Here is a 229,617-nt window from a genome sequence, read left to right as displayed (position 1 = left end):
TGCATTGTCTTTTGGCTGTTCCGCATCAGTGAAAAACGGGTTAGCAGGAATGTGTTCTGTGTTTGTCAATGTCAATCATCAGGGAAAATGGCCAATTTGGATTAAGGCAAAGTTGAAACATTTCAAACAGAATTACCATTGTTACCAATTGAAAGAGAACACTTTGGAGATTCAGACCAAAAGTGAGGACAGAACAGTTCACCTGACACAAGACTGAATCCAAACATTACACGGTTGATATTAGTGCCTTCATTTGTATACATGCATATTTACAGACCTTTCCACATTTTGTTGTGTTACAGCCTGAATTTAAAATGTATTAAATTGAGATGTGTCACTGGCCTACACACAATGCCCCAAAATGTCAAACTGTATTTTACATTTTTTTATTAATAAAAAAACAAACAACTGAAATATCTTGTGTCAATAAGTATTCAACCGCTTTGTTATGATAAGCCTAGATAATAATAAAAAAAGCCTAGGAATAAACATTTGCTTAACAAGTCACATAATAAGTTGCATGGACTCACTGTGTGCAATAATAGTGTTTAACATTTTTTTTTTTAAACGACTACCTCATCTCTGTACCCCACACATAGAATTATCTGTAAGGTCCCTTAGTCGAGCAGTGAATTTCAAACATAGATACAACCACAACGACCAGGGAGGTTTTCCAATGCCTTGCAAGGAAGAGCACCTATTGGTAGATGGGTAAAAACTCAGAGCGATTGTTTTGGGCACAAGGCCCATTGAGTTTGGGGGGGTCCCCCCTCTCTTATGTCATAAGAATCTCCCCCCAGCCCCCCCATCCTCTGTTTAGTTAGATCATTGTTTACAGTAGGAAAAGTGAATGGGAAAAGACGTTTGAAGTGTCTTTACCTGTCTGTGTGTTATTTCAACAACCAAACAAAACGTAAAAACTATGTTTACTAAGGTAATTTTAAGATGTCAGGCTTGAAAACCATTTCAGCCATTTTGGTACAGTAACTCACTACCAAAACCAGACACAACTGGTTTGAAGTGGCCAAGAGACATCATGTGATCTACTACTGCCATCTAGTGGATTAACTGGGAATCAGACAAGTGATATATTTATTTACATCAATGGATAGCTAGAGACTTCAGCTTTCTCTTCATACAGTATGTACATCATTCATGTAAGACAAAAAATGAAGACATAGCAATGTTGCACAAACCCTGCACTTTTAAAATGTCTGTGATGCTATGGGAATTTGCACATGTTTAGAGTGCCAGTATTCAGTAGAATACCTGACAAAATATGTTTCTTGAATTTCTTTAAAATCCTTTTGGAACAGTAATTGGTGACATATTTTATCTCAAACCTAGACTGTCAAATATCTTATTCAAGACATTTAATATCCCTTTTAGCATCAAATCAAATCAAATTTTATTTGTCACATACACATGGTTAGCAGATGTTAATGCGAGTGTAGCGAAATGCTTGTGCTTCTAGTTCCGACAATGCAGTGATAACCAACAAGTAATCTAACTAACAATTCCAAAACTACTGTCTTATACACAGTGTAAGGGGATAAGGAACATGTACATAAGGATATATGAATGAGTGATGGTACAGAGCAGCATACAGTAGATGGTATCGAGTACAGTATATACATATGAGATGAGTGTGTAGACAAAGTAAACAAAGTGGCATAGTTAAAGTGGCTAGTGATACATGTGTTACATAAGGATGCAGTCGATGTTGTAGAGTACAGTATATACATATGCTAATGAGATGAATAATGTAGGGTAAGTAACATTATATAAGGTAGCATTGTTTAAAGTGGCTAGTGATATATTTACATCATTTCCCATCAATTTCCATTATTAAAATGGCTGGAGTTGGGTCAGTGTCAATGACAGTGTGTTGGCAGCAGCCACTCAATGTTAGTGGTGGCTATTTAACAGTCTGATGGCCTTGAGATAGAAGCTGTTTTTCAGTCTCTCGGTCCCAGCTTTGATGCACCTGTACTGACCTCGCCTTCTGGATGATAGCGGGGTGAACAGGCAGTGGTTCGGGTGGTTGATGTCCTTGATGATCTTTATGGCCTTCCTGTAACAACGGGTGGTGTAGGTGTCCTGGAGGGCAGGTAGTTTGCCCCCGGTGATGCGTTGTGCAGTCCTCACTACCCTCTGGAGAGCCTTACGGTTGAGGGCGGAGCAGTTGCCGTACCAGGCGGTGATACAGCCCGCCAGGATGCTCTCGATTGTGCATCTGTAGAAGTTTGTGAGTGCTTTTGGTGACAAGCCGAATTTCTTCAGCCTCCTGAGGTTGAATAGGCGCTGCTGCGCCTTCTTCACGACGCTGTCAGTGTGAGTGGACCAATTCAGTTTGTCTGTGATGTGTATGCCGAGGAACTTAAAACTAGCTACCCTCTCCACTACTGTTCCATCGATGTGGATAGGGGGTGTTCCCTCTGCTGTTTCCTGAAGTCCACAATCATCTCCTTAGTTTTGTTGACGTTGAGTGTGAGGTTATTTTCCTGACACCACACTCCAAGGGCCCTCACCTCCTCCCTGTAGGCCGTCTCGTCGTTGTTGGTAATCAAGCCTACCACTGTTGTGTCGTCCGCAAACTTGATGATTGAGTTGGAGGCGTGCGTGGCCACGCAGTCGTGGGTGAACAGGGAGTACAGGAGAGGGCTCAGAACGCACCCTTGTGGGGCCCCCGTGTTGAGGATCAGCGGGGAGGAGATGTTGTTGCCTACCCTCACCACCTGGGGGCGGCCCGTCAGGAAGTCCAGTACCCAGTTGCACAGGGCGGGGTCGAGACCCAGGGTCTCGAGCTTGATGACGAGCTTGGAGGGTACTATGGTGTTGAATGCCGAGCTGTAGTCGATGAACAGCATTCTCACATAGGTATTCCTCTTGTCCAGGTGGGTTAGGGCAGTGTGCAGTGTGGTTGAGATTGCATCGTCTGTGGACCTATTTGGGCGGTAAGCAAATTGGAGTGGGTCTAGGGTGTCAGGTAGGGTGGAGGTGATATGGTCCTTGACTAGTCTCTCAAAGCACTTCATGATGACGGAAGTGAGTGCTACGGGCGGTAGTCGTTTAGCTCAGTTACCTTAGCTTTCTTGGGAACAGGAACAATGGTGGCCCTCTTGAAGCATGTGGGAACAGCAGACTGGTATAGGGATTGATTGAATATGTCCGTAAACACACTGGCCAGCTGGTCTGCGCATGCTCGGAGGGCGCGGCTGGGGATGCCGTCTGGGCCTGCAGCCTTGCGAGGGTTAACACGTTTAAATGTCTTACTCACCTCGGCTGCAGTGAAGGAGAGACTGCATGTTTCCGTTGCAGGCCGTGTCAGTGGCACTGTATTGTCCTCAAAGCGGGCAAAAAAGTTATTTAGTCTGCCTGGGAGCAAGACATCCTGGTCCGTGACTGGGCTGGATTTCATCTTGTAGTCCGTGATTGACTTTAGACCCTGCCACATGCCTCTTGTGTCTGAGCCATTGAATTGAGATTCCACTTTGTCTGTCATGCAGGTGAAAGAGGACCCAAAAGCGACTTAACAGAAACAGAGTTTATTCAAGTCCAAACAGGGAATAACTGAAATCCTCTAGTCTGTAGAGGGGAATAACAGGAGAAGCGGCCACAGACTGCAGGTCGCTTCGGGTAGGCGCAGGCCGTAGCTGACAGAGACACCTGCTCACACGCAGCATCTGATGAAGGCAAAAACACGACAGGACAGGGCGATACACAATCACAGCACGGTGAATTCTAAACAAGGAACCGACAGGACAGGAACGGAACACAAAGGAAGAAATAGGGACTCTAATCAGGGGAAAGGATCGGGAACAGGTGTGGGAAGACTAAATGATGATTAGGGGAATAGGAACAGCTGGGAGCAGGAACGGAACGATAGAGAGAAGAGAGAGCGAGAGAGTGAGAGAGGGAGGGGGAGAGAGAGGGATAGAAAGAGGGAAAGAACCAAATAAGACCAGCAGAGGGAAACGAATAGAATGGGGAGCACAGGGACAAGACATGATAATAAATGACAAACATGACAGTACCCCCCACTCACCGAGCGCCTCCTGGCGCACTCGAGGAGGAATCCTGGCGGCAACGGAGGAAATCATCGATGAGTGAACGGTCCAGCACGTCCCGAGACGGAACCCAACTCCTCTCCTCAGGACCGTAACCCTCCCAATCCACTAAGTATTGGTGACCCCGTCCCCGAGAACGCATGTCCATGATCTTATGTACCTTGTAAATAGGTGCGCTCTCGACAAGGACGGGAGGGGGAGGGAAGACGAACGGGGTGCGAAGAAAGGGCTTAACACAGGAGACATGGAAGACAGGATGGACGCGACGAAGATGTCGCGGAAGAAGCAGTCGCACAGCGACAGGATTGACGACCTGGGAGACACGGAACGGACCAATGAACCGCGGAGTCAACTTACGAGAAGCTGTCGTAAGAGGAAGGTTGCGAGTGGAAAGCCACACTCTCTGGCCGCAACAATACCTTGGACTCTTAATCCTGTGTTTATTGGCGGCTCTCACCGTCTGTGCCCTGTAACGGCAAAGTGCAGACCTCACCCTCCTCCAGGTGCGCTCACAACGTTGGACAAACGCTTGAGCGGAGGGAACGCTGGACTCGGCAAGCTGGGATGAGAACAGAGGAGGCTGGTAACCCAGACTACTCTGAAACGGAGATAACCCGGTAGCAGACGAAGGAAGCGAATTGTGAGCGTATTCTGCCCAGGGGAGCTGTTCTGCCCAAGACGCAGGGTTTCTGAAAGAAAGGCTGCGTAGTATGCGACCAATCGTCTGATTGGCCCTCTCTGCTTGACCGTTAGACTGGGGATGAAACCCGGAAGAGAGACTGACGGACGCACCAATCAAACGACAGAACTCCCTCCAAAACTGTGACGTGAATTGCGGGCCTCTGTCTGAAACGGCGTCTAACGGGAGGCCATGAATTCTGAATACATTCTCAATAATGATTTGTGCCGTCTCCTTAGCGGAAGGAAGTTTAGCGAGGGGAATGAAATGTGCCGCCTTAGAGAACCTATCGACAACCGTAAGAATCACAGTCTTCCCCGCAGACAAAGGCAGACCGGTAATGAAGTCTAAGGCGATGTGAGACCATGGTCGAGAAGGAATGGGGAGCGGTCTGAGACGACCGGCAGGAGGAGAGTTACCCGACTTAGTCTGCGCGCAGTCCGAACAAGCAGCCACGAAACGGCGCGTGTCACGCTCCTGAGTCGGCCACCAAAAGCGCTGGCGAATAGACGCAAGAGTGCCTCGAACACCGGGATGACCAGCTAACTTGGCAGAGTGAGCCCACTGAAGAACAGCCAGACGAGTGGAAACAGGAACGAAAAGGAGGTTACTAGGACAAGCGCGCGGCGACGCAGTATGCGTGAGTGCTTGCTTAACCTGTCTTTCAATTCCCAGACTGTTAACCCGACAACACGCCCATAAGGAAGAATCCCTCGGGATCAGTAGAAGCCACAGAAGAACTAAACAGACGGGATAAGGCATCAGGCTTGGTGTTCTTGCTACCCGGACGGTAAGAAATCACAAACTCGAAACGAGCGAAAAACAACGCCCAACGAGCTTGACGGGCATTAAGTCGTTTGGCAGAACGGATGTACTCAAGGTTCTTATGGTCTGTCCAAACGACAAAAGGAACGGTCGCCCCTCCAACCACTGTCGCCATTCGCCTAGGGCTAAGCGGATGGCGAGCAGTTCACGGTTACCCACATCATAGTTGCGCTCAGATGGCGACAGGCGATGAGAAAAATAAGCGCAAGGATGAACCTTATCGTCAGACTGGAAGCGCTGGGATAGAATGGCTCCCACGCCTACCTCTGAAGCGTCAACCTCGACAATGAATTGTCTAGTGACGTCAGGAGTAACGAGGATAGGAGCGGACGTAAAACGTTCTTTTAGAAGATCAAAAGCTCCCTGGGCGGAACCGGACCACTTAAAACACGTCTTGACAGAAGTAAGAGCTGTGAGAGGGGCAGCAACTTGACCGAAATTACGAATGAAACGCCGATAGAAATTAGCGAAACCTAAAAGCGCTGCAACTCGACACGTGACCTTGGAACGGGCCAATCACTGACAGCTTGGACCTTAGCGGAATCCATCTGAATGCCTTCAGCGGAAATAACGGAACCGAGAAAAGTAACGGAGGAGACATGAAAAGAGCACTTCTCAGCCTTTACGTAGAGACAATTCTCTAAAAGGCGCTGTAGAACACGTCGAACGTGCTGAACATGAATCTCGAGTGACGGAGAAAAAATCAGGATATCGTCAAGATAGACAAAAACAAAGATGTTCAGCATGTCTCTCAGAACATCATTAACTAATGCCTGAAAAACAGCTGGCGCATTGGCGAGACCGAACGGCAGAACCCGGTACTCAAAATGCCCTAACGGAGTGTTAAACGCCGTTTTCCACTCGTCCCCCTCTCTGATGCGCACGAGATGGTAAGCGTTACGAAGGTCCAACTTAGTAAAGCACCTGGCTCCCTGCAGAATCTCGAAGGCTGATGACATAAGGGGAAGCGGATAACGATTCTTAACCGTTATGTCATTCAGCCCTCGATAATCCACGCAGGGGCGCAGAGTACCGTCCTTCTTCTTAACAAAAAGAACCCCGCCCCGGCCGGAGAGGAAGAAGGCACTATGGTACCGGCGTCAAGAGACACAGACAAATAATCCTCGAGAGCCTTACGTTCGGGAGCCGACAGAGAGTATAGTCTACCTCGAGGAGGAGTGGTCCCCGGAAGGAGATCAATACTACAATCATACGACCGGTGAGGAGGAAGGGAGTTGGCTCGGGACCGACTGAAGACCGTGCGCAGATCATGATATTCCTCCGGCACTCCTGTCAAATCGCCAGGTTCCTCCTGAGAAGTAGGGACAGAAGAAACGGGAGGGATGGCAGACATTAAACACTTCACATGACAAGAAACGTTCCAGGATAGGATAGAATTACTAGACCAATTAATAGAAGGATTATGACATACTAGCCAGGGATGACCCAAAACAACAGGTGTAAACGGTGAACGGAAAATCAAAAAAGAAATAGTCTCACTGTGGTTACCAGATACTGTGAGGGTTAAAGGTAGTGTCTCAAATCTGATACTGGGAAGATGACTACCATCTAAGGCGAACATGGGCGTAGGCTTCTCTAACTCTCTGAAAGGAATGTCATGTTTCCGAACCCATGCTTCGTCCATGAAACAACCCTCAGCCCCAGAGTCTATCAAGGCACTACATGTAGCACCGAACCGGTCCAGCGTAGATGGACCGACAAAGTAGTACAGGATTTTGATGGAGAGACTTGAGTAGTTGCGCTCACCTGTAGCCTTCCGCTTACAGATGAGCTCTGGCTTTTACTGGACATGAATTAACAAAATGTCCAGCAACTCCGCAATAGAGGCACAGGCGGTTGGTGATCCTCCGTTCCCTCTCCTTAGTCGAGATGCGAATCCCTCCCAGCTGCATGGGCTCAGTCTCAAAGCCAGAGGAGGGAGATGGTTGCGATGCGGAGCAGGGAAACACCGTTGATGCGAGCTCTCTTCCACGAGCCCGGTGACGAAGATCTACCCGTCGTTCTATGCGGATGGCGAGAGCAATCAAAGAGTCCACATCTGAAGGAACCTCCCGGGAGAGAATCTCATCCTTAACCACTGCGTGGAGTCCCTCCAGAAAACGAGCGAGCAGCGCCGGCTCGTTCCACTCACTAGAGGCAGCAAGAGTGCGAAACTCAATAGAATAATCCGTTATGGACCGTTCACCTTGGCATAAGGAAGCCAGGGCCCTAGAAGCCTCCCCACCAAAAACTGAACGGTCAAAAACCCGAATCATCTCCTCTTTAAAGTTCTGGAACTTGTTAGAGCAATCAGCCCTTGCCTCCCAGATAGCTGTGCCCCATTCTCGAGCCCGGCCAGTAAGGAGTGAAATGACGTAAGCAACCCGAGCTCTCTCTCTAGAGTATGTGTTGGGTTGGAGAGAGAACACAATCTCACACTGCGTGAGAAAGGAGCGGCACTCAGTGGGCTGCCCGGAGTAGCAAGGTGGGTTATTAACCCTAGGTTCTGGAGACTCGGCAGGCCAGGAAGTAACAGGTGGCACGAGACGTAGACTCTGGAACTGTCCAGAGAGGTCGGAAACCTGAGCGGCCAGGTTCTCCACGGCATGGCGAGCAGCAGACAATTCCTGCTCGTGTCTGCCGAGCATGGCTCCTTGGATCTCGACGGCAGTGTAACGAGCGTCTGAAGTCGCTGGGTCCATTCCTTGGTCGGTTCCTTCTGTCATGCAGGTGAAAGAGGACCCAAAAGCGACTTAACAGAAACAGAGTTTATTCAAGTCCAAACAGGGAATAACTGAAATCCTCTAGTCTGTAGAGGGGAATAACAGGAGAAGCGGCCACAGACTGCAGGTCGCTTCGGGTAGGCGCAGGCCGTAGCTGACAGAGACACCTGCTCACACGCAGCATCTGATGAAGGCAAAAACACGACAGGACAGGGCGATACACAATCACAGCACGGTGAATTCTAAACAAGGAACCGACAGGACAGGAACGGAACACAAAGGAAGAAATAGGGACTCTAATCAGGGGAAAGGATCGGGAACAGGTGTGGGAAGACTAAATGATGATTAGGGGAATAGGAACAGCTGGGAGCAGGAACGGAACGATAGAGAGAAGAGAGAGCGAGAGAGTGAGAGAGGGAGGGGGAGAGAGAGGGATAGAAAGAGGGAAAGAACCAAATAAGACCAGCAGAGGGAAACGAATAGAATGGGGAGCACAGGGACAAGACATGATAATAAATGACAAACATGACATTGTCTCTGTACTGACGCTTAGCTTGTTTGATAGCCTTACGGAGGGAATAGCTGCACTGTTTGTATTCAGTCATGTTGCCAGACACCTTGCCCTGATTAAAAGCAGTGGTTCGCGCTTTCAGTTTCACGCGAATGCTGCCATCAATCCACGGTTTCTGGTTAGGGAATGTTTTTATCGTTGCTATGGGAACGACATCTTCGACGCACGTTCTAATGAACTCGCACACCGAATCAGCGTATTCGTCAATATTCCCATCTGACGCAATACGAAACATGTCCCAGTCCACGTGATGGAAGCAGTCTTGGAGTGTAGAGTCAGCTTGGTCTGACCAGCGTTGGACAGACCTCAGCGTGGGAGCCTCTTGTTTTAATTTCTGTCTGTAGGCAGGGATCAGCAAAATGGAGTCGTGGTCAGCTTTTCCGAAAGGGGGCGGGGCAGGGCCTTATATGCGTCGCGGAAGTTAGAGTAACAATGATCCAAGGTTTTACCACCCCTGGTTGCGCAATCGATATGCTGATAAAATTTAGGGAGTCTTGTTTTCAGATTGGCTTTGTTAAAATCCCCAGCTACAATGAATGCAGCCTCCGGATAAATGTTTTCCAGTTTGCAAAGAGTTAAATAAAGTTCGTTCAGAGCCATCGATGTGTCTGCTTGGGGGATATATACGGCTGTGATTATAATCGAAGAGAATTCTCTTGGAAGATAATGCGGTCTACATTTGATTGTGAGGAATTCTAAATCAGGTGAACAGAAGGATTTGAGTTCCTGTATGTTTCCTTCATCACACCATGTCCCGTTAGTCATGAGGCATACGCCCCCTCCACTCTTCTTACCAGATAGATGTTTGTTTCTGTCGGCGCGATGCGTGGAGAAACCCGTTGGCTGTACCGCCCTGGATAGCGTTTTCCCAGTAAGCCATGTCTCCGTAAAGCAGAGAACGTTGCAGTCTCTGATGTCCCTCTGGAATGCCACCCTTGCTCGGATTTCATCAACCTTGTTGTCGAGAGACTGGACATTGGCAAGAAGAATACTGGGAAGTGGTGCGCGATGTGCCCTTTTTCGGAGTCTGACCAGAACACCGCCGCGTTTCCCTCTTTTTCGGAGTCGTTTCCTTGGGTCGCTGCATGCGATCCATTCCGTTGTCCTGTTTGTAAGGCAGATCACAGGATCCGCGTCGCGGAAAACATATTCTTGGTCGTACTGATGGTGAGTTGACGCTGATCTTATATTCAGTAGTTCTTCTCGACTGTATGTAATGAAACCTAAGATGACCTGGGGTACTAATGTAAGAAATAACACGTAAAAAAACAAAAAACTGCATAGTTTCCTAGGAACGCGAAGCGAGGCGGCATGGTGAAGTTATTGATTACACTTTGGATGGTGTATAAATAAACCCAGTCACTACAAAGATACAGGCATCCTTCCTAACGCAGTTGCCAGAGAAGAAGGAAACCGGTCAGGAATTTCACCATGAGGACAATGGTGACTTTAAAACAGTTACAGAGTTTAATGGTGTTGATAGGCGAAAACTGAGGATGGATCAACAACATTGTAGTTACTCCACAGTACTAACCTAACTGACAGAGGGGAAAGAATGAAAATATTCCAAAACATTCATCCCGTTTGCAACAAGGCACTAAATAAAGTGTTATGTCTGAGGCAAATACAATACAATACATTACTGAGTACCACTCTCCATATTTTCATGCATAGCGGTGGCTGCATCTTGTTATGGGTATGCTTGTCATTGTTAAGGACTGTTTTTTTTTCTAGGATAAATAATAGACAGAATGGAGTTAAGCACAGGCAAAATCCTAGAGGAAAATCTGGTTTAGTCTGCTTTCCACCAGACACTGGGAGATGAAGTCACCTTTCAGCAGGACAATAACATAAAACACCAGGCCAAATCTACACTGGAGTTGCTTACCAAGAAGACAGTGAATGTTTCTGAGTGTCCGAGTTACAGTTTTGACTTAAACCTGCTTGAAAATCTATGGCAAGTCCTGAAAAGTTTTGTCTAGCAATGATCATTAACCAATTTGTCAGAGCTTGAAGAATTCTGAAAAAAGTAAAAGGGTAATATTGCACATTTCAAGTGTGGAAAGCTCTTATTGTAGACTTACCGAGAAAGACACAGCTGTAATCACTGACAGAGGTGATTAGAACGTATTGACTCATGGGATTGAATACTTATCTCATCAGGATATATTTGATTTTTAATTTTTCATAATTGTTTTTAGAATTGCCCCTACACTTTGACATTACAGAATATTTTGTGTAGATTGTTGACAACATTTTTTAAAAATTAAATCTATTTTAATCACACATTGTAACACCAATTTTTTAATGAAAATGTCAAGATGTGTGAATACTTTCTGAAGGCACTGTATGTGCATTTGACATTTATTGTACTTTTCGCAGCATTTGTCAATAACACAATCAGGAATTACTCTGGATACGTTAGTAATGTAAAAATATTAATGTACATTTGGTGGTAGGTGCAACATAATAAAAAACAATTACAAGGGTTGGAGTGAATGGTGAATGGTCTAACTGGTGTTTCTAAGTGGCAACACACCTCTCCAAAATATGCGTGGTTCCTATGTTATTTCAATGCACAAGGAAAGAGCCTTCAACTATAAGGTGCTTTTTTGAGCTCTCCTAGCTGTGCCGTTGAGGAACTGAAGCAATACACTTGAATTTTTTTATTTGCAACACAGCCCTTCACCCCCCCCCCCCCCCCACCATCACACAATTACTATTGTTGTTTACCCAATCCAAAAACATTCCATAATAAATCACAATCTGAGTCAGGTGGGCATCATTTTAAAGCTTATTCTATTGCCAACGTGACCAGCAAAGTTATAAAATACAATCTTACAGTGTTAGGCTTTCATAAAACCCTTCAGACAAACAGATTGTAATTTTGGTGCGCACAGAATGGAGTCATGAGTTTCATTCAAGTGCGTGTTCTGCGGAAAATTGTCTTCACAGTATGACAATCAAACGCTCATTCTGTTCCAAATATGTTCATGTGAAGTGCACATTTGAACCCACAGGTCTGTGGTTTGCTTGTATGACATCAAAGCAGTATTATTAAAAAACCCAACATCTCATCTTTCAGAACACATTGACTCCTCTCGATTTACAGCATTCCCCTCACTCAGACAACAACACATTTGCTAAAGTGGCCCAATTAGCAGAAGGGATGGGGGCATGGTTTTGTTGCGCAAGGTACACACGTACACATGAAACCCATACAGCGATGTAAAGAAGAGAGCCAGAGCTCTGGCGTCGCTCTCTCTCCCCCGCTACTCTCTCCTCTTCCATCCTATCATCTCTTCCCTCCGCTCAAACCTTCTCCAACCTATCTCCTGATTCTGCCTCCTCAACCCTCCTCTCCTCCCTCTCTGCATCCTTTGACTCTCTATGTCCCCTATCCTCCAGGCCGGCTCAGTCCTCCCCTCCCGCTCCGTGGCTCGATGACTCATTGCGAGCTCACAGAACAGGGCTCCGGGCAGCCGAGCGGAAATGGAGGAAAACTCGCCTCCCTGCGGACCTGGCATCCTTTCACTCCCTCCTCTCTACATTTTCCTCCTCTGTCTCTGCTGCTAAAGCCACTTTCTACCACGCTAAATTCCAAGCATCTGCCTCTAACTCTAGGAAGCTCTTTGCCACCTTCTCCTCCCTCCTGAATCCTCCTCCCCCTCCCCCCCTCCTCCCTCTCTGCAGACGACTTCGTCAACCATTTTGAAAAGAAGGTCGACGACATCCGATCCTCGTTTGCTAAGTCAAACGACACCGCTTGTTCTGCTCACACTGCCCTACCCTGTGCTCTGACCTCTTTCTCCCCTCTCTCTCCAGATGAAATCTCGCGTCTTGTGACGGCCGGCCGCCCAACAACCTGCCCGCTTGACCCTATCCCCTCCCCTCTTCTCCAGACCATTTCCGGAGACCTTCTCCCTTACCTCACCTCGCTCATCAACTCATCACTGACCGCTGGCTACGTCCCTTCCGTCTTCAAGAGAGCGAGAGTTGCACCCCTTCTGAAAAAACCTACACTCGATCCCTCCGATGTCAACAATTACAGACCAGTATCCCTTCTTTCTTTTCTCTCCAAAACTCTTGAACGTGCCGTCCTTGGCCAGCTCTCCCAATATCTCTCTCTGAATGACCTTCTTGATCCAAATCAGTCAGGTTTCAAGACTAGTCATTCAACTGAGACTGCTCTCCTCTGTATCACGGAGGCGCTCCGCACTGCTAAAGCTAACTCTCTCTCCTCTGCTCTCATCCTTCTAGATCTATCGGCTGCCTTCGATACTGTGAACCATCAGATCCTCCTCTCCACCCTCTCCGAGTTGGGCATCTCCGGCGCGGCCCACGCTTGATTGCGTCCTACCTGACAGGTCGCTCCTACCAGGTGGCGTGGCGAGAATCTGTCTCCTCACCACGCGCTCTCACCACTGGTGTCCCCCAGGGCTCTGTTCTAGGCCCTCTCCTATTCTCGCTATACACCAAGTCACTTGGCTCTGTCATAACCTCACATGGTCTCTCCTATCATTGCTATGCAGACGACACACAACTAATCTTCTCCTTTCCCCCTTCTGATGACCAGGTGGCGAATCGCATCTCTGCATGTCTGGCAGACATATCAGTGTGGATGACGGATCACCACCTCAAGCTGAACCTCCGCAAGACGGAGCTGCTCTTCCTCCCGGGGAAGGACTGCCCGTTCCATGATCTCGCCATCACGGTTGACAACTCCATTGTGTCCTCCTCCCAGAGCGCTAAGAACCTTGGTGTGATCCTGGACAACACCCTGTCGTATTCAACCAACATCAAGGCGGTGGCCCGTTCCTGTAGGTTCATGCTCTACAACATCCGCAGAGTACGACCCTGCCTCACACAGGAAGCGGCGCAGGTCCTAATCCAGGCACTTGTCATCTCCCGTCTGGATTACTGCAACTCGCTGTTGGCTGGGCTCCCTGCCTGTGCCATTAAACCCCTTCAACTCATCCAGAACGCCGCAGCCCGTCTGGTGTTCAACCTTCCCAAGTTCTCTCACGTCACCCCGCTCCTCCGTTCTCTCCACTGGCTTCCAGTTGAAGCTCGCATCCGCTACAAGACCATGGTGCTTGCCTACGGAGCTGTGAGGGGAACGGCACCTCAGTACCTCCAGGCTCTGATCAGGCCCTACACCCAAACAAGGGCACTGCGTTCATCCACCTCTGGCCTGCTCGCCTCCCTACCACTGAGGAAGTACAGCTCCCGCTCAGCCCAGTCAAAACTGTTCGCTGCTCTGGCCCCCCAATGGTGGAACAAACTCCCTCACGACGCCAGGACAGCGGAGTCAATCACCACCTTCCGGAGACACCTGAAACCCCACCTCTTTAAGGAATACCTAGGATAGGATAAGTATTCCCTCCCCCCCTTTAAGATTTAGATGCACTATTGTAAAGTGACTGTTCCACTGGATGTCATAAGGTGAATGCACCAATTTGTAAGTCGCTCTGGATAAGAGCGTCTGCTAAATGACTTAAATGTAAATGTATATATACAGTGCTTTCAGACCACTTGACTTTTTCCACATTTGGTTAGGTTACAGCCTTACTTTGAAATGGATTATTTAAACAAAATCCCTCATCAATCTACAGACACTACCCTATAATGACAAATTGAAAATCAGGTTTTTAGTAATGTTAGCAATTTATTTATTTTTTAAACAACAGAAATACCTTATTATACATAAGTATTCAGACCCTTTGCTATGAGACTCGAAATTGAGCTTAGGTTCATCCTGTTTCCATTGATCATCCTTGATCGGGGCGGCAGGGTAGCCTAGTGGTTAGAGCGTTGGACTAGTAACCAGAAGGTTGCGAGTTCAAACCCCAGAGCTGACAAGGTACAAATCTGTCGTTCTGCCCCTGAACAGGCAGTTAACCCACTGTTCCTAGGCCGTCATTGAAAATAAGAATTTGTTCTTAACTGACTTGCCTGGTTAAATAAAGGTAAAATAAATAAATAAAAAATCCTTGATGTTTCTACAACTTTATTGTGGTAAATTCAATAGATTGGACTTGATTTTGAAAGGCACACAGTTTGCTCTAACATGCACATATAAGGTCCCACAGTTGACAGTGCATGTTAGAGCAAAAACCAAGCCATGAGGTCAAAGGAATTGTCCGTAAAGCTCAGAAACAGGATTGTGTCGAGGCACAGATCTGGGGAAGAAACAAAAAATGTCTGCAGCATTTAAGGTCCCCAAAAACACAGTGTCCTCCATCATTCTTAAATGGAAGAAGTTTGGAACCACCTAGACTCCTAGAGCTGGCCGCCCGGCCAAACTGAGCAATCGGGGGAAAAGGGCATTGGTTAGGGAGGTGACCAAGAACCCGATGGTCTCTCTGACAGAGATCCAGAGTTCCTCTGTGGAGATGGGAGAACCTTCCAGAAGGACAACCATCTTTGCAGCACTCCACCAATCAGGACTTTATGGTAGAGTGGCCTGACAGAAGCCACTCCTCAGTAAAAGGCACATGAGGAGTTTGCCAAGAGGCACCTAAAGGACGCTCAGACCATGAGAAACAAGATTCTCAGGTGTGATGAAACCAAGATTGAACTCTTCGGACTGAATGCCAAGTGTCACATCTGGAGGAAACCTGGCACCATCTCTACGGTGAAGCATGGTGGTGGCAGCATCATGCTCTGGGAATGTTTTGCAGCAAAGATGAATGGAGCAAAGTACAGAGAGATCAGTACGGAGAGATCCTTGATGTTCCAGAGCGCTCAGGACCCCAGACTGGGGTCAAGGTTCACCTTCCAACAGGACAACGACCCTAAGCACACATCCAATACAACACAGTAGTGGCTTCAGGACAAGTCTCTGAATGTCCTTGAGTGGCCCAAATAGAGCCCGGACTTGAACCCGATCAAACATTTCTGGAGAGACCTTAAAATAGCTGTGCAGCAACGCTCTCCATCCAACCTGACAGAGCTTGACAGGATCTGCAGAGAAGAATGGGAGAAACTCCCCAAATACAGGTGTTCCAAGCTTGTAGAGTCATATCCAAGAAGACTCATGGCTGTAATCGCTGCTAAAGGTGCTTCAACAAAGTACTGAGAAAATGGTCTGAATACTTATGTAAATGTGATATGAAAGTTTTTTTTAAATATATACATTTGCAAAAATGTCTAAAAAACAGTTTTGCTTTGTCATTAGAGGGTATTGTGTGTAGATTGAGGGGGTGGGGGGGGGGACAACTTAATCCATTTTAGAATAAGGCTGTAATTTAACAAAATGTGAAAAAAGTTAAGGGGTCTGAATACTTTCCGAAATGCACTGTATAGAATGTTAATGTACAGCCACTGTGTTTAAATGTAGGTGCTTATCAATGACAAAATGGTTACCGGGTGGTTTCCGACGCGTTTTAATTTAGAGACAACTTTTAAAATTCTGTTGGATCCTCTTACCTTTGTTGCTCTAATGTATATGGATCAACATGTTTAGTGAAGTGTTTCTCCCTGTTTTATGTGTACAGCATGAACTTATCTGATGATGCTCCCTGCTTTCATTGTTTTCTCATGTTTCCTTTCAGTAAGTACTGGTGTCCGTTAGAACTGGATATGTCATTATCTGGTAAGTGATTGTGCTGGCAATTACCAAAATAATGCATATCTTTTATGAACCCAACTGGTGGTACATCTGAAAAAGGTCCACACACACACACTGAACCACGTGGGACCTGAACCATGAGGGGACTAGAGTAAGGTATCATACATCTACTCCACTGATTTTGTGATGAAGCTGGCTCTGCTGGGGCTGGACCTCCACGCACCACATCCACAGTTCAAAACCCCCGTCCTCAGACGTTCTGCCACATCTGTTATTACTATTTGCATTACTAGCGTTGTTGCTAAGGTCCTTCCATCTTTAGGTCCCTTCTTGTTGTAACCGTAAGGTCTTCTTTCTCTCCCATTTTTACCCCTCCAACCTCTCAGCTGTTCGGTACCATCTGTATCTCCATGGCCAGCATGGTGATCTTCGTTGCAGCTACGCTACCTGCTTGACGAAGTCCGTCGCCACAAGAACTACCTCCGCGTCATCCACAACATGGAGGCCCAGTTTGTTGCTCAATCCGCTAGCTCTGTCCGTCTTCAAAGAGCGTGGCAGTACGTGTGTAGCCTACAGTACGTGTTTCAATTGCCTTTTATACGGTGTCTATCTGTGCTCTGAGGCACATTTGAAGGCAAAATGGAAGCAGAAAACGGATTTCCGTGATCTAAGAAGAAAATGGGCAAAGTGATGTTTGTCTAAATATGTTGCTGATTGGTTTATTGCAGGTTTGCTGTGGCCACCTCTGATGAGCTGGTAGCCAACAATGATGACTGTGCTATCTGCTGGGACTCCATGACTACAGAACGCAAGCTGCCGTTTGGACATCTCTTCCACAAGTGAGCAGCTGTCTGTAAACTGTAACTATTTTTTCTCCACCGCGGTGCACATTTGAACAACCGCAACATCTACCTGTTTTCGTTTGCAAAGGCTGTTGGGTATGTATATATTGATGTTTAAATGGCTGGGTAAAATATTTTTGGCTGGTGGACATCAACTGATAGTGAATGAATGGTGTGAGTCCTCCACCATCCAATGTGGAAGTGCTATATAAATGTATAATATATACAGTACCAGTCAAAAGTTTGGACACACCTACTCATTCTAGGGTTTTTCTTTCTTTCCTTCTTTTTTACTATTTTCTACATTGTAGAATAACAGTGAAGACATCAAAACTATGAAATAACACATGGAATCATATAGTTACCAAAAAAGTATAAAACAAATCTAAATATATTTTATATTTGATATTCTTCAAAGTAGCCAAACTTTGCCTTGATGACAGCTTTGCAGACTCTTGGCATTCTCTCAACCAGCTTCATGAGGTAGTCACCTGGAATGCATTTCAATTAACAAGTGTGCCTTGTTAAAAGTTCATTTGTGGAATTTCTTTCCTTCTGAATGTGTTTGAGCCAAACAGTTGTGTTGTGACAATGTAGGGTTGGTATACAGAACATAGCCCTATTTGGTAAAAGACCAAGTCCATATTAAGGCAAGAACAGCTCAAATAAGCAAAGAGAAACGACAGTCCAACAAGGTCAGTCAATCCAGAACATTTCAACACCTTTTAAAGTTTCTTCAAGGGCAGTCGCAAAAAACATCAATCGTTATGATGAAACTGTCTCTCATGAGGACCGCCACAGGAAAGGAAGACCCAGAGTTACCTCTGCTGCAGAGAATAAGTTCATTAGGAGTTACCAGCCTCAGAATTCCAGCCCAAATAAATGCTTCACAGAGTTTAAGTAACAGACACACCTCAACATCAACTGTTCAGAGGAGACTGTATGAATCAGGCCTTCGTGGTCGAATTGCTGCAACAACAAAAAACACTACTAAAGGACACCAATAAGAAGAAGAGACTTACTTGGGCCAAGAAACACAAGCAATGGACATTAGACCTGTGGAAATATGTCCTTTGGTCTGATGATTCCAAATTTGAGATTTTTGGTTCCAACCGCCGTGTCTTTGTGAGACACAGAGTAGGTGAACGGATGATCTCTGCATGTGTGGTTCCCAAAGTGGAGCATGGAGGTGTGATGGTGTGGGTGTACTTTTCTGGTGACACTGTCAGGGATTTATTTAGAATTCAAGGCACACTTCATCAGCATGGCTACAACAGCATTCTGCAGCGATACGCCATCCCATCTGGTTTGCACTTAGTGGGACTATCATTTGTTTTTCAATAGGACAATGATCCAAAACACACCTCCAGGCTGTGTAAGGGCTATTTGAAGAAGGAGAATGATGGAGTGCTGCATCAGATGACCTGACCTCCACAATCCCCCGGCCTCAACACAATTGAGATAGTTTGGGATGAGTTGAACTGCAGAGTGAAGGAAAACCAGCCAACAAGTGCTCAGCATATGTTGGAACTACTTGAAGACTGTTGGAAAAGCATTCCTCATGAAGCTGGTTGAGAGAATGCCAGGAGTGTGCAAGCTGTCATCAAGGCAAAGGTTGGCTACTTTGAAGAATATAAAATATATTTTGATTTGTTTAACACTTGTTTGGTTACTACATGATTCCATATGTGTTATTTCATAGTTTTGATGTCTTCACTATTATTTTACAGTGTAGAAAATAGTAAAAATAAAGAAAAACCCTTGAATGAGTAGGTGTGTCCAAACCTTTGACTGGTATTGTAAATGTATAATATATGTAGAATATATAAATGCCTTTGTGTGCCCAGCTCCTGCCCGCGTTCTTGGTCGGAGCAGTACACGTCGTGTCCCACATGCCATATGTCTCTTAACATCAGTGAGGGGGCCGGAAGGGAGAGAGAGGAGAGGCAGAGGGAGCCCCTGCTGGAGGATAACATGGACCCTGGAGGCCCCAGGCCCAAGGCACGGCCACACCTCAACCAGCACAACCACTTTTTCCACTTTGACAGTGAGGCCCCAAAACTCATCCAGTATCTTCATTTCTCTCCTAGCTGTCAGAACTACTCCATTTAAAGTATACCTCTCATGAATATTCTATGAGCTTGAAGTAACATGTATTTCACCCTTACAAGATTCTCGCATTGCAAGCTGGCCGCCCAATTTCTCATCCCAGCTTAATGCCATGGTCCATTGATCCATGACTTGTGTGCTTCCAGTGCCCTGTGCACTTAGTGAGAGGGGGGGTGAATGGTATCACAATATCTTTAGGACCATCAGATCGGAAGATATTTCCTTGGGTTCCCTACCATCTGGTGCTCCAGGACCTGCAGCTGACCCCTCTGTAGAGGTCACCACTGACAACTTCCTGGTGGGACGCATCGTGGTGCCTTTCCCCACACAGGTCAATCCAGTCCCAGTCCCACCACAAACCCTTTCTCACACAGGTCAGTCCCACATCTCCACCTCTTCATAAGATGTTTGTGTCTGCTTATGTGAGCTTATGTGTCTTCTTGGATGGTAGATTAACATAGGGATGTACTGAAACAGAATTCAGGGTCAATTCATCCTATGAGCCAATATCACAAATTGCTTATAAAATGTTTTGAGTGGGATGCCTGACTTTAACAGTACATTTGGATGTGGGTGGGGCCAGCGGGACTTCAAAGGTTGTGACCCCTGAGGTGGAGGACTTTGGAGCTCAGGTGCTGCCGCTTCTCCAAGTCAGCCGAGAAGAGATAGAAGATGCTGCAGCAGAGGAAAGGTGAGATACTGCCACGGTCATGCAGGTACTGTGTCTGCTTATTTAAAAGCACTGTTCTCTATAGACTTCAATGGAACCTGTGAAAACACAGGATCCTAATCTGCTAGCCTGGATTTTCAATTTGCAGTCTAGTATGGACAGTGTGAATGATGCCAATTAAAAAGGTTTCCTCCTATTTATTACATTTCAATGCTCTACTTGTGCACACTGGACTATGGATGTTTTTGTTTGAATATTTTGTCCTGTATGTTACCCTGTGTTTTTCCATGTAATTTTCTCTATTCCATCGATATCCATTTAGCTCCTTCTGTTTCTCATGCTCCTGTTAATGGTAGTAATCTATTAGCAGCGCTGGCTAATCAGCCCTAATGATGATGAGGCTCTGGGCAGCACGGACCCCATTAGCACACCCATGTCCTCTGGCCCCATAACATTAACACGTCCGGCTTCAAAAAGTACTTGTCTTTCAAATACTTTGGGCAGTGAATTTGCCAGACGGGCAGGGTTTGCAGTTGCACTTTTGGGAAAATTCCATTGGTTCCATTGCACCAGGTAAGCTAAATCAACATGAGCTAAAGGATACCAACATTAACCACAAGCCTAACCCTAGCTTAATGTTCACACCCCGGTTCAACCCTGACCCTAGCCTCAGCCAGAACCCTAACCCTTTTCGATGTCTCCTCTCGAAGGAGATATCTGAGTAAGAGCCCTGCTGCCATGAACGACGATAATGATGACGAGTACGATGAAGGTATGCCCTTCAGTAAGAGTTATAGGATTATAAATCAGCCCCAGGTTTCCCAGCACCACCAAACCTGCCCCTTCTAGATCCCAAAGTCTTTCTAGGGCTGAAGTAGTCGACTGAATGGACTGTCTCAAATCAAATCAAATGTTATTTGTCACATGCTTTGTGAACCACAGGTGTAGACTAACAGTGAAATGCTTACTTATGGGCTCTTCCCAACAATGCAGAGAGAAAAATCTAGAAACAAGGAATAAATACACAAGAAGTAACGATAACTTGGCTATATACACAAGGTACCAGTACCAAGTCGATGTGCAGGGGTATGTATAGGTAGGGCTAAAGTTACTAGGCAACAGGATAGATAATAAACAGTAGCAGCAGCATTTGTGATGAGAGAGTTAGCGCAAAGAGGGTCAATGCAGATTGTCCGGGAAGCTATTTGGTTCTGTTAGTAGTCTTATGGTTTGGGGATAGAAGCTGTTTAGTGTCCTGTTGGTACCGCTTGCCGTGCGGTAGCAGAGAAAAGTATGTGACTTGGGTGGCTGGAGTCTTTGACAGATTTTAGGGCCTTCCTCTGACACCACCTGGTATAGAGGTCCTGGATGGCAGGGAGCTCGGCCCCAGTGACGTACTGGGCCGTACACACTACCCTCTGTAGCACCTGGTCGGATGCCAAGCAGTTGCCATACCAAGCAGTGATGAAGCCAGTCAAGATGCTCTCAATGGTGCAGCTGAATAACTTTTTGTGGATCTGAGGGCCCATGCAAAATCTTTTCAGCCTCCTGAGGGGGAAGAGGCGTTGTCGTGTCTTCTTCACTACTGTGTTGGTGTGTATGGACCATGTTAATTCCTTGGTGATGTGAACACTGAGGAACTTGAAGCTCCTGACCCGCTCCACTACAGCCCCATTGATGTGGATGGGGGCATGCTCGGCCCTCTGTTTTATGTAGTCCACAATCAGGAACTACTATCTATCCATTGAATTATCTATCCATTGAATTAGTCTGGCAGACAAAAAATGTGCATAGTAACATGCTGCGTTTTAAATGTTCTGTTTGGGAGCTATAGCCAGACCAGGGACTGGGTTCTGTCATAGATATTACAGCTTTAATCAGTCTCTCTCACCCCAGGATTACAGAGCATTAATGCCTGGCCTGAATTAAGTTGATGCTCCTGCCGCTTTCACACTTTGGCATGAAATCTATCCATGAGTCATTCTGTCTGTTTACTACTTGATCCAGTGATCCTCAAACTAACAATGTCTTATTAATGTGAGTCATGAAAACAGGACACGATGCATTCTAAAGTGAGTCTATTGAATTCAGTCCTTGAAAGATTCTAGTCGATTATGGCTCTGCTTATACCAAAACAGTATTTGCTTTGATTCAAAACAGCAGGTCTGGGACAGATAGCATGTCCAGTGAACAGGTCAAGGTTCCATAGCCGCTGGCAGAGCAATTGAAACTGGAGCAGCAGCACGGCCAGGTGGACTGGGGACAGCAAGGAGTCATCAGGCTCCATAATTTGCAAATAAATTCATAAAAAATCCTACAATGTGATTTTCTGGATTTTTTTTCTCATTTTGTCTGTCATAGTTGAAGTGTACCTATGATGAAAATTACAGGCCTCTCTCATCTTTTTAAGTGTGAGTACTTGCACAATTGGTGGCTGACTAAATACATTTTTGCCCCACTGTATAGGAGAAAGCTCTGCCTCCAGCTGTTTGCTTAGAAATTCTAGGGACAATTAGGAGGCCTGCGTCTTGTGACCGTAGTGTAGGTATGTACGGCAGGACCAAATCGGAAAGATAGTTAGGAGCAAGCCCTTTTAATGCTTTGTAGGTTAGCAGCAAAACCTTGAAATTAGCCCTTGCCTTAATTAGCGCACGGATCCCGTTAATCGACAACATTCAGTGAAGCTGGAGCGAGCCAAATTCAAGTTACAAAATTGTAATATTAAACATTCATGAACATACAAGTGTCCTAAATCATTTAAAAGCTTAACTTCTTGTTAATCCAGCCGCTTTGTCAGTTTTCAAAAAGGCTTTACGGCAAAAGCATACCATGCGTTTATCTGAGGACATCGCCCCACACACAAAAGCATTAAAAACATTTTCCAAACCAGCACAGGCGTCACGAAAGTCAGAAATAGCGATAAAATAAGTCACTTACCTTTGAAGGATCCCAGCTACACATCAAATGGTCATTTTGTTCAATAAAGTCTTTCTTTATATCCCACAAGTCAGTTTAGTTGGCGCGTTTGATTCAGTAATCCACCCGTTCCACTAGTTCAACATGCATACAAAGAATCCCAAAAGTTACCAATAAACTTCGTCCAAACAAGTCAAACAACGTTTCTAATCAATCCTCAGGTACCCTAATATGTAAATAAACGATCAAATTTAAGACGGAGAATAGTATGTTCATTACCGAAGATAAATAACCAGAGATAAATAACGAAGTGCGCACCCTCATCCACTTGCGCCACAACATTACAGTCAAAATGAGAGCCACCAAGAAAAATTACAAATTCTAGCTCAGTTTTTAAAAAACAAGCCGGAAACCCTTTCTAAAGACTGTTGGCATCTAGTGGAAGCCATAGGAACTGCAAATTGGGAGGTCTTCGGATGGATTGTCCTCGGGATTTCACCTGCCATATCAGTTCTGTTATACTCACAGACATTATGTTAACAGTTTTAGAAATTTCGGAGTGTTTTCTATCCAATACTACCAATTATATGCATATCCTATCTTCTGGGCCTGAGTAACAGGCAGTTTACCTTGGGCACGTCAGTCATCCGAATTTCCGAACACTGCCTTAAGAAGTTAACAGGAAGCCAGTGTAGAGGCTAGCTCTGGAGTAATATGATCACATTTTTTATTTCAAGTCAAGATTCTAGCAGCCGTGTTTAGCACTAACTGAAGTTTATTTAGTGCTTTATCCAGGTAGCCTAAAAGTAGAGCATTGCAGTAGTCTAACCTAGAAGTGACAAAGCATGGATACATTTTTCTGCATCATTTTTGGAAAGTTTCTGATTTTTGCAATGTTACGTAGATGGAAAAAAGCGGTCCTTGAAACAGGCAATTTTGAGCTTCACCATGTTTCATCGAAATGTACAGCTGTGTGTCATCCGCATAGCAGTGAAAATTAACATTATGTTTCCGAATGACATCAACAAGAGGTAAAATATATAGTGAAAACAATAGTGGTCCTAAAACGGAGCCTTGAGGAACACCGGAATTTACAGTTGATTTGTCAGAGGTCAAACCATCCACAGAGACAAACATATCTTTCTGACAGATAAGATCTACACCAGGCCAGAACTTGTCCGTGTAGACCAATTTGGGCTTCCAATCTCTCCAAAAGAATGTGGTGATCGATGGAATCAAAAGCAGCACTAAGGTCTAGGAGCACGAGAACAGATGCAGAGCCTCAGTCTGACTCCATTAAGGTAATTTACCACCTTCACAAGTGCAGTCTCAGTGCTATGATGGGGTCTAAAACCAGACTGAAGCGTTTCATATACATTGTTTTGTCTTCAGGAAGGCAGTGAGTTGCTGTGCAACAGCTTTTTTTTTGGAGAGGAATGGGAGATTTGATGTAGGACGATAGTTTTTTATATTTTCTAGGTCAAGGTTTGCCTTGAATCAGGTCCAGTTACCAGTATTTGCCTGGGTTAGTTATGTGTCAGATGTTTAAACAGGAAGCATGGAAATCCTGATTGACCATACATACTGGCATGGCTATATACAGAAATAAATATGTAAGAGAGCTTCCCTGGTGGCGAGGAGGATAAAATACCTGGCTTGGAAACAAAACATTGCAGGTACAAACCCCACATGTGCAGATTGTCAACATATAAAGTATAACAGCTATGGTTGTGTTTGTATGATTTAAATGCTGTTCAAATGTCCTATGAATTAAATAATGTACAGATTGTCAACACATGAAGTGTAACAAATGTGGTTGTGTCTGTATGATTAAATGCTGTTCAAATATCCTATGAAGGAAATAATGTGCAGAATGTCAACATATGAAGTGTAAAGAATATAGTGTTCAGGTCTGGATTAATGCAGAGGCTTACCGGGACCGTGGGAGGCCCAATAGGCAAAAACAACAACGTTTTTTTCTTACACTACAACCGCCAACTACAGGAGGAGCCCACTCTCAACGAGTGTAGCCAGCCTGCTGCTGCCGCACTGCTACTCATCAGATGGGAAGACGAGAGGAGGTAGGGGGCCCACATGGGTAACCGGGGGGGGGGGGGCATGCCTTGATTGGGAAATGGATTAATAAAGAATGCTGCATATACTGCATAATAAATACATGTGACTGGTCAATTGTGTGAGTCGGGCTGGGCTCAAGTGGCAAACAAACGAACAAAAATAGACATAATCCATAGTTGGATTTTGGAAACTCTTACCCTGGCATTTTTTTGTGTTAAACTCATGGGTTCACTAGCAATAGCTGCCAGTCCTGATTTGAATGGGAACTATCATCTATGGATTATATTTTAATGCTTGGTTGGGGCTGTCTGTTTGCCTTTTTGCTATTTTCTAAATATAATTGAAGACCCAATAGAAGAAAACAAATCTCAACAACTCCCGATTTCTGGCGAAGAGCAGTACTGTTTTTCTAAGTAGCTCATTGTGAGATAGGCCATCAAAACCCCAGGGCCAGCCCCAGGCACATCGGCCATCAAAGCCCCAGGGCCAATGATTTCTTAATCCGGCCCTGGTTGTGTTTGGATGATTAAAAGCTGTTCAAATGTCCTATGAATTTAATTATAATGCCATGTGTCTCTAGATCACCTTCAAAATGTGAATTGCCATTAAATATGGAGAGAAACATAATGGGGATGTATTCCAATGGGGATGTATTCCAATCTGCTTTCTTACGCTTTAAGGAGCTACACATTGGTATGCTGAGAATGTTGTGGTAATATTAGGTAAAATATAAAATAACATTTTCTAAATGTTCTTGAATGTTCTGAGGACCTCCAAGGCAAGGTAAAATGTATATACCGTGAACATCAATGGAGCATTATGCTAAACCTGAAACATATGAATGTCATAAAAACGGACTTATTTGCAGTGGTGTAAAGTACTTAAGTACAAATACTTTCAAGTACTAATTAAGTAGTTTTTTAGGGAGTATCTGTACTTAACTATTTATATTTTTGATAACTTTTCCTTCACTACATTTATTTTTCCTGACACCCAAATGTACTCGTTACCTTTTAAATGCTTGTCAGGATAGGAAAATGGTCCAGTTCACACACCTATGAAGGAACGTCCCTCATCCCTCATCCTGACCCCTCCTGTCTCAGCCTCCAGTATTTATGCTGCAGTAGTTTATGTGTCGGGGGGCTAGGGTCAGTTTGTTTATCTGGAGTACTTCTCCTGTCCTATTCGGTGTCCTGTGTAAATCTAAGTGTGCGTTCTCTAATTCTCTCCTTCTCTCTTTCTTTCTCTCTCTCGGAGGACCTGAGCCCTAGAACCATGCCCCAGGACTACCTGACATGATGACTCCTTGCTGTCCCCAGTCCACCTGGCCATGCTGCTGCTCCAGTTTGAACTGGCCTGGGCCCTAGGACCATGTCCCAGGACTACCTGACATGAGGACTCCTTGCTGTCCCCAGTCCACCTGGCCATGCTCCTGCTCCAGTTTCAACTGTTCTGCCTTACTATTATTCAACCATGCTGGTCATTTATGAACATTTGAACATCTTGGCCACGTTCTGTTATAATCTCCACCCGGCACAGCCAGAAGAGGACTGGCCACCCCACATATGCTCTCTCTAATTCTCTCTTTCTTTCTCTCTCTCGGAGGACCTGAGCCCTAGGACCGTGCCCCAGGACTACCTGACATGATGGCTCCTTGCTGTCCCCAGTCCACCTGACTGTGCTGCTGCTCCAGTTTCAACTGTTCTGCCTTATTATTATTTGACCATGCTGGTCATTTATGAACATTTGAACATCTTGGTCATGTTCTGTTATAATCTCTACCCGGCACAGCCAGAAGAGGACTGGCCACCCCACATAGCCCGGTTCCTCTCTAGGTTTCTTCCTAGGTTTTGGCCTTTCTAGGGAGTTTTTCCTAGCCACCGTGCTTTTACACCTGCATTGTTTGCTGTTTGGGGTTTTAGGCTGGGTTTCTGTACAGCACTTTGAGATATCAGCTGATGTACGAAGGGCTATATAAATAAATTTGATTTGATTTTGATTTGATCCCTACTGCCACTGATCTGCAGACTCACTAAACACTCATGCTTCATTTGTAAATTATGTCTGAGTGTTGGAGTGTGCCCCTGGCTATCAGTAAATACAAGAAAAAAACAAGAAAAAGTGCCATCTGGTTTGCTTAATATAAGGAATTTGAAATTATTTATACTTTTACTATATGTATCAATACAGTACAGTAACAGTCAAAAGTTTGGACAAACCAACTCATTCAAGGGTTTTTCATTATTTTTACTATTTTCTACATTGTAGAATAATAGTGAATACATCAATACTATGAAATAACACATATGGAATCATGTAGTAACCAATTAAGTGTTAAACAAATTAGTGATGCACCGATATTACATACCGGTATCTAATATTTTCCTTGCAAAAAATAAATATACAGAGAACCGATAATTACAATTTTTGTGGCCTTTTAAGCATTGTAGTACAGTTAAATAGTTAACACAAGGCACTGCATCTCAGAGCAAGAGGCGTCACTACAGTCCCTGGTTTGATTCCAGGCTATATCACATCCGGCCGTGATTGGGAGTCCCATAGGGCGGCACACAATTGGCCCAGCGTCGTCCGGGTTTGGCCATTGTAGATAAGTTGGAAAATAAAACTTATTTTCCACCATCATTTCCAAATAAATTCATTAAAAATCCTACAATGTGATTTTCTGGATTTTTTTTCTCATTTTGTCTGTAATAGTTGAAGTGTACCTATGATGAAAATTACAGGCCTCTCTCATCTTATTAAGTGGGAGAACATGCACAATTGGTGGCTGACTAAATACTTTTTTGCCCCACTGTATAACAGAAAGGGGTTTTAATCGTTAATCAGTGGTCCTACAAGGGGTTGGAGGTCACAAATGAACGTTTTGGGACATACACATTGGTTGGGCTGGCACAGTTCATGATAGCCATGTGCTGGCCAACTCAGCACTATTTACCAAGGGTCAGGAGGGGAGACTCCTCCCAAGATGGACAGACCTTTCATGGAGTGAATGTGCCACTTGTAATATTAGGAGACGCTGCCTACGTACTTCTTCCGTGGCTGATGAAGCTCTACTCAGAGAGAGAAGGGAATCCCACCTGTGCTTGACCAATTTTAATGAGAAGCTCAGTAGTTCTTGCATGACTGTATAGGGCTTTTGCTCGACTGAAGGGAAGATGGAGGTGTTTGCTTCAACGCAATGACTCTCGCATTGACATAATAAACACACTAATTACAGCACGTCGTGTGCTGCATACATTCGGTGAAATTCATAATGAGACTTGAGGATGATGAAGTACAACAACAAAGAATTCCCAGCAATGCAATTGGAAGGCAGGGCAACTCCCATAACTTAATTAAATGTTCTGGGAACCTTTAAAGAACTTAGAGCAGGTGTTCGTTCTGTCAACATTATTACAACATTGTAGGAATGCAACCTATCGTAAATTAAACATTGTATGAATGTCATCACAACTGAGCATATTGTGTGTTTTGGTACAGTACCTACAATGCTGTGAAAAATGATTTGCCCCCTCCTTGATTTTCTAAATGTTTGCATATTTTTGATACTGAATGTTATCAGATCTTCAACCAAACTTAAATTAGGTAATGGAAACCTGAGTTTACAAATAACTAAATACAAAAAGTATTTAGTTATTTGTGAAAAAAGTAATTGCACCCTTACATTCTATAACTGGTTGTGCCACCTTTATCTGCAATGACTCCAACCAAACGCTTCCTGTTGTTGATCAGCCTCTCACGCCACTGTGGAGGAATTATGGCCCACTCTTCCACGCAGAACTGCTGTAACTCGGCGACATTTGTGGGTTTTGAAGCATGAACTGCTTATTTCAAGTCCTGCCACAACATTTCAATTGGGATTAGGTCTGGACTTTGACTAGGCCATTCCAAAACTTCAAATGTGTTGCTTTTTAGCCATTTTCATGTAGACTTGATTGTGTGTGTTGGGATAATTGTCTTGCTGCATGACCCAGCTGCGCTTCAGTTTCAGCTCACAGACGGATGGCCTGACATTCTCCTGTAGAATACTCTGATACAGAGCAGCATAATGGTCCCTTCTATTAAGGCAAGTGGTCCAGGTATCGAGGCAGCAAAGCCTCCCCAAAACCATCACACTACCACCACCATGCTGGACCGTTGGTATGATGTTCTTACTGTGGAACTCAGTGTTTAGGTTTTCGCCAGGCATAATGGGATCCAAGTCATCCAAGAAGTTGACTCAAGTTTGCCAAAAAACACCTGGAGGATCATCAAGACTCTTGAAAGTATGTTCTATGGACAGATGATTCATAATTATAACTTTTTGAACATTACAGAGAATTACGTAAACAATTAAGTAAGTCCAAATCCCTATCTCAGTCCATGGCTAATTTAGGAGGGACAATTTTAAATAGCTAGCCACCGGAGGACAACAACACAACAAAAAATTGTTTGTCAATGACGTTTGGCTTGATGTGATTGGTGTGAAGCCAAATCTAAACTGGCTTCCCTTGATACTTTTTTTGGTGCACAATGATCATTCACAGTTGAGCTCACTCAGTTTAGCTCAACGCTGATTGGCTATTACTGTCTAAAAAAAATGTCAAGGAGGCCTAATGCTCACTGGCTTCCCTTGCATTCAATACTGCGGACGACAACAATTTCAAACCATTTTTGACCAGAAAGCATCAGATAGATGGGCTACACATACAGAGACAGAGGGGCACTGTTTTGCTCGATCGGATGAGATAAATTCAGCCTCTTGCGAAAAAAAGAAAAAAGACGAAACACAAAGAGATGAAAGATACATTATTTTATTGGTACATTTTTTGGGGAAGCCTGGCTTCCCATGGCATACATGGTGTTCATGGAGGCCAAGGGAAGCCAGGATCCCCCCCAAAAAAATGACCAATAAAACAAAAGATAATTTGATAAGAGAGACGTAAATATAATTAATTGAATGATCCTTTTTCTTTAGTTGGTGTAAAAATAAATATAAATGTATACATTTTAAGGTTGTATCATTAGATTTGGGGAGGGGTCATCAGAAATTCTGGCAAAAAAAAGCAAATGGGGTCACCAGAAAATCTGGCAAAAAAAACGGGTTCCCCTCTGGAAAACTTTGAATACCACTACTGTAGGTATCACTATTGTACTCCGATGGTGACTTTGTGTAATTTGTCACTAGAGGGCAGTAGCAGTACACTACTGTTTACAAGGGAACATCAGCTGTGTACATCTTATGTCTCAATCATCACAAGGTAAACATTTTCCTGAGACTTCCTCAGACTGCCTTTACACAGGCAGCCTAATTCTGATATTTTTTCACTAATTGGTCTTTTGACCAATCAGATTTTTTTACATTAATTGGACAAAATATCAGAATTAGGCTACCTGTGTAAATTCATAAAGCTTCTAGCAATACAATATGTTAAACTTTTCTAAAATCCATGAAGTTTATGTGTCACGGGCGGGAGAAACCAACATCTGATCTTTAGACCAAGAAAACATTTCCCCTTGGGCGACACTGATTTTGAAGTCACAGGCAGGAATACCTCTGCATGAGACAATGAGCCTGAGTCATGTCCACTACATTCGCTCTCTTTGACCTCCTCCCCCATGAGAAACCGTCCAAAGTTGGGCACCATTGTCACGGGAGGGATCTGAACCCAGGTCTCCCACAGGAGAAAACAATGTATTGATCATTAGACCAAAAGGAAATGACCTTTCGGGCCTAGGGTTGACACAGATTTTGAAGTCCAAGCAGGGCTACGTCATCACTATACCATGAGCCCGACTCATGTCCACTATGTGTATGTGTGTGTTATATGAGGCATGTTGCAATACCTGACCCCTCACCTTGGTGAGATAAGTGCCAAGGAAAAGAGACTCAAATATTTGCTTGTTTTCTCACTGTGTACCAGGAATTCGGAAGAAAGGCAAACCCAATCAATAACTTGATCTGACCACTGTGTTATAGCCTAACAATATTTAGAGAAATACATCTAATAAATATGTTTACATAATTTACACATAGATTACCTACCCCCTTGGGTACACCCAAACATGTTGTGAATTGTGTGATAACAGAAAACATACACTGAGTTGTATTAGCTAGAATAATTAGCCTCTAACCTCTGTAAATTGTCTGTTGATGACACCAGTTTTAGACATAGAGATAGCACTGGGACAGATAAGTGTGACAGCTCCAGTTGTAGAACAGCCTGGTAATGCTGCTGGTATAACATGTTGCTGAGCCTCTTATCAGGCTGACCGGCCTGTCACTCTCTCTGCAGGAAAATGAGAGGCTGAATTGAGTGTTAATTGGTTCTGCTCTATGTTGGGGCTGGGGCACCAGTCCGTCGCTGAGGGTGGCATTTGAGATGCCTGTTGGGGCCAGTAGTGTAACGTACTTAAGTAGTATTTTTTACTTAAGTCGTTTTTTGTGGTATCTGTACTTTTACACGTTTACTTTTTTCCTTTTCCTTTATTTTTGGGGTTCCCGAGTGGCGCAGTGGTCTAAAGCACTGCATCTCAGTGCACAACCGGCCGTGATTGGCCCGGGTTTGGCCGAGTGATTGTCATTGTAGTTAAGAATTTGTTCTTAACTGACTTGCCAAGTTAAATAAAAAATAAATCTGGTCGACACACTAAACACACCTGCTTCATTTGTAAGTGATGTTGGAGTGTGCCTGTGGCTTTCTGTAAATTAAACAAACAAGAACATGGTGCCATCTGGTTTGCCTAATATAAGGAATTTGAAATGATTTATACTTTTACCTTTGATACTTAAGTATATTTTAAACCAAATGCTTTTAGACTTTTACTCAAGTAGAATTTTACTGGGTGACTTTTACTTGAGTAATTTTCTATTAAGGTATCTTTACTTTTACTCAAGTGTGACAGTTGGGTACTTTTCCCACCAATGTTTAGGGCTATAACTAGTCTAGCGCTATTTGCCAGACTATTGGCACTCCAGTGGCTGTGGGAAGAGACTACTTGGCTATAGTATCTGGTTTGGCAATCTGGAATCGGGGGTAGACGTAACACAGTAAAAGTCAATCCGGGACACTATAATTAGTATGATTTACATTTACATTTAAGTCATTTAGCAGACGCTCTTATCCAGAGCGACTTACAAATTGGTGCATTCACCTTATGACATCCAGTGGAACAGTCACTTTACAATAGTGCATCTAAAATATGATATGTTACATTTCGTATGGTGTGTATTCATTTCTGGATGTCCGTCATTCATTTTGCATGATATGTCACGAATGATAATTTGTGCGATATGTTATGAATTGCAACTCATACAATATGTTTTCGAATTTGCAAAATGCAAAAAAAACATGTTATGAATTACAATTTGTTGTGGCTAATGTTAGCTAGGTGGCTAATGCTAATGTTAGCTAGGTGGCTAACATTAGCTAATGCTAATTAGTTGCAAAGTAGCTACAAAAGTAGTAAGTAGTTGCAAAATTGTTAATTAGTAAAAATTCTTAAGTTGTCCATGATGTGATTCGAACACACAACCTTTTGGTTGCTAGACGTTCACGTTATACACTGACCCCTCCACCCTGACTTCAGTTTTTGTCTTAAATAACCTTCTGTCTTATTAAATGTCATGTTTTGTCTTAGATTGTCTTGTCATTTTGCTTTTCCCTCTGTTCATTTTCCCCCTGCTGGTCTTTTTAGGTTCGTTCCCCTTTTTCTCTCTCCCTTCCTCTCTCTCTTCTCTCTATCGTTCCGTTCCTGCTCCCAGCTGTTCCTATTCCCCTAATCAATCATTTAGTCTTCCCACACCTGTTCCCTATCTTTTTCCCTGATTAGAGTCCCTATTTCTCCCCTTGTTTTCCGTTTCTGCCCTGTCGGATCCTTGTCTATTGTTCACCGTGCTGTGTCTGTGTATCGCCCTGTCGTGTCGTGTTTCCCTCAGATGCTGCGTGGTGAGCAGGTGTCTGAGTCTGCTACGTTCAAGTGCCTTCCCGAGGCAACCTGCAGTTCATGATCGAGTCTCCAGTCTGTTCTCGTCATTACGAGTGGAATTATGCTTTATGATTGTAGATTTACTTTACTGGATTAAAGACTCTGTTTTCGCCAAGTCGCTTTTGGGTCCTCATTCACCTGCATAACATTAAAGCTCTATTGGCAAGGGACTAGTTTTACTACAAAACGTAGGTTACGTAATTATTACCCCAGCATGTCCGTTTTTCCAGTGGACGATTCAGACGGGATTAGTTTGACCAAACTGCCCCAGTAATGATTTTTTTTCCCTCATTCACAATTGAACATTATGATGGAAGCCTGAAGGCTCTTCTAGGTATTGTTATGCAGGTGAATGAGGACCCAAAAGCGACTTGGCGAAAACAGAGTATTTAATCCAGTAAAGTTACTTTACAAACAAAAGGCATAATACTACTCATAATGACGAGAACAGACAGGAGACTTGATCAAGAACTGCAGGTTGCCTCGGGAAGGCACTTGAACGTAGCAGACTCAGACACCTGCTCACCACGCAGCATCTGAGGGAAACACGACACGACAGGGCAATACATAGACACAGCACGGTGAACAATAGATAAGGATCCGACAGGACAGGAACGGAAAACAAGGGAAGAAATAGGGACTCTAATCAGGGGAAAAGATAAGGAACAGGTGTGGGAAGACTAAATGATGATTAGGGGAATAGGAACAGCTGGGAGCAGGAACGGAACGATAGAGAGAGGAGAGAGAGGGAGGGGGAGAGAGAGGGATAGAAAAAGGGAACGAACCTAATAAGACCAGCAGGGGGAAACGAACAGAAGGGAAAGCATAATGACAAGACAATCTAAGACAAAACATGACAGTACCCCCCCCACTCACCGAGCGCCTCCTGGTGCACTCGAGGAGGAATCCTGGCGGCAACGGAGGAAATCATCAATAAGTGAACGGTCCAGCACGTCCCGAGACGGAACCCAACTCCTCTCCTCAGGACCGTAACCCTCCCAATCCACTAAGTATTGGTGACCCCGTCCCCGAGAACGCATGTCCATGATCTTACGTACCTTGTAAATAGGTGCGCTCTCGACAAGGACGGGAGGGGGGGGAGGGAAGACGAACGGGGGTGCGAAGAAAGGGCTTGACACAGGAGACATGGAAGACAGGATGGACCCGACGAAGATGTCGCGGAAGAAGCAGTCGCACAGCGACAGGATTGACGACCTGGGAGACACGGAACGGACCAATGAACCGCGGAGTCAACTTACGAGAAGCTGTCGTAAGAGGAAGGTTACGAGTGGAAAGCCACACTCTCTGGCCGCAACAATACCTTGGACTCTTAATCCTGCGTTTATTGGCGGCTCTCACAGTCTGTGCCCTGTAACGGCAAAGTGCAGACCTCACCCTCCTCCAGGTGCGCTCACAACGTTGGACAAACGCTTGAGCGGAGGGAACGCTGGACTCGGCAAGCTGGGATGAGAACAGAGGAGGCTGGTAACCCAGACTACTCTGAAACGGAGATAACCCGGTAGCAGACGAAGGAAGCGAGTTGTGAGCGTATTCTGCCCAGGGGAGCTGTTCTGCCCAAGACGCAGGGTTTCTGAAAGAAAGGCTGCGTAGTATGCGACCAATCGTCTGATTGGCCCTCTCTGCTTGACCGTTAGACTGGGGATGAAACCCGGAAGAGAGACTGACGGACGCACCAATCAAACGACAGAACTCCCTCCAAAACTGTGACGTGAATTGCGGGCCTCTGTCTGAAACGGCGTCTAACGGGAGGCCATGAATTCTGAACACATTCTCGATAATGATTTGTGCCGTCTCCTTAGCGGAAGGAAGTTTAGCGAGGGGAATGAAATGTGCCGCCTTAGAGAACCTATCGACAACCGTAAGAATCACAGTCTTCCCCGCAGACAAAGGCAGACCGGTAATGAAGTCTAGGGCGATGTGAGACCATGGTCGAGAAGGAATGGGGAGCGGTCTGAGACGACCGGCAGGAGGAGAGTTACCCGACTTAGTCTGCGCGCAGTCCGAACAAGCAGCCACGAAACGGCGCGTGTCACGCTCCTGAGTCGGCCACCAAAAGCGCTGGCGAATAGACGCAAGAGTGCCTCGAACACCGGGATGACCAGCTAACTTGGCAGAGTGAGCCCACTGAAGAACAGCCAGACGAGTGGAAACAGGAACGAAAAGGAGGTTACTAGGACAAGCGCGCGGCGACGCAGTGTGCGTGAGTGCTTGCTTAACCTGTCTTTCAATTCCCCAGACTGTCAACCCGACAACACGCCCATAAGGAAGAATCCCCTCGGGATCAGTAGAAGCCACAGAAGAACTAAACAGACGGGATAAGGCATCAGGCTTGGTGTTTTTGCTACCCGGACGGTAAGAAATCACAAACTCGAAACGAGCGAAAAACAACGCCCAACGAGCTTGACGGGCATTAAGTCGTTTGGCAGAACGGATGTACTCAAGGTTCTTATGGTCTGTCCAAACGACAAAAGGAACGGTCGCCCCCTCCAACCACTGTCGCCATTCGCCTAGGGCTAAGCGGATGGCGAGCAGTTCACGGTTACCCACATCATAGTTGCGCTCAGATGGCGACAGGCGATGAGAAAAATAAGCGCAAGGATGAACCTTATCGTCAGACTGGAAGCGCTGGGATAGAATGGCTCCCACGCCTACCTCTGAAGCGTCAACCTCGACAATGAATTGTCTAGTGACGTCAGGAGTAACGAGGATAGGAGCGGACGTAAAACGTTCTTTTAGAAGATCAAAAGCTCCCTGGGCGGAACCGGACCACTTAAAACACGTCTTGACAGAAGTAAGAGCTGTGAGAGGGGCAGCAACTTGACCGAAATTACGAATGAAACGCCGATAGAAATTAGCGAAACCTAAAAAGCGCTGCAACTCGACACGTGACCTTGGAACGGGCCAATCACTGACAGCTTGGACCTTAGCGGAATCCATCTGAATGCCTTCAGCGGAAATAACGGAACCGAGAAAAGTAACGGAGGAGACATGAAAAGAGCACTTCTCAGCCTTTACGTAGAGACAATTCTCTAAAAGGCGCGGTAGAACACGTCGAACGTGCTGAACATGAATCTCGAGTGACGGTGAAAAAATCAGGATATCGTCAAGATAGACAAAAACAAAGATGTTCAGCATGTCTCTCAGAACATCATTAACTAATGCCTGAAAAACAGCTGGCGCATTGGCGAGACCAAACGGCAGAACCCGGTACTCAAAATGCCCTAACGGAGTGTTAAACGCCGTTTTCCACTCGTCCCCCTCTCTGATGCGCACGAGATGGTAAGCGTTACGAAGGTCCAACTTAGTAAAGCACCTGGCTCCCTGCAGAATCTCGAAGGCTGATGACATAAGGGGAAGCGGATAACGATTCTTAACCGTTATGTCATTCAGCCCTCGATAATCCACGCAGGGGCGCAGAGTACCGTCCTTCTTCTTAACAAAAAGAACCCCGCCCCGGCCGGAGAGGAAGAAGGCACTATGGTACCGGCGTCAAGAGACACAGATAAATAATCCTCGAGAGCCTTACGTTCGGGAGCCGACAGAGAGTATAGTCTACCCCGAGGAGGAGTGGTCCCCGGAAGGAGATCAATACTACAATCATACGACCGGTGAGGAGGAAGGGAGTTGGCTCGGGACCGACTGAAGACCGTGCGCAGATCATGATATTCCTCCGGCACTCCTGTCAAATCGCCAGGTTCCTCCTGAGAAGTGGGGACAGAAGAAATGGGAGGGATGGCAGACATTAAACACTTCACATGACAAGAAACGTTCCAGGATAGGATAGAATTACTAGACCAATTAATAGAAGGATTATGACATACTAGCCAGGGATGACCCAAAACAACAGGTGTAAAAGGTGAACGAAAAATCAAAAAAGAAATAGTCTCACTGTGGTTACCAGATACTGTGAGAGTTAAAGGTAGTGTCTCAAATCTGATACTGGGAAGATGACTACCATCTAAGGCAAACATGGGCGTAGGCTTGTCTAACTGTCTGAAAGGAATGTCATGTTTCCGAGCCCATGCTTCGTCCATGAAACAACCCTCAGCCCCAGAGTCAATCAAGGCACTGCATGTAGCACCGAACCGGTCCAGCGTAGATGGACCGACATAGTAGTACAGGATCTAGATGAAGAGACCTGAGTAGTAGCGCTCACCAGTAGCCCTCCGCTTACTGATGAGCTCTGGCCTTTACTGGACATGAATTGACAAAATGTCCATCAAATCCGCAATAGAGGCACAGGCGGTTGGTGATCCTCCGTTCCCTCTCCTTGGTCGAGATGCGAATACCTCCCAGCTGCATGGGCTCAGTCTCTGAGCCAGAGGAGGGAGATGGTTGCGATGCGGAGCAGGGAAACACCGTTGACGCGAGCTCTCTTCCACGAGCTTGGTGACGAAGATCTACCCGTCGTTCTATGCGGATGGCGAGAGCAATCAAAGAGTCCACACTGGAAGGAACCTCCCGAGAGAGAATCTCATCTTTGACCACTGCGTGGAGTCCCTCCAGAAAACGAGCGAGCAGCGCCGGCTCGTTCCAGTCACTAGAGGCAGCAAGAGTGCGAAACTCTATAGAGTAATCCGTTATGGATCGATCACCTTGGCATAGGGAAGCCAGGGCCCTAGAAGCCTCCCTACCAAAAACTGAACGGTCAAAAACCCGAATCATCTCCTCTTTAAAGTTCTGGTAATTGTTAGAACAATCAGCCCTTGCCTCCCAGATAGCTGTGCCCCACTCTCGAGCCCGGCCAGTAAGGAGTGAAATGACGTAAGCAACCCGAGCTCTCTCGCTAGAGTATGTGTTGGGTTGGAGAGAGAACACAATATCACACTGGGTGAGAAAGGAGCGGCACTCCGTGGGCTGCCCGGAGTAGCAAGGTGGGTTATTAACCCTAGGTTCCGGAGGCTCGGCAGGCCAGGAAGTAACAGGTGGCACGAGACGAAGACTCTGGAACTGTCCAGAGAGGTCGGAAACCTGAGCGGCCAGGTTCTCCACGGCATGGCGAGCAGCAGACAATTCCTGCTCGTGTCTGCCGAGCATGGCTCCTTGGATCTCGACGGCAGTGTTACGAGCATCTGTAGTCGCTGGGTCCATTCCTTGGTCGGATCCTTCTGTTATGCAGGTGAATGAGGACCCAAAAGCGACTTGGCGAAAACAGAGTATTTAATCCAGTAAAGTTACTTTACAAACAAAAGGCATAATACTACTCATAATGACGAGAACAGACAGGAGACTTGATCAAGAACTGCAGGTTGCCTCGGGAAGGCACTTGAACGTAGCAGACTCAGACACCTGCTCACCACGCAGCATCTGAGGGAAACACGACACGACAGGGCAATACATAGACACAGCACGGTGAACAATAGATAAGGATCCGACAGGACAGGAACGGAAAACAAGGGAAGAAATAGGGACTCTAATCAGGGGAAAAGATAAGGAACAGGTGTGGGAAGACTAAATGATGATTAGGGGAATAGGAACAGCTGGGAGCAGGAACGGAACGATAGAGAGAGGAGAGAGAGGGAGGGGGAGAGAGAGGGATAGAAAAAGGGAACGAACCTAATAAGACCAGCAGGGGGAAACGAACAGAAGGGAAAGCATAATGACAAGACAATCTAAGACAAAACATGACAGGTATAGCCTAATATTGGCCTAATGGCCTTCAGTTTGGAGAAAGTCAAAATAATAATGCATACGAATAAGAACTATGAACAGTAACCTATGCTGACATTTAATTACCTGACATATTTGGCAATTTATCAATTAATTTGCACAGTATTGTCCACTTCATATTTTACAAGAGAAGTATGGCACTAGGAACGTTGATATATGAGAAAACAGATCATTCATCTGCACTTTGTTTTAAGCATTTGTTCCCATGTTCTTACCCTTACTGGTTAGACTGTAAACTCTCCTTCCAGACCCACATCAAACATCTCCAATCCAAAGTTAAATCTATAATTGGCTTCCTATTTCGCAACAAAGCATCCTTCACTCATGCTGCCAAACATACCCTTGTAAAACTGACCATCCTACCAATCCTCGACATCGGCGATGTCATTTACAAAATAGCCTCCAATACCCTACTCAACAAATTGAATGCAGTCTATCACAGTGCCATCCGTTTTGTCACCAAAGCTCCATATACTACCCACCATTGCGGCCTGTACGCTCTCGTTGGCTGGCCCTCGCTTCATACTCGTCGCCAAACCCACTGGCTCCATGTCATCTACAAGACCCTGCTAGGTAAAGTCCCCTCTTATCTCAGCTCGCTGGTCACCATAGCATCACCCATCAGTAGCACGCGCTCCAGCAGGTATATCTCTCTGGTCACCCCCAAAACCAATTCTTTCTTTGGCCGCCTCCAGTTCTCTGCTGCCAATGACTGGAACGAACTACAAAAAATTCTGAAACTGGAAACACTTATCTCCCTCACTAACTTTAAGCACCAGCTGTCAGAGCAGCTCACAGATTACTGCACCTGTACATAGCCCACCTATAATTTAGCCCAAACAACTACCTCTTTCCCTACTGTATTTATTTTATTTTATTTATTTAGCTTCTTTGCACCCCATTATTATTATTATTTTCTACTTTTCACATTCTTCCACTGCAAATCTACCATTCCAGTGTTTTACTTGCTATATTGTATTTACTTTGCCACCATGGCCTTTTTTGCCTTTACCTCCCTTATCTCACCTCATTTGCTCACATCGTATATAGACTTGTTTATACTGTATTATTGACTGTATGTTTGTTTTACTCCACGTGTAACTCTGTGTCGTTGTATGTGTCGAACTGCTTTGCTTTATCTTGGCCAGGTCGCAATTGTACATGAGAACTTGTTCTCAACTTGCCTACCTGGTTAAATAAAGGTGAAATAAATACAATTAAATAAACTGGGTGCAACACCTGTTCAACTCTGTAATATCCCTCACAGTGGTGACAATGACAATTCGGGGATGACGATTCGCACCGGATAAGTATTATCAGAGGACCTTGAAGTTTGTAGGGCTGGGATAATAACCTTCCTGCCAATTAGAAATGACTGACATGGCCCCCCCTGTCAAACTCATCCCGTCCGAATAGGGCTTTATGTAACCATACCAAACGTAACAGTGTCACGGATTTACGTTTACTATGTTACGTGTAGTCTATGAGACAAGGCTGGGTTTGGCTGTGATACTAGGAGATACCGATACCATAAAGTCCCTGGGGTTATATAATGAAGCAAGCCAGAGGTCCAGGGCTCCCTGGCTAGACTGAGGAATCCTATCTAGGCATTAGGTATGCTCTGCTTTACTGTGTGCACCTTTGACTTGGACTGGGTTGGGTTGAGTAGCCATATCAGAATCCATCATTCTTTCCAGAAGAGGCTATGGTTCAAGAACTGGTGACCCATGTCTCCCAGCAGCACATCCTTTATCATGATGTCTTGAATAATAACATGTCATGAATATTAAAGCTGCCCAAATATGAAATGCAGTCAGAGAATTTTATTCTACCCTTAAAAACAAAAAGTCCAGACCCTCCCTGAAAACAAACCAATTTGCTTAATTAATTATGTGACTGGCTGGTGAACCATTATGCAGTGAATCTACATTGCATCCATGATGTAAATGAACCATCGCTACTGCTGTTTACAAAATCAATAGATCAAGTTTAGTCTTATCTACGCTATATTTCAACCTTAGGAGCTAGTGGGGTGTGCTGGAGTCAAGTTGGTCTCTCACACCTCCATGGTTGAAAGCTCCCCCACATTTGGAGGTAGCGTGCCTCCAAGCGCAGGGGAATTACATTTCAGATGGGCATCGCTCACAGCGCCATGACCTGTACTCAGTTTAGACATGTTGCAGCATGAATAAGAAGTAGAGTGTGAAAGAAAATAGCTCAAACTGCCAGGCCCCAAAAACCTTCCTGTAAGTGATTTTGACCAACAACAAAAAAAGTTTCTCCGCTGGAAAAGCCACATTCTCTTCACTCGGTTTTATGAATTCAATTTACCATTTAATTTCTATTGCTTTCTATTGCTGTGTTGGTAATATGATTGTCGCGTTCAATAAGAGGACGATGCTCATCCAAGGGGCTTTCTGGAGTATTGGAATAAGGAGCTATGACAGTGGCTGTCCTCCGGGTCATTCTTGAACAGATTAAAAGCTTATTTGAATTATATGTTTTCTTACAAACAAGACAGCTTGTTTACTGGGAAGACTGGATGAGCCATTTTGAATGGTTACAAGCTGTCATGTCTGGAGGCCTCCATCGTGTGGAAAGATATGCAAATTGAATACACGGAAGTGAAATGACTGAATCTTTTGAATTGCTATTTAGAACAATAGCAATAGAGTAAACATCAATCTATTGGTGTGTGCTTCTTATAGATCCAGTTGAAGTATGATTTTCACCCCTAGAACTGCCACCTTCAACAGACATACCCCCACGGTACGGCAGTGCTTACCCTGTGATAATCTAATAACAAACTCAAATGTAATTATATGAATAATTGTCATTATTTTTGCATGTCTAATGTTTTTTTTCTCAATGGCTGTTTTTTATGCTCAAAATCTCAAAATTTGCTTAACTGCATCAAAACCTCAGCAAAGGCGCCATTCATCCATTTCTTTCCATCCGTTCAAATCATCAGATCCTCAAAAGGTTCTACAGCTGCATCATGGAGAGCATCCTGACCGGTTGCATCACTGCCTGGTACGACAATTGCTCCCGCAAGGCACTACAGAGGGTAGTGCGTAAGGCCCAGTACATCACTGGGGCTAATCTGCCTGCCATCCAGGACCTCTATACCAGGCGGTGTCAGAGGAAGGCCCTACATGTTGTCAAAGACCCCAGCCACAGACTGTTCTCTCTACTACCGCATGGTAAGCGGTACCGGAGTGCCAGGTCTAGGACAAAAAGGCTTCTCAACAGTTTTTACCCCCAAGCCATAAGACTCCTGAACAGGTAATCAAATGGCTACCCGGACTATTTGCATTGTGTGACCCCCCCAACCCCTATTTTACGCTGCTACTACTCTCTGTTTATCATATATGCAGTCACTTTAATTATACATTAATGTACATACTACCTCAATTGGCCCGACCAACCAGTGCCTGTATATAGCCTCGCTACTGTTATAATTCACTGTCTTTTTACTGTTGTTGTTATTTCTTTACTTATCTATTGTTCACCTAATACCTTTTTTGCACTGTTGCACTGTACATTTTTCACTGTTGTATTCGGCGCACGTGACAAATAAACTTTGATTGCGTGCTGCTTTTCCTGACTCCAGTCACTACTTTGCCTAGCTAGAAGTAGCATATTTTGTTGCATTGAACCGATTTCATATTTTGTACATTCGTATTACCTAACAATGTTGTGTGGGTATTGCCGCGGCATCCTCTTTTCCCCGGACGCAGTTATGCCAAAACTCCACCACGTTATTCAGAGGGACGTTCTACTACGCTCCCATTGGCTAGCTAGCATCGTCTCACTCACAGGCAATCAGCGCAGAGACAGTGGCCTTCCAAGGTAAGGATGGAAAGTATAATTGAACAATTATCCGCCTACCGTAATGCAGGCTTATTATCATGATGTTTGGGAACATTTGCCCGTGTATTTATTTTCAGTTTCAATGAGTTGTAAAAATGTCTCAGAGAACTCACATTGCTGAATTCCTTCAATTGAAGGTCAGCTAAATTAACCGAGGCTACTTAACGTTACTAGCTCTGTATTTGAAGTTGTAACATTATCATTGAGTCTATTATCAGGTAAAAGCATATGCTTATTATTCATAATTTCTCAAATAGTTATTAGCTAATCATTCAGTCGAATATGCTATGCTACAGCCATTGAATCTGTCTTTGAGCATTAAGGGACGTTAATGGCTAGCTCGGTCCACGACATTATGTTATTATATTTTTCAATCTTGAAAAACAAGGGCACACGTTATTAATCAGTGACACGCCCTCTGAATAACGGGGCGTGGCTTTGGCCTAACTGCGTTGGGGAAAAGAAAGACTGGGGTAAACACTGCCTGCTACGGTGCGTTTCCATTTAACTGCCTTGGGTTGATGAAAACAGCTGGACATAATGTGGTTTCCATTATCCATTTAGGCAAATTGTGCATTAATAAATTGGTGTCAGACTGTATGCCCTCCCATCTGGTGACAGACTGTATGCCCTCCCATCTGGTGACAGACTGTATGCCCTCCCATCTGGTGACAGACTGTATGCCCTCCCATCTATATGTTTATGTCTCAGGTGGCCCGCAAAAGCCAACATGGCTTTACTAATATATTTGCCATATTCTAATAATTCTCTGAACCGCTGGGCGGAGCAGGTGAACCCAAATGCAGACTCAGATGGGGAGACAAGGATATGTAACCAATGTATTTATTGAAAAGTGGGAAAGGAGATGGGGTGCAGTCCAGGGGAACTTCGGCTGGGTAGTAGGGAATCCAGACTGAGGCTGTGGGCAAGGAGATTAGGAACTGGGTAAGCAGGTCTGGAGCGGAATCCAATGAAGCAGTAGAGCAGGGATCCAGGGCGGGGAAGCAGGACTGAGGACATGAGGGACTGGAGACGGGTACCAGTGTCAGAACAGACAGGACTGCAGTGGAGAGAAAAAGCAGTGTGAGGCTAGGGAAAACAGGCACAACAGGATAACAAAATCTATGCAGGAACAAACAGCTAGAAATGCAGACTGACTGAGTAGAGGATACGACCTGGCAGCGGCAGTATTTGTAGGGTTCTTGATTATGGAGCAGGTTGCAGCTGGTGGGAATCCGCTCTGCTTCCAGCACACCTGTCTCCACACACACAAACACATACACACAGAGGGAGAGGGAGAGAGCACTGGGGGAGTGGTGGCAGGTTTAGGGAGGTTCAGGATGAGAAGTAGAGGGCGTGGCAGGAGCAGATGTAACATTTTCATGTTCCAATATTTCGCCACAGCCTGTGCATGTGGTGAACATTGCACTCCTGTAGATCTGAAATAATTGGATAATCCAGCCAACCAGTAAAACAATTCAGGCATTCTTGAAAGTCAAGACAATCCTTGTCCTACAATTTTCTATAATTTAAATGATATTCTGATTTAATCTCTTCAATTGTGTTGGAAAGTGAATGGTTAACACTAGCTAGGTTTCCATCCAATTGGCGACAGATTTTAATGCGAATATTCTAAAATCTGCATAAAAACATTTTCCCACCAGAGATGTTGTTTCCATCTAAGTGACTTGTTGCGGACAAAAGGCTGTGCATGATGATGTTGTGCACATAAAAATAACTTTTGCGGTTAAATCCCCATGTACCGAATAAAAAATTAAAGTTAAATGGGATTCCATCGCATTTTCACCTCTGCTGATGATTTTGCCAAATATACACTACCGGTCAAAAGTTTTAGAAAACCAACTCATTCAAGGGTTTTCTTTATTTTTGCTATTTTCTACATTGTAGAATAATAGTGAAGACATCAAAACTATGAAATAACACAATCATGAATCATGTAGTAACCAAAAAAGTGTTAAACAAATCAAAATATATTTTATATTAGAGATTCTTCAAATAGCCAACCTTTGCCGGGATGACAGCTTTGCACAATCTTGGCATTCTCCTTGAATGAGTAGGTGCTCTAAAACTTTTGACCGGTAGTGTATATTTTTTTGCAATATATGGCAAATGTGCCCACTCTGGTCTTGGCACATGTGCTCTAGCCAACAGCTGGCAGATATACAGTGCGGGTAGGCTAGCCTACATGATGAGATTATTATGTACAAAAGAGCATCCAAGGATCGATCATCATGTGACCATAATAAGACCCTTGATATTTATTGGAAAGGAGCATCAAGCTCATTGCCGTGCACTTTCACCCTACTGAAGTTCATCATAACTTATTTAATCTGTAGGTTACAGTGGTGTGTATTCATGAATCCCAAGCGAACTCAGGCTTCCCAACAAATCTGACCAAGAAAAAAACAACGGATATTTTGCCTCTGTGTTTCATAATTCTACTTCAATTCAAGTGGCTGAATGTATCTCACCTGAGAACTCATCAGAGTACACAAAACAGCGTACCTCTATCTTCGCACGTGTAGCCCATCTATCTGATGCTGTCTGAGAGTATGACATTGTTGCCGCCCGTAGTATTGAATTCAATAGCAAGGATAGCAAGCGACCATTTGGCCTCCCTTTATATTTTTTGATGTTGTTGAAAAGAATAACCAATCAGCATTGAGCTAACCTGAATGAGCTCAACTGAATGGTCCTGGCGCACCCAAAAAAAAGTGTCAATGGAAGAAAGTTTGGGATTTGTGTGAAGCCAATTCCAATCACATCAAAACGCAATTGACAGAAAAATGTGAATTGTTGTATAGTTGTCCTCCAGTGGCTAGCTAGCTAAAATGGTCCCTTTCCAAAATGAATCATTGATGCAGATAAGGATTTGGACTTGTGTACTGGCCAACGATTATAACGGCAATTCTGATCCAACCATAAAATCATACTTTGTGCCGCTGGCTTAAGAGGATGGACGTTCAATATGTAGCTAGATGTAGTAGGCTAACTTTAACTCGCTAGCTGGTTCATCAATGCCTATTAGAAAGTGTGTGCCCTCAGGCCTGGAAGGAAGCAAAAGTTTTTTAAAAAGCAGCTGTTTAATACCTTCTATTGCATCTGTGTTGGCAAAATGTAAATAAAATGTAATGTAAAAATGTATAGCCAAGTCAAGAAAGCTTACCAGCAGCCAGCGGCACTTGTAGCAATGGTAGCCTATTTGCTGATGCTTTTTCAAAGCCTATGTCAGATACTCCAGTGAGTGTAATATGCTCAATATTATGAGTTAAGAAATAGTAAGAAGATATTATCCTCTTTTTGACAGTAGGTATGTCATCCAAAATGTGTTAATTATATTATTGGTAGTGATATTCATAAAAACCTTTAAACAAACACGAACATACTGTAGAACCCTTCATGAGACCTGGAGAATTTTGAAACCCCACAGGATTTTCTAGAATTGGCCATCATCCTCAAATATCAGTTTGTCAACTTGTGGATTCATGCTTTATTGGGATAATAATACTGTGTTTTAATCTCACTCTAAATACATACTTCATTATCTTTAAATATTACATTATTGGATCAATTTAAGATGACACATGCATGTTAAAAGATACTTTCTTGATAAAGTATAAAGGTTGTGGCTTATGGAGGAGATACAGATCCATTGAAGGTTCATTCAAAATGGCTGGTGGTATTGCAATTTGAATGTTATTGTTACAGTTTTAAATTGCAATAAGAGCATAACATTATTATTTTTTTTAAAGATATTATCTTTCAAGACGAGAACATCGCCTGCAGATAATGAACTTACATTTTTGTCCAAGGCTGCAATAATCTTAGCATCATGCAACTCTAAATATGCAAAAAGCAGTCGTTATCTCACGGAATCAATATTATTGTCATTGTCAGAGAATAATTTATCCATCACCGAGGAGAAAAGTGTTGGACATGGGCTCTCTTGTGCTAAAAAGGATTATTAACAAGTATCAAAACAGCATATATAGCGGCTTGGATTTTGCCAGTAGCTTTGCGAAGACAAAGGGCTGACTTAACCTTCCAAATACATTTTAGTCATTGAGCAGACTCTCTTATCCAGAGTGACTACATGAGCCATTAGGGTTAAGTGCCTTGCTCAAGGGCACAGACAGATTTGTCCCTAGTCGGCTCGGGGATTTGAACCAGCGACCTTTTCGGTTACTGGCCCAACACTTAATGGCTATAGGCTACCTGCCGCCAATACAGCTAGTTAGTTATTATGCTGTATACATATTTGGTTGTCACATTCTGGCACAGGAACTTTTCAGACTTCTATATGACTCCAGGAGCAACCGTCTTCCTTTTGACCCACCTCCGGTTTGAACTCTGACTCAACTCTCACAGTCTCACTAGCATCAGCCATGGCCGAGGGCAAAGTCTTTGTGTCATATGTCAACTCTAGATTTTCAAAATGGAGGACATCTTTTACCAGGCCTAAAGCACCCTGCCCTTGAGTATGGAGTCAGCAGTAAAGGCAAGAACTGGAGGTGAAGGGGACATAGATAGACCACCAGTGTGTAGACGAAGGTCAACCAATACAGCTTCAGGGCAGTTCATGATGTATGTGAATAAAATGGACCTAGAGATGCTGACCTTGAATACTGTTGCACTTACGATTGTTATCGGCTAATGATATAGGTTTTAAAGGTCTAATTATTCTTTCAGATTTTTAAAAACTTGAATGTGCATTAACATTCCACTGACCAATCTCTATGACCGTCGAATAAAAAACCAACGCTCCTTTTTAAAATTGTAACTTTTGCTTTTAGACTGACTTCTACCCTGATCTCCTGCTTGGTGTGAAGTGTTGATGAGGATCAGAAATAGCAGGTTAATGGCTGAATGCTCACACTGACTAACCGTATACAATTATCCCAGAATAGACTAGTGAGAGGAACTCTCTAGGTTATTATATCAGCGTGAGCTCAGGGCAAATTTATTCCATGCTTCTAAACACACATCTGCCGCCCTCTTCCGTTCCGCCCAATGCCCCGTAGCTCTGTAAACAATACAGTATTAATATCTCACAGTAAACACTCCTACTCATGATTAGGGGTTAGACCACTTGTTAGGTATCAAACATGATATAAAGGATTTTGGTTGCTTCTGCTGCTTTGACCTTCTGCAGCCTTTATGAAGGAGTACCGCGGGCAAAAACCATCAAGTTCATTTCAAGTCAAAGAGACAATCGTCCTGCTCCTAGCCCCCTTTATTTAAATTTTTTAAATTTAAGCTTTAACTGGCAAGTCAGTTAAGAACAAATTCTTATTTACAATGACGGCCTACCTCGGACAACCCGGGCCCAATTGTGTGCCACCCTATGGGACTCCCAATCACGGCCGGTTGTGATACAGCCTGGAATCGAACCAGGGTCTTTAGTGACGCCTCTAGCACTGAGATGCAGTGCCTTAGAACGCTGCGCCACTCGGAAGCCCTCACGAGTGAGGGAAGGTTCGTTCAGCATTCCACTCACTGTTTAATATCCATTACTGGGTCAGATTATACGCCCTTTGATCACCCAAACGCCTTCGGAGTATGGGGGTAGGGAGGAGAAGGGGTAGGGAGGAGAGGGGGTGTGGGTAAGACATTCTGAGGCAAGGTATGAGCCCCAAAGTGCTGTAGTGACCCTGGACCGTGCTCCGATTGATCATAATTGCATTTCAAACTGGTCAAAACCGTAACAAAGAGACCAATCAAGCGGCCAAATGAGGCATGGCACGTCACAGACTGCCTCAAGACTTCATTACAGAGTAGGGAAAACCGACTGAGGGCAGTACCAGGGCAAAATCTATTGCAATATGTATGAACACATGACATTGTGAAATGGAGGATTTTTATTCCCTTCTGCGTTGTGTAACGTTCAGGGTCTAGCAATGACTCATCTCTTTGTTATTGTTCGCAAGGTGTTCTTACTTTAAGATTGGCAGTAGCACCTTGGTGTAAGGTAATACTACTGTAGGTATAATATTGTATTGTAATGTCACCCTCGGTGGACTCAGGAACAGTGAGAATAGACAACATGAGCAATACCATACTAATAAGCGGGGGGAACTGGGGAGCAGTAACGTCATACTGACATATGGCTGACTGGTGGGCCTATTAGCTTGGGATATACCATTGTCAGAATTCTTAAATCACTTCATGCATTACATTTCCCTTCGTATAATTTAATGTATTTCCAAGCAACACATCCTGAACAAGCCATAAATTGTGGATAAGACTAAATCTGAAGGAGGCCGCTCTCTCTCTCTCCATCCGCTGACAGCAGAAGGATGGGCCTCTCTCTGTGCAGTCTTTGCTAAGATGTTCTTCTAAAGAGAACTCCATTGCTTGGAGTCTGAGTCAGTTGGTTGCGTGGCTAAATAAGGGCATATCTCAACAAGAGGACCAGAGTATCTTAGCAGCTGCAGCGTGCATGGTTTGTTGGCAAGGTAACGGAATATAAATGTATGAAGAGGTCAGCCTTTTCAGCGTTTTTGTAAACTTGGTAGATGCAAGTAATAATTCAACATTTCAGAGATGCTTTATTAAGTCCTCGGACTGTAGTTACCAGCAACATCTTGGATATTCATTCTTAACTAATGCAATGAAATATGGTAGACACAATCTCAAATGTGTCCATTATAAACAAGCATTGGGACAATTTGTTATGCCATTGGTGTGCACACAAATCCTTGAGTTTGCATGTGTTTACAGAAAATTAAGGTCTTGGGACTGGAAATCTTACAGTATTACATTTCAGACTATTCAAATATAATTCTCTTAATTATGCATATTTTATCATCACAGCATTGTGTGTGTGTTGACTCAGTGGGTGGGCAGAAGACTGATTCTCTCTCATGCTAGACTGACGCAGCTGTTCCCATCCCACAGTCAACAACCACACTGCTCAATTCGCTACATTTACCAGAAGAAGAGTTTCTGGCTCCAAAATGCTTCAATAAAATCTCAGTAGTAGTGAACTTCCTCATTCTCTGTTGCAGTCTATTGAAGTCAAATTACGAGTTCGAACAAATGTGTCATGTGGAGAACTCAACATGGATCAGCAGTTTCTAGAGGGGATGGGAGTATTATTTCCTACTAAAGAAAGCACGCTCGCAATGATTTCTCGCATAAAGAAAACAGCCTACTCACATGAAGCAAATTAAGATCTGCTGGCAGTACATGATCATCATCTCGTCAGCATTGTCACGTAAACTGTTCTAAGGTACACTCAGCAAAACTACATCATAGATACACAACTGTGGTCGACTTCCTACTTACAGAAGCCAACAGAAATTACATAATTAAAATCTGTCAAAACACAATTTGCTGATATTGTTTTCTGTAAGTAGGATGCCCCTCTGAGTATGACGACGTCATCTTGTTGAGTGTTTAAGATGTACTGGTATGTTGGAAATGAACCCCATGGATAGAGCTAAATTGAAATGTTTCTCACAGAGGAAATTTGAAAAGCATATGCATAACCATGGCAGTGGTAGCAATTGAAAGGGAACTGTTTGGGGATTATGGGACAATTATTATTTCGAAGGTGAGGAAAACAGTTCACCTGACACAAGACTGATGTCAAACATTACACTGTTGATTTTATTAGCATTTTAGAATTACTGTACTTTTCGCTGCATTTGTTGATAACAAAATCTGAAAATACTCTGGATACATTCAGTAACAGGATAAGAATATCCCCAGAACATGTGGAGTAGGTGCAACATAAAACAACCAATTTCCAAGGGTTTAAGTGAGAGGACTTAACTGGTGTCTCCAAGTGGCCACACACCTCAGCACAGTCATGTCAATGCACTTTTATGACTCAAAGAAGAGTCTTCAACTATAAGGTGTTTTTTGGAGCTCTCCTAGCTGTGCCGTTGAGGAACTAGAGCGGGCACACTTGTAGTTTTTTTGTTTGGAACACAACCCTGCATCCCCGCCATCATACAATTACGGATGTTCACGTAATCCAAAAACGGTCCATTATAAATCTGTCTGGGGCTTGTTGGCATCGATTGAAAGCTGGTTCTATAGCTAATGTGACTAGCTAAGTTATAAAATACGATATTACACTGTCAGGCTTTCACAATGCAATTCGGGGAAACGGGTCATCATTTTGGTGCACATCGAAAGGAGTCATGAGTGCATTGAGGTGCGTGCTGTTTCTTCGCAATAGACAAGCATAGGCACATTCGCTTCAGAACAATCCAGGGCATGAAGCCATGTCATCTTGTAACTGTACATCGAACATAGTGATCATAAAATTGACACTGTATAGGACATGAATTTTATGATATGGAAATGTGAAGCACATCACATCATTGATTCCACAGAATACAATTAAACGCCATGCTGATTTCAACTTCATCTGGAATTGCACTTAGAATGTACTGTACAGCTTTAAACGTGTACTGTAGGCAATGCTAATCTAATACAAAAATATGTTATGAAAAAGGTGTTATGAAAAGCCATCCTCTGGGACGTCCCCAGGACAAACCGAGAACTAGACAAAACCTCCGGGGGACAATGACACAACGTCCCAAGAACGTCATAAACAGCCTCAGGGATGTCCCCGGGACAAACCGGGATCTAGACAAGACACCCAGGGAACCATGGCACAACGTCACAAGAACATTCTAAAAGTGTCTTCGGGGAAGTCCCCGGAACAAACAGGAAACTACCCTGCAAACAACAATGAGTCCTTAGGATGTCCCCGGGACGTCACGAAATGTTGGCCTGAAGTTGTCAGGACGTTGTGTCACGGTTTTGTCTAGTTTCCGGTTTGTCTTGGGAACGTCCCCCGAGGACGTTTTTAGTACTTTCTTGGGATGTTGTGTCAGGGTCCCCTGAATGTTCTTTGGACATTGTCATGGTCCCATGGAAGTTTATCTCCAGTTCTTGGTTTGTCACCTGATGTTTGCAAAAGTAATCATACATTTGACCCAGGGCATTCACAACCTAGTTTCATTACATTTACATTACATTTACATTACATTTACATTTAAGTCATTTAGCAGACGCTCTTATCCCCTTGTTACTTTTACCAAGTCCATCAAGGCCCTGATTGGTGAACCACTGATCCAGTCACAGCTCTTTGTCTTTTGGATATGCTAGGGCCACCAACACCCCCACACAAACAAACAGTGCTTTTCAACTTACATATTTGACACACTGACATATAGTGCCTCATAAAGTATTCACACCCCTTGACTTTTTCCACATTTTGTTGTGTTACAGCAGGGGTCCCCAAACTTTTTCCTGTGAGGGCCACATAACTTTTCCCTTCTCTGATGGGGGGCCGGTGTCAGTTTGTAACAGAAAAAGTGTGACGATCGTAGGGGAGCTTAAAAAATTTATTGTTTTCCAGAAAGCCACACATAACCAAATAACCCTTTCCAGGTTCTTTACAGAAAAAAAGTCAGGAAACAAATAATAACACTATTAATGAAATAAATAATAACTAAATAACCCTCTCTGAGTTCTTCACAGAAAAAAACAGGAAATAAATAATAACTAAATAACTCTCTCTGGGTTCTTCATAGAAAAAAAAGCCATGGAACATTAACTTTCTGTCGTGCCATGCACAATCTTAACAGATAAAAGTTCAGCTCAGTTGTCAGAGCAGAATCTCTCTGACACATATGAGCAGTCTCTTAAAGTTCTTGTGTTCCTTCCTTATAATCCTTTTGTAGGTTCCAGTAGGCTTGTAGACACCGCTGTTTGCAGCTCTCTCTCATCAACTTCCCTGTGAAAACCACAAAAGAAGCAGGTTGAGAAACTGAACTAAGTGATACAGCACCTACACAGCACAATACATTTCACTACCAGTATGGTTGTAAAGATGGATTTTATCCCAGTAGATTTTATTATGATTATATTTGTTTATGCTCAGAATGACTCATTCAAGTCAGAAAAGTGAGCTTACCTATGTATGTTCATCAGTGTGAACTGTGGGCCTGCATCTGGCTGGTGAGAAGTTGAATATCAGGTTCCATTCTAGTTACAGCCAGTCTCAAGCACTGATGCAAATGTTCATCTGTCAATCTTGATCTCATCGGGGTTTTCAGCAGTTTCATGCGAGAAAAGGTTTTCTCGCAGATATACGTGCTGCCAAAAACTGTGGACATTTTCATTGCGTGTTTTTTGATGTTTGGATATGTGTCGTTTGGGAGGGCGGCATAGAAGTCAATGAGACTGTTGGGCTTGAATGCGTCTTTCAGAACATCACAGTTCTGTAACAGCCAACTCAAACTGATATGAAGGCTGGGCTTCATCAATGTCGGCAACAAAGGGGTTCTGAAAAAGACAGATTTCTTTCACTGAATCGCACACCGAACTCCGCCTTCAGCATTTCCAGTGCTTCCACGCACTTTTCAGCTGGGAACGGGACCGCTGGGTTCTCAGTCGACAGGTTTTGGGTAGCAGGAAGATGGACGAAGTTGCGCTTTTTCACTTGTTCCAAAAGCAGCGCTAATTTCACCTCAAATGCTTTTATGTGTGAATACATGTCGCAAATGAGTTTCCCCTCGCCTTGTAGCTGCAAGTTAAGGCTGTTAAGTATTTCTGTCACGTCTGTTAAAAATGCGAGGTGCCATTTCCATTCTGGGTCGATCAGCTCTGGGACCGTTTTGTCTTTTAAATGAAGAAATGCGTTAATTTCGGGTAGCAGCTTGTAAAAACGCCTCAAAACTCTGCCCCGGCTCAGCCATCGGACCTCTGTGTAGTACAGCACATCTCCGTGCGTAGACTCCAGTTCAGACAGGAATTCTTGGAACTGCCTGTGTTTAAGTCCCTTTGCTCTGATAAAGTTTATGCACGACACCACAACCTTCATTACAAAATCCCACGTCAACACTTTGCAGCACAGTGCTTGCTGGTGAATTAGGCAGTGGACTCGTAGCGGGGCGGTGAGACCCCTTTTTTCCAACTCCCGGTTCATGCGTCCTATTAGACCGCGAGTTTCGCCCACCATGCTAGGAGCCCCGTCAGTCGTGATGCTAGCTAGCTTTGACCAGTCCAGGTCCAACTTCTCCATGGTTTGGCACACTTTGTCAAAAATATCCTCTCCCGTTGTAGTCCCTTTGAGACTTTGGAGGGCTGCCAGCTCCTCGCATATCTCAAAGTTTGCGCTAACTCCACGAATAAAAATGAGCAGTTGCGCTGTGTCTTGCACGTCCGTGCTCTCATCAAGTGCTAATGAAAAAAGTCAAATTCTTTCGTCTTCTGCTGCAGCTGGGCATATACATTACTCCCGATTTCTTCAACGCGTCTGGTGATTGTACTCGCCGACAGACTTACGGCATTAAATGCATCTTTCTTCTCGGGACATACCTCCTCCGCGACAGCATCCATACATTTCTTAACAAACTCTCCGTCAGTGAAAGGCTTACCGCTTCTTGCTATCAGTTTAGCAACCCGAAAGCTGGCCCGAACGGATGCCTGGTTCAGCTGAGCTTGGCGTACAAATGTATTCTGCTGAGATAGTAGTCCACTTTTTAGCTTTGAGAGTTTGTCTGCTCGTATTTGGCCTTGCAAGCTATCGTACTTGTCTTTGTGACGGGATTCATAGTGTCGGCGAAGATTGTATTCTTTGAATACCGCCACCGTCTCTTGACAGATGAGACAAACAGCCTTTTCTTTGCATTGAACAAAAAAATAATAGTTTGTCCACTGCAGGTTAAATACCCTGCATTCTGAATCAACTTTTCTCTTACCTAACCTTTTCGCCATTATTCCGTTCTCTCTTTGACAGGGCCGGGCCTAGGATTTTTTTTCTGGAGGCCAAATAGGAAAAAAATTCGATAGCGTCTCTGGTATTGTTCAGAGGGCCGGGCCAAATGTGCTGACGGGCCGTATCCGGCCCGCGGGCCGTAGTTTGGTGACCACTGTGTTACAGCCTGAATTTTAAATGGATTACAATTAGATATTTTGTAATTGGCCTACACACATACCCCACACATAATGTCAAATTGGAATGATGTTTTTTGAAAATTTGACAAATTAATAAAAAATCCAAAACTGAAATGTCTTGAGTCAATAAGTATTCAAACCCTTTGTTATGGCAACCCTAAATAAAAAATCTGCTCAACAAGTCACATAAGTTGCATGGACTCACTGTGCAATAATAGTGTTTAAGATGATTTTTGAATGACTACCTCACCTCTGTAACCCACACATGCAATTACAGTGCATTCAGAAAGTATTCAGACCCCTTGAATTCTTCCACATTTTGTTACGATACAGACTTATTCTAAAATGGTTTAAATTAAAAATGTTCCTCACCAATCTACAGACCATACCCCATAATGACAAAGTGAAAACAGGTTTTTAGGAATTGATAAATGTATTACAAATAAAACCTTATTTAAATAAGTATTCAAACCCTTTTCTATGAAACTCGAAATTGAGCTCCGGTGCATCCTGTTCCCATTGATCATCCTTGAGATGTTTCTACAACTTGATTGAAGTCCACCTGTGGTAGGCTCATTGTCATTGGTTACACTGTGTGTTTAAACACACAACCTGGTTCAAGTATTTATGACGTTACCCTGAGGAAGGCACAGTGATGCCGAAACATTGTTAAATGCCCATTGAATTGTTGGGAGATTATACATGGACTGTGCGACTTTCTTTATTTTGAATGTTTTATTCACCGTTAGTCAGCACCTCCACACTAACTATTTTCTGGGTGTGCACCAGCTCATGTTTTAATTTTTTAAGTTCAATTGATTGAACATGATTTGGAAAGGCACATACCTGTCTATATAAGGTTCCACAGTTGACAGTGCATGTCAGAGCAAAAACATAGCCATGAGGTCAAAGGAATTGTCCGTAGAGCTCCGAGCAGGATTGTGTCGAGGCACAGATCTGGGGAAGTGTGCCAACACATTTCTGCAGCATTGAAGGTCCCCAAGAACCCAGTGGCTTCCATCATTCTTAAATGGAAGAAGTTTGGAACCACCAACACTCTTCCTAGAGCTGGCCGCCCAGCCAAACTGAGCAATCGGAGGAGAAAGGCCTTGGTCAGGGAGGTGACCAAGAACCTGATGGTCACTCTGACAGAGCTCCAGAGTTCCTCTGTGGAGTTGGGAGAACCTTCCAGAAGGACAATCATCTCTGCATCACTTCACTAATCAGGCCTTTATGGTAGTGGCCAGATGGAAACCAGTCCTCGGTAAAAGGCACATGACAGCCCGCTTGGAGTTTGCCAAAAGGCACCTAAAGACTCTCAGACCATGAGAAACAAGATGTTCTGGTCTGACGAAGCCAAGATTTAACTCTTTTACCTGAATGCCAAGTGTCACATCTGGAGGAAACCTGGCACCATCCCTACAGTGAAGCGGGTTTGTGGCAGCATCATGCTGTGGGATGTTTTTCAGTGGTAGGGATTGGGAGACTAGAAAGGATTGAGGGAAAGATGAATGGAGCAAAGTACTACACAGAGAGATCTTTGATGAAAACTTGCTCCAGAGTGCTCAGACTGGGGCAAAGGTTCACCTTCCAACAGGATGACCCTAAGCACACAGCCAAGACAACGCAGGAGTGGCTTCGGGACAAGTTTCTGAATGTCCTTGAGTGGCCCAGCCAGATCCCGGACTTGAACCCGATCGAACATCTCTGGAGACCTGAAAATAGCTGTGCAGCGACACTCCCCATCCAACCTGACATAGAGCTTAAGAGGATCTGCAGAGAAGAATTGGAGAAACTCCTCAAATACAGGTGTGCCAAGATGGTAGCGTCATACTCAAGGCTGTAATCGCTGCCAAAGGTGCTTCAACAAGGAGTCAAGGGTCTGAATACGTATGTAAATGTGATATCATTTTTTTCTTTAAAAAAAATACATTTGCAAACATTTCTAAACCTGTTTTTATTTTTTTTATTTTGGGGTATTGTGTGTAGATTGAGGGAAAAAACAATTTAATCCATTTTAGAATAAGGCTGTAACTATAACAAACTGTAGAAAACAAATCATGGGGTCTGTAAGGTCCCTCAGTCGAACAGTGAATTTCAAACACAGATTCAACCACAAAGACCAGGGATGCCTAAAATATTCCAATGACCTTGTCATTGGCCACAGATTAAATGACGTCAAATAACGTTATATCTACATCCAAAATCGTTATTTTCACAATCTTAGCTAGACAAGGAGTCATCATAAATCACGTTGACAACCTACTGGCAAATACTTTTTAATCTTTGTTCATCTGAAGAGATATTATAGATAAAACGTATCGGTGCTCATCGGCCATTGAACATAAACATTACACGAGTTGGAAAACGAAATTAAACAATGAGTGGTTTGGAAGGAATCTAACTGCAAGCATTGCAAAGCAATCCCTATCCAAGTCTTGGTCCATGTCTGTGCTTCTACATCTGCATTACTTGGAGGTTTTAGGCTGGGTTTCTGTATAGCACTTTGTGACATCTGCTGATGTAAAAAGGGCTTTATAAATACACTTGATTGATTAAATATGTCTTTTCAAAGCTTAAATGGGTTCAAATTCACAAGCAACACCATGGGCCAGAAAAGGTTGAATACATTGGCCCTTCTGTCAATCCAGCATGACTTTTGCCATGTTCAAAACAACTGGAAACTCTGAACTGGGAAATCTCAGGTTACAGTGAGTTCAAAGACAACTGTGAACTCCAAGTCGGAATTCCAAGTCGTAAACTCAGGAGTCTTTCGAGGGCTCCGACCTGAAGATCACTGATGTCATGATTCAACCTAGTTTTTTCCAGAGTTCCCAGTTGTCTTGAAAGCACCATAAATCCAGAGCATGCCAGACTTTGATGACAAGGTTTCATGAATTTGCCCACAAGGACCACCGTGCCACCTTCCTGTTCAACTGAACACAGCACAAATGTGAGTCCAAAAATGTATTGTATGCTGCTGCATAAATGATGTAATATGCCAGGGAGATATGTATACCTTAGCTAAGAAAGTAATACTAAGTGTATGTTGTGTAGTAAGCTGTTAGAAGCACATGTGCCTCACCCTAATAATGTGTTCCCTTTCCCCCTCATAACTTAGCCTACTGTTCTGACTTGGTGGTGCACATGTAGCCTATAGCCTGTTTTAGAGTAATGTCATCTAATATTGTAAGAACTTTCATTGTCTGCTTATATGCCTGTTATGGGATTTTTATGAATGACTAAATTATGTATACATTTAACTTAGAACTACAAATAAACAGAATACTACTCTGTTACTGTATGAATCGTATTACAATCATAATACTGAATATAAGGTGTGTAGTTTTAGTCAAGAATTAGAACAAGGACTTTCTGTTCCTTGTTAGAAACTAATGGAGCTATCGTCAGACCAGCTGGAATACTGTGTTCCTTACAGGACATTCTGTCCCTACCCAGGGAGAGGAGGGACCTTGGGCTTGTAGTAGATTGTTTAACAGGTGGCAGACAATGTGAGAAGGCTTGTGAACTATATTGCCATTGTATCTGAGAGGGACATTTATGACGAAATGTGAGGTATATAAACCAATGTACATGGTATTATGACCAGAGCTCTCGGGAATAAACGCTATTGATTCATTTTGAGACTGATCTTTGTCTATTTTATGCAAATATGAACCTTACAAATTCTTAGAATCGGACAAAGTGTTTTGCTTTGTTATAATTGAGTTGGTTAACAAACATATAAGTATTAAATTCCTCTAACAATGCCCCCTTTATTTATCCTACAAATAGTTAGATTAACTGATAACTAAAATATCAATGCAGATGGCATTATTTTGCCATCTGCGCAGAGATGTATTATAGGTAATGAATGTGTAGTGGACTTCTGAAATTATACAGACTTTGTGAAAGATCAGCATAACCCAAATCCACATGTTATGAGTTAAAGTCCCAGTTCAAGTCCCAGGTGGGGTCATATGAAAAAAAAAACAGTACTAAATGATCATGCCAAATGTCATCATATTGTCCTTGATTAAAGTTTTTTACGCTATTTTAGTTGAACAGCTTACCATTTACCTTAAAACCCACATACCATTCATTACCGGACCATCAACATGATAAAAACCTCCAGGGGACCATGACAACATCCTAAGAATGTTCAGGGGACCATGACACAACGTCCCAAAAACGTCATAAAAACGTCTCAGGACAAACCGGGAAATTAAAACACGTCCCTTGGGACCATCACACGGTGTCCTAAGGACTAAGAATGTCCTAAAAAGATCCTGACATGGCCCTCAGTGATGTCCTGGTAACTTACAAGGAACTACACAAAGATCCCCCAGAGAAAACATGGCTGAATGTCCTCAGGACCTCTTCTGTTTGCAGGGAAAAACTGAAATTTTGAAGGACCCTATTAGAGTAACACGCTACCTAGGGAAACAAGAATTAGCATTTTGTGGTAATGATGAGAGTACAAGCTCATGTAATCTTGGCAACTATGTAGAGTTATTGGATACCATTGCTGAAAAATGTGAAAGGTTAGCAAGACACTTGAGACTTCCACTGTGTTTCCAGGAATATCAAACAGAATACAGTATGATTTCATTGAAGCAGTCAGGGATGTGATTCGAAATGACATTGAAGAGGAGATTAATGCAGCCACGTTTGTTGCAGTAGATGAGACAACAAAGGCCAGATCTTTATGATTTTGCATTGTGGCTAAAAGTGAAGTCAAGGAGGCGTCTTTGGTATGATTATGTGTGCGATGACAAACAAGCTGTGGCCTTGGTGGATTATGTATTGGGAGTGTTGGGGAAGTACAACTGCGCCATCCTAGGCCCTCATGTCAACTGAGACTTTTCAAACTCAAAAGGAATCAAGACTTCAACGCTGTCACTGAGAGCTTCACCCTGATGTACTTCATTTACAAGTAGGCCTCTTTTTTTGTGTGTGGGTTAGGTCACTGTTGAATGAAAAAAGAGAATGGCGCTGCTGTCCAATTCAGCACCATGGAGCTAACCAGTAGGCTATCATATGAGCGAAAGAATTGAATTTCTAGCTTACTTCCTCATTTTCGACCATTGCCTATACTTTAGCGTGTTTAATATGTGCATTTCATTTCCTAAAGCGGTCGAGCTGTACGGTTTGGATTTACGAACAACATCCCAATGATGCATTTGATTTATCAAGCTTGAATTTCGCTTTTGATTAAACAAGTTTTGAACTGCGTTTTTCAGTCATTTTGATTGTTGATATGGAAATTTCGTTAGAACCTTATTGATTATATATGTGTGTAATAACATTTCATAGCTTCTAAAACCATGACATCATTTTTTTGGAATTTTCCAAGCTGTTTAAAGGCACAGACAACTTAGTGTATGTGAACTTCTGACCCACTGGAATTGTGATACAGTGAAATAATCTGTTTGTAAACAATTGCTGGTAAAATTACTTGCGTCATGCACAGAGTAGATGTCCTAAACGACTTGCCAAAACTATAGTTTGTTACCAAGAAATTTGTGGAGTGTTTGAAAAACTAGTTTTGACTCCAATCTAAGTGTATGTAAACTTCCGACTTCAACTGTATCAAGCGTACAATCTATAAATCGAGGTAGTTTCACTCAGCCTTTCATGCCACAGGCTCCTTCAAAGCCCAACCAGTTTTAGTTTAATATTTCCATACATTTAATAACATAGTACTGCACTAGTCTGAAATTCTGATAACACAACATACAAATATATATCTCAGCTTTCAGTTGTTCACATTACATGGTTGCAAAATGTTTTATTTTTTACAATTGGCCACAGACATACAGTTTCATACTTTTCTTAAATAATTCCCTATTTCTTCTAAAATAAGATGACATTAAAAAAATATATTTTGTCAATATTGCAGAACTATTTTATTTTTGTCAACATAAGTTTATGCTTCTTGTAACCATCAAATGAGCTTTCTGTACCTTTCTACTAGCAATTTGGCCCACTTTTCAGAAGAAAACTGCTGTAATTATTCAACATTTGATGGGTGCCCTTTACCAACCGCTTGCCATATTGGACCTCGCCGTAGGTTTTGGATGTAATTCAGAGCTGAGTACTGGGCGCCTTGAATGTGTGCAAGACATGAAATCAGCAGATTATCAAGGGTGTTTTGGAGTGCAATGTTCAATCCAGTGTCCAAAAACTGGCTTCCACAGTAGGACAACAACCCCCAAACATACAGAAATCACCCTGGAAAGGTTCAAGAAGAAATCTGTTCTGGAGTGGCCAGATCTGAATCATAACCTATGGCGAGATGTGAAAACAGTAGAAGTGTGCTACAATAAGCATTTCTTGGCAGTTATCTTGGACAAAGGCTGTGCAATTAAGTACTAGCTCCGGGGTGCCAATAATTGCATCCATGCCATTGGTCTTTATTTTTTAAATAAAAATGTTACTTATATTTACAAAAACAAAATAGGTTCTGCAATGTTGAATATCCCAAAAACAAGGTGTGGAGACCAAACTTTATTTTTCAGCTTATTGTAGAAGAAATAGGCAATTATTTAAGAAAAGTGCAAGGGTGCCTATATATTTGGCCACAACTGTATGGGTAATGGGTATCTGATCCATTGACCTACTCATAACTGTGTCACATCAAAGGATTATGACATGTTCACATGTACTGTATGACAGAGAGAGTGTAGGTAGTAGGTACAGTATGTATACAGCCATGAGCAGGCCTCTCCTCAGTCCTCCTCCTCTGTTGTGTCCCCGTGCCAGTTCAACAAGGGCTTCCGCTCAGGGGGGAGGGACGGCTCGATCCTCTGCCACCGATTGGGCGGCCAGATGATGTGGGAGGCACGGCCGTGGACCAACCCCAGAGACACCTGCGGAGAGGAATATAGGGAGGAGAAGACCCTGGTCACAGAACTATGATACTATCGCTCATTCTAAGTGATCATTAGAATAAAGGGGCAGTTCCTTGGCTGCAGAAGGCTTGATGGCAGAAACTTGTCCATTGTGAATAGTGCTGCTTGTCTTTTTCAAGACAAATAAAACATGGAAACTGATTCTAATAAAACAAAAAGTTATTTTTTAAGATGGAATTGATTCAATTATTATTTTAGCTGTGACGTCACGACATAAGTTAAATATACTTTAATATGTGGACTGTTAAGCACCTTAAACTGCAAAGGTTTGTTCTTGTTTTCCCAGACAATCACATCTATGTCAATTAAGCGGTTAGCACAAAACACACTGACCAATATCAACTGCCTGTTATTTACAAGCCAGAAACACAATTATTCTGTTATCCTTTAAGGCAGGGGTCCCCAAACTTTTTCCTGTGAGGGCCACATAACTTTTCCCTTCTCTGATGGGGGGCCGGTGTCAGTTCTTCACAGAAAAAGTGTGACGATCGTAGGGGAGCTTAAAAAATTTATTGTTTTCCAGAAAGCCACACATAACCAAATAACCCTTTCCAGGTTCTTTACAGAAAAAAAGTCAGGAAACAAATAATAACACTATTAATGAAATAAATAATAACTAAATAACCCTCTCTGAGTTCTTCACAGAAAAAAACAGGAAATAAATAATAACTAAATAACTCTCTCTGGGTTCTTCATAGAAAAAAAAGCCATGGAACATTAACTTTCTGTCGTGCCATGCACAATCTTAACAGATAAAAGTTCAGCTCAGTTGTCAGAGCAGAATCTCTCTGACACATATGAGCAGTCTCTTAAAGTTCTTGTGTTCCTTCCTTATAATCCTTTTGTAGGTTCCAGTAGGCTTGTAGACACCGCTGTTTGCAGCTCTCTCTCATCAACTTCCCTGTGAAAACCACAAAAGAAGCAGGTTGAGAAACTGAACTAAGTGATACAGCACCTACACAGCACAATACATTTCACTACCAGTATGGTTGTAAAGATGGATTTTATCCCAGTAGATTTTATTATGATTATATTTGTTTATGCTCAGAATGACTCATTCAAGTCAGAAAAGTGAGCTTACCTATGTATGTTCATCAGTGTGAACTGTGGGCCTGCATCTGGCTGGTGAGAAGTTGAATATCAGGTTCCATTCTAGTTACAGCCAGTCTCAAGCACTGATGCAAATGTTCATCTGTCAATCTTGATCTCATCGGGGTTTTCAGCAGTTTCATGCGAGAAAAGGTTTTCTCGCAGATATACGTGCTGCCAAAAACTGTGGACATTTTCATTGCGTGTTTTTTGATGTTTGGATATGTGTCGTTTGGGAGGGCGGCATAGAAGTCAATGAGACTGTTGGGCTTGAATGCGTCTTTCAGAACATCACAGTTCTGTAACAGCCAACTCAAACTGATATGAAGGCTGGGCTTCATCAATGTCGGCAACAAAGGGGTTCTGAAAAAGACAGATTTCTTTCACTGAATCGCACACCGAACTCCGCCTTCAGCATTTCCAGTGCTTCCACGCACTTTTCAGCTGGGAACGGGACCGCTGGGTTCTCAGTCGACAGGTTTTGGGTAGCAGGAAGATGGACGAAGTTGCGCTTTTTCACTTGTTCCAAAAGCAGCGCTAATTTCACCTCAAATGCTTTTATGTGTGAATACATGTCGCAAATGAGTTTCCCCTCGCCTTGTAGCTGCAAGTTAAGGCTGTTAAGTATTTCTGTCACGTCTGTTAAAAATGCGAGGTGCCATTTCCATTCTGGGTCGATCAGCTCTGGGACCGTTTTGTCTTTTAAATGAAGAAATGCGTTAATTTCGGGTAGCAGCTTGTAAAAACGCCTCAAAACTCTGCCCCGGCTCAGCCATCGGACCTCTGTGTAGTACAGCACATCTCCGTGCGTAGACTCCAGTTCAGACAGGAATTCTTGGAACTGCCTGTGTTTAAGTCCCTTTGCTCTGATAAAGTTTATGCACGACACCACAACCTTAATTACAAAATCCCACGTCAACACTTTGCAGCACAGTGCTTGCTGGTGAATTAGGCAGTGGACTCGTAGCGGGGCGGTGAGACCCCTTTTTTCCAACTCCCGGTTCATGCGTCCTATTAGACCGCGAGTTTCGCCCACCATGCTAGGAGCCCCGTCAGTCGTGATGCTAGCTAGCTTTGACCAGTCCAGGTCCAACTTCTCCATGGTTTGGCACACTTTGTCAAAAATATCCTCTCCCGTTGTAGTCCCTTTGAGACTTTGGAGGGCTGCCAGCTCCTCGCATATCTCAAAGTTTGCGCTAACTCCACGAATAAAAATGAGCAGTTGCGCTGTGTCTTGCACGTCCGTGCTCTCATCAAGTGCTAATGAAAAAAAGTCAAATTCTTTCGTCTTCTGCTGCAGCTGGGCATATACATTACTCCCGATTTCTTCAACGCGTCTGGTGATTGTACTCGCCGACAGACTTACGGCATTAAATGCATCTTTCTTCTCGGGACATACCTCCTCCGCGACAGCATCCATACATTTCTTAACAAACTCTCCGTCAGTGAAAGGCTTACCGCTTCTTGCTATCAGTTTAGCAACCCGAAAGCTGGCCCGAACGGATGCCTGGTTCAGCTGAGCTTGGCGTACAAATGTATTCTGCTGAGATAGTAGTCCACTTTTTAGCTTTGAGAGTTTGTCTGCTCGTATTTGGCCTTGCAAGCTATCGTACTTGTCTTTGTGACGGGATTCATAGTGTCGGCGAAGATTGTATTCTTTGAATACCGCCACCGTCTCTTGACAGATGAGACAAACAGCCTTTTCTTTGCATTGAACAAAAAAATAATAGTTTGTCCACTGCAGGTTAAATACCCTGCATTCTGAATCAACTTTTCTCTTACCTAACCTTTTCGCCATTATTCCGTTCTCTCTTTGACAGGGCCGGGCCTAGGATTTTTTTTCTGGAGGCCAAATAGGAAAAAAATTCGATAGCGTCTCTGGTATTGTTCAGAGGGCCGGGCCAAATGTGCTGACGGGCCGTATCCGGCCCGCGGGCCGTAGTTTGGTGACCACTGCTTTAAGGTAAGGCAGAGTTTGGCTCATGCCACAGGGCTTGCTCTGTGAGTACGAAATTTGCGTCTATTCCCTAAATAGCACACTACAATATAGGGAATACGGTGCCTTTTCAGACTCGGATAGGAGGAGGAGGCCTTTCTGACTCCCTTGGTAATACATGTCCTGGGGGGCGATATCAGCACAACATAGGTCTCTGGCCATGGATAATTGTTAAAAAAAAACATTTAAACTACCAATACCTTAATTCTGGCCTGTCAAGATTGAAATATAATTAAATTAATGGATTAATGTATTCTTCTTCTCTACTTCAATTGAACTACACTAGTTCCTGGCTGATAAATAGATTAAGTAATATTCCCTTAAAAATGAATTTGGCCCATGCTTCATTCCCGGGTATTGGCACAGAAAAAATAAATAAATACATTTGGTCAGTATTTCCAAACATATTGTCCTACCAGACATAATATACAACAGACAGAGATCCAGTACAGTGCCATTCCATTACAGAACCTTCCTTCAATATTCCCCTAAAACACTGAACAGAAATACGCAACATGTGTTTATATTTGTTGCTCCCATGTTTCATTAGCTGAAATAAAAAGATGCTATACATTTACCAAATGTACAAAAAGCTGATTTCTTTCAAATGTTGTGCACAAATTTGTTTACATCCCCGTTAGTGAGAATTTCTCCACCTGACAGGTGTGGCATTTTAAAAAGCTAATTAAACAGCATGATCATTACACAGGTGCACCTTGTGCTGGGAACAATAAAAGGCCACTCTAAAATGTGCAGTTTTGTCACAACACAATGCCACAGATGTCTCTGCAGAATGTCCACCAGAGCAGTTGCCAGAGAATATAATAATTTCTGTCATGAGCAGCTTCCGATGTTATTTTAGAGAATTTGGCAGTACGTACAACCGGTCTCACAACCGCAGACCATGTGTAACCACGCCAGCCCAGGAACTCCACATCGGCTTCTTCACCTGCGGGGACATCTGAAACCAGCCACCCGGACAGCTGATGAAACTGTGGGTTTGCACAACCAAAGAATTTATGCATAAACTGTCAGAAACTGTCTCAGGGAAGCTCATCTGAGTGCTTGTCGTCCTCCCCAGTTTCTTGACCTGACTGCGGTTTGGGCAAATGCTCACCACTGATGGCCACTGGCACGCTGGAGAGGTGTGCTCTTCATGGATGGATCCCAGTTTCAACTGTACCGGGCAGATTTCAGACAGTGTCTATGGCGTCGTGTGGGCGAGTGGTTTGCTGATGTCAACGTTGTGAACAGAGTGCTTCATGGTGGCGGTGGGGTTATGGTATGGGCAGGCATAAGCTACGGACAACAAACACCATTGCATTTTATCGATGGCAATTTAAATGCACAGAGATACCGTGGCGAGATCCTGAGGCCCATTGTCGTGCCATTGATCCGCCGCCATCACCTCCCGTTTCAGCATGAAAAAGCACTGCCCTTGTCGCAAGGATCTGTACACAATTCCTGGAAGCTGAACATGTCCCAGTTCTTCCATGGCCTGTATACTCACCAGACATGTCACCCATTGAGCAGGTTTGGGATGCTCTGGATCGACGTGTACGACAATGTATTCCAGTTCCCTCCAATATAAATAAAGGTATATAAACTTCGCACAGCTATTGGAGAGGAATGGGACAACATTCCACAGACCACAATCAACAGCCCGTTCAAGTGAAGGTGATGTGTCGCGCTGCATGAGGCAAATGGTGGTCACACCAGAGACTTTTAAAAATGTTATCCACGCCCCTACTTAAAAAAAAGGTATCCATGACCAACAGATGCATATCTGTATTCCCAGTCGTGTGAAATCCACACATTTGGGATTTGGGCCTAATGAATTTATTTCCGTTGATTGATTCCTTATATGGACTGTAATAGTAAAATCTTCTTAAATTGTTGCGTTTAAATTTTTGTTCAGTGTAAATCAAGTCATCTCCCCTTGCAGCAGCACATTGTGAGAGGAGAGCTTTAGAGTTGAGCCCTGGCCTGGGGATCAGAGTGTAATTTCCCTCACAGCAGCCAGCATAAACACTTCAATTCCACAGAGGAGAGGCGAGGTGGCAAGAAGAGACAAAGGCCGTGTCCCAAGCGGAACCTAGCCAGAGACTGTGAAGGGGGGGGGGGGGCTCCCTTCCATCACCATGCAGGGGGCTGCTGCTGTGCTGGGTGGAACTGGGGCTGGAACTGAATTATCCAGTAACTGGTGGTTTTGGATGAACACCATCATGATAATAAAGTAACTGTCAAAACCATTTAAAAATAGGCCTACCTACATTCATTTTAGGATAAAAATAGGCCAACCTACATTCATTTTAGGATAAAAATAGGCCAACCTACATTCATTTTAGGATAAAAAAAAACGTTTCCTAATAGCAGGAGTGTTTAATGATGACAAAATCTTTTGGTAACTTAATCTGTCTATGAAACTGACTTACTTCACCTACTCTTTCCAACTGTCCTTTGATGCTTGAGCAGCCAAATCGCTAGATTCACTGGGGGGGGGGGAGCGCTATAGGCATTTCAGTAAAGACTTGATTTTATACCATGCATGTTTTCATTGCTTGCTAGTAAATACATCATTTGGCCTTTAAAAAGGTTGGATGTGTCTGACTATTCATTAATTATGTATAAACAGCAGTTGACAAGGTTGTTCAGGCTCTGAGGCCTACAATGCACTAATGTTGTGTCAAATGGACAATTCTCTCGAACCTGGCATAGTATAATTTGATACAGACTGCATACACTGATCAGGCCCGACCGATACGCTGACCTCCTATCCCTGCAAAGTAAAACAGTAGCCTCGGCTATACAGTGTCGGCCCGCAATGGACCTTTCATGAATGCCCATGCCGTAGCCAACCATTTGTAAAACAGACAATTTACTATTATTCCCTGTCATTTGGTTACATTAATTTCTCTTCATGCATGTATTAATTACAGTCGCATACCATTCGCATTCTCAGAGTGGAAACACTGATTGCAGAGTTCACAACCTGAGACACTTGTGAGAAAGTCTCGGTTTATTTCATACCATCATTTACACGCTCCACGTGAGCAACGGGTCTGGTTTATCTGCCCTGTTAATGTTGATGGAGAGCACGCGCGCCTGAGCGCACACAGAAGCACCTGGCCTGGAGAGCACGCGCGCCTGAGCGCCTACAGAAGCACCTGACCTGGAGAGCACGCGCGCCTGAGCACCTACAGAAGCACCTGGCCTGGAGAGCACACGCGCCTGAGCGCCTACAGAAGCACCTGGCCTGGAGAGCACGCGCGCCTGAGCGCACACAGAAGCACCTGGCCTGGAGAGCACGCGCGCCTGATCGCACACAGAAGCACCTGGCCTGGAGAGCACGCGCGCCTGAGCACACAGAAGCACCTGGCCTGGAGAGCACACAGAAGCACCTGGCCTGGAGAGCACACAGAAGCACCTGGCCTGGAGAGCACACAGAAGCACCTGGCCTGGAGAGCACGTGCGCCTGAGCACCTACAGAAGCACCTGGCCTGGAGAGCACACGCGCCTGAGCGCCTACAGAAGCACCTGGCCTGGAGAGCACGCGCTTGAGCGCCTACAGAAGCACCTGGCCTGGAGAGCACGCGCGCCTGAGCGCACACAGAAGCACCTGGCCTGGAGAGCACGCGCACCTGAGCACACAGAAGCACCTGGCCTGGAGAGCACGCGCGCCTGAGCACACAGAAGCACCTGGCCTGGAGAGCACACAGAAGCACCTGGCCTGCTCCTCACAAATGTAGGAAAGTGCCACCCATGTGGTTGGGCTAATAAGCCAGGCTTCTCAGTCATTTATTTTCTTCGCGTCACATGGTGCAGTAAGTCAACAAAGTCCGTTATATATATATATATCTCACAGTACTTGAACAATCTTTCCTACACCCCCCCTCAGTAATCAGCTTCACTGATAAATAGGCTATGGACATGTTGCTTTTACTTGGTTCTATTTGAATGATAGTCAATTTAATCTTCATAGTATAAACCATCCCCGTCATACCTTACTTGTCAACTCATTATATTGTAGCCTACTTTCTTGAAAACAAAAGGTAGGCCTAGATTGTTTTAAAACACATTTTAAGGAAAGGAGAAATATTTGCTTGTGTCTGAAACACGCTGGCGGTTTTGATTGACGGGTGCATTTACAGGGGTGTGCGTGAGTGAGTTTGCTGATTCTTCCTGTACCCATATGTCCATTCAGAACATTTCCCCACACTGCATTCAACGGGAAAAGAAGAGCGTCACAAGGTTGACGCTTACGTCAATGCACCGCAGTCAATGCGAAAAGGTAAGTGTCACCCAATTGACGCCTATGTCAATTCACTGCATTCAATGGGAAAAGATGTCACAGGGTTGATGCTTATGTCAATACATTGCATTCAATGAGAAAATATGAGTTTCAACCAATTGACACTTCCGTCAATCCATTTCATTCAATGGGAAAAAATGAGGGTCACAGGCTTGATCCTTATGTCAATACATTTCCAATCAATGGGACATGAGTGTCAACCAATTTCAACTCTTCACAGTGAAAACTAGGTCCCACAGAGAACAAGGCCTTTCTTCCATATAAAATCATTACCTACAGCCCTCACATAACCGTGGACTGCAACTGAGCTAGCTAACCGTCCTTCCACACAACCCATCATGACCTTACAGGGATGCTCTCCTGTGTTGAGGTTGAGCTTACTGCGGCAACAGGAAGTAGCTTAATCCATCCTCAACATGGTGCTCCATTCTCTTCCTGCGGACCGCCAAATGAAATTTGAAGTCAATCGACGAAAAAGCATTTTAAGCTTTTTTTTTTTTTTTAAACCTCCATTGGATACAATGGTCTTGCAGTTCTAGAAACCAAGAGCCTTAAAACTGTATGTGTCTGTGTGCATGCGTCTGTCTGTGTTGCCTGTGTCAATATTCTGTCATTGGAGGTGGGAAAGAGGAGAGAAATGAGAAGACGGGGAGGGAGGGAATGAAGGAGAGAGAATGGAGGGGGAGGAGGGAGACAGAAGGGGAGAGTGAGGGAGGGGAGAAAGAAATGGATAGGGTGAAGGAGGGAGGGGGTGAGGAAGGAGGGGAGAGAGTCAACAGACAAAGGTGGGTGAGAAGAGGGGGAGGGGAGGGAGGGAGAGATGACATGGGGACGGAGGGAAGGAGGGAGAGGGTAAATTAGGGAGGGATAAGAGGATGGACAGGAGAGAGCAGAAGGAGGAATAAGAGAGAATGGACAGAAGAGAGAGAGAGAGAGAAGAGAAAGAGGGGAGAGAGAGACCCCTCACTAAGCCCGAACCCCTTGGTTACTGTTGCAACCTCTGACAACATTTTTCCAGGAATCACAATTCACCATTTTCAATTAACTTGCAAACATTTCTAAAAATATTTTTCCACTTTGTCATTATGGGGTATTGTGTTTATCTATTGAATCCATTTTGAATTCAGGCTGTAAGACAAAATTAGGAAAAAGTTAAGGGGTATGAATACTTTCTGAAGGCACTGCATCAATCAGCCATTTTGGGATAATGATATAGAAAGACAAAAGCAAGGTGTTTAGGTGCATTCAAAAAAATCCGACACACAAAGGACTGAGACGGATGCCAAGGCTTTCATAAATACACAATATAATCTTCAAATAACATTTCAAGGCTATGGGAGTGAGGCAAGGGAGCGTAGAAGGCTAAACTAGCTTGTCCACTCGGTCCTTCACAGGAGAAATGAGTGCTACGGCCTTGAAGACATCAGGGGTATCTGACAAATGGCTCCAGAATACCAACACTCCTTCCTCAGAAGGATTAGTTTAGAGACTGGGAGTGAGAAAAGAGCCACTAAAGGTTGTCATATAGGGATGGATTTGTTACACAACTCACAAGCTTATTGCTGTTGTTGGGTGGGTGATAACCACTATGCCATTTACTGACTTGATCTGGACGACGACTATGCTTGCTTTTTAGATTTTAGTTTTAAATGTCATTTTAAATGCCACTGACAAATCTGTGACCTGGAAAAGAGTAAGACATTGAAGCCCCGCAATACAATAAAGTTACATTTGTTTGTTTGTACTCCCAAAACCTGTATGCAAAGCAACCGTTGAACGCAATTTCAGGCATTCAGCATATTTCAAGCTACAAGACATAATCTGATTTTGGCAAAAGGTATGACTGTGATATTTGTTTAGGTCTATCCAACCTGACAGCTCACTCAGCAACTTCATCTCACGCAGCACTTTATACAGCACCTGGCTCTCCAGGGAGTCCAAAGAGCCTATGGGGTTTTAGACAAGTATAAATAACAAAGCGAAAGAGAGAAAGCGAGAGAAATAGAGAGATGGGGGGGGGGGGGGGGAGAGAGGAAGGGGGGGGTTGGAGAGAGAGAAGAAAGAGGGACAGAAGAGAAAGAGAGGGATAGAAGAGAGAGAAAGAAAGCGAGGGAGTGGCAGGTATGCGCTTTACTGAGAGGCTTGTTAATTCACTTCCTAGTGAGAAATATACTTACATTTAGGAGCAAAACAAGGTTCAGAGCTCCCATTTAAAATTAAGTCAAGACAACAGAAAATTGGAACATTTCTTCCTCTTTGGTTGTTCCACGTACATTTTAGGAACAAAGAACATTTCACGTCAGTGGAACACACATAAAAATATATTTTTTTATGCCTTCAGAAAGTATTCACACCCCTTCACTTTTTACACATTTTGTTGTGTTACAGCCTGAATTAAAATGGATTCAATTTATATTTTTTGTCACAAGCCTACATACACTATAACGGCGCCGGAGGGGATGGCTGTCGTTTCACGGGCCCCTAACCAAATGTTCTATTTTGTTACATTTTATCACATTGTTTAACTTATTTTGTACATAAAGTTGTTGCTACTGTCTCTTATGACCAAAAAGAGAATATATCCCCGCCGTCGCGTGAAGAAAAGGCGGAATACAGAGGGAGAAGGTCAGGATTCGGAGATGAGTGAGTAAATCGCCACTACCATCCATTCTATTGGCAATCACTGGAAAACAAACTCAATCTATGGTCGAGACTATCCTACCAACAGGACATTAAAAACAGTAACATCTTATGTTTCACCGAGTCGTGGCTGAATGACGACATGGATAATATACAGCTGTCTGGGTTTTCTGTGCGTCTGCAGGAGAGAGCAGCTATGTCTGGTAAGACGAGGGGAGTGTATTTGTCAATGCCTGCTGGTGCGCGATGTCTACCAAGAGTTCTCATCTGTATTATTTGTAGCCATCTATTTACTACCACAAACCGATGCTAGCAATAAGACCGCACTCAACGAGCTGTATAAAGCCCTAAGCAAACAAGAAAATGCTAATCCAGAAGTGGCGCTCCTAGTGTCCGGGGTCTTTAATACAGGCAAACGTAAATCCGTTTTACCTCATTTCTACCAGCATGTCACATGGTTATGGTTAGGTTCATTGGTGCAACGATTGTGCTTTTTTCGCGAATGTGCTTGTTAAATCATCACCCGTTTGGCAAAGAAGGCTGTGATTCGATGATAAATTAACAGGCACCACATTGATTATAGACAACTAAGGACAAGCTAGTTAAACTAGTAATATCATCAACCATGTGTAGTTAACTAGTGATTATGTTAAGATTGATTGCTTTTTATAAGATAAGTTTAACGCTAGCTAGCATCTTACCTTGGCTCCTTGCTGCACTCGCGTAACAGGTGGTCACAGCCTGCCACGTAGTCTCCTCGTGGTTTGCAATGTAATCGGCGTCCAAAAATGCCTATTACCAATTGTTATGACAATTTGAAAATCGGTGGAGGGTTGGAATTGTGACATAAAAATAACAAGAATCGACAGAAGTTCATTTGTAGTTATAAACATATTTAGGGTGTTTTTTACTCACTTTTTGTCTCTCCCACGACCTTATTCCTCTCGCCTCAGCGTCCATCACAATTACATGCACATGGCCAATTATGCAAATTAGGCGATGATGTCATTTAGCGACTTCTAGCGAATTTTAGGACAGCCAATAGCTACTTTTCTTACTGAGGAGTTGGCAACACTGCGTGCGATATGCACACGCAGTTACAAGCCTGCTAGAGTTAGCGGCAGGCGAATGAGCAATATCCACCGTCGTAATACGGATGAAGCCTGAGCTGGAATGTGAAGCTAGCTCATTTCAGAAAAGCCTGGGCACATCTGGCTATATACCTCTCTGGTGCACTGTTAAATTATTTAACCATTTAAACAATTTGGGTTTGGATAGAAACTCTGTTTTTGCAATGCCCTCAATGGCTTTCATGCGTTTAAAATGTGCCACACATGCCTGCACTGGGAAACAACACAAATGACAATGTCAGTATGACCAATGCATTTCTTATTGAGGTGGTGAGATGGCCTAATAAGCATGCAGGCAAGAGTGAATAGTGGTCATAGTGCATACATACAGTACCGCACTGTATAGGCCTAGATAAGAAGTAACCATATAACCATTACAGAGGGCTTGTAGATCCAACGGGAAATAAGGTATAATAAGACAATGGGTTGAGGAAACGGTTTCCTTAAATTAACTGTTCCCTTTATAGTATTCTGTTCATGGCCGATAAACTGCTTACAATAATGTCATCCACAAAATCACCCCCAATCCACCCAAACTATCCAAATAATTCAATGTTCAGATCCAGCAACAGACAGAGAGAGTACTGACTGACATGGAACCATCCAAAACCAACTTCAGAAAATAAATCCCTCCACAAACCAGCAGCTGACCCAGTTAAATGTCAAGTACAAAGTTATTCCGTTCTATGATTGGAATGCTACAGATAGATCATTCCCTGGCCTCTACTCGGCTCTGCTGCTTCCTTCTTCCATCCAATGACAGCTCCCTGAAATACTTTGTCAAAACCCAAAAAGCACAGAGCGCCTCGCTGCCCGATCACTCACTCCTCGTCACTACTTTCAGACCCTTATCAAGACACATTTGTTATTGCCTTGACAAGGATGAGGATATGTATGGAAAATACAACAATGAAATACGCTAAGCCTTCTTCCTCCACAGGCAGGAGAGGCTGCCGGGCCCACATGCCCAATGAGGCCTGCCAGAGATTAATAGCACTAACTGTACCTACCTGCCATAATGCAGAAACTGTTCAGAGTTTCTTTCCTCTAAGGGAACAGCTTTGTCTTAATAAGCAGCACAAAAATGACAAATTTAGAACCCAGGTTTGTTCTCCAACGCATGGCTATTCAATTATTTTCCTTTTAAGGACTCTCAGAGTCTTTTTAGGCCCCATTGTTGGAGTTCAAATGTGGAGCTGCTGGACACGACTCAGACAAGCTGTGCTTTGCTTTTGGCATGGGCCAAAGCCTTGTACTTATATACAAATATAAGGCTTTTCTTTGCAAATATAAGTCTTTTATATCCAAGTATAAGGCTCTGGCATGTGCCATTCCCATTGAGTAGTAGAGGACTGAGCAGAAAAGTGGCTTACCGGTCCAAAGCTGTTGCTGTCCAGACTGTGGCCGTGATGGTCCCCCTCGATCCAAAAGTGGCCATCAGGGACCCTGAGATAGCGGTTCTTATAGCCAAGCGTCCTGCAGAGGGAAATGGAGGGCGGGAGGTTTGGATCATGGATAAAACGCATTAGCCAGGTTAATACAACCCAAATTTACTTCAGAACCTAGCTACGAAAGAAAGGCAGTCTTTAACATTGATTGAGCTACGGGATCAATTGAAAACAACAATAAACACATTGAAATTCGACAAGACAAAAGGCAAAACTTAAATTGAGAATAAAGTTAATCTACCTACATCTGCATTAAGGAAATTGACATTTTCGTTTCATTGTGGCGTATCACCTTTTTACTAAATAATCCATCTGCCAGTCATCCTCCCTTTAGATCAAACTATTTTGTAGACAAAAATCTAATCTAATCAGATGAGGACAAACATCCATTGTGTGTAATGACTAATGAGATATGGACATGACAGCACACTCCCTTAGGTCTAGTCTCTGGTTGCGTCCCTTAACGCCACACTATCCCCTATAATGGGCCCTGGTCAAAAGTAGCACACTATATTAGGGAATAGGGTTTTGGCACGTAACCTCTATCTGATCAGTTCCCCTCCAGACTTGTTTAGCGTCAATCAACTATTTTGCGGCGTGAGGACAGGGTGGTGTACACCATCAATCACCTGTGCACTTAGCTGTGACTGAGCCCTGATGCATGGTTCATCTCCGGAACATTGTAAATTACGGGAGAAATGACTTTTTAAAATGACAATTCTTCTCCTATTCCTTTCCAGGGCAATGTTACAGGAGCCTAAATGACTACTCTTTAGACCTTGGACAAAAATATTGATTTTGCTGCTGGGAGGGGAAAAATGTTTTTATTGCCACATACACCGGATAGGTGGTGAAATATGTTGTTTTACAGGGTCAGTCATAGTAGTATAGCGCCACTGGAGCAAATTGAGGTTAAGTGCCTTGCTCAAGAGCACATCAAACACATTTTTCAACTTGTCTACTCGGGTATTCGAACCTGCGACCTCTCAGATACTGGCCCAACGCTCTAAACGCTAGGCTACCTTTTGCCCTGTCTGTTCTCCAGCAAACTGAAGTTCAGTGACTTTTAAATGTCAGGGGTCAGGCGTCTACATACAGCATCTGAACACAAACAATGCGACAAACAAAATACTGGCTACTTCAAAATCTAGTGACTATTATCCCATAGAATCCAAATAGTCCCCGTCTTATTTGTACAGTAGAATAGTTTGCAGTAAAACTTTATAGTAACTTTAACGAGACATTTGTTATCTATTTATAAGCATTGTTCATATACATGTATTAATAAATGATTATTCAAATGGGGCTTACACTACGTACTTATTAATAGTTTATCAAATAGTTTATTAATGAACATTATTATAAAGTGTTACCTAATCAGGTCCCCCCGGCTATGCTCAGGAAAAAAAGAACAGTCTTGAGTTTTGTGGGAAGACAAAAACAGTCTGCATCCCAACTGGAACCCTATTCCCTACATAGTGCACTACTTTGACCAGAGCTTGTTGGGTCTGGGTCAAAGGTAGTGCACTAAATAGGGTGCCATTTGGGACGCAGAGCAAAGCGAATATACAGAGTTCAAAGCGAATAGACAGACCCCTGTATTAATGCTGTTTGTATGCGACTCACTGCCTGGCAGTGTCTAGCAGCTACAAAGGATTTAGGTTGCGTTCAGGAGTTTGGGCAGATTCTCAACATTGAGTTGTGTTAAAAATGTATGCACTCTCTACTTCTCAGTGTAGCAGGTTTAAACAATAGCTGCCTGGTACAGAGGAGGTTTGATGGAGGTTATTTAACCTTTGTTTAAACTAGGCAAGTCAGTTAAGAACAAATTCTTATTTACAATGACGGCCTATCCCGGCCAAATCCTCCCCTAACCCGGGTGACGCTGGGCCAATTGTGTGCCGCCCTATGGGACTCCCGATCCCGGCCTGTTGTTTTACAGCCTGGGATCGAACCGGGTCTGTAGTGACGCCTCTAGCACCGCGATGCAGTGCCACTCGGGAGACCTATAGGGCACAGATACACACGATAATGGGACATATGAAACACGATAATGACGACGATGATGTTGAAAAGCCTGAGGTGAATTTGACAGGTCAAGTCAAAGGTTCAGTTTCAATATCTAGACCAGGAAGTATTCCACTGCGAATGAATCAAATGTGTTGGACATGCATCCTAAGCGGTACGCTATCATGGACATGGGAACCCACAGCCATAGTCTTGTCCACCAGCCATGTCTGACAGTCTGCCTGGCACACCGCACTGGGTTGTTCCGTACCTCTACGAACACCAGAATCTCCATCTTGAGGTAGCTCTTCCTCATACACCTCACATGAATATACTCCGCATTTCCCTCAATGTATCCATTCCAGTCATCAGCTTTACACAGCGTAGCAACACTGACAATACAGTGGCGTAACACTTGGGCTTTCTGGTTTTTTTTAAAGCCGCGATTCGATTGCAACATGATTTATGTCCCGTAAGCCATCATTGTTTGGAGATGAATCTCCGAAATGGCCCTCTATATCTCTGACGGGCTCAGTTCAGAGGGATACACATAGCAAAAACACACACACACACACCACTCAGAGGGCTATAATTGGCTGAGAGGCCTCTTCCTGTGTCAGGCAGAGCAGACAGTCTCTGTGCGTAGCAAGATTAAAACCATAGCTGTGATTTATAGCATGGCGGGCCCGCAGGCTAACACACACGCACACACACACACACACCAGCCTCAGCTAGTTTAGGCCATCATCAAACCCCCATGTTAATTATTCATCCATCTCCTCCCAGGCAATACAAGTGACTCGTAATTTGTTCAGCGGCACCCGTCACAAATAGCTGCCAGAGGGATTCACATGGCGACATTGTGGTACGAGTAGTGGCACCCGAAGATTTGATGCTGGTAGATAAGAAATAGAGGTTTAAGACAGAGCTTCAAATTCCCGAGTAAACAATGAGTTTCCTTGTAGCAGCAGTCTTCTCATAGGAAGCCTCTGAATAGGCCTTTAAGACACCCTTTGTTTTACATTATTTCATTGCCTTTTGTTACGTTTCTACTGTGTAATGTGTCGTAGGTTTTAAGTTTGATCTGTTAAAGCTATGGGCGAGGGGGGGGGCAAATTCTGTACGTACTTGATGAAGTCTCCCTCAAGGGCTATGACCCGCTTGATGATCTTCTGCTGGGGGTTCTTGGGAGACCTGAAACAATAAGGATACATGACATCAATTAAGATATGTGATGAAGAGATATATCCGTCAGCTCACAGCACCAATAAACCCTGTGCGGTAGCGACCCTGTTCACTCCACGCTTTCATCAAAATGAATAAAAGACCCTATTCACAACACTAGATTGAACTGGAATCAGTGTTCCTCACCAGCAGACAGAGAAATGGACTATACTGCAGTGAGTATTGGGTGGGTTCAAGTACCAGGATCTCATTCCTCCTCCCTCCCTCCCTCTACATGTGGACCTCACACACCACCGGGGAACACAAACATAGCAGCACCATGGTAGAGAGAGCTCATTCCCTTTATGTTTATAATAAACCCTTAATAACCCGTAATACCGCAATGCTCAGTTAATGAATTTTACAACCATTATTGCCAATGCGGATGACCTTCTCCAAGCCACGAAATACTTCTAAGTAGCCAACAGAGGACACGATTCATTTGATATCAACAACGACAGTCCTTTTGAGAACATACAAAGCAATGGAATTCGCATTCTGGACACAAAATCAGTCTAATAAATGGGTAATTTAGAAAATATTTGTCGTTTTTCACTCTCTCGCTTGGGCATGATGTTCAAGGCCATGATCAACAGTATTACAATGATCAAAATTCTTCTATTCCATCCACAGGTTTTATAGATAAATGTGAGGCAACCAGGGAGCCAGAGATACAATGGTGTTCAGTTCAGAGTGTCTGGCCAAATGAGGGACGTCTACACAAAGGCATTGAATAATGACCCACAGAAACCGCAGTTTGTTAAACGTTGCCTTCAAATGCCCAGAGAATCAAACAGAAATGCCAGTCTTAATAAGAAGCCACATCCATTCTCCATCCCTCCCTGCTCTCCCTCTCCCTCCCTTTAACACACATACTGATACATAGAGGCCCACACACACACACTTATACATAGAGACACTCTGTCACTCCCTTTCTCCCACTCTCTACCACGCATACACACACATTTGCTCTCTCTCTTTCTCCTCCACATACCCCCCTCCCTCTTTGCCTCAGGGATACAGGGGATCATGACTGATTGGCAGCCCGCTCAGCCAATCAGAATTACCAGCAGCTCAGAGAACAGAGCCCGCAAGCTAAACAGGGGTTAACCTGTCTCTAGAGAGGCTGTGTGTGTATGTATTAGGGCTGTGACGGTCATGGATTTTTGGATGATGGTAATTGGCCAGCCAAATGACCACGGTCAACGTAATAACCGTTCGAATAGCAACACAAAAAACTGTTATACATAACATCTGTTTTAAGCACATTTTCTCCTCTCCTGACTGCATGTGCTGCCATAGAAATAGAATGAATAGAACGGGTATCCCTATTCAAGTCAATGATAATATAATGTGTGGACTGGCAGCCGCTGCGATTATCAAAGCAGGAAGTGTATCGATCAATATGTGCTGTGATTTGTTGATTCAACTCAACTGACATTACAAAAAAATACATTCTACATTACCATGACAATGATTGCATCACAATACCAGGCAGCCATCCTATCCAGGGTTTTCTCTGGATCGAAAATGAGCTTAGGTGGTGGCCGTGGCATGGGGCTTGGCAATTGGCGAGGTCGGCATGACTGAATTTTTTAGATTATTTTAGAGGCCCCCCATCTTGGCGGTGTAGAGATTTTTCTACATGCTGAAGCCAATTTCTGCACACAACCCTAAGATCACCATGCACAATGCCAAGCGTCGGCTGGAGTGGTGTAAAGCTTGTTGCCATTGGACTCTGGAGCAGTGGAAACGCGTTCATTGGAGAGATGAATCACGCTTCACCATCTGTCAGTCCGATGGACTAATCTGGTTTGGGCGGATGCCAGGAGAACGCTACGTGCCCGAATGCATAGTGCCAACTGAAAAGTTTGGTGGAGGAGGAATAATGTTCTGGGGCTGTTTTTCATGGTTCGGTCTAGGCCCCTAAATTCAGTGAAGGCAAATCTTTACGCTACAGCATACAACAACATTCTAGATGATTCTGTGCTTGCAACTTTCTGGCAACAGTTTGGATAAGGTGAGGTCCATACATAAATGGTTTGTTGAGATCGGTGTGGAAGAACTTGACTAGCCTGAACAGAGCCCTGCCCTCAACCCCATCGAACACCTTTGAGGTGAATTGTAACGCCAACTGTGAGTCAGACCTAATCGCCCAACATCAGTGCCCGACCTCACTAATGCTCTTGTGGCTGAATAGAAGCAAGTCCCCGCAGCAATGTTCCAACATCTAGTGGAAAGGGCACTGCGTTCATCCACCTCTGGCCTGCTCGCCTCCCTACCACTGAGGAAGTACAGTTCCCGCTCAGCCCAGTCAAAACTGTTCGCTGCTCTGGCTCCCCAATGGTGGAACAAACTCCCTCACGACGCCAGGACAGCGGAGTCAATCACCACCTTCCTGAGACACCTGAAACCCCACCTCTTTAAGGAATACCTAGGATAGGATAAAGTAATCCTTCTAACCCCCCCCCTCCCTCCCCCCCTTAAAATATTTAGATGCACTATTGTAAAGTGGCTGTTCCACTGGATGTCATGAGGTGAATGCACCAATTTGTAAGTCGCTCTGGATAAGAGCGTCTGCTAAATGACTTAAATGTAAATGTAATGTAAATGTAAATGAAAGCCTTCCCAGAAGAGTGGAGGCTGTTATAGAAGCAAAGGGGGGGACCAACTCCATATTAATGCCCATGAGTTTGGAATAAGATGTTCGACGAGCAGTCTACATACTTTTGGTCATGTAGTGTACCTTATATCTGGCTTTAGTCTTTTAAGTTTACACTGATTGAACTTAGGCGTTCCGAAAGATCTCTTAGGAGGCCCGCTCAAGGTTTTTTACCAGTCAAATTGCCATGGTTAGAGGTTCCAAGCCTGTTCTTTCCATTCTGCTGCAGGGAGGGTGGTGTTGCCATGGCAACTAAAGACTTGTTTGCCACAACACCTTTTTTCAGGTGTTTTCAGCAAGGAGCAACAAAGTCCACATGATCGCAGAAACAGACTCAGCCGCACGAATACCCGAATGTCCCGTCTTCAGTGAGCTGTTGGTTCCAAAACGTTTCTGTTATTAATGACAGTGGAGCTGGCAGCAGCAGGGCAGAGTGATGGTTGATCAGCTGAGTTATCTGCTCTCTAACCGCAATGGAGAAACGGAGGGATAGACAGGGAACAGCGCCCGCCCCGTCGCTCTGCTCTGTACCCAGCATCTTTAACTTAACAGAGCCTCCCTCACTCTCTCTCTCTCCCTCTCTCTCTCTCACACACACACACACACACACAGTGGAACAGCATCAGAGCTGGAGCTACCCATCTCTCCCTCCCTCTCCCGTTTCTCTCTCTTTCCCTCTGCCTCTCACACAACGAAAGGAGAAGAAGACTATTGGACTTGGAAATACACATGAAAAACCGGCTGTGATCTGAGTCTCACGGGTGTCACGCTGGACTGCTGCTCTAAAACATGGGTCCCAGCCATGAGGTGAATACCTGCTGCCGCTCAATACAGTATGTGAGGGGGCTCACTCCCGCGGGTAAGTTACTAATCTCTCTCGCCTATGTGTATGAGTCATATGTGGTTGGTTGGGGAAGGGGGGGGGGGACGACGACAGAGGTCTGGTTTTCAGTGTGGCACTGCGGTAGTCCTTGAGTGTGGAGGGAGTTTGCAGCAGAGAAGGCAGAGGGCACAGCCTATAGTTATGTGGGAGGCTTGGCTGAGGGGGAGGATTGAGGAAAGAGAAAGCTGCTCAGTCCAACACGGGCTTTTGTTGTTGATACTTTATGCACGGGTTGGATGAATACGTAGGCGCCGCAGATGTTTTAGAGAGGGAACTACCTGTTATTTGCGCCGGGCTTTCCCTTCTGGTGACATTTTGATTTTCTGGTGTATTTTGAAAGCAAATGAGACAGATGTGGGTTTCAGGCTGGAGCAGAATGGACGTGGTGTCCTCTCGGCAGCATCGCTCTACAGGTACATTTGAGAAAAAGAACAGCCCTGAAGTATACTCGCCTCTGTGTGTCCGTCAGGGCTTGAACAGATAGGAAGACAAGACAGGGAATCTGCCGTCAGTAGAAAAGACCAGAATACAACGAGGTAAACCAGTAATAAGCCTCAGGTAAAATAGAACCTCCTCCGTTTTCAGTGAAAGCACATCATAACCCATAAATACTGGATGTGTCTAAAGTTAAACACTATTTGGCTGTGTGTGCCAAGAGGAGGAAGATATAGGATTTCTATGAGGATTTATTTAAGATTTGTTAGCGTCTTTAAGGAATCCAGGTGAGGTAGGTCAATATGAGGCGAGTGCTGGAGTGCTGGGGGTAATCCTCTAACCACCACTGCCTGCCTAATTTACCAGAACGGCACACGCTCCCCCCTCCATCTCCATCTCTCTCCCACTCTCTTTTCCCCCTCTCCGTCTCCCATCACTCTGGCTGTATTTAGGGCTTGTTCATAATTAAACATCATCATACTGAGGCATCTTTAGGGAGCAGCAGACCTCATTCAGCACTGTCACAACATTAGCTACTAAATGGGGTCAGAATTAGCCTAATCATGCATACAAATGCCTAAAAATGCACCAATATCACGCTGAATATCCTGGCTCTGCATATATTTAAAGAAGCAGTCGTCATACAGTAGTCCTCTTTGGCCATCCTGCTTTCCCAAGGGTCTCTATGTAGACCAGTGGGGGAGATGAATCCACAAGAGAACGCAATACTAGCGCTTTACACGTGTGAGAAAAAAAGTGAAAGTGTCAATCTCTGATGTCAATCTTAACAGACCGCACTAAAGCGAAACACTATCCGGGTGTCAGGCTGCACAGAAACAAGTGAACGAATAGGATGAATAGGTTGCTACAAGATACTGTAACCTCACACGCAACACCATTCCATGCTAGAATAATGGCGGTAATGTTTGCATCTCTCAACAGACACTACTGTATATTGAGTTTATCCCAAACATAAAATGCAGGCGAATTGAAATGATGTGAGATGGCATTACTATGAGACGTGAATTATTCATGACAAGCAGTTTCAATTTGTTACTGGAATCTTGACTTGATATCCACATGGAAACCTCAAAGTCCTGTGTAGCCTACAGATGTCAGGTCTTAATTTGACCCATTTCGTTGCAGGAGGATTTGAATTAATATTGAATATTTAGAATTTGCCGCCAGGGGGCAGCTGGAAGCAGTGTTTGAAGGCTGCACAATGTAGTACCGTACCTAGGCTACGATTTGGTGAGGCCGTCACGAACCAACCTTCTATCATCAATTATTCCCACGGCTTGCTAGAGCATTGTGAACTGCCGTAGATGAGTGGTCTTTGCAGCATGCTTTGGCTCCGAGCATCATGAGTTCGCTCTCAGTGCTAGGCAATCGTTTTGGTACTTCATATGAATGGAAACTGTGTAGCCTACTGATATTTAACTTTTTTGTGTGTCATTTAGCAGATACTCTTATCCAAAGCGACTTAAATTATTTACATTTTCCCTTACTGGTCCCCCTTGGGAATCGAACCCAAATCCCTGGCGTTGCAAGCACCATGCTCTACAAACGGAGCCGTCCTTATTTACGTTATCCATTAAACACCAACTGTCTTTAAAATAAACGGCGTGGCTGCGGATCCAACTTTTTCGGGAATTAAGATCGCGGAAACGCCATTTATTCCTGAAGCTTCTGTGGATGTGTATATTCTCGACTTCACGCGTAGAGAACAGGTGACTCAGGCGAATAGTGCTTGTTTAATTTGTTCAATTATTTACATCACAGCTGCATCAATGTCTGCAAGATCACAGTCACATAATGATCACAGTCACATAACGATCACAGTATTCTACATAACAGAACCAAATACGGTATAATAGCATTGTATAATGTTACTGTAAGACACAAAAAAACACAGCATTTCTCTCTCTCTCGTGGCCAAAACTCAACAGCGAGTGCCACTTAGCCAAATACACAGGTAGGCTATGCTACAGTTTATCACCATATCTCACTGTAGGCTACATCATTCACAACACGATAACTCAAGATCTAAATGCATGTCCCCGTCAAACTGATTGAAATCAAATGGTTACGACAGTGCCTTCGGAAAGTATTCAGACCCCTTGACTTTTTCCACGTTTTGTTACGTTACAGCCTTATTCAAAAATGTCCTCAATCTACACACAATACCCTATTAATGACAAAGCAAAAACAGGTTTTAAGAAAGAAATGACTGTTGTTGAAGCAACTTTGGCAGCGATTACAGCCTTGATTATTCTTGGATATGATGCTACAAGCTTGGCACACATGCATTTGGGTAGATCTTGTCAAGCTCTCTCAGGTTCGATGGGGAGCGTCACTGCACAGCTATTTTCAGGTCTCTCCAAAGACGTTCGATCGGGTTCAATTACAGTCTCTGACTGGGCCAGTCAAGGAAATTCAGAGACTTGTCCCGAAGCCACTCCTGTGTTGTCTTGGCAGTGTGGTTAGGGCCATTGTCCTGTTTGGAAGGTGAACCTTCGCCCCCAGTCTGAGGTCAGAAGCGCTCTGGAGCAGGTTTTCATCAAGATCTCTCTTTACTTTGCTCCGTTCATCTTTCCATCGATCCTGACTAGTCTCCTAGTCCCTGCCGCTGAAAAACATCCCCACAGCATGATGCTGCCACCACCATGCTTCACCGATGGGATGGTGCCAGGTTTCCTCCAGACGCCAGCTCAAGGAAGAGTCTTGGTGGTTCCAAACTTCATCCGTTTAAGAATGATGGAGTCCACTGTCTTCTTTGGGATCTTCAATGCTGCAGACATTTTTTGGTACCCTTCCCCAGATCTGTACCTTGACACAATCCTCTCGAAGCTCTACAAACAATGCCTTCGACCTCATGGCTTGGTTATTGCTCTGACATGCACTGTCAACTGTGGGACCTTATATAGACAGGTGTGCCTTTCCAAATGATGTCCAATCAATTGAATTTACCACAAGCGGACTCCAATCAAGTTGTAGAAACATCTCAAGGATGATCAATAGAAACAGGATGCACCTGAGCTCAATTCCGAGTCTCATAGCAAAGGGTCTGAATACTTATGTGAAAATGTGTTTTTTTGCTTTCTCATTTATGGGATATTTTGTGTAGATTGATGAGAAAAAAATGAATTTAATCCATTCTAGAATAATGTTGTAACGTAACAAATACTTTCGGAATCCAAATGCACTGTATGCAGATAATGTATGAAAGTTTCACCAGTAAAACTTAGAATTAACATTCACGATTGTATGCGGTGGTGTCTTTTGTCTTACGGTAACAATATACTATGCTATTATATTTGGTTCTGTATTGTAGAATACAATCATTATGTGATCTTGCAGACATTGATTCAGCTTTGACCTAAGTGTATTAAAACGAGCACCATTCGTCTGAGTAGCCTGTTCTCGACATGTACACATGCGCAGAAGCTTCTGGAAGCTCCGGATCTTTTTGTCCAGAAGACTAAGATCCTGAAAAAGTTGGATCCTCAGCCACGGACTAAAATGAAAGTGTCTGGTATGGTAATTTCTTATCAAGATCGGGGGGTAAAATATCCCTGGACTGTCCAAATCTAGTCAATCGGGGGGAATGAGTTATTTGAGCCAGAACTGTGTGGGCCTATATACTGAGCGTACAAAACTTTCCATGACATGGACTGACCAGGTGAAAGTTATGACTCCTTATTGATGTCACTTCAAATCAGGAGGAGACAAGTAAAAAAAAAAATATTTTTAAGCCTTGAGACAATTGAGACTTGGATTGCGAATGTGTGCAATTCAGAGGGTGAATGGGCAAGGCAAAATATTTACGTGCCTTTGAACGGGGTATGGTAGTAGGTGCCAGGTGCACTGGATTGAGTGTGTCAAGAACTGCAACGCTGCTGGGTTTCTCATGCTCAACAGTTTCCCGTGTGTATCAAGAATGGTCCACCACCCAAAGGACATCCAGTCAACTTGACACAACTGTGGGAAGCGTTGGAGTCAACATGGGCCAGCACCCCTGTGGAACACTTTCGACACCTTGTAGAGCCCAATGCCCCGACGAATTGAGGCATGTTCTGAGAACAAAAAGGATGCAACTCAATATTAGCAAGGTGTTCCTAATGTTTTGTACACCCAGTGTATGTGCGCCCCAGGCCACGATTGAACTCGATTTTGACACTTCATTATGTGACAATGGATAGACTACAGAATATGAACAAATATGGCTCCACTGGTCCAAATGACTAGACTGCCCCCACATGGATAGAAAGAGAACTGTGGGTTTCATGAGGCTCATTTGAATTTCCTGATGCGCACGAACATTTTCCACGACAAAAGATTGATCAAGTTAAGATCCGACATCTGTACCATGCCTTGTCAGAGCCAAAGACAGATTTAGACTAGCGTGAAAACAATCAATTCATTTATGAAAACCTTGCTTATATTAATAAAGAAAATAGCCAAATGGAAACCACGCCACACGACCTAACTATCCTACAAAATCCCCACGATGGGAATATCAATATACCGTAGCACATGGATTCATGGGCTAAACAAAGATTGATTTGATACACTGGGAAAACTCATTCCCAGCAGGTATGACTCGGATTCTGAAGCGCCATGCATTTTTCAGTCAGCGCAGCAGAGTAAGTCCTACCTGGGCCTGTAGAAAGGGAATGGTGACATCTAACACCCCAAGCATTTCCAGTTAATGTATTGCATTAGGTATTAATGCAATGATCGGTCATATTGTTAGCTTAATCCAAAGTGAAAAATGTACATGTGGCTAGTCCATTGCACCAAACAAAAAACGTATTGATTTAAGGTTTATACATACAAATAACAGGCAGTTCATGTGTACATGTGCACCTTACTTGTGTGTGTGTCTGGTGTGTGCACGCATGTGTGCTTGTGTGTGGCAGTAGACCATAGGAGATGGGGTGGGTAGGTAGGAGGAAAGGGCTGGTAGGACACCGTGGGGAGCTGACAGCTTAACACCGATCCCTAATGAATTGTTGACTTGCTGATTATTTGCAGGCGGCGTTGAGCAGATGTGAGAGGGAAGCTCTCCTCTCCAGATTACATTATGCATGGGTACCACACAATAGGCTGGCCTAATAAATGTAGTCATACTGCTAATGCTAATGACAGGCACATTTCTAGCATAGCTAATGCAGGTTTTCATGGCAGGCTGCGCAGGCAAAACATGTTGTTGTTGTCGTTGACTTAGGCTACATAGCAGGCTGTGATATTGTAGCAGGCAGCACTGTACGGAAACACAGGGGAGCAGGTCACGTTGAAGGAACACAGTTCTAGCTGGGACAGATTTAATGGTTAATCAATGAAAAGACATGGGGGTGGGGGCCATAGACAAAGAGGGGCACTTAGCTCACTCCACCCCCCCCCCCCCCGAGGCATCAGCAGCATGCACACGGCCAGGCTGTGGCCTCTTGATGTAGTTAAGACTCTAACATCCTACACAACAGAGAGGTGCTGAGAGATGGAGAGGGATCAATAATTCCCTTGGGTGCAGAGAGGTGGGAAGGGTATGACCGAGCGCATGGTCGCATGGTAACACAGAACAACAGAGGGCATGGTCGACTGTGTAGCACAGAACAACAGAGGGCATGGTCGACTGTGTAGCACAGAACAACAGAGGGCATGGTCGACTGTGTAGCACAGAACAACAGAGCGCATGGTCTGTCGATGGAAAGATCACAAACAGGCTCCCAGCTGGGATACACAGTGTCTTCAGAAAGTATTCAGACCCCTTGACTTAACAACATTTTGTTGTGTTACAGACTGAATTAAAAAATGTCACTAGCCTACAGTACATGCAATACCCCATAATGTCAAACTGGAATTGGTTTTAGACAGTTTCACAAAATGAAAAATTGAAATGTCTTAAGTTAGTATGTATCAACCGCTTTGTATTGACAAGCCTAAATATGTTCAGGAGTAAAAATGTGCTTAACAAGTCACATAATAAGTAGCATGGACTCACTATGTGTGCAATTATATTGTTTAACATGGTTTTTCAATGACTGCCTCATCTCTGCACCCCACACATACAATTAACTGTAATATACCCTCAGTCCAGCAGTGAATTTCAAACACAGATTCAACATCAAAGATCTTTTTCTTTTCACCTTTATTTAACTAGGCAAGTCAGTTAAGAACAAATTCTTATTTTAAATGACGGCCAAGGAACAGTGGGTTAACTGCCTGTTCAGGGGCAGAACGACAGATTTGTACCTTGTCAGCTCGGGGATTCGAAATTGCAACCTTTCGGTTACAAGTCCAACGCTCTAACCACTAGGCTGCCTGCCACTCCGATCAGGGATGTTTTCCAATGCTTTGCAAAGAAGGGCACCTATTGGTAGATTAAAAAAATAAAAAAAAAAAATAAGAATAAAAAAAAAACATATATATGGGTGTATTGAATTTCCCTTTGAGCATGGTGAAGTTATTAATTACACTTTGAATGGTGTATCAAAACATCCAGTCACCACAAACATACACAGTTGCCGGAGTGGAAGGAAACCGCTTAGGGATTTCACCATGAGGCCAATCTTTAATGACTGGAGAAAACTGAGGATGGATCAACAACATTGTAGTTACTCCACAATACTAACATACAGTGCATTCGCATTGAGAACACCCTTTCCCCACATTTTGTTACGTTACAGCCTTATTCAAAAATGTATTAAATCGTTTTTTTTTCTTTAAAAATCTACACACAATTGACACTCAATTCCCCATAATGACAAAGCAAAAACGTTTTTTTAGCAAATGTAAAAAAGTTAAATACTTATCACATTTACATAAGTATTCAGACCCTTTACTCAGTACTTTGTTGAAGTACCTTTGGCAGCGATTACAGCCTTAAGTCTTCTTGGGTATGACACTACAAGCATGGCACATTTGGGGAGTTTCTCCCAGTCGTCTCTGCAGATCCTCTCAAGCTATGTCAGACTGGATGGGGAGAGTCGCTGCACAGCTATTTTCAGGTCTCTCCAGAGATTTTCGATCGAGATAAAGTCCGGGCTCTGGCTGGGCCACTGAAGGACATGACCCGAAGCCACTCCTGCGTTGTCTTGGCTGTGTGCTTAGGGTCGTCGTCCTGTTGGAAGGTGAACCTGCGCCACAGTCTGAGATCCTGAGCGCTATGGAGCAGGTTTTCATCAAATATTTCTTTGTACTTTGCTCTGTTTATCTTTCCGTCGATCCTGACTAGTCTCCCAGTCCCTGCCGCTGAAGAACATCTCCACAGCATGATGCTGCCACCACCATGCTTCACCGTAGGGATGGTGCCAGGTTTCCTCCAGACGTGACGCTTGGCATTCAGGCTAAAGTGTTCCATCTTGGTTTCATCAAACCAGATAATCTTGTTTCTCATGGTCAGTCCTTTAGGTGCCATTCGGCAAACTCCAAGTGGGCTGTCGTGCCTTTTAATGAGGAGAGATTTCTGTCTGGCCACTCTTCCATAAAGGCCTGATTGGCGGAGTGCTGCAGAGATGGTTATCCTTCTGGAAGGGTCTCCCATCTCCACAGAGGAACTCTAGAGCTCTGTCAGAGTGACGATCGGGATCTTGGTCACCTCCCCGACCAATGCCTTTCTCCCCCAATTGTTCAGTTTGGCTGTTCGTACCCTTCCCCAGATATGTGCCTCGAAACATTCCTGTTTGACCGACAATTCCTTCGACATTGTGGCTAGGTTATTGCTCTGACATGCACTGTCAACTGTGGAACCTTATATAGACAGGTGTGTGCCTTTCCAAATCATGTCCAAACAATTGAATTTACCACAGGTGGACTCCAATCAAGTTATAGAAACATCAAGGAGGACCAATGGAAACAGGATGCATCTGAGCTCAATTTAGAATCGCATAGCAAAGGGTCTGAATACTTATGTTTAAGGTATTTCTGTTTATTATTTTTAATAACTTTGCAAAAAATGACAAACCCGTTTCACTTTGTCATTATGGGGTATTGCATGTAGATTTTATTGTTTCAGAAGAAGGCTAACGTAACAAAATGTGGAAAAAGTCAAGGTGTCGGGAACTTTCCAAATGCACTTTAATGACAGTGTGAAAAGGAGGAAGCCCGGTACGGAATACAAATATTCCAAAACTTGCATCCTGTTTTCAATAAATCACTGAAGTAAAACTGAAAGATGGCTGTCTAGCAATGATCAACAACCAACTTGACAGATCTCGAAAGAAAAACTTTAAAGAAAAAAAGTGCAATATTGTACAATCCAGGTGTGCAAAGGCCAGAAAGACTCACCCTGTATTCGCCTCCAAAGGGGATCCTCATTTGTATTGACTCGGGTGTGAATACAAATATTTCTGTATTTCATGTTCCGTAACTGTGCAAATGTTTCTAAAAACATATTTTCACTTTGTCATTATGTGTGTGCATTAAATTAATTTTGAATTCAGGCTGCAACATAACAAAATGTGGAATAAGTCAAGGGCTATGAATACCTTCTGAAGGCACTGTAGCTAATTGGTAGTATATTAAGAGGAGGGGAGTTGCAGTCACATAGCCAGTTTGGTGACTCTGTCTTTTGGTCTTATAATGTGATTCATCCGTTCTCCAGGGGGCTAGATAATAACACACAGATATTATGGAAAAATCCTTACACTTAAAATGTTCACATGACCAGATCCCCTTGGCATACTGTTTATCATAACCCCTGTCACTGCGACCTGCTCCTCATCACTGCTAGCCTGAATGGATTGTGAATAAAACATGGTGGAATGGGACCACTTTATGAGATGTTTACCACATAAGGAGGTGGATGGAAGGAATTCACTGCACTGAGGCCTCACAGCACAGAGCCTGTTTCACTGTATGAAAAGGCACATCAATATTTTAGGTGCATCTCAACCCCCCTTCCTTTCTGCCATACACCCATAATCCATTAGGAGAATGTCAATATTCAGCACTTAAAAATGCTGTGGCATGCAACCTCGCAGGGTTAAATATAGTACAATCATTTAATTGTGAGGTAGATCGCTTTTATATAGCTATAACGCTTTCCAAGCTATTCTTTGTTAGCATGCTAGCAACTTCACACATTGTTGTCGTAAATTGCAGCCCAATTGTTAGAGCATTGTGCTTGTAACGCCAGGTTCGATTCCCAGTAACCACCCATATGTAAAATGGATGGATAAAAGTGTCTGATAAATGGCATTTATTATTAGAACATATTCTTCTCCCTTTTATAAGTAACAAACACAATTCCATTTTTGTAGTGTTTGAAGGGATTTTTGTAAGTGTGCTGTATTTTGGTAGAGTTTAGGTTTATTTAAAGAAAGCTGCCTTTGCACTGTGCCCAACTGCAGCATTTGGTACTTGGTAATGCAATGCACTCTACTAACGGGCATGCGGCTGACTGAGTGGACTTTTCCCTCTGTTCCTGCACCACAAATGGCTCCACAGACGTCAATTGTTTCCCGTTACCTCAACCTCATGGCCACAACTCCTACTTCCATGCACTGTTAAAGAAAAAACAGGTATTTCTTTCCTCTGTTTGATCTGCTGAAACCGATTCTGGGACAATGTAATCGCAGCAATTCAGAGAGGCAATGTCATCTCAGAGAGAGAGCGAGCGAGAGGTACATTAAATAAGTGTTCTGATGGTGCATCTTGAAACTACTCTGCGGCATAAGTGAAATCACTAAGGGAGTTAAATACGATAAATAACTGGACAATATGTTATAAAGGTGCATGGTGTTATCGCCAATGTGAAAACACAAGCAAGCAGTGTTGGCTACATCATGACGGAAGAGCATATAACACCACTCAAGTCTCCATTTGATCGAATTGAGAGTGGAAGGTACCCTTTGTTCTTCATGATGCTCTCTGCTCTTTTAACGGACCTCTGAGACTATCACAGTGCAGGTGCATTTATACGGAGACTGGATTACACACAGGTGGATTGTATTTATCATCATTAGTCATTTAGGTCAACATTGGATCATTCAGAGATCCTCACTGAACTTCTGGAGAGAGTTTGCTGCACTGAAAGTAAAGGGGCTGAATAATTTTGCACGCCCAATTTTTCAGTTTTTGATTTGTTAAAAAAGTTTGAAATATCGAATAAATGTCGTTCCACTTCATGATTGTGTCCCACTTGTTGTTGATTCTTCACAAAAAAATACAGTTTTATATATTTATGTTTGAATCCTGAAATGTGGCAAAAGGTCGCAAAGTTCAAGGGGGCCGAATACTTTCGCAAGGCACTGTATGTAAAACAGCCCCAGGCGCATTTGTTTTGTTTTTGAGGAAATGAGCATCCAGCTTCGAGGAAAAAAAAAGAAGAAGAAACAATGGCGGTACATACTCTGCTGTTCTATTACGCGTGTAATGGTGTCAGGGGGAGACAGTGTTCTTTGTTTGAATTAACGTCTTTGTTGTTGCAATACCACAAACGGACGTGTCAGTTTCACCGCTATGGATTCCAGATGAAATAACTAACCGGGAAATCAAATCAAATCAAATGTATTTATATAGCCATTCGTACATCAGCTGATATCTCAAAGTGCTGTACAGAAACCCAGCCTAAAACCCCCAAACAGCAAGCAATGCAGGTGTAGAAATGCTCGTGAGCGTCGCGGAAGCAAAACAGGAGTACTTCAATTAGCCTTGTGTGAGAGCCTCTCTAGAGTCAGTCGACTCTTAGTTAACCAAGGAGTATCCAATGAAACCATTTCCTTTTACAAAACCAGAACAAAGGAGTCAGAAAACGGTCATTGCAAATGACAGCTAGCACTACCACACTTAACTCGCTCACTGTCTCTTAGTATTTCTTTCAACACTTAACATAAAAAGCTTTGAAATAAAAACACCAAATGTGTGTGAATATTCAACATGTTGTATAATATCAGACATGGAGCAGCTTGGACAAATCTGTGCACAGGTCCTACACAGATGGCTGAGCAGGAGACCATTAGGCACAACAAAAAATTCTTCCACCACCTGGTTCCACCTGCGTGTGTTGACTGACTGCCATAATAAACAAGCTAATATAGGCACGCTCGGTCATAGTACGTCTTCCTCAGCAGCCTTGCTCGTATAGCCTTATAGACAGCTTCCTCTACCATGGCCCACAGAGCCTTGGGCTTCTGCCCTCAAGGTCCTAAATGAATCAAAACATCAATATGTGCAGTCGACACAAGCAAAACCCGATTCAACTCATCATAAATATGCAATAGGGAAGAAGAGTCACAGAACAAGACCTGTGGCAAGCTTCGGAGCTATTTTGGCAGAATCTGAAATGCCTTGAGGTCAGCTAATTGGGCAGATTTGTTGCTTCTCAAGACCGTTTTGCATGGCTGATTGGGCTGCCCGACCAGAACACCGGTGTCGTATGGACATGCCTGCCAACCGGAGACCTGACACGATCGTGTCGCCGGCGGTAACTAACGTGGCATTTTTTCCCCCTCCCATGATTTGATTTCAAGTAGAATAGCAGCCTACACAAGAAATAACTCATATTTAAAACCCTCTAGATGTCACCTGGATATATGCACATACAATCTACTCAATGAGGAGGGCATGAATGGCAACAACAACGGGAGACAATGCCCCTTCGGTAGTTGTGTGGTAAGAAACAGAAGAAGAAACACACATCCACTACTTTCCTTTCCACACACCCACTACTTTCCTTCCCACACACCCACTACTTTCCTTTCCACACACCCCCCACTACTTTCCTTTCCACACACCCCCACTACTCCCCCCCCACTACTTTCCTTTTTCCACACACCGACTACTTTCCTTCCCACACACCCACTACTTACCTTCCCACACACCCACTATTTTCCTTTCCACCCCCCCCCACTACTTTCCTTTCCACACACCCACTACTTTCCTTCCCACACACCCACTACTTACTTTCCCACACACCCACTATTTTCCTTTCCACCCTCCCCCACTACTTTCCTTTCCACACACCCACTACTTTCCTTCCCACACACCCACTACTTACCTTCCCACACACCCACTATTTTCCTTTCCACACCCCCCCACTATTTTCCTTACCACACCCCCCCACTACTTTCCTTTCATTACATTTACATTACATTTAAGTCATTTAGCAGACGCTCTTATCCAGAGCGACTTACAAATTGGTGCATTCACCTTATGACATTCAGTAGAACAGTCACTTTACAATAGTGCATCTAAATCTTAAAGGGGGGGGTGAGCTTTCCACACACCCACTACTTTCCTTCCCACACACCCACTACTTTCCTTCCCACACACCCACTACTTACCTTCCCACACACCCACTATTTTCCTTTCCACACCCCCCACTATTTTCCTTCCCACACCCCCCCCCACTACTTACCTTCCCACACACCCACTATTTTCCTTTCCACACCCCCCACTATTTTCCTTACCACACCCCCCACTACTTTCCTTTCATTACATTTACATTACATTTAAGTCATTTAGCAGACGCTCTTATCCAGAGCGACTTACAAATTGGTGCATTCACCTTATGACATTCAGTAGAACAGTCACTTTACAATAGTGCATCTAAATCTTAAAGGGGGGTGAGCTTTCCACACACCCACTACTTTCCTTCCCACACACCCACTACTTTCCTTCCCACCACCCACTTCCTTCCCACACACCCACTATTTTCCTTTCCACACCCCCCACTATTTTCCTTCCCACACCCCCCCACTACTTACCTTCCCACACACCCACTATTTTCCTTTCCACACCCCCCACTACTTTCCTTTCCACACACCCCCACTACTTTCCCTTCCACACCCCCCACTATTTTCCTTCCCACACCCCCACTACTTACCTTCCCACACACCCACTATTTTCCTTTCCACACCCCCCACTACTTTCCTTTCCACACACCCCCACTCTACTTTCCTTTCCACACCCCCCCCCACTACTTTCCTTTCCACCCAACCCCACTACTTTCCTTTCCACACACCCCCACTACTTTCCTTTCCACACACCCATGCTGTACTCCGGTCGCCATATTGAGCTGCAGCTACCACGTTCTCCATGGGTGGTTGTGTGTAACAGAGAGAGAGTTGATGTGTGCATGTGAATAGTTAATATATTCATGGCAGAGAGAAATTCAGCTAATTGGGGAGTATGGTAAAACTGGGGGGGGGTTGTTTTACTGCTGTGAGCAAGATATGAATCGCTGTTTAAAAATTCAGATCTTCCAGCAGATCTCTTGCCCTTCAGTGATATTGAGTGACTCCAGTGCTATTGTGTGCATCCCAAATGGAACCATATTCCGTGTAGTGTTTCGACTTTTGACTAGGGCCCATGATGCTCTGGTCAAAAGTAGTGCACTATATAGGGAATAATGGTGCCATTTGGAATGCATCCATTATTAGTCTCCAACTTATCAAATAATATATATATATATATAGGTCAAGTCAACCATAACTTCTCATTTTGATGGCAAAGTGACTGCAATAAAATCAAATGAGCACTGAATGTGTCAATATTCCTGAATGTCAATACATGCCTCAGTCTCTCAATAATGCCTTGTTGTACTGAGCTGATTTTTTCTGTCCATTTTCTCTCCAGATGGAAATTGACACGAGGAGCGACAGAGATTGAGGATAACAATGATGGAAGACAGAGTGATCCAGCCCAAGCCAGAGCATTCCTCCTCAACCCTTCCTTCGCTTCACCGTCCGGCCATCTGAAGGATACATTGACCTTCACACATCCAGCTTGCCTGCCAAACTGGAGCAGGGTACATTGAAAGATTGCTCCTCTCCTCTCTGCCAAGGACGAAACGACTACAACAGGGCCAAAGCTTTGGGGACCAGGTGACAGCAGAAATCTGCTCTGTCTGGCCACGGTAACAAATGAGCCTTTATTTGTGAAGTTAACAGTGCTAACATCAGACTCCATAAGGACCAATTACTATCTGAAGGGAATAGTGGGCCAAGATGAAGGAGACTGCGTTTGTGGCTTGTTTGTTAGCGGAGCTAGCTCTGACTGCCTTTGTTCTGGCCTCAGAGGGGGGCATTGCTCATTGCCCTGCATTGTGCCGGTGTGAGATACGACCCTGGTTCTCTCCCAGCTCTATTTATACAGAGGCTCCTACGGTGGACTGTAATGATTTAGGCCTATCGACACTGCCAGAGGAACTGCCCTCAGACACACAGGTGCTATTGTTACAGACCAACAATATCATCAGCATCGAGAAACCTTTGGATTACCTGGCTAATGTCACAGATATAGACTTATCCCAGAATAACATATCCTCTGTGAGCAATGTCCGTCTGGGTCCACTTCCCCATCTGCTGTCACTGCACATGGAAGAAAACTGGGTTCCGACCTTATCAGATAGCTGTCTCCCGTCCCTGCCCAACCTCCAGGAGTTCTACATCAACCACAACCTGATCTCCTCCATCAGTCCTGGGGCCTTCCAGGGGCTGGGGAGGCTCCTGCGGCTCCATCTCAACTCCAACCGTCTGAGGGGCATCAGCAGGGAGTGGTTCCAGCCACTACCCCGCCTTGAGATCCTGATGATTGGGGAGAACCCCATCGTCCAATTGTCAGACATGAACTTTAAGCCCCTGGTCAACCTACGCAGCTTGGTTCTGGCCAGGATGAATATGTCCGAAATCCCGGACAACACTCTGGTCGGCCTCGACAATCTGGAGAGCATCTCGTTTTTCGACAACCTGTTTGTCAGAGTCCCCCGGGCTGCTCTGAAGAAAGCCAAGAACCTGAAGTTTCTGGATCTCAACAAGAACCCCATTGAACGGATTCAGAGAGGGGATTTTGTGGACATGTTCCATCTCAAAGAGCTGGGCATCAACAGCATGCCTGCACTGGTGTCCATTGACAGCTTCGCCCTGAACAACCTCCCAGAGCTGACCAAGATAGAGGCCACCAACAACCCAAAGCTGTCCTACATCCATCCCAACGCCTTCCACAAGCTGCCGAGACTTGAGACGCTGATGCTGAACAGCAACGCCCTCAGCGCTTTGCACCGCGGCACTGTGGACTCCCTGCCCAACCTGCGCGAGGTCAGCATGCACAGCAACCCCATCCGCTGTGACTGCGTCATCCGCTGGATCAACATGAATCTGACCGGAGTACGCTTCATGGAGCCCAATTCCCTCCTCTGCGTGGAGCCGCCTGAGTACCAGGGCCAGCACGTCCGTCAGGTTCACTTCCGGGAGATGACCGAGATCTGCCTCCCACTCATCTCACCTGGGAGTCTTCCAGATCGAGTCACGGTCGGGAGAGGGAGCTTGGTGACGCTGCACTGCCGGGCATTTGGAGAGCCGGAGCCAGAGATCTACTGGGTCACCCCCTCTGGGGACAGAGTCCTGCCCAACAGTGTGTCTGATAAGCACTACATGCATCCAGAGGGGACCTTTGAAATCTATGACATTACAAAGCGTGAGGCAGGACTGTACACCTGTGTCGCTCACAATCTTGTTGGCGCAGACCTTAAGTCTGTGTTGGTGGTGGTTGACAGATACTTTCCACATCCTTCTGTTAACGCTTTACATATATACGTTAGATCAGTGCAGCCCAACTCTGTTTCAGTGTCTTGGGATAACACTCACGGTGGTCTTGTATCCAATATAAAGTGGTTCACAGTGGCAAATGCTAAGCACCCCTCCATGGCACACACTGCGAGAGTACCATCCGATGTGAAGGAGTACCGTCTCAGCCACTTGAACCCCTCCACCCAGTACCGGGTTTGTGTGGAAGTCATGAGTATGCAACTCGGACACAACAGGGACTGTATCAATGTCACCACAAAGGGACTGGCTCACCCCGTAGAGAGCAGGGAAACGTGGAACACAGTGGTGATGGCTGCCTGTGCTGTGCTATTCATTGTGGTCGCTGTGGCTTGCTCTCTCATATACACATCTCTGCAAAGCCAACAATTTTACAGGAAGTTGATGGTGGACCAATCTCAGTCATTGCTCAGTCCTAGCACCCGCCCTGGCTCCGCCTCTTCTCTCACGGAAATCTGTGTGGCTGGAGTCAAGGTGAGGGCGACAGTGATAGACTTGCCAGAAAACTCCATGTAATGTAAGAAACGTCCTTGAGAAGGAAAATTAATGTTCTGGATTTTAAACAAGGTGAAATAGTGATGGACACAGAACTATGTTGATTCGTGCCCCCTCATTTCGTGACAATGACAGGACACCGCGTTCTGAAACTCCTGGAACACGATGGAATCAGAAGCCGGAGCCCTCACGCTTAAATATTTAACCAGCTAAACTCTGACCCATAGACTATTTTATACAACAAATTTGTGTCGTTGCGTAAAAAACTTTCACAGACCGGTATCTAGATTGTGATATACGTGGCTACTGGTCTGTCATTCATGAAGTGCAACTGGAATAAAGCAGAGCACAAAGACTGTTGTCTCTCTCTGTTATGGCTTTGTTCTTTATAACGCCTTGTGGAGATGTCTTTGTGGTCCACAATGAGGAATATTTCCTGTGCTGTTTAATCAACACTCAAGGATCATCATTAAGAAATACCGCTCATATACAGTTTATAATGGAAAAACGTGTTAGATTAGTAGACAATAACAGTGTATATGATGTAAACAATTTTATGATCACGTTTTTCATTAAAAACAGTACATTGTAATTGTAATTATGAAAGACCCAACTTCAAGGATGATTTGCTTAGGACAATCTGAATACAATATTGGGATACTCTGAAAGTAAACAATCTAAGCTCCCTTCAACAATAACATTCAGTTGTCCATGAATTGGAAAATGTTATAATTCATAAATATGAGTCCCATAAATCTTTCCATGTCACGGTCTAAACATTGCAAGAGAAAAACAGAGTGATGTAGACAAACACAATTACTGGGACTGCCCTTGAAGGCGGGCATTTTAACATTGTTACCAAAATGCAATCTCAGGCAGGAGGACGTGTTTTGTCAATGACCTGGGAGTAGGAGTGTGTGTGTGTATACACACACTGTACTCTGTGTGTGTGTGTGTGTGTGTGTGTGTGTGTGTGTGTGTGTGTGTGTGTGTGTGTGTGTGTGTGTGTGTGTGTGTGTGTGTGTGTGTGTGTGTGTGTGTGTGTGTGTGTGTGTGTGTGTGTGTGTGTGTGTGTGTGTGTGTGTGTGTGTGTGTGTGTGTGTGTGTGTGTGTGTGTGTGGGTGGCATCAGAAAAACCCATTGACTTTGAACTGCATTATATTCTCTTTCATTAAAAATCCAATATGGATTCCTAACACAAACCTCACAGAGGTGATGAATAGGCGACACATGCGGACTGATGGGGGGCATTTATCAGAGGGACTCCACCATATATCAACTGAGTTTCAGCACCTTGGACAGGGCTTTTAGAGTGGTGCCATTTGTCAACGCCACAGGACCTAAAATATGACCCATTAGAGCGCAGGTAGTGAATAGGTCAGCAAGAAACTTGGAGGCTGCTAGCCCCTGTAGCGCAGTGCAGTGCTCCCCTTCCCTCCATGACCCTGGTGAAACACGGACGCCATTCACAAGAACAGCTCAGCAACTCTCTAGCTAATTTGCTAAGCACTTCACATTGAACCGACCCACCAAGAGGGGAAGGAGACAAATGGAGTGCAAAATTAGGACAAAGTGCCTACTAGGGCCAGTAGTGGTGCGTGGGTAAAATCACTGGGGAAGCCAAGCCAGAAAAAAAGCCATAATGCAACCAATGTTGTGATAATTGTGTTGTTTTCTCTATAATCTGTTAGGCCTATATATCACGGTCGCAAGGCATATGAACTAAAGCCAAGACAATAAGACAAAATGGCAGAATAAATTCAACCACACCTTTCTTTAATCACAAAACTGGAGAGCGACCTCTGTCCGGTGAAGTACACCAAGCATACTGCATGTAACAAACATTTACATGACCTACTGCATGGTCAAGCAAGTTAATGTTTCAGACATTTTCGAACCACTAAACAAACAACTATTGACTTAGAACCACGGAGAGTTACCGCAAATCGCAACGAAACCCGGAGCTGCCTCCACTATTCCAGCACCATTTTAATGATCAAATCACCTACGCTTAGTCAAATACAGTGACAACTAAACGATTCCAAAAACTATTTAGTCCAATCAACATAAGCGAAATATGATGTGGCTGTCCATGGTTTTATTTCTGCGTGTGTGTGCACACGTTCATGCAAGTCGAAAAAACATGTTGACTCAGTGTAGAGAAACGCCAACGCCATCTCTTTGATTTGATTTTTTCATGTTGAAGAAACCATCTATCACTCATTCAGTACACGCTTTCATTTGTTGTCCTAGGCTAGCATTCTAAAAAGCTTGCTTGCTAGCCTAACTTCCCTTCATGGGCAACATTAGCTAGTTAACATTAGCCTTCTACATCAGAATTGCCGTTATAATCATTGGCCAGTACGGAGAATTAAGTAAAACCCCAAGTCCAAATCCCTATCTCCTTCCCTGGCTGATATAGGAAAGGGATCATTTTAGCTAGCTAGCTAACGGAGCACATCAACACAACGAGATGCATAACAAGTTTCTGTCAGTTACGTATATTCTTGATGCGATGTGATCGGAGTGAAGCCAAATCCATACTGGCTTCTCTTGACATTTTTTTTTTGGGTGTTCCAGGACCATTCACAGTTTAGCTGATTGGCTATAAAAAAAATTTATCAAGGGAGGCCAAATGCTTGCTGGCTTCTCTTGCATACAATGCTACGGGCGGCAATAATGTCATTATTTTGGACCTGAAAGCATCAGATAGATGGCTTAGACATACATAGACAGAAGGGCGCTGTTTCGCTCGCTTGGATACCTTCTCTGGTGAGATACATTCAGCGAAGTAAAGGAAAATTATGAAACACAGAGAGAAAAAATATTTTTTTCTTGGTCCATTTTTTTGTGGAAGCCTGGCATCCGTTGGCATCCATGATTATTTAAAATATATATATTTTTTATTTCACCTTTATTTAACCAGGTAGGCAGTTGAGAACATGTTCTCATTTACAACTGCGACCTGGCCAAGATATAGCAAAGCAAGGCTACAAAAATAGCAACACAGTTACACATGGGATAAACAAAGTACATTCAATAACACAATAGAAAAATCTATATACAGTGTGGCAAATGTACTGAGATTAGGCAGGTAAGGCAATAAATAGGCGATAGTGGCGAAATAATTACAATTTAGCATTAACACTGGAGTGATAGATGTGCAGATGATGATGTGCAAGTAGAGATACTGGGGTGCAAAGAGCAAAAATATATAACAATATGTGGATGAGTTATTTGGGTGGGCTATTTACAGATGGTCTGTGTACAGGTACAGTGATTGGTAAGCTGCTCTGACAGCTGATACTTAAAGTTAATGAGGGAGATATAAGTCTAAAGCTTCAGTGATTTTTGCAATTTGTTCCAATCGTTGGCAGCAGAGAACTGGTAGGAAAGGCGGCTTTGGGGATGACCAGTGAAATATACTTGTTGGAGCACGTGCTACGTGTGGGTGTTGCCTTGGTGACCAGTGAGCTGAGATAATGCAGGGCTTTACCTAGCAGAGACTTATAGATGACCTGCTGCAAGTGGATTTGGCGACAAATATAAAGAGAGGTCCAGCCAACGAGAGCATACAGGTCGCAGTGGAGGGTAGTATATGGGTCTTTGGTGACAAAACAGATGGCACTGTGATAGACTACATCTAATTTGCTGAGTAGAGTGTTGGAGGCAATTTTGTAAATGACTTCACCGAAGTCAAGGATCGGTAAGATTGTCAGCTTTACGAGGGTATGTTTAGCAGCATGAATGAAGGAGGCTTTGTTGTGGAATAGGAAGCCGATTCTAGATTTAATTTTGGATTGAAGATGCTTAATGTGAGTCTGGAAGGAGAGTTTACAGTCTAACCAGACACCTACGTATTTGTAGTTGTTTACATATTCTAACTCAGAACCGTCCATAGTAGTGATGCTAGTCAGGCTGGCGGGTGTAGGCAGTGATCGATTGAAGAGCATGCATTTAATTTTTACTAACATTTAAGAGCAGTTGGAGGCCACGGAAGGAGTGTTGTATGGCATTGATGCTCGTTTGGAAAACACAGTGTCCAACGAAGGGCCAGATGTATACAGAATGGTGTCGTCTGCGTACAGGTGGATCAGAGAATCACCAGCAGCAAGAGCGACATCATTGATATATACAGACCCTGTGGCACCCCCATAGAGACTGCCAGAGGTCCAGACAACAGGTCCTCAGATTTGACACACTGAACTCTATCTGAGAAGTAGTTGGTGAACCAGACGAGGCAGTCATTTGAGAAACCAAGGTTGTCGAGTCTGCCGGTAAGAATGCGGTGATTGACAGAGTCGAAAGCCTTGGCCAGGTAAATGAAGACGGCTGCACAGTACTGTCTTTTATTGATGGCAGTTATATCATTTAGGACCTTGAGCGTGGCTGAGGTGCACCCGGGACCAGCTCAGAAACAAGATTTCGTAGCAGAGAAGGTACGGTGGGATTCGAAATGGCCGGTGATCTGTTGGTTAACTTGGCCTTTGAAGATGTTATAAAGGCAAGGCAGGATGGATATAGGTCTGTAACAGTTTGGGTTTAGAGTGTCTCCCCCTTTGAAGAGGGGGATGACCGTGGCAGCTTTCCAATCTTTAGGGATCTCAGACGATACGAGAGGTTCAACAGGCTAGTAATAGGGTTTGCAACAATTGCGGTGCAAAATTTTAGAAAGAGAGGGTCCAGATTGTCTAGCCCTGCTGGTTTGTAGGGGTCCAGATTTTGTAACTCTGTCAGGACATCAGCTATCTGGATTTGGGTGAAGGAGAAGCGGGGGGTGGGAAGGCTTGGGCAAGTTGCTGTGTGGGGTAGCTTTAGCAAGATGAAAAGCATGACCAGCCATCGAAAAATGCTATTGAAAATCTTTATTATCGTGGATTTATTAGCGGTGACACTGTTTCCTAGCCAAGCTGGAAGGGGGTGCTCTTATTCTCCATGGACTTTACAGTGTCCCAAAACTTTTTGGAATTGGTGCTACAGGATGCAAATTTCTGTTTGAAAAAGCTAGCCTTTGCTTTCCTAACTGACTGTGTATATTGGTTCCTAATGTCCCTGAAAAGTTGCATTTCGATGCCAATTCATTGCATTGCTATTCGATGCTAATGCAGTATGCCACAGGACGTTTTTGTGCTGGTCAAGGGCAGTCAAGTCTGGAGTTAACCAAGGGCTATATGTGTTCTTAGTTCCACATTTTTTGAATGGGACATGCTTATTTAAGATGGTGAGGAAATAAGCACTTTCAAAAGAATAACCAGGTATCCTCTACTGATGGGATGAGGTCAATATCCTTCCAGGATACCCAGGCCAGGTCGATTAGAAAGGCCTGCTCGCTGAAGTGTTTTAGGGAGCGTTAGACAGTGGACCCATTACAGACACAGGCAATGAGGCAGTGATCGCTGAGATCCTGGTTGAAGACAGCAGAGGTGTATTTTGAGGGCAGGTTCGTCAGGATGATATCTATGAGGGTGCCGTGTTTACGGATTTGGAGTTGTACCTGGTAGGTTCCTTGATCATTTGTGTGAGATTGAGGGCATTTAGCTTAGATTGTAGAACGGCAAGGGGTGTTAAGCATATCCCAGTTTAGGTCATCTAACAGTACAGACTCTGAAGATAAATGGGGGGGTAATCAACTTGCATATGGAGTCCAAGGCACAACTGGGGGCTGGGGGGGGGGGGGCTATAGCAAGCGGCAACAGTGAGAGACATTTCTGGAAAGGTGGATTTTTAGAAGTAGAAGCTCGAATTGTTTGGGCACAGACCTGGATAGCATGACAGAACTCTGCAGACTATCTCTGCAGTAGATTGTGACCCCTCCCTCTTTGGCAGTTCTATCTTGGCGGAAAATACACAACACTGACAAGGGCCATAAATCAGAAGGGACAGACGAGGAACAAGTTTGATATCTCGAAAGTGGTACACCTAGACTGCTGTAGGTATTAGAGATGTGTGTATTTTTTTTTCTTCTTCATTTTAATTTACTGGCAAAGAGAGATAATTGCTCCATGAGATAAGATAAGAATGCTTGTTTGGAGATCTTGGGTCTGCATTAATATTCCCTGGTTCATTAGGGTAGCTTACTTGAAAGGAGAAGAACTGACAGGATCTCCACGGAGGTTTCATCACATATTCTTCATTCCTCCGTTCGTCTGTTTTTTGTTTGTTTTTCTAACAGGGAGTTTATTGAAAGTCATTTGCAGCCCTAATTTTAACTGTTAAACTGATGAACTGTTTCCAACAATAAACTCCTACACTACAGTGTCATAACAACATGTTCAACAGCTTTTGATATTAATGTCTGCGGCACACCAGTATCAATCAACGGGGGGTGGGTGTAAGTGCCATACTCCTCAGTAAATTAAGTTAATCTTGTTCCGACGGAGGGTGTGTTATGAGTGTTAAATCACCGAATTCCTCAACAGTAACCGCGCACACACACTGGTGGGCATTCCTCTTATGTACATATGATTAACCCACTGATCATTCTCTCAGGGAAATATGTGTATAACATTGTGTATGACAAATAGGCAGTATATGATACACTGCATTTGAATGATATTCATGGGCAGATCTGGGAAAATTAGTAAGTCATTTTTCTACCTCCACATATAAAGTAATCCATTGTCATTTTTAATATAATCTCCCAAGCAGGACAAGACAGTGTTCGCATATCTGCAATTAGGATATTATAATTGAAGGCAACTAATTCTATGCAAAGGGACACTACATGACCAAAAGTATGTGGACACGTGCTCGTCGAACATCACATTCCAAAATCATGGGTATTAATATGGAGTTGGTCCCCCATTCGTTGCTATAACAGCCTCAAACTCTTCTGGGAAGGCTTTCTACTAGATGTTGGAAGATTGCAGCAGGGACTTGCTCTGTTCAGGCCTGTCAAGTTCTTCCACACTGATCTCAACAAACAATTTCTGTATGGACCTCACTTTGTACATGGGGGCATTGTCATGCTGAAACAGAAAAGGGCCTTCCCCAAACTGTTGCCACAAAGTTGTAAGCACGGAATCGTCTCTAGAATGTCATTGTATTATGATTTCCATTCAACAGAACTAAGTGGCCTAGCCAGAAAGGTGAAATACAGCCCCAAACCATTATTCCTCTCCCACCAACACAGTTGGCAAAATTCATTCGGGCAGGTGGCGTTCTCCTGGCATCCGTCAAACCCAGATTTGTACGTCGGACTTCCAGATGGCGAAGCCTGATTCATCCAATGGCGGTGAGCTATACACCACTCCAGCCTACGCTTGGCATTGCATGTTGTGATTTTAGGCTTGTGTGCGGCTGCTCAGCCATGGAAACTCATTTCATGAAGCTCCCGACGATCAGTTATTGTGCTGACATTGCTTCCAGAGGTAATTTGGATCTCGTAGTGAGTGTTGCAAACGAGGACCGACGATTTTTACGTGCTACACGTTTCAGCACTCGGCGGTCCCATTCTGTGAGCTTGTGTGGCCTACCACTTCGCAGCTGAGCTGTTGTTGCTCCTAGACGTTTCCATTTCACAATAACATCACTTACAGTTGACAAGGGCAGCTCTAGCAGGGCAGAAATTTGACAAACTCTTGTTGGAAAGGTGGAATCCTATGACGATGCCACGTTGAGTCACTGAGCTCTTCAAGAAGGCCATTCTACTGCCAATGTTTGTCTATGGAGATTGCATGGTTGTGTGCTCAATTTTATACACCTGTCAGCAATGGGTGTCGCTGAAATAGCCAAATCCACTCCTTTGAAGGGGTTTTAATACTTTTGTATAGTCTGAAGTTTACATACACTTAGGTTGGAGTCATTAAAACTTGGGAGGGGGCACAAGGGGTGGCCGGCTGAGCCGCGGGAAAAGCCAGAGCACATGGAGCAGGCGATAGAGAAGTGGTCGGTCGACCCAAGGAGAGAGCCAGAGCCCGCCTGGGAGTCGATGGAGCAGTGTGAAGAGGGATATCGGAGAATGATGTTGGCGAAGAGTAGGCTGCAGCGCAGGCGGGCTGAAGATCGGGTCATCAGTCCGATGCCATCTGTGCCGGCTCCACGCACCAGGTCTCCATTGTGCCTCCCTTGCCCGGTATGTTATGTGCCTGCTACCTGCACTCGCCCTGAAGAGCCAGAGACCACCAGGGAGGCAATGGGGAAGTTGGGAGAGAGAGAGATGAGAGAGATGTTGTGCAAGTGTGTTCTGCTCAACATCCGACCAGAGGATCCGGTTAGCAGTCTGGTGCAACCTGGGCCGGCTCCGCGCTTCTGGCCTCCAGTGCGCCTCCCCAGTCCGGTACATCCTGTGTCTCCTCCTCGCACTCGCCCTGAAGTGCGTATTCCCAGTCCGGTACGTCCTGTGCCTCCTCCTCGCACCCGCCCTGAAGTGAGAGTCCCCAGTCCGGTACGTCCTGTGCCTGCTCCTCGCACTCAACATGAAGATCGTGTCACCAGTCCGGTGCAACCTGTGCCGGCTCCACACACTAGGCCTCCAGTGCGCATTCACAGTCCGGAACCTCCCGCGCCGGTCCACGGTTCGGAACCTCCCGCGCCGGTCCACGGTTCGGAACCTCCCGCGCCGGTCCACGGTTCGGAACCTCCCGCGCCGGTCCACGGTTCGGAAACTCCCACGACGGCCCACGGTCCGGAAACTCCTCCCGCGCCAGTCCACGGTTCGGAACCTCCCGCGCCGGTCCACGGTTCAGAACCTCCCACGACAGCCCACGGTCCGGAAACTCCCATGACGGTACGGAGGAGACGTATTCTGTCTCCTAGATATGAACGTACTTTGGTGCGAAAAGTGCAAATCAATCAACAGCAAAGGACCTTGTGAAGATGCTGGAGGAAACAGGTACAAAAGTATCTATATCCACAGTAAAACGAGTCCTATATCGACATAACCGGAAAGGCCACTCAGCAATTAAGAATCCACTGGTCCAAAACTGACAAAAAAAAGCCAGACTAAAGTTTGCAACTGACAAAGATTGTACTTTTTGGAGAAAATTCCTTTGGTCTGATGAAACAAAAATCGAACTGTTTGGCTATAATTACCATTGTTATGTTTGGAGGAAAAATGGGGAGGCTTGCAAGCCGAAGAACCTCTCCCAACCGTGAAGCACGGGGGACGCAGTATCATGTTGTGGGGTGCTTTGCTGCAGGAGGGACTGGTGCACTTCACAAAATAGATTGAATCATGAGGCAAGAAAATTATGTGGATATAGTGACGCAACATCTCAAGACATCAGTCAGGAAGTTAAAGCTTGGTCGCAAATGGGTCTTCCAAATGGACAATGAGCCCAAAGATACTTCCAAAGATGTGGCAAAATGACTTAAGGGCAACAAAGTCAAGGTATTGGAGTGGCCATCACAAATCACTGACCTCAATCCTATAGAACATTTGTGGGCAGAACTGAAAAAGTGTGTGCGAGCAAGGAGGCCTACAAACCTGACTCATGTGCACGAGCTCTGTCAGGAAGAATGAGCCAAAATTCACCTAACTTATTGTGGGAAGCTTGTGGAAGGTTACCCGAAACGTTTGACCCAAGTTAAACGATTGAAAGGCAATGCTACCAAATACTAATTGAGTGTATGTAAACTTCTGACCCACTGGGAATGTGATGTTAAAAATAAAAGCTTAAATATATCATTCTCTATACTATTATTCTGACATTTCACATTCTTAAAATAAAGTGGTGATCCTAACTGACCGAAAACATGGATTTTTTTACTAGGATTAAATGTCAGGAATTGTGAAATGCTGAGTTTAAATGTATTTAGCTAAGGTGTATGCAAACTTCCGACTTCAACCGTATAGTGTACGAATAATAATGTAGGGTAGAATCCTATAATCGGAGATATTCACATGCCACCTGACCTTGAGCTGTTACATAAACTGCAAATCTGACATCAATACAGTGATTTATATGAAAATGAACGATACAGGTGTATAAAACCTCAAAATGGCAAATGTATATCCCTTGAATAGTCACCCAATAACTAAAGAAATACAAACTCAGAGGAAGTAGGATATTAGTTCAATACATTGGGTAGAATAGCAGGTGTAGATACTCTCAATTCAAAAGCTGTGGATTTATCATTATTTTCTAAGTGTACAGTACCTAGGCCGGGGTTTGCCAACTGGCGGCCTGAGGACATAAGACTACAAAAAACACCAGGAAAACTATGCCAAGTATTCTGTTCCCAAGTATTCCCACGCATAATATAGAAATGTAAGCAGAAAATAATATGTTTTAGTCAAATATATATATATATATATATATATATATATATATATATATATATATATATATATCCGTTTGGACATTTTTGCGGTCAACTTGCAGGCTACAAATTATCTTCTGGTCCCCCGAACATCTGCTCAAGAAACAAAAACGTCCCGCGGCTGAATCTAGTTGATGATCCCTGACCTAGACAAGATGTGGGAAAATGAGATAAGAGAATTGTGGTATAGAAGAATGAAAGCCTGGGAGTGAGGAGAGGGCAGTGATTGGGTTCAGCGGTGAAAGGGGAGGCATGCCCATAACATGTCAAAGAAAAACTATCCAGCAGACCGGGTAATGTATCTGTCAAATCAAAATCAATGTTTATTGGACAGGTGCACTGGGTACAGGTTGAAACGGTGCAGTGAAATGCTAACTTGCTAACTTTCCATAACAATGCAGTACTATCAATAGCAATCAAGATCCACTGTGATGACATGATCAAAATGTCATCAATCACATAGACCAAAGCCAAAGTCTCAGAACTTAATGTAATTCAAATGTACATTTTAGTCGTGGAATACAGGGTTTTAGTACATTCTTCGGTTGTTTATTTTCATTTCTGGAAAACATCTGGGAGAACAGCATAATGACCTCTAGTTGAAGTAAACAAATATCTCATATTATAATGTTTTCACTTCTAAAATGCCCAATTCCTCTGCGATTTGTCAGGCCAGAAAATAGCCTAATCTGTGGATATAAAAAAAAAATTCAACCATTGTGTGAAGTCATCCCATTTTGAAATATTGCCCCATTATCCGGTTGTTGTATTGGGGCCAGACCTCCAGCTCGTTGCTTAGAGTAAGGAGCCTACAGTGTTAAAATAGAAATGCTGACATTTTCTCAAGCTTTCCTCAAATCGCACCTTGGGCTTGAAGTAATTATTTCCCCACTCAGTGGCCCACTAAGTTAAAACAACACTGGTGACTTTGTGCAATCTTGTAATAGGGGTTTGGCATTTTTTTTTGTGTGTATTTCATTACTTTAAATCCAGGACAGGGAAACTTAATCTTTGCTGATAAACTGGCTATGATTATGAACAACTTTTAAACTTTTGATTTGTTTTTGAGTGTTTGAACAGACATTGAGGACTGCTCTCCCTTACACCCAAAATCATATTGGATTAAACAGACATAAAAAAAGGTCAAACAAAATGAGAAATTGCACTCCCTCATAGTGGCGAACACACTGATGACAACTAACAGACCAGTGAGTGTTTCTGAGGAGGAAGACTATCCTTGCGGCTCAACACAGGAAATAGGAAAAGCCTTGCAGAGCTACACTAGAACTGCCAAAGTCCTTTTTATTAAAAGGTCCAATGCAGCAGTTTTTATTAAATCTCATTTTCCAATCATTTCTGGGTAAGTATTAAGTACCTTACTGTGATTGTTTTCAATTAAGGTGGTCAAAAGAAACAAGAATAGCTTCTTAGCAAAAAAGCAACTTCTCAAGCAAGAATTTTGCTGGGACAGTCAAGGAGTGGTCTGAGTGGGGAGGGGAAAACGAGCGCCTAGCGTATTCGCCTATTGACGCCTACAGTTCCACCGCGACGCAGGCGCATCTGGACGTGTAACCCCTTTAAAACATTGTGTGTTTGAGCAACAGACATCGTTGATACCAACCATTAGTCTGTGTGATAAACGGGGGCTGAGCTAGAGGGGGCTTTGTGAGACAAGGGCAGATCCTGAAGGGGAGTATTTTTACAAAAATCAATGTAGAGTCAGAATGGTTTGAGCTCCAAACTGTTAAAAGCACATGTTTTGCTCTATGTCACTCACAATCTACACAAGGTAAAGGGTTATTCTACATAGGAAATCTCAGGACATTGTGTCTATATTACTGTAATAAGCTCACATAGCGGCTGTCACAAACGCCAAACAGCACTAACTAGATGGATATTAATTTCCCACTGAGCAAACCATTTCTGTACATACAGCATTATTATAAATTCATTTATCAGGTTTTTGCATTGTCAATAAAACTCACAAATGTTATATCAAATGATTTTGTTCTCATGTAGTCCTGAAAATGAAAAAAAGGTAAAACACTTCATTGTGAGGCTGAATATAAGGGCTGGACATGCAGATACATGACAGTCAGATAAATGAAAAGCTGGGTCTCGGGACGGATAGGGTTAACTCATTTACTGCCAGGGGAGGTCATCAGGCAGAACAAAACTCCACCAAAACAGGAGGACATTTCTGGCAGTCTTTTCAAACAGCTCCGACACTGAAAGGCAATTTTCACAATTTAACAGTATTATTCCAACCTCATTGTGGAAATACAGTGCATTTGGAAATCATTCATTTTCCCACTTTTTTTTACGTTACAGCCTTTTTCTAAAATGGATACATTGTTTTTTTTTTACCCCCCCATTCATTTATTAAAAATAAAAACCTGAAATATCACATTTACATAAGTATTCATACCCTTTACTCAGTACTTTGTTAAAGCACATTTGGCAGTGATTACAGCCTCAAGTCTTCTTGGGTATTGTTACATGTGCTCTCTCTCTCGGCCTCTAGGTCACCAGGCTGCTCGTTATGGCGCACACCTGTCACCACCGTTACGCGCATCAGCGCATTATGACACTCACCTGGACTCCATTACCTCATGATTATCATTGTTTCTGTTTCAGTTTCCCGTCTGTGCATTGTTCGTGTTTCTCGTTTTGTATTATGCTTCATTTATTTATTAAAAACACTCACTCCCTGAACTTGCTTCCCGACTAGCATCACACGTCGTTACAGGTATGACGCTACAAGCTTGCCACACCTGTATTTGGGAAGTTTCTCTCATTCTTCTCTGCAGTTCCTCTCAAGCTCTGTCAGGTTGGATGGAGAGCATTGCTACATAACTATTTTCAGGTCTCTCCAAAGATATTCGATCGGGTTCAAGTCCGAGTTCTGGCTGGGCCACTCAAGGACATTCATAGACTAGTCCCGAAGCCACTCCTGCGTTGTCTTGGCTGTGTGCTTAGGGACGTTGTCCTGTTGAAAGGTGAACCTTCAGCACCAGGGTCCTGAGCGCTCTGGAGCAGGTTTTAATCCAGGATCTCTCTATACTTTGCTCCGTTCATCTTTCCCTCGATCCTGACTGGTTTCCCATTCCCTGCTGCTAAAAAACATCCTTAAAGCATGATGCCGCCACCACCATGCTTTGGGGTAGGGATGGTGCCAGGCTTCCTCCAGACGTGACGCTTGGAATTCAGGCCAAAGAGTTCAATCTTGGTTTCATCAGACCAGATAATCTTGTTTTTCATGGTCTAAGTCCTTTAGGTGCCTTTTGGCAAACTCCAAGCGGGATGTCATGTGCCTTTTGTCTGGCCACTCTACCATAAAGGCCTGATTAGTGGAGTGCTGCAGAGATGGTTGTCCTTCTGGAAGGTTCTCCCATCTCCACAGAGGAACTCTGGACCTCTGTCAGAGAGACCATTGTGTTATTGGTCACCTCCCTGACCAAGGCCCTTCTCTCCCGATTATTCAGATTGGCTTGGCGGCCAGCTCTAGGAAGAGTCTTGGTTGAATTTACCACAGGTGGACTCCAATCAAGTTGTAGAAACATCTCAAGGATGATCAATGGAAACAGGATGCACCTGAGCTCAATTTCGAGTCTCATAGCAAAGGGTCTGAATAGTTATGTAAATGTGATATTTCAGTTATTTAAAAAAAAATGTTAAAAATTGTGTAACATTTATAAAACCTGTTTTTTACTCATTATGCGGTATTGTGTGTAGAATGTTGAGGGAAAACATTTATTCAATACATTTTAGAATAAGGCTGTAACGTAAAAAAATTTGGGGAAAAAGTCAGTCTGGATACTGGTAGTCTGTGTCAATTCAGAGTTTAATAAGGAAAGGAAGCACTCTAAAGCATTCATCACTGCTGTATGGGATGACCATCAATACCGCACTGTGGGCAGAGACAGACTGAAGCCAGAAAGCAACTACATCTACATCTGAAGCTTCTCCAATAATAAGACTAGCAGTAGATGTAAAACATAAAATAAATACCTCTTACATACATGCCAATAAAACATTTAATAAAATTTAAAAAAGGCAATTCATTATGAGCAACAGCTCTACAGTATGTAGGATGTGCCTGTGGTTATATCCATAGGATACATACAATTGTGTTCTATTTAATTCTATGGTGGGTAAATCTGTAAGTAATGAGGCTACCATAGCACAATCACACTTTGGAAATGTATAAACTGTGGGCCAACTACAAGAATGGCTTTAGTACTGGACAGTCAAGTGTCACCTCACCACTCGAGGCTATATCTAGCCTACGTGTTGTTCACTGAGTGAGGCTCTTCAGGCAAGGGGGGCAGCTGCAGCAGCAACAGCAACAAACTAAACACAAACCCTGGCATGCGTGATGAGAATTCTGAGTTGCTACATAGTTAATTACCAACGCAATTTGCACACAGCTCCCTAACCTCTTTCTGGATCCTTTGATCCCAGCGCTTCTTCGTGGCTCCTGCCACTGTGAGCGAGTGGTGAGCGCCAAGCGGGCAAGCATGGTTAGCTTAGCTAGCGCTCAAAAGGTGGGACTGAGAGAATTCCCTTATCCATCTTCCAGCAGCGTATATAGCATTACAAGAAGTGAGTATGGTTATGCTATACAGCTGCCTGCCACCAAGGCTCTGCTATAATTACACATTCCGTAATGAATAATTTAACTTTTCCTAATGACCCGGTAAGCTGGTTCATTTAAACAGCGCCTTCCTCCTCCTAGTGCAGTGATTATACAGTAGCTGGGAGCCAAGGTGTCAGAGGTAGATTAGAAGGAATTACCACTGGCTCAGGAGGGGTTGTCTATCCCATAGACATACCATTAGGCTCGTTAGTGCTGCTGGGGCAGTACTCTCATAATGCTGAACCCAAACGACCATGATGGTCAAATGAAATGTCATCTTAGGACATAAACAGAACTCTGATTAAGACTTGGAAACCCACACCAAGACAATAAAAACAAACACATGCTCCCTCTGAGATTGTCCTTCCATCAGATCTTAGACGAAGACGTTACTTTTCCTGAAGGAACATCATTGTGTTCTTAGTCGTCGACAATGTCCCCACAACCTAAGATGGTCTTTCATCTGCCAGTTATACCACAACCTGTTAGAGATGCTCACAAGCCACTCATAACTTTCCTTAGAGAACATGACGTCAATGCGGCGGATGACTGGCACGACAATGGGCGTCAGGATCTCGTTACGGTATTTCTGTGCACTCAAATATCCATTGAAAAAATACAATTGAGTTCGTTGCCCATAGCTTATGCCTGCCCATACCATAACCCCACTGCCACCAGGGGCACACTGTTCAAAACGTTAACATCAGCAAACCGCTCTCCCACACAACGCCATACACAGGTTGTGAGGCCGGTTGGACGCACTGCCAAATTCTCCAAAACAACATTAGAGGCGACTTATGTTGTAAAATTAACGTTGTGTTGTGTGACAAAACTGCACATTTTAGAGTGGCCTTTTATTGTCCCCAGCACAAGGTGCACCTGTGTAATGATCATGCTGTTTAATCAGTTTCTTGATATGCAACAACTGTCAGGTGGATGGATTATCTTGGCAAAGTAGAAATGTGTATATATATATATACATACATAACACACACACACATTATATACACCACACACATATATAACACCACACACATATATACACACACACACACACATACAATACATATACACAGTTGAAGACGGAAGTTTACATACACTTAGGTTGGAGTCATTAAAACTCATTTTTTCAACCACTCCACAAATCTCTTGCTAACAAATTATAGTTTTGGCAAGTCGGTTAGGATATCTACTTTGTGCATGACAAGTAATTTTTCCAACAATTGTTTACAGACAGATTATTTCACTGTATCACAATTCCAGTGGGTCAGAAGTTTACTAAAGTTGACTGAGCTTTTAAACATCTTGGAAAATTCCAGACAATTATGTCATGGCTTTAGAAGCTGCTGATAGGCTAATTGACATCATTTGAGTCAATTGGAGGTGTACTTGTGGATGTATTTCAAGGCTTACCTTCCAACTCAGTGCCTCTGCTTGATATCATGGGAAAATCAAAATAAATCTGCCAAGACCACAGAAAGAAAATAAATTGTAGACCTCCAGAAGTCTGGTTCATCCTTGGGAGCAATTTCCAAACGCCCGAAGGTACCATTTTTATCTGTACAAACAATAGTACGCAGGTATAAATACCATGGGACCATGCAGCTGTCATACCGCTCAGGTAGGACACGCGTTCTGTCTCCTAGAGATGAACGTACTTTGGTGCGAAAAGTGCAAATCAATCCCAGAACAACAGCAAAGGACCTTGTGAAGATGCTGGAGGAAACAGGTACAAATTAATCTACATCCACAGTAAAAACAAGTCCTATATCGACAACCTGAAAGGCCACTCAGCAAGGAAGAGGCCATTGCTCCAAAACAGTCATAAAAAAGGCAGACTACGGTTTGTGACTGCACATGGGGACAAAGATCGTACTTTTTGTAGAAATGTCCTCTGGTCTGATGAAACAAAAATAGAACTGTTTGGCCATAATGACCATCGTTATGTTTGGAGGAAAAAGGATGAGGCTTGCAAGCCAAAGAACTGCATCCCAACCGTGAAGCATGGAGGTGGCAGCATCATGTTATGGGGGTGCTTTGCTGCAGGAGGGACTGGTGCACTTCACAAAATAGATGGAATCATGAGGAGGAAAATTATGTGGATATATTCAAGCAACATATCAAAACATCAGTCAGGAAGGCTTGGTCGCTTGGTCGCAGATGGGTCTTCCAAATGGACAATGACCCCAAGTATACTTCCAGAGTTGTGGCAAAATGGCTTAAGGACAACAAAGTCAAGGTATTGGAGTGGCCATCACAAAGCCCTGACCTCAATCCTATAGAGAATTTGTGGGTAGAACTGAATAAGTGTGTGCAAGCAAGGAGGCCTACAAACCTTACTCAGTTACTCCAGCTCCGTCAGGAGGAATGGGCCAAAATTCACCCAACTTATTGTGGGCAGCTTGTGGAAGGCCACCCGAAACGTTTAACCCAAGTTAAACAATTTAAAGGTAATGCTACCAAATGCTATTTGAGTGTATGTTAACTTCTGACTCACTGTGAATGTGATGAAAGAAATAAAAGATTAAATACATCCTTCTCTATTATTCTGACATTTCACATTCATAAAATAAAGTGGTGATCCTAACTGACCTAAGACAGGACATTTTTACTAGGATTAAATGTCAGGAATAGTGAAAACTGAGTTTAAATGTATTTGGCTCAGGCGTATGTAAAAGTCCGACTTCAACTGTATACATACACACACTCCGGACTCCGACATTGCTTGTCCTCATACATCATTTCTACATTTCTTAATTCCATTCTTTTAAACGTTTGTATTGTTAGATATTACTGCACTGTTGGAACTATGAACAGAAGCATTTCGCTACACCCGCAATAACATCTGCTAAATATGTGTAGGCGACCAATCAAATATGATTTGATTCTATATCAGTACATTGGAGTTTAACCACATTATTTGCTATAATATTTGCTCTGCCTCTTCTGGAGGATGAAATTGGAATTATAACCAACTTTGTATGGCTTCATTTAAAAAGGGATACATTAAACATGGTTCCATTGGAAATTATTGGTTTTAATCTGTATAATGGCAAAAATACCACTTTTGAACATTAGATGTGCCTCACTTTGTAGCCTGCTGGAAAATCAGTTTGGATTTAGATATAATTACGGCACAATGGAAGCTTTAAAAGAGACGTTAAATGCCCCCCCCCCCCCCCCCCCTTTGATCTAGTCTCATCACTGCAACTCCACAAGAGGAGAGGCGAAGGTGAAGTCATAAATCCTCCGAAACATGACCCGCGTAACTGCGCTCTTTAACACCCGGCAGCTTAACCCGGAAGCCAGCCGCACCAATGTGTCGGAGGATGTGTCAGCCTGCAGGCACCAGGCCCACCACAAGGAGTCGCTAGAGCATGGTGAGCCAAGTAAAGCACCCCTGGCCAAACCCTCTTCTAACCCGGATGAAGCTGGGCCGTCCTATGGGACTCCAGGCCACGGCTGGTTGTGGCACAGCCGGGAATGAACCCGGGTCTGCAGAAATGCCTTAGACTTCTGTGACTCTCTGGAGGCAATATTGAATAGTTGTACCCCTTTAAACTCATGTTCGTTATGTAAATATGTCCGTTTAACTTAATCTGGTTTGCCATTCCAAATAAAATGAAAGGGAAAAAAATCTTGCATGACTTGAGAAAAGATTCTCCTGGAGAGAGCCATGAATAAATATGTAAACTACAATATCACTACAGAATGAATCAGTGTTACTTTCCCGTAGATGGACAGGTGTTTCCCTCTACACGGTTTCAAGATCCTCTCTCTCTTGCAGTTTTCTATCGAAGTTAACAGTTGCAAGACGAGTGCTCAAGTTGTCCTGCCTACACTACATGACCAAAAGTGTGTGTACACATGCTGGTCGAACACTGCATTCCAAAATAATGAGCATTAATATGGAGTTGGTCCCCCCTTTTCTACTATAACAGCCTCCACTCTTCTGGGAAAGTTTTCCACTAGATGTTGGAATAATGAGCCACAAGAGCATTAGTGACGTCAGGCCCAGACATTGGGTGATTAGGCCTGGCTTGCAGTTGACATTCCAATTAATCCTAAATGTGTTCTATAGGGTTGAGGTCAGGGCTCTCTGCAGGCAAGTCAAGTTCTTCCACACCGATCTTGAAGAACAATTTCTGTAGTGACCTCACTTTGTGCACAGGGGCATTGTCATGCTGAAACAGGAAATGGCCTGTAGGGTTGAGATTTCCCTTCACTGGAACTAAGGTGCCTAGCCGAACCATGAAAAAAAGCCCAAGACCATTATTCCTCCTCCACCAAACTTTACAGTTGGCACTGTGCATTGGGGCAGGTAGAATTCTCCTGGTTTCTGCCAAATCCAGATTTGTCTGTCGGACTGATGATGAAGAGTGATTCATCACTCCATAGAATGCGTTTACACCACTCTAGCCGACGCTTGGCATTGCGCATGGTGATCTCGGGCTTGTGTGCAGCTGCTCAGCCATGGAAACCCATTTCATGAAGCTCCCTACGAAAAGTTGTTGTGCAGATATTGCTTCCAGAGGCAGTTTGGAACTCGGTAGCGAGTGTTGAAACCGAGGACAGGCAATTCTTACGCACAATGCACTTCAGCGGTCCAATTCTGTGAACTTGTATAGCCTTCCATGTCGCGGCTGAGCTGTTGTTGCTCATAGACTTTTCCACCTCACAATAACAGCACTAACAGTTGACCGGGGCAGCTCTAGCAGGGCAAAGCCATTGACAAACTGGCTTGTTGGAAAGGTGGCATCCTATGACGGTACTACATTGAAAGTCACTGAGTTCTTCAGTACGGGCAATTCTACTGTCAGTGTTTGTCTATGGAGATTGCATGGCTGGATGCTCAATTATATACACCTGTTAGCAACATGTGTGGTTGAAATAGACAAATTTGAATGGATGTCCACATACTTCTGACCATGTAGTGTGAATACACACACACTACCGTTCAAAGGTTCGGAGTTACTTAGAAATGTCCTTGTTTTTGAAAGAAAATCAAATTTTTTGTCCATTAAAATAACATCAAATTGATCAGAAATACAGTGTAGACATTTTTCTATGGAATATCTACATAGGAGTACAGAGGCCCATTATCATCAACCATCACTCCTGTGTTCCAATGGCAAGTTGTGTTAGCTAATCCAAGTATATCATTTTAAAAAGGCTAATTGATCATTAGATAACCCTTTTGCAATTTTTGCAACAGCTGAAAACTGCTTTTCTCATTTAAAAAAAGCAATAAAACTGGTCTTCTCTAGACTAGTTGAGAACCTAGAGCACCAGCATTTGTGGGTTCGATTACAGGCTCAACAGGCAGCTTCATTAAATAGTACCCACAAAACACCAGTCTCAACGTCAACAGCGAAGAGGCGACACCGGGATGTTGGCCTTCTAGGCAGAGTTGCAAAGAAATGCTGCAGGGTGTTAATGACTACTCAGGGAGAAAAAGGTGTAGATTCACGTGCAGAGTGCGTGAGGTGTTCATTTCACCTTTGCAGAAGGCAGGAATCATTGTCACATGCAGGCAATGGTCATACACAGGCAGGCAAACAGGAAGATTAAACAAAACTAGGACTGAAGCCTATAACTGGTTCTCACAAACGAGCTAGGAAAAGGCTTAGTAGAGTCAAAACGAACAATACCTCAAACAGAATGAAATTAACTAAATAAGGAGCTGATGAGACCAGATGAGTAACTAACACAGGTGAAATCAATGAACACAAAGAAACAGGGCTACGTTCAAGAACACAACGAAACAGAACAAGGTTGACTAAGAAAATAAATACAGAACCTTACAATGTAGATAATCCATAAAAAAATCTGCCATTTCCAGCTTCAATAATCATTTACAACATTGACAATGTCTACAATGTATTTCTGATCAATTTGATGTTATTGTAAATGGACAAAAAAAATAGATTTTCTTTCAAAAACAAGGACATTTCTAAGTGACCCCAAACTTTTGAATGGTAGTGTATATAGGGAAAGGGGGATACCTCTTTTTTTAGCACTAATTCGTGTCACAAATCAGTTTGAAAACAATGTAAAAACACATTTATTTTGTGAATAAAGCCACATAAAAACATGGTCTCTTTTTTGTTTTCAGCTCCAAAATGAAAGTGTTTCAGCCGAACTCAGTACTTTCTGTGGTGGAGGGGCAGCCAGTGGAAAACAGAGCATAGGGGTTGGTAATGTTCTTTATTTGCTCTGTCACGCGCTGGGACACTATGTCACTGCAGAATCCACAGGGAGTGCTAGGCAGTTCAAGCCCCCTTGGGGGCTGCCATAGATTTACATCAGAAGTGCCCATCCAAGAAGGCTCAAGGTCATTGGCCACAGATAAAATGCTAAAACTCCAAGATTGCCCAGAATAAGCTGATCAGGATAGTATTGAAGTCCACATAGTCACATAGGAAGGAGCTGCTTTCAGGAAATCAACTGGCTGCCTGTTGAGGCTAGGGTGTCCCAGATTAGACTAGGTTTGGTTTACAGAAGTATTAATGGTTCTGCGACTAGATATCTAACTGATTACTTTTACCGTGTTAGGGATGCACACAATCACAGCACCAGATCAGGTGTTGCTAATGTGTGCTTACACAGGTTCAAGAGTAATGCTGGGAAAGCTACTTCATTGTATACTGGAGCCTCATAGTGAACTGAGTTGCCTTTGCCCATAAAAACGACATCCTCTCTGGGCAGCTTTAAAAAAATGTGAAAAACTGTTTGTCTTCTGTGCCCATATGAATGAACCCTACGATGTAACTGCAATGAGATGGATTGTCTTTTTTGTTTTTGTACTTATCCTACGGTTCTGACTTGGTATACAGGAGAATACTGTAAGAACGGCCCATGTTCTGAATTCTGTCGTTGAATATTTCAAAAGTGCTGAACAAAATATTTATCTAAACTCACTCATTAAAGTCTTAATCAAAATGACGGATTGCCTCTCATCCACTCATTGTTCTCATATGCTATAGTTTGTACATCTCAATTGTTATAGGCCTATTGCTTACATATGTCTGTCTCTCTCATTAGTATCTCATTCATCCTTTTAGACAATGTTGGAATGATTTCATTGTTTTGCTTACTTTGTGTATTATAATTAGCGTATGTGCTCCTCTTGACAAGGAGGAAATACGATATAATGTTGTTGGGTCTGTAAACTATGTTCGCCAGTGGCAGTCTCTTCCCATTCAAATCTTTGTTTTCGACAAAAAGTTCAGTAATAGACCCATGTAATTCCAGTTGATATTGCGAGGGTGGTTTTGCTCTGTCTGTGCGTCTGTATATTGTATATAAAAGTGGATCCTAATGATTGTATTTTCCTTCCTTTTTCGAAAACATAGGCCTAATAAAATCTCTCTCTCAAGTTAAGGCCTCAACACCATGCTGAATTTATCTGAAATAACATCTGAATCTCTGTCGGTGACCATTTTGAAAGTGCTGAACAAAATCGGAGCTCTTTTTCTTGTACTTGCTTATACTTGGGTGTAAATGAGAAAATTATAAACATTATGTATTTACTGAACATTAATGTAATAATGTTTGTGTATGGTTCAAATATCAAAACTCATTTTGGCGTTTGTTTTATTTAAGGAGAATACATCATTTAACCACATTTGTTGAAGCAAGTCAGACATGTCTGCTAGCAGTAAATAAGGCTGAATGAACTGTTTAGCTGCCAGGCTCCATGGTACTTAAAGGAAAGCTCTGCTGTTAGGGCTTACACAAAGCTATTCCAACAGTTTGTGGTCAACATTTGTCTCTGTTAAACCATTTAAAAAAAGTTTGCCCCACAAAGATTTGCATGCTAAAATCTCCACTGTATAAATACAGTATATATACACTACCGTTCAAAAGTTTGGGGTCACTTAGAAAAGTCCTTGTTTTTGAAAGAAAAGCTCATTTTTAGGCAATTAAAATAACATTAAATTGATAAAAAAAATACAGTGTAGACATTGGTAAATGTCGTAAATCACTATTGTAGCTGGAAACGGCTGATTTTTAATAGAATATCTATATATGCGTACAGAGGCCCATTATCACCAACCATCACTCCTGTGTTCCTCCTCTCTGGGTGGAGATCGTAGTTTAGGATCATATCACCTCCACCTTAAACGGCACCCTGGACACACTGCAATTTGGCTCTATGGAAGGGGGCCGTAGATCCGGAGAGAGCCATGATTCTGTGAAACAGAGTATGTTACAGTCCCTGATGTCTCTCTGGAAGGAGATCCTCACCCTGAGCTCATCTACTTTATTGTCCAGGGACTGAACGTTAGCGAGTAATATACTCAGAAGCAGTGGATGGACTAAAATACCACACCGAATATATTTTTACGCCAGTGTCCTCTTGGAGCAGCCTCTGGGATAAGTTAAATTGCCTTGGGGGATACAAACAAAGGATCCAATTTAGGAAAGTAATTTCTAGTCAAAATGCTGGTGATTATATCCAAAAGTTCTTTCCGGCTGTATATAATAATGCAGAAAATGTTATGGGTTATGAGAAATAACACCAAAAGAAAAAATAATAATACTGCAAAGATGCTTAGGAGCCAGAAACAAGGTGGCCATGTCTATTGGTGCCATATCTCAAAGGAAAGACATATTTACTTTTTTTTTAAAGGCATAAGGAAGGTATAATGTTTATTAATTACATTGTAAAGAAGGTTGGTAAAATTGTCACACAAGCGATTAACAAAAGGTGTATGGAGACGTATGCTCAATACAAAAGTATAACCAACTCAACACATAAAAAAAGAAGAGACAATGACTGAAAAGAGAAAGGAATACAATTGGTTTGTCTGCCTCCAATGAGAACCCATGCATGGCTTAAAATGACTAGTATAAATTGTATGTACAGTTGAAGTAAGAAGTTTACACATACCTTAGCCAATTACATTTAGAATAAGTTAACAATTCCTGACATTTAATCCGACTAACAATTCCCTGTCTTAGGTCAGTTAGGATCACCACTTTATTTTAAGAATGTGAAATGTCAGAATAATAGTAGAGAATATGATTTATTTCAGCTTTTATTTCTTTCATCACATTCAGTGGGTCAGAAGTTTACATACACTCAATTAGTATTCGGTAGCATCGCCTTTCAATTGTTTAACTTGGGTCAAACATTTTGGGTAGCCTTCCACTGACAGAGCTGGTGTAACTGAGTCAGGTTTGTAGGCCTCCTTGCTCGCACACCCTTTTTCAGTTCTGCCCACAAATGTTCTATAGGATTGAGGTCAGTGCTTTGTGATGGCCACTCAATACCTGGACTTTGCTGTCCTTAAGCCATTTTGCCACAACTTTGGAAGTATGGTTGGGGTCATTGTCCATTTGGAAGACCCATTTGCGACCAAGCTTTAACTTCCTGACTGAGGTCTTGAGATATTGCTTGAATATATCCACATAATTTCCCTACCTCATGATGCCATCTATTTTGTGAAGTGCACCAGTCCCTCCTGCAGCAAAGAACCCCACAACATGATGCTGCCACCCCAGTGCTTCACGGTTGGGATGGTGTTCTTTGGCTTGCAAGTCTCCCCCTTTTTCCTCTAAACATAATGATGGTCATTATGGCCAAACAGTTCTATTTTTGTTTCATCAGACCAGAGGACATTTCTCCAAAAAGTACGATCTTTGTCCCTGTGTGCAGCTGCAAACTGTAATCTGGCTTTTTTTATGTCCGTTTTGGAGCAGTGGCTTCTTCCTTGCTGAGCGACCTTTCAGGTTGTCGATATAGGTCTCGTTTTACTGTGGATGTAGGTCATTTTGTACCCGTTTCCTCCAGGTCCTTTGCTGTTGTTCTGGGATTGATTTTCACTTTTTTTAGGAGACAGAACGCGTCTCCTTCCTGAGCAGTATGACGGGTGCATGGTCCCATGGTGTTTATACTTACGTACTATGTTTTGTACAGTTGAACGTGGTACCTTCAGGCATTTGGAAATTGCTCCCAAGGATGAACCAGACTTGGAGGTCTTTGCTGATTTCTTTTGATTTTCCTATGATGTCAAGCTGAGGCACAGGGTTTAAAGTTAGGCCTTGAAATACATCTACAGGTACACCTCCAATTGACTCAAATGATGTCAATGAGCCGATCAGAAGCCTTCTAAAGCCATGATATCATTTTCTGGAATTTTCCAAGCTGTTTAAAAGGCACAGTCAACTTAGTGTGTGTAAACCTCTGACCCACTGGAATTGTGATACAGTGAATTATAAGTGAAGTGGAAAAATTACTTGTGTCACGCACAAAGTAGATGTCCTAACCAACTTGCCAAAACTATAGTTTGTTAACAAGAAATTTGTTGAGTGGTTGAAAAACTAGTTTTAATGACTCCAACCTAAGTGTATGTAAACTTCCGACTTCAACTGTATCAGTTTCACTTAAAGTCGAGAGGTTTGACAACTATGCTGCATAAAATTCAAGATAGTTGGAAACAGCTTTTTTAATGTGCCAATACCATGACATCGGGGTTATGAACTGACATAGAAAACAACAATTGACGCATCAATCTGATCTTCTCAGTTTAAACTATTATATACAATTCTTGCCGCAAAAAATAATGCTCAGTATATGGGGCATTGAACAGTCAACTCTGTGCAGACTCTGCCACAAGGAAACAGAATCAATAGAGCATCTCTCTTGGTGACTCGCTTTTGAAGTCAGGTCCTGGAGTGGTTAAGTCAAGTCATATTGTCTGTGTTCAGATGGACCTATAAACAGTACTACTGTTAGGAGATCTGAAAAACCACCATCAACTAATGGGAAACATGATTATACTCTTAGGTAAAATATTTATTTTAAGGGAAATCTCAGTAGAAATTGTACAAATAGAGTTTCAAGACCCTCGTATAGGTCCCAGAGTGGTGTGGCGTAAAAAAACAAACATTCTTGGACGACCTGCAATTCCATGAATCTGATTGGTCAAGACACGCAAAGAGCCTGCAGCGGCACTCCGATGTGAAGGGCAGAGAAAATGGATGCGATTTGTCAAATCATCAGGCAAGGTAAAAAAACAACACCGTGGCTCTCTTTTTAATGCTTAGCGTTGATCGATTTTATTTCACCTGATTGAAAAGTGCTGTGGCAAATGCCGTTTCACTACACTTATTTTCGGTGTCCCTGCCCTCGTAAGACAATCACAGTAAAAATAGGATGTGTTGCAAAACCAAATAGTGAAAGGGTAGTGAACTGGCAAAGATGCGTTGGTCTGTAGACACCTGAGTGTTGGAATTAAGATCAGAGTGTACAGTATACGTGAGTGAAAATAGCTGTAAGGAGAAGTAGAAGACATACTGCTGTCTGTCAGTTTACTCCAATCGGGGGAGGGATAGTAGGGGTAGCCCTTTCCTGCAGTCAAATGACCTACTGGCCTCATGGGTGGAATGTAAATAATATTTTTCAGAATTTCATAACAAATAAACATAATCTTAAAAACCTGTGTCTATGTCAAACAGTTTTGTTATATTTCCATCTTCTGTGATGTATATCACTTTTACACAATGGGTTGTCAACATATTCAAATGATTGACATATTTTCATTAAAAACTTTATTTTGCATTAATTTATTCATACCATTTCATCCTTCCACAATATATAGCCCTGACACAAATCTAGGGTTGCTACCCAAGGCGGCTAGTCGTTTGTTCTAATGGTTCGGTTGCCAGAGTCTTTTTTGTTCTGTTTCTATAGACGCGACCCAGTCGTTCGTTCTAACGGCTCCATTGCCATACTGGCTGGCAACATTCTTATCCCTTGCTTGCAAGCTAGCCAAGTACGGATAACTTAGAGTCATGTCAAACCTAAAAAATAATAACAACAGTAGCTGCATTTGCAATTGTTTAAGATGTTTTCGAGTGACATTTATTTGGATAAATCCGTAACAATGAGCTAATGAGAAGCGATTTCGTCTGGTACAGAAAATGTGCTCACTCGTCAGGACACTGTTGTTCAGAGTAGCTAGCCAACAACACAGCCAACACAATCACTTCAAACACTGAAGCTGTAAGACTGCAAACTAGCTGCACTTCGTTTCTTTATAACTTTTAATTTATTCGTATAAAATTATGCTAGCGGATTCATGATTTTGACTGGTTGAGAAACGCTGCCTGCCTGTCTGTCTGTCTTGTCCCGACTCCTACACCTTCATTACTATGGGACAGCTGGAGATCGAATATTGAAACAATGTTACAAATGTCGGAGAGGCAGACAGCAAGGTTGATACAAATCTCCGCTGTTGAAAATGAAATGTTAGTCTAAAAGAAATGTGAGGTAATGTTTTTAATAGTGGATATCAACTTTATACATTTGCCTGGCTGGGCTGATGAGACAGTGGCTTGCGCAGTCAGATGGAACAGAGTAAATAGGCATTTTAACGTCATAGATTTAGCCTGGGTAATTTGTGGAATATAGACACAGGCTGGAATGCGCTTTTAACCAATAATCATTCAGGATTAGACCCACCCGTATAAATAAATTGCAATATTGGGATGCAAACTCAAAATTGTATACATTTCAACTCTATATCTGACATGGTACAGGTGTCTTCTTTTTTTAAGACCATAACCATGTCGGTGAGGTCTATACGTTTGTTTCAAAGTAGATTTGTTTAAGACTACCAAGAAACACTGACCCTGATTTAGCCCACTGCAGCAATGTTCCCTCTAAGCTATACCCGAGACTGCTCAATATACCCGAGACTGCTCAATATACCCGAGACTGCTCAATATACCCGAGACTGCTCAATATACCCGAGACTGCCGCGCAGCCTCCCCCAGGACTGCCCCAGGACTGCCCCAGGACTGCCCCAGGACTGCTGCGCAGCCTCCCCCAGGACTGCCCCAGGACTGCCCCAGGACTGCCACGCGGAAATATCAGCCCAGAGAGAGAACAAGATTGAACTTCACTCAACTTTCTGGAGCAGTGGCCACCAACTGCCCGATCTCCAAGGCATTGGCAGGGAAGCCTAGTGGTTAGAGCATTGGACTAGTAACCGGAAGGTTGCAAGTTCAAACCCAGTAGCTGACAAGGTACAAATCTGTCGTTCTGCCCCTGAACAGGCAGTTAACCTACTGTTCCTAGGCCGTCATTGAAAATAAGAATTTGTTCTTAACTGACTTGCCTAGTTAAATAAAAAGGAAAAAAAAGAAAACATCCTAGTCGATCGCCAAACATTCCTGTAAAAACAAAACAACGATAAAGCCTTGTGTTCCCCAGCTTCTCCATGAAGGCCTTCCATACACGTGATTTGAATTGGGGACCGCGATCGGAGATAATATCCTCTGGAAGGCCAGTGCCTCAGTGATCTGGATAGCAGTAGGGAGACCAGAGAGAGGGATGACACAGAATGATTTAGAGAATCTGTCCACTAGGGACGCTGAGGGACTGGAAGGGGAAGGAGTTTCCATGTTCTGGGAGTTTTTGGATTGGGCACATACGGAACAGGAGTTGACATCCTGCGCCAAGGTGGGCCGCCAAAACTTTCCAGAGATGGACTGAATGGTGCCTGGATGTCCAGCGACAACAGCTGTGTGCACCCAGGTCAACAGCCGATCCCTTATCCCGATGGGAACGTAGGTGCGCTCAGGAGGACAACTAGCAGATGCGGGTTCCCTCTCCGGTGCCTGGCGACTCGAAAGGGGCGGAATTATGGGGCACTCAAGACAGGAACCTCTCCCAAATTGTAGAGACAGGACAGGGCATCGGCTTTGATGGTTTTTTAACCTGGGCGATATGTCAGCTTGAAATCAAATCTGGTGAAGGACCCACCTGGCTTGACACAGTGGCCTCCATCATTCTTAAATGGAAGAAGTTTGGAACGACCAAGACTCTTCCTAGAGCTGGCCGCCCGACCAAACTGAGCAATCAGGGGAGAAGGGCCTTGGTCAGGGAGGTGACCAAAAACCCTCTGCTCACTCTGTCAGAGCTCCAGAATTCCTCTGTGGAGATGGGAGAACCTTCCAGAAGGACAGAAGGTAGAGCGCTCGACAGAAGCCACTCCTCAGTAAAAGACACATGACAGCCTGCTTTGAGTTTGCCGACTGGGAGACGAAGGAAAGATGAACGGAGCAAAGTACAGCACAATCCTTGATGAAAACCTGCTCCAGAGCACTCAGGAGCTCAGACTGGGTCGAAGGTTCACCTTCCAACTGGACAACGACCCTAAGCACGCTGCCAACACAATGCAGAAGTGGCTTCAAGACAAGTCTCTGAATGTCCTTAAGTGGCCCAGCCAGAGCCCCGACTTGAACCCGATCGAACATGTCTGGAGAGACCTGAAAATAGCTGTGCAGTAACTCTCCCCATCCAACCTGACAGAGCTTGAGAGGATCTGCAGAGAAGAATGAGAGAAACTCCCCAAATACAGGTTTGCCAAGCTTGTAGCGTCATACCCAAGAAGACTCATGGCTGTAATCACTGCTAAAGGTGCTTCAATACAGTACTGAGTAAAGGGTCTGAATACGTAAGTAAATGTCCTATTTTAGTGGGGTTTTTTTGTTTTTTACATAAACTTTTTTGTTGTTGTCATTATGGGGTATTGTGTGTAAATTAATGAGGGGAAAAAACATTTTAGAATAAGGCTGTAACATAACAAAACGTAGAAAACAAATCAAGGGCTCTGAATACTTCCCGAATGCACTGTATAACCTTATTTAATAACAAGAGATTTGAGCGTGGCTACTGCTAGGTAGGACTCTAAATGGTAGCCCATCTTTTCAACTCACCTTAGAGTAGATGCACAATGTATACAGTAGCCTCCAACAGAGTGCAATCCACCATTACTGACTGGTCGACTATTGTACTTATATTTTGCTTTCTACACATCCTCCTCTCCTTGGGTACTCATACATTCAAAGGACATAATTGTATCTTTCTGAAAACAGAATGTGAGAGATGTAGGCTGCATTAACCGTGACTATTTCTTAAGAGAGGGGAGAAGGGAGCTGTTTTTCTGAAAAAGCATAAAGTAGCTTGAGAGAGAGAGAGAGAGAGAGAGAGAGAGAGAGAGAGAGAGAGAGAGAGAGAGAGAGAGAGAGAGAGAGAGAGAGAGAGAGAGAGAGAGAGAGAGAGAGAGAGAGAGAGAGAGAGAGGGACCTTTTACTGAGACCAAACGGCCGGGGAAAGATGCTTCTTTGATCTTTTTTTAAACATTTTAAATCACACAGAAAGAGAAGGCCAAAACCCATCCTTTATTGATAGAACCCACTGGGCGCACACTGCTTGAATCAACGTTGTTTCCATGTCATTTCAATTACGTTGCACCAAGGTGGAATAGACGTCAAGTCGACGTTGGGCAAAAATAAAGCCCTAGACGATCAAAGCACAGCGAGCATGACATGCAGGAGGTTTGGCTGGATCAGGAGGAAGAAAAACAACTACGCAGACTGTGAAGGTTGCTTCACAACAACTTAAAAGAAAATGAATAACACACTTGGACAATGGACACCACATCAGAGAGAAAGAAAAGTACTAAAATCAACAACAAAACATCATATACCCAGATAAGCACCCCGGTACTGGGGACATTTAGTGGCGCTGGCACACCTAAATACTACAAAACATGCTTTCCTTACCTGTCCTGAAAAGTGAGCTGCCTCGATGCTGGTAACATTTCCTAATTGTGTATCTTATATAAGCCCCACATTCAAACTCCTGAAACCTCATCAGCAGCGAATTCAGGCAATGGCAGTTTGAAAGAATGCCAAAGATGTAGCTATCTTGAAGAGAACAGAGCAAGAGTCTTAATGTGCTGTTCCACTCTAAGGAATGCCTTAGCATTGTGTACCATTGGATTTGTTGCCTTACATAAGCAGTCCAGTGTAGAAGATCAATGGGCCAGCCTAGTCTGAACCGTGGAGTAAGTCTGCTTCTGGTTAAATGCCCCGGAGATTGCTAGCATAACGACTTCCCTTGGCTCATCTGGTTCAGGGCCTACATCCAAAATGACACACTGTTCCCTATATAGTGCACTACTTTTGACCAGGGCCCATAGGGCACCCATAGGACTCTGGTCAAAAGTAGTGCACTATATATAAGGAAAAAGGTGCCATTTGGCACGCAGACAGGGTGAACTTTTGGAGGCCCGTAGAGAATCGTTTCCTGCCATTGAGTTGTATAGTCATTGAGGACTGAGTCAACAAATGTTCCGGACACATTCAGACTCAACAAAAGCAAAAGATTTTTGCCGGTGACATTGAAGGAATCGTTCTGTTTTTTGAGTTTCTTTGCCGGTGACATTCAAGGAGTTGTTCTGGGTGGTACAACGTTGAGAACAATAACTGAACAGTGGCTGAACATGGCTAGTGAGCCCGTTTGCGTAGGACAGCATGGAAAAGGGCATAGATGAATACCTGTTCCCCTATTTTATGACCCTTTCCATAATGTTTCTCAGCTGTTAATATGACCCTTCTACTGAGACGATATACAGGTAACTGACAAAATAAAGGAAACACCGACATAGTGTCTTAATAGGGTGTTGGACCACCACGAGCCAGAACAGCTTCAATGCACCTTGGCGTAGATACAAGTGTCTGGGACTCTATTGGAGGGATGTGACACCATTCTTCCACGAGAAATTCCGTTATTTGGTGTTTTGTTGACGGTGGTGCAAAAACGTCGTCTCATGCTTGGGTTCTGGTGAACAGACGGCCATGGCATATGGTTTACATCGTTCTCATGCTCATCAAACCATTCAGTGACCAGTCATGCCCTGTGGATGGGGGCATTATCATCCTACGGCCAAAATAACGGCGTGCCCAGCATTTTTAGACATTGCACTAAGCCTAGTGGGATGATAATTGCTTAATTAACTCAGGAACCACAACTATGTGGAAGCACCTGCTTTCAATAAGCGCTAATTCCATTATAGTAGCAGTTACCCGTACATACTAACATTGCTCTGCGTCACCTTGTCCGACAGTATGACTTTTCTTTACACTAATAAGTGGGTCTCATCACCTGTGCCGCTCCCCCTCCCCTGCTCTCCCTCCCACTCTCAGTCACCGTGTCAACCTCCTCACCGGTCTGGTCAGAGACACATGGATGGAGGCTGTTCTACGGCTCTACTTTGAACTTAAAAACATAAAAAGTATCGGTTTCAGCTGCCTAATATACATGTTATACTGTTTGTCTAAAAGGCGTGGCTTCATGCTATCAAACAAGCCAACGGGTGTAATATTTGAATGATAGTGAATCAGGCAGACATTCACATTGTGAATAGAAAATATTAACTCCATATAGGCGACATTATTTCAGATTAGAGTTATGTACATGCTTCTTGTCTGCCTCGAATGACACGAAATAGGATTTATGACAAGCAAAAGGTCGGCGGACTGGAAGACTTGACTTCATCGGGCACAAGTTGCACCTGTGTGGTTTCTGCAGTGCATCTCCCAACGCAGCTGTTTGTTTCAAGCCGCGTAGAATCGCCGAAAGCTCTCTCCCACTCCACCTCTCCAGCCTGCGGATTGATGAAAGACGGAGTGAAATATGAAGTGGCCATAATGAAAGAGCTGTGGTCCCAGAAAAGGTGGAGGAGAGGGAGAGGGGGGGGGGAGGCACCAATAAAAGAGTGTAGGTTATAGAGAGGCCTTGGATCAAAGGGTAGCTCGCCCTCGCAGAGGGGAGAATAAAACAGCCCTCTACACCGCAGGTCAGACACCAGCACCCCCTCCTTTTGGCACGGCACCTGACAGAGAGTGAAACCCAGCCCACTAGGAAAGGGGAGAACATTGTCCTGGCTGGTTAAGTACTGGGTTACCTCCGCGGACACAAGGGTAACCGTCCACACGCAACCCAACGTGCTGAACGACGTCTGTAATGTACAGGCCTGGAACTTGTGCGAGAAACCCATCACACTGTCTCAGGCTGGCTGGATCCTACACAAGTAACCTCCACATGCACGAGGATAATGGGGTCCACACACCCGCAAGAGGACGCGCACACACACTCAACTCAGCTCGACGTGCTGAACCACCTCTGTACTATACAGAAGGCGGTGTTACTTTTAGCTATAAAACGTTGTCTTCGGGAATATGCATTTGTAATACATTGTTTATCCTAAACAAATCCCAGGCTACAAACTCGTGACATATTCTTAGTATAGACAGAATTTCAGAGCAAAACCTTCAGGGACCATATAATAAAGAGAGTGTTGGGCCGATTTACTACAATAAATAATGTATCGAATAATGCCTCCTAGTAATAATGGAGACACGGTGCTTTTATGTGTTTCTCTATGTCAAATGACATAAAAGTCTGTGGCATTCGGATACATGCAATGTACAAAGACTAAGGCTGGAATTCAATAGTTGCAGATTATGGACCCCCACCCAATTGTACTTGCAAAATCCGCTATCTGCAACGATTCAATTCCGGCCTATGGTGAGTGGCTGTACTACCTCAGTTACTGAACATATGTATGTCAATTTTATCCCATTTTTATGTAAGAGAGTGCCAGTTACTACTACTCGCCTTAAAAGATAGCATGATTGACAGATGCCAATAAAATGAAATCAGTGCCATCACGAGGCAAGCAGGGTTGTTTAACTCAAATCAAATCTTATTGGTCGCATTCACATATTTAGCAGATGTTATCGCAGTTGAAGCGAAATGCTTGTGTTCCGAGCTCTAACTTCTACAACATGTTTGTTGGCCGTCTCACTGCACTGTAGGTGACTGACAATACTGCATGGTCAAACTTAACATGCTGCTCAGCCAGCATTTTGATGGTGTGCGAGTGCATGTGTTTTTGCTTTCGTTGATTTTGATCTCTGTCATTATCTCCAAGGGCATTTAAGGGATCTAAAGGAATATCAGATAACCATAACAATTAACTCTGCGGATCAATAGTTCCTGGCGCCAGGCTAAATGTTTTGCACTGGGCCGAGCGGCCGTGCCCTTATTACAGGAAGTTATTGAGGTGAGCATCAGGGCAGAGAAGATCACACACGGCTACCAGAACCAGCTGTAGTCGAGAGAGAGGTCTACAGAGAGAGAGGTCTGGAGAGAGAGAGAGACAGACAGAGAGAGGTCTGGAGAGAGAGCGAGAGAGAGAGAGAGAGAGAGAGAGAGAGAGAGAGAGAGGTCTGGAGCGAGAGAGGTGTCGAGAGAGAGAGAGAGAGAGAGGTGTCGAGAGAGAAAGAGATAGGTCTATAGAGAGATAGGTCGAGGTGTCGAGAGAGAGAGGTCGAGGTGTCGAGAGAGAGAGGTTGAGGTGTCGAGAGAGAGAGAGGTCTGGAGAGAGAGGTCTGGAGAGAGAGAGAGAGCGGTCGAGGTGTCGAGAGAGCGAGAGAGAGAGATGTCGAGAGAGCGAGAGAGAGAGATGTCGAGAGGGCGAGAGAGAGAGATGTCCAGAGAGAGAGAGAGAGAGGTGTCCAGAGAGAGAGAGAGAGAGGTGTCGAGAGAGAGAGAGTGTCGAGAGAGAGAGAGAGTGTCGAGAGAGAGAGAGAGAGGTGTCTAGAGAGAGAGAGAGAGAGGTGTCGAGAGAGAGAGAGAGGTGTCTAGAGAGAGAGAGAGAGAGGTGTCGAGAGAGAGAGAGAGAGAGAGGTGTCGAGAGAGAGAGAGTGTCGAGAGAGAGAGAGAGAGAGAGAGATGTCGAGAGAGAGAGAGGTGTCGAGAGAGAGAGAGAGAGAGAGAGAGAGAGAGAGAGAGAGAGAGAGAGAGGCAGGTCGAGGTGTCGAGAGAGAGAGAGAGGTGTCGAGAGAGAGAGGTGTCGAGAGAGAGAGAGAGGTGTCGAGAGAGAGAGAGAGGTGTCGAGAGAGAGAGAGTTGTCGAGAGAGAGAGAGTTGTCGAGAGAGAGAGAGGTGTCTAGAGAGAGAGAGGTGTCTAGAGAGAGAGAGAGAGAGAGAGAGAGGTGTCGAGAGAGAGAGAGAGAGGTGTCGAGAGAGAGAGAGAGAGGTGTCGAGAGAGAGAGGTGTCGAGAGAGAGAGAGAGAGAGAGAGAGGTGTCGAGAGAGAGAGAGGTGTCGAGAGAGAGAGAGAGAGAGAGAGGTGTCGATAGAGAGAGAGAGAGGCAGGTCGAGGTGTCGAGAGAGAGGCAGGTCGAGGTGTCGAGAGAGAGGCAGGTCGAGGTGTCGAGAGAGAGAGAGAGGTGTCGAGAGAGAGAGAGAGGTGTCGAGAGAGAGAGAGAGGTGTCGAGAGAGAGAGAGGTGTCGAGAGAGAGAGAGAGGTGTCGAGAGAGAGAGAGAGGTGTCGAGAGAGAGAGAGTTGTCGAGAGAGAGAGAGTTGTCGAGAGAGAGAGAGTTGTCGAGAGAGAGAGAGTTGTCGAGAGAGAGAGAGTTGTCGAGAGAGAGAGAGAGGTCGAGAGAGAGAGAGTTGTCGAGAGAGAGAGAGGTGTCGAGAGAGAGAGAGAGAGGTGTCGAGAGAGAGGTGTCGAGAGAGAGAGAGTTGTCGAGAGAGAGAGAGAGAGAGGTGTCGAGAGAGAGAGAGGTGTCGAGAGAGAGAGAGAGGTGTCGAGAGAGAGAGAGAGGTGTCGAGAGAGAGAGAGAGGTGTCGAGAGAGAGAGAGAGAGAGAGAGAGAGAGAGAGAGAGGGCGAGGTGTCGAGAAAGAGAGAGAGAGAGGTGTCGAGAGAGAGAGATGTCGAGAGAGAGAGGTCGAGGTGTCGAGAGAGAGGGTCGAGGTGTCGAGAGAGAGAGGTCGAGAGAGTCGAGAGAGTTGTCGAGAGAGAGAGAGATAGGTCGTGTTCGAGAGAGAGATAGGTCGAGGTGTCGAGAGAGAGATAGGTCGAGGTGTTCGAGAGAGAGATAGGTCGAGGTGTCGAGAGAGAGATAGAGGTGTTCGAGAGAGAGATAGGTCGAGGTGTTCGAGAGAGAGATAGGTCGAGGTGTCGAGAGAGAGAGCTTGAGATGTCGAGAGAGAGAGGTCGAGGTGTCGAGAGAGAGAGGTCGAGGTGTCGAGAGAGAGAGGTCGAGGTGTCGAGAGAGAGAGAGAGAGAGATAGGTCGAGGTGTTCGAGAGAGAGATAGGTCGAGGTGTTCGAGAGAGAGATAGGTCGAGGTGTTCGAGAGAGAGATAGGTCGAGGTGTTCGAGAGAGAGATAGGTCGAGGTGTTCGAGAGAGAGATAGGTCGAGGTGTTCGAGAGAGAGATAGGTCGAGGTGTTCGAGAGAGAGATAGGTCGAGGTGTTCGAGAGAGATAGGTCGAGGTGTTCGAGAGAGAGATAGGTCGAGGTGTTCGAGAGAGATAGGTCGAGGTGTTCGAGAGAGATAGGTCGAGGTGTTCGAGAGAGATAGGTCGAGGTGTTCAAGAGAGATAGGTCGAGGTGTTCAAGAGAGAGAGAGAGGTCGAGGTGTCGAGAAAGAGAGAGTGTCGAGAAAGAGAGGTCGAGATGTCGAGAGAGAGAGAGGTGTCGAGAGAGAGAGTGTCGAGAAAGAGAGGTCGAGATGTCGAGAGAGGTGTCGAGAGAGAGGTGTCGAGAGAGATAGAGTGTCGAGAGAGAGAGGTGTCGAGAGAGAGAGAGAGTGTCGAGAGAGAGAGAGTGTCGAGAGAGAGAGAGTGTCGAGAGAGAGAGAGTGTCGAGAGAGAGAGGTGTCGAGAGAGAGAGAGTGTCGAGAGAGAGAGGTGTCGAGAGAGAGAGAGGTGTCGAGAGAGAGAGTGTCGAGAGAGAGAGGTGTCGAGAGAGAGAGGTGTCGAGAGAGAGTGTCGAGAGAGAGAGGTGTCGAGAGAGAGAGAGGTGTCGAGAGAGAGAGAGAACGAGAGAGAGGTGTCGAGAGAGAGAGAGTACGAAAGAGAGGTATCGAGAGAGAGGTGTCGAGGTGTCGAGAGAGAGAGAACGAGAGAGAGGTGTCGAGAGAGAGAGAACGAGAGAGAGGTGTCGAGAGAGAGAGAACGAGAGAGAGGTGTCGAGAGAGAGAGAACGAGAGAGAGGTGTCGAGAGAGAGAGAACGAGAGAGAGGTGTCGAGAGAGAGAGAGGTGTCGAGAGAGAGAACGAGAGAGAGGTGTCGAGAGAGAGAGAACGAGAGAGAGGTGTCGAGAGAGAGAGGTCGACGTGTCGAGAGAGAGAGAGAGGGGTGTCGAGAGAGAGAGGTGTCGAGAGAGAGAGGTGTTCAGAGAGAGAGATCTGGAGAGAGAGAGGTCGAGGTGTCGAGAGAGAGAGGTCGAGGTGTCGAGAGTCGTGTCGAGAGAGAGAGAGAGAGGTCGAGGTGTCGAGAGAGAGAGAGAGGTCGAGGTGTCGAGAGAGAGAGGTCGAGGTGTCGAGAGAGAGAGGTCGAGATGTCAAGAGAGAGAGGTCGAGGTGTCGAGAGAGAGAGAGAGAGAGACATAGGTCTATAGAGAGAGAGAGGTCTGGAGAGAGAGAGAACGAGAGAAAGGTGTCGAGAGAGAGAGAGAACGAGAGAGAGGTGTTCGAGAGAGAGAGGTCGAGGTGTCGAGAGAGAGAGGTCGAGGTGTCGAGAGAGAGAGAGGTCGAGGTGTCGAGAGAGAGAGAGGTCGAGGTGTCGAGAGAGAGAGAGAGTGTCGAGAGAGAGAGAGAGGTGTCTAGAGAGAGAGAGAGGTCTAGAGAGAGAGAGGTGTCTAGAGAGAGAGAGGTGTCTAGAGAGAGAGAGGTTGTCTAGAGAGAGAGAGAGGTGTCTAGAGAGAGAGAGGTTGTCTAGAGAGAGAGAGGTTGTCTAGAGAGAGAGAGAGGTGTCTAGAGAGAGAGAGAGGTGTCTAGAGAGAGAGAGAGGTGTCGAGAGAGAGAGTGTCGAGAGAGAGAGAGTGTCGAGAGAGAGAGAGAGAGGTGTCGAGAGAGAGATAGAGAGGTGTCGAGAGAGAGAGAGAGAGAGAGAGGTCGAGAGAGAGAGAGAGAGGTGTCGAGAGAGGTGTCGAGAGAGAGAGAGAGAGGTGTCGAGAGAGAGAGAGAAGAGAGAGAGGTGTCGAGAGAGAGAGAGAGAGAGGTGTCGAGAGAGAGAGAGTGTCGAGAGAGAGAGAGAGAGAGAGGTGTCGAGAGAGAGAAGAGAGAGAGAGAGGTGTCGAGAGAGAGAGAGAGGTGTCGAGAGAGAGAGAGAGAGAGAGAGAGAGTGTCGAGAGAGAGAGAGATAGGTCTATAGAGAGAGAGAGGCAGGTCGAGGTGTCGAGAGAGAGTGTCGAGAGAGAGAGAGAGGTGTCGAGAGAGAGAGAAGAGAGAGAGAGAGGTGTCGAGAGAGAGAGAGAGAGGTGTCGAGAGAGAGAGTGTCGAGAGAGAGAGAGAGAGAGAGAGAGAGAGGTGTCGAGAGAGAGAGGTCGAGGTGTCGAGAGAGAGGTCGAGGTGTCGAGAGAGAGAGGTCGAGGTGTCGAGAGAGAGAGGTCGAGGTGTTCGAGAGAGAGATGGTCGAGGTGTTCGAGAGAGAGGTCGAGGTGTTCGAGAGAGAGATAGGTCGAGGTGTTCGAGAGAGATAGGTCGAGGTGTTCGAGAGAGATAGGTCGAGGTGTTCGAGAGAGATAGGTCGAGGTGTTCGAGAGAGATAGGTCGAGGTGTTCAAGAGAGAGAGAGAGTCGAGGTGTCGAGAAAGAGAGAGTGTCGAGAAAGAGAGGTCGAGATGTCGAGAGAGAGAGAGGTGTCGAGAGAGAGAGGTCGAGAAAGAGAGGTCGAGATGTCGAGAGAGGTGTCGAGAGAGAGAGAGAGAGTCGAGAGAGAGAGAGTGTCGAGGAGAGAGAGTGTCGAGAGAGAGAGTGTCGAGAGAGAGAGAGTGTCGAGAGAGAGAGGTGTCGAGAGAGAGAGAGTGTCGAGAGAGAGAGAGGTCGAGAGAGAGAGTGTCGAGAGAGAGAGGTGTCGAGAGAGAGAGGTGTCGAGAGAGAGTGTCGAGAGAGAGAGGTGTCGAGAGAGAGAGAGGTGTCGAGAGAGAGTCGAGAACGAGAGAGGTGTCGAGAGAGAGAGAGAGAGAGGTGTCGAGAGAGAGAGAGAGAGTCGAGGAGAAACGAGAGAGAGGTGTCGAGAGAGAGAGAACGGTCGAGGTGTCGAGAGAGAGAACGAGAGAGTCGAGAGAGTGTCGAGAGAGAGAGAAAGAGAGGTGTCGAGAGAGAGAGAACGAGAGAGAGGTGTCGAGAGAGAGAGAACGAGAGAGAGAGAGAGAGGTGTCGAAGGTGTCGAGAGAGAGAACGTCTATGTCGAGAGAGAGAGGTGTCGAGAGAGAGAGGTCGAGAGAGAGAGTGTCGAGAGAGAGAGGTGTCGAGAGAGAGAGAGAGAGAGGTGTCTGAGAGAGAGAGGTCGAGGTGTCGTCGAGAGAGAGAGAGGTCGAGGTGTCGAGAGAGAGAGAGGTCGAGGTGTCGAGAGAGAGAGAGAGAGGTCGAGGTGTCGAGAGAGAGAGAGAGGTCGAGGTGTCGAGAGAGAGAGGTCGAGGTGTCGAGAGAGAGAGGTCGAGATGTCAAGAGAGAGAGGTCGAGGTGTCGAGAGAGAGAGAGAGAGAGACATAGGTCTATAGAGAGAGAGAGGTCTGGAGAGAGAGAGAACGAGAGAAAGTGTCGAGAGAGAGAGAGAACGAGAGAGAGTGTTCGAGAGAGAGAGGTCGAGTGTCGAGAGAGAGAGGTCGAGTCGAGAGAGAGAGAGGTCGAGGTGTCGAGAGAGAGAGAGGTCGAGGTGTCGAGAGAGAGAGAGTGTCGAGAGAGAGAGAGGTGTCGAGAGAGAGAGAGAGTTGTCGAGAGAGAGAGGTGTCTAGAGAGAGAGAGGTGTCTAGAGAGAGAGAGGTGTCTAGAGAGAGAGAGAGAGAGAGAGGTTGTCTAGAGAGAGAGAGAGGTGTCTAGAGAGGTTGTCTAGAGAGAGAGAGGTGTCTAGAGAGAGAGAGGTGTCGAGAGAGAGAGAGAGGTGTCGAGAGAGGTGTCGAGAGAGAGAGAGAGAGAGAGAGAGAGAGAGGTGTCGAGAGAGAGAGAGAGAGGTGTCGAGAGAGAGAGAGAGAGAGAGGTGTCGAGAGAGAGAGAGAGAGAGGTGTCGAGAGAGAGAGAGAGAGGTGTCGAGAGAGAGAGAGAGAGAGAGGTGTCAGAGAGAGAGAGAGAGAGGTGTCGAGAGAGAGAGAGAGAGAGAGAGAGAGTCGAGAGAGAGAGAGAGAGAGAGGTGTCGAGAGAGAGAGAGAGAGAGGTGTCGAGAGAGAGAGAGAGGTGTCGAGAGAGAGAGAGGTGTCGAGAGAGAGAGAGAGATAGGTCTATAGAGAGAGAGAGGCAGGTCGAGGTGTCGAGAGAGAGAGAGAGGTGTCGAGAGAGAGAGAGAGGTGTCGAGAGAGAGAGAGGTGTCGAGAGAGAGAGAGGTGTCGAGAGAGAGAGAGAGGTGTCGAGAGAGAGAGAGAGGTGTCGAGAGAGAGAGAGAGAGAGGTCGAGGTGTCGAGAGAGAGGTCGAGGTGTCGAGAGAGAGAGGTCGAGGTGTCGAGAGAGAGAGAGGTCGAGGTGTCGAGAGAGAGAGGTCGAGGTGTCGAGAGAGAGAGGTCGAGGTGTCGAGAGAGACAGGTCGAGGTGTCGAGAGAGACAGGTCGAGGTGTCGAGAGAGAGAGTTGTCGAGAGAGAGAGAGTTGTCGAGAGAGAGAGAGAGTTGTCGAGAGAGAGAGAGAGTTGTCGAGAGAGAGAGAGGTGTCTAGAGAGAGAGGTGTCTAGAGAGAGAGAGAGGTGTCTAGAGAGAGAGAGAGGTGTCTAGAGAGAGAGAGAGGTGTCTAGAGAGAGAGAGAGGTGTCTAGAGAGAGAGAGAGGTGTCTAGAGAGAGAGAGAGGTGTCGAGAGAGAGAGAGAGAGAGGTGTCGAGAGAGAGAGAGAGGTGTCGAGAGAGAGAGAGAGGTGTCGAGAGAGAGAGAGAGGTGTCGAGAGAGAGAGAGAGAGAGTGTCGAGAGAGAGAGAGAGAGAGAGAGAGAGAGAGAGAGAGAGAGAGAGAGAGAGAGTCGAGGTGACGAGAGAGAGGTCGAGAGAGAGAGAGAGAGCTGTCGAGAGAGAGAGAGAGAGAGGGAGAGAGGTGTCGAGAGAGACAGAGAGAGAGGTGTCGAGAGAGAGAGAGAGAGAGGTGTCGAGAGAGACAGAGAGAGAGGTGTCGAGAGAGAGAGAGAGAGAGGTGTCGAGAGAGACAGAGAGAGAGGTGTCGAGAGAGACAGAGAGAGAGGTGTCAAGAGAGAGAGAGAGAGAGGTGTCGAGAGAGAGAGAGAGAGAGGTGTCGAGGTGTTCGAGAGAGAGAGAGAGGTGTCGAGGTGTTCGAGAGAGATAGGTCGAGGTGTTCGAGAGAGATAGGTCGAGGTGTTCGAGAGAGATAGGTCAAGGTGTTCGAGAGAGATAGGTCAAGGTGTTCGAGAGAGATAGGTCAAGGTGTTCGAGAGAGATAGGTCAAGGTGTTCGAGAGAGATAGGTCAAGGTGTTCGAGAGAGGTCGAGGTGTTCGAGAGAGATAGGTCGAGGTGTTCGAGAGAGATGTCGAGGTGTTCGAAAGAGATAGGTCGAGGTGTTCGAGAGAGATAGGTCGAGGTGTTCGAGAGAGATGGTCGAGGTGTTCGAGAGAGAGAGAGAGAGTCGAGGTGTCGAGAAAGAGAGAGTGTCGAGAAAGAGAGGTCGAGATGTCGAGAGAGTCGAGAGAGAGAGAGTGTCGAGAAAGAGAGGTCGAGATGTCAGAGAGAGAGGTGTCGAGAGAGAGGTGTCGAGAGAGAGAGTGTCGAGAGAGAGAGGTGTCGAGAGAGAGAGAGTTTCGTGAGAGGTGTCGAGAGAGAGAGAGAGTGTCGAGAGAGAGAGGTGTCGAGAGAGAGAGAGGTGTCGAGAGAGAGAGAGGTGTCGAGATCGAGAGAGAGAGAGTGTCGAGAGAGAGAGTTCGAGAGAGAGAGAACGAGAGGTGTCGAGAGAGATAGGTCGAGAGAGAGAGAACGAGAAAGAGGTGTCGAGAGAGAGAGGTCAAGGTGTTCGAGAGAGATAGGTCGAGGTGTTCGAGAGAGATAGGTCGAGGTGTTCGAAAGAGATAGGTCGAGGTGTTCGAGAGAGATAGGTCGAGGTGTTCGAGAGAGATAGGTCGAGGTGTTCGAGAGAGATAGGTCGAGGTGTTCGAGAGAGATAGGTCGAGGTGTTCGAGAGAGATAGGTCGAGGTGTTCGAGAGAGATAGGTCGAGGTGTTCGAGAGAGATAGGTCGAGGTGTTCGAGAGAGATAGGTCGAGGTGTTCGAGAGAGAGAGAGAGAGGTCGAGGTGTCGAGAAAGAGAGAGTGTCGAGAAAGAGAGGTCGAGATGTCGAGAGAGTCGAGAGAGAGAGAGTGTCGAGAAAGAGAGGTCGAGATGTCGAGAGAGAGAGGTGTCGAGAGAGAGGTGTCGAGAGAGAGAGTGTCGAGAGAGAGAGGTGTCGAGAGAGAGAGAGTTTCGTGAGAGAGAGTGTCGAGAGAGAGAGAGAGTGTCGAGAGAGAGAGGTGTCGAGAGAGAGAGAGGTGTCGAGAGAGTATCGAGAGAGAGAGAGAGAGGTGTCGAGAGAGAGAGAACGAGAGAGAGAGAGGTGTCGAGAGAGAGGTGTCGAGAGAGAGAGAACGAGAAAGAGGTGTCGAGAGAGAGAGGTCGACGTGTCGAGAGAGAGAGAGAGAGAGAGAGAGAGAGAGAGAGAGAGAGAGAGGTCGAGGTGTCGAGAGAGAGAGAGGTCGAGGTGTCGAGAGAGAGAGAGGTCGAGGTGTCGAGAGAGAGAGAGGTCGAGGTGTCGAGAGAGAGAGAGGTCGAGGTGTCGAGAGAGAGAGAGAGAGAGAGAGGTGTCGAGAGAGAGAGAGAGTTGTCGAGAGAGAGAGAGGTGTCTAGAGAGAGAGAGGTGTCTAGAGAGAGAGAGGTGTCTAGAGAGAGAGAGGTGTCTAGAGAGAGAGAGGTTGTCTAGAGAGAGAGAGAGGTGTCTAGAGAGAGAGAGGTTGTCTAGAGAGAGAGAGAGGTATCTAGAGAGAGAGAGAGGTGTCTAGAGAGAGAGAGAGGTGTCGAGAGAGAGAGAGAGAGGTGTCGAGAGAGAGAGAGAGAGGTGTCGAGAGAGAGGTGTCGAGAGAGAGAGAGAGAGAGGTGTCGAGAGAGGTGTCGAGAGAGAGAGAGAGAGAGAGAGAGGTGTCGAGAGAGAGAGAGATAGGTCTATAGAGAGAGAGAGGCAGGTCGAGGTGTCGAGAGAGAGAGAGAGGTGTCGAGAGAGAGAGAGAGGTGTCGAGAGAGAGAGAGAGGTGTCGAGAGAGAGAGAGGTGTCGAGAGAGAGAGAGAGGTGTCGAGAGAGAGAGAGAGGTGTCGAGAGAGAGAGAGAGAGAGAGAGAGAGAGAGAGGTCGAGGTGTCGAGAGAGAGAGGTCGAGGTGTCGAGAGAGAGAGGTCGAGGTGTCGAGAGAGAGGTCGAGGTGTCGAGAGAGAGAGGTCGAGGTGTCGAGAGAGAGAGATCGAGGTGTCGAGAGAGACAGGTCGAGGTGTCGAGAGAGACAGGTCGAGGTGTCGAGAGAGACAGGTCGAGGTGTCGAGAGAGAGAGAGAGAGAGGTGTCGAGAGAGAGAGAGAGGTGTCGAGAGAGAGAGAGAGAGAGAGAGAGAGAGAGAGAGAGAGAGAGAGAGAGGTGACGAGAGAGAGGTCGAGGTGTCGAGAGAGAGAGCTTGAGATGTCGAGAGAGAGAGGGAGAGAGGTGTCGAGAGAGACAGAGAGAGAGGTGTCGAGAGAGAGAGAGAGAGAGGTGTCGAGAGAGACAGAGAGAGAGGTGTCGAGAGAGAGAGAGAGAGGTGTCGAGAGAGACAGAGAGAGAGGTGTCGAGAGAGACAGAGAGAGAGGTGTCGAGAGAGAGAGAGAGGTGTCGAGAGAGACAGAGAGAGAGGTGTCGAGAGAGAGAGAGAGAGAGGTGTCGAGGTGTTCGAGAGAGAGAGAGAGGTGTCGAGGTGTTCGAGAGAGATAGGTCGAGGTGTTCGAGAGAGATAGGTCGAGGTGTTCGAGAGAGATAGGTCGAGGTGTTCGAGAGAGATAGGTCAGGTGTTCGAGAGAGATCAAGGTGTTCGAGAGAGATAGGTCAAGGTGTTCGAGAGAGATAGGTCAAGGTGTTCGAGAGAGATAGGTCGAGGTGTTCGAGAGAGATAGGTCGAGGTGTTCGAGAGAGATAGGTCGAGGTGTTCGAGAGAGATAGGTCGAGGTGTTCGAGAGAGATAGGTCGAGGTGTTCGAGAGAGATAGGTCGAGGTGTTCGAGAGAGATAGGTCGAGGTGTTCGAGAGAGAGAGAGTCGAGGTGTCGAGAAAGAGAGAGTGTCGAGAAAGAGAGGTCGAGATGTCGAGAGAGTCGAGAGAGAGAGAGTGTCGAGAAAGAGAGGTCGAGATGTCGAGAGAGAGAGGTGTTCGAGAGAGAGAGTGTCGAGAGAGAGAGATGTCGAGAGAGAGAGAGTTTCGAGAGAGAGTGTCGAGAGAGAAAGAGAGTCGAGAGAGAGAGGTGTCGAGAGAGAGAGAGGTGTCGAGAGAGAGAGAGGTCGAGGTGTCGAGAGAGAGAGAGTGTCGAGAGAGAGAGGTGTCGAGAGGTGTCGAGAGAGAGAGAGGTGTCGAGAGAGAGTGTCGAGAGAGAGAGGAGAGAGAGGTGTCGAGAGAGAGAGGTCGACGTGTCGAGAGAGAGAGAGAGAGAGAGAGAGAGAGAGAGAGAGAGAGAGAGAGAGAGAGAGGGTCGAGGTGTCGAGAGAGAGAGATAGGTCGAGAGAGAGAGCGAGAGAGGTGTCGAGAGAGAGAGAGAGAGAGAGAGAGAGAGAGAGAGAGAGAGAGAGAGAGAGAGAGAGAGAGAGCGAGAGAGAGAGAGAGAGAGGTGTCGAGAGAGAGAGAGAGAGAGAGGTGTCGAGAGAGAGAGAGAGAGAGAGAGAGGTGTCGAGGTGTCGAGAGAGAGAGAGAGGTGTCGAGAGAGAGAGAGAGAGAGGTCGAGGTGTCGAGAGAGAGGTGTCGAGAGAGAGAGAGAGGTGTCGAGGTGTCGAGAGAGAGAGAGAGGTGTCGAGAGAGAGAGAGAGAGAGAGAGAGAGAGGTCGAGAGAGAGAGAGAGAGGTGTCGAGAGAGAGAGAGAGAGAGAGAGAGGTGTCGAGAGAGAGAGAGAGAGTGTCGAGAGAGGTGAGAGAGAGAGAGAGAGAGGTGTCGAGAGAGAGAGAGAGAGAGAGGTGTCGAGAGAGAGAGAGAGAGAGAGAGAGATGTCGAGAGAGAGAGAGAGAGAGAGGTGTCGAGAAAGAGAGATCGAGATGTTCGAGAGAGATAGGTCGAGGTGTACGAGAGAGATAGGTCGAGGTGTACGAGAGAGATAGGTCGAGGTGTACGAGAGAGATAGGTCGAGGTGTTCGAGAGAGATAGGTCGAGGTGTTCGAGAGAGATAGGTCGAGGTGTTCGAGAGAGATAGGTCGAGGTGTCCGAGAGAGATAGGTCGAGGTGTCCGAGAGAGATAGGTCGAGGTGTCCGAGAGAGATAGGTCGAGGTGTCGAGAGAGAGAGGTCGAGGTGTCGAGAGAGAGAGGTCGAGGTGTCGAGAGAGAGAGAAGAGAGAGAGAGAGAGAGAGAGAGAGAGAGAGAGAGAGAGAGAGAGAGAGAGGTGTCGAGAGAGAGAGGTCTGAAGAGAGAGAGAGAGAGGTCGAGGTGTCGAGAGAGAGAGGTCGAGGTGTCGAGAGAGAGAGAGAGAGAGAGAGAGGGAGAGGTCGAGGTGTCGAGAGAGAGAGAGAGAGAGAGAGAGAGAGGTGTCGAGAGAGAGAGAGAGGTGTCGAGAGAGAGAGGTCTGAAGAGAGAGAGAGGGAGAGGTCGAGGTGTCGAGAGAGAGAGAGAGAGAGAGGGAGAGGTCGAGGTGTCGAGAGAGAGAGAGAGAGAGAGGGAGAGGTCGAGGTGTCGAGAGAGAGAGAGAGAGAGAGAGAGAGTGTCGAGAGAGAGGTGTCGAGAGAGAGAGAGAGGTGTATAGAGAGAGAGAGAGGTCTGGAGAGAGAGAGAACGAGAGAGAGGTGTCGAGAGAGAGAGAACGAGAGAGAGGTGTCGAGAGAGAGAGAACGAGAGAGAGGTGTCGAGAGAGAGAGAGAGAGAGAGAGAGAGAGGTCTGGAGAGAGAGAGCGAGAGAGAGAGGTCGAGAGAGAGAGAGTGTCGAGAGAGAGAGAGTGTCGAGAGAGAGAGAGTGTCGAGAGAGAGAGAGTGTCGAGAGAGAGAGAGAGTGTCGAGAGAGAGAGAGAGTGTCGAGAGAGAGAGAGAGTGTCGAGAGAGAGAGAGAGTGTCGAGAGAGAGAGAGTGTCGAGAGAGAGAGAGTGTCCAGAGAGAGAGAGTGTCCAGAGAGAGAGAGAGTCGAGAGAGAGAGAGTGTCCAGAGAGAGAGAGTGTCCAGAGAGAGAGAGTGTCGAGAGAGTGTCGAGAGAGAGAGAGAGTGTCGAGAGAGAGAGGTGTCGAGAGAGAGAGGTGTCGAGAGAGAGGTGTCGAGAGAGAGGTGTCGAGAGAGAGAGAGAGAGAGAGAGAGAGAGAGAGAGAGAGAGAGAGAGAGAGAGAGAGAGTGTCGAGAGAGAGGAAGAGAAATAGACAGTCCAGCGGGCTTGAGAACATTTAACCTTATTGCAGTATATTTGTCCTCCTTAATAGAGGACAATGGAGAAACGTGAAGCTGGTCATAGCAAAGATAAAATGATGCACAATACACCATAGATAGGCTAGTCTTAGCACATATGACCTGTACACATGGTAATCTTAGATAAAATATACTACACCAAACTCAGTCACTTCCTAGATAATAAGATTTAAATAAACTATTTTGAAACCATTTATTTCGAACACTCTACAAGAAATTCAAATTCTATTGCACTTTTGCAACAAAGGGGAACATCAGCAACAAAATACATCAAAAGACATCAATACTTGCATTTCCTTTCATGTTTCCTTTCTGTTATAAGTTAGAAAACACTTTTCAATTAGTTGCCTTGATCCTTTCCATCCCAGGGGTGACATCATAGAATATGTATTATTCCGTGTACAATTTTACAGGACAACCTATAAAATATATGCTTAGCCCTAGATGGTATGACTGTGAATACGGCATGGAAACTAAAACTTTTTAAAAGTTAATCATCGAATGTTTAGTTAGTTTGTCCACGTTTTATTCGTTGAAGAAAATAAATATGCTAAAACATACTAGTGCACACCCATGAGATTGGTTCTGTTTCATGCCCGGGAATACTTAGACACCTTTATCGGAGTGATTTAAGTACAGCGTAACAAAAAAAGTGCAGTGTTACACAAGATATTTGCAGTACCACCTACCAATCTAGAAATTACACCTCCGTAATCTAGTATGGGTAGGATGGTAATCTGAATCAGGGTTAGTTTGGCAGCTGGGGTGAAAGAGGATCGATTACGAAAGAGGAAACCAAGTCTAAATGTAACCTTAACCAGCAGCTTGGATATATGCTGAGAGAAGGACAGAGCACCATCTAAACACACTCCCAAGGGGGGGGTGGAGGAGGGGGCATTCATTCAAGAGAAAATTTGTTGGCCACTAAGAAAGCTTTTTGTAAACACTAAATCCGGGAAGGGGCCATCTGAGTGGAAGACCATCATCTGCATATAAATGCTTGAGAGAGCTTGCCTGAGCAGGAGGAAATTGAAAGGAGCGGGGGGCTTGGATCAAGCCTTGGGGTACTCCCTTGGTGACAGGCAGTAGCTGAGAGAGCAGAGGTTCTGACTTTACACATTGCACTCTTTGAGAGAGGTAGTTAGCAAACCAGGCCAAAGATCCCTCAGAGATACCAATACTAGCTGACCCACAAGAATGGAATGGTCTACTGTGTCAAAAGCTTTGGCCAAGTCAATAAAAATAGCAGCACAACATTGGTTAGAATCAAGGGCAGCGGTGACATAATTTAGAACTTTAGACATGATGCCCTTGACAGCTGATAGATCAGAGCCTCCTATTGATTGGCACTAAATAAGAGTGATTGATGGATCGGCTTTAACATGATTGTGTGACTCACAGAGGACTGAGGAGGAGAGAAGTGAATCTGGACGTACAGCTAGTCTATTGGTATAAGTGCGAAAAGGACAGGGAGGAGTATGTGAAAGAGAAACTACAGTCAATGAGGAAGAGGAGGAGGAGGTGGACAAAGAAGAAGAGGAAGAAGAAAATGAGGTAGAGGAGGAAGAAAAGGAGGAGATAATTAGGAAAAAGGGTAAAAACTATTTCTCTTGGAAGTAGATGCACGGAGAGCCATGTCTCTGGTATAGTTAGTCATGGCCTCCCTCACCTCGGAGAATTGCTCTCGGAGCTTAATCACGGCCTTCGGCTTGTGCTGTACGTTAGACCTGATCCAGTCTGGCTCTGTGGCAACATCTGGATCAGGTCACACGTCCCTAAGCCACACTCCTCAGACAGCATGCCAGGATCAATACTATGGGTATTAACCTATCCTCGTTGAGGTGCGCGCGCACACGCACACCCTTTCTTTAGTTATGGTACTGAACAGTGGGGCTGCAACTAAGGTGATGCAACTGTGACACTATTTCATAGAGCAGGACACTTCCACCTCCTTTACGCAGTGGTGTTTCACCCCCTTGCTTCCCTGAGTGCATTAGTAAGTGACTAGTCCCTTGTGATCTGCATTATAGAGTCAAGCTCTACTGATTTCTCCTGAAAAGACAACATGTCTGTGCATTTAACAATTTCTTCAACAGCGGGAGAGTTAGTATAGGTTAGCTGAAAGCCAGTCAGCTGGAAGAGCATTACCTACAGTGCCTACGAAAGTGTTCAAACCCTTTACTCAGTACTTTGTTGAAGACCTTTGGCAGCGATTGCAGCCTCCCGAAGCCACTCCTGCGTTGTCTTGGCTGTGTGCTTAGGGTCGTTGTCCAATTGGAAGGTGAACCTTCACCCCCAGTCTGAGGTCCTGAGCAGGTTTTCATCAAGGATCTCTCTGTACTTTGCTCCGTTCATCTTTCCCCCGATCCTGACTAGTCTCCTAGTCTCTGCTGCTGAAAAATATCCCCACAGCATGATGCTGCCACCACCATGCTTCACCGTAGGGATGGTGCCAGGTTTCCTCCAGATGTGTCACTTGGCATTCAGGCCAAAGAGTTTAGGGTCAGGATACCTATTATAAGAATGGTATTTCAGTTTTTAGGAATAAGCAAAGGCTTTGATTTATGGTGGAAACAGATGGACAGGGGGTACTCTACTCTACTGTGGTGTCCAAACTTGTGAAACATGGATCTCTGTAATTGTTTAAGATTTGCTCTGGTCCGACCAAATGTGGGGTTGTTTTTTTGGGTGCGGAGCTCATTACAATAATAGCCGGTGTGTGGAATGATACCCAAATTCATATCCATAATTGTGCATTTCTGTATATGATCAGGGACCCATGATGTAATTCCGCTACCATAATTCTGTTACCAGATGTAAATCCACTTCACCTACTGTAGTTCAATAACCAAAATATATATTTTTTTCAAACTCAAGTCGTCATGTCATAGCTGACACCCCCATTCCTTCTGCAGACATCTTTGAATCTTAATTTGAAACAGATAAATACCAGAGTTTTTGGAAAATGTGGTCACAAACTGAGGGAGATTTTACCGTAATTCTGTTACCAAAATGTGCATCAGCACAGTTCCTCCATTAAATGTAGAACTTTGTGTAAATTGTTCAAAGTAGTCCTGTAATTGTATGGTTTGTAAAACTTTGAAATCAATGTTCTTTTAGAAAAGGGAAGAAAACAAAAATCGGAGTCAAAGTGTCTATAATTGCCCATATCTAATAGGACTACATATAAAATATGAAACCTGAACCACTTCACACAATCCTGTCCACAGGGAAAGGGTCTGTTTTTCCCACTAGAGAGGACAGACCATGGAGACAGAACAACATGTTCTTTATCTATGGGACACGACTGAAATAGGTGCAGTAATGTCCATTACAGGGAGGGATAACATTGTGCTGCATTAAATGTTGTATCCCAATTACCATTGACAAATTACCTCTAAAGACATAGTGCATCACCGAATGCTTCCAGTATTTGCACACTAATATGAGTGTATTTGACAGCACCATTAGTGTCGAGATTTATAACCAACAATTAGAACATCTGTGATGCGTGTTGATTCTGAAAAAGTCTCCACACACACACACACACACACACACACACACACACACACACACACACACACACACACACACACACACACACACACACACACACACGCACACGCACACACACGCACACGCACACACACACACACACACACACACACACACACGTGAAAGCTGAGAATTTACCATGACAGAATAAGATAAATAAGGGACATTATTCATGCACTATTAAGCCTAAAACCATAATAAATAGTATGATGAATGATCAACCCCCTAAACGAGCGATTGTAATGAGTTAGTTATACAAGGAAAACAGACCTCCTATATAATTTCATCCAAAACAACTGGACTCTGTCAGGAATGGACCATTCTAATCCGCTGCCTGCTGCCTTTCGTGAGTTTAAATCAAGGAAATAACTACCAGGTCTTTTGAATGTGAACAATGGGAATACTCATAATATTCAAGCGTTTCAGAGTCACTGCACTGAAATGACCTATTTCACTCCACCCACTGAATAGTGAGCATAAGCAAGCATAAACCCCACCAGGTTAGCTTGGCGGTAGGTGCTACAACATCCACTACTCCAGCTAAATAGAATGGCAAATAAAAGTTTGAAAAAACAACAACATTAAATCCTCAACCACATTGGATGTAAATCGTCTTTGTTGATTTCATTCACTCAAAATGACTGCTGGAGTGGAATGTATGTACACGCTGTCTTCTGTAACTGGTATGAATCATGTGTGTCAATCATAGTAATGCTTAGCGGACTAAACTCTCACTCCACGGTGAAGAAAGTTTATGATGAACATCATAAATTCCTAGTGTCCCGTCACCTCCTCTCCTCAGAGGGGGAATTGAAACAAGTCTCTGAGCTGTCTGTTCAGTAGCTTATCATCTAGAGCTCCATACCAGGACCGAGATTCAAAGTGTTTCAATGCATGAGGTAAATATTCCAAATTCCGACACGTTCCCCGACTCATTCGTATCCCAATCCAGCACATGCATTTGTTTGAAGTCAACGATTAAGATTAGAGTGAATTCTGCTGGTTTATCGTGATTTCTGAAGGCTTCTGTGAGTTCTGAATCGCAAGTTGAAGTAATTACACCAGCCAAGGCCCAGTGCACATGATGCAAATACGAAGACAGGACGAAAGAAAAGCACCAAATACGTTTATGTAAAACCTCTTCATATCCAGCCATTTCCCGACAGATGAAATTAAAATGTACAGTTCGCGCAACTCACTTAGAGGGGAAGTCTACTTCAACAATCAAATAAACTGAGGTGTTGAAGTTGGCTTTAAAGATAAAAGTCCAGTCCACATTAAAGTAAACATTTCTCACCACATCAAAAAAATATAGGCTGCTCTTTTTAATATGCAAGCTTCGGACTCCACGGTTCTGAGCAGACAAGTGTCCCAGCGCAATCTGCTGGAGGGGGAAAAAACAGCCTGAAGTGGAGAGTAATCCGGGTCACGTCGCAAATGACACCCTATTCCCTATATAGTGCACTACAGTTGACCAGGGCCCTGTTCAAAAGTAGTGCACTATGTAGGGAATAGGATGCCATTTAGGACCTAGCCCCAGATACAAGCCCACTACCCCTGCTGCTGCTATCAGATGGCTTATCTAGCTACCTACCTCCTGCCTGGCCTGTACTGTATGTCAATGTCGAAGACGCTCGAAGAATCCATGTGAATAACAAGCTAATCCCTGGCAGGAATAAGGGCTGGACTTGACTTAGCAGTGGTACAATGAATCCCGTGGTGAAGTGCAGGTTGTGTTGGAATGTTAATGCTCACGAGGGGGGAGGGAGAATGCAAAGTCATGAAATACCAGCCACACCAGAAAAGAAAAGAAAAAGGAAGGTAAGACAGTAACACTTGGCAAAGAGTTCAGAGTTAAAAGCCTTAGCCATACCTAGCCACTGTGTGTACAGTAGGGTATGCGTCAATGCGTTTGCCTCTGCTGACTTCAGCCTGTTTAGTTGCCCTGCGGGGTGAGATTAAAGTTGTATTGTTTTGTAGTGTGTGTACTATAGTAGGCCTATACCTAGTAGTGGGGAGGAAAACATGGTGTTGCGCTCAGCGGGAAGAACACAGTGAGTCTGAGAGATGAAACAGCAGGACATGATACAACCATTTAAACGTGGTTGTTGTTGTTGTTGGTGGTGGTGGTGGTGGTGGTGGTCGTCGTGTGTTTATGTGTATGGGCAAAAATGACCCATCTGGTTAATCATAATATTCTACCAAGAGCTCTTTCTTAGTTTAATGTAGTCGATTCAACCCTAACACAGACAAAGAAACACAAACACACACACACTACTGGGTTACAGAAGGGGCTAGCCACAGTGTATCGTGTCATGTGAACCTGTGCTACTAATTTTCTAAAAACTTGCCAGCAGCCGTCGGTTAATTTATGAGTATTCAACATTCCAATACAGCTAGTCTGGCTTCCATAATCCACATGATACTAGCTTGATGAATTGGTTTTAAGGAACATATTCCTCCAGTAAATCAAGCGATTATTAAGTAATGTGACCTGAATACCAAGTAATACACTGACTGTCCTCAACTACAGGCCTAAATGAAGGAGGGGGGGGGCAGCTTCATTAAATAGTAACCGCAAAACACCAGTCTCAACGTCTGAGAGAGAGAGAGTTCCTCTGTCCAGTGTTGGTGTTCTTTTGCCCATCTTGTCTTTTTATTGGCTAGTCTGAGATATGGCTTTATCCTTGCAACTCTGCCTTGAAGGCCAGCATCCCGGAGTCGCCTCTTCACTGTTGACGTTGAGACTGGTGTTTTGCAGGTACTATTTAATGAAGCTGCCAGTTGAGGACTTGTGAGGCATCTGTTTCTCAAACTAGACACTAGTGTACTTGTCCTCTGTCTCAGTTGTGCACCGGGGCCTCCCACTCCTCTTTCTATTCTGGTTAGCGACAGTTTGTACTGTTCGATGAAGGGAGTAGTACACTGTGTTTTAGGAGATCATCAGTTTCTTGGCAATTTCTCGCATGGAATAGCCTTCATTTCTCAGAACAAGAATAGACTGACGAGTTTCAGAAGAAAGGACTTTGTTTCTGGCCATTTTGTGCCTGTAATCGAACCCACAAATGCTGACGCTCCAGATACTCAACTAATCTAAAGCCAGTTTTATTGCTTCTTTTAAATCAGAACAATAGTTTTCAGCTGTGCTAACATAATTGCAAAAGGGTTTTCTAGTGATCAATTAGCCTTTTAAAATGATGAACTTGGATTAGCTAACAGCGTGCCATTGGAACACAGGAGTGATGTTTGGAGTGACCCCTGTGCCCCCACCACCGACCTCAGAGTTTGGGAACCACTGCTTTAGAGCACCGGGGTCCCCAGGTTAGCATTCTGCACGGGGCTCCTGAAATCCAATTTCGCAGAGCGCTGCTCCTTCACTCAACCCAGCCAGTAAATGGAGAAGTTTTTTCTTCTTCTCTGCTCTTGCTAGTCTCTTGCCCTCTGTTTTTCTCAAAACCATTGTGTCAAAACAGCCTGTTTATCCCCATCCATACGGTACGCCATACGGTGAGACACTGCTCTTTTTGACGGTGTCCTCCCAACGACAGAGAGAAATAATGATAAAGAGGAGGAGACAGCAGGCATCAATTGGGGGAGCGTGCCTAAAATGGCTACGACTGCATAGTAAAGCACTTAATGCTCGTCTATCTGCTCATTAGCCTGCCAATTAGGTGGCCTAATTTCACACTGACATTTAGAAATGTTCCCCCGTTAATGGAAAGGCAACAGCGAGAGAGAGAGAGAGAGAGAGAGAGAGAGAGAGAGAGAGAGAGAGAGAGAGAGAGAGAGACATGAAAGTCTGTTCTCTGAGTAATGCTGAAGAAACGTGTTGACGAACTAGCTAGAATTGCGCTAGTTGCGTAACAAAAAGATGGCACATAAATGAAGGCTCAGTCCAACTCGAAAGATAACAAGCACTGCTGGCATCTTATCAACATTTGACACTAAGGATAGTTTACTTTGTCTCGTCAAAGCAAGGGACACATACTGAAAGCACATCATACATTGATACAAATCCAAACGCAGACAAAATTACACCACGTACAAATACTTTCATGTCAAAAGGAGCTATTTTCTGACTGGCTCTTGGACAGAGGGGCATAAGGAAGGAGCCATCCAGCCGCTCCCTCATCAAAGTCAGAAGATGCTCATACAAAAGAAAAAGCTCAGAAAACAGACTAATGGTGTTGTGTCATCGGTGAGATGGTAGAAGAGACCACAAGGCCTCCCGAGTGGCGCAGTGGTCTAAGGCACTGCATCGCAGTGCTATCTGTGCCACTAGAGACTCTTGGTTCGAGTCTAGGCTCTGTCGCAGCCGGCCGCGACCTTGGAGAACCATGAGCACAATTGGCCCAGCGTTGCCCGGGTTAGGCCGGCAGGGATGTCCTTGTCCCATCACGCACGGTCGACAGGTGCACAGTGTTTCCTCCGACACATTGGGATGTGTTAACCCAGCTGGCTTCCGGGTTAAGTGGGCATAGTGTCAAGAAGCAGTGCGGCGTTGCTTGGGTTGTGTTTCGGAGGACGCTCGGCTCTTGACCTTCGCCTCTCCCGAGTCCGTACGGGAGTTGCAGCGATGAGACAAGACTGTAACTACCAATTGGATACCATGAAATTGGGGTTGAGTGAGTGAGAATTAAAGCCGTGGGCTGCTCTGTCCTCCGAGCGCCCCCATCCTTCATCTGCAGAGCCCGCAGACGCCTCGCCATCATTAACAAACGAGGGTTTAAGCGAGTAAAGATGGATCCAGACCCTGTCGCACACTGACGGCAGCTAACACTTCTCTTTCTTTTCTTCCTCTCTCTCTCTCTCTCTGCCATATACACACACAACGTACTCTCTTGCACACACACACACACAGACACACACACACAGTACTGCGGCACACCAGACCATTAATTTAACAATTCTCTGTCATTTTATCCTCCTCTCTTCCACTGCTCCTACCATAAAAGACATCAGTATCTGTAGATGTGAGCCAATTTGAGACAGAGATGGGAGAGCGACTGCAGGTGTCTGGTTGGAGGGGGGGTAGGCTAGTTGTGGAGCTAGATTATTGCGGGGGGGGGGGGGGTGAGAGGGAGAAGCATGAAAGTAAAGGCACTGGAGCGTTTCCCGGGGAACCGTTTAACAGACTTCTTTGGCTTCTTTGCGTTTAGACAGCTGTGCAGCAGAGTCTCGTACTACGGAGCAGGTTTGACTTGTATCAACCTCATCCTGTGTGTACATCTGTCAACTACTCCACAACACACTGACATGAATACTCTTATCTGTGCACACACAATACGGTTCTGTACTGTAGCCTGCACTTTCTATATCAGACACCACCAGACTGCATGCGATGTTCATGTTCCTAGAGGTATGGTTCTACATGCAGATAATAACACCACAGTCATAAAATACACTGGATAGGATAGAATGCTGTCAGGGAAGGGAGTATTTCTCCAGGTAGGTCCAACCAGCCTCTTATTCATCCCACCACTGTCCTCCGCTATGTTATCAAAAAACCTACACACCATCCCTTTCTCTCCCCCTCATCTCCCTTTTTCTCTCCCTCCCCCTGCCCACTACCCTCGCTCGCTCGCTCTCCCCCTCCCACTCTCCCCCACCCCACTACCTCGATCTCTCTCTTCCTCCACGGCCTCTCTCATCTCTGTCTCGCCCCCTCTTTCTCTCCCCCTCCCTCTCCCTTCCTTCCTCCCGCTCATCTCCCCTTTGTTTAATTAAAATTAGAACCAGTGGCAAAAAGGGCAGCCACAATTTATAAAAAGTATCATATCTCTCTGACTTGAGTCCACAGGCTGGCCCTTAACATAATAATAAAAAATACAAAACTGCTGTGAGTGGGAGGGCCGGCAAGGACCGGCACTAAAGCCCCGAGAGACCCATCACCGCTCGGAATCAGAGATGGACGACTCTGTTTCACCATCCATAGATAATGTCCACTCACTGAGAAACCAGTGTGTTAGCTGTACTTGCTGAAGTACCTGTGTGTCCTGTCCTGGCCAGTTGGACAGTGTAGCTTGACTCCTCTCAGCCCCGAGTCAACGGTCAGTCGCATACTGTGGAATAGATTCTGAAGGACAACCATCCGCAACGTCCACTCACTGGGATACCTGTGGGTTAGCTGTGCTTTACTTGTCTGTGCCCTGGCCTAGCTGTGGGCCAGACACAGTATAGCTCGACTCCTCTCAGCAAGAGTCAGCGGTCGGTTGCAACGCTTTGTTACATACTACAGATTCTTAAAAGGACAACCAATCAAAATGTCCACTCACTGGGAGTGTTTGCTGTACTTGCCTTTATTGTGCCTGAAGTGGGCACAGTGTTGCCTAGCTTGACTTCTCTCACCCAGAGTCAACGGTTGGTTCCATACTGTCGATTCTGACTGATGGGGAATGGAGTTCTATCAGCCCACCGCTGCATTATACAGAATTTCATCGCGATTCAGAGACAAGCACCCTTCCATATGGTTACCTTTTGGGATAAACGGTAAATGAAGACTAAATGTTACAGGGTGTAATGGTCTCGCATTTTAAACAGAAACCCCCGAGGCTGTTCATGTCTACATTCACCCTGACTGTAAATAGAGTTCTGACGAGCAATTAGCCAAACAAACAGAACGCCATCTTCATAATAATGAGTCCCGTGTCGACGACCCCTTGCTCTACACTAATCAAGTCATTTGTAGTCTTGCTACCAACCACGCAGTTCAAACCAACTCCACGTTAATGTCAGGAAACCAGCTAATTGCTATACTACCAAAATGGGTCAATATCAGTTGATCAGGTGTCTTCGTCAATAAGATTTTGTTTTCGAATTGGCTTGCCTGGCTAAATAAAGAATACAGTGAGTAAATATAAAAGTTTGTCTGTCCACCTACCTGAAAGAATGGACACTTCTGTGACCGAGACAAGCGACATCAACATTATGTCACACAGCATTATATCGAATCACAATGCAGTCTGGGAGACAGAAACAAACCACGGGAGGGAGTACACCTAGATGTACGACAGGGACAGATGATCTGGTGTTGGAGAGTTACTGAAAACCTTAGGAAGACATTACACTGTAAGACGTCTCAGACTCTCAGGGCCTCTCAGGAGAGGCCCGTCATCTCATTCTACCGTCTTATCGCGGGAAGCCATCCCCCGCTACGCCTTGCTACCGGGCTTCACTGTGACAGATGACGTTATATCTCCTCGATGGCGTCTCACCCTCACGGCACAGTGCAACACACACCAGACGCTCTGGCCTTTTCACACTGAACCAGAGAGTTTCCAAACAGCAGCAGGAGGCGGTGTGGCGAATAGAGGATAGTTGCTAGGAAATAAAGAATTAGGAATACGGACTAGGGAAGAGGGAATGTGAATAGGAAAGGAACTAGGGAATATGAAATAATTAACTGTGCAGACTGTCCAACAGGGCGTAGTTGAGACGACCCAAAGGCAGCGTCACTTACAACCGACCCCTACAAACACAACTACGAGAGACAAAACAAACCAACACTCTGAAGCTCAGAACGACAGATGCATAAATAAACCCCAGGAGGGAGCTATTAAGTTACAACATACTCGGTAAAAAAAAAAAAAAAGGAGAACATGAAATATCAGACAGAATACACTTCTTGCCTGGAAGAGTCGTGAGCAGCCAACAGGCTAACTCTATCAAACAGAAAGTGGAAGTCAGACGAGGCGTTCAGGCTCCAACAGACACGCCTCCAAAAAGAGCAGAACAGCAGCAGCAATCTGATTCTCCAGCTGCAGTCGAACTTCAGTCTCCGTTATCAAGATTCGCAGAGAGATCAGCGCTCTCGCTCAGACTGTATCCCAAATGGCACCCTATTCCCTATTTAGTGCATTAGGGCCCACATGTCTCCGGTCAAATGTATAGAGAATAGGGTGTGGTCTCCGTCGGCAGCGAAATAAGACCACTTCCATAAACCAGACTGCCTGGGAACTCAAACATGCTTAAACCCGAGTCAGCCAGAGTCCTGGTGGGAGACGGATCACATCACAAAACACTAGTTTGAAGCCACATTTCCTGTCCTTTTCTCTGCATCGCATTGTCTCTAACAGCTGTTAGAATCACATGTATCATGGTGCGCGAAAGTTAAGGAAATGTCCCAAATAGCACCCTATTCCCTACATAGTGCACTTCTTTTGAACCAGGACCCATATGCTTTGGTCAGGGCCCTGGTCAAAAGTAGTGCACTAGCCTATAGGGAATAGGGCACCATTTAGAATTCAGCCGTCAAGACACAGCACAGGAGCCAGTGGATCATAAACACCACGCATCCTATTTATAAATTAGATTCCTCAGCTTGTTTTGGCTCCCACATGGTTTCTGATAACTAACTCGCGCTGATGAAATGATTACGAGTCAAGCGCAGCAATCGGAGAAGCGTCTTTTAAAACGATGGGCCCTGGTCAAATGTAGTGCACTATAAAGGGAATAGGGTGCCATTTGGGATTGCAAGCCATCTCTTCATCTGAAAGAGGAATAAGGCTAACATGGAGTCAAGAACAGAACTGTCCCTTGGGCAGGGTAGTAAACTAGGCCCATCACTGTATGAAGGCAGACGAGACTCCAGACAGCCACCTTCACATAACCACAGTCAGACAGCCACACAGACAGCTTCACATAGCGATAGACAGCCAACACAGACAGCTTCACATAACCACAGCCACGCCAAAACTATTCTTACAACATCCTGTCAGACTGCTTAGAGTCAGCTCACATTCTTGGCCACTTCCCAAATTGAACCCTATTCCCTATATAGTGTGCTACTTTGGCCAGGGCCTGCATAGCGCTCTGGTCAAAAGCAGTGCACTATGTAGGGAATAAGGCTGCCATTTCGGATGCAACCCAGTCCAGACCCAGCTAACCGACAGGTGCATAATGACCTGCCACTGGGCTATACACCCAGAAACGGGGAACCGAACAGACAATAAAATGACACACAAAAATTCAAACGAGGGAGAAAACAGACATGTTTTTCCATGCCTTACAGGACGAATATTCCATCCAAAACAGACTAGAGCGTTGCATCTGAAACTAAGGACGTTATTGGCGCAGTAGCACATCTCCTGCTCTAGACAGGAGTATATAAAGGACATCTCCCAAATGCAATCCTATTACCTAGAGTGACATTGGGGACACGTCAGTCCACGTTGACAAAAAAAAAGCTGGTCGTACTGAACTGGATCCATTGTATCTTAGTCTCGGCTCGGAGAACAATGTACTAATTGTGCATTAAATGTATGTGATGAACAGTATAAATCAGTGGCGTTGACAAGTGCCGGCAGATCTTAGCTCCTTGAGTCTGGTGAAAATTAGCCTGCGGTAACTACAAACGATGCTCATTTCCATCTCCCAAAACGGGCCTTGATTAAAAGTGAACAGGCTGGGCGACTGCAGAACATTAATGAAGGCAACACCACAGGCTTAATTGCCTGTGTACTGGCGACAACCTGTACAAAGGCCCACTGATTTTCAAAAGGGAGAGGTCGCACTTGATGTCAAAAGTGGCCTCAAAAATGATGACACCAGCCTCATGGGATGTTCTAGAGTCCGCCCGAGACCTCTTCTGCTCAGTCATTGCTAAGTAATGGCTATTTTTCTTTTCGGCTTTATTTAACTAGGCAAGTTAGTTAAGAACAAATTCTTATTTTCAATGGCGGCCAAGGAACAGTGGGTTAACTGCCTTGTTCAGGGGAAGAACGACAGATTTTTACCTTGTCAGCTCGGTGATTCGATCTTGCAACCTTCCGGTTACTAGTCTAACCGCTCTAACCACTAGGCGACCTGCCGCCCCGCTATAGGTCCCATTAGACACCCTATTACCTACGTAGCCCCATCAGCCCTGGTCAAAAGAAGTGCACTATAAAGGGAATAGGGTGTCATGTGGGATGCAACTTATCTGCAGCAAGCCGTGCTGTTTCTTTCCATGGCATTCAACACAGGACCGTGTCCAGCTCAATGGCTGTGTTTTATGCTGGTACTTCTCATTGATTCCAGAAGGTTCTCCAAGGATTTACGTACACAAGTAACAAACTGTCCCATGCCAATAGTAGTTACATGCTGGGGGGAAATAATATAGCCATGCCCTGTTAATGAGTGAGTTTGTGAGATAATAGCTTTGTTTAGTGATGGAGAATACTTCCAAGGCTTTTGGAGTTGTTCTGCTAGTCGAAAGATGCTGTTTGGGGCATTTCCCGTTTCCAATATGGAGGCCAGAGAACAGTTATTGTAACTTACAGACATCTCAGTCTCTGAGCAACAATTACTTAGCAGCTGAAGTTTAATCAGTGGAAACAATCCTGAACTTCCCGCCTTACTCGTTTGAGGCAATTAGTCAAAGTCACATCCACTCATTTTTCACACCGGTCTCCTAATGGTCTCCTACGGTTCAATGGATAAACAGTTTACCTCAGCAAATGTTACAAAGCTACGGGGGGAAAATGGTTGTGTCTCAACAGGGTCATCAAGAGAATTGTAGTCTCGCTTCACGGCATAGGTATTCATTTTAATTCTATATCAGCGACTGACTAAGACCTGTATGGGAAACCAGGTTATGAGACTGGTGATTGACCAATCAATCCATTAAATTGATTAATTATTTTTAAAAACGGGAGAAAATAGAAACATCCGATCCGTCCTCAGTGACTGACTAAAGGTGAATAGGCCTACCACTACTGCTCGGATTTAAATGACGGCTTTCAAGGGGCATCCACTTCACTCTATTACATCAAAGCCTCATCATTTCCACACCCACCAACTCAAAATGTTTTCCCTCGCGTTAGAGCTTCCTGCCGATTCCATTCCGGACGGAACCGAGTGAGCGACCAGGACTCAGCGGAGCAGCCATTTCGGTCAGAAGTCTCTTTTTCTGTGTTACGCCTAAGAAACCATTACAGTTACACACTGAAGCTGCATGCATCTTCCCACGACAGACATATAGCACGTTAAGCTACGTCCCAAACGGCACCCTCTCCTCTATATAGCGCACTCCTTTTGACCAGGGCCCACAGGACACGATAAAGGGAATGGGGTGTGATTTGTGTCAAAGCATGTGGAGTCGACTGCATCTGATCTACTCCTCATAACCTGAAATGCACACCTACAGGTGCAGCGACACACCAGCCAGGCCAACACGCCAGTCACTTTTCCCGGGAGAAATCACACCAATTGCCATTTAGGAAATTAATTCAGTGACCTATTATAATGTAAGATTCATTTGCACTGTGTGCTTGCTTGCTGTGCTCGAAATATAAATGAGTGCTCGCTCTTTCTCCTCTCACTCATGCAAAATTCATTTGAGATAATTACTGCATACACGACACGGCAGAAAACAGAGCAAAAGGATAAAAGGGCCGACTAAATATTCTACTAATTAAGACCAAACATTTGATCCAGTGCCAAATTACTTTGGTGCTTGAGTGACACCGAGCCCAATGAATACACCTGAGCAGTCGGTGAACACGACACTCCCTTTGAAGCACAGATCTGCAAAAGGACATAGGTCTTTCACAGGCCCCTTTTATAATGCACAAAATATAACATATCTGGGCTATTCCTGGGGGGGGGGGGGGCAAAATATTCCTACACAAGACTGTTTCCCCTCCATTAAAAAAAGGAAAAGACAGCCGGAAACCATATCATAAAGACAATGATTGACGCGTCAAAGAATGGTTACCGGAGAAAAATCTTTTTGGGGGCGATTTCACCTATGAACATCTATGTGTGCCAGCCGCTTACATTATGTTTGAGGGGGACACTTTCGATGTTGTTTCAATACATCTAGGCCTAAACATAAGATATCCACATTGGAGTAAGAGGAAGTGACTGTACGACTCCATCCTGTTGAAAATACAGACACGTCAAATGCAAACCTGGAGAATTCACTGTTTGACACAGCCTACGGTTTGTGTTGCGACAGTCTTGAACTCAAAAAGGTCTAATTAGCAGATGACAAGTGGCTTTGTGTCCATCGCCAAAATACCTTTGCAAATGAAAATGAATGAAACAAGAGCAGGAAATCATTCACTCTTCAATTAAAAGGATGTAGTAATGCAGTCTAAGGCACACCTCTGAAAAGGAAATGTATGAACAGCATTTCAACTGCTGACTGTACCCATACATGGTCTTGTGTTAGTTTGACCATATAGGCCTATATCGCCATCACACTCAATACGTTCCATACAATCATAATGCACACATTTCCACATTTCAATCATATGACGAAATACTGTTGTCATACTGAGTCTAGAGACCATAAGATTGACATTTTCCCCATAAAAAAAGAAAAGCTAAACAGAAAAGGGAAATCTATTGTGCTGAAATATCTTATTAACATACTGCTTGAATAGGTCATGTGTTGTTATCACTAACAAAAAAAAATATATATATATAAAATACAAGAACCTTCATCGAATCCTAGTTCACGTTTGAATTGTAAAATTAAATAGAATATCTGGCTGCATAAAGACAATGCTGTACTTGTATAAAAAAATACAAAAAAGTTGTAGTTGTGTGAAGTACATTTTTTTAAGTGTTGGAATTTCCTGAAGTCAATCGCAGCTCTCCAGTCCTGTTCATTCAAATGTCACCTCCGTAATCCTCGTTGCCTTTCCAATCTGCATTAAAATGCCTACAACCTGTACATGCACACCGAATTTGGGCGTGACCTATGAGGAAAAAAAAGTCATCCATGGACAGAGGTAGAGATGGCAGATAGCAGCAGAGGCTCAATGTCCCCGTGTTACCATAGCAACGGGTGCACACGCAGGCAGAGGAAGTCGGCCTGGTACTCCAGTGAGGGAGGGCGTTGTGACAGACAGGCAGGTTGCCTGCTGGATGCACCATGCGTGACCTGACTGACAGAAATGGTACAAACAACAGTAAGTGGAAGTGGCAGTTTGCGTAGAGTGTGTTCGGAGTCAAGATAGAAGAGACGGCAACGGACACACACACAGGGTTGGGGTAGAGAGGAGTGGGTGCTACATGACAACGTGCAAGACTTCAGAATATTTCTCACTGAAGAGTCAATCCATTGGAGTCCCAAATGGAGTATAAGGCACACGACTATTATGCATAATACCGTTTCGGAGAGCCATTGAATGACAACCTTATTCCATTATAAAATGTTAGTCCCCATTAAACCAATGCACTTGTAAGTGTACATTCAGAGTTATAGAAGCCATTGGAAATCCGTGTCACAGAACATCACCTTTATTGAACGATTAGGAGGTTTTATTCCTCAGCTGATAGCTGGGTCAGAAGACACATTTCAGTTGAATGCATTCAGTTGCACAATTGACTAGCTATCCACCTTTCCCTTTCGTTTCCTCACGTTATCGAGGGGCTACCCTTGGTGTGCCTGTCCTTTATCATCTTTAAAGCAGGGCCGCTGTGGGAGCTCGTCCCTGATCCTGAGCTGTGGAGTGTGGCACAGACACCGCAGCCTAAGGCTATGGGTCATCTTCCTCTCTTTTCCTCCCCTCTCCTCCCCTCAGTTGCTTGGCTGGATCTGCTGCCCAGCTGAGATGAGCGATAACAGAGATCCCCCCCCTCCCAACAGCAGACGTGGGTTCAAATACTATTTGAGATCTTTGAAATACTTTGAGCGTTGGCTGTAACCTGACTGCAGTGTTATATTAGGTGCAGGGTTTGCTGTTTTGGGACTATTCTATTGGACCACTGTGCCAGGCATGCTTAATCATCAAGCACAGATAACACATTTTGAAATAATTTCAAATAGTATTAGAACCCAGGTCTACCAAGCAGTGGTGTTGGAGGAGTCTGTTCATCACACACTCCATTGAGTCAGTCTCTCCAAGGACCACACCCCGAGCAGTGAGCACACACTGACCATGTAGTTTACAAGCTTTAGCCTGAGAGCAGGGAGGGGAGTGTGTTAACAGCATTGGTAGGCTATAACCTTGGTTGCAGGTCTCCTCTCCTTATCATGTATATTTCTTGACAATCTTGTTTTGAGGGGGTTAGGGTGTGTAACACTGAGTTAGCTCTGCAGTCAAATCAATCGCAAGTTAACAACATGAGAAACGGTTAAGTGGCCTGTAGGTTAACCACAGTTCCCACACTGTGAAGTCCACCTATTGACTCAATGGAGTGTGTGTAGTTATTCCCTCCACAAGGCAATCAAACAAGCGAAATGTCAGTATAGGGACAAAGTGGAGTCGCAATTCAACGGCTCAGACACGAGACCTATGTGGCAGGGTCTACAGTCAATCACGGACTACAAAAGGAAAACCAGCCACGTCACTGACACCAATGTCTTGCTTCCAGACAAACTAAACAGCTTCTTTGCCCGCTTTGAGGATAATACAGTGCCAAGGACACGGCCCGCTACCAAGTACTATGGGCTCTCCTTCGCCGTGGCCGACGTGAGTAAGACATTTAAATGCGTTAACCCTCGTAAGGCTGCCTGGCCCAGAGGGCATCTCTAATCGCATCTTCAGAGCATGCGCATACCAGCAGCTGATGTGTTTATGGACATATTCAATCTCTCCCTATCCTATACTGCTGTCCCCACATTTTTCAAGATGGCCAACCATTGCTCCTGTACCCAATAAGGCGAAGGTAACTGAACTAGATGACTATTGCCCCGTAGCACTCACTTCTGTCATCATGAAGTGCTTTGCGAGACTAGTCAGGGATCATATCATATCACCTCGACCTTACCCGTCACCCTACAGCCACTTCAATTTGCATACCGCCCCAATTCCACAGACGATGCAATCGCCATCACACTGCCCTATCTGGATAAAAGGAATACCTATGTAAGAATGCTGTTCATGGAACATCTCCACTTCGCTGGTCCTCAACACTGGGGCCCCACAAGAGTGCGTGTTCAGCCCCCTCCTGTACTCCCTGTTCACCCATGACTGCGTGGCCATGCACGCCTCCAACTCAATCATCAAGTTTGCAGACGACACAAAGGTAGTAGGCTTGATCAGCAACAACGACGAGACAACCTACAGGGAGGAGGTGAGGGACCTGGCGGAGTGGTGCCAGGAAAATAACCTCTCCCTCAATATCAACAAAATGAAGGAGCTGATCGTGGACTTCAGGACACAGCAGAGGAAGCACCCCCCCATCCACATCGACGTGAAAGTATTGGAGAAGGAGGAACATTCCAAGATCCGCTCCATACACATCACGGACAAACTGAAATGGTCCACCCACAAAACAGTGTGGTGAAGAAGGCGCAACGGCGCCTCTTCCACCTCAGGCAGCTGAAGAAATGTGGCTTGTCACCTAAAACTCGCACACACTTTCACAGATGCACAATTGAGAGCATCCTGTCGGGCTGCATCACCGCCTGGTACAGCAACTGCACCGCCCACAACCGCAGGGCTCTCCAGAGGGTGGTGCGGTCTGCACAACGCATCACCGGGGGCAAACTACCTGCTCTCCAAGAGACCTACAGCACCCGATGTCACAGGAAGGCCAAAAAGATAATTAAGGACAACAACCACCCAAGCCACTGCCTGTTAACCCTGCTATCCTTCAGAAGGCGAGGTCAGTACAGTGCATCAAAGCTGGGACCAATAGACTGAAAAATAGCTTCTATCTCAAGGCCATCCCTAACACAGAGAGGCTGCTGCCTACATACAGACTTGAAATCATTGGCCACTCTAACAAATGGATCACTAGTCATTTTAATAATTCCACTTCAATAATGGTGTTTACATATCTTGCATAACTCATCCCATATGTATATACTGTATTTTATAACATCTATCACATCTTGCCTATGCTGCTCGGTCATTGCTCATCCATATATTTCCATGTACACTACCATTCAAAAGTTTGGAGTCACTTAGAAATGTTCTTATTTTTGAAAGAAAAGCACATTTTTTGTCCATAAAAATATCATCAAATTGATCAGAAATACAGTAAATAAATGGATGGGGGGGGGGGTCCCTGTGTCGCCCTCAAACTGTGCTGCTACACGCAGACACCGAGACGCAAGGTCCACTTTCAGGCATAAGTCTGAGAAAATTGAAGTTTTCCTGGCAGAGACTAATATTCTCTGAAGATTGACTGCATATCTATTTCATTTGTCATTTCTCCCCTATAGCTAGCTGTATAGGCCTAGCTGTCACCAGTAGTGTGACTGAGACACGTGCATGAACATCCATGATGCATGTGAGGCTTGATGAAAAAACCTTTACCACTGGAATGATCTGCCAACGCACAGCGATACAATCTATTTTTAAGTTCATGTACGCCTGCCAAACTGGCAGAGAGAGAGAGAGAGAGAGCGAGAGGGCAGTAAAGTCTGAGCTATTGGGGGAGAAGCACTTCACAAAGCATGAAGCATTGAACATTAAAGAGACACAGTTTAGCTAAATTACAGGGATTAATCATCCTTCTCCTACTTACTGATAACGCTGTTCTTGTTTTGCTCTTTCTGTTGCCAGAGGAAAGAACATTCATGTTTCTATGATCTTACCTTCTTCACCTTTTCTGCTACCCCAGAGCAAGATGATGTTGCCTGGCCCTGACCTGCATTAGCGTAACAAGCATGAGAGAAGTAAGATGACAAAACGCACAGACACACACGAAACACACGAGCACACACACATTCCCCAAACCCCCGCTCTCTTCTCCCATCCACCCAAACCCCCCCCCCCCGTCTTCTCCCATCCACCTACACATTGCCCTGCTCTGACTGCTCTCTTCCTCCAGTCATATCAAGGGGTGGGGTCTTTATTAATGGGCTCAGTGTGTTGACAGTGGCTGTCTGTGTCTTAATCTGTAGCCCTCCAAACCCCACACGGGTCTGACACCGCCGCTATGCTACCCCTCAGCCCAATTTGCATAACTGTTCTAAAATGCCACTGACAGCCAATTTAACATAGCACTGTGTGTGTGTGTGTGTGTGTGTGTCAGGGAATTTAACACAGTGCCCTGTAGGTAGCATGTGGGACAACCACAAACCATCAGCCATTTCTCAAATAGGCCACGGAGCAGTCGAGCGTTGAAAATAAGCTGGGACGGATTCTTGTTTCAAACGGCACATTATAACTGGATAAGACGCTTGGAAGGATGAGAAATGTTATTCACTGGGGATTCAAAATGTACTCTGTCAGTAAATGGTTACATTCGTTGAGAACTCTACCCTCAAGGAGTCACTTCATTTTTCACTTATCCTTTATTTGTCATATTTTACCAATGAAGAAGCCAGTTCAGGGTCACATTTTTTGTAGGCCTACCCCTCGGAAGCAAAAAACTCCAGGTTCCAACTAGTCTGGTTTGGTTCCTTAACCATCCTTCATTTAGGGCATGGGCATAATGTGAATACTATCTCTGACTTGGAAATGTGTCACTGTAACAGCCTAAATGATAAATCCTGTCCCTGTGGCATTTGAAACACCAATTTCCATCCATCCAGAGCCCAATTTTAATTTAAAGCTTTTATGCCCTCAATGTGTCAAGTGAGTAACCTGCCCACTACGCACAGCTCACTCTGTATCGGCAGGGTGCTTTCCAAGCTGCTTCTGTTAAAACGGGGAGAAATGAGGGAATATTTCATGTCGAGGTCATTCCCATTTCATTGCATGCCTGTTGATGGATGTGAACGCCAGGAAAGCAGCTTTGATGTTTGTACAATTACTCGGTGGCTGAATGAGAGGAATATCTCCTCGCTGCATAACCAAAGTACCCGCTGGGGCTGATGACAGAGCTCCCGTGTAATGAAAAACATCATTTGTGTTTTGGAGACAGGTTGTTTTCTCCTCAACCACGTTGTCTCCGTGTGAATGCAGGTTCTGAAAAGGAACATCAGGAAAATCACCAGAAGGAAGGAAGGGGGAGAGAGAGAGAGGAACACGGAGCCAGGAAGCAAGGGATGGCTGAAAGAAATTGAGCTGAAAACAGACCACCACAGCCAAGTGGGTGTTTTCCACATTCCATGAAAACCTGCTGCTATCTATGTGGTTCCCTCTGAATGTAACCCTACCTCATTGTGTTTATGCAAACCCAATGTTTACTGTATATAGATTCTGATTTACAGTAAAATCCTATTATTAGGACTACTGGCACGTATCATTGCAGATATACAGTTGAAGTCGGAAGTTTACATCCACTTAGGTTGGAGTCACAACTCGTTTTTCAACCACTCCACACGTTTCTTGTTAACAAACTCTAGTTCTGGCAAGTCAGTTAGGACATCTACTTTGTGCATGACACTGTATCACAATTCCAGTGGGTCAAAGGTTTACATACACTAAGTTGACTGTGCCTTCAGCTTGGAAAATGCCAGAAAATGATGTCATGGCTTTAGAAGCTTCTGATAGGCTAATTGACATCATTAGAGTCAATTGGAGGTGTACCTGTAGATGTATTTCAAGGCCTACCTTCAAACTCAGTGCCTCTTTGTTTGACATCATTGGAAAATCAAAAGAAATCAGCCAAGACCTCAGAAAAAAAAATTGTAGACCTCCACAAGTCTGGTTCACTCTCGGGAACAATTTCCAAACGCCTGAAGGTACCACGTTCATCTGTACAAACAATAGTACGCAAGTATAAACACCATGGGACCACGCAGCCGTCATACCTCTCAGGAAGGAGATGTGTTCTTTGGTGGAAAAAGTGCAAATCAATCCCAGAACAACAGCAAAGGACCTTGTGAAGATGCTGGAGGAAACAGGTACAAAATTATCTGTATCCACAGCAAATCCAGTCCAATATCGACATATTCTGAAAGGCCGCTCAGCAAGGAAGAAGCCACTTCTCCAAAACCGCCCAAAAAAAGACATACTACCAAAACAAAAGTAGAACTGTTTGGCCATAATGACCATCATTATGTTTGGAGGAAAGAACGACAAGACGAAGAACACCATCCCAACCTGGAAGCACGGGGGTGGCAGCATCATGTGTGGGGGTGCTTTGCTGCAGGAGGGACTGGTGCACTTCACAAAATAGATAGCATCATGAGGTAGGGAAATTATGTGGATATATTCAAGCAACATCTCAAGACATCAGTCAGGAAGTTAAAGCTTGGTCGCAAATAGGTCTTCCAAATAGACAATGACCCCAAGCATACTTACAAAGTTGTGGCAAAATGGCTTAAGGACAACAAAGTCAAGGTATTGGAGTGGCAATCACAAAGCACTGACCTCAATCCTATAGAAAATGTGTGGACAGAACTGAAAAAGCGTGTGCGAGCAAGGAGGCCTACAAACCTGACTCAGTTACACCAGCTCTGTCAGGAGTAATGGGCCAAAATTCACCCAACTTATTGTGAGAAGCTTGTGGAAGGCTCCTCGAAACGTTTGACCCAAGTTAAACAATTGAAAGGCAATGCTACCAAATCCTAATTGAGTGTATGTAAACTTCTGACCCACTGGAAATGTGATGAAAGAAATAAAATCACTCAACTATTATTCTGACATTTCACATCCTTAAAATAAAGTGGTGATCCTAACTGACCTAAGATAGCATTTTTTTACTAGGATTAAAATGACAGGAATAGTGAAAACCTGAGTTTAAATGTATTTGGCTAAGGTGTACGTAAACTTCCGACTTCAACTGTACTTGCAGCAGTTTTGATGAACTGAACCCCAAACCTCATTCCACCCAAGTCGCCCTGCTTGAATCTGTCCGCAGCGCCTCGCTCTCAATCTCTCAGAGGTTCTTATTACACTGGCATGCTGCTGCTCTCTTCCTTCATAGCTCATGTTGACATATACAACTACTAAAGGGATCTCAGAAATGTTTCCCTGTTGTATACTGCGGAATTTTACCCCAATCAACTTTTCGGAGGCACATCCGAGTTCAAGTGGACCTATCTAAACATTGAAATGTACCAGAGGTGGAAGCATTCATTCATCACATCTGATAAGTGGAAAGGAACAGGGAGCTGAGTCACTGTGTGAGAGGGGATGAGGGAGAACGTCCCTACAGGAGAAAGGCAGAGGGCTGCGTTAGGGAGTATAGTAGTCTGCTTTGTTGTTTAAACCTCAAAATCATTGTACTGTAGTAGGTAGAGGTTTACGTAGGTTGCCAATTTGACACGTTGAGGGACAACAGGCCTGCAACGGGAGAGGCAAAAAGGCTGAGGTAGAGGGAAAGATAGTAGTGTGTTGTGTGGTTTAATCCTGACATCCTTGTACTGTAGTAACTTTGAGAGGTCTACCTGTTAAAAGGATAACTCAATGTGAAAAACAGCCTATTGGTCTCCAAAACCACCTTTACTCTACACAAAGAAATGCATACAAAGCTCTCTCTCGCCCTCCATTTGGCAAATCTGACCATAATTCTATCCTCCCAATTCCTGCTTACAAGCAAAAACTAAAGCAGAAACTACCAGTGACTCGCTCAATACGCAAGTGGTCAGATGACGCAGATGCTAAGCTATAGGTCTGTTTTGCTAGCACAGACTGGAATATGTTCCGGGACCCATCTGATGGCATTGAGGAGTATACCACATAAAATCACCGGCTTCATCAATAAGTGCATCGATGACGTTGTCCCCACAGTGACCGTACGTACTAGGGGTTAACCGATTAATCGGAATGGCCAATTAATTCGGGCCGATTTCAAGTTATAACAATCGATGATCAGTATTGTTGGACGCCGATAATGTCCGATTACATTGCACTCCACGAGGAGACTGCGTGGCAGGCTGACTACCTGTTACACGAGTGCAGCAAGGAGCCAAGGTAAGTTGCTAGCTAGCATTAAACTTATCTTACAAAAAACAAATCAATCTTAAGATAATCACTAGTTAACTACACATGGTTGATGATATTACTAGTTTATCTAGCTTGTCCTGCATTGCATATAATCGATGCGGTGACTGTTAATTTATCATCAAATCACAGCATACTTTGCCAAACGGGTGATGATTTAACAAGCGCATTCGCAACAAAAGCACTGTCGCTGCACCAGTGTGTACCTAACCATAAACATCAATGCCTTTCTTAAAATCAATACACAAGTATATATTTTTAAACCTGAATATTTAGTTAATATTGCCTGCTAAAATGAATTTATTTTAACTAGGGAAATTGTGTCACTTGTCTTGCGTTCTGTGCAACAGAGTCAGGGTATAGGCAGCAGTTTGGGCCGCCTGGCTCGTTGTGAACTGCGTGAAGACCATTTCTTACTAACAAAGACTGTAATTTATTTGCCAGAATTGTACACAATTATGACATAACATTGAAGGTTGTGCAATGTAACAGCAATATTTGGACATAGGGTTGCCACCCGTTAGATAAAATACGGGCGGTTCCGTATTTCACTGAAAGAATAAACATTTTGTTTTTGAAGTGACAGTTTCCGGATTTGACCATAATAATGACCTACGGCTCGTATTTGTGTGTTATTATATTATAATTAAGTCTATGATTTGATATAGCAGTCTGAGAGGTGGTAGGCAGCAGCAGGCTCGTAAGCATTCATTCAAACAGCACTTTCCTGCATTTGCCAGCAGCTCTTCGCTGTGCTTCAAGCATTGCGCTGTTTATGATTTAAGCCTATCAAATCCCGAGATTAGGCTGGCAGTACTATAGTGGCTATAAGAACATCCAATTTTTATTTTTAAATTATCCATCTGTGAAATGAAAGACAAAGGCCATTATATCCCTTGGGAGTCTGGGCACAATTTACATTTTGGACACTAGATGTCAGCAGTGTATGTGCAACATTTTAGTCTGATCCAATGAACCATTGCATTACTGTTCTAAATGTTGTATCAAATCTGCCCAAATGTGCCGAATTGGTCGAGTGATTACATTTACAGGAGGGTTCAAACTGTAGAACCCAGTTCCTACATTTGAATATAAAATGGATTTTATCAAAACTATGCTACATTTTATCTCAGGGACCCTCAGCATGACAAATTAGAGCAAGATTACTGAATGTAAGTATATTATTTACCTTCAAAGGTGAATGTATCAAACCAGTTGCTGTGATAAGTTTTTTGTTGTGCACTCTCCTCAAACAATAGCATGGTATTATTTCACTGTAATAGCTACTGTAAATTGGACAGTGCAGTTAGATTAACAAGAATTTAAGCTTTCTGCCCATATAAGACATGTCTATGTCCTGGGAAATGTTCTTGTTACTTACATCGTCATGCTAATCACATTAGCGCACGTTAGCTCAACTGTCCCGCGAGGAGGGCGACACAAACCGTGCATCACTGCCTAGCTAAATAAAGGTTCAATAAAATAAACATTTTAAATCACTATTACATATCTACCTCAATTACCTGGTACCCATGCACATCGACTCGGTACTGGTACTCCCTGTATATACTCCCTGCATGTTCTTTTCTACTACAATTAGGTTGGAGTCATTAAAACTAGTTTTTCAACCACTCCACAAATTTCATGTTAAAACCTCTTGCGACGAGCAATCCCGGATCCGGGATCGTAATCATAGCCTCAAATGCATTAGCATAACACAGCGGACATAAATACCCCTAGAAACTTTTCCTATTCATGAAAATCGCAAATTAAATGAAATAAATATATTCAAACACAAGTTTAGCCTTTTGTTAACAACACTGTCCTCTCAGATTTTCAAAATATGCGTTACAGCCAACGCTAGACAAGCATTTGTGTAAGTTTATCATGGCATAATGCTATGCTAGGCTCTGCTGGCAGCAGGCAACATTTTCACGAAAATAAGAAAAGCAACCAAATTCAATCATTTACCTTTGAAAAACTTCAGATACTTTCACTCAGGAGACTCCCAGTTAGATAGTAAATGTTCCTTTTTTCCAAAAATATTATTTTTGTAGGCGAAATAGCTCCCGTTTCTTCATCATGCTTGGCTGAGAAGTCGACCGGAAAATGCTACAACTATAACGGCAAACTTTGCTCAAAATTTGCTCCATAATAACGACAGAACCACGGCAAACGTTGTTTAGGATCCATCCTCAAGGTGTTTTTAACATATATATTCGATAATATATCCGTCGAGGCAATTGGTTTCTCATAAGAAGCGATTGGAAAAATGGCTACCTCAGTATTTTACGCAAGGTTTTCTGCGGGAAACACCATATGACAACATGCTATATATGGTCCCTTACGGCTATTCTTTAATGGAAATGCCTAAAAAGACGTCACAATGCTGTAGACACCTTGGGGAATACGTGAAAAACGTAAGCTCATTCGTAGCTCATTCACAGCCATATAAGGAGTCATTGGCATGAGGCGGTTTCAAAAAATGCGGCACTTCACTGTATCACAATTCCAGTGGGTCAGACGTTTACATACACTAATTTGACTGTGCCTTCAGCTTGGAAAATTCCAGAAAATGATGTCATGGCTTTACAGGCTTCTGATAGGCTAATTGGCATAATTTGAGTCAATTGGAGTTGTACCTGTGGATGATTTCAAGGCCTACCTTCAAACTCAGTGCCTCTTTGCTTGACATCATGGGAAAATCAAGAAATCAGCCAAGACCTCAGAAAAAAAATTGTAGACCTCCACAAGTCAGGTTCATCCTTGGGAGCAATTTCCAAACAGCTGAAGGTATGCGTTCATCTGTACAAGAAATAGTATGCAAGTATAAACACCATGGGACCACGCAGCTGTCATTAGCGCTCAGGAAGGAGACGCTTTCTGTCTCCTAGAGATTAATATACTTTGGTACGAAAAGTTCAAGTCAATCCAGGAACAGCAGCAAAGGACCTTGTGAAGATGCTGGAGGAAACAGGTACAAAAGTATCTTCATCCACAGTAAAACAAGTCCTATATCGACATAACCTTAAAGGCCGCTCAGCTAGGCAGAAGTCACTGCTCCAAAACCGCCACAAAAAGCCAGACTACGGTTTGGAACTGCACATGGGACAAAGACCGCACTTTTTGGAGAAATGCCCTCTGGTCTAATGAAACAAAAATAGAACTGTTGGTCATAATGACCATCGTTATGTTTGGAGGAAAAAGGGAGAGGCTGGCAAGCCGAAGAACACCATCCCAACCGTGAAGCACAGGGGTGGCAGCATCATGTTGTGGGGGTGCTTTGCTGCAGGAGGGACTGGTGCACTTCATAAAACAGATGGCATCATGAGGTAGGAAAATGATGTGGATATATTCAAGCAACATCAAGACATCAGGAAGTTAAAGCTTGGTCGCAAATGGGTCTTCCAAATGGACAATGACCCCAAGCATACTTACAGTTGTGGAAAATGGCTTAAGGACAACAAAGTCAAGGTATTGGAGTGGCCATCACAAAGCCCTGACCTCAATCCTATAGAGAATTTGTGGGCACAACTATAAAAAAAAGTGTGTACGAGCAAGGAGGCCTACAAACCTGACTCAGTTACACCAACTCTGTCAGGAGGAATGGGCCAAAATTCACCCAACTTATTGTGGGAAGCTTGTGGAAGGCTACCATAAGTTAAATTGAGTGTATGTAAATGTCTGATGAAAACAATAAAAGCTGAAATAAATCACTCTACTATTATTCTTACATTTCAAATTCTTAAAATAAAGTGGTGATCCTAACTGACCTAAGGCAGGGAATTTTCAAATGTCAGGAATTGTGAAAAACTGAGTTCAAATGTATTTTGCTAAGGTGTATGTAAACTTCCCACTTCAACTGCATAATCATGTTATTTTTACTTGTTATTTTTTATTCGTTATCCACTGTGTATTAATTCCTCATGTCACTATTTCTATTTATTATATTTGATCTTTAACTCTCTATTTTTGGTAATGCACGTGTAAGTAAGCATTTCACTGTTAGTCTACACTTGTCTACGAAGCACGTGACAAATTACATTCAATTTGATTTTCGCAGGGCATTGAACGCCAACCTTTATCGAACTTTTAAGATAAAATGAAACACATGTAATGAATGCAGGTGTGCGTGCTCTGAGCACCGTGTGTGTGTGTGTGTGTGTGTGTGTGTGTGTGTGTGTGTGTGTGTGTGTGTGTGTGTGTGTGTGTGTGTGTGTGTGTGTGTGTGTGTGTGTGTGTGTGTGTGTGTGTGTGTGTGTGTGTGTGTGTGTGTGTGTGTGTGTGTTTCGCAGAGTGGGATTCTTAGCTCAAGAGGCCAATGTCTTACTTTTAACAGAGGCCATTACCCAGCCATCACGCTGCTGAAATCACACAAATGATAGATAATAACACTATTACAGCCAGCCAGGCAGCAGACATGTCAAAACATCCCTATCTATCTGCTAGATTAGGAGACAGACTGAAGCGATCTCTTTTGGCAAAAACAAACCCTATTAACCTCCCCTCCCTGGGGGCAAGAGTGTGCTCCACAGTGGCCTAATGGCTCATGGAAGGGTGGCCACGCCAGTCAGATCCCCTTTTCCTGTGTCCAGGAAGGAATTCCTACCTCCACAGACCACGTTCTACTGTTGCCCGAACAACACGTCTGCAGAGGAGAGATTGTCAGCTCAAGAGTATCCTAGATTAAGCATCTCAGAGGTTTTTGCTTTCCTTTTTTCCCCCAGCTCGGTCTTCTCTTTTCTTTGTAAACCCAATCCCAAAACAATGGGCTTTAGTTACGGCTGCCTAAAACACACCTCAAAAAAACCAAACTGGATTCTGTTGATGCTAAAAATGACAGAAACTCAGTACCGTCCAAACGAACAAGAGGGGTGATGTTTCTCTCTTCCTGGCATCCACACTTCAAAGACTAGCTACAGGAAGAGAAGCAACTACAGACTTGAAGCTTTTGAAGGTTTACACAACTGCTGCTGTGCATGCCATGAATACTCACACACCCTAAACAAACGTACCACATCAAAACTTTCAACATCTGTTTTTCTATCGTCTTGTACCAGGATGGTACCTAAAACCTTGTCATTAACAAAAGAACGGTGCCAGAAAATGGGATTCATTAACCCTCTATTTATAACCCGGAGAGGAGCATTTTGCTCCTTAAAAAAAAAAGTTTTTTAATTAAATGGTTATGTTAACAAGGAGAACATAAAATCAAATCAGCGTATTAATAGCCTGCACTGAAAGCATGACAAACACCCGATGTGGCAGATAAATTGCCTTATATGCACTCAAACACAGTGGCCATTTTCCTCATCCACTACCATGGACCTGAAACGAGGAGTATTCTCTTCTGTAAATAAGAAATTATTCAGAGGACCAGAATATTGCCTTGGACAATTTGCTTTTCAAATTAGAAGAGGGAATTCAGTCTACCTTGCTGTCGCAGTAGTCCAATATCACACTTCACATGTAAATACAGTACAGGCCAGGGTGAAATTCTTTGGCAGATGAGAAATACGCTTTTACATTTTTTTCCCACCCAACAACAGTTGTTGATACAGATCTACTTGACACGTTGCCCTTCCTCATAAATGTTGCTTTAGAAGAAAAAAAAAACATTTTAAAAAGCATGCAGGTTAATTGGTGTATCTATGACATATTCCTCTTAGAGAAGTGGAGCGGACTCCTGCCATACTGAGCTAAATGCTGTGTCTAGCCTATCTGTATGTCTTCCTGTGCCTACAGATTCACACCGACAGATGTGGGTGAAACACATGTCATAACTTTAAAATCTATTGGAGTGGAACGGTTGCCCTGAGATGTGGCTGTAGACTAACTAACTATAGAGTCTGACGCCATAGAAGTCTACAGTCAGGTCTCAGGGGCAAGGGTCAGTACAGAGGTCAATAATCTAAACAACAACACAAACAAGATGATACACATTTCTCCTACAGTACCTTACAGAGTACATCAGGGTTGGACAAGTTCAGTACCTTCCAGTTTCCCTCAGGTTTGTACCATGTGAACATGACCCGGTATAATTTTCTCTTTACCCAGTGAGTCCACAAAATTAACAATTTCACCCTCAAGGGAAACACAAGAGGGTTTCTCAACAACCATGACTAACTCTATCGTATACAGTGTAGTACGCCTATAGTCTGTGAAACCCCCCCCCCCCACAGAAATAATTCATTCTTACAACTTAGTTTGTCAGTGTACATTAAATTAGCATTCCACGCTAGCTCTCTCACTCGCTTCCGATCACTTCCCCCTCTCCCCTTCCCTCTTTATCCCGCTCTCACCTTCACCCCCTCCCTCCGCTCTGCTAGGAATGGTGCTTCATAAATGGCTGAACATCCTGTTCACAAGCGCAACACGTCCCCTGCAGGGAAGGGAAGGGAGAGGCTGCCATCTTGGGGTAATTATGGAAGAGGGATTTATCCAGCCTGCCTACCGCTGTTTGTCTGTCTGAGCCCACACAATCCACATCACATCAACCCCCACAGCAGCAAATCGGTGCATTTAATAGGATTTTATTTGAGTTATTATTATATTTAACCAGGTAGCCCCATTGGAAGTCAGAATACCTCTTTTCTAAGGGAAACCTGCATGGATGGGTGGTTTGTGGACATCTGTGCTGAATCACAATAGTCATGTCGAACCCAAATAAACCAGTCGTGGCAAAACTTTACCCTGAGGTTGTCAAACTCAGTTTAACGAATGAACACATCAAATACATAATGCAGTAATATTCCTTGACCGTACCTCTATGTTGGCCTATTCATGACCTCTGCTCTGCTCTTCTGCATGAAACAATCATCAAACCTGAATCCCATCAAGGCAACGCAGCACAAATTTATCAGACAGCTGCGTTATCACACATTGAAGTCTCAGAAGCCATCGCAAAAACAAAGACTGAGATAAGTAGCCTGGGATAAGTGCGCCCAGGGACGTGAGCATACGAGGAGAGAAAGAGAGAGAAAATACTTTCTTTCAGGGGAGATTTTGACTCGCGTCCCAAATAACACCCTACTTCCGACATAGTGCACTGCTTTTGGCCAGAGCCCTATGGTCAAAGGTCGTGCACTATATAGGGAAAATGATGCCATTTGTGACGGAGTCTTTTTCATTAGCAGCCAGGGCCACATTTGGCTTCCCACGGTGCTTCAGAACAAAGAGTATGTCTGAAAGCAGGGAGCCTTCGCGTGGCTGTGTGGTGCTCTAATTGCTCTCTCTCTCTCTCGCTCCCTCTCTTGTGGAGCCAACAGTGTCAACAGGTCCTCCATTTTAAAAACAGCACAGGGGAGTTATAGGGGAGCAGAGCGTCACTGCTCAGCCAGCCATTGGCAGAGGGGCCTACTCCAGATGTGGAGGGAGAGAAAGGGCGAGGATGGGTCTCCAAATCCACTTGATCTTAGCAACTAACAAGGTCCCAGCATGTCTGACAGCAAACAAAACAAACAAGAGTTGATGTAAACGTGGTTGAAACTTGGTTACTTACAGGACTGACACAATGTCACCTCGACGTACTTGGTAGTTCCTCACACTCCAGCGGTTCAGGAGCACCACGTCAGAACCTGTCACATTCCCCTCAGGATTCAGGGAAGGCTGAGAGGACAACACACATGCACACAAAACACAAAAAGAGGCGAGTCAGTCACATCGGAAAGAAACTAGGAACAGGGAAAGAAGAAACAGCAGCAAGGGCCAAGCAGAGGGAAACCAGGGAACAGAAGACAGACTGAATGACATATTCCTCTTAGAGAAGTAAAGCGGACTCCTGCCATACTGAGCTAATTGCTGTGTCTAGCCTATCAAATCAAAGTTGATTTGTCACGTGCGCCGAATAAAACAGTGAAATGCTTACTTACAGGCACTAACCAACAGTGCAAAAAAAGGTACTAGGTGAACAATGGGTAAGTAGAGAAGTAAAACAACAGTAAAAAGACAGTGAAAAATAACAGTAGCGAGTCTATATACAGGCACCGGTTAGTCGGGCTAATTGAGGTAGTATGTACATGTAGATATGGTTAAAGTGACTATGCATATACACTGCTCAAAGAAATAAAGGGAACACTAAAATAACACATCATAGATCTGAATGAATGAAATATTCTTATTAAATACTTTTTTCTTTACATAGTTGAATGTGCTGACAAAAAAATCACACAAACATTATCTCTGGAAATCAAATTTATCAACCCGTGGAGGTCTGGATTTGGAGTCACACTCAAAATGAAAGTGGAAAACCACACTACAGGCTGATCCAACTTTGATGTAATGTCCTTAAAACAAGTCAAAATGAGGCTCAGTAGCCTGTATGACCTCCCTACAATGCCTGGGAATGCTCCTGATGAGGTGGCGGATGGTCTCCTGAGGGATCTCCTCCCAGACCTGGACTAAAGCATCCGCCAACTCCTGGACAGTCTGTGGTGCAACGTGGCATTGGTGGATGGAGCGAGACATGATGTCCCAGATGTGCTCAATTGGATTCAGGTCTGGGGAACGGGCGGGCCAGTCCATAGCATCAATGCCTTCCTCTTGCAGGAACTGCTGACACACTCCAGCCACATGAGGTCTAGCATTAGGAGGAACCCAGGGCCAACCGCACCAGCATATGGTCTCACAAGGGGTCTGAGGATCTCATCTTGGTACCTAATGGCAGTCAGGCTATCTCTGGCGAGCACATGGAGGGCTGTGCGGCCCCCCAAAGAAATGTCACCCCACACCATGACTGACCCATCGCCAAACCGGTCATGCTGGAGGATGTTGCAGGCAGCAGAACGTTCTCCACGGCATCTCCAGACTGTCACATGTGCTCAGTGTGAACCTGCTTTCATCTGTGAAGAGCACAGGGCGCCAGTGGCAAATTTGCCAATCTTGGTGTTCTCTGGCAAATGCCAAACGTCCTGCACGGTGTTGGGCTGTAAGCACAACCCCCACCTGTGGATGTCGGGCCCTCATACCACCCTAATGGAGTCTGTTTCTGACCGTTTGAGCAGACACATGCACATTTGTGGCCTGCTGGAGGTCATTTTGCAGGGCTCTGGCAGTGCTCCTCCTTCTCCTCCTTGCACAAAGGCGGAGGTAGCGGTCCTGCTGCTGGGTTGTTGCCCTCCTACGGCCTCCTCCACGTCTCATGATGTACTGGCCTGTCTCCTGGTAGCGCCTCAATGCTCTGGACACTACGCTGAAAGACACAGCAAACATTCTTGCCACATCTCGCAGTCATGTACCATCCTGGATGAGCTGCGCTACCTGAGCCACTTGTGTGGGTTGTAAGACGCCGTCTCATGCTACCACTAGAGTGAAAGCACCGCCAGCATTCAAAAGTGACCAAAACATCAGCCAGGAAGCATAGGAACTGAGAAGTGGTCTGTGGTCCCCACCTGCAGAACCACTCCTTTATTGGGGGTGTCTTGCTAAATGCCTATAATTGACCTCCAGAAGCTCTTTTTTGCCATAAGATACAGTTGCAGAAACATTTTGTACAAAATAAGCTACAAATAATGCGAAAAAACAAACACATAATAGCACAATAAGTTGGGCGCCTGTTAAACTGCTGCCATTTCTTCCGGCACCATTTGATATATATCTGTATGTCTTCCTGTGCCTACAGATTCACACCGACAGATGTGGGTGAAACATATGTCATACCATTAAAATCTATTGGAGTGGAACGGTTGCCCTGAGATGTGGCTGTAGACTAATTAACTATAGAGTCTGACGCCATAGAGGTCTACAGTCATGTCTCGGGGCAAGGGTCAGTACAGAGGTCAATAATCTAAACAACAACACAAACAAGATGATGCACATTTCTCCTACAGTACCTTACAGAGTACATCAGGGTTGGACAAGTTTAGTACCTTCCAGTTTCCCTCAGGTTTGTACCTTGTGAACAAGGTTTCCCCTCAATGGGAAACACGAGGGTTTCTCAACAACCATGAATAACTCTATCGTATACAGTGTAGTACGCCTATAGTCTGAAATCCCCCCCACAGAAATAATTCATTCTTACAACTTAGTTTGTGTCACTTTATCGAAGAGCTAGTGTGTGACGAAGCCCCACTCCAAGCAGCGGGTGACATGACACAGGAAGAATGATTCATTAAACAGGATGTGCACAGGCCATTTCACGCTTGCCAGGGTAATTGACAGAATATCTCTTATCCGTCTGCTGAAAATAAATATCCCATACGAGTGCTGCCAGCCGCAGAATGTATCTGTTACAGTTGGGTACGTTATCATTTTCACTTTCAGTCATATTTTACCATATTACATGCTGTATTGTTTCAAAGACGTTTATCTTGCTAGCACCCTAGAATTAATAAAAACCTGAGAAAAAAACAACAACACAGGAGACAAGGAGAGTTAGATCAAATAAGATTGTCTGGTCAACAATTCAATCTTGTGAGCACTGCAGCCTTAGGCAAGACAACGCAGGGGTCTTGAAAGGATTCTTGTTTAAACTATCACGGTCTTGTAGGAGGAGAGGCAAAGTGAGGCAACGACCTGTCTACACAACTAGAACCAGGCGAAATCCTAAACAACTCCAACAATGTAAACAGCCTTCAGTATCTGAACGTATTGACTTACTAATTAGTAGTATGGGAGGAAAGGAGGGAGATCAATAACGATCTTCTTCAGACAAACATTTGTTGTTACATTTCTTTCTTTCTTTACTTACTTAGAAAACCATGCAAATATACTTGGATTCTAATTACGTCACATGGGATGGTACAAACGAAACTATATCACGCTGTATAGATTCTCTTGTCATTCACAAGAAGCTAAACTGCCAACCAACACTGTCAACAGGGAGGACAAGCCCCAGCCAATGACGCGAAACCAATGGGTCTCAGCTGCCCGACTGACTTACCTCGATGCCTACATAGCTACAGATGTATGCCTGGTCAACTCTGTTTGACAGAAATGAAAGATGAACGTGCATTGAGCATAGAGGTTTAAAACAAGTGTTTATGTGCGTTTTCTTAACGTGAGCAAAGACGTGAGATGCATTTGATGGATTTCATCACGACCAAGTGTCAACCCAGGCCATGAAGTATGACTTCTGTTGTATTGTACGGCTTCTGAATCCGAGCACGGCTAAATGTCTTCTGTGGTATTGGTATTTGAATTGTGGGGTGAGGTAAGGCCAATTTATTCCATTCGATAGAACCTCTCCCTCTCTTTACTGCATGATACAGTAGATACCGAGATGCAATCAACTCTGTCACAAAAGGAAAGTGGGGCTTTGAAAAAGTACAACAAGATCAGTAGGAATTGATGGAGAAAGCAGAGAGCGTGTGTCTCACCTGCATTGAGGCTCCTTCTACTCGTGCTACATAGGCAAAGCGGTCCAGAACAGTGACAGTTACGGGCACTGCCACGAAGAAGCCGCTCACAAACGCCCGGATATACCTGCGCCCAGCCCCGGCCTGCTGAGCCATCACCTAGGGACAGAAGAACACAGTTCAGCCATCATAATTGGAACACAGCCATAAGAACTCAGCATGCAACAGCAAATGGAGAATCAGATCGTAGGGAGTTTGTATTGGCAAGAACAGGATGTAATTTCAGTCATTTCTCACTCAAAGAGAGAACACATATTGCATGCAGGCATTTCTCATCCTTCTCTGCCCTCTGTTCTCAAAAACGACAGCAGGACAGCAAGACAAGTGTGAAATAACAGAGTGACAGACCAAAGACCCTAGACAGGCTAATGCATCAGCGGCTTTAAATAACACAGCCACCAGGCAGATACTCAAACTTTGTTGTTACTGATTGTGATCGTGAGATGCTTCAGAGGTGCATCAAATATTCCTTGGTGGTACTGTAGCATGTCCTTACCTATCCTTAGTGTTGCACGTTATACCGAAACTTCGGTACTTTCGATACTAGAACATGAATAACGTCTCAGGTACTAATATATATATATTTTTTTTTTACTTTCTGTATTTCTGTTAATGTGTCTCACGAATCAAGCCTGTCTGTCAGCGCAGCCGATCCCTTACTATAGCGTGCAACCGTACCTGCTCCACTTACCCATTGCAAGCCTGCACTGGGAGTCTGGGCTGCGTCATGTTAGCTCCCCACTCATGCTGCACAGAAGATAACACATTTGAATCCGAAACGGCATGTAGAAATTTTAAAACTGTTAATTACTGGTCGCAAAACAATGTCCATACAAGCTAGAAGACTTGCACAATGCAAAAAGATACCCGTAGCTTCCAACTTTGCAGGCTAACTTTTGTTGCTAGCTGACAGCTAAAGCTAACATCAACTCAATACTCTAGTACATTGTTTATGGTAATATGCAAACCATTACGCAAAATATGCTGATTGACACAAAAAACTAAATTAATTCCCACATCTCTCCCAAAGATGATCTATTGTGTCATCGAAATGACTGTGTCCCGACGGGCCGCCCCCTCTTCTCCCGTGAATGATGTCATTACTGGTTAAAGACACATTCTTATAAAAAGATGCTACTTCTATGCAAATGTTGTTGATAAGCACAATTAAATAAGTCCGAAATGGAATGGAAACTGATTGTTTGTCATCTGTAGCCCCATGCAATCAGCCAAAAGAAGCTCAATAACTCAATGCACGCACACTCCTATTGAATATGCATTCACCTGTATTGTGAATAGGTCTAAGCTACATCTTGATTTTCCAAGTTTATCAACAGAGATTTACCTTTCAAATATATCATTACCATTAAGTTGTCATGTAGTTGGTTAAAAATAAAGTCAAGTGCGTTGTATAATTTATTAATTAATGCATACACGGCTGTCTCTAAAAAATATTGACATAAAAAATGATAATGTAATGATATTGAACTGAGAAATATATATATATTTAGCACATGAGACACCTCTCTGATTGGACTAATCCATTGCGGAGGCTGCGGAGATGGCACACCAGTATCACCAGTAGTACATTTAGTGTTAATTACCATCATTTGTAATCTACAATGTTTGTTTGGTTATGGTCATTTATGTTAATGCATTCAATATATTTTTATTACAGTCTTTACCCTTCTCATTGAAGGAGCGGACACATTTGCAGAGCGCACAACCTAAGTTTGGTTTATCTCATTCCATTTATGAATAAGAACACAGCGTACCTGATTACGCATAGAACTAGGTCTAGTCTACCTGGCCTGTGCGCAAATGTAGGCTTATGAATGTTCCCATTTTGGGATTTGATACTATTTCTGATTGTCTTCAAATCAGCATCACTGTGGAGCTTATCAAAGTCATTTTTTCTTTGCCTCAAAAAGCAAAGTAAACCAAGTCTGTTTTTACATCCATTGAGAATGACAATAGTTCCTTAACGTAGCCTATTTGAAAAATCTTTCCAGCCAGCTCTCCCCCTTTCAATAACCGCTCAGCATGAAAGTGGAAAAAATGTCATGCTCTGATCTGGTGGAAAAAAGGCCTACCTGATTACCTCTCATCCCTTGCGCAAATAGCTTACAGCTGCGTCTGTCTGTCCAGAGCTCACTGGCACAGAAACTCTTGAGGGTCCAGAATATTTTATACAATGTTGCAGGTTTGCTAGTACCAGCATCAAGCTGGACCCAAGTTAATAGTTGATACAATGTTAAGTTCCTTGCAGATAAGCCATGCGATGTATAGGATATTTATTTTAAAAATATGGTTATTTTCTACATGTGGGCTAAAATATAATTATTTGTTAGCTTTATGTAGGCTATTTTTACATATTGGCAAAGGCAATAGAAGTTACAAATCTAAAAGTATCATTTTCAATTAGATAGAATTTGGATTAACCACTTAATTAGTTAGAGACTTTATTATAAATTAAATGAACCTGTTCCACAAAATGTGCATATGAAAATCATAACTGGCATGCAGATCAGTAGAAAGAAATGGTACAATTACTTGGCACTCCAAATGGAAAAGGTTGCCGAAAGCTGGTGTAGCCTATTACCGGAAACTTCAGGAGCATAAAGGCAGAACCTGGGATGGCCAGCAGCAGCAGGCAGCGGAAGGAGGGGGGGGGTCGGGTAGGGATCCATTTTTTTCTTCTTCTGGTTAAGATATATTAATCTCTGGCTCACTCTTTAGTAATTTGTAGGCAAAGTAGCCTATATATTGTTGATGATTTCAGTCTCAATATGGAAAAATACACTAAATCTGGTATCGGTTTCAAAATCAAAATGCTGGCATCATGACAACACTAGTGGCTATTGCTTTGAAACAATAACAACCCTCCGTGCAAATATTGTTTTCCAATGGCTGGCAACAATATTGTTTCAACATACTTTCCTTTTATTTCAACTACCTGCATTAGTGTTGCATCAACCTTTTGTGCAAAAAGTTGCCTAAACAGTGTTAATGAACGTGACTGAGTTAGAAGTAAAAGAATAGAAGCCTTTCGACAGAAGAGAACAGGACATAAGTAGACCCGGACAGAACAAGATCCCCCCAAGGACACAACCGCCTAGCCAATTAAGACCAACCTGCATCACACATCCTCTCAGCCTCTGGCCCCATGACTGCTCTGCTCCAGCCCGAGTCAACCTGCTGTAATGAAGCTAATTAAAGATGCGCTATGCAGAAATCTCTACGCCATTTCCTGGTTGCTAAAATTCTAATTGTTCACCTTATTTCAGTTTCTGACAAAACAAGAAACTATGGTGTAGAGAATCATGGTACCATCTAAACTGCTGTGAAATAGATTTCCCATAACCAAAACTATTGTATTTTCAGCTGTTTGAAGCTGGTGTACAACACCAAAAGTTTAAGACGCAAAAACGAAACTTAAGAATGAAAGCATAGAAATAGCGTACATGAAACAGATCTACAGCTTCTTAGACTTGCTGTCAATGGGAATGACAGATCTGTAACTCATTTTCTATGTGATTTTGGTCAGGTCGCCCAAAAAGTCACATATTACAGCTTTAAAAAGGCCAGGCACATAGCAGGTGGAGTCAACCTGCACCCATAGCACTCACACAGGGCTGAGGAAACACACACAAAACCCACTTGGCACACATTGGTTAAATCAACATTGTTTCAACGTAATTTGGAAATATATGTGGAAAATAAGTAATCAATTTTACAAAACTGTTTTGTGAAATTTCAACCAGAGGAGTTTGACATCATGTTAACCAATTTTCAACAGACAAACCTTACATAAAATATGATATAGACAGTCCCTATCGGCCTAGGATTCCAACTTTTGGTTGATTTGATTGATTTTAAATGGAATTTACCCATTGACAGTAATACCAAATACCAAATATGTTGGATTCACATCTCCATCTCAAACAAAAATCTAAGTTAAAGAATAGGACTGTATTTCATGTGCATTTAAAGTTTGATTTGATTCATTCACATTCTTTAACTTAGATGCTTGGTTGAAATAGAGACGTGAATCCAACATGTGAATTATTCATTTGTAGACAAACTGAATTATAGCCAGACTCTAGTGGCACAGAAAGAACTATCCAAGCAGAAGATACATCTCCTTCCAAACAATATTCAATATCCCTTTTACAATACAATAAAAATGTTTGATTCAATTCGCCATCTCGTTCAAAAATAAAAAGTTAAAGAATGTGATTAAGCCTGCGGCTCAGACGGAACTATCCAAGCAGTAGATCCATCTCCTTTAAATGTTGATATTTAGTTGTGTTGTCAAACAAATACAACCAAACTCAATATTACCTTTGTAATACAGTAAATAGTCTACAATAAACAATAATAAAAATAATAAAACCCAAAACCACTCATTCCTTTCATTTACAATATTTTTGCAAACAAATGTTTCATTTTGGCGTTATAATAAACATGGAAAATTGTTCCGAATATCTGTAGTAGCTTAAGACATCTACAAACCCACAATGCAATGCTATCTCTATGGGCTGGCTAGCTAGCAAATGTAGGTATACACAATAATACCAAAGACAACATCAGCAAGTAACATCACTCAGAGATGCACAAAAACAATATAACATTCAGAAATGGGTGAGCCTGTCCTTTAAGGCTATCTTACAAACTAATGTTACAGTATTTATTTGACCTTAAAATGAGTTACACATCATGGCCACATTGAGGTTACTGTAACAAATGTATTCTTATGTAATCATAGAAAGCATGCATGTTCACGATAACATGCAATGGTCGCAGGTCTGTGGAATTCTTCACAAATGCTATAATAATCTGCAGAGGCATTGACCACTTGCACCATGTACTTTAATGTAATCTCAACTGCAATCCAGGTCATTTGGTTGTGCTATTAGCTGAAGCACAGTGATAATGTAATTAAGTTGGTGTACAGATAAAACCGTATCTGACATTGTTTTCCCATTTGAACTTGTGTTCTTTTAGACAGTTAACCGGACAGTGACTCATTTACAGTTGAGTTGGAAGTTTACATACACCTTAGCCAAATACATTTAAACTAAGTTTTTCACCATTCCTGACATTTAATCCTAGTAAAACATTTCTGTCTTAGGTCAGTTAGGATCACCACTTTATTTTAAGAATGTGAAATGTCTGAATAATAGTAGAGAGAATCGTTCATTTCAGCTTTTATTTTTTTCATCACATTCCCAGTGGGTCAGAAGTTTACATACACTCGATTAGTATTTGGTAGCATTGACTTTAAATGATTTAACTTGGGTCAAACGTTTTGGGTAACCTTCCACAAGCTTCCCACAATAAGTTGGGTGAATTTTGGCCCATTCCTCCTGACAGAGTTGGTGTAACTGAGTCAGGTTTGTAGGCCTCCTTGCCTGCACAAGCTTTTTCAGTTCCGCCCACACATTTTCTATGGGATTGAGGTCAGGGCTTTGTGATGGCCACTCCAATACCTTGACTTTGTTGACCTTAAGCCATTTTGCCTCAACTTTGGAAGTACGCTTGGGTTCTATGTCCACTTGGAAGACCCATTTGCGACCAAGCTTAAACTTCCTGACTGATGTCTTGAGATGTTGCTTCAATATATCCATATCATTTTCAATCCTTCATGATGCCATCTATTTTGTAAAGTGCACCAGACCCTCCTGCAGCAAAGCACCCCCACAACATGATGCTGCCACCTACATGCTTCATGTTTGGAATGGTGTTATTCGGCTTGCAAGCCTCCCCGTTTCCTCCAAACATAACGATGGTCATTATGGCTAAACAGTTCTATTTTTGTTTCATCAGACCAGAGGACATTTCTCCAAAAAGTACAATCTTTGTCCCCATGTGCAATTGCAAACTGTAGTCTGGCCTTTTTATTGCGGTTTTGGAGCAGTGGCTTCTGCCTTGCTGAGTGGCCTTTCAGGTTATGTCAATATAGGACTCATTTTACTGTGGCTATAGATACTTTTGTATCTTCACAAGGTCTTTTGCTGTTGTTCTGGGATTGATTTACACCTTTCGCACCAGAGTACGTTCATCTCTAGGAGACAGAACACGTCTCCTTCCTGAGTGGTATGAAGGCTGCGTGGTCCCATGGTGTTTATACTTGCGTACTATTGTTTGTACAGATGAACGTGGTACCTTTAGGCGTTTGAAAATTGCTCCCAAGGATTAACCAGACTTGTGGAGGTCTACAATTATTTCTCTGAGGTCTTGGCTGATTTCTTTTGATTTTCCAATGATGTCAAGCAAAGAAGCACAGAGGTTGAAGGTTGGTCTTGAAATACATCCACAGGTACACCTCCAATTGACTCAATTGATGTCAATTAGCCTATCAGAAGCTTCTGAATCATGAAATCCTTTTCTGGAATTTCCAAAGCTGTTTAAAGACACAGTCAACTTAGTGTATGTAAACTTCTGACCCACTGGAATTGTGATATGGTGAATTATGAAATAATATGTCTGCAAATAATGTTTTGAAAAATGACTTGTGTCAATCACAAAGTAGATGTCCGAACCGACTTGCCAGAACTATATTTTAACAAGCAATTTGTGGAGTGGTTGAAAAACAAGTTTTAATGACGCCAACCTAAGTGTATGTGAACTTCCGACTTCAAATGTAGGTGACATCTAAACCAAAAATCAGACGTTGATTTTCTATTGGAATTTGGTTGTACTTTTAGATGGTTGAAAGCATAGTGATAACACATTTTGAATTCAACAACGTGTTGGTAGTTTTTTGGACTAGGTGATAACAGGTTGTAATCTCATCGATCAACCAAATAACAAATGAAATTTTAAATTGGTCACACACACACATGGTTAGCAGAAGTTATTGCGAGTGTAGCAAAAGATTTGTGCTTCTAGTTCCGACAGTGCAGCAATATCTATCAAGTAATATCTAACAATTCCACAACAAATACCTAATACACACAAATCTAAGTAAGGAATGGAATAAGAATCTATAAATATATGGATGAGCAAAAAAAGTACCCAATTCCCACAATGAAATGACGTGGGGTGCCCAGTGGGTGTGTAGCCTACACACATTATGTAGCCTGCCCACATAGCACAGAGCCCAACATCATCTACCCTTAACAAATGAACGATTTCCGCGCCCCTGTATATATATTTTTTACGCCCTATTAAACACAGTAATCTATTTTCCGAACCCACCATAGGATATTGTAAGACATCAGTTACCATGTGCTAGAGGGAGAGGCACTCCAGCATGGTTGGCAGAAAATCCATTGTAGCATAACAATCCATCCTGACATGAACATATTGCCATTCCTGCACATTAATAGAGTACATAATCCATATCAAAACAAATTGAATCGCATAAGGCCTACAGAGCGCTTCAGTGAGGTGTGAGGGTGGCACAGAGCAGCTGTGCTGCATTAGGCTGGCTTTCCTCCTGTGCTGACTTCTTGCAGAGTTGTGTTCATGGTAACTGACAGCCTTTCATTGATTCATATCAATCTCTAGCCAATAGGGCTGGGAATTGCCATTGACCTCATGAAACTATCACGATACTTAGGTGCCAATGCAATATATGTATTGCAATTCTCACGATTCTATATGTATTGTGATTCGATAATGTGATTTTATTTGCAATTTGATGTTCCAAATGCAGTTGAAGTCAGAAGTTTACATACACCTTAGCCAAATACATTTAAACTCAGTTTTTCACAATTCCTGATATTTAATCCTAGTAAAACTTACCTGTCTTAGGTCAGTTAGGATCACCACTTTTTAAACAATGTGAAATGTCAGAATAATAGTAGAGAGAATTATTTATATCAGCTTTTATTTCTTCCATCACATTTCCAGTGGGTCAGAAGTTTACATACACTCAATAAGTATTTGGTAGCATTGCCTTTAAATTTTTTAACTTAGGTCAAACGTTCTGAAAGCCTTCCACAATCTTCCTATGATAAGTTGGGTGAATTTGACCCATTCCTCCAGACAGAGCTGGTGTAACTGAGTCAGGTTTGTAGGCCTCCTTGCTCACGCACCCTTTTTCACTTCTGTCCACACATTTTCTATAGGATAAGGTCAGGGCTTTGTGATAGGCACTCCAATACCTTGACTTTGTTGTCCTTAAGCCATTTTGCCTCAACTTTGGAAGTATGCTTGGAGTCATTGGCCATTTGGAAGACCCATTTGCGACCGAGCTTTAACTTCCTGACTGATGTCTTGAGGTGTTGCTTCAATATATCCACTTAATTTTCCTACCTCATGATGCCATCTATTTTATGAAGTGCACCAGTCCCTCCTGCAGCAAAGCACCCCCACAACATGATGCTGCCACCCCCGTGCTTCACGGATGGGATGGTGTTTTTTGGCTTGCAAGCCTCCCCCTTTTTCCTCCAAACTTAACGATGGTTATTATGGCCAACAGTTCTATTTTTGTTTCATCAGACCAGAGGACATTTCTCCAAAAAGTACGATCTTGCAAACCGTAGTCTGGCTTTATGGCGGTTTTGGAGCAGTGGTTTCTTCCTTGCTGAGCGACCTTTCAGGTTATGTTGATATTGGACTCGTTTTACTGTGGATGTAGATACTTTTGTACGGGTTTCCTACAGCATCTTCACAAGGTCATTTGCTGTTGTCCTGGGATTGATTTGCTCTTTCAACACCAAAGAACATGTCTCCTTCCTGAGCGATATGACGGCTGCATGGTCAAAGGTGTTTATATGTGCGTACTACTGTTTGTACAGATGAACATGGTATCTTCAGGCATTTGGAAATTGCTCTCAAGGATGAATCCGATTTGTGGAAATCTACAAAAAAAATTCTGATGTCTTGGCTGATTTCTTTTGATTTTCCCATGATGTCAATCAAAGAGGCACTGAGTTTGAAGGTAGGCCTTGAAATACATCCACAGGTACACCGCCAATTGACTCAAATTATGTCAATTAGCCTATAAGAAGCTCCTAAAGCCATGACATCCTTTTCTGGAATTTCCCAAGCTGTTTAAAGGCACAGTCAACTTAGTGTATGTAAACTAATGACCCACTGGAATTGTGATTCAGTCAATTATAAGTGAAATAATCTGTCTGTAAACAATATATTTTTTTTTTGTGTCATTCACAAAGTAGATGTTCTAACCGACTGCCAAAACTAAAGTTTGTTAACAAGAAATTTGTGGAGTGGTTGAAAAATAAGTTTTAAAGACTCCAACCTAAGTGTATGTAAACCTCCGACTTCAACTGTATATTGCTCACTTTATGTCTGCTGCAGAGAGAGAGAGCATGAGTAAATGAGTTTTGATCAGTCAGGGAGATAAATATGTTGGCTCACTATTTAAAAATAAGATGGAGAACAGTTTTGGCACAGGTACAGCCGACTGTCTCTAGCTAACACTACCTTCAGTAGCAAAAAATATATAATTTTAATAATGCGATATGTAACTGCATAGATGTTTTCCACTCATCACTACTAGACAATACAGTAAAACAGTATAGATCTGTAAACCCATTAGGATACTATTACCACCACATTACCCGGTATCTGGGAACCAAAAGTCTAGTTTCTCAATGTAAATTTCCCCATATGTTTTCTCCATTCAGCCATGACAAGACTACAGAGCGAGGAGAGAGTGTGAATGCAGTATCAAAGAAAGAGAATAAGAAAGGTGAGACAGAGGTTATAGAGCTTGAGGTATAGCCCGAGGTACCGGAGTTGGCTGATGCTATGTCAAGGTAACACACTGCGTGTGTGTGTGTGTGTGTGTGTGTGTGTGTGTGTGTGTGTGTGTGTGTGTGTGTGTGTGTGTGTGTGTGTGTGTGTGTGTGTGTGTGTGTGTGTGTGTGTGTGTGTGTGTGTGTGTGTGTGTGTGTGTGTGTGTGTGTGTGTGTGTGTGCGTGTGTGCATGTGTGTGCATGTGTGTGTGTGCATGTGTGTGTGAGCATGTGTGTGTGAGCATGTGTGTGTGAGCATGTGTGTGTGTGTATGTGTGTGTGTGTATGTGTGAGCATGTGTGTGTGAGCATGTGTGTGTGTGTGTGAGTGCACACAGGCTAATGCATGAGGAATTAACTTTTCCTCCCCACACTGAGCCATGACCAACCACCCTAAACCTCACCTCTCCTGGTTCTTTTCTACCATAGGTTTTGCATTTTCTGCCACTGGCCCGAAACATCTTCCTTTACAGTATTATCTGTCGGCCTATCAATCGTGCACAGAGTGCCTTAGCGTGGCATTGTTTACTGTGATTTGACAACTGCACTCAAGCACATTAAAAAGTGAGCTCCACTGAGGGAAAACGCCTTCATCAAGTCTTGAGGCAAATGCATTAATACTGCCGACACGGTGACAAACGAGTTAACGCACTACTACATCCCTCTTTGAGCATTTGTATTCATGTCAATACCCAAATGTGCAGCAGCAAGCTCTGTAACGAGCTGTGGCAATACACTAGACAGGTTATCATATACAAGCATTTATCTGGTGACGTTATTCTATTGTGCTGCTCTGTAAAAGCGGGCATCTGAGATTTTGTTGCTGAAAAAGACAATGGACTGTAGTTGTTACAAAGTCATGACAGTGTAGCTACCCAAGTAATCCGTTTATGAAGTCCATGTCTGAACATTTCCAAAAATACATTGGAACTAAGATTGGAACTAGCATAGGCCTAAGCCTTATGAAAACAGAGTTTCTATTGGTGTCGCATACTCTTTGAAAAATACACAAAATGATGGAAAGTTCCAATGTAAAAGGACCCATGAGCACCAACATGTGAAGCGAATGTCAAATTGAGCGTCAAATGAAAGCTAAGAGTCAATTATTTTTTTTAATTAAGGCATATATACATTTTTCAACCATTTTCCATCCCAAAAATTTGGAATAAGCTAAGTCTTTGATTTCTGGTCAAATAGATGGAAAATGGGTCTTAGACAACATCTACCAGAAAAAGTATTCAAAGGTATTAGGGCCTCCCGAGTGGCACAGCGTTCTAAGGCGTCACTAAAGACCATGGTTCGATCCCGAGCTGTATCACAACTGGCCGTGATCGAGAGTCGCATAGGGCGGTGCACAATTGGCCCAGGAGGAGCCCGGGAGGGCTTTAATTGGTTTATCGCGCTCTAGCGCCTCCTTGTGGTGGGCCGGGTGCCTGCAAGCTAACCTCAGTCGTCAGTTGAACATTCTTTCCTCCAATGCATTGCTGCGGCTGGCTTACGGGTTAAGCGAGCAAGTGTTAAGAAGTGCAGTTAGGCGGGTCATGTTTCAGAGCATGACTCGACCTTCGCCTCCCAAGGCCATTGGGGAGTTGCAGCGATGAGACGAGAAAAAGGGGGTAAAATACACACACAAAAAAAAGGATTACAATAGAAATACATCAAAACACAATAATGCCAACTAATATCAACACTTATGTTCAGTTTTGGAGAAATTATTTGCAGTCTGTACTTTTTAAAGAAACATTTCCTTGTGCCTGGTAATTCCTTTACCAAAAACCCACATAGATATTTTCTCATTTCTATCCCTCATGAGGAGGGAGGATAATGAACGTTCACAGAAGTAACAAGTCAAGGTAGTTAGTTGTAGTTTCTTTTACTGATCTCAAGTTTATTTACAAATGATTAAGTGATTAAAACTCGTAATTCTGTTACCAATTCGGTAAAAATCTGTAACGGAATTACTGCAATTGAATTGTCGACAATGGGAAATCGTAGTAGTCACAAACCATAGTCCTGACCACCTGCTACTGCCCCCCCCCCCTTCCACTGGCATACTGTTCTGTTCAGCTTAGGGATGTTAATAGTTAACCGTTAGTCAGTTAGCCGCCAATAATACATGTAAAAGGTCATGCTTATCAGTCTATAGTATGCAAACATACTTTCATGGAATTAAACTGGTGTCAGAATTAAACAGTTCTCGTCAGTCATAAAACCAGAATTATTATTTTGCCCAAAACAGTAATGTATAGTGAGTTTATGAAGTTAGAAAGTAGCCTGCATAACATCAACTAATGATGGCTCTGTCTCTAGTCAGAGTGAGCTATGAAAAGCCAGAGTGGAGACTCATTGCTAGGCAACTCACAGATGCAGGCTGCAGTGGAGCTGAGAGAGAGACCGAGTGGAGCAGCACGCAGCAGCTAACAACAGCTAAGCTAGAAACCGATAAAGTTCTTCAGAATGTTCTCTCCTGTTCTACTGGTTTTTATATCAACTTATCTTTCATTGTCTAAAAGCATTATCCTAGTCCTGTTAACAACCCATCCTAGTTGTTGCATATTTAGATTTCCCCTCTTTCTAAGTTTCTAACGGAGATGTTCACCTCTGCCACATGAAACCCAGGGCCGGCGACATTCAATCTCACAGGGGGGACAACTATGGAACCTGTGTGTGCACGCACTTGCACAATTTCTTTAATGGGTGTTACAGTAAAGACCATAGTTGGCGCTTGAGTTTTACGTTTGGGAATGCTTACAATTTATCCAACCATTTCTACCGATCTGCATGCCAGTTATGATTGCTGACAGGTGTATAAAATCGGTCACACAGTCATGCAATCTCCATAGACAAACATTGACAGTATAATGGCCTTCATGGGCCTCTTAGTTTCAGTGAAGGGAAATCTTAACGCTACAGCATACAGTAACATTCTAGACGATTCTGTGCTTCCAACTTTGTGGCAACAGTTTGTGGGGCGAGCGGTTTGCTGATGTTAGCGTTCTGAACAGAGGTTATGGTATGGGCAGGCATAAGCTGCGGACGACGAACACAATTGCATTTTATCGATGGCAAATTGGAATGCACAGAGATACCGTGACGAGATCCTGAGGCCCATTGTCGTGCCATTCATCCACCGCCATAACTTAATGTTTTGGCATGATAATGCACAACCTCAGGTCGCAAGGATCTATACACAATTCCTAGAAGCTGAAAATGTCCCAGTTCCTCCATGGCCTGCATACTCACCATACATGTCACCCATTGAGCATGTTTGGTATGGTCTGGATCAACATGTACGACAGCGTGTTTCATTTCCCGACAATATCAAGCAACTTCAAACAGCCATTGAAGAGGAGTGGCACAACATTCCACAGGCCATATTCAACATCCTGATCAACTCTATGCAAAGGAGATGAAGCAAATGGTGGTCACACCAGATACTGACTGGTTTTCTGATCCATACTGTACCCCTACCTTTTTTTATGCATCTGTGACCAGAGAAGGGAGAAACTCCCTAAATATAGATGTGCCAAGCTTGTAGCGTCATACCCAAGAAGACGCAAGGCTGTAATCGCTGCCAAAGGTGCTTCAACAAAGTACTGAGTAAAGGGTCTGAATACTTACACTACCGTTCAAAAGTAGTGTAAGTATTTTGTCCGGTAAAATAACATGAATTGTTCAGAAATACAGTGTAGACATTGTTATGATGTTGTAAATGACTATTGTAGCTGGAAATGGCAGATTATTTTAATGGAATATCTACATAGGCATACATTATCAGCAACCATCACTTCTGTGTTCCAATGGCATACTGTGTTAGCTAATCCAAGTTTATCATTTAAAAAAGGCTAATTGATCATTAGAAAACCCTTTTGCAATTATGTTATCACAGCTGAAAACTGTTGGTCTGATTAAAGAAGCAATAACACTCCATCTTTAGACTAGCTGAGTATCTGGAGCATCGGCATTTGTGGGTTCAATTACAAGCTCAAAATGTCCAGAAACAAAGAACTTTCTTCTGAAACTTGTCAATCTATTCTTGTTCTGAGAAATGAAGGCTATTCCATGCGAGAAATTGCCAAGAAACTGAAGATCTAGTACAACACTGTGGACTACTCCCTTCACAGAACAGTGCAAACTGTCTCTAACCAGAATAGAAAGAGGAGTGGGAGGCCCCGGTGCACAACTGAGCAAGTGTGTCTAGTTTGAGAAACAGACACCTCACAAGTCCTCAACTGGCAGCTTCATTAAATAGTACCCACAAAACACCAGTCTCAGCGTCAACAGTGAAGAGGCGACTCCGGGATGCTGGCCTTCTAGGCAGTGTTGCAAAGAAAAAGCCGTATCTCAGACTGGAACAGACACTGGACAGAGGAACTCTGCCTCGAAGGCCAGCATTTATTTAGAAAATGTAATAAAAAGAAGCAGCTTGCTTGTTTAAGGCCAAATTGTTTTCGGAATTGGAACCAGATTTTAAGGGAGTTCTTGACAATGGGATTCAGAACATGGATGCCTAGGTTCATGGGCAGTGGGGAGCACAAGAGCGAGACAGGATAAGTTGGAAGGCTTGACTAACTCCATGGTGGCTTAAATTGGACCATCCTAGTTTTCAAATGTAGAAACCCAAAAAACACATTTAGATATATTTGTTGGCCAGTAGCAGTGTAAAAAATTGGGAAGGCCCAGTCAGCCTGCGGGCTTAGGTCTCTCTAAATATACCCTTCTCATTCGTGGATTTGACTTATTCCAAATGAAGTTGGAAATCTAGCTGTCCAGTTGTTTGAACATCGACTTTGGCAAAAAAAGTGGGATTAAGTACAACAACCTAGGTAGTACAGTCATCAACAGAATTAATGCGACCTGCTAATGAAATGGGAAGAGACTCAATGGCCATATCAAATAGGAAAGGGGATAAACAGCAACTCTGCCTGGCCCCCCTGTGGAGAGGGAAGTAGCTGGAGGTAACACTGTAGTTGCAAACAGAAGCCACTGGGGGACGAGTACAAATTCTTAATCTAGGAAAGGAATGACGGGTCAAAGCCAAATCTCTAGTATTGTAAATAGACATTCCCACTCAACCCAGTCGAAAGCCTTCTCAGCATCAAGAGATATGACGACCTCTGGCTGTGGAGTTTGATTGGGCAGAATAAAGAACATTACATAGCCGCCGCATATTATAGAAAAATTGCCTACCTGAGATAAATCTGGTTTGGTTAGAGTTAATTATGAGGCATCACTGTCTCTAAACGGCATGAGAGGACATTAGTGAGAATTTGATCAAATCGCAGCACAAAGGCTTATAGGGCTGTATGAGCCACAGTCTAGGGGATTCTTGTCCTTTTTAAGCAAAATCAAAATAGTCGCCTGGGTAAGTGTCTGGGGCCGTTTCTGACTAGAAAACGTTTCATTGTACATTGAGCTGAGGATAGGGAATAGTTTAGAAGAGAATGTTTATCAAATTCAATAGGGAAGCCATCAGGCCCAGGGGCTTTATCGCTCTGCATGGACTGGATTGCCAGAGTAGCTTCATCATCACTTATTCAGGCATCCGTATTAATTGGTTGATTTTAATTGAGACAGGGGATGTCCAGATGGTCTAGAAATGCATCTGAGATGTGTCAGGAAGAGCAAAGAGCAGAGTGGAATTGCTTAAATTGATTGTTGATTTCTTTGGGATTGGTAGAAGTTAAAATCAGAAGCAACACAGACTTCAGGTACGGTGCCTCTAGCAGCAGATTGTCGAAGCTTGTGAGATAACAACTTGCCAGCCTTCTCTCTCTGTACATAAAATGTCTGACTCGACTTAAACAGAAGCTGCTCCGTTTGTTTAGTGGTAAGATTGTCAAATTCCGATTGGTGTAGCAGTCTCTCTTTGTAGAGTTCAGGAGTCAGAGAAGAGGCATACCTGTTGTCCACATTTAGAATGAGTTGAGATGGCTCCCATAAGCGTTTTGTGCACTGTTTATCGTCATAGGCTGTGTATGAAATAATTTGGCCCCTTAGATATGCTTTTAACGACTCCCACGCAGTAGAGTGAGACATGTCAGGGTTGCGGTTGATATGTATAAAAATGTGTATTTTTTACAGGAATTCCAGGATAGTAGTAGTGGGTCAAGTCGTCACACGTTGTGACGCAGTACTGCCCGGAAAGCGGATATCTAGCAGGACAGGGCTATGGTCTGAGATAATGATGCTGTGATATTGGCTATTAGAATTCTATTGTCCGGCAGGAAAAAGTCAATCCTAGAGTACGAGTGGTGGACTGGAGATAAAAGGAATACTGTTTAGCAGTGGGTTTGCTCCTGGCTCCTGGCTGCCCCTCTGGCCTCAGCACCACAGTTGGAGTGAAATATTTGGTCGACCCATCCTCTCTTTAGTTTATCATGGTCGCTACCGGAGATGGGTTTCTTGGAGAAAAACAATGTCCGGACTTAAAGACTTAAGATGAGCATAAACTCTGCTATGCTTGACCACATGGTTAATTCCTTTTAAGTTCCAGCTGATAAAGCAGGTGGAGCCTGGAGTATGTGAATCAATCATTTTTAAAGCTTTTCTTTATTTAACATTTATTTAACTAGGCAAGTCAGTTAATACATTTTTATTTTATTTATAATGATGGCAAACAACGGCCAAACCCGGACGACGCTGGGACAATTTTGCGCCACCCTATGGGACTCTCAATCACGGCCGGTTGTGATACAGCCTGGATACGAATCAGGGTGTCTGGAGTGACGGCTCTAGCATTGAGATGCAGTGCCTTAGACCGCTGCACCACTAGGGAGCCCCCAACTTAGAAAAGAATGTTAGTACAATCACATGGCCAGTGTAAAAATATTTTAAAAAGCAAAAAAAACAGCTAAAAACAAAATATACCCAGAAGAAAAGCTTGGACCCCAATGCTGGCCTTCCCCCTGTTGGAAGGCTGCATATCTACCTCTCCTAGACTAGAGCAAAATACTCCCGTGTTAAACTGAACCTCAGTAGAGATCTATCCAGGACCAACATAATCAAGTTTAAATGTAGGGAAAGAATTCTGGAAGGAACCACCTCAGTTCTCTCATGGATCTTATGCAATGTGCATATATAAAAAAGGAAGTATACGTGGCTAGGCTAATTCTACCGTGCCACCTAGCACCGGGACTGCCCAGCCGCAGCTAGTTGGTAAAAGCTCATTGTTACATGTACTATAAATAAAATACGATTCAAACTATATTGTCCTTGGTATGTATATGATGACATATTCTCACATCATTGTTCATAACGTTAAGTTACTGGAAGAATAATTGTCCTTTTTTGGCAGCAGGGTGGAGGCACGTTTCTAATCACGAAAGGAGTTCACTAGTTGGTCCTTAATCGCATTAGCATGGCTAGTTTAGGGTCAGGGGCAGAGTATGGGCCTAAAATGACTAGTTAGTCGTATATCGCCTATTCTCCTGTGGCTGTAGGTGTGCGACGATGTATTCTTTAGCCCTTGTTGGGTCCACGAATGTCTTCTGCTTGCCGGAGGGAGTAGTGTTCTTCAGCACTGCTGGGTAGAAAACACCGAACTTGGTGTCCAGACAGTGATGTAGGAGCCCCCTCACCTTGTTGAAGGCTGACCTCTTCTACATGACTGACGATACTTTTTCAGTGTCACCACTTTGTTGGTTTAAGTATTTGCGCCACTTTCCAGGCTATTCAGATGGGTGTCCTGTTTCGCCAAGTTTAGCCAGCACGTCTGTTCAGACTTAATGATAGCCGCCATTACCTTGGCTAGGTCGGGGAGGATCAGAGTCCATGTCATTATCCGGTGAGCCCGAGGCTTTAGTAGAGGCCTGCTCATTTGTGACTCGTGGTCGTTGTTTTGACATTTTACAATGAAAAGGCCAAAAATATGTGGTGGTTAATTTCTTTACTATCAAATGAAGAAAGACCCATTTATAACACAAGTCAGAGCTAAACTAAATATTGAATCACTTATTAATAGGGAGCAGGTCGATACAACGCACACATATAAAGTGAATCGATTGAGTCCTCTACGATAATGATGGCTGGTCGACGAATCACCCTCAGATGATTCGTTGAGACCCCCGAGACAAAAGGTTAAGATTTGTATGAAAGATACTTATAATTCACAGCAGACTGTATCTGCTGTAAAAACAGTTCTCTCTCCCTGGTACCATATAGAACAGAAACATTAACTCATGCTCTGGAATGCGGCCTCTTTAGGTTTTATCACCCAAAAGACATGGTAAATCTCCTGTCAGTGTTATCTCCCAGAGGCCCATCCTCAGTAGAACACACACAGGTGAGCCTTCTACCAACCCTTTATTCTGTTGCATAAACTAACCGTTTGATGCAATAATAGCATTATAACATAATCTGGTCATTTCCACCACAAATGTCAGGAAAAAAGTGAGTTGGGTTTGATTCCTAATTAAATGTTACAAAATTAACACGGTAGGAAAGGTGTTGGTCAAGTATTAATAGTTCATTGTTCTCCCTAGACAGTAGCACGGAGAAAACGTGTCTTCACAAGTTGCTGCTCACCAGCGCCCCCATATTAATATAATATTGAATGCATTAACAGAAATTACCGTAACCAAACAAACATTGTAGATTACAAATGATGGTAATTAACTTTCAAATGTACTACTGGTGATACTGGTGTGCCATCTCCGCAGCCTCCGCAATGGATTAGTCCAATCAGAGAGGCATGAATCAGGTGTCTCGTGTGCCATATATTTATTTTTTTATAGATATTTTTCCACTGCTCGACTAAAGAAAATCTTGGTCAAACAGCCAATCGACCAAACAATCGACCGGTTGAGTAAATGAGGTCAGCCCTATAAAACAGTATGTAAACATTATTAAAGTGAAAAGTGTTCTATTATTAAAGTGACCAGTGTTCCATGTACACTACCGTTCAAAGGTTTTGTGGTCACTTAGAAATGTACTTGTTATCCATGAACAAAATACATGAAATGAGTTGCAAGATAATTAGGAAATATAGTCAAGATGTTAACAAGGTTATAAATAATAATGATTTTTAATTTAAATAATAATTGTCCTTCAAACTTTGCTTTTGTCAAAGAATCCTCCATTTGCAGCAATTACAGCCTTGCAGACCTTTTGACATTCTAGTTGTCAATTTGTTGAGGTAATTTGAAGGGATTTCATCCCCCGCTTCCTGAAGCACTTCCCACAAGTTGGATTGGCTTGATGGGCACTTCTTACGTACCATGTGGTCAAGCTGCTCCCACAACAGCTCAATAGGGTTGAGATCCGGTGACTGTGTTGGCCACTCCATTATATACAGAATACCAGCTGACTGCTTCTTCCCTAAATAGTTAATGCATAGTTTGGAGCTGTGCTTTGGGTCATTGTCTTGTTGTAGGAGCAAATTGGCTCCAATTAAGCGCAGTCCACAGGGTGTGGTATGGCGTTGCAAAATGGAGTGATAGCCTTCCTTCTTCAAGATCCCTTTTAAACTGTACACATCTCCCACTTTACCACCACCAAAGCACCCCCAGACCACATCACCTCCACCATGCTTGACAGATGGCGTCAATCTCCAGCATCTTTTCATTTTTTCTGCATCTTCCAAATGTTCTTCTTTGTGATCAGAACACAAACTAAAATTTGTCTGTCCATAAAACTTTTTTCCAATCTTCCTCTATCCAGTGTCTGTGTTCTTTTGCCCATCTTTTCTTTTATTGGCTAGTCTGAGATTTGGCTTTTTCTTTGCAACTCTGCCAAGAAGGCCAGCATCCCGAAGTCACCTCTTCACTGTTGACGTTGAGATTGTTGTTTTGCGGGTACTATTTAAAGAACCTGCCAGTTGAGGACTTGTGAGGCGTCTGTTTCTCAAACTAGACACTCTAATGTAGTTGTCCTCTTGCTCAGTTGTGCACTGGGCCTCCCACTCCTCTTTCTATTCTGGTTAGAGACAGTTTGCACTGTTCTGTGAAGGGAGTAGTACACAGCGTTGTGCAAGATCTTCAGTTTCTTGGCAATTTCTCACATGGAACAGCTTTCCTTTCTCAGAACAAGAATAGACTGACGAGTTTCAGAAGAAAGTTCTTTGTTTCTGCCCATTTTGAGCCTGTAATCGAATGCACAACTGCTGATGCTCCAGATACTCAGCTAGTCTAAAGAAGGCCAGTTGTATTGTTTCTTTAAATCAGCACCACAGTTTTCAGCTGTGCTAACATAATTGCAAAAGGGTTTTCTAATGATCAATTAGCCTTTGAAAATTATCAACTTGGATTAGCTAATACAGTATGCCATTGGAACACAGGAGTGATGGTTGCTGATAATGGGCCATAAATAAATCAGCCGTTTCCAGTAGAGGTTGACGGATTATTTTTCAACGCCGATACCGATTATTGGAGAACCCAAAAAAAGCCGATTTATTTATTCTTTAAATTTGTAATAATTCTGTATAATTCTGTGGGCTTTGTTCAGATAATGCATGTTATAACAACAAGATGCCCAACTCTTCATGCCCAGCATTCTCTCTTCACCCGCAAAGTTTTTGTTGCATCTTACACTACACTTGCCCACTCCATAGCAAGCTGCTCTATCCATTGGTGAAGTACTTTAGTGTAGAGCTAAAAAAAAAAAAAAATTTAAGTGCCAATTTCAGAGGTTTAGAAAGGAACGATATAAACCGTTCGAACGGGTTCAGAACTGTAATTTGCTAGTTGGAACAGTGGAACAACAACAACAAAAATGGCTCTGTTCAGAATGAAACGATTGGAAAATTATTTTGGTTCAAACCCCTGCTGCTTCATTACATAGTTAAAAAGACTGGTCCCCAGACGACAGCTAACATTCCACTTCTTGCCACTACTGTCATTTTAAATGAGTGGAATGTAACAGCTGAACAGAGATGGCAACCAGGCTACAGTAGTTGCATGTTCAATAATATGAGATGATAGGCTCGCTATTATCTCATTAAAAAAAAATTAAAAGCTATTTTTGTAACATTTCTGTTCCATGCGCAGTATATTCCGTTGGTCACATCATTTTACGGTTTGGAACGAATTTAACCATAAAAATCATTGGGCGCACACACAACAAACGCATTTCAGATGCATGAGAAAGTAGATGCGTTGTTGCTGTGTCTTCCCCATTGTCTCTACCCGACATCAAATGATGAGTTCTATTTTGCTACAATTGGATTTCCAGGGTTCCGTGTATCATATCAGCCAATGAGTAATGTTCACACAGGAAAGGCATTTCAGACCAATAAATCCACCAGGGATGATACACTAAGGCACCGAGGGATACTGATTACAGCCAGACGTCACTAGCTTTCCCCCCAAACTCTCTGCAGTTCTGCCGTCGCAGCATTTCTCCCCAGCTTTACGGGGGAGCACTCCAATCCCCACAAAACCCATGACCCGGAGAAGGGGCTTGATTAGACCTTGAAAAAAAGCCATAGCTCGGCTGTGGCAACAGAATGAACTGGAGAAAAGGGCAGGGTACCAACCAAGGCTTTACCATGTCAAGACCATGCATAATACTGAGCAATGGATCAAATGTCAGAATCAATGAAATGTAGGTAATGAATGCTGTAAGGTCAAATAACCTCAATGATTGATCATTTCTTTGGATGACATTTAGGCTACAGGAATATCAGCAAACAAACACTGATGCGAGAGATGAAGTCAGTAGCCTACCTGGAAGCAAAACAATCGAGCCAAGTACCAGCTGCTCTCTCACGAAGCCATGCCTACAGTATGTTGCACTGGGAAAAGTAAACTTTTGGAGCACAGCATAAACAGATGACCTCTAACACACGTAGGGCTACAATCACTGCTCGTCTCTGGTTTGTTTTAGCTAAGGCTCAAGCAGTTTCATCAAGAGAACACTCGTGAATACACAGATGAAGATACATTTGATTTATTTATTTATTTCACCTTTATTTAACCAGGTAGGCAAGTTGAGAACAAGTTCTCATTTACAATTGCGACCTGGCCAAGATAAAGCAAAGCACATAGATACATAGATGTAACAAGCAGACCACTGACCCATTACTAGAGCACTGTAATCATAGGTATTAGCATGTCTCTGGGATCCCAAAGTTCCAAATGTAATGGCTTACAAAAATACTAAAATTCCGAAAAATAAAAACGGTAACTATTTGGTAAATCGGCTATGAAGACAGTATTTTTCTAGATGTTTAAGACCCCTGAAGCAACATTCAGAGCTTCAGACAGCAACACATTTGAAATCAATAATCACCATTGTCATGTGGGGGAGTGAGGGCAACAGAGCTAGGCGCCTAGCTAGTAAGGGGAAAGGGAATACCTAGTATGTTGCACAACTGAATGCATTCAATCGAAATGTGTCTTCCGCATTTAACCCAACCTCTGAATCAGAGAGGTGCGGGGAGCCTGCCTGAACCGACGTCATCGGGGAGCAGTTGTTGTTGGGGGTTAACTGCCTTGCTCAAGGGCAGAATGGCATCTTTCAGTTACTGGCCCAACACTCAACCGCTAAGCTACTGGCCCGATGCTCTTAACCACTAAGCTACCTGCCGCCCATATAGCCTAAAGGAAGCAAAACATTGGTCTGAGAGCTTGCCATGCAAATCTCACCATAACCAGGCCTGTCGTCAGTTAGCCCATCTCACCAGTCCTGAAAGGTTCAATGGGTTCAGACTCTGCATGGACTACACCGAAAGAAACAGCCTCATAACAAGCAACAAACAAGTCAACTTTGTCCAGTTTGCTCAAAAACACCAACTATTTCTCTCTCCATCTTTTCACCAACTACAGGACTAAAGCACCAATTAGAGAATCCCATTATCAATATGAGAGACCCTTTTTTTCCATGAGACCCCAGAGAGAGAGAGAGACAGCACACCACTGAGAGCCAGCCAGCGAGCAGTAGATAGACTTTTCCTGATGAGTGCTTAATTAAAGACAAGAGTCCCCCGCAGATGGAGAAGTAGCACCTCACTGCCTCCGTCTGTGACTACCACTATCGCTCTGCTCAGCAGGCAGGGTCCATGTGGCCAGTCCACACAGCAAGCTGTGTGAAATGGTGCATGGCAGATGTATGTATCGGTCCCCGAAGAAGGGGAGAATGATTAAATATATAGCACAGCAAAGCAGACAATCTTTTTTTCATTTGTGATTCATATACTGTATTACAATCTAGTTTGAGTAGTTAGGCTGGGTGGTGGTATAGTCTTCAGTGGTATAGTCTTCAAACGGTTGTATAAAATAAGTTGTACACCGACTAATCCCTTTACCCTAATCACTGTTTATTCATCTCCTCCAGACACCGAGCAGCCTGGTGTGATGTAGGGCAGGACCATGGTAGGTCAGCCAAAACTAAGGTGATTAATTGAGATCATGGGTACTGCCCAGGCCCACAAATGGGATTTGTCCTCAAGCAGAACATCAGACTCACTGTCTGCCTGCACCTGGAATGAGCATTACAACAAATCCCAGCTTCTGATACCTTGGGCATTCAATGGGGAGTTTGAGGTCAGTGCCAAATGTAGGCTAATCACTATGAAGGGTATAGCCTACTTATTTTTTAGACATAATACTGTAAATACCACTCAAAAGTGTAGAATAAATCAAATGTGACTCGTTTTAGGAAACTAGGTGTCTGTCGCACGTTACTACTTCACAGGAGCGGCATTTGAACGTAAATTTATTTTTATTTTTATAAAAATGTGTTTTTTGCAACATGTGAACTTTCATGTGCTTTAATAACAACCTTGTATTCCATTCATAAATATGAAGAAAATTGTTAAATTACGAGCCTAGTTGGTTTAGCCACAGAAAAAGGCAGGAACCTTCCTACTCGCCATGATTGGCTGAGATAATAGATGGGCTGGACATGCTGGGAGAAGAGTTTGGATTGGTCTGCCATGTAGCATGCGTCGGTCTAGAACGTGAGCAGTTCAGTATGTGTTGACAGTCCTTTCTATCACGCTGTTTTTGAAAGATATAACGTTAGCAATCGAGAACTACAAATGTTTTGCTACTTTTCTCAATATTAATGCCCTAAATTGAACAGACGCTTTAGATAGATCAGTTGGAAAAACTGATGGGCTACTTTCTGCACACACCAAGGTCAGTGTGATGCAGAGCGACTGGACACAGCGCTGGCCAAACAAGATGTAACTACAAACAAATTGTTCCAGTCTGCCATGAAGTGTTCCAACATGTACAGTGGGGCAAAAAAGTATTTAGTCAGCCACCAATTATGCAAGTTCTCCCACTTAAAAAGATGAGGACTGTAATTTTCATCATAGGTACACTTCAACTATGACAACAACAACAAAAAATACAGAAAATCACATTGTAGGATTTTTTATGAATTTATTTGCAAATTAGGGTGGAAAATAAGTATTTGGTCAATAACAAAAGTTTATCAATACTTTGTTATATACCCTTTGTTGGCAATGATAGAGGTCAAACGTTTTCTGTAACTCTTCACAAGGTTCACACACTGTTGCTGGTATTTTGGCCCATTGCTCCATGCAGATCTCCTCTAGAGCAGTGATGTTTTGGGGCTGTTGCTGGGCAACACGGACTTTCAACTCCCTCCAAAGATTTTCTATGGGCTTGAGATCTGGAGACTGGCTAGGCCACTCCAGGACTTTGAAATGGTTCTTACAAAGCCACTCCTTCGTTGCCCGGACGGTGTGTTTGAGATCATTGTCATGCTGAAAGACCCAGCCACGTTTCATCTTCAATGTCCTTGCTGATGGAAGGAGGTTTTCACTCAAAATCTCACGATACATGGCCCCATTCATTCTTTCCTTTAGACGGATCAGTCGTCCTGGTCCCTTTCCAGAAAAACAGCCCCAAAGCATGATGTTTCCACCCCCATGCTTCACAGTAGGTATGGTGTTCTCTGGATGCAACTCAGCATTCTTTGTCCTCCAAACACCACAAGTTGAGTTTTTACCAAAAAGTTATATTTTGGTTTCATCTGACCATATGAAATTCTCCCAATCTTCTTCTAGATCATCCAAATGCTCTCTTGCAAACTTCAGACGGGCCTGGACATGTACTGGCTTAAGCAGGGGGACACGTCTGGCACTGCAGGATTTGAGTCCCTGGCAGCGTAGTGTGTTACTGATGGTAGGCTTTGTTACTTTGGTCCCAGCTCTCTGCAGGTCATTCACTAGGTCCCCCCCGTGTGGTTCTGGGATTTCTGCTCACCGTTCTTGTGATCATTTTGACCCCACGGGGTGAGATCTTGCGTAGAGCCCCAGATCGAGGGAGATTATCAGTGTTCTTGTATGTCTTCCATTTCCTAATAATTGCTCCCACAGTTGATTTCTTCAAACCAAGCTGCTTACCTATTGCAGATTCAGTCTTCCCAGCCTGGTGCTGGTCTACAATTTTGTTTCTGGTGTCCTTTGACAGCTCTTTGGTCTTGGCCATAGTGGAGTTTGGAGTGTGACTGTTTGAGGTTGTGGACAGGTGTCTTTTATACTGATAACAAGTTCAAACAGGTGTCATTAATACAGGTAACGAGTGGAGGACAGAGGAGCCTCTTAAAGAAGAAGTTACAGGTCTGTGAGAGCCAGAAATCTTGCTTGTTTGTAGGTGACCAAATACTTATTTTCCACCATAATTTGCAAATAAATTCATTAAAAATCCTACAATGTGATTTTCTGGATTTTATTTTCTCATTTTGTCTGTCATAGTTGAAGTGTACCTATGATGAAAATTACAGGCCTCTCTCATCTTTTTAAGTGGGAGTACTTGCACAATTGGGGGCTGACTAAATACTTTTTTGCCCCACTGTATACAGGTAAGAGTCGAGCTACACTTTCAGATAGAAGTTTCAAGTTGTGAGAAAGTCATTTTTACTCCAAATTAAAGCTTACTGTTAGATAGCTAGCAGACGTTAGTTTGCTGCCTCGCTAGCTAACATTATGTGTATGATCTGTGTAGTAATATTATTTGAATCCAAAACCATTTGCATTGCTAATTATAGCCTAATGTTAGCTAGCTAACATTGAACCTAGTTTGTTAGCTTTAGCTACCTGTAGATTCCTACTACAGCTATGATTCATGTTGTATTGGTAGTAGTATGAGTTGGGATTATGCCGGTTTATTGTTTATCTAGCTAGCTACATGTCTAAACAAAAGACCACTTTGGCCAGATTATTACATGACCCATCAAATTAGCCATGTGTGTCTGGGGATGATTACGGCCATCTATTGTATTTCATGAACTTGTACATGTCTAGACAATAGTGACCCATCCACTTAGCTAGACGTGGTAGGGGGTGGGGGGTTATAGCATTTCCTTCACATGACCCATCAATTTAGACAAGTGTATCGGGTAAGCGTCATCTAATAATGATCAAATATTTATCTGGACACTTTCTGTTTATGATATTGCTACTATGCAAGTAACCACTTCACTGTAACATAAAGTACCTTCTGTATCCTGTGCATGTGACAAATAAACATAGATTTTATTTGATGTAGCGTGTTTACCACATGGCCTCACATGTGAATCCTTAAAGAGATGGGTGGGGCTAAGGCTTAAGAAGGTGTAAACGATGCTGAATAGATGTAGACAACGAAGAGCTCTCCAGTAGGTGTACCGAAACATTCAAGGCCATTTTCTCAAAAGTGGGGTTACAAGTTTATCAACTTTCAAAATCAGAATTACTTTCCAATTGTTCCTCAACTGTAGTGTATGATATACCATTTTCAAGCTCTGAGTTACTACTTTTATCCAATGTAAGACCGAATCGAGACGGTCGGTCACAAATGTACCCTCAGTCATTATTGATGCAGCAGGGAAATAATGCCAGAGAAAACAATCTGATTGTTTGCTGCAGGGGCCAGGCACATAAATACTTTCTTGTGAATTAGCCCACTTTATCATTGCATGATGTTTACTAGCCGACTAAAAACTCAACGATTTACAATGGAGTTGAGCGGAGACTAGTGTGGCTAGACTTTCTCCCCTCTCTCTCCAGATGAAATCTCGCGTCTCGTGACGGCCGGCCGCCCAACAACCTGCCCGCTCGACCCTATCCCCTCCTCTCTTCTCCAGACCATTTCCGGAGACCTTCTCCCTTACCTCACCTCGCTCATCAACTTATCCCTGACCGCTGGCTACGTCCCTTCCGTCTTCAAGAGAGCGAGAGTTGCACCCCTTCTGAAAAAACCTACACTCGATCCCTCCGATGTCAACAACTACAGACCAGTATCCCTTCTTTCTTTTCTCTCCAAAACTCTTCAACGTGCCGTCCTTGGTCAGCTCTCCCGCTAATCTCTCTCAGAATGACCTTCTTGATCCAAATCAGTCAGGTTTCAAGACTAGTCATTCAACTGAGACTTCTCTTCTCTGTATCACGGAGGCGCTCCGCACCGCTAAAGCTAACTCTCTCTCCTCTGCTCTCATCCTTCTAGACCTATCGGCTGCCTTCGATACTGTGAACCATCAGATCCTCCTCTCCAACCTCTCTGAGTTGGGCATCTCCGGCGCGGCCCACGCTTGGATTGCGTCCTACCTGACAGGTCGCTCCTACCAGGTGGCGTGGCGAGAATCTGTCTCCTCACCACGCGCTCTCACCACTGGTGTCCCCCAGGGCTCTGTTCTAGGCCCTCTCCTATTCTCGCTATACACCAAGTCACTTGGCTCTGTCATAACCTCACATGGTCTCTCCTATCATTGCTATGCAGACGACACACAATTAATCTTCTCCTATTCCCCTTCTGATGACCAGGTGGCGAATCGCATCTCTGCATGTCTGGCAGACATATCAGTGTGGATGACGGATCACCACCTCAAGCTGAACTTCGGCAAGACGGAGCTGCTCTTCCTCCCGGGGAAGGACTGCCCGTTCCATGATCTCGCCATCACGGTTGACAACTCCATTGTGTCCTCCTCCCAGAGCGCTAAGAACCTTGGCGTGATCCTGGACAACACCCTGTCGTTCTCAACTAACATCAAGGCGGTGGCCCATTCCTGTAGGTTCATGCTCTACAACATCCGCAGAGTACGACCCTGCCTCACACAGGAAGCGGCGCAGGTCCTAATCCAGGCACTTGTCATCTCCCGTCTGGATTACTGCAACTCGCTGTTGGCTGGGCTCCCTGCCTGTGCCATTAAACCCCTACAACTCATCCAGAACGCCGCAGCCCGTCTAGTGTTCAACCTTCCCAAGTTCTCTCACGTCACCCCGCTCCTCCGCTCTCTCCACTGGCTTCCAGTTGAAGCTCGCATCCGCTACAAGACCATGGTGCTTGCCTACGGAGCTGTGAGGGGAACGGCACCTCAGTACCTCCAGGCTCTGATCAGGCCCTATACCCAAATAAGGGCACTGCGTTCATCCACCTCTGGCCTGCTCGCCTCCCTACCACTGAGGAAGTACAGTTCCCGCTCAGCCCAGTCAAAACTGTTCGCTGCTCTGGCTCCCCAATGGTGGAACAAACTCCCTCACGACGCCAGGACAGCGGAGTCAATCACCACCTTCCGGAGACACCTGAAACCCCACCTCTTTAAGGAATACCTAGGATAGGATAAAGTAATCCTTCTCACCCCCCCTTAAAATATTTAGATGCACTATTGTAAAGTGGCTGTTCCACTGGATGTCATAAGGTGAATGCACCAATTTGTAAGTCGCTCTGGATAAGAGCGTCTGCTAAATGACTTAAATGTAAATGTAAATGTAGTGTGGGCAGACTGGATCTCCGATGTCACATAAAATTACGTTTTTAATCAAAAACGACTGATTGTAGCACCCAAAGAATAGCCACCAATTACACAGAACAATGTTGTGTGTAATTATGATGTTGGAAGGCCTAGATGATTATCAAGGACCTCAGCCACCTGAGTTGCATCCAAAGAACACCATACCAAGACCGGTTCAGCCCGCTACAATCCAAAAAGCGAGGTGAGTACAGGTGCATCAAAGCAGGGACCAAGACTGTTAAATAGTCACCACTCGCCTGCCTCCGCCCAGTACCCTGCCTCGAACTTTAGTCACTGTCACTAGCCGGCTACCACCCAATTAACTCTAACATGCACCATAGAGGCTGCTGCCCTATGTACATAGTTATGGAACACTGGTCACTTTAATAATGTCACATACTGTTTTACCCACTTCATATATATATATATATATATATATATATATATACACTGTATTCTAGTCAAGGCCTATCCTATTTAACTATTGCTGTACATAGTGCCTTCGGAAAGTATTCAGACCCCTTCACTTTTTCATATTGTTACGTTACAGCCTTATTCTAAAATGTATTATATACATTTTTTGTCCCTACATCTACACACAATACCCCATAATGCCAAACGTATTCAACATTTACAAATTAAAATAAAATTTACATAAGTATTCAGACCATTTACTCAGTACTGCATTGAAGAAAACTTTGGCAGCGATTACAGCCTCAAGTCTTCTTGGGTTTGACTCTACAAGCTTGGCACACCTGTATTTTGAGAGTTCAGGTTCAGGTCCGGGCTCTGGCTGGGCCACTCAAGGACATTCAGAGACTTGTCCCGAAGACACTCCTGTGTTGTTTTGCCTGTGTGCTTAGCGTCGTTGTCCTGTTGGAAGGTGAACCTTCGCCCAAGTCTGAGGTCCTGAGCACTCTGGAGCAAGTTTTCATCAAGGATCTCTCTATACTTTATCTTTGCCTCGATCCTGACTAGTCCGCCAGTCTCTGCCTCTGAAAAACATTCCCACAGGATGATGCTGCCACCACCATGCTTCGCCGTAGGGATGGTGCCAGGTTTCCTCCAGATGTGATGCTTGGTATTCAGGTCAAATAGTTTAATCTTGGTTTCATCAGACCAGAGAATCTTGTTTCTCATGGTCTGAGATTATTTAGGTGCCTTTTGGCAAACTCCAAGTGGACTGTCATGTGCCTTTTACTGAGGAGTGGTTTCCATCTGGCCGGTCAACTATAAAGGCCTGATTGGTGGAGTGCAGCAGAGATGGTTGTCCTTCTGGAAGGTTCTCCCATCTCCACAGAGGAACTCCAGAGCTCTGTCAGAGTGACCATTGAGTTCTGGCCCTTCTCCCCAGATTGCTCAATTTGGCCGGGCGGCCAGCTCTAGGGAGAGTCTTGTGGTTTCAAACTTCTTCCAATTTAAGAATGATGGAGGCCATTGTGTTCTTGGAGACCTTCAATGCTGCAGAATTTTTTTGGTACCATTCCCCAGATCTGTGCCTCGACACAATCCTGTCTCAGAGCTCTACGGACAATTCCTTCAACTTCATGGCTTGTTTTTTGCTCTGACATGCGCTGTCAACTATGGCACCTCATAGACAAGTGTGTGCCTTTCCAAATCATGTCCAATCAATTGAATTTACCACAGGTGGACTCCAATCAAGTTGTAGAAACATCTCAATGATGATCAATGGAAACAGGATGCACCGGAGTTGAATTTCGAGTCTCATAGTAAAGGGCCTGAATACATATGTAAATAAGTTTTTTTTTTTTTTTTATATATAAATTTGCCAAAAATTCAAAAAAACTGTTTTGCTTTATCATTATGGGGTATTGTGTAGATGGTTGAGTTTTTTTTTTTAATTATCAATTTTAGAATAAGGCTGTAACATAACAAAATGTATAAAAAGTCGAGGTGTCTGAATACTTTCCCGAAGGCACTGTATGCTACTCTTCAGATTGTCTATCAATTCTGTAGATACACACACACTCCGGACATTGCTCATCCTAATATTTCTATATTTTTTACTTTTTAGATTTGTGTGTATTGTTACATATTAGTGCACGGCTGAAGCTAGGCACACAACCATTTCGCTACACCGGCAATTTATCTACTGAATATGTGTATGCGACCAACACAATGGGATTTGATTCGGAACTCCAGTCTGCCCACACTAGTCACCGCACTAGTCCATCATAAATCGTGGAGTTGAATTTAATCGGCTAGATGTTCACTCACCACTGGTGCGTTTTTTATGCTACACTACTGCAATAAGGGCATTTAGTATTTAGAGTACCTTGGTTTTTTTATATAATGAAATTGATCACGTTGACCTTATCAGGAAAAAAAACAAGTACACTATTCAATGTTGTTGTCATGGGAAACTAGGAATGGCATTCATTGAGTAGTGACCACAACAACATTGCCATCACGTGCTATTTGGATTTGATTGTGAAAATATAATAAAATGCATAATTGCCTTTCATTTGTGTAGGTGGGTAACGTTAAACGCTCCGATGGTAAACAATGTGCCCTGTCTTGGTCTGCAGCACCGTATACAACATGTGTGTAACATACTTTTGAATACCGATGACAGCTTCGGGACAAAAGCATGACAGTTTATTACAAATACATATAAATAGTTATTTCATATATTTGTGCCACATGTTTGAAATAAACCAACCTCGCGAGCTCATCACTGCACGGATTATGTCACGTTAGCTAACTAGCTAGCCAGCCAAGATTCACGCGTGCACTAGCTCTCAATGTGCCTTGAAAGCAAACCACGCCAATCTCCTACTACTAAAACAGGGGAAAATATAACCAATTTCCTTCTCTTTGATACTTTCGATTCCCCTTAAAATCCTTCGTTCTCACTCAACTGCAGCCTACATTCATTTCACCTACCAGATATTTGACTTCCGTGCTCGTTCTCCTTTCTGTCACTTCTGGAACACCCACCAGCACTCCTCCAGGTCCTAGCGAGAGTCAATTTAGTTTTGTGCATGGCATTTTCTTTCCGTCTCATATGTTGCCCCCCCAGTAGGCTGCTATGTTGACTTTACTTCATATATGGGTGCTTGATCTTATCATACAGATTCATCTTTTCTCCTTTATATTAAAGGCCCAGTGCTGTCAAAAACCTGATTTTCTTGTGTTTTATATACATTTCCACACTACAAGGTTGAAATAATATTGTGAAATTATGATAATGCCCTTTAGTGTAAGAGCTGTTTGAAAATACCACCTGAAATTTCCACCTGTTTTGGTGGGTTTTGGTTTTGGACTGCTGGTGACGTCACCAGGCTGTAAATTAGTTAATAGACCAATAAGAAAGAGAGTTCCAAACCTCTCTGCCAATAACAGCTAGTTTTCAGGTTTCCCCTCTCTCAGACCCCTCCCAGACAGTCCTAGCTAAATTCTTGTTTGAGAATTTGCTCTTTGCTAAGAAGCATTTTTTTTAAACATTTTAATTTAAAACAATCACAGTAGGGTACTTAATTGTTACCCAGAAATTATTTGATATTGAGATAAAAACGGCTGCATTGGGCCTCAGCAAAACTACCTATGAGAATGGGGTTTATGAGAAATCGTGTTCAAATCTACAAATAAAAGACCAAATTCTTGCCAGAGGGGAATCCAAAAACACCTGTACACAGAGAGTTACAGTATGCAGTGAAGCTTTAACATTTATAAACCATAGAATGTATTGTTGTATTCGTGTATTGTTGTATATCTACAAACATGCTGATTTTTGTGTTTTCTATTGATAGAAAGTTATCAAAAACTTTTGAACTAGTGGTGCTCTAATTTGGGCAGATACTTATGGGTTTAATAAAAGGAACCGATTGAAGAGAGCTCAGAACAGGACACTATCATTCATATCTCTTTTGGGACAGAACATACTGTACTCTCAGCCGAATGTCTTAAATGGCCTATGAAGATAAATTGGGTATTGGCTACAATATCTTCTCATTCACATGCTTAGAGCTATGGAAATACAAAAGGAGTGAATTATTACTCACACAGCACTTTCATCCTGACTCCTTAAACCATTTAAGATGAGAAATTGAGCCTCACAGCTACAGTATATTGGAGGCCTGGGTGTCAAATAAGAACTTCTTAACTGAGAGGGGAAACGGGCGATAACGGAAGTATTTAATGAAGTATGCAGAAGTAAATGTGCCAATTAATAGCTAGAGCAGGTAACTTTTCTCCTCGTTGGAGATTCAGCCCTGAATCTTGTTGAGCATTCGATTAAGTTCAGTGATAAAAGGTAGTGACAAATGTCCTCTGACAGAACCTTGGACACTATCATTCTTATCTCTTTTGGGACAGAGCATACTGTACCCTCAGCCGAATGTCTTAAATGGCCTATGAAGATAAATTGGGTGTTGGCTACAATATCTCCTCATTCACAGGCTTATTGGCTTATCGGTTATTGGTTAGGAATGGATGAATAAAAGCTGGAGGATGCTCTACAGTTGGATTTGTTTACAGAGCAGATTCTCATATCGGTTGTCTTTGATCATGCTGGAGTAGCTGCAGGGTGGACATCATCTCAACACAGAGCTACCAAAGGCAAGGTCAGTACAGACATGAGTCTTCCCTGATTCTATGAACACCGCACAACAGTGTAGAGTTGGTATCTACAGGGAACGATATTATTTTCTCAATTAATGTTCAGAATAATTTATTTATTTATTGAGGGTCACCTGGAAATAGGTAACAGGGAGAGTGCCAACGGCTTGAGCTACACACTCTACGAATAGTTCCATATATACTGTTTATTTACTATATCAAAGACTTCGCTATACCTCCACATGACATTAATTATAATAGCAAGCTGTCATCTAGACATCGTCATGTGTGTATCACAGAACTAAGCATTTAACACAATATGAAAACATTATGTAATGAATGAAGTCCGCTATAGATGGGTTACGGGAATACATTAAGTATTCAACTCATTTGAGTGAATGGCGATGTGACTCAATGATTTAAACTTGGCAAATGGCACAAAGTGCACACTGAAGCCAACCAATGTTCCCATAGAAGATGTGCTGCTCAACTTACCCTCTGAACACAACAGAAGAGCTGTTTACAAAGAAAGTAATCAATTACTTTACAGTTGTTGGTTGCGTGTGTAGAAGTAAACAGATTAATAAGCTCAGCATTAGCCTGAGAAACAAGTCACTCATAGTCGAATAGACTAGAGGGTCGGTAAGCAGCACAGTGTTAAATGGGGCCATCATGCATGCACTTATCTTCTCCAAATGTGAATTTAGATGTATAAGGCTTCACTGGTGATACAGTCTGGATTTTCCTTGAGGTCTTAATTAAAATGTTACAATCTAACAGCCATTATCAGTCCATAGCCCTGCAGTGCCATCAACACCGTGGCCACTTTACCTATCAGTCACCATATTTGTTAGGTAACAATATATCAGACATAAACAGGATGTGTTTCTCTAGGGGGCTATATGGCATGATATCTAGCCATCATTTGTGTCACAGAGAGCATGCTCAATGGAGTAATGTCTGTGTCCCAAATGGCACCCTATTCCCTGTATATAGTGCGTTGCCTTTGTACAGGGCCTATATGGCTCTGTTCAAAAGTAGAGCACGATAGTGAAAATGACATTTTGGGACTCAACCCATGAGTAACAGTAGCTGGTTACCCAGCATGCAGCAGCGCTGTCTCTAAAAGGAAGGTGCATGTTTTTGGACACTGGCAGAGTCAGACACTGACCCACATGGGTGGTTCTGCCCACACATTTGAGTCTGCAGACTCGCAAATGATAAAAACAGGTGCTGAGAAGGCAGTTGCTATGCAACAATCGGGTGTGATGCACGCAGCAGCCAGGTGGGCTTCAGGAGAGAGGAGTGAGCACACACAGAGGTGGTTAATAAACACCCTTCAAAAACACTGTGGGGAACTCTAAAAGGCTGCCGAAACCACGGGCTGGGGGGGAGACTTCACCAGGTTAATAGGCAACGTGCAGCTCAGGCTTATCTGGTGGTAAAGAGTCGAGCGTAGTGGTTCTTATTGTCAGAGAAAATCTAAATGGTTTGAAATTCAGAGTAGCATTTAATCCAAAGCGTTATTGTAAATGTGCAATGCGGTATTGATTGCTTCTATTCACGCCCATTGTATCATAGAAGGAACATTCTGTATGACCATGCTACAACCCAGACATCTATATTTACGTTGAAACATAGATAGAAAGAAGGGTAACATTTTATAACAAGGTCCTTTAATAAATGATTTGTTAACAGTTTGCTTACCAATTACTAAATGATTATTCTGGCATTTGTAAATGTCAATGAGCAATCTCTAAATAATAATTGCTGCATTTATCAACACTATTTTAAATGATTTATTCATGATTTATAATGTCATTAATAAGTTGTTTGATCATAGTATGTTCACAATTTCTAAATGATTAACAATGTTATGAAGGAGTTATTGTTAACTCCCCCCCCCTTTAAGATTTAGATGCACTATTGTAAAGTGACTGTTCCACTGGATGTCATAAGGTGAATGCACCAATTTGTAAGTCGCTCTGGATAAGAGCGTCTGCTAAATGACTTAAATGTAAAATGTAAATGATAAGATTATTTATAAGGCATTTGTTAATGGTTGATTAATGGTTTGACTCATCATTGACATACATATGTATTCATGTATTTATATATCTCATGAATGGTATATCTATTCATTGTGAATGAGTGCATTTGTACATGTGAGTATATGCACTTCCTAATACCTCAGTGGATGATTAATGGAGATCCTCATTTATATCCCCTTTATTTAACCAGGTCGGCCAGTTGAGAACAAGCTCTCATTTACAACTGCGACCTGGTCAAGATAAAGCAAAGCAGTGCGACAAAATCAACAACACTGAGTTACACATGGAATAAACAAATGTGCAGTCAATCACACAATAGAAACATCTGTATACAGTGTGTGCAAATGAAGTAAGGAGGTAAAGGCAATAAATAGGCCAATAGTAGCGAAGTCATTCCAATTTAGCCATTTACATTAGAGTGATATGTGCAGATGAGGATGTGCAAGTAGAAATATATGATCCCTTATTGATGTCGACTTTCGACTCTGTCAATCACCGTATTCTTATCGGCAGACTCAACAGCCTTGGTTTCTCTAATGACTGCCTCGCCTGGTTCACTAACAACTTCTCAGATAGAGTTCAGTGTGTCAAATCGGAGGGCGTGTTGTCCGGACCTCTGGCAGTCTCTATGGGGGTGTCATAGGGTACAATTCTCGGGCCGACACTTTTCTCTGTATACATCAATGATGTCGCTCTTGCTGCTGGTGATTCTCTGATCCACCTATACGCAGACGACACCATTCTGTATACATCTGGCCCTTTTTTGGACACTGTGTTATCAAACCTCCAAACGAGCTTCAACGCCATACAACACCCCTTCCGTGGCCTCCAACTGCTCTTAAATGTAAAACAAAATGCACGCTCTTCAACCGATCGCTGCCCGCACCCGCCCGCCTGACTAGCATCACTACTCTGGACGGTTCTGAATGTGGACAACTATAAATACCTAGGTGTCTGGCTAGACTGTAAACTCTCCTTCCAGACTCACATTAAGCATCTCCAATCCAAAGTTAAACCTAGAATCGGCAGGTAGCAACAATGGCGGTGGATAATTTTAGGAAAAGAGGGTCCAGATTGTCTAGCCCAGCTGATTTGCTAATTATTAACAATATGAATAAACTATTTTGCAGCCAATAATCTAAAGTGTGCACTGCCACTAAACAGGCCTACTCTGGGTGTACAAGACATTAAGGACACCTGCTCTTTCCATGACATGGACTGACCAGGTGAATCCAGGTGAAAACAATGATCCCTTATTGATGTCGCTTGTTAAATCCACTTCAATCGGTGTAGATGAAGGGGAAAAGACAGGTTAAATAATGATTTTTCTACCTTGAGACAATTGAGACATGACTTGGGTATGTGTGCCATTTAGATGGTGAATGGGCAAGACAAAATATTGAACTGCCTTTGAACGGGGTATGGTAGAGTAGGGGCCAGGCGCACTGGTTTGAGTGTCAAGAACTGCAATTCCGCTGTTTTTTTCACGCTCAACAGTTTCCCGTGTGTACCAAGAATGGTCCACCACCCTAAGGACATCCGGCCAACTTGACACAACTGTGGGAAGCATTGGAGTCAACATGGGCCAGCATCCCTGTGGAATGCTTTTGACACCATGTAGAATCCATACCACGACGAATTGAGGCTATTCTGAAGGCAAAAGGGGGTGCAACTCAATATTAGGAAGGTGTTTCTAGTGTTTTGTACACTCAGTGTGTACTTTATAAAAGGTTTATAAATGACTTGTTACTCCCCAAAAGCTGGCCACATTAGTAGACAGTACCTGAACGCTCCACCAATGTAAAAAAAAAATGCAGGTTTTAGGTTAACTTGGCACAGTAACATAATTAAAAAGAAAATGCTATTCTGTTCTTTTGAAAGGTATTTTCCTAAATTCATAATGTTTCTTATGACTTACCTAAATATATATTTTTATATATATATCTATGTGATGGTGTATATTAAATGACATGTCAAAATGTAGACACCCCAAGGGCCTGGCATTGGTGGCTATTTGTATTTGTCAAGGCCCGGCTATTAGAGTGTTAAACGGCCATATGCTTTTGGTTCAAGTGCAAGTTGCCGAAGTTGATTTTCACTTGTGATTTATCAGGCCTTGGTTAATGGCTGCAGTTATGAAGCTTATAGAATATGTAACTGAAATTGTTCACGCAAGAGTTAATGCAATAAAGTTGACTCTGGAGATGCTCTGTTAACAAAAATAAACTGTATGCTTCTTTTACCATCGAATGTTCCAGGTTATTTTTAGTCATTGGTGGAGCGTCAGGTACTGTCTACTAATGCGGCCAGCTTTTGGGGAAAAACAAGTCATTTATAAACCTTTTATAAAGTATACACTGAGTGTATGAAAATCAGGGTAAAAAAATTAAAAAATCTAGTGCAGTTGGTTGACCAATTAGATTCCATTTGAGCGTGCTGTTATAATTACATTTAAAAGGGATATTGTCATAGCAATCACACACAGTTTATATCTGAAATCATTATATTCACAGGTAATAAGAGCCCGCTCTCTCTTCAGTTTTTGGAGTTGAGATTGGTTGAGCAATCTTCCCTCACCACCATAGTGGAGGCTGTTGAAGGGAGGACGGCTCATAGTAACAGCTGGAATTAAATGAATGGTACCCTAACCTCCATCTTCCCTTACCATCACAACCACCCCTCTATCCCCAATCCCTTGAGTTTAATTAGGCTCTCTAAGCGCTGTCTGAATATTGCAACACCTGAGCACACCTGAATGTGCTCTGCTCAAACAGAGAGAATGACAGAGAAAGAGAGAAAAAGAGGGAGAAATGGAGAGAAAGGGAGAGCGAGAGAGAGGGATAGTGAGAGAGGGGGGGATAGAGCGGGGAGGGAGGGAATGAGGGAGAGATGATTAGTTGTTTTTTTAACAGATGTAGGAAGAAGTTTCCCCTATGTACTGGTACCCTCCAAGGCTATGGTATAGAAGATAATAAAATACATTTATCCACTCATGTGAACATGATAGATTGTCGGTCTACAATAAATGAAATGCAGTGGGTTAAAATCAGATTTTTTTTGTTAAGTCTATGACAATTTTAAATGGGTTTGAAAATGCTATAAAAAAAACACTTTACAAGATGACCATCTAGTGGTTTTTGTACACATTGCAGCTGGAATGCACTGAGCATGTGTATGATTACACCCTTGATGAAGATGAGCAACAAAGACTGTTTCAAATAAATCATACAAAATACTGAGCTATATTGTATGCAAAACATTTTTGGGGAAAGTATGTGATTTTATACTTATACAGTTGCTTAGAGAACAACATGTTGTTTAACAAGTAATACAAACATATCTTAAAATGATAGGGGCCAAAATGATTGGCACCCCTGCTTTCATTGCTCTAGCACCCTCTCATTGCGAAGATGGTGACACTGAGCCTAAAATGTGTAATATTCGAAAACACGTTGGGAGGGATCTTAGACCATGGCCTTTTCTCAATTTGATTTGGTCAAATTATATTTGCTCAATACGGTGCAATTGTAGACCACAATTTGGGGCATTTCTTGATACCAGGAAACGCACATTGGTGCCTGCCATTGGTGAGTCCATTGATGCATTTGACTTTTTAGTCATTTAGCAGACACTCTTATCCAGAGCGACTTAGCGCATTCATCTTAAGATAGCTTGGTGGGACAACTACATATCACAGGCCTAGAAAGTACATTTGTCCTCAATAAAGTAGCCATCAGTCAGAGCTAGAAGTGAGGGGTCAAGTGCAAGTGATGTTTGCAGAGAGCGACAGGGTGTTGTCCAGGGTCACACCAAGATTATTTGCACTCTAGGAGGGCGACACTGTAGAGTTGTCAAACATGATGGAGAGCTCTTTGAGTGGGCAGGCATTTCCCGGGAGGAAGAGCAGCTTGAGGTTGAGCTTGATGTGGTGGGCTGACATCCAAGTTGAGAGAAAAGGAGACAGAAATAGAAACAGAGACCCGGAGGGGGGTTGCAGTGAGATTGGTAGGGGAGCAGCCTCTAGTAAAGATGAGGTCAAGCATATTGTCTGCCTTGTGAGTTGGAGGGGATTGGGAAAGGGTGAGGTCGAAAGAGGCAAGGAAGGGAAAGAGAGAGTTAGGAAGAAATTAATCGAAGGGAAACGTCGAGAGGTTGAAGTCGCCAAGTACGTAGAGCGGTGAGCCATCGTCGCGAAATTAGTTTATCAAGGTGTCAAGCTCATTGAGGAACTCTCCAAGGGCCCCTGGTGGGCGATAGATGACAATAATGTTAAGCTTAAGTAGAAAAGTGACATCATTGAATTCATTGGTCTGCTCCTGCACTGTCTCACTCTGGTAATATTAAGGAGACTCACAGATTTCCGATGTTGAAAAAGCACTCCTTATCAAGATATGATAGGAATTGCAAATGTTTTCTTTGTGTGACTGTCTGTGGTAGTGATGGGAAACTAAAGGCTTTCTGAAGGTTTCGCTGCTTTCAACAAATTGTGCTGAAAAACGGCTCATTATTCAGAGCTTCATTATCTGTTCACATCTGTGCACATTAGTGACATCTGCTGGTCAGTAATAAATAAGTGTGTGATTATTTTGAGAGACATGTTTTTTCTCCACTTTTTCAGCAAAACTGTGGTGCAGCTGTAAATCATTGGTTTTAGTAGCCTGTAATCAGTTGGAATATCAGGTTTGCATCTTATATCATGCTTCCCTTTTCACCTTCAAGTTTAAAATACTTCAAAAACTGAATCTATGGCATTATTTAGGACACTCAAGACAGGAGCATATACAAGATTAAAAAAAACAAATTATTTGAACAACAGTGCAGAAAGTGTGGTTTCGCAAAACAATTTTCAAAATAGCCTTCAACTGGCATTTCACCTCATACCCTCAAGGTCCTGAATGTTCCATAGATCCTTACTCGCTAAGCTACTGGTCAGTTGAACAATTTTGTACAAAATCCTAACTATACTGAAAATAATATATAAACGTAATATGCAAGAATGAATGATTTTACTGAGTTACAGCTCATATAAGAAAATCAGTCAATTTAAATGAATTCCTTAGGCCCTAATCTATGGATTTCACATGACTGGGCAGGGGCACCGCCATGGTTGGGCCTGGGAGGGCATAGGCCCACCCAGCTGAGTTTCCATGGTTATCAAAACATCACGCCAGGTTAAGCCTACACGAAACACAGACCTTATACCACGGGTATGACAAAACATTTATTTTTACTGCTCTGATTACATTGGAAACCAGTTAATAATAGCAATAAGGCACCTCGGGGGTTTGAGATATATGGCGAATATACCACGACTAATGGCTGTCCTAGCACTCCGCGTTGTGTCTGAGACAAGTTATTGCTTAAGTAAGTATAGCTGTGTAGCTAATGATACAAATGACAAAAGAGCCTAATCACCACCTTGCATTCAGTTGTAGACTCAGCACCCACAGGTGGAGTAGAGGGAGATGGACACAGATCATCAAATTCAGCGACAGCATCCCTGAATGATTCCCTGCCTCTCGCTGGTTCACACTGTCATCAACATTGTTTACATCACTCACTGAGGCATCACTGCCCAAGTTGAAGCCCTAAAAATGTCTTCACACACTCACGAGCTCAAGTTGCGTGGGGGAAGGGTGGGGGGGGGGTTCCCACCCGCTTAAAGTATCAGGTAAGTGCTGTGCTAAAACATAACATTGCACTTCTGTGGGTCCCCAGGACAAAGAATAAGAAACACTGGTGCACAATTCATGTGCATTGAATCACACCTCCAAACTTACAAAAAAGTTTGTTCCAAACCTGTAAACTCCTATAATAGGGAATGTTCTCCGATAGCCTGAAAGAAAGTGCGTGGCTGCATTAGTAATTTACACTAACGAACGTTATGTATTAATTCATGATGAAATAGATTATTATTGATTACAGAAAATAATTTCAAAGCAAAATGGAATAGACATGCCTAGTTTATTTCATACCAGCAGGGGGCATAATTTGTCCACTGAAAGTGTGCCATAACACATTTACATTACATTTTACATTTAAGTCGTTTAGCAGACGCTCTTATCCAGAGCGACTTACAAATTGGTGCATTCACCTTATGACATCCAGTAGAACAGTCACTTTACAATAGTGCATCTAAATCTTAAAGGGGGGTGAGAAGGATTACTTATCCTATCCTAGGTATTCCTTAAAGAGGTGGGGTTTCAGGTGTCTCCGGAAGGTGGTGATTGACTCCGCTGTCCTGGCGTCGTGAGGGAGTTTGTTCCACCATTGGGGGCCAGAGCAGCGAACAGTTTTGACTGGGCTGAGCGGGAACTGTACTTCCTCAGTGGTAGGGAGGCGAGCAGGCCAGAGGTGGATGAACGCAGTGCCCTTGTTTGGGTGTAGGGCCTGATCAGAGCCTGGAGGTACTGAGGTGCCGTTCCCCTCACAGCTCCGTAGGCAAGCACCATGGTCTTGTAGCGGATGCGAGCTTCAACTGGAAGCCAGTGGAGAGAGCGGAGGAGCGGGGTGACGTGAGAGAACTTGGGAAGGTTGAACACCAGACGGGCTGCGGCGTTCTGGATGAGTTGTAGGGGTTTAATGGCACAGGCAGGGAGCCCAGCCAACAGCGAGTTGCAGTAATCCAGACGGGAGATGACAAGTGCCTGGATTAGGACCTGCGCCGCTTCCTGTGTGAGGCAGGGTCGTACTCTGCGGATGTTGTAGAGCATGAACCTACAGGAACGGGCCAACGCCTTGATGTTAGTTGAGAATGACAGGGTGTTGTCCAGGATCACGCCAAGGTTCTTAGCGCTCTGGGAGGAGGACACACATCTGTATATCAATCAATATCATTAAAAAGACAGTGAAATCTTTATTTTTATTGCATTGAGACTTCAGTCAACGCTTTATTTATATGGAAATCGAAATATTTTCATCTAGTTAAGATCAAGCACATCAAAGTCCCTGTAATGATATGAGAAACCTCCAAACAAAAACACACAAACGCAAGATCACATAAATTGGCTCCATATTCCTCACTCCATTCCTCCAGGTATTGCAATCGGTATAGGTACAGTAACAACAATTAGAGTCCCTGCAGTAATTATACTCTTCAAAGAAAGAAATCATACAAACTAAATGAATAGCAGCGGTGGCACAGCAATGTCACTTTTCAAGGCTTTGATATAAAATAGTGCATTAAAAGCTGCATATACAAATGGAAACACTTGGATCGGAATAAAATTAAGTTATCGAATTATAAATCAAAAACATTCCACACACTTGGAAATAAACAAAATAGCTACAAATACAATATCTTAGTAAACTGAGATACATTTTGGGAGTGGGACAAAGGCCACCTGTGAAAAATATGATCCGTTTCACAGAGCTGGATGTATGCATGTATTGGTCATAATACAAAAGCACAATTTAAAATGTCTGAATGGTGCAATCAGTGTAACCGCTTTGGTGCATGAGAATCCAATGTCGGAGAGTGACAGTACGATACCACTTCCATCAACAGTGGTAAGGGAAAATTATCGGCTTCAAATACGGATAAATGGGTCTGGAAATTGCTAGGGAGCTTCCTCATGATGCAATTATCACGATACTTAGGTACCGATAGAATATCTATATCTATCTAGCGATTCGATACTGCGATTTGATGTTCCAAACATATTGCTCACAATACGTCTGCTGCAGAGAGACTAGAGAGCATGAGAAGTGTTTTGATCAGTCTGGGAAATAAGTGCTGAAAACATGTTGGCTCACAATTTTAAAAGAAAATGGAGAACAAGCCTTGGATGAAAAATTCTGGAGTTCTGGCGCAGGTACAGCAGACATTATTTTTTACAAACCGATACTTTGAGTCAAATATCAATATAATATTGTCCAAAAATATTGCGATATGTACAGTGGTTGCTCCACTAAAAGTTGTGTGATTATGCTGCGGTACTCAGAGGTAGTTTGTGGTTTAGTACGGTACCCTGCGTCACCACGTCATTGCTCCAGACCAGCGCAAGTGGGAGTTAGAGCACTGATTATGCTTTTGGGTCCTACTGTGTCTCTAAATGACAATGAATGAGCGACATAAACCTAAATAGAAACTGATAATTGTGCACGACTTCAGTATTACTTACTAAAACTGTTGTTACACTAAGGTATTTCTTATTTTATTTTGCTCTTACTGTAGTAGTGTAGCCCACTCTCGACCGGTCACGTTGTACAGCACCTGAGTGTCGGAAGGTCTAAGACACTGCATAGCAAGCTGTGTTGCTACAGATGCTGGTTCAATACCCATGCCAGTCTCGACTGGGAAACCCATGAGATGACTGTAGGTTTCTGGTTTCTCTCCCTCTAAAAACAGAAATAAATCATTCTAAATAACAATCTGGCTTTATTTACAAATTAGTAACAATGTCTCACCCCATGATCAAAAATGGCCTTTTTCTCTCATTTTACATGATTTGAAAACAAATGAATCTTAAAAATATAGTTATTTTTTAACAAAGCGATTATTATTATTAATTTAGAGTGATATAAAAGCCCCTTGGATATTCTCAGATATATTATTAACTCTGTTAAAGGCAGGGCAATATATATTGGTCATGGCTCCCAAGTGGCGTACAATGGGATTGCCTTGCAGTTCTCCAGCTGTATCCACTGAAAGCGGTTCAAGGCGCGAGGGCAGGGGGCACGGGATGGGCCTCAGAGCCGCGCACAGAAGATGGACCTAGCCCATGGGGAAGGGAGGAGGAGGAAGGGAAGGGATATGTTCCCGCTGTTCTTAGTGCCAGTCTGCACATTCAAACTAAAACAAGAATGGCATCTAAGAATGGCATCTTTATGCTTTCGTTAATAAAATAATAAAAATACGCTTTCAAAATGCCAATGTTTATTTAGTTATGGATCCATAACAAATTACTATGGGAATAAATATTCCTGAATTACAGAAATATCCTCCAGTCCTATATTTGTAATTATTGGCAGAGATTCACGTCATATTTTTTGATATACTGTAGGCCTACCCTAGGTGACATGAGTCTCACTAGTGTTGAGTAATACGCTGTTAAAAGTGGTGTAGATCTTATTTATTTAAAGAGTATATTGAAGTTAGAAGCAATAGGATTTGAACCAACAGCCTACAACAATTTTAGAACCGTTTTGTGCTGCTCTGAGACAAGCATGGGGACTGGTCTTGATAAATCAATGAGATTTTTATTTTGACCCTGGAGATTCTTTAGCTAAATAGCCAAGTATTGTAGCCTACTCCTGACCACCACGTTGTACAGCGCCATATTTTCCGTTCCATCCTAACAGAAACCTAGAGGATTTTAATTTTTTTCTTGGAAAAGATACACCATAACATGCTGACCAGACCGGGGACGTCCCGTGCGCGAGTGTCGCAAAATAAAATTGGAAATCCTTGTTATTCAATTATTGCACCCACACTGCTCGCGAGCGCCAACGAGCGTCTGCGATTCCAAGGGCTAAAATGGAACTCATTCCTATTTCTGATGCAGATGGCGCTGCAAGTCCTGCCTGTCCCATTTCCTCATTGGTTTATAGAAGCAGGTACCCACGTGCCATCTCCTCATTGGTTATACACACATGGGTGAATGAAAGACGAACTGTTTTTCCGGTAGTCATGGTAATACAATGAAAGTTTAGATGCATTCACCATATAAGTTAAACGATGGAAGGAGGAGAGATGACTAAAAACGATTCGGTTGGCCGTTTTATGTGTGGATTAATTGTCGGAGTAGAGGCCCTTGTGCATTCCAGGTAAAATACTCAATGTTTATATCCCAGGACAAATTAGCTAGCAACAGCAAGCTAGCTAAATAGGACAAATTAACATTAGCTAGCAGGTGCTAGCTAACTAGCTAAATTGCCATACATGTTTAATGCTTTTCGACCTGTCCCAAAATTAATGTCATTGGTTCAGAGTTTGTTTTGATTGCGTTTGGTGTGGGGGGGGGGCAAAATACATTTATGCACGATGGCGCACGTGCGCTGCCGGTTTGGGCTCTGTGTAATATTAATCAAATTAATTAAGCAACATTTCTTAAAATCAGTCCCATATACTATTTTCTTACAAAAAAAGGTTTTAAATTCTCTAGGACAGCCACTATTGAAGGCTATCAATGCTTCTCAAAGATGCCCTCTGGTGGTCAAACTAACACTAACAAGCATCAATGGTACCAGTGGTTGGCACTTAAATAACGTGCCATACAATTCTGCGGGACACGCTAGCTGTGCTGCAGTACGCTGCAACTTTTAAAGGACAAACCACTGTAACTAGCGATCCCCCCATCACTACTGATAGAATTCAATCAAAATTGAGAGAACTCCAACAAGGTGGGAATAAGCACCTTGGGTTCAGAAAACAGTATCACTACCCCAATAAACCCACCGAAAGATGATCAATTAATTGATTTGAAACAAAAAATGGAATCAACCAAATCACCACCACCAATGCATAGAGCAACTGGTAAGAAACAGCCTACCAACACTTCGGTAAAGAGGTGGTGGTAGTGGTACATCAAAATGAGTAAACTAATAGCACTCAGAAGCTAAATGTATAGATCATACATTGTGTATCAATAACTGGTTGGTCAGTAAGGTTTCCCCATCAACAGCTACCTTCACTGAGGGTGCTAAAAACTCAGAGCTCAATATCACAGAACCAATTAATCAACTACAAAACCTGATTTAGAAAACGCTCCCGAACTGTGAAAAACTATTATAAAAGACAAAGTGAAGAAGCTTTAGTCAGTATTATTCACACAGAGGTGCATTTCGAAGATTTTACCAGCTTTAACCCTTGAACTCCTGGCCCGTGCCAAGTATGGCTGGGGGAATGAGTTGAGTTTGACTCTGAGGCATTGTAGACAGATGCTGCAGAGCCAGAGCATATTCAACCCACAGAACCAGGACACCAACTGGGGAACGAACGAGGTAGGTCATCCTCCAGTGTTTTGTGATGCCACTTCCTGTGGGCAGGTGCAGCGTGTAGTTGCTCCAGTGCTTGGAGTTGCCACATATGGCAGTGACCATCCTTCCCCTCTCCAACAACTAGACGGCGCTGCCTGAGTTGCAGTTATACTCTGCCCACTGCAAGGTGAAGTCTCCGAACTGGGGGGCATCCTGGAAATTAATTAAGGACTGTGTGTAGGAAAAGTATACTATAGCTTGTAATGTGTGTGTGTATATATAATATATATATATATATCATGCGTTTATTTTCAGCAAACTTAACGTGTAAATATTTGTATGACCATAACAAGATTCAACAACTGAGACATAAACTGAACAAGTTCCACAGACATCTGACTAACTGAAATGGAATAATGTGTCCCTGAACAAAGGAGAGGGTGTCAAAATCAAAAGTGACAGTCAGTATCTGGTGTGGCCACCAGCTGCATTAAGTACTGCAGTGCATCTCCTCCTCATGGGCTGCACCAGATTTGCCAGTTCTTGCTGTGAGATGTTATCCCACTCTTCCACCAAGGCACCTGTAAGTTCCCAGACATTTCTGCGGGGAATGGCCCTAGCCTTCAACCTCCGATCCAACAGGTCCCAGATGTTCTAAATGGGATTGAGATCCGGGCTCTTCCTGGCCACGGCAGAACATTGACATTCCTGTCTTACAGGAAATCACGCACAGAACGAGCAGTATGGCTGGTGGCATTGTCATGCTGGAGGGTCATGTCAGGATGAGCCTGCAGGAAGAGTACCACATGAGGGAGGAGGATGTCTTCCCTGTAACACACAGCGTTGAGACTGCCTGCAATGACAACAAGCTCACCGCCCCAGACCATGATGGACCCTCCACCTCCAAATCAATCCTGCTCCAGAGTACAGGCCTTGATGTAACGCTCATTCCTTCGATGATAAACGTGAATCCGACAATCACCCCTGGTGAGACAAAACCACAACTCGTCAGTGAAGAGCACTTTTTGCCAGTCCTGTCTGGTCCAGCGATGGTGGGTTTGTGCCCATAGGCAACATTGTTGCCGGTGATGGGTCCTGAAAAAGGGACATTTATTTTTTGCTGAGTTTATATATATATGTATATATATATATTACACACACACACTGAACAAAAATATAAAAACGCAACATACAACAATTTCTAAGATTTTACTGAGTTACTGTTCATATAAGGAAATCAGTCAATTATGATCTAATCTATGGATTTTACATAACTGGGAATACAGTTATGCATTTGTTGGTCACAGATACCTTAAAAAAAGTTAGGGCATGTATCAGAAAACCAATCCATATCTGGTGACCACCATTTGCCTACAATGACGCGGCTAATTTATGGATTTTTCCCGCTTTCATAAGATTCATGCCGCCAAAAAGCTGAGCACCGTCACATAATGTGACGTAAATCGAGCGTGCTCAAACTTCCCATCATTCTGATTACGGTAGTAATTTTGTCACCCTCATCATGGCAAAGACACGGAGAAATGCATATGATGCAGCTTTCAAGTTGAAGGCGATCCATCTGGCTGTTGGAAAAGGAAATAGAGCTGCTGCATGGGAGCTTGGCCTTAATGAGTCGATGATAAGATGTTGAAAACAGCAGGGTGAGGAACTGACTCAGTGCAAAAATACAACAAAAGCTTTCAGAGGGAAGAAAAGCAGATGGCCCAAAGTATTTGCAGCCACTCGACATCAGTGTAAATCGTGCATTTAAGGTGGCGCTCCTTGTCCAGTGGGAGGCGTGGATGACAAGTGGGGAGAAATCCTTCACTAAAACGGGCCGCAGGCGAAGAGCATCTTATGGTCAAGTCTGCCAGTGGGTCCTGACAGAGTGGAGCATTGTCAAAAAATCCACTATCATCAACGGGTTTCGAAAGGCTGGACTGCTGCGTGTTGAAGGGGCAGCATAAGCTCAGCGGGGTATTTGCCTCCGGATGAAAGTGATGAGAGCGACAATGAAAACGATCCAACATTGGATGAAGCAATTCTGAGGCTATTCAACTCCGACACCGAAGGAGATGACTTCAGTGGTTTCAGTGCACAGGAGGAGGAAGATAGTGACCAATGACTTTCTTGGTAGGCTACTGTTTTAATTTTTGTTACAAGCCGTGTTCCGTTAAAGCCTATTAATTTTTGTTACAAGCCGTGTTCCGTTAAAGCCTATTTATTTTTGTTACAACGCCGTGTTTCGTTTAAAGGCTGTGTAAAGTTAATTTGTTTCAATGTACCGGTAGGCACCTGCGGCTTATAGACATGTGCGGCTTATTATGTACAAAATACATATTTTTTTATAATTCAGTGGGTGCGGTTTATATTCAGGTGCGCTTAATAGTCCAGCAATTACGGTACTTCTTGCTTTAGTTTTTGCTTGTACTGTATTGTATAATAATTTTGCTCGCCCAATTTTTCAGTTTTTGATTTGTTAAAAAAGTTTGAAATATCCAATAAATGTCGTTCCACTTCATGATTGTGTACCACTTGTTGATTCTTCACAAAATAATACAGTTTTATATCTTTATGTTTGAAGCCTGAAATGTGGCAAAAGGTCGCAAAGTTCAAGGGGGCCGAATACATTCGCAAGGCACTGTATGTAAGAATGCTATTCATTGACGACAGCTCAAAGCTCATCACTAAGCAAGGATCCTGGGACTAAACACCTCCCTCTGCAACTGGATCCTGGACTTCCTGAAGGGCCGCCCCCAGGTGGTGAGGGTAGGTAGCAACACATCTGCCACGCTGCTCCTCAACACTGGTTCTCTCCAGGGGTGTGTGCACAGTCCCCTCCTGTACTCCCTGTTCACCCACGACTGCAAGGCCAGGCATGACTCCAACACCATCATTAAGTTTGCAGATGACACAACAGTGGTAGGCCTTATCACCGACAACGACGAGACAGCCTATAGGGAGGAGGTCAGAGACCTGGCCAGGTGGTGCCAGAATAACAACCTATCCCTCAATGTAACCTAGACTAAGGAGATGATTGTGGACAACAGGAAAAGGAGGACCGAGCACTCACCCATTCTCATCGACAGGGCTGTAGTGGAGCAAGTTGAGAGCTTCAAGTTCCTTGGTGTCCACATCAACAACAAACTAAAATGGTCCAAAAACACCAAGACAGTCGTGAAGAGGAACGACAAAGCCGATTCCCCCTCAGGAAACTAAAAAGATTTGGCATGGGTCCTGGGATTCTCAAAAAGTTCTACAGCTGCAACATCAAGTTACATCACTGCCTGGTACGTCAATTGCTCGGTCTCCGACCGCAAGGCAGTCCAGATGGTAGTGCGTACGGCCCAGTACATCACTGGGGCTAAGCTGCCTGCCATCCAGGACCTCTATACCAGGCGGTGTCAGAGGAAGGCCCTAAAAATTGTCAAAGACCCCAGCCACAGACTGTTCTCTCTCTATTACCGCATGGCAAGCGGTACCGGAGTGCCAAGCCTAGGACAAAATGGCTTCTCAACAGTTTTTATCCCCAAGCCATAAGACTCCTGAACAGGTCATCAAATGGCTACCCAGACTATTTGCATTGTGTCTCCCCCAACCCCTATTTTACGCTGCTGCTACTCTGTTTATCATATATGCAGTCATAACATTCATGTACATACTACTTCAATTGGGCCGACCAACCAGTGCTCCCGCACTTTGGCTAAGCGGGCCATCAGCCCGACTAACCGGTGTCGGTTTATAGCCTCGCTTCTGTTTATAGACAGTCTTTTTACTGTTTTATTCCTTTACCTTTTTTGCACTATTGGTTTGAGCCTGTAAATAAGCATTTCACTGTAAAGTCTACACTTGTATTCAGCGCACGTGACAAATAAACTTTGATTTTACTGCTCTAATTACATTGGTAACCAGTTTATAATAGCAATAAAGCACCTCGGGGGTTTGTGGTATACCACTGCTAAGTGCTGTATCCAGGCACTCCACGTTGCGCCATGCTAAGAACAGCCCTTAGCAGTGGTATATTAGCCATATACCACACCCCCTTTGGTCGTCTATATAATTAAGCAATAAGACCCATCTTTTCTCACGAGCGCACTGCTGGTTCCAAAACAACCTCTCTTTTGAAGACTTCTTCAAAACCACCTCTTAAGTCTACAAAGGTTTTTTTTATTTTTAAAGATGGCAGAGTATATATATATTCTTAAATTAACCTTAAAATAATTTTTCAAAACCTTATATTATCCCACAGGATCCAAACCTTTTCTTTTTAAGAGTGCAGTCGGTGATAGTTTGCCTTGGGCCGACTCCAATACCAGCAAGTGAAGAAGAGAGCCCATCTCATGAAGCCTGGTGATCAATAATAAATCACAGTCTACAGTA

General features: G+C 43.8%; 2 protein-coding genes, 1 long non-coding RNA gene and 1 pseudogene across 7 annotated transcripts; 2 read left to right on the top strand and 2 right to left on the bottom strand.

Moving 5' to 3' along the window:
• Positions 1-12,077: 12,077 nt before the first annotated feature.
• Positions 12,078-20,911, top strand: LOC123990310 (annotated as a pseudogene).
• A 39,272-nt stretch (positions 20,912-60,183) lies between these two features.
• LOC124003716 (mitochondrial inner membrane protease subunit 2-like) lies at positions 60,184-210,741 on the bottom strand. Of its 2 annotated transcripts, none has more exons than XM_046312264.1 (6): positions 210,593-210,741; positions 179,254-179,391; positions 175,440-175,546; positions 77,215-77,280; positions 74,005-74,107; positions 60,184-61,422 (listed from the first exon to the last, which is right to left on the bottom strand). In XM_046312264.1, exons 2-6 carry the CDS (start codon positions 179,386-179,388, stop codon positions 61,282-61,284), a joined length of 552 nt encoding a protein of 183 aa, XP_046168220.1. In that variant the 5' UTR covers positions 179,389-179,391; positions 210,593-210,741; the 3' UTR covers positions 60,184-61,281. The 2 variants fall into 2 exon arrangements, with proteins under 2 accessions (XP_046168220.1, XP_046168227.1); XM_046312271.1 differs by lacking the exon at positions 210,593-210,741 and adding an exon at positions 179,984-180,040.
• Positions 68,311-73,985, bottom strand: LOC124003730. Its single transcript, XR_006833265.1, has 3 exons — positions 72,417-73,985; positions 72,203-72,293; positions 68,311-69,296 (listed from the first exon to the last, which is right to left on the bottom strand). It is a non-coding gene; the product is annotated as an uncharacterized LOC124003730 (long non-coding RNA).
• On the top strand, positions 80,545-98,174 carry LOC124003693 (leucine-rich repeat neuronal protein 3-like). 4 transcript variants are annotated; one of them, XM_046312242.1, is made up of 3 exons: positions 80,545-80,831; positions 92,813-92,906; positions 94,872-98,174. In XM_046312242.1, the coding sequence occupies exon 3, from the start codon at positions 95,243-95,245 to the stop codon at positions 97,352-97,354; it is 2,112 nt and encodes a 703-aa protein (XP_046168198.1). In that variant the 5' UTR covers positions 80,545-80,831; positions 92,813-92,906; positions 94,872-95,242; the 3' UTR covers positions 97,355-98,174. The 4 variants fall into 4 exon arrangements, with proteins under 4 accessions (XP_046168198.1, XP_046168184.1, XP_046168190.1 ...); XM_046312234.1 differs by lacking the exon at positions 80,545-80,831 and adding an exon at positions 81,093-81,268; XM_046312228.1 differs by lacking the exon at positions 92,813-92,906.
• Positions 210,742-229,617: the final 18,876 nt, after the last annotated feature.

The sequence above is a fragment of the Oncorhynchus gorbuscha genome, linkage group LG02 (assembly GCF_021184085.1).
Source record: "Oncorhynchus gorbuscha isolate QuinsamMale2020 ecotype Even-year linkage group LG02, OgorEven_v1.0, whole genome shotgun sequence".
Classification (NCBI taxonomy): domain Eukaryota; kingdom Metazoa; phylum Chordata; class Actinopteri; order Salmoniformes; family Salmonidae; genus Oncorhynchus; species Oncorhynchus gorbuscha.
This window is presented reverse-complemented; position numbering and strand designations above follow the sequence as displayed.

Excerpts from the sequence above, each read along its gene's own strand:
- LOC124003716 (XM_046312264.1), bottom strand. The coding sequence starts at position 179,388 with ATGGCTCAGCAGGCCGGGGCTGGGCGCAGGTATATCCGGGCGTTTGTG. Across the intron at positions 175,547-179,253 it reads TAGAAGGAGCCTCAATGCAG|CCTTCCCTGAATCCTGAGGG; the intron begins GTGAGACACACG and ends TTGTCCTCTCAG. Across the intron at positions 74,108-77,214 it reads CTTGAGGGAGACTTCATCAA|GACGCTTGGCTATAAGAACC; the intron begins GTACGTACAGAA and ends TTCCCTCTGCAG.
- LOC124003693 (XM_046312228.1), top strand. The coding sequence starts at position 95,243 with ATGAAGGAGACTGCGTTTGTGGCTTGTTTGTTAGCGGAGCTAGCTCTG.